The sequence below is a fragment of the Macrotis lagotis genome, chromosome 6 (assembly GCF_037893015.1).
Source record: "Macrotis lagotis isolate mMagLag1 chromosome 6, bilby.v1.9.chrom.fasta, whole genome shotgun sequence".
NCBI classification, from domain to species: Eukaryota; Metazoa; Chordata; class Mammalia; order Peramelemorphia; family Peramelidae; genus Macrotis; species Macrotis lagotis.
In genome coordinates this window covers 71,321,829-71,610,186 of record NC_133663.1, presented here as the reverse complement: position 1 = coordinate 71,610,186, position 288,358 = coordinate 71,321,829, and the positions used below count along the sequence as shown (strand labels likewise).

The 288,358-nt window shown below is 38.6% G+C and overlaps 2 protein-coding genes and 1 long non-coding RNA gene across 7 annotated transcripts in view; 1 reads left to right on the top strand and 2 right to left on the bottom strand.

Annotated features, from left to right (window-relative positions):
- The window catches only part of XRCC5 (X-ray repair cross complementing 5), a 133,124-nt gene extending 44,988 nt beyond the window's left edge, over nucleotides 1–88,136 (top strand). The window contains exons 14-21 of one of the 4 annotated variants that reach the window (XM_074191416.1): nucleotides 12,296–12,492; nucleotides 17,491–17,584; nucleotides 19,016–19,085; nucleotides 52,505–52,614; nucleotides 53,550–53,646; nucleotides 55,524–55,591; nucleotides 68,423–68,494; nucleotides 86,240–88,136. In XM_074191416.1, coding sequence (XP_074047517.1) covers nucleotides 12,296–12,492; nucleotides 17,491–17,584; nucleotides 19,016–19,085; nucleotides 52,505–52,614; nucleotides 53,550–53,646; nucleotides 55,524–55,591; nucleotides 68,423–68,494; nucleotides 86,240–86,398 — 867 coding nt within the window. In that variant the 3' untranslated portion in view covers nucleotides 86,399–88,136. Of the gene's footprint in view, nucleotides 1–12,295; nucleotides 12,493–17,490; nucleotides 17,585–19,015; nucleotides 19,086–52,504; nucleotides 52,615–53,549; nucleotides 53,647–55,523; nucleotides 55,592–68,422; nucleotides 68,495–69,275; nucleotides 69,696–86,239 lie in introns of those variants that run through there. The other 3 variants (XM_074191417.1, XM_074191419.1, XM_074191418.1) reach the window with 3 other exon arrangements.
- A 31,388-nt stretch (nucleotides 88,137–119,524) lies between these two features.
- On the bottom strand, nucleotides 119,525–252,391 carry MARCHF4 (membrane associated ring-CH-type finger 4). The gene is made up of 4 exons (XM_074191415.1): nucleotides 251,692–252,391; nucleotides 159,627–159,782; nucleotides 151,874–152,066; nucleotides 119,525–121,302 (listed from the first exon to the last, which is right to left on the bottom strand). The coding sequence occupies exons 1-4, from the start codon at nucleotides 252,208–252,210 to the stop codon at nucleotides 120,920–120,922; spliced, it is 1,251 nt and encodes a 416-aa protein (XP_074047516.1). The 5' UTR covers nucleotides 252,211–252,391; the 3' UTR covers nucleotides 119,525–120,919.
- LOC141491699 (uncharacterized) lies at nucleotides 174,060–185,514 on the bottom strand. 2 transcript variants are annotated; one of them, XR_012469713.1, is made up of 3 exons: nucleotides 185,125–185,514; nucleotides 174,639–174,774; nucleotides 174,060–174,380 (listed from the first exon to the last, which is right to left on the bottom strand). It is a non-coding gene; the product is annotated as an uncharacterized LOC141491699 (long non-coding RNA). The 2 variants fall into 2 exon arrangements; XR_012469712.1 differs by having other exon boundaries at nucleotides 185,304–185,512.
- Nucleotides 252,392–288,358: the final 35,967 nt, after the last annotated feature.

The window sequence follows — 288,358 nt, the reverse complement described above, 5'->3', positions numbered from 1 at the left end:
CCACTGTGCCACCTAGCCGCCCTGTACCTATATACAAAATATAAACATTTTCTTATTAGTCATTTTTGGTGTGAGGAATTAGGATTAAGGGAAAGAGATACATAAGATAATTTTTATAAAGTGTTCAATCTAATTCTGAAGGGTTGTTTTTTCTTTGTTTTTGTTTTGTTTTTCTTCCCCTGGATGGGGATAACATTGTCCATAGCTGGTCTAATAAGGTTTTCCTAGCTCTCTGAACTGCTGAGAGGAGCTGCTTCCCATCATAGTTGATCCTCTCACAGTATTGTGCAAATTCTTCCCTTGGTTCTACTCCCTTCTCTCAGCATCAGATCCCATAACTCATTCCATGCTTCTCAAGAGTCCAACCCTTTATGGTTCCTTAAAGAACAGTAATATTTCATAATATTCATGTACCATAACTTGTTTACCTATTCCCCAATTGATAGGCAACCCTTCAATTTCCAATTCTATGCCACTAAAAAAGAACTATGAAAATTTTGGAACATTTAGGACTTTACCTTTTTTATATAATTTCTTCTGTATATAGACCTAGAATTGGAATGGCTGTGTCAAAGGGTATGAACAGTTTTATTGCTCTTTGGGCATAGTTCCATATTGCTCTCCAGAAAGGTTGGTTCCATTCACAACTGTACCAGCAAAGCATCAATGTCCCAATCCTCCCACAACCTCTCCAACATCGATCATTTTTACCCTTTTCTTATCTTGGCCAGTCTGATAGGTGTGAGGTGATACCTCATTTGCATTTCTGTAATCAATAATGATTTGAAACATTTTTCATATGATTTCATATATATATATATATATATATATATATATCTTTAATTTTATTTGAAAACTTCATATCTTTTGACCATTTATCAATTAGGAAATGATTTGTAACCTTATAAATTTGATGCAATTCTCTATATATTTTAGAAATGAGACCTTTATCAGAACTCCTAGTTGTGAAAATTGTTTCCCAACTTTCTGCTTGCTTTCTGATTTTGGCAGCATTTATTTTAGTAGTGCAAAAACTTTTTAATTTAATATAGTCAAAATGATTCATTTTGCAGTGTATATTGTGCTCTAATTCTTGTTTGGTCATAAATTTATCCCTTTTCCATAGATCAGATAGAGTATTTCTTGGTCTATTAATTTATCTGTGGTATCTCCCTTTATGTCTAAATCCTGTATTCATTTTGGCCTTATTTTGGTATAGAGTGTGAGATGTGGGTCTATGCCAAGTTTTTTTCCATACTATTTTCCAGTTTTCCCAACAATTTTTGTCACATAGTGAGTTCTTATCCCAGAAACTGATATCTTTGGGTTTGTCAAATGGTAGATTACTGTAGTCATTTACTGTGGTTTCTTTTGAACCTATCCTAATCCATTGATCCATTACTGTATTTGTTAATAAGTACCAGGCAGTTTTGATGACTACTGCTTTATAGTATAGTATAGTATAGTATAGTATAGTATAGTATAGTATAGTATAGTATAGTTTTAGATCTGGGAGAGGTAGGCCACCTTCCTTTACATTTTTTTTCCATCAGTCCCCTTGCTATTCTTGCACTTTTGTTGCACCAGATGAATTTTGTTACTGGTTTTTTCTAGTTCAGTAGAGTAGTTATTTGGTAGCTTGATTGGCATGGCACTGAATAAGTAATTTAATTTGGGTAGAATTATCATTTTTATTATATTACCTAGGCCTAACCATGAGCAATTGACATTTTCCCAGTTATTTAGATCTGACTTTATTTGGGTGAGAAGTGCTTTATAATTGTGTTCATACAATTTCTGGGTTTGTCTTGGAAGGTACATTCCCAAGTATTTAATGTTGACATAATAATGTCTATATAATGTTTAATGTTACTTTAAATGCAATTTCTCTTTCTCATGCTCTTGGACTTTGTTCATGATGATGATTTATGTGGGTTTTTTAAATATTCTGCTACTGTACTGAATGCTGTTTTTAGGAGTTTTTTTATATGATTTTCTTGTGTTCTCTAACTATATCATCATATCATCTGCAGAGAGTGAAAACTTTGCTTCTTCATTGCCAGTTCTGATTCTTTCAATTCATTTTTCTTCTCTTATTGCTACAGCTAGCATTTCTAATACTATATTGAATAGTAATGGTGATAATGGGCATTCTTGTTTTGGAAATGCTCTGAGTTTATTCCCATTATATATAATATTTCTTGGTGGCTTTAGATATGTTTTATTTGTTTATTTATTGATTGATTGATTTTAGACTTTTTTGCAAGGCAGTGGGGTTAAGTGGCTTGCCCAAGGCCACACAGCTAGGTAATAATTAAGTGTCTGAGGCCGGATTTGAACTCAGGTACTCCTGACTCCAGGGCCGGTGCTCTATCCACTGTTCCACCTAGCCACCCCTATATTATTTATTATTTTAAGGAAAACTCCATTTATTCCTAAATTTTCTATTTTTTTTAATAAGAATGAATGATATATTTCAGCATCTATTAAGATAAATGTATGATTTCTGTTGGTTTTATTATTTATATGTTCAATTATATTGAGTATTTTCCTAATATTGAACCATTCCTGCCCTCCTGGTATAAATTCTACCTGATCATGGTGTATTATCCTAGTAATAATTTGCTGTAGTCTCATTGCTAAAGTTTTATTTAAGATTTTTACATCAATATTCATTGGGGGGAGGTGCAGTTAAATGGCTTAGTGAATAGAACACTGGCCCTGGAGTCAGGAGAACCTGAGTTCATATCCGACCTCAGACACTTAATAATTGCCTAGCTGTGTGACCTTGGCCAAGTCACTTAATCCCATTGCCTTAAATAAATTTAAAAATATATATTCATTAGGGAGTTTGGTCTTTAATTTTCTTTTTCTGTTTTCTTTGTTATCTTCATGGTATAGATATCAGTATCAGGTTGGTATCATAAAAGGAGTTTGGCAAAAATTACTTTTTTTAAGATATTTTATGAAAAATAGGAATTAATTGTTCCTTAAATGTCTAGTAGAATTCACATGTAAATCCATCTGGACTTGGAGACTTTTTCTTAGGGAGTTTATTGATGGTTTCTTCAATTTCTTTTTCCTGAAATGGAATTATTTAATAAGTAATTTCTTTCCTCTTCTGTTAATCTGGGGAGATGTATTTTTGTAAATATTTATCCATTTCACTCAAGTTATATAATTTATTGACATATAGTTGGCGAAGTAGCTCAGTATTATTTCTTTAATTTCCTCATTGGTGCTTAGTTCACCCTTTTCAGTTTTGATCTTTCTTTTCTTAATCAGATTAACCAAAGGCTTTTTTATTTTATTGGATTTTTCATAAAACCAACTCTTAGTTTTTCTTGCTTTCAGTTTTATTAATCTCTCCCTGGATTTTGAGAATTTCTAATTTTGTATTTAATTGAGAATCTTTAATTTGATCTTTTTTTAGCTTTTTTAATTGTATACCCAATTCATTGATCGCCTCTTCCTCTTTTTTATTCATGTAGGCAATAAAAATTACATGTAAAAAGGGTCATGAAAAGAAACCAAAAACTAATTGGAAATTAAATAACTTCATCTTAAACAATGGGTAGGTCAAACAGCCAGTAATAGAAATAATCAATAATTATGTCCAAGAAAATGATACTAATGAGACTTCATACCAAAATTTATGCTATGCCGCTGAGGAAGTTTTGAGGGGAGTCAGGCATATATAATTTTTATTGCATCATGGTCTGAGAAGTGTGTATTTATTATTTCTACTTTTCTGCATTTGAATAAAAAGTTTTTGTGCCCTAGTACGTGGTCAGTTTTGAAATAGGTGCCATGTACTGCTGAGAAAAAGGTATATCCATTTCTGTCCCCATTGAGTTTTCTCCAGAGATCTATCATATTTAAGTTTTCTCAAATTTCATTCACCTTCTTAACTTCCTTCTTGGTTTTGTTTTTTTTTGTGGTTAGATTTACCTAGTTCTGAGAGAGGGAGATTGAAGTTCCCCATTATTAAAGTTTTGCTGTCTGTGTCTTCTTGTAATTCACTCCGAATTCCCTCTAGGAATTTGCATACTATACCACTAGGTGCATACATGTTTAGTAATGATATAGCTTTATTACCAGTGGTACCTTTTAAGAAGATGTTTCCTTCCTTATCTTTTTTTAATGAGATTGATTTTTGCTTTTACTTTATCTGAGATCAGGATTGCTAGTCCTGACTTTTTTTTCTTCAACCTAGGTATAATGTATTTTGCTCCTGCCTTTTATTTTTACCCTGTATGTATCTCTCTGTTTCAAACAACATATTGTAGAATTCTGTTTTTTAATTCATTCTTCTATCTACTTCAGTTTTACGGGACAGTTCATCCCATTCAGTTACAGTTAAAGGTTACTAATTCTGTATTTTCCTCCATGCTATCTTTCTCCATTTTTATTTTTCTCTTTCCTTTCCTCTTATTCCTCCTCACCAGAATTTTACTCCCTGTCCCCTTTGACTTTTCTTCTAAAACTTAACTTTAAGTTTATTTTCACAATTGCCTTCACCTTCCCCTTTATCAGGCCCATCTTCCTTTATCTTCCCCTTTCCAGGTTCCCCCTTCCCTGTAGATTAGGATAAATTTTTAACCAAGTGGAAATGTATCTTATTCCCTCTCTAGGCCAAATCTATTGAAAAGAATTTACTCAGTGTTCACACTCTCCCTTTAAAATTATAAATCTTTTTTGCCTTTTCACTTGGTGTTATTTATCACTCTAGTACAATCAATCCAGTATTATCAATCCCAATTTAATTATTTGATAAGCTCATCTTGTTTTCAAAGAATCATCACTAGGGTGGCTAGGTGAAGCATTGGTGGATAGAACATTGGCTTTGGGCAAGTCACTTAACACCATTTGCCTTGCAAAATCTAAAACAAAAAAAAAAGTATCATCACAGATTGCTTGCTCCTTTGCTTGATAAACACCATTGTCTCAAATTACATCAAATTTTAATTATAATCAATTTTTTACCCTACCCTCATTACAGGACACTTCAAGGACACAGGATCCTTATCATGAACCAAAGCAAAGTCAAATCATTTATTGAACTATTTATGTCCTCCCCCCAGAGCTATTTTCTCTCACAATTTACCTCCCCCCTCTCCACCAGGGTACTTAACACCTTGCTAACTGAAGCATGGATTAAGTCAAACCCTGATCTAATTAACTCCAAGAATCTTAAAGATCTCTTAAGTACTGGGAGGTTCTCACCTGGGTCTCACCTCAGAATTTTACAAATGATTATAAGTTACAGAGACACTAACTCAGGATCTCCCAGTTTATGAAGCTCTCCTTAGTCAAGGTGCTAAGCACAGTAGGATCAAAGGATAATTAGACACTTAAGTTTCAAGTTAACACCCAGCCTTTTCTTAAGTACCTTTTTGTCTCAAATCTAGTGATGTCATCTTAGACCTGCTCAATGGAGAGGTAAGACCCAATTACAGCCCTATCTCTTCAATTATATTCTACCCTTTAACTATCTTAAGAGAAATAAAGTTCTCAAGACTTAGAAGTGTTATATCTTCCCTTTTAGGGTCATACACAATTTTGTGGTCTTGAGTAACATTTGTTTTATTTTGTTTTTTCCCTTCCCCTTTCCTTTTCCTTTTTGTGAAATTCTGGAGTCCTTTATTTGGTGATTGAATTCTCTGTTCAGTTCTGGTCTTTGCGTCTTGAAATTTTGGAAGTCCTCTATTTCTTGAACATCCATTGTTTTCCCTGACAGTATATGCTGAATTTTGCAGGGTAGTACATTTCTAGGTTGTACTCCCAGGATCTTTGCTCTCTGATATATATATTATTCCGGGTCTTCCCATCCTTTAATGTTGAGGTTGATAGTTCTTGTGTGAGTCTGATTGTGTGTCCTTTGTATTTGAATTGGTTTCTTTTTGCTGCTTGCAATATTCTCTTCTTTATTTGAGAGTTCTGGAATTTGGCTATTGCAGCCCTTGGAGTTTTTATCCTGGAATCTCTTTCTAGAGGAGTTCTGTGGATTCTTATTTTTTATGTTTTCTTGTTCTAGCAGATTTGGATAGTTTTTCCTTATAATTTCTTGCATGATATTTTCTGGATTCTTTTTCTTTTTTAGGCTTTCTGGTAGTCCCAGATCTATTTTTCCAGGTCTTCCATTTCCCAAAAGTACTTTACATTTTCTTCAATTTTTTCTTCCTTTTTTTTGTTTGATGGAATCTTGAGGTCTTGTAGATTAATTGGTTTCTGTTTACTTCTAATTTTTAGGGTTTTACTTTCTTCAGCTATTGTGTTTCCTTTTCTAGTTGGTTATTTTTACTTTTAACAGAGTTGATTTCTTTGGTCAATTTTTTTCATAATTTTTCTGCATGATTCTTATTTTTTTTCATTTTTTTTCTTCCTCTCTTTGTTTTTAAAATTTTTTTTAAGCTCTTCAATGAACTTTTGTATTTGAGTCCAATTTATAGACTGTTTGATACTTCCCCTTTGAGTGATTTTTTCATCCCCTTCTTCAGACATGGCATTGCTGTCATCTTTGTAAAATAGTCTTCTATAGTGAGTGCTCCTTTAGTTTTTCCTGCTCACTTTGTTGTTTTAGCTCTGCTCCTGGGGTCTAGGGAGTATAGATCCAAGTTTGTTTTTTTTTTTCTGCTGGGATTGGGGTTTGATCCCTGGCTTATCATTGGCCAAGATGTTGCCTATACAGTCCAGGTCTTGCCTTTGCACAGGATTTTATCCTCCTTTATGTACAGGTTCTGATTTAGCAGTGGTTTGTTCCCAACCCAGCCCTGTCTTTTACCCTGGAGTTCTCAGGGTTCAGGCTTTGGTTGGGGCTAGAGTCCTCCCTGGTGGCTTGCTATCTAGCTGCCGGGACCTCTGCTGTTGTTAAACAGTCGGGACCTGGATTGCACTGTGGCTGAAAGCCTCCTGCTGGCTTTCCCTGCTTTCTTGCCTCCTGGACTTTATTTCCTCTTTTCCTCCAAAGAGACAGGTCTTCACTGAAGATCTGCCACGATGTCTACAGTTGAAAACTTATTTGAATCTTGTCTTTTCCTTGGTGGGATCTGTAGTGTGAATGTCAGAGTAGAGGCTTCATGTATCTTTGGTTGGGAAAAGCTCCAAACCAAGAAGCCTCTGCCCTCATCTCTTTTAAATGATCTTTCAGCTACTTGGATTCTTTTGTATGAGGGACTTGCTGATTTAATTCACCTGCCCTTTATTTAAAATGTTACTTTTCAAATGTGCTTCACTGTATCAGTTCTTCTTTTAGAAGTATTTTGTTAATGGAAGGCACAAAAATAATGGCCTTTGAAAGAGTAACTTTAACTCTTGAACAAGTTTTTATTACAAATTTGAAATTTTTTTGTTTACTTTATATTATTACAATAATCTTATTGGGAGAATAAACATAAGCCCCCCTTCCCCCAGAAAGGTGAGAAACCTTAAGAATAGTGAGAGAGAAAAAAATAAGTATACTTAAGTCTGTGTTCAGATTCTAGTGGCTGTCTCTGGGATGAGTTGCCTTTATCATAAGTGCACCAGAGAAGATGCTTCAATATTTTTCCCCACAGTTGCTATTAATAGTTGTATTATCCTCCAGTTTATTCCTTCTCACTCTCATCTATTCCATTCTTCTCTCTCCCTTCATCCTGTCCCTGTTCAGAAGTGTACCCTCTCCCACGAGCTTCCCCCTCCTGTCACCTATTCCCCCTTATCCCAACCCTTTCCTCTCATTTTTCTCTAGGGTAAGATAGATTTCTATACCCTATTAAGTTTGTATGTTATTTCCTCTCTGAGCTTTTTTTTTTTTTTAGGTTTTTGCACGGCAAATGGGGTTGAGTGGCTTGCCCAAGGCCACACAGCTAGGTAATTTAATAATTGTGTCTGAGTGTCTGAGACCGGATTTGAACCTGACTCCAGGGCTGGTGCTTTATCCACTGTGCCGCCTAGCCACCCCTCTCTGAGCCATTTCTGATTAGAATGAATGCTCTTTCTTTCCCCCTTGCCTTTCCCCGTTCCACTCCATTGTAAAAGGTTTTTTTCTTAACTCTTATGTGAAATATCTTAGCCCCTTCTTCCTCCTAGTATTTTTCTTTATCACCCATTGACTCCATCTTTTTACTACATTATACCATTATATTCAGCTCCTTTCTGTGCCCTGTCTATATATGCTCCTTCTAAATTGTCTTATGAATGAGAAAGTTCATATGAGTTATCCATATCTTCTTCCCCATGCAGGAATACAAGCAGTTCAACATCATTAAGTTCCTCTTAGGTAGTCCTTCTTTTCTACCCTCTCTATGGTTCACCTGAGTCTTGTACTTGAAGATCAAACTTTCCATTCAGCTCTGGTTGTTTCAGCAGGAGCATTTGAAATTCCCCCCATCTCATTGAAAGTCCACCTTTTCTCCTGAAAGAGCATGTTCAGTTTTGCTGGGTAGTTGATTCTCCACTATAAACCAAGATCTTTTGCCTTCTGGAATATCATATTCCAAGCCCTATGAGCCCTTAATGTAAATGCTGCCAGGCCCTGTGTAATCCTGACTATAGAGCCATATTAGTTGAATTGCTTGTTTCTGATAACTTTTAGTGTTTTCTCTTTGACTTGGGAGTTTGGGAATTTGGCTATAATATCCCTGGAAGGTTTTGTTTTGGGAATCTCTTTCAGGAGGTGACCAGTGAGTTCTCTTGATTTCTATTTTACCCTCTTCTTCTATGATCTCAGGGAAATTTTGCCATATTATTTCTTGAAAAATGAAGCCTAGGCTCTTTTCCTGGTCATGACTATCAGGTAGCCCAATATTTTTTAAAGTATCTCTCCTGAAGCAGTTTGCAACTACGCCCAAAGAGCAACAAAGATGTGCATACCCTTTGATCCAGCAATACCACTACTGGGTCTATACCCTGAAGAGATGATGAAAAAGGGTAAAAACATCACTTGTACAAAAATATTCATAGCAGCCCTGTTTGTGGTGGCAAAGAATTGAAAATTAAGTGAATATCCTTCAATTGGGGAATAGCTTAACAAACTGTGGTAAATGTATGTCATGGAACACTATTCTATTAGGAAACCAGGAGGGATGAGAATTCAGGGGAAGCCTGGAGGGATTTGCATGAACTGATGCTGAGTGAGATGAGCAGAACCAGAAGAACATTGTACATACTAATAGCAACATGGGAGTGATGTTCAACCTTGATGGACTTGCTCATTCTATCAGTGCAACAATCAGGGACAATTTTGGGCTATCTGATATGGAGCATACCATCTGTGTCCTGAGAAAGAATTGTGGAGTTTGAACAAAGACTATTACCTTATTTTGTAATCTTGCTATCTCTTAATACTTTATTTTTCTTCCTTAAGGATATGATTTCTCTCTCATCACATTCAATTTGGATCAATGTATACTATGGAAACAATGGAAAGACTAGCAAATTGTCTTCTATGGGGAGATGGGGAGAGGGAAGCATGATTAGGATAAAAATTGTAAAACTCAAAATAAATAAAATCTTTAAAATCAAAAAAAATTATCTCTCCTGGATCTGTTTTCGAGGTCAGTTGTTGTTTTTTTTTTTCCAATGAGATTAATTTCACATTTTCTTCTAACTTTTGGTTTTTGGGGAATAGTTTTGTTACTTCCTGGTTTGCAAAGTTATTGGCTTCCTTTAGTTCCATTCTGTATTTGAAGGAATTATTTTTTGAAGGAATTTGAAGGAATTATCCTTTTCCAGCTGGCCCATTCTGATTTTTAAGGTATTCTTCTCCTCATTTGCCTTCTGTGTTGCTTTTTCCAATTTAGCCTAAACTGGTTTTCTGTATTTTTTTTATTTCTTCACCAAACTGTTGACTTGACATTCATGAGTTATCTGTATCACTCTCATTTCTCCTTCCAATTTTTCCTCTACCTCCCTTAATTGCTTTTCAATGTCTTTTTTTGAACTCTCCTATTGCCTGAGCCCATTCTCTATTTCTCTTGGAGGTTTTGGATACAGAAGCTTAGACTTCGTCATCTTCTGAATCTTCCATGGAACCAGAGTAATTTTCTGTGGTCAGATTCTTCTTTTTCTGTTGTTTGCTTATTTCCTCAGCCTGTGACTGATTTATCACACTTCCAAGGCTTTGGGAGGTTTGGGGGAAAATCCACACAGACCTTAATTCCTCCAAGGTCTTGTGAGAGGCTTCAGGCCCTCTCCTCTGCCCTGAAGCTGTGAGGAGGGTCCCTGCTTGTCTTTGGTGTTGTGGTAGCCCAAACTACAACTGAAGTTGTAGAGCGACCCGTAGTGCTGGGTGGCTCCACTGATTCCTGCTGCAGGTTCTCACCACAAGGCTGCTCTGAGTCTGGCATTCTACTCTAGTGTGGCAGAGTTCTCTCACCACCCCTTCCAGCTGTCCCTGGCGATCCCTGGGCCAAGAGGTCTGGAAAACACCCTCTCTCCCACGGACCCAGCTGCCCAGCCCGATTATGTTGTAGCTGTGCTCCGACTCCCGGTCCCAGTGAAACAGACCTTTCCTGAGGAACTTCTAAGTTGTTTTGTACTGGGAAATTGTATCACTCAGTCTTTCTGTGGGTTCTGCCCCTCTAAATTTTGGCTTGAGTCATATGTGATGGCTTTTGGAGATTTTGGGGGAATGAGTTTCCGGGAATTCCTGCCTTCATGCTGCCATCTTGGCTCCACCCCTACAATATGTTCTGAGCAATTTTTTTTATAAGATTCTAAATCAATTATTGGTTTTCTTTCTGCTGAACTTTTTTCTGCTAGCTTCTGTCATGCTGCTAATTGAATTTCTCAAGGAGAGTCTTTTAATATATTTGGCAAATATTCTCTGTTGGGACTTAGAGTATTAGAGTTTTTCTGAGAGAGTATTTTGGAGGGGCAGCTAGGTGGTACAGTGGAAAGAGCTCTGACCCTGGAGTCAGGAGGACCTGAATTTAAATCTGTTCTCAGACACTTAATAATTACCTAACTGTGTGATCTTGGGCAAGTCACTTAACCCCATTGCCTTGCAACCCCCCGCCCAAAAAAAAAACCCCAAAAGATACTATTTTGGAAAAGGATGCTAAAGCACTGGAGATTGAAGTGAGCTGGAGTGATGTTTTTTAAGCCTTGAGGCTCTATGTAATTTTTTTTTCTTGTTAATACAATGCCCTGTGGTCATTGATATTGAGTAAATAAATAGGAAAGGAGAGAGAAGTTGAATTCTGAGATAAAAAGAAGAGAAATATTGATTGTCTTGGGAAAATGAAACAGCTCATTAAATTTCAAAAAGAAAATTGGCACCTTGCTCCCATTTCAAAAATGTCTAAGACAATGGGGTATTTATTCATAGAAGCTCTTGATTATTTTAGCTTTATTGCACTTGGGGGGGGGAGCAAGAATATATCAAATTACCTGCACTACAGGGAAAACCGTACTTGAGGGAACATTCTTCAAATCTATTTTATTATTTAGGCATTCATTTGTAATATTGTGACTTTCTTGTTTTCAGTTCATGCTATTTTGAAATAACTACTTGTTACTACTTTAAGATAGAAATAGTGGGTAACCTTATATGCCAGTTTCATTTTGAAACCAGTCACCATCTCAAGCATAAACCATGGTCAAGGGAACTGGAATTTTTCATTTCAATTTGCGTTTTGGGGAAGATTGTTGGTAGCTTACCTGTTTGTTTATACAGAATCCAGGGCTAGCTTTTATAGCCAAGCAACAGTACCCAGCTGAGGCTGAATGAAACTCCTCGCCAAAACAAAGGTGACCCAGTAGTCACAAAGTGTCCCGGGGTATTTTCCACATGAGCATAGGAAACCCTGATTGGAACTGAGCCTGGCTTCCTACTACCTGCATCAACTCCCAATGGCCTTGGAAACAGTGATAATACTAGTCACTAAAGTAAAAAATAATAATTTTATTGATATGTTTTGGTTTTGCATCATTAAAATTTCTCCCAATATCTCATCTCCCAGAGAAACATCCCTTATAACAAATAATATTTTTAAAGGAAGAAAAGGGAAAAATAGCTGGTAGTACAGTCATAATGAAATAGAAGTCTGAAAATACTGACACCCATGAACCTCCTTCTGTAAAGAAGTGAGGTGTTGACTTCTCATATATTTTTGGGGGGGACCATGCTTGTTCTTTGTAATTTTGCAACATTGACTTTTCATTGTTTTGTGGAGGTTGTCCTTGTTTTTTAAATTTTTACATCATTTGCATATTATGATTGTTTTCTAAAATTGTAGCCTGAGAATCCCTGCTTGAGGCTAGATGTGGTTGTTATACTGTGAACTGAATGCTTTCTAACTTTTCCCAACAGTGCCTACTACATAGAGCTTTGCACCCCAGTGATCCTCTGCCCCCCATCCAAGAGCACATCTGGGACATGCTGGACCCCCCTAAGGAGGTGGCAGCCAAGTGCCAAGCCCCTCTCTCCAAAATAAAAACTCTCTTCCCTCTGACTGAAACCATCAAAAAAAAGAATCAAATAACAGCCCAGGACGTCTTCCAGGATCAGTAAGTTGTCTGGTTGGTGCTGTTGTTGCTTTAGTAATTCATTTCAGATTATAGTTGATAGGGATGATAACAGGGTGACACTGAAAATATGTCTGAAAAATTAGAATATTCCCCATAAAAAGTCCTTTTAGGACTTGAATAGACTCCTTCATCATTGGTTTGTAATATTTCACATAACTCTTTCCTCACCATGCCTGGGTCCTTGGCTAGTGATCTAAAGTATGGCCTGGGCTATCTGTGTCTGGTCTCTGCAGGTCTCTGCCCTCACCCATGTTACATTTGAAACAGATGCTTAAAAATAGTTTTCTCTATTTCTGTGTGACACGTGATGTACATTTTTGGCAGCCCTCCTTGTCATATAGTTGTATTAACTTTGGGGGATGTCGAATATTACATGGCCCCTCTTAGTGAAGAGGCTCAGAACAGACAGAATCTCCCACAACAGGCTGAGAAGTAGAAGAGGAGGATGTGGCTCCCTCAAGCAGTTTTTATTACTGTCCCAACTTGTATTTAATCATGTTATTGGAAGCTTGGAGAAGCTTGCAGAGAGCAAAAAAATAAGATCCAGTGGTCATTAAGTGACTGTCCTCCCTCCTTACCCCCTATATTAAACTGTTTAGATTTCCAGTAGTTGCTATTTAGTAAAATAAAGTAGCAGGTTAAGTTTTAGACCATCTCAAAATGAGTGTTGATTTAATAAATTCATTTATTCCTCCAGAGCCAGAAGAACCAATTGGGGGGGGGGGGGGGGGCTTTTCTGGAATTAGGCTTTTTGTTTGTGATGCTGCCTTTCTTTAGGCATTGCACTAGGATCCATCTGGGACCCAGATCTTTCTCTCCCCCCACACACATCTTTTCTCTACTTTCCACTGATCAAGTGGATCAGTGTTCCCTTCTCCCTCCCAACAGTCAAGGAAGAGGTGATTCTTTTTTTCTGGGCAATTTACAGTAACCCTAACTGTTGGACAGTATTTTTATGAATGATTTTTCATGCTGATAAGGAATTTTTGTTTTTTATTGGGAAGTTTTATAGCTAATACACTTAGTTTAGTCAGAATAGAAATAGTCATGGAGTATTAGAGACTGCTGCATCTGCCACAAAACATTTAAAAGATGCAGTTTCTTCCCACAAGATGCCAGTATTTCTCACCATTTATCTCTTCATGATCCCTTCTCTGTAATACCTTTTAATGGGAATATTTTCCTTTGTGCAGCACTCAGGATTGAATAATGGAATGACATGCTGATTCCTTCCCTTCCCAAGACAGCCTAACTTGACTTCATTTCAATCGTGTGTGTGTCTGTGTGTCTGTGTGATTTTTATTACCTTCTGGTATTGTTGGAAAGAAATGGGCCTTTCCTCTTCATCCCCTGATTAAAATTTAAATCAGTTACTTTAAAAAAACTCCCCAAAACATGGTTAGTGCCGTTTTTCAGATCTTTCTGAACCATTCTGTCTTGAGAAAATTCATCTGCTTGTATTCATGTTTTCTGTTTACAGGACTGTTGTTTGGCTATAATTTCTGAATGAATGTCATAGAATTTTCACATGCATTTGTGCATGTGCTCTCTCTCTCTCTCTCTGAATGAATGTCATAGAATTTTCACATGCATTTGTGCATGTGCGCTCTCTCTCTCTCTCTCTCTCTCTCTCTCTCTCCCCCTCCCTCCCTCCCTCCCTTTTCCCCTCTTTCTCTCTGTCTCTTCTCTTTCTTCTCTCTCTCTCTCTGTCTCTGTCCCTTCACTTCCTCTGTCTCTGTCTTTCTCTCTCTCCCTCCCTCCCTCCTCTCTCTATATATATCTCTGTGTCTGACTCTCTGTCTTCCCCCCCACCCAACCCCCCGCCCCAGCTTGGTAGTGCTTCAGCAGCCCATTCAGCAATAATTTTTTTTTTATCTACTATAAACAATAAATTGGGCCAGGTCCTATAAAAAGACAGTCATAGAAATATCTTGGAAATGGAAATGACCTTGAGCATACTTTAATTCGATCTCTTCATTATTTAGATGGTAAACTGGAGCCCAGAGAAGACAAGTAACTTGTCCAAGGACACACAGTAAATGGCATAGTTGAGTATTCTAATTCCAAGTCCCATACTCCTTCCTCAACACCCTGATTGCTGTCTGTCCTCAAGGAATTAATAATTAGCAGCTCATATAATTTCATCTTAATTAGCCATTGAAAGGTCTCATCATGAAAGGGAAAGCAGGCTAACAGTAGTAGTATATCCATCTATGAATCTCAGTTGTGTTCTATGTGTTCAGTCCCTTGACACCAAAGGCAGATGGATCAGCATTTAATAAGAATATGTAAAGTGTTTTTTTAACCAGTGTTTTTTTACAAACTCCAAAAGCCCTTGGGCAGTTTTTTTCTCTTTGTTTTCCTCTACACTTTAAATTTTCACTTTTTACCCTCTGAGACATCACAGATACTCTTGAAGATGCTTTTCTTTTTTTTTTCCCACCTTAAATCATTTTCTAGTTCTAAAATCAAGCCTAAATAATACCTCCTTAGGAAAGAATGTAAAACTGAGAATACAAACCAGAAAACACTGGCTTGGAGCTCATTGGATTTAATCCCCAGTTCTTTTACTCTGTAACTGGTAAAACCATCTCCAGCTTCTGAGACTTAATTTTTCTTCATTTTAGCAATGGAGACTTAGATTATTTAACTCACAGAGTTATAGTGAGGACTGTTTTATCCACAAAACTATTCAAAATGTAAAGCAATATTATTGTTAGCATCAGTACTAATTATGTGTTTTGGAATTTGGGATGTTCATGCATGTCATCATGGATCTTAGGATTCCTGTTTATTTCAAAAGCGAAAAGACAAATAGAATACCATTTATCACCCTTAATCTAGTAATTACTAAAATTTAATAATCTGAAAAAGTAAAATTCCTCATAAGTATGACTGTCTCCTGAAGGAAAAAAAAATACTGTTTGTTGATTCTGGTAATGGTTTCACTACGGTATGAGCTTGAGCTTTTGCCACCACTCAACATTTCCAAGTGTAAAATGAACACATTGATTGTCTGCCCTTCCCTACCTCCCACAGATTCTGGATTGTATTGTTAAGACTAACTCCTCTGTAAAGCTTTTTTTTTTTTCATATCTCTCTAGAGATAAGTAATACATCTCTCACTTCCAGAACAGGCTTTCTTAACCTGGGGTACATGGAACTCTAGGGGGGCTTCATCAACTTATATGGGCAAAAAATTTCAAAACTGATTCTGAGGAGGGGTCCTTAGGCTTCTGCCTTCTGCCAAAGGGGTCCCAGATATGAAACAGATTTAAAAACCTTTGTTCTAGACGTCTGTGTTCCTCTTATGTGTTCTCTTCTATTATGTATTATGCCTGTCTCTTCAGCTCTGCTGTATTATAAATTTCTTGAAGGTAGAGGAAACATGTTTAATTCTTGTGTGTGTATGCTTTGCAGCCCCAGCATAGTGTATGGTATATTATCACTTCTTAATAATTGTGTATTGAATTGCTATAAAAAAGTTTGACTTAGGGTTTACAAAATAGCTATTAAACTTTGTCAACCCATTTGTGAGATGGTCACATGATATCATACATATTTTCACCTTCTTTTCCCTAGGTCAAACCATTTTATAATCATCAAATGGATACTTTGTTTATTGATTGTAATCTTATTGACATGTATTCACACTTAGGGGGTGATTTAATGTTGACAGATTACTTCTCTCAGTAGTTCTTTAAGACAGATAGCACAGGCTGTAACAACATAATCATTTTATAGATGAGGACCTGTAAAAATTTTTTTCTCAAGGTGAAGCCAGAATATGAACTCAGGCCTTGCCAACTCCAAATTCAGTGCTTTCTCCACTGCAATGTCTTTCTTCTTGATTTCATGTCATTATCTTCACTCAGTGAGGAAGGAGGATTGGTATATTCTGTTACAGCCCTGTGACACACCCCCACCCCCAGAGCTATCCTCTTCCTCATTTCCTCTAATTTCCACTTATCCCAAATTCTGGAAAGGATGAAGCTGTTGATTTTAATCCCCCTTCTTGGCTGTAAGAGGTGATTCATTATTTAAATGTCAGTAACTTGCTTTCCTAGTGGGCCACTATGTTGTTAGGATTATCACTTTTCTGTATCTCTTTGTTAGTTTGGTTTTTCACTCCAGCTTGGGGTTTTGATGACAGTATGTTGTTTACAAATACCATACTTTAGTTACTGATTACAGTTATCATTCAGCCATTTTTGACAGTAAGTTTTATACCAGATTGATTTTGTTCACTGAGATAAAAAAATCATATTTTCATGCTCAGCAGAAGAAAAGAGATTATGGGCAACATATTTGGATTTTATTTTCTTCTCTTTTCTTTAAGATATGCCATCAAAAGCATATATGTTACTTAGGACTTCTCATCTTAGAATAAAAATACTTTTAAGATCATGTTGGAATGTAACCTCAAATTATATTTTGGTTTGGAAAAGAAAAATTAAAAGCTGGTTTTTCAGAATGATTTTTTAAGATGCAGTTTAAGGCCTCTATGACAACATTCTTGAATATTTAATTGAGGTTTGTTCAGAAATTTTTAACAGCTTTAAATAGAAGTATATAAACTCTCATATCTACTAATAGAGAGGATGGTTATTGTGCATAATGATCGGTCTTCTTTTTGAGCTATCCAATAGCTATCAATTCTGAAACAAGAACTAGCAAATAACATCTCAAAGGTAATGGATTCCTTACTTAAAAGTTAAGTTTCCATTACTTGTGCTTGCATTTTCATCTTATAAGGAAACCTTGATAGGAATGTTGATTGTAGGGACTGCATTCCTGGGACACAGGGCCAGGGTTGCTGCAGTTAGGCAGCTAGGAGAGGCAGGTTGGGCAGGAAGAAGCCTCTTATGTAACTTCCTCTTTGGGATGGTTGGCAGAAGAACTAGCAGTTATGATTATTTTTCTTTTTAAGACAAAAGTAGAAAGCTCAGCTAACCATTTAGTTTGTTTCTTTTCTAGCCGTGAAGATGGACCTGTGTCTAAAAAAGCCAAAACCGAGGAAGGGGAAGACAACTTTAGCATTTCTAACCTGGCTGAAGGCAACATCACTAGCGTAAGGAAGACTTGACACATTTCCTCACCTTGTCAAAGATTAAGCATTTCATTGCAGATCCCTCAATACTAATGACCTTATCACTGGCAGTTCACCTGCTCTCTTCTTATTCTTCTCCTTTTAAAAAACACATACACGAGGAAGCTAGGTGGTGCAGTGGATAGAATACCAGTTCTGGAGTCAGGAGGACCTGATTTCAAATCTGGCCTCAGTCACTTAATAGTTACCTAGCTGTGTGACCTTGGGCAAGTCATTTAATCCCCATTGCCTTGCCCCTCCCCAAAAGAACTGGAGGAACTTTCTGATAGGAAATGATTTTATCACCTCTTAATTTCAAGACCATTTATCACCAGTAAAAAGTATTATGTATTATGTAATGATTATAAAAATGAAAATTTATTTGCAATTTATGAATGCAGATTCCCTTTTACTCCTATTTTGAAGGGAAAAAATGCAGGCTTTTATCTCTCTGTGATACTTGTCCTTCTATTCTTTTTAGAATAATAGTTGCAAAAGTACACTAAAGCTTTTCCTTTAATACCATGTAGTAAATATTTATTTGCTGGAAAACCAAGCAAGGTATTTCACTTTGCGATCTATTCATTGTTAAGGACAGGAGCTAAGATGAAGGAAAGTAGATTATGATCTCAAAGTGCTGTGGAGAGGCATGAATTTTCAGTTTGATACCTTCCAAGTATCTTTAGTATGTTTCTGAACATTCCCTCTTTAGGAAAATGTCCTGGTTCAGCATTGCCAGAAAACCAGAATTTCAGTTGCAGTGTCAGCATACATCATCTCCCACCCTCTCCCAAAAGAGGCAATGTTGTGCAATGGGGCCACACTCAGAAATGAGGGCCACTTCTCTGACAATAGGAACCCTAGAGACTATAACCTGAGGACTTTAAAATGTAATGTTGCCTGTGTTTTATTGTATTTTGTTTTGTAAAACAGTTCCCATTTATAGTCTAAACTAGTTTGACCCACACTCAGAAGTATTGTGGTCAGCATGTGACCTATAAGACATATGTCTGATATCTGATATAGAGAATCACTTGACCTTTGCCTTTTACCTCAGTTGCAGAGCATTCTCATTCCTCATTATTTGGGCAATAGGATGAGTAAATGATGTATGCTGCTTAGTCTTGAAGCTGAACTGAGCTCATTGGTTGCAGTTACCTCTGGCCCCTGTGGGAAGACAACCAGCTGATGTAAAGGCAGTTAAATGAAAGCCCAAACACTAGGTTATAGGCCTTATAACACTGATGGCTTTTGAACAGACCCATGACAAAGAAAATGAATGGAAAGGCCTTTTCTCTTTCTTCAATTTCACAAGAGTAAATGCTCCATATTAAGCTAAGTGTATTGCCTGAGGTGATGCCAGGAAGAGAAGGAAATTGGTCTGAGATATCATCGTCTGTGGATGTTTTTTAGGTTGGAAGTGTGAACCCAGCTGAAAACTTCCGTGTCCTAGTGAGACGAAAGAATGCCAACTTCAAGGAAGGTGAGTGGAGGCATCCATCTATTTTACATTGCAGAGGAGATACTTAATGACATTAATAGATTTAAAATCTTGACTGGAACAAGACTGAATTGTGATATTTCACATAGCGCTTCTTTGTAAGGATCTCAAAGATTGTCCTTCATTAGACATACTTTAAAACTACTATGCAGGGGATCTCCCAGAAGCTGCTGGTAGTATTTATTAATGAGTCACCATATTAATACAAATTATCGACCAGAAGGAACATTCAGTTTAATTTCCACCAAGTCCTTTTAAGTCATCAACTCATCCCTTGATAGTAGTCCCCAAGAAACTTGGGATGATGCAGAATAGGACCAGGATAATTTCTGTGAATCAGTTTTGGAAGCAGGTATCTGATCTAAGTCTGAGGATTTGATAATAGGAGAACCGATTTAGTTTCTCCCAGTGGGGTCAAACTCATATAGAAATGGTAACTAAATAATACATAAGACTTCCTTTAGATTACATTCATAGTTTTAAAACTTAATGTTTCCTTTTATTGTATTTTATTTTTTTTCTTATTTTTCCAATTATATTTTGATCTGGTTCAGGCCATACTTGAAAGTGTTGCAGGCCATATGCTTGACATATAGTTTAATTAATGCCTTAGTCCTCAGAGTGAATTTGAAACCAAAGCCCCCTTGTCTTCTCTTTCTCCCAGAACTGAGCTATATTAACCTTGAAATTCCTCAGACTAGGTATGGTCCAAGAATTCTTCTCTTCCTGTTCTGATAACCAGATCATCCTCCAGATGTAACCAGTGTAAAATGTAGGTGTATAGTTTTTCTTCTACCTGCTTTCTGTCTCATACTGAGCTTCTCCTTCACAACAGGTTGTTCATTGTCATTGCAGGCTGTTGTTCATGATAGAATTCTCCATAAGATAGTCTTTTTTGGAAGCATATATTTGATATTCTAAGTGTGCCCAGCCCATCATATTTGGGCTCTCTCTGTATAAGATTTGAATCCTTGTCAGTTTAGCTTGAGAAAGGACTTCAGTGTCTGGTATCTTCTCCTGCCAGGTGATCTTCAGAATCTTCTTAAGATTTAAGTGGAAGCAATTCATTTTCTTGACTTGGTGCTGGTAGAATGTCCAGGTTTCACAGGCATATAGTAATGAGGTCAACACAATGGCTCTACAGACCTTTGGTAGTCAGTCTGATATTCTTTCCCATTCTTTTCTTTCGGATCTCCCAAATATTGAGCTAGCTCTGGCAATGCGAATGTCAACCTCATTGTTAGTGTGGACCTCCCTGGAAAGGACACTGTCAAAGTAAGTGAGCTTGTCCACTATACTCAAAATTTCTCCATTTGCTATAATCCATGGTGGATTACATGTGGATGATGTGGTGCTGGCTGATGGATCACCTGTGTTCTCAATGTTAATTGTGAGACCAAAATGAGCACAAATAAGCAGAGACTCAATCCATACTTCACTACATCTCAGCTTCAGAGGTGCATTGAGGGCACAACCATCTGCAAATGAAGATCATGTACCAGTACTCCCTTCCACTTTGTTCTTGGCTTGTAGCCTTTTCTAGTTGGAGAATTTGCCATCAGTGCAGTAGCTGACCTTGAGGCCATGTTCATTCTTGTTGAAGGAGTTTGATAACATTGCTGAAAACATCATGCTCAAAAGCATGGGAGCAGGAATACTTTCAATTGGGAAATCTTGAGAGCATTGTCCATTATCCAGAACCTGGGCAAGCACACTGTCATGAGACTGATGTACAATACTGATGAACTTCTCCAGGCGAGTAAATTTTGATGTAATTTTCCAGAAACCCTCATGACTGGCGGTATCAAAGACTTTGGTCAGATCTACAAATGTTGTATATAGTCCTCTGTGCTGTTCCTGGCTTTTCTCCTGGAATTGTCTGGTAGCAAACACCTTAATCGACTATTCCTCTACCCTTTCTGAAGCCACACTGGCTCTCAGGGAGGTGACCATCTTCCAGGTGAAAGTTCAGCCTATTGAAAAGCACTTGGCAAAAATCTTACCAGCAATGACTAAAAGAGGAATACCCCTGAGATTGCCAGATTCCTTTTACCTTTGTAGAGATGGATGATGGAGGCATCCTTGAATTCTTGAGGGATAGATAACGTCTTCATGCCCTATAACCTGGAAAATTTCAGTCAGTTTTTGTATGAGCAATGGACCCCCCACTTTGTAGAAATCAACTGAAATAGAATCAGCACCAGGTGCTTTGCCACTTGAAAGGAGCCCAGTGGCATTCAGAGCCTCTTCTTGAGTTGAAACTTCAGCTAGGGACTGATAGATTTCAACTTGAGTTTAATAATCAGTGATTGATGATAGTCTATTGAGTACTGTGGAATCACAGCCTTATCACTAATCTATGTGGCTCCATCAGCACTGAGTAGTTGAGATGCACCATATCTTTGGCCCACAAATAGCCTTCAGAGCATCATAAAACATTTTGAATTGTTAATATCGGAATAAAATTGAATTTCATCTGCCTTCTTATGAATCAAAAGTCTTGAATCTCTCTGAGATTCACTTGGATTTTACTTTTGATGGAATTAAATGCTCCCTTCTTAGAAATGAATAAAGTATCCTGCTGGTAAACCTTGTGGAGTTCTTGCTTTTCATTTAGCAGCTTCATTATTTCCCCATCATTATCATCAAATCAGTCTTGGTGTTTGTGAGTGTTCTGGCCCAGATGAACAAATTCAGTGCTGTACACCAGATCTCTGAAAGCTGCCCCCTCTTTTTCTGTTCCCTGTTGCCAACTGTGTTTTGACTTAGTTTTCCTTCCAAGTTCGTAACAGTCTGTTCCCTCTCAGAGAGATACTCTAATCTCTTGACATTCATTTTTCTAATATTCATTTTGCCTAGGGGATGTCACTTCAGTTGAGTGTGAATATTTAGCTTAGAGAGGATGAGTCTGTTATCAGTCCAACACTCTGCACCACATACTGCCTTTGTCACTCTCACATCCTGTCTGTGTTTTCTCCTTAGGATCACTTGGATCACTTGGTCTATTAGATGCTAATGTTCGCTTGGAGGGTGCATCCAGGAAGTTTTGTTTTTAGGTAAACAGAGGACAGTATTTGTGATGAGAAGATTATGAGATGAGTAGGTCTTTAGTAGAAAGTGACCATTGCAGTTGCCGTTTCCAACTCTATTCCTCCCAAGGACTCCTGGCCATGTCTGATAATCTGAGCATACTCTAACATTAAAGTTATTTGGAATTATCATGCTTTCTCTTACATTGTCCATGGGAGGCATCCCTAGTGTTCTAGGTATTTTCCTTTGGGTCTTTTAAAATTAGATGGTTGACAGGCTCTCCATTTTCCTTTCTTTTCTATGATCAACCTACCTCCTGTCTTAAACTCTGATTATGCCAGTCACATAGTACATCATTAGTAATATGCACTGACTTATGTATACCCTATATTGCCCTTTGATTGACTTGCGATTTTGATTCTCTGTAGATGGTGGTTTCAACAACTATATAATATTGGGGAAAATATTGGTGTTAAAAAGGTGGGGTTTTTGTTTCAAATAGAAACTTTATGCTGTTGAATTTGTTGTTGTTATTGTTGAATAATTCCAATGATGTCTGATTCTTCATGATCCCATCTGGAATTTTCTAGGCAAAAATATAGGAATGGTTTGTCATTTCCTTCTCCAGCTCATTTTACAGATTAGGAAACTAAGGCAAACAGGGTTAAGTGTCTGTGACCAGATTTGACCTCAGAGAGATGAATCTTACTGACTCCAGTCCTGGCCCTCTTACTGGACCTCCTAGCTTCTCCAGCATTGTTGTATGGTTTCCCAAATGCATACGAATCTGCTTTGTTTCCTGCTTAGTTCTGGACACAGTACATTGTCCATTTTCCACAATATCTATATTAAGGTTGTGGAAGTGTTGGGGTAGCAGTGTAGACAAATATGGATATAGCTACATAGATATATTGATATGAATATATATCAAAAATATATTATTTCATATGTTATGTGTGCTTATACAGATTGATTGGTTCTTGTCCTTTGTTATTGAAGAAGACCAAAATGATATCACTATGTTTGAGACCAATTACAGTGTGTATGACTGTGGTTGATCAGACCAATACAAGCTCAGAATGCTCTACCACAGATTGGGCACAAATAGTCCATGTGAACACCTGGGATGCTACTCTAAACTTATGAATGTCACATTTCCTTTGAGCTGCTTCCATTCTGCCTCCTCATAGAGCACAGCACCCTCTCTGATGAGGGCATGCCATGCTGCGTGGTCCTGTGCCAGGGTCTCTCAAGCTGCACATTCAATTCTAAAGTCCTTCATTGAGACCTTCAGGGTGTCTGGGTATCACTTCTTCTGGCCACCTTATAAGCACTTGATCTTTGTGAGTTCTCCATAAAATTGTTTTTTCAACAAGCATACGTCTGGCAGTCTAACAACATGTCCCATCGTAGTTACACACTTTGTAATAATGTTATCTTGAGCAGTTTAGCTTGGGAAAGGACCTCAAGTGTCTGATGTCTTCTCCTGCCAGATGATCTTCAGAATCTTCCTAAAATAATTTAAATGGAAGTGATTCAGTTTTCTGACATGGCACTGGTAGACTGTCCAGTTTCACAGGCATGTAGCAATGAGTCAGCACAACGGCTCTGTAGACCTTCAGTTTGGTAGTCAGCCTAATATACTTTGTTTTGGAGACTCCCAAATATTTAGCTAGTTCTGGCATGTGTGTGTCAACCTCATTGTTGATGTGTGCCTCCTTGGAAGGGACACTGCCAAGTGAAGTGAATTTGTCCACAGTACTCAAAACTTCTCCATTCTCCATTGATGGTTCCATATCTAGATAGTGCAGTGCTGGCTAATGGAGCACCTGGGTTTCTTGTTAATTGTTAGACCAAAATCAGCACAAGCAGCAGAGAATCATTCCATACTTTGCTGCATCTCAGCTTCAGAGGCTGCATTGAGTGCACAGTTATCTGAAAACAGAAGATCATGTACCAACCTTCCCTCCACTTTGGTCTTGGCTTGTAGCCTTTTCAAATTGAAGAATTTGCCATCATTGCAGTAGCTGACCTTGAAGCCATGTTCATCCTCAGTGGATGCATTTGATAACATAACTGAAAACATGCTAAAAGGTATGGGAGCAAGGACACATCCTTGTTTCATTCCATTGGTGACTGGGGAATCTTGAAAGCATCATCCACTATCCAGAACCTGGGCAAGCATGTTGTCATGAGACTGATAAACAATACTGATGAACTTTTGCAGGCAACCAAATTTTAACATAATTTTCCATAAACTCTCACATCTGATGGCTTTAGTCAGATCTACAAATGTTGTAAACAGACCTCTGGTGTGTTCCTGGCATTTTTCCTGAAGTTGTCGGGCAGCAAACACCATATTGACTGTTCCTCTACCCTTTCTGAAGCCACACTGCTTCTCAACTTCCAGGTGAATGATCAGCCTATTGAAAAAGACTGGCAAGAATGTTACCAGCAATGACTAAACGAAGATTACCCCTGTGATTGTCACAGGACAGTCTATTCCCCTTACCTTTATAGAGATGGACAGTGGAGGCATCTTGAGATGTGGGGTGGAGGGTGTATTCCAGTAAGACTGATAGCTTGGTGTGAGGGCAGCCAAGCATTTGTCAGGGTTTCTTTACATCTTTGATGCCCAACTGAGCCATCTAACTCTTACCTGTGGCTCCAAAATCCTGTAGCATGCACAGTGGACTAAACCAGGTTGATGGTAACTGAGGGAGTCTCCAACTCCTCCTCAGTGAGTAGTAGATGGTGTTGTGTTATGCTATTAATCTGTCTTATCTACATCCATCTATCTATCCTGATGGGATTAGGCTAGACAACAGGCATTCTTCATTCATTTGGTTTTTTCTGTGTGGGCTATTAAGATTAGCTCTTACGAATAATTATGAATATCATTTTAAAGGCTCTGCAATATACTGGGAATTGATTTAATCAGGACAGTGTTGTCTGGACACAGGAGCAAACAAGCAAAACTAAGTTTAAATAGAAAAGATGGTTTGAATTTTGAAACACATGGCATTTTTCTAAGGCTATGATGGAAGAGATAGTTTAAAATTTACACTCACTTCTTCTATCTTTAAGGAGGGACCAAGTTGGGGCAGCTAGGTGGCACAGTGGATAGAGCACCAGCTCTGGAGTCAAGAGGACCTGAGTTCAAATGTGGCCTTAGACACTTAATAATTACCTACCTGTGTGACCTTGGTCAAGTCACTTAACCCCATTGCCTTTAATAAATAAAAATTAAAGAAGAGGAGGGACCAAGTATATTGTGCATTGTGCTTATATCATTTTCACCAAAAACAGTAATTGCTGGGGAAAGAGTAAATTCACTTTAGTAAAAGGCCAGTGAACTAGGTTGTCTTCTATGTTTTGAGTTGAAGTAGGAGATTCTGTTTACCCCCCTTTTGATTGAAAAATCACAGGACTTCTGAATTGTTTTGTATTAAAGGTCTATTTCACTCTCTAGAGAGCAAAGTTTGTGCAGTGAATGTATTTGGTTAACTAGTCTGATAAATGCCTGTGTAAACCAATTATACCTAGTTCCTAAGCATCCAGGGTTTTTTTGTTGTTTTTTAATGGGTTTTTGGAAGGTTAATTATTTTTGTTTGACAGTCTTCTGAATCCTACCAAATTACCAATCTTGCTCTAAAGAATTTGATCCTATCTAAGCCTTAGATCTAAGCCTATCGTATCCTCTCAGAATCAGACAGTCTTCTCTGAGGCTCATTTTTGTAAATTATCATCATCATCATCATCATCTCTGTTGTCATGGGAGATGTGAAGTGTGCAATAAGATCTGAGCTAATGTAATTATTTTCACCTCTGCCTTAATCTTTTATAAGAACTCCTCATTAGCAATACTGTGGTACTTCATGAATGTTTTTCATTGAGTGAATGAACGAACTTATTGACCAAAAGTTCATCAGCAGAAGAGAGAAGTTGTATTCCTAAAACTAATCCCCCCCCCTTACTTCCAAATGAGCCTTAAATAACTGAGACCTTTCCCATTTGTTGGGTTCAGTTCACTGAATAACATTTGTATAAAACAATTTTAAAGTTTCATCTCATGTGGAGAAGATGAGTTTGCCTCATATGACTTAGTTCAGTGCAGCAGCTACTTCTTAAGGTCCTGTCCATTACTCAGGTAACATACTGATCTGGCCCCCTTGGTAGGTGGCTGGTCCACACCATAGAGAATAAGCAGGACATAGGGAAAGGTCAGAATGCTCTCTAGCCAAGTGGAAGAGATGATGTCTTTCCTAGGGAGTCAAGGAGGGTTTTGTGAAGCTGGCAGCACAGCATCTTAGCCTTGGAGCTTGAGCAGTCAGTCAGTAGTTATGTGGGCAGGAGGAGCAAGAGTTCCTTAATGCCAGGTGTCTGGGGCAGCAGCAGCCAGAGCACAGAGCTAGGAACAGATGGGACAAGTTTGGGAAAGGATGATGGCCCAGGGTGAAAGAATGTAGAGAATGTTAAAGGGTAGGATGATACTGCTAACAGAGTTGGTGTGATGATAGCACTTCAAAAACCTTCAAGCACAGGATCATGCCAGTTATTTCCTTTTTGGAGAGGACATGGGTCTGGATCTCTGGTATTATTGGTGTGACCAAAGGAAATTTCCTCTCCCAATGAAGATGAGATGAGTACTTGTGCCTGAACTTAGAATCTTAGAGAGTTTCCTGGAGATGCTGAGAATTGAAGTGACTTGTCCAAAGTCCCACATCCAATACTGTGGTTGTCAAAGGTAGAACTTCAACTTGGGTCTCACTGGCTCAGAGGCCAGTTGTCTATTCACTTTATCATGTTATATCTGAAAAAAAAAAGTCATTTGGAACCAAATTGTGGAAGGCTCTGAATACTAGGGTAAGGAATTTGAACTTCATCTGCTAGGAAATTGGAAGCCCTTAAAGTTCTAGGAGAAAGAGTGTGACGGTCAGCACTGGACAGTGGAGAAAGTCCAGGCATTATGTATAGTATGAAGTAGGAGGTATAACGGAGGCTGGGAAAATAGAATAAGCTGTTATGATTAGTGCTGGTCAAAAAACAGGTAAGAGCTGGACCAACAAAGGAACCAAGAGCATCCATGGGCCTTTTGTGCAGGAAAATCCTTTGATCCACCATAGATCTCTTCTACTTCAAATTCAAGCTGGTCTTTCATTACTCTTACCATTCTATGGCTGTTTTTCCCCTTATTCCCCATCCTTTGGAGTTGTTTTCCCTTGAAAATTCCTTAATTTTGATTCCATCTAGCTCCCATGGAAACCAAGAAATATCATGCCTCCTCCACATTTTGTAAGTAGTGTGAGCCACAATGACTGAGCATGGAGACGAGGGGTGCAGTCCTTAGAGCCCTGGCACTACCACTGGCCAGATTCCTTCTCAAGCAATCAGTCTTGACTCAGAGAATGATTGCAGAAGGCACAGAAAGTAAGAGGGCCAGTGGGCCAAAAGGCTTTTTCATGTAGAGTTGTTTCTGCAGTTGTAGTCAGAAGACAGATTCAAATTACCAAAAACACAGAAGAGTAAAAAGAGTTCTGCCAGACACCATAAGATTGGAAGATAGTATGAGTAACTTGTTTTGTGCCTCTTGGGATACTGGAGCTTGGTGTTCTCTGGTTCTGGTGGAAGAACTTGTGGAAAAGGTGATTTATCCATTTTAAAGACTAGAAGGGGCTGTTTGAGGGTTGGAATTCTGGAAGAAGTCTGAGGGGACAGAGTGAGCAGAAAGTTGGAGCAAGAAAATGAACTGAAGAGAACGGATTCAAATGAATTATAATAACAAAAAAAATAAAATCATTCATTGTAGCCAATTGAGTAATTTGCTTAATATTTTTGTCCTTTCGTTTGGCAGAGTATCTTCCCATCTATACAGACATAGCAGTAATAACTGGAATACACTATCTTTCTTAGAGGTCTTGAGTGTGCTTTCCATAATCAAGCTCAAAGCTTGATTGTATCCACAAAACAAGTGCTACAAGACACTCCTTCCTCTCATGTTTTTCTAACTGACTATGCTCCAAATGATGTTAGGTATGTATCATCCTACCCCTTAGAACCTTGTTTTCTAGATCTTCAATGTTAAGTGGACAGTCAGCCAAATAGATGTTTTAAAAGAGCTAGAAATGTGAAAGAACATAGCATTTAGCAATCTTAACACAAGAATGTTTACTTCAGAAATAGCTAAATTAATGTCCATAAATTGCATTGAGGATCTTGAAAGAAATACAGTAAATAAAATCATTTACCAAATGGCCTTGTTAAGCCCTTGAGAGTTTTTACCAGCCTGATGCCATTCCTCAGTTTTCAAAAATACAATAGTGAGTAGTCTCAGAAGATAATTTTAGGACTCACAGCCATATTTTAAAATGTATTGTTTAATTTGTCCACAGTCTTTTTTTAAACCTTGTCTAATTTAAAAAAAAAAATCTCTAATAGATTCAAGGTTCTTTTACTAGTTTGTTTTTCCAAAGCATTTTATTTGGAATTACCTGATGGAATTACACTAGACACCTGCATACTCTTTTTTAAAGTTCATTTCCTGTATGATATTTATAGGTAAATGCATATGAATAGAGAGTATTTAATAATCCTTTTATTCAGTCATAAGGCATCTCATATGAGGGGTAGCTGAGTCCCAAAGGAATTAGAAACACAACATTTTAGATTTGAGACCACATCATTGAACCAGATCCTATGTAGAAATCCTTTCAGAGTTTCCTCGGCAAATTTTCATCCAGACTCTGTTTGCAAACCCCTGGCAAACACCCCACAACACAGTCTGTCTGGTCTTCTCCACACGTGAGCGAGCTACAGGTGTGAAGGAATTCTCAGGAATTTTGCTTCTACTGCTCATTCAGAATTACTATCAGTAAGTTGGCAGAGAGGGAAGCAGGCAAATCATGTATCCCTGATGATGATTCTTTTAGTAACAGATACACTTAAAAGTGATGTTATACCTTCCTGGGAACCTCTCATTCTTGAAAATACTGATTGAGAATCAACTTCAAATTGTGCAGGTTCACATAAAGTTGCTCAGTTCACATTTACTTATGAAGTCAAAACACAGCTAACGGATCAAGGTAATGATAGTTGTAAAACCAAGGGGTCTTCAAGTAGATAACTGGCCTCCAGGGGTAGAAAGAAAGGTTAGATCAGAACTCTATGGAGCTGATCTCTATCCTCTTCTGGATTGCATTTCTTTGACTGTCATTTCTTCAGATGACATAGAAGATATTGCAGCACCATCCAGAAATCATAATTATAATTTGAAAGGAAAAAAGTATCTATGCAGACAGTTATGATGAAACAGCTTAAACCAAAACAGAATGAGCAAAAATGTTTCAGGTTATGTGTGTGTGGGACTGATGAGCAGTACTAAGAGCAATAGGGTTAATAGCATATTGAAATGTGGTCATCTCTTAAAATTGCATTCTTATATGAATCTGAAAAGCCTTTCTAGTTAATATGAAACTGTATTGGAAAAATCTGTAATTGCAGAATAGAGCTGTAGCCTAGATATCCATTTAGAAAGAGAGACAACTGGTACTATGTAAATAAAAGCATATTTTATATACTTAGTTCTCAGCAATCATTCCACATACTCTTCTTTAAAACATTAGAGATAGATTGATAAATAAGAAAAGTATAGTCTTATTTAAGCTCAGTGCTTTATTTTCTTGTAATGTGTTGTAATTTTGTTAGTTTTAAACATGCTTAGAATTTGTCAAAGACAGAAACCCCAATGCCACACATTCCCACCATCTTCCTCACGCCAAAATGTAAAACTCATGGAAATTTCAGGACTGACATCAGAATCATCTAGATAAGAGCTTCTTCTATTCGACATAATAACTGGCCATTTGAGTACCCTGCATTGAAGAACCTGTGTGACTTCACTTCCACTGGTTTTGCCCTGAAATTATCTTTTATCATTTTTTCTTTAATTTTTTTGGTACTAGGCAGAAAATACCATAGGAATACACAGTCAAAACAGTCACGTAATTCAGTCTCAGAGATTTCACACTTTTACACTGAGTGCTAATGATCTTGGCTTAGAAGCCAAACATCAGGGAAGTTCAGTATGGTCCCCCTCATCAAGTGTGACTGTGGTGCTGTTTTGTCACTCGGTACTGTCCCCACCCATAGCCACCCTGAGGGTTGAGAAGGACCTCAGGACATAGTCCATGGGCCTGGCTGGGTAAAGAAAGAAAGACCACTGATTTAAGACTGCTGAAGGGACACTGATTGAAAGCAGTGAATTCTGTTGAATGCTCCTGGCAAGTCAAATAAGCTCAAATGCTCAATCAATGAAGGAGAAAATTGGGAAAAGATGTTGGGCTCTTGTGAAAAGTCATCACCAATCAGCTGAAAAGGTCAGGAAAAGCCTAGAAACATATCAGAGTCCCACTTGGAGGCAATAATAGTGGTTCAGTTTCCCTCCTCCAAAATATAAGCTAAAACTGGTGGGGAGGACAAAAATAGGCTGACATAGGTGGAAATAGCAAAAGTAACTTGATAATTAATCCCATACATTAGATTCATATATGTCTCTGTGAAGAGCCAGAAGAAACAAGATGTACTTACTTTGCCAGAAAAAGAAAGCATTTTTTCGACTTGAGCCCCAAAGTCTGCTCTAATAGGAGACAAGAGATGGTGTAGGAACCTCCTTGAAAACAGGGGAGAACTTTGTTTTTTGAAGTTCCATCTGGATAATTTGGGAGTCCTCTGAACGGGTTATAAACTTGATAAATACTTGAGATTAAAGGCTCTAGTTATTTACCTGATTGCATAGAGCACCAGACCTGGAGCCATGGAAACTCATCTTCCTGAGTTCAAATCTGACCTCTGATACTTATTAGCTGTGTGACACTGGTAAGTCATTTGATCTGTTTTCCTCAGTTTCTAATCCATAAATATAATCTATAAAATGATCTGGGAAAAGATATAGCAGATCATTCTTGTATCTTTACCAAGAAAACCAAAAAAAAAAAAAATGGGGTCACAAAGAGTTGGACATGACTGAAAAATGCATACAAAGGCTATGTAATCCTAGAAAGTTCCTTATTTCTTTAAGTGGCATGAGGTTCAGTTGTAGCTCTTGGACCTACTATTTCCATCCTAATGTTGTAGAAATTTGGAATCATAATCTAGTTGCTTATACACAGATTTTAATTTCTGCTCTTAACCTTTCTAGTCTAGGTCTCCAGGGAGAATGGTAAAATAGTAAATGGTAAAAATGTTTGCTGTCTTATTTATCTCCAGTGTCTTCTTTCTCTTTGTGGGAAATTTTTGCTCTTGCGAAGATGGTTTTTTGGAAAATCATACATGTTTCTGTATCACATGAAGGATTGGAAACTAGATTTGTTGGGTAGTAGAGGTCTTCAGAATATGACAACTTAGCCTATCTACCTATTCAAATTCCATGATACAGAAATCAATAAGAGAGTCTCCTGAGTGGCTATTTTCTCCAGTTGAGTTCTTTTCTACTTTTCCTGAATGAACCAACATAGCCCTATTACTTGAATGAACACATTTTAAAAATAAAGGCATTTAAGAATGGAGCTTTTTTTTATAAACAGGTATAAAATCAGTTGGTCTCCTATATAACAAGGTTTATGTTCTATTTCAGCTGTCTGCCCCATGGAAAGAACCTTTTTATATTACCAGATAACAAGCTTATCAGATGCAGAAAAATTTGGGATAATTTCAAGAATACATAAGTTTGCAAATATAACAGTACTGTGCAAATAGGATTAATTAGTATCCCAGTGTCAGGACATTACATAAAATTATTTAAGATTTTCATGATTTAAAGAATCAAATGTATGCTGCTTTTTAGATTCACCTTTCCAGATCTATTTTTGTTCTTTTCTTTATACCATATTCTCTACAACATGGTCATCCTTGTTTTTTTTCCAGTTTTTGCAAGGCAGTGGGGTTAAGTGGCTTGCCCAAGGCCACACAACTAGGTAATTATTAAATGTCTGAGGCAGAATTTGAACTCAGGTACTCCTAACTCCAGGGTTGGTGCTCTATCTACTGCGCAGGTACTTTATGCAGCCCCAAAGTGGTCTTCTTTTGACAGAAGTAAGGGGCTAGTATTTACTACTGATTTATTTCACGTTCTCAGAAGGGAAATGATAACACTGTTCTTCCTGCTATAGCCCCATAGAGACATAATGCTAAGTTAGCTGAGAGTCCTAAAGTATTCTCTTAACTTTGAAAATTTTTAGGGAAATCATTGATTCAAACCAAGAATAAGATGTCTTTAACCTTCTCAAATTCATTGGGATATCTGCCTATATCTAGAAGAAATAAGATGACTTCCAAAGTCCTTTCTATCCTCTAGATTTTGTAAACAGTAAACAGAACAAAAGAAGTTTATGTCAAAGAGTAACAAGTATAATGGAAGTGGGAAATTAAAAGAGCCATAGTATGACAATGTTACCATGCTTCTCTCCAAAAATACTAAACTACAAATGACACCACCTTTCATTAATTTACAGATTAATGTGTTTATCGTAGAACCAACATTAAAATTGCAAAATTTTATTGCTAGTCAGGTCAAATTCTTTTGGCATATTATCTGATATTTTACAATCCAAGAAAGATATAAAATCATATAACCCTACAACTTTTGAGACTTTCTCCCATTTCTCACATTGACTTTACTAATATATGGATTGATAGCTTCACTGTTAAATAATTGTCAAAAGTTCTTCCATATAGCTGACCTAAATTCCATAGATTGTACTTTATACCAAATGCCTCTTGTTAAGACCTCAGTGGATATAAGAGATAAGTATTTTTCACAACATCTACTATATGGGAGACTTCATTAGAAGACATATGTTAAAACTCTTAGACTTCTTTAGTCTGCAGAATTTTCAGAGTTCTTTAACTCTTTCTGGTATCTCTTGATGTTCTACTTTAATCAACTTGTAGCTTGTCTGTGCATCTCCAGACTCTCCACTAAAACTCATTTTGTTTCAGTTCCTCAAATAAAACTTGTAGATAAATTACTAATATATACAAAGGAATAAAAATGTATGGTAGCTGACCTTCAGGTACTTTATGCAGCTGTTTTCAGGGGTAATTCTGGAAACTTGTAAATTTTCAGTTCTTTTGGATGTGATCTAAGGAGAGGTATGTTTACTGCTCTCTTGGCCTGTACTCTGGTCTTTGAGTAGCCAAAATCAGCTTTTCCACCCTGGACCTGTGACTAGGGTTGCAGCTCTCCTTTGGCCCCGAGTTGAAGTATGCTAGGATGCTTCCCCATGTAGGATCACCCCCGCCAGATCCAAATGTGGCCAATGCCACAGAATCCTGCCCTTGCTGCCAGCAAAGAGACCTCTGTAGTCTCCTTCTGATCCTCTTTCCATCTGTGAACTGAGAGGATTGGAAACCACTACTGCCTGTGACTGGTCCAGTGCTTCAGACTTTTCCTGATGACCTTCTATGTTTTCTTGGACTGAAAAATTGTTTTATTCTGTTGTTTTTGTCCTGCAATTCCAGAATTTGTTTTGATGCATTATTAAAAGTTGTTTGGAGGGATTTGGGGAAGAGCTTAAGTGAGTCTCTCTGTTATCTCTACCATCTTGATTCCTCTTCCTTGGCTGGGCTTTTTTTCCTTTTTTTTCCTTTTCTTTTTTTTTGGCAAAAAGTGGAATTATTAACTCTTCCTTAGAGGCAGGAATAAGGAAAGAAAAAATGATTAAAAATTTGGAGGGGTTCTGAACAAGGAAAATAAAGGAGTTGAATATTATTGACCTCACTATTCCATTTGGGAGGGGAAGGGCCTTGAGCATTGGAAGAGTAAATGTGATTAATCAGGGAAGACTAAAAGGATCATCATGCAGCAAGTTCCACAGAAATTAGAATGTTTGGATTTGGAGAATTGGCAGGACATTGTCAAAATCTGACTTTGCCCATGTAACTTCTATTCGATTTTACCATTTGGTTTTATTCTGTAAATTTGATCCTTTTATATTTTATATTTTTATATTTTATTTCACTCTATAATTGTTTCTATTCTGTAACCATATTCTGTAGTCTATATAACAAATCTAAGCCTCTTTGTTTCTGAGTGAAAAAAATTCATGAATGCAAAGCTCATCTACCCTCTCAGAGCTCTGTGTAAAAGTTTAAGCTTTTCCACTACTAATGTTAAAGAAAAACTTGAGCTAAGGGAACTGCTCTCTTAACACTGCGTGTAAATCCTTTCTGGCCAAGTAATTCTTGTCTTCTTTCAGCTCCTGAAAAAACCTCATGACATTTGTCTCTTATCCTTGGGCACAAATAAATTGACCTTGTCCCATCTTTAGCCATGAGTCTGCCTCTCCTAGTTCATAGATGGTGACCTCAGGATGCAACTGGGCCTCATGAATTCATAAAGCAATCCTTGGAGGCAGAGAGAGGTGATCATCTTCCCACCTAGGTGTGTCCGTCTTCCTTAATGTAATAACCCCACGATGTCACTGGTTCCATATACTCTATGTCTATAAAATGACTTACCTCTTTGGCTGAAAACGAAGGCAAGTCATAGACCTGCATCATTGACTGGAAATGCCCTGCTAACAAATCATAGTCTTGCTCAGAGAGATGTGCCTTGGTTCACAGCCCTTTTGCTAAATTTTACATGTGATGATAGAACTATATGACAGAGGAATCAAGGGCAGAGATCCTCATGTGGTTAAAAAATAGAAAGTGCAGCTTGAACAGGAAGGATAAAGGTATTGGAGGTTATAAGGTCTGGAATTAAGATTTGGAGTGAGGCATCGGGAGAGATGTGAGTATAGGAGTTTATGATGGGAACTGTAAAGTTCTGCAACATGGAAGCGGTTCCATCAAAGGCAGCTTCCTCTGGTGTCACAACTGTTCCTGTGCAAGTCTCAGAAGTTGAAAAGGATGACAAACGAGAAAGCTAGTGAGGAGATAGCAACCTGTTTATTGATGTCCCCATGTTTGAGGGCAGGGATTAGATAGGAGAGAGACAATGAACCAAGCATTGAAGTTCTTGAGACAAGAGCGAATGTACCTGGCAGCCAGCAAGTCAGTAAATGTTTATGAAGTGCCTACTCTGCTCGGGTACTAACTAGGCTGAGGAGGCTCTGGGGTGGCAAAGAACTGGAAAAGGTGATCCTTCTTTCAAGGAGCTCACAGAATCATCAGAGGGAAGATCAGGAGATCAGGAAAAACTTCCTGTAGAAAGTGTCATTTTAACTGAGGCTTGAAAGAAGCCATAGGAACTTGGAGGAAGAGATGAGAGGGGAGAGTGTTCCAAGGAACAGTCAGGGAAAATGCCCAGAATCAGGAGGTGGAGCATCTTGTTTGAGGAATAGCAAGGACACCAGGGTCAGAGTATGTGCTAGGGTGTAAAATATAAGAAGGCAGCCCAGGGGGGGGGGGGGGTAGGTAACAAGGACTTTGAATACCAAACAGGAATTCTAATGATGATAGGGAGCCACTCAAGTTTATTAGGGGGGAAGGGGTGGCATGGGCAGGCTTTTTAAAGGTGATCACTGATAACTGAATGTTGGATGGACTGGGGGTAGACCAATAGAGGTGAGCTGCTTCTGAGTGGTGGCCATATCAGATGCTATGAAGGTCAAACTCAGAGTGCAGCTGGAGAGGACATGAGCGAGACGCCTGGTGCCAGCCTGGTGATGAGGATAAAAGCATATGGAAGTTTTTAAGTTCAGTTTTAGTCGTGTTGAGGTCAACGTGTCCATAGGATGTCATAGGAGCTGTAGTGTAGTGAAGATTAGCCAAGATAGTGCTGTGGTACAGCAGTGGCAACCAGGTTCAGCAAAGAAGACTTAGGAAAGGAAACCCAGAGAGAAGAGAGCAGCACGGAGAAGAAGGATGAAAACAGAGAAAACGCCCTTTGGTTTGGCAAGTAAGAGACGTAATAGCTTTAGAGAGAGCAGCTTCCATTGAGGGATGAGGGATGAGGTCAGACTGAAGGGGGTAAAAGAGTGAAAGGAAAGGGAGGCACCTATGAGTGCAGCTACAGAAGGCAGGAGAGTGAGCAGATGATGGCTCACAGGCATGATGTGTGGAAGCAGGCATTAAACAGGGAGAGACAAAGTAAGTGAGAAAGTAGGGACAGTAGAAGGGGAAATTTCCTGCAGCAGAAGACAACATGAAATTGTATCCCTAGCTAAGACTGTGAGACACAGCGGAGATGATGGTGGCAGAAGATACCTGGGTGATGGGAGATGAGGAGAAAGAGGGGAAAAGAGGAAGCTCTTGGCAAACATCCTTAGTATTTTGTTTTGGGGCTGGGCGGGGGGTAAAACATTAGGTGAATTTCTCAGCCAAGAGGGTGGGAACAAAGGGAATCCCACAAGATTTGATGAGAAATGAAAAGGTTTGGGAATACCCTTGTATTGAGGATGCGCTGAAAGGTTGCCATGCAGCAGGGAGGACCCAGTTGAAGTCAAGTAACATAAATTTGTAGTAGACCTATTTAGGATATTTTTATGATTTTTTCTCTAGCTTTTTTTCAGCAGCATGTGAGTAGGCTAGTAGACCAATCATATAGATCAGTCTTAATCTATGAACTTTTTAAAAAATGTTTTGTTAGCTATTTCAAAATCATAGATTTCCTTTGTAATTTATTTTATAAATTTAGAAACATAGGCTTCACTACACTACCAGAGTGGTCTATGCCACAAAAAAGATGGAGAACTCCTGATAGAGATAGTGTGGCTCAACCTCAGGGTGAGGGAGGTTCCTGATTGGTGATGGCAGAGCCTAAAAGAGGAGTGAGAAGGAGCAAGTCTGCTGACTTCTCCTTGGGCCCCCTATGTCAAGGGACACGTCGGGGGAGCACCTGGCACTATGAGAAGAGTGGAGAAAAATGCAACTGAAGAGAAGTTTGTAAATGCTGAAAAGTGAGTTCCCAGAGGCTTCCATGGAAAGGGAAAATGGAGAAAGATGGGAGCTGTGGGCAAACCTGCTCAGCTGAAGAAAGCAGGAACTCACCTGGCTGCCAGCCCATGGCACCGTCTCCTTTGTGGAGCGCTTGATCATGGAGCAGTCTTGGTGGAGACATCTGGGACCCATCCAAAGTGGGATGTGTGGAGGGTAGACATCAAGCATTCGTCTTGAAGCTGCTTTTTCTGACATTGAGATGCAGGCAGAAGCACAGTGATCTTTTCTAGCATCAGTTCTTAATAAATGCTCACTGATTTCTGTAGCTAGTGTGCAGATTGAGATGAGGAAAAGTAATTAAACTGATTGGCATCCAGTAACCTTAGATAGTTTTACATCGTTGAAAAAACTTTTAATGTCTGATATGGCTTGATTTGGTGTTGACTTCACAGGATTCTGTCACTTATTTTTTAATTCTTCATCACAAAACCACCTTGTTATGATACTGAATATTAAGCATACCTTTGCCAAGTCATCAAGCATTTATTAAATGACCACTATGTAGACTCTGATAAATTAGCTGTACATGCAAATAAAAGCAAAAACTGATCCCCACTCTCAATTCTTTCATAGCATAGTGGAGGAAATAACATATACAAGATAAATTAGACATTTCACAAAAAAAGGCACAAAGATTTAGGAAATCTTAGAAAGATTTCTTACGAACTTTAGCCAAGACTTGAAGGAAGCTGGCAGAGATGAGAAAGCATGAAGAATAGCCCTGAAAGTGCAGGGAGTCAGAAGATGCAAGGGAAGCAAGGAAGTCACTGTCTGGATTGCAGAATCTAAAGAAAGGTGTTAAAAGACTGGAAAGGGATAGCTTATAGGGAGTGGGCTTTTTAAATCAGGCAAATTCTCAGGTTCAGGTACTCTTAAATCAAGTTTATTTCCAGCTCAGGAATAAATTTCTTTTTAAAAAAACCAACTTTTATTTATTTTTTTAATGTTTCCCAGTTAAAAAAATTTTAGAAATCATTTTTTAAAAAAATTTATAGTTCTAAAATCTCTCCCAATGATCCCCCCTTATAAATGCAAACAATTTGATATTAATTGTACTTGTGAAATAATGCAAAACACATTTCCATATTAGCCATATTACAAAAGAAAACACAGACACAAAACCCCAAGAAAAATAGTCTGTGTCAGTCTGCATTCAGTTTATTAGTCCTCTCTCTCTCCAGAGTACTTTTTATCATAGATCCTTTGAAATTGTCTTGTATTATTGGTTTGATCAGAGTAACTATATCTTTCACAGTTGATCATCGTTCTTGCCATTACTGTATACAGTGTTCTGCTCACTTTACATTTCTTATAGCACATTTTTTGTAAGGTAAGGAAGTAAGTGGGACAGAAAGACCCCTTACAGAAGGTGACTTTTAAGCTGAATCTTGAAGGAAACCAGGAATCAGAGATGCAGAGATGAAGAAGGGGAGCCTTTCAAGCATGAGAATGAGCCGATGCTAAGATCTGAAGGTGAGGGTGAAACAAGTACCTTGGGTGCAAGGAGCAGTGAGCCCCAGAAGGCAAGGCCATGGAGTTCATTCAGCAGGGTGGGACAGGTTCGTAATTGTACTTTAGAAAAATCACAGATAGGAGCAGGGACTTGATGCAGAGAGGTTTTGGTAGTTTGTTGCAGTCGAGTTTCCAGGCTCTTAATTTTAAACAAAGTGTCTGAATTAATTTTATGGCTAACATTCAACTAGTACAAGAACCTGAATATAAGCCAACCTTTGAGAGTCCATTTTCAAGGTTTCACAAGCATTTTGACTATTAAAATGCAATGGGTGGTTCAGTCCATTCCAAAGAATCAGTGATTTTTTTGTAGGATAATATTCCTTAATCTCCTAAATCCTTTAGCTTTATCAATAGCCAAACTTGGGCTGGATCAAAAACTTGCAATTTGACTAAAAGTGTCTATGACCTGTAGATGAGTAGAGGAGGAAGACTGCACAATGATCAAGCTGAAAAAAAGAACAAAACCTTTTCTTTCATGTTTCTCCCCTGGGCCCTCCCTGACTCCACTTGTCTTCAGATCAGCAGATATTTAGTAAGTAACAATCCTGAGAGATGTAAAAGATAGAGAATATTGTCCTCAAGGAATGTATAATCTTACTACTTCACACTCTTTCCACTCAATTATTTAGTAATGGCAATAGAAACAGAAATCTATGAACCATCTGTCTCCCCACCTGTCTCTCTCTAGAGAATTGCTTATATCTTAGCAGACATGTCTGTGTTATAGTTGGCCTTCTTGATTCAATATCCAGTAGTAGTTGATATTATTGACCATCATGACTGAGTCCCAATAACTGATTTTTTTCCCTTCTCTGATCTTCACTGCTTTCTAAGCCTTGGGATCAAAAGGTATTGTCCTTACATTCAGGGCTCTTGGAACTGAGCCAGGTTCAAATTCACAAATAAGTTTAGATCTTTTATTCCTCCAGTTCTCAGGATCCATTGTGCTTAATTGAAGCAGGAAGGAGAAGTTCACTTTTTGTGTTATTTCCTTTTGCTTTGAGGCTATTTCAGTGGACTATTTAAGAACTCCAGGGAATAATAATAAGGAAAACAGGGAAGGAAATAGATTTGAGCCTTTTGAGTATTAATATAGGGTTTCTTGGAGATTTCTTTAGCTAACACTTTACCTACTTTGGCCTCAGTAATCATCTTTCCAAAATGACTCAAATCTTTTTATCCCATCTCCATCTCTCTTTAGTTACACATTTCCAGCCACCTTTATCTATCTTGGCCTACCTGTCTTTTGATCATTTCAAAAGCAGCATCTTAAACCTGCTCCCCCAGACTTCTCTAATCGTTAGGTTACAGAGCTCTACTATTGGCCAGAATCAAAAGATTCACTATGTACTAACCTCTGGGAACACCAAGACAACAGTGATGGAGGCCTTGCCTTTGGGGTGGGGAACAATATGAAAAAACATGGGAAAAATACAGACTATATACACAGCTAATCACAGCCTTTTTTGGCAAGAAGACCTGGCAGCTGGAGGGATCAGGAAGGGTTGCATGTAAGTGATGCTTGGATTCTTGAAATGAACGCATACCAGGTATAGAAGGCCTTTAGATCAAGGGTGCAATATCATTGAGAGGAAAATTGAGGGGTGTTTGTCTCAGTAGGAGAGTACGGAAAAGGGAACGATGCTCTTGAGACTGAAAAGGGACCAAACAGAGAAGCTTCTAGTCTATTCCTCTAAACAGCAGAGAGCTGCTACGGGTAATGGAGTGAGGGGGTGACCTTATCATACCAGTTCTGAGCAGGACTGTCACTGTGGCAGTCACGTAGGATGTGGACTGAAGAAGGGGATGACCTAGAATTGGGAGGCCTTGCTGGGAAGGCCAGTGAGAGCTAAAGAGGACCTAAAGTTGAGGGAGCCTCCTTAGTTGAGGGGAAGAGTTAGAATACTACTTGCTCCTTGTTGTTGCTTGCACTTTTTTCCTCTACTAGCATCATTTAGGAACTTCTTCTCTGAGGTTCACCCAATCTTCATCTCCCACCCATTCAGAATTCTGTTGGCAGTTGTCTGCTATCCTCCAGGACAGTCCCCTTAATGAATTTGGCACTTTGCTTACAGTTTTCCTTCCTCATTCCTGCCCTCCACCTAGGAGACTTGCTGACATACATATTGATGATGTTTGTCTTTCAGTCTCAAAGAAGACCACAACCTCAGGGAAGTGATGCCAGGACATGCATGTAAATTGTATTTGAGTAAGGGAGGACTGTGCAAAGAAGCCAGACTCACTTTTTCTTCCAGAGCCCTCAGGGTCCAGTGGCCAGATATGAATCAGGATTACTAGAGTTGGCCCTGGATGCCAGACAAGCAGGGTTTAAATGATTTGCCCAAGGTTCACATGTCTGAGGTCAGTCCTCCTGACTCCCAAGACCAGTGCTCCATCCACGTGCCACCTTGCTGCCCTGTGAACACATTAATACTCCCTCAAGTGTCCAACCTCACAGTTGCTCACTTACTCATTTCCCACGAATTATTTCTCTCCCCCACCTCAGCTCCAGACAAGATGGTTATGCCCTCAATCTTGACTTCCCTGAGATGTTCCTTTGTGTCTGTGTGCTCACTGAATTCCCTCATCTGATAACACTCTGTTTCCATTCTCTCTGCCCCCACCTTGTAACCCCTAAACCCTGTTCTTTAGACACAATCTTTTAGTTCTAGTTCTTCCCCAGGCCATCAGTCTGACCCTACTTGCCCTATCCTTCCTCCATCCTTTAGACCTCTTGGTGAGCCATATCAATTCTGCTCTTTTCTTAGGTCCCTGTTCTCTGCAGGTATCACTAAGCTTGCCCTGCCATCCCTAGTCTTGCTGCTACCCCATCCTGTTGAACAAAGGGGGGAAAACTGGTAAACCATGCTGACTCTGTCCATTGCAAGCTGATGTTACCAGACCTCATCTGGGTCCTTGCTGTTGCCAACAGGCTTTTTAATTACCTCTTACCCCCCCCCCAATCTCCTATAATTTCCCTTCCCCTCCTCTCTCTGCTGAAGGTATTTTTAACCTCCTCTTCCCCCTCCCCTTCCAAAAAAAAAATTTGAGGCCTTTCACTCAGTCTTGGACTATTTTTCACCCTCTGTATGGTTTCACTTGGTGATCTCATCAGCTGCCATGGATTCAGGTATCATCTATCTACACTCTACTAATGATTCTCAGACTGACTCATCCAGCCTTAAACTCTGCTGGCTTTGAGTCTTCCATGTCCAATTGCCTGGTGGGCATCTTGGACTGCATGTCCTGCAGACACTTAGGCTCAACAGTTCAAAACTCATTTCCCCCTCCCCTCTTTGTAATTTCCTGATTAATGTTGAAGGCACTGGTGCTGTACCCACCTTGGTATGGGCCAGTGTGCCCTCATACCTGGAATGTCCAGGCACAAATCTAACTGCATCACCTTTCCCTGCCTCCTTGAGTAAACCAGGGAGTTCCCTATCACTTCCTGGATCAAATATCTGCTCCTCTGGGTTCAGATCCATTTCTAACCTGTATCCACACCTTCCTGGCCTTCTTACACCTGATGTAGTCAGGTCTTCCAACTCTAGGCCTTTTTACACCCCCCCCCCCACTCTTCTCCACTTACTGACTTCCTTCAAATCCCAACTAAAATCTCACCTTTTGGGCAGCTAGATGGTAAAATGGATAGAGAATCAGCCTTGAAGTAAGGAGGAGTTGAGTTCAAATCCAGTCTCAGACACTTTCCACTAACTGGGTGACCTTGGGCAAGTCACTTAACCCCAATTGCCTCACCTCCAGGGCCATCTCAAGTTGTCCTGATCCATATCTGGCCACTGGACTCTGGGGTAGAAAGTGAGGCTGGTGACAATCCAATTCACATGTTTGTTGTGGCATCGTCTTCCAATGTTATCATGGTCTTCAAGAGTGAAGTACATGCATCCAAAACCCCACCTTTTAATTGATTTTAATGCTGATACCTTCCCTCTATGAATTATTTCCAGTTTATCTTTTAAGCAGTTTGTCCTATTTGTTTGCACATCATTTAGATTGTGAACTTCTTGATGGTGAACTTTTCTCAGTAAGAAGGTGATAGGAATCATGTACCATTGGCTCATAAGGAATTGTTTGGGGAAAAAAGACCAAGGATCACAAAATCCAAGGATCACAAAATCCCAGACAGAGAGGGTAATCTGGAGGTAATGGTGTCAGAGACTGTGGAGAGGCTGAGAGGACTAGGATTGAGAGCAGACCTTGAAAAGCAACACTAAGATCATTGGTAATTTCAATGATGAGATCAGTGATTAGACTGCCAAGGGCTGAGAAGTGAGAAGGGAAGGAGAGGAGAGGCAAGGAGTGTAGACACAAGATGATAGTTGGAGGATTTGGGAGGACCTAGTTAGGGTTTCTGTGGTATGGTGGGGACTTGTGTCTTCTTGTAGGCACTGGGAAGGAACCAGAAATAAGGAAAATTGATTATGATTAAAGAGAAAGAAGAGAGTAGCGGTTCACATCTTTAGAGCCATCCTTGACCCTTCTTCCTCAGTTGTCTTCCCCTTCTTATTAGTTGCTATACTTTTTTGATTTTTCTTCCAAACTCATGTACTTATATTTTACTAACGACTTTCACCATCTCTCACCTAGATAACTGCCTCAGCTTCTTGTTTGGTTTCCCTGCTTCTAGTTTTTCCTCTTTCTCCAATGCATCCTCCATATTCTACCAAAATAATCTTCCTAAAGCATGTCATTCCTCCATTCCAAAATCTATAGTGGTAGCCCATTGATTCTGGGATAGATGATTTTGACTCCTTTCCAATCTTGTTTTGTATTCTTCTTAATGAACTCTACGTTCTGGTCAAGCTTTGATGTTCCTCATATTTAATCTTCCTACTTTTGCAGATTGCCCCTCACTCCTTTCCTTGAAATGCATTCTCTCCTTGCTCCACTATTTAGAAACCAAAAATTTTATCAAAACTCATTCCAGGTGCCACCTTCTCCAAGAATCCTTAAACAGATTCACTTGGAGGGTTAGTGTGTCCTCCTTCCTCAAAATATTTTGTATTTACTCATTTGATTAAATGCAAAAGTATATGTACATTATTGAGTAGAGAAATGGAAATTCAAACAACTCTGAGATACGTCACACCTATCAGAGTGGCTAATACTGGATAAAAAGGGAAAATGAGGACAAATGGAAGGGAATATGAGACAACTCAGACACTATTAGTGGAGTTGTGAACTGATTCAGTCATTTTTTTTGGAGGGTGATTTGGAATTATGTCCAAGGGGCTGTTTAAACTGCATACTCTTTGATACATCCATACTACTGCTATGTCTATATCCCAAAGGAATAAAAAAGGGGGTGAGGTTATAGAGAAAAACCTTTTTGTATAAAAATATTTATAGCAGCTCTTTTTGTGGTAGTTAGATATTGGTAGACATGTATAACTTAGACCAGATTGTTCACTGCCATGGGGGAGGGAGGGTGGTAGAAAAATGTGGAACTCATAAACTTGCAAATGGATGAATGTTGAAAACCACCTTTGTATGTAATTGAAAAAAAATTAATTTAATTTTTAAAAAATTGGAAATTGGGGAGGATGCCCATCACTGGGAAATTGTTGAACAAGTGGTATATGACTGTAATGGAATAGTGTTAGGCTATAAAAAAATGATAAGTAGGATGACTTCAGAAAAATCTGGAAAGGCTTACTTGCACTGATGTAAAATGAAGTGAGCCAAACCAGAACCTTGTACTCAGAAACAGCAATATTGTAAGATGAATAGCTGTGAATGACTTAACTATTCTCAGCAATGCAATGATCTAGGACAATCCCAAAGGACTCATAATGAAAAAATGTCAGTTCCCTTCAGAAAAAGAATTGATGTCATCTCAGTACAGAATGAAATATAGTAATTTTTCATTTTTTATGTTGTTATTGTCAATTTATATAAAATGTCTAATAAGGAAATGTTTACACAATTAGATATGTATTACCTATATCAGATTATTTACTATCTCAAAGAGGAGAAAGGGAGGGAAGGAAGGATAAAATTTGAAACCCAAAACTTAAAAATAAATGCTAAAATTGGGTTTTACATATAATGGTGAAAAATATGATTTTAAAAAATATATGTAACATTATAATATATGTAAGCACTTTGCCAACCTTTAAGCACTATAGTTTCTTATTAATAGATAACTATTAAAAGTACTATGTTAATGTTAGCTAGTAGTGGTAATTGTCATCATAGTTGTAGTCATAGTAGTTTTTGCTTACTTCCACTACTCTTCTCTTTGTAGAATGTAAGGTCCTTAAGCGCAAGGACTTTTTTTTTGGTTTTGTGTTTCTAGTGTGGTCATAGCACAGGACCCTTGTACTTGATGTTTGTTGAATAAGTTGTGAATGAAACAAAATTTTTTTCTGAAACTCCGTTATTTCCTTTTAATCTTGAAGAATACTTGTGTTGCATTAGAGACATTGCTTGTGTTCTCTCCCCCTTCTAATGTTTGCAAAAGCACATTCAGCCAGTGCCCTGGTTTCCTCCTGAGAAATCTGACTCATCACTCACTAGTATCTCTTCAAGAGATACATGAATTTTAATTCCATTCAATTACCAACTTTTAATTGGATTCCATTGCCAAGTTAGGAACATACTCCAGAATGCTTTATTCCAAGTGCACCGTTATTAAAACCTACTTGGTTCCTCTAGTCCTTCTTTCTGCTTGGTTTGATAATATCCATTCAAACATGATGCTCAGTAGCAGGGGTAAAAGTGCTTTATTTATTGCTTTACTTATTGGTGCCACCTTTCATTCTGCTTTCCTCATTTTCCATCTGAAATTTCTTGTAGGTGATTGGTTTCTTTTTCATCTCAGTTTCTGTTTTCAGTGATTGTAATTTGTAATTCTATGGCTGTAAGTTACCTCAAAAGGTTATTAAAATAGTCTGTTGTCTCACATCCAAGTAAGCTTCATGCAAAACGATCAGAGAAATTCATATTTTACCCTTGCCAAAGGTTGTTTTTTTGTTTTCCTTTAGCTCCTGAAGTTTAACCCAACTAGACTTGTCTGCAGTGTTAATCCTTCTCCTTTGGAGAAGCCAAAGTTAATGTCCCTTAGACTGCTGGCTGCTGTACACATTAAATATTAAGTGATGAACTTCAAGTTCTACATGAACTCCGATGAGTGCTCTCCTATGATGTTTTAATGGTTAAAGAGTGACCTAGGAAGAAATTAGAGAAGAAACCATTGTCTTGTAGTACTTCCTTTGAGTCATAACTGAAGGCTTGCCAAACTCTTCTGAGGATAGAGACATAGTGTTGTGCCCAGAGACCTTCAGGTGAGAAAATGTGTTAGCTCAGGAGGAACTCTGCTTCTTACAAGGTGAATTCACTGACCAGTGGGTTACCTGAACAAAGCTTGTAGCTCCTCTTGGATGAAACTTTGAAGTTGTACATTGGATAAACTAAAGAAGTGACCCACAATATCATTCCTCCTATGGCTTCAAAATTGGATAAACCATAAAATCAGGCAACAAAATAAAGTTAGGGAGAACTCACAGTGTGCTGGAATGGGCTCTCAAAATAAAGACTTTGCATCCACTTTCTGTTAGTGCCTGGGGTTTTAATTTAACACATCAATGAAAAGGCAGCATTTAAAAGAGGGGAAAACACCCAGCAGGACTTGCTTTTTATTAGTGCAATTTGTAAGAAATTACAGCATTTAATGAGAAAATCGTTAAGCATGAAAAAAATGGGTTGTGACTTAACTTGTGGGGCTTAAATGGTGAGGTTTTAATTGACTTTGTTAGTTATTGGTAAGGAGAAACGATGATGATGATGATGATGATGATGATGATGATGATGATGATGATAAACAAAACTGTGAGTGCTTCCATACAGTTGAGGTGGTCAGCACTTTACCTGCCTTGGTTCAGTTTCCTAGGCCTCTAGCTATGCCTGTTATCTCTCTAGTATTTTCCATTATGGCCACTGCCCTTGCTTCTCTCTAAGAGGAAGGGTAAGGCAACTTTTAGTTGATACACAAGGAGGATTTAGCCCCACATTTCAGCAGAACATTTTTAAAGTTGAGGACTGGGTAGTCCTATATCGACTTTCCTGTCAGATTGAAGCTGGTAAGGGAAGGCAAATGGTGTGAACAGCATCCTTTCTACAATAAAATTTGGACTTTTTCTGGAACTCTGGCCTTTTTTTTGTCTGTATGTAGTATTCTATACATGAGAATCCATTTTGTTTTGTTTTGTTTTTGAAGACCCGGGTCCTCTTGCTCAGTGATGTCTTTGGCTCCCATGAGTTCATCTCCATGCTGATGACTTCCAGATCTATATAACTTGCTCCACTAACTCTCCTGAGCTCCAGTCTCTCTTACTTACTAGTTTCCTCTTTGACATTTGAAACTGGATGACCTGTAGGCATCTTAAACTCAACACATCCAAAACTGAATTCTCTATTCTCCCCATTCATTATTGCTCCTCTTTTCCTAGCTTGCCTAGTTCTGTTGAAGTCCCACCATCTATCTAGTAACTTAGTACTACATCTTTGACTCTCCCCAGGACTACTCCTGCCTTGGTATGCTTGATTCTACTTCTGTACCATTTTTCACACTTGTCTTCTTCCCACCAACCTGAGCCATGGACTGGCATAGCCTTTGAGTTGATCTCCCCTTGTCAGCCCACCCTCCACTTAGCTGCCATTGGATGTTCCTAAAACACAGCCCTGACCAGGCCACTTCCCCACTCAGGTAGTAAAGATAAATGCCTCTTGCCTCAAAGATAAATTACCTGTTCCTCTGATAAACATTTTAAAGCTCTTCTTTGTCTGATTCCAGACTACTTATCCAGGCACATTACAGATGACTCTCCTTCATGCACTCTTCTTTCCAGCTCAATGAGTCCTCTCACTCCTCCCCATTCATAATATCTCTTGGGCAGTCCCAATTCTCATATAAGACCTTTCCTAATCATTTCAGACCCTCGCTAGGGCCTCTCCTCTAGGAGATGTTATGTGTTCACTTTGTATATATTTGGACTGACCTGCCTGCCAATAGGCTGCCAATACACTTTATGCTGCCATTGTCTTGGGGGGAAGTTTCTAGAGGACCTTGGTTCTTAGAAATAGTTTCTGTCCTTGTTCACAGATGTTCTACCCAGTTGTGCTGTCAATGTTTGTGAGTATTTTCTCTTTTGGAACTTCAGAAAAGAAGATGTAAACGAGAAGCATGCATACCATTCTAACCATTGCCCAGTGATGTGGGATTGTGCAATAAAGGCCCCCAGGTTTATGGGGGAAGTGAAGTTGGACATGACACTCAAAAACTTCATCCCTGACATATCAAAAAAAAAAACAATAACCTAATAAAAATGATAGGAACTGCCCTAGAAGCAGACATGTAAAACAGCTAAGAAATATACTATATGTAGGATTGGTGTCCAAGGCCTCAGTCCTGGGATGGCAGAGCCAATGGCTATAGCAAGAGGATGGCCTCAACTGACTGCAGCTCTGGGCCGGGGAAGGCAGGAGCACTGGCAGAAGGTGGGAAGGGGTGGTGGAGTTCTTGAGTGTGTCCCAGCCCTCCTCTGCCCATAGCTCCAACTGCACTAAGATACATGCTCAATATGGCAGTTTACCACAAAAGAAGACCCAGAGTTTGCATGTAGGGATGAGAATTGGGAAGGTGACCGCCACTAGTGAGTTAATTGTGAAGTTATGCGGTTTTCTTGCTGTTTCTTGGGTCAAAGTCTCACATAAACAACAGTCAAATTTTTTTTGTGCTTCAATTGTTTTTCTAATACACCAATCATGTTACAACAAATTTGTATTTTCAAAACAAACGCAGCTGAACTGACTATAAAGGAATATTCATGTCATTCATAGGAATAGGATTGTGTGAGGGGGAAATGCCATTTTTAAGTAAAAATAGCTGATTGGGATTTGAAAGATGTTTAGAAAGTCTCTGATTTTCTGATCTGAGCTCCTTAAGAAGAGCAGAGGGACTCCAGATTATCCTTCCTCCTATCTTTATTTATCTTTCTTTTGCCTGATGATATTCTTTTGTACAACAATCTCCAGTGACTCCTTACTGCCTTGAGAATAAACTGACTGCTAGTTCTTTATGATTTTGCCCCTCTCTCAACTGATTTCATCTGATTGTTCATCTTGGGTTTCACAGTTTAGTTCAGCAGGCTGCCCCTGGACCTGCCTTTCCACCTCCTCACCACCTTTGTTCCTCTCTCTACATACGACTTCTTTACTCTTCACCTTCTTTATGTGGCATTTTTTGACATCTTTTTCTTCCGGGAGAATGGAAGTTCTTTAAAGTTGAGGACTATGTGACTTACATATAGCAAGCATTTAATAAATGTTTGTTGAATTCATGTAAAGGAGAAAAATTCTCCAATATGAGTAATTTTGACTTTTGGAAAAATGCATCTTTCTGGAATTCTCTAAAATAAAATTAACTTCTGAATGTACATAATATAGTAACGGAAAATATTAATTATTTTGAAACAAATGTGGGAATACATTTGGATCTTATTTTAATTCATTATACTGGATCAGAAGTACTTTTATGATCAGACTTTGTTTTGGTTAGATTTATTAACATGATCCCTATGATTTCATAGCACCAGGTAAAATACAGCATTTGCATAATTCGAGCACAATGCAACCTTGAAAACAATGACTTTAATTTAGTGTTTGCATTTGTTAATAGGTGTCAGACAGTTGGCTACCTGTTTATAGTTTTTCAAGTGGATATTTGCTTGTTTTGATTACACACGTTTCCATTTCTTCTCAACAATGATAGTATTGCTAATACTAGCAGTAGCTGATCTTATGATAGGCTTAATTAATGGGTAGCTATTTTTGTTATTTAAAAAAGACATTTAAGTGTTTAATTTTATTGGTTAGAGTGAAAATTTATTGTCCTTGGTATTTAAAGATGATGGAACTGCTTGTGTCGATTTTCATCTTGTTGGTCTCCACAGTGTGCACACTTTATAAACAACTAAACTTAAGTGTTCGGCCCCAAGCTTGAAGGAACTGAAGTTGGTCATCTCGTAGGAGACTCAGATTCAGAAGTACAAGTTGCCATGGATAGTCCATGGTGTGTAGCAAGTGGCCCTGTAGATGGGAAATCACCTTCTAAATTATTTTCCCCATATTCCATTGAAAATATTTTGTTTTGCTTAGAACAGAGGCAGACAAGCACAGGGCATGTGTTTGTGTAGCCCCATCCAGGAGTTCTGTTCTGTGGGGAGCGGCAGCTCTCCTCCTATGACTTTTTCCTAGCATCATTTCCTAGACATTTCTCTGGAGGGAAAAAAACAGAATGTGATTGCCTCTGAGAGAACAATAAAGATTTTGTACTTTTCATGTTACTTGTTGCCTCTCAGACTGGCATAAACATTTTAAGCTTCATGCTCCTAGTCTTTGTGTCTCAAGGCTAATTTTGTGTAGCAACTTCTAGACTCATTCAACATGGTGAATTAATATCTAATACATAGGTGAAAAATGGAAAATTACAGACCAGACATTTTCCAAGAGACTCCTTAAGATAAATGATGGCACTTCAGCTAACTTAGTGTCCTGAGATTGATAGCTATTCCACTGATCATTTTTCTGTGTTAACTCCTAAAGGGAATTATTGAATAACTGACTAATTTTGAAGTCCATTATGGTGAGGTATAATTGTAGCTGTGATTCACTGGGTATAGAGACTGACAAGGACTGTTCCCTAGGCCTGCAATATAAATGAAAACCAAGGGAAGCACACTAATGATGAATGGCTCATCCTGTGAAAGAAAAGTAAAAACAGAAGCCAGCTAAAGCTGAATATTATTTTTGGCCACCATCTGTTTTCTTGTACCTTGATTAGAACTGTTAGTGAAATGTGAAATGCCACCAAACGAGAAGAAAAATCTCTTGTTTTTTATCCATTTCTGATGTTTTGATGTGTTCAAGCTTCATCCATCACAGATCTCCTTCAGTGTCATATATTATTATATTCCACAGAACAAACCGAGAGCAAGGGTGTCCAACCTTTTAGTCCTTCTGGGCCTCATTGCTCAACAAAAACTCCTCAAAGATCTAGCGATGACAGGAACCCAATCTTCAAGTCATACAACTGGGAATTCTAGTGGGGTGTAATATAGTGTTTTTTATTCTTCTGACTCCTAAAATTAAAAACAAGTTTGCCTCACTTCCTATCTCAAAACTATAGAAGAAAAAGCAATGTAATACAGTAAGTCGATATGAAAAAAAGCAGTGCATACTACCCTCATGTGGGGATCATTGAGTCAAATATCCCTGAGACATTTTTGAATTTGTTATTATGATTTTTATTTGCATTAAATTTGCTCAAAATAAGGAATTTCTCCATCTCATTATAAAAGAAGTCAGGGACCCTAAGTCTGTGTGGTAACATTCTCTGAACTCTTCTAAAAGTTCTTAGTTGTCTTGGCTTTTCTAGTTTTGAATGAACTGAAATTCAGGGAGTATGAGAGAATGCTCTCCTATGTAACTAGTGTAGGAAATGGCGAATATTTTCATTACTTGGTCTTTTATGCTGGAAAAGAGAGATAAGAGAGATAACTTCAGCCAGCTGGAGCCTTTTGGTGATGGTATTCTGTTCTGCTTACTAATCAAGAATGTGCTTCTTGGTCACCTTACTAAAAGGGCTTCATCTAAATTGTGTTCTGTTTTTGGAATTAAAGATAGAAGTTAATTCGTAACTGCAAAATGAATTGGTTAAATTTTTTTGAAGTCACAGGCAAGTGCTTTCCATTGATCCTTTAATTTGTTTATAATGAAGATTATAATCACCTGGCTGGTAATAAAAGAGGAAATAGTTTAGTAGAATTTTTTTTCTCAATACTAAGTTGATGTACTGGAAATATAATTTACCTTTTCACATACTTTCAAGAAAACCTTAAAAAAAGAATGTTTGAAAGTAGATTGCATATTTTTCAGAAGGCATAGAGATCAGTGCATAGACCATTGTGGTTGACATTATGTTGATTTAAAGTTTTATTAAGAGTGCCATCAATGTCATCAAACAATGTATGTGTTCATTCTTACTTAGTAACAGAAGTTCTAAGTTAAGGAAGTGATTCAGAGAACTGTTCATCTTGGAATATTCTGTCATTAAGGATGAATTACCACAAGCAAAGAAAGCATCTGTAGGGACAAATAATGAAAATTTATTTTAGAACAGGAGCTCCAAGAATCATGATTCCATGTGCTCTGATTGGATTGTCTGGTTTCAGTTCTGCTCAGCCAATCAAGATCCCTGGTGGTTCTTGCCTTCCTCTTTCGGATGGCTCTTCATTCAGAAGTCTAATTTATTTCTTATTTAGCAGACTCAACCTCAGCCTATTTTCAGCCATTCACCCATTTCAAAACATGTGTGGAGCATTCTCAAAATGGTTGGTCCCTGCTTATCACCAATTGGGTTATATTCACATTTGTTTTTTTACTGAAATTATAGTGATTTAACCCCGCAATATCTCTAAATATGTAAAGTAATATTTAATTGTCTTAGAACAAGGAAAATTCAGTTTTGGATCTAATCAGAATTCTTAGACCAGATTTCTTTTGTATTATGAGTTAATCTAAAAATGCAACCTGAGTGGCCCAAATGACCACTAAATTCTAAAATAGTCCCAGTAAAAATTAATGATGCTGAGGATTCTATACCAAAAAAGGAACACTTAGCTATAATCAGACCCATGCTGAGCATGAAATACTATTGAGTTTTATATACAGTAATGAGGGGTTTGTGTGTAAAAAATAGTGAATTCTTAGTAATTAATTTTACATATTACCCATCCCCAAAATGAGCTTATTTGTTGCATATAATGATCATGCTGTATATTATGACTTGAAATGTAACATAAATGCAGGTAAATGATGACTCTTTCCTTATCTCTCAGTAAGCTGCCAGTTGATACACCACATTGACCAGTTTTTGGAGACCAAAGGGCTACAGTATTATATGAAGAGCCTGGACTGCATCAAAGCATTCAGAGAAGAAGCCATTCAGGTATCAGAAGTCTCTTTTTTTTCTCTCTTGGCTGAGGCCCAGACCTTTCCAAGTCCTGGGGCCAGTGTTGAATGATAGAAATACAGAGTAGCCTGAAGATGAGTGAAACATACTTGACCTTGGGAATAGCCACCCCCTTTCTCAGCCCTGGTAAATGACAGGACATGCCAGGACCAGAGAGCAGAGAAGAATTCATGGATTTACTGGTAGAGGGAAGGACAGAATGAATGGTTAAAATGTCATAGCCTTGGGGCGGCTAGGTGGCACAATGGATAGAGCACCGGTCCTGAAGTCAGGAGTACCTAAGTTCAAATCCGGCCTCAGATACTTAATAATTACCTAGCTGTGTGGCTTTGGGCAAGCAACTTAACCCCATTGCCTTGCAAAAAAACAAAACAAAACTATAAAATGTGATAGCCTCAAGTAAGTTATCAAATAGTCTTCCTAAAAACATGAACATTTCAAGCTGTGAAGATACAGTCTTCATTGTAAAAAGGGATTGAATTTCTGTATAGAAGAATTAGAGCAATATGAAGTGTTGTAATAGTCTTTTGGGAAAACAAGAGTGACTTGTGCAGGCCGAGGATTAGAATTGAGAAAAAAGAATGGAAAATATGTTTTTGCCTTTTGTTCCTTCTTCCTTCCCTGGAAGGAAAAAACTAAAAAAATAAAATAAAATAAAATCACAGACAAGATAAAGATATATTATCTGTTAAACAGGCCTTGTCTTTTTTTGGTTTAGATACCTAAAAAAGATTGTATAGTCAAAAACATGGGGAAAATTTTCTAAGGCCAGTTTTGAATAAAAACAGACTCAGAAACCAAAAAAAAACCCCCCAAAACCTCAGTAATGCTCAGGAATATAACAGGGAAAGATCTGAGAAATCAAGCAGGAATATTTTATTTATTTTTTTCTTTCCCTTTCTCCACTAAAGTTGTCAGAAGACCAGAACTTTAACAATTACCTGCAAACACTTCGAGACAAAGTGGAAGATAAAGCCCTACACGATTTCTGGAATATTGTTGTTCAAGGTAAAATGGCATTTTATGTTCCTCCATCCAGGTAGATTGCTGTTTTGAATATATGTGGTCAATCAAATGGATCATATTATATGGTGATCTGTTGGCTTCTCATTTAAATTTAAGAAATGCCCCAAATTCAGTACAGCCAAATCTTCCAAACTATTGTAAGAAACATCGCTTCAGTGATTTAAAAAAAAAAAAACCTCTGAAAATGTCTCATTTAATCAAACCAGTGTTTTTTTTAAAGACCAAGCTTATTTAAGAAAATTTTACACATCTTTTTTTTTTTTAAGTTTTTGCAAGGTAAATGGGGCTAAGTGGGTTGCCCAAGGCCACACGTGTGCTAGGTAATTATTAAGTATCTGAGGCCAGATTTGAATTCAGGTACTCCTGACTCCAGGGCTGGTGCTGTGCCACCTAGCCGCCCCTATTTAAGAAAATTACAAACCTTTGTAAATAAGCTTAGAAAACTTTGCTGAGTTATCTAAAAGTCTGTAGATCTATAAATTTTTACTGGACCCACAGCTTTTCCCCCACAATTTTGCCTGTTTTGTCCTTCTCTTACTGTCATTCACATCCTGCCTTCTATTCTACCCACACTCAATTCCGAGTAGACAAATCTTCACCAAGGATCAGTCCACTTCCCTCCTAAGATGCAGAGAGACCAAGATACCCAAAGCTGGGCACAAGAGAGAAGGAAAATATCTTGATCTCTCTTATGCCAGATGTGAAATTCCCTTTTGACCCATTACCTGATTTCCTTTAGACCAACCTCATTTTTTTTCAGGTTGCAATTACAATGTTTATTCACTGAAATTTCAGTTTATTTACTGAAAATGTATATTTTGAAAAGAGCTAATAGTGGCTGGAGTATTCACCTATTCATGATAAGAAGTGGGAATTATTTTCAGCATTGGGTTTTTTTTTTTGGTGGGGGGGTACAGCTTATTTGTGGAGGAAGCTGAATATATCTATTCACCTTGAATGGAACTTTATCATACAGGCAGCCATTTCTTGGACATTTAATTTTTTTTCAATTCTTTTAACTTCTGCAGTGGGAAATAAAAGTTATTAGAATAAGTAAATGAATGGACAGAGAGAGAGACCATTAGTACTTTGTTTTGCAACATGCTTTACGAATATTACTTCATTTTGTCCTCACAATAATCCTTGAAGGTAGTTGCTCTTATCCTCATTTTATAGATGAGAAAATTGAGGCAGTCAGAGAAGTGCCTTACCTAGACAGTAAATGTCTGAGAACAAATTTGAACTATAAACTTAGTGATTCTAGGGCTCTGGATGTATATCCTGTGTCACCTTAATGCCTATAATGATATTTAAGATATTACAAAGAACTTATAAATATTACATCATTTGATAATATGAATATTCACTCATTTCATTTAACCCAGATCATCTGTATATTTTTGCAGCTATCGCTAGATACAATAGAGAGTTCTCATATGCTTATGTATGTTAAGTCCAGGACATAAGTGTACAGAAATTATTTGATCCCTTGATCTTCTGAGAGCAGCATTTCCTTGAGATAAAACTCATAACCATTACGGTTTCTAGGAACAAATGAATTAAATCAGGATGTCCCTGAGAGAAAACCTTCTACCTCAGACTCTTTAGAATAGAGAAAATCATGAAGGATTAACAATTGAGAGGAGGGTGAATTGTGTCAAAACACTGCAGGAATGTTAGAGCTTATATTTGATCTGGGTATTTCCTCTTGCCCTCCTGCCTTTTTCACAACATGCTAATAAGTCAGATTTCTAGGGCACACACTATAGAGTCCAGGTCTGGGAGGGGAGAGGACAGTGAACAGGACTAGTTTATTGTAAATCCTGGGACTTTACCATATGGCTTGGTTTTTTTTTTAGATGGGATTACTCTGATCACAAAGGATGAATCTCCAGGAAGCTCTGTAACAACTGAGGAAGCCAAAAAGGTATTGGTAGATCATTGTATCTTTGATTGCTGGGTGATTGTGGGGGACAGCATTCAAAAGAAGGGGCTTCCTTAAATAAATAAAATTTTAGGACGCTTCAATGGCATTTCTCTTCTTCAGTCAGCCAGTAGGCATTCAGAAGCTCTAAGGATCTTGTAGGAGAAACTAAAGTTTTAGATTCCCAAACCTTGAAGTTATTTTTTAAATTCTTTAATACTGTTAAAGGAGAAAAAAGGCTAAGATAATGAGATCATGGACTATTAGCTGACATCTTAGCCATAAACTTGATGAAAGTCATGGAAATCATTTAACTCTTATGCAAATAAACAACCAAAAGTCCCATTACTAGTCAAATTTATTTTACCATTTGTCCTTTCCTCAGGAGGTGTATAGGAAATTACATCACAGGCATCACTGTTTTTGATTACTCTTCCTCCTCCCCATCAATTGTGACTAATGAGTGGTTATTTTCAGAGCAAGTGTCCTTCACCTCAGTAGAAGCTTATATGACTAATTAACATAGTCATTTGACAAACACTGCTTTCCTGGGTAAGGAATAGTTAGTAAGACCAACTTGAGTGACCAGTTTGCTAAGCAGTGTAGTGTACATGGTTGTACTTTTAAAAAGTTATAGTTGTCTTTTGTTTTTATATCACTTTCATTTTTTAATATATATTGCCCAGAAAAAGAAATTTTTAAAAAAAGATAATAAAAGCATTTCAGCAAAACCAACCTATTAATAGTATATGCAGTATACTTTTTTTAGATTTTTTTTCTTTTTTTCTTTCAAGGCAATGGGGTTAAGTGGCTTGCCCAAGGCCACACGGCTAGGTAATTAAGTGTCTGAGGTGGGATTTGAACCTAGGTACTCCTGACTCCAAGGCCGGTGCTCTATTCACTGCGCCACCTAGCCACCCCTATGCAGTGTACTTTTAAAGAACAGGTGGCATCCTTTTTGGGGGAGTTCACACATGAGGTAGATCTCCCCGAGATCTGCTGAAAAGAGAGATACCCATGATGTATGGTCTGAGAATTGGTCACTCATGGGGCGGCTAGGTGGTGCAGTGGATAGAGCACCAGCCCTGGAGTCAGGAGTACCTGAGTTCAAATCTGGCCTCATACACTTAATAATTACCTAGCTGTGTGGCCTTTGGGCAAGCCACTTAACCCCATTTGCCTTGCAAAAACCTAAAAAAAAAAACCCAAACCAAAAAAAAAAACAAAACCAGAATTGGTCATTCAATTAGTCCATTCCCCATGGACAGACTCCTTTACTAGGCACTTTGGAGAAGCTCTGAAGCAAGACAAGCTATGTCCTAAAAAGAAGAGATGGAAGTGAAGATGTCTGGATCCTCTTTGAGCAGAGTCATTGCATGTGGTGTGATCTTGGGTTTGTCATTTACTCTCTTAAGACCACTGTCTGCCTGGAGAAGCATCTCTTGCCTCCTTAAATGTGATGCAGATGAATTGATCTGTTTTTCTTAATAACTGCTCAGATAAGACAAATCAAGAAGATTGTTAACTAAATAGAACTGCTTCAGAGAGGAGTTTCAAACTGCCTGAGTGTGGTTACATCCTTTATTCTCTTGTAAATTGTCTAGAATATGTTGAATTTTAAGCAAACATTGAAAATTTTGCACATCTTTGAATAAGGAGAGAAGAGTTTTGTCACAGTGAACCAAAAAGGATAGATTCACTAAGTGAAGCACCATTCTCCTAGTTCAGATAGTTTGTTATTTATTACATAGCCTTTACAGCTTTCTCTGTACTTGATGAAAGAATATTTGCTCTCAGGGATTTATTACATTGTAATAGGAATAATGTGAGAGTTTAAATGATTTACTCAAAGTTACAAAACTAGTTTGAGAGAGAACCAAGACTAGAATCTGGGACTCCTGACTCCCATTGCCCTTTCCACTATACCACATTGCCTGTATTTATCAGTAATTCTGATTGACTTATTCAAGATGTCTCCTTCAGGTATCTGAGAATTCTTTGTTAGTGCGGGAGAAAATGGAAGGAGAATGATTTTATTATTGTTGTAGAAGTGCCTTTTTCCCATGAAATTTTTTCCTTGTTACTGATTTTGAAAACTTCAAGTGTTGATTTTAGAAACTGTTGGGTGAGGTACTGTGAAAGGGAACTAAAAAAGACTATGGAAGAATACTTAATGAGACTTTGGCTCAGAGGCTCACTCCCTAGAATTTTGCAAGAGATGCATGCTTCAGCTTATCTCCAAAGCCAAATTAGGAGAGTATAATTATTTTGGGCCTTGAACCCAAAATAGTCATTTAAATTTCCTTCAAAGCAAGTGTTGAATTTAGTCATTTCTCAAATAATCAATTAAAGAAACTAACTACATAGAGTGATTGTAGGGTAATCTTCAGAATTAATTTAAATTCTTCCTGATTGTTTGTTTTAATTAATTTAGATTACAGAAAACAGGTTGTCAAATTCTTACTTTTAAAGCTGATGCTTTAAGGGAAAATAGTTATTCCAAAAAGTTCATTTTTAATAAAAAATGAAGAGTAAATATTTTAAACCTTGTGCAAGAGAGATAAGATGATGTTATGGTAACTGCTTATGGCATGTTGATGCATTTCTTAATATCCTTTTAAGTTGACCATTTGCCACCTAATTTTCTGAGGCTCAAGTATCACATTTTTTTTAAAAACCATACTCTGATTTTTTTCTTTTTTCTATTATTATCACAACTTATAAATTTAGGTTTTCAGTCAATTTCTTATTATCATCTATTGCTGTTGTTTAGGATTGTACTTGATGACAGAAAAGTTCATTTCTTCAATATTTATAAAAGATTTTTTTATTAATTTTCATTGAATTTTTACTTGGTAAATTTGAAGAGAATTGTAGTATTCAAAATGAATCAGATAATTGTCTTGATGGAGCCTATGAGTCCCCACGGAAGGTTGTCCCATATCTGCCGCATTACTTTCAATTTTGGGTACCACATTATAGGAGGGGGCTTTGGCAGCCTGTAGGAGGGTGACCAGGACAGCCATGGCACTCAGAAAATGAAGGAATTTGGGATATATAGCCTGAAGAAAAGGATGGACATTCTACATCACTCCAGAGAACAGCATGAGAAGCTGTGGATGAAAATTGCAAAGAAACCAACTTAGACTTCTGCAATCAGAACTAGAGGTGACTTCCCATGAAATTCCATCTCCAGCCCTCCCAGTTCCATGCCGAGGTTTCCCCTTCCTTTTTGGAGTGGCTCCAACAGGGAAAGAATTTTATCTTTTATCTAACTTTTTATATGTATTAATTAATGTTACCTTTTATTTTAAAAATTTTTGAGTTTTAAATTCTTTCCCACTCTTCTTTCACCCATTGAGAAGGCAAGAAATGTGACATCATATTATGTTATACATATGAAAGAGAAGCAAGAACAAAATTATGTTTCAATATGCATATTCAGACTTGATCCATTCTTTCTCTGGAGGAGGGTAGCATTTTTCCTCTCAAGTCCTTTGGAATTGTTTTGAATTCTTGCATTTCTGAGACTAAGTCACTCAGAGCAGATCATTGTACAGTACTTGGCCATAGGTTGGAAAAATGTCTCCCCCAGTTTTTGGTTAACTCTGCCTCTCCCAAATTCTCTTTGAGATTATTTTATTGGGAGGGCTTGTTGGGAACGATGGGCTGGATTGCTGCCTCTGATCCTCTATATTGACTCATTCTCCTTTTACTTCCAGTTTTATTCTGACTTTTTGTGGACTCCTCCCATTGCTTTTAGTTTTGCCTGTTGGAGCCAAGAAGAACAAATTTAATCCTTCTACAAGGTAGAAGGTGTGATGGTTGTTGAATCTTCTCTTTCAAAAGCTAAATGTGGCAACTAGGAGTGGTAGGAGAGTGCTGCTCTGATCATCAGGAGGAGCTGAGTGCAGATCCTGCCTCTGCACTTCTAGCTCTGTTAACCTGGGCAAGGCCCTGATCTCTCACAACCTGAGTTTCCCGATCTATAAAATAGGGATAATAGTATAAGCTGACTTACAGAGTTGTTGAGGGTCAACTGTGACCACATATTCAAAGTACTGTGCAGTCCTTGAAGGGGTTTGTAAATATGAGACTTTAAAAATCCCTAGTTCTTTGTACTTATCTCCATCTAGCCAGGCACTGTATTAAATGCTGAGCCAATTTTACAATAGAGAACTGGAAAGAAAGATCAGCAGGGGAAGTTTCTGATCTCTTCTAAGGACTTCACAGTGCTTTTTTTGGAGTGGGGGAGGTTGATATGGTCAGCAGTGTCAGATACAAACAGTGACAACCGGGCTACCTCACGAGGCAGACTGGACCCTGTTGTGAACCTCTTTTGTCCCTTGGACAAGCATGCATCTATGTGGTTTTTGCCTAGCTTGTTGCTTATGACTGAGGTCATTGAACAGGTTTTTTTTTTTCCTGTTAAAATATCTTTGAATTATTTTGATGGAACTGGAACACACCTTGTTGGAAGAGAGACTTGAAAATTATCCTTTATTTTTTCTATTGAATTAAATTTTTTTTCATAATAAACAAAAAGTAAGTGCAGTAACATCTTTTATTCTTTCCATCTTCTAGCCAGTTGTGAGATGGTAAAGATGCTGTTTGTGATAAAATATTATTTTCAAAAGCCTACTTTTTACTTATTACCATCCTTATTGAAGATGCCTGTGATGTGTGCATAGATAATTCTCCTATGGATTTTGCATAGACGGGAAAATCCTAAAGATTTGTATGTAGAATACTTATATATGCCTGTGTGTTTAGTAGTTATGGCCCTTAGTTTTTGGTAGATGTTTGGAGCATGGGTTGGGAAAGGGGAATAATTGGAAGTAAAAAAGGAAAGTTAGGTCATTGCAGTGGTAGCTGTTTGAGAGAGATTGTAGAAGCAGAATTAACAATACTTAGAAACTGAATGTGGAAGATGAGGGAAGGGAAAGAGCCAGGATGACTCTTGACTATATACCTGAGGGAGTGGGAAGCTCTTCTCTTAAAATAGGATTCCTTTGAACAAATGCAAGTGTAGGGCATAGGATGCAGAGTGCTGTATCAAATAGCATGAGTTTGAGGTGGCAATGAGACTTCCAAAAAAACTGTCTAGTAGACAGTGGCTGGTGTGGTCCCACTTAAGAGACACGAGGTGCAACTTACACCCCTAGAAGTTTCCTGAATAAACGTGATGGTAAGCTCCATGGAGGATACTGTCAGTAAAGGAGTCAGAACAAGAGACAGGAAAGGAGTGGTCATGGATAAGGAACAAAAGGCAGGCCAGGCTGGCCAGGCCGAAGAGGTCAAGCTACATGAAACTTCTGCAGGGATGAATGAGAGCCCCATTGGAAAGGGTTTTAGAGGTTAAAGAGGAATTGGGAGTGTGTTCTCAAAGGCAGTGTGCCCTGAAGCTTCCTGAGCAGGGCAGATTCTGGCTTTAGGAAGAGCAACTGGCAAGCTGCTGAGATGGACAACAACCAGAAGACTTTTGCAGTCATTGAGGCATGAGATGATGGGGGCTGATGATGGGTGGCACAATGGATAGAGCATTGGGCCTGGGAAGAACTAGGTTTACGTTCAGCCTCCAACACTTGCCTCACCATGTAACTGGTTGATCACTTAACCTGTTTGCCTTAATTTCTTCAACTGTAAAAATGGCGATAATGATAGCAGTTCCCTCACAGGATTGGGGAAAGGACCCAGGGTGATAGCATTTGTAAAAAGGTCTCCGCACCAGGACTGCCACATAGACATCAATGAAATGTCAAAGGAGAGAAGGGGGGGGGTAAACATAAGGTGAGGAGTGTATAACAACCCGAGTAACTGGGAGAATAATCCTACCCCCAACAATAATAGAAAAGAGCAGAAGTTTTGGGGAAAATATGAGTTCATTTTTGGACATGTTGAAATCAAGATTCCTATAGGCACTTGGAAAGGCACAAGGGGAGGTGAGGAGAGAGGTTAGGCCCAGGTTAATAGATCTGAGAATGAGTTGCATGGAGATGATGATAATTGAATCCATGGGTGTTTAGGAGCTCTCATGTATGCAGAAAAGTAGAGGGCCCCCAGATGTCAAACAGAGATAGTTAAAGAACAGTTGTCAGACAGCAAAGAGGAGAGTCATGGGGAGTAGTGGCTTAAAAACTTAGAAGAGAGTGTTTTGGAGGGGAGCAGATTAACAGTGTCAGAAGCTGCTGAGGTTTGGAAGGATGGAGAATGCTCAAAGACCTCTGGATTTGACATCACCTGGTCTTTGTTAATTTGGGAGAGAGCAGTTTCATGTGAATGATGAGAGGTGATGAAGGTCTGACTTCAGGGGATCTCTGTGTGACTGGAGAGAAAAGAAGGTAAGAGAAAAACTGGAGTGTTCAGAGCAGACCCAAGTCACCTGGATGTACCAGCTAGGAATGACGGGACAAGGCCCTGCTCAGTTTTATTGATTTTTAGAACTGGAGCCATGAATAAAGAGGAACAGCCAGGGTCTTTCCTGTTGGGCTGCTGGAGGTGAAGTTCTTGCTCAGTTCAAGATGAAGCAGAGTAAAAGATTAATCAAGGATGAAAGAGGTTCGAAGATGACTGGATGCCCATGTAGTTCCAATTATAAGTGATGCATTAGTCCCATGACCCACTGGGCAGCTCCTGCCTTGCTAAGGAACCAGAGAGTTGCAGCTGCCGGTTGTAGGACTTTGACTGTTATTAAGTCAGAATCCCCTATGTGCCTAGGGGCCTCTGTGATACGCGAAAGACCCCCATCTAGAAGGTACAGCCTCCCATTGTGCCCAGGCCAGCCCCAGTCACCCTGTTCCTGCCATCAGGCCCCTGGGTCCAGATGGTCCTGGAAGAGATAGTGAGAATGGTGTCTGCACAGCAGCCCCTCGCTGTGATCCAAATGACATTCGTGTCATGACACCATTTATTGGATGTCATGGTCATCTTCAAGATCAAAAGGACAACATTATATTATGTTGTCAACAAGACTTGGCACCTGTTTGGGCAGATTGCTGAGAAGAGAGCAGTGAGAATAGCTGGCACTGGCTCTAGATGTGTTATCTCACTTTATCCTCAGAGTAACCCTGTGAAGTGGGCGTTGTTACTTATATCCATTTTACATTTGAAAGAGGCTCAGTGACTCATCCAGGGTCACACAGCTAGTACCTCTAAATGCTTCTGACAAGATTGGAACTCAGGTCTTCCTGACTCTCAAGTCCAGTCCTCTGACCCACTGTGCCACTTAACTGCCCAAATAAAGGAGGATAACTCCAAGGTTACAAACTCTGGTGACTAGGAGGAGTCCTTGAAGGTAACCTGGGCAGAAATAGGACAAGGCTGAGTTTGGTATGGGAAGATAATGAGCAGGTCCAGGCCCCATTAAAAGGAGAGGTCCTGAAGATGAGGGAAGGAGTGATCTGTAGAGCAAATTCCCCAGATTATAGAAACTTTACTGGGGATACAAAAAACAGACAAGAAACCCCTGCCCTCAAGGAGATCATAATCTAATGGGGGAGATAACATGCAAACAAATATGTGCAGAGCAAACTATACAGAATGAAGAATGAGCAGAGACGAGGCACTAGACTTGAGGGGTGAGGGAAGGAAGACTTCCTGTAGAGGGTGGACTTGGTTGGGACTTAAAGGAAGCCAGAGTTCAAGAGTTGGAGCAGAGGAGGATGAGCATTCTAGACCTGGGGGTCAGCCAGAGATAACGTGTGTGGAATGGTAAGGTATAAGAAGCCTGGAAGGGTAAGGGGTGCTAGGCTGTGAAGAGTTTAGAAGACCAAGGAGGATCTTGTATTCGATCCTGGAGGGACAGACATGATCAGATCTACACTCCTTCCCCCACCCCCCACCCCCGGCCTGGTGCAGAGGCACTGAGCAAGCAGTGACATGGGCAGTAAAGCAGTCCTGTTTGTGTGGGCTTGTCTGCTGTCACTTTTGGTTTGGAGGGCCTTGTCCTGTGCCCAGGGCCTGGGAGATCTTCTGAACACAGATGAAGAGTTAGATTCCCTTCCAGGCTCCTCCTTTCTGGTGAGATGACGACCTCCAGAGGACATGAATAAAGCTCTGCCCAGTGCTGAGCATAAGCAGAATGCACGTCTGTGTTTTAGCCCCTAAGAGCTTCCTAATGGAGACGCGTGCTTCCAGGAGCAGCTGGCCGAGGAGCAAGCCAAGGTCACCTCATCTTTGTTTTCCAGTTTGAGAGAATCTTAGGACCAGATAGGAACTTGGGTTTTTCTACTCCATTCCTTTGCCTTTGGATAGGATTGCATTCTAACCATGTTTGAAAGATAGCTGTCTACTCTTTTCTTAAAGATCATCAGAGGAAACTGAATCCTTTTTCTGATAACAAGACAGTAATTAGGGGAAAGGGAGTGGCGCCAGTGAGAAGTGATCTCTAAAAATAGGAGCAGGTCTTCTGCAGATCCTTCACTTTCTGAGTGTGTTGCAAAAGGAATGAGCAGAGATGAGAGCTCACTTTTACTTCATTACCCTGGGTTCAGATTATCTGTTTCTTTTATTGAGAAAGCAGTCTTGTCACCATATTCTCTGCTAGAAGTGTTTCCTCCCCATCACTCTGCAGACTGGAAATGACTTGCTGTTAAGAGCTTGGAGGGTGGGGAATGCTATGTTGAAGATACCAGCTTTGCCAGAGGCTTTGGAAGGATAATGGATGGCAGCTTAGCTTTTAGACATAATTTGCTTACGCAGAAATGCAAAGTGGATCTTGTCAGGAAAATCAATTGCAGATGTTCAGTGCTGAATGAGAATGGAGCTTTCTCTTTGTCTCTGGGTGCTTCTCCTGGAAAATTAGCCTGGGGTCCTCAATGGATCATCAGTGGTCCTAAGTTAGCAGCAGCATCAAACGTGCAAAGTTTCTGGATTAATCAATAAGTATTCTTAAAACCTTACTGTGTACCAAGAACTTCAGTGATAAGGACATTACAGGAGACTATTCAAACCCAAACCTACCCTGTGAGATTGATCATTCTGTAGGATGAGACTCAAGTCAGCTGTCTGAACTGAACTGGGGCTTACGCAGAGGGTTTCAGTAATGACTGTTTGCTCTTTTCCCTGGCTGTTGTCTCTTCTCCCTTTTAGTCGAATGTTTCTGATGTAAGTTAATGTTAGTGAGTGGGAGAGAAAGAACAAAAAAAGATGAGGCCCTAAAAGTGATGAGCTTAAAGAGAGTAAATAAAGATGCTAATTTGAAAATTACAGAACAGATCACATGGTTGGTATATAAATTTTATGCAAATGATTGTTGGCCCTCTTAGTTCCTTCAATAGGTTGGACCTTTGGGAAATCCTAATCACTATTTTAAATAGGGTTAAGAAAATAATCCCTTTCTAGTATTTCTTTGACATCCTCTTGGCTCAAGACCCAAATTAGTGTCAGTAGCTTCACAATTTCCTCCTAAAAAGAACGTTCTCTCATCTAGCAGGCAAACTTGTTAAAGGAAATCAGTGACAGGCAAAAAGAAGGGCTTACTCTGGGACCACCATCTCCTGTGGGCACAGTGACAGTACTGATAGAATGAATTCCTTCTCCACCTTCCCCCAGCAACAACACTGTAATGGTGCATCAGATCATCACTAGTCCTTAGGGGCTCTGCTCCATCTTTACTCCCAGGCCTCCCAAAAACCAAAGGGGAGAAGTAGGGTAGGCAACAGAGAAAGTGTGGGAGAGTGGTATAGTCAAGAAGCTTGGGGGATGCTAGAGGATAGAACAGTCTGAAGGCTTGTTGTTATCGTTTGTTTTGCCAATCGCAAAAAAACTCCAGATATTTTCAATTTCTTTAGGTTTATTTTTTTATATACCTTAGAGTTGCAAAACCTCAGTTGTATCCAATCAAAGCAAAACAAAACTGGGAGCCACTGTCTTATAAAAACAGACAATAAGATCCATGTGAGCATGGTACCATATCTTGATGCTAAAAGGCAGTGGAAACATTTTTATTCTGTTCTCAACTTGTATAAAGCACTGAAACCTTTTGAAAGATGGAGACAGACGTCTGTAGCTGAACAAGAAAGCTAGGATTGACGGAAAATCTTTTTTTTCCTCTCCATTTTATGTGGAGTCAACTAGGAGAATAGACCTGGATGGGAGGGCGGGGGGAGGCAGTCTCACTAAATTAATTTTCAATGTACACTGTCATTGAGAGAATGAATCACAAGGAAAGTGGGGCTTTCTCCCTGTTCCTCTCCTTTTGGGTGGGGAAAAAAAAAGCAACTGCTGAAGATACCAGTACTTTTCCACCCTCTTAAATAATTTAGAATTGACTATTCACTGTTCTACTAGATCATCTCACAGGATTGTGACAGTACAAATGATGAAACACAGCTCTTACGGCAGTAATCTTGCAGATTAGAGAAGAGAGACAGGATGAAATCAGAACAAAGATGATCCTGACTAGTTCTCTCCCTTTGTAAATCTCTGAGCCTCAGTCCTGTCCTCTGGACTGCCCAGAACTTCTGATTCTCTTTAGGTTTGTCTGTGTGGCCATACTAGAGCCCCAAAGGCAATCTGGTAACATCTTTGGATCCCTCCTCAGAATAAAATGTTTTTAGAAACTACGTTTATAAACCACAAGAGCCCTTGCTTAATAACATGGGGTTGATGATCAAACTCAATGGACTTGCTCATTCCATCAGTACAATAATCAGGCACAATTTTGGATTGTCTGTGATGGAGAATACCATCTGTATCCAGAGAAAGAATTGTAGAGTTTGAACAAAGACTTTTTTAAAAAAGTTATTATGTAATTTTGCTATCTCTTATACTTTATGTTTCTTCCTTAAGGTTATGATTTCTCTCTCATCACATTCATCTTAGATCAATGTATAGCATGGAAACAATGTAAAGACTAACAGAATGTCTTCTGTGGGGAGTGGGGAAAGGGAAGCCAGAGTAGGGGAAAAATTGTAAAACTCTAAATAAAATTTTTCTTTTATTTAAAAAAAAAACCCTGTGCTCAAGAGGGTATCGTGTCCATCCTTCAGCATCCTAATCCTTGCAACCACCTTTGCGGCACATCCTAAATTGAAAACCTCCAGTTAAGGAAATTTTTTAAATGTTCTGTGGTAATTCATTCTTATTTTTCATGCCCCCTTTTTTTTTAGGTTTTTGCAAGGCAAATGGGGTTAAGTGGCTTGCCCAAAGCCACACTAGATAATTATTAAGTGTCTGAGGCCAGATTTGAACTCAGGTACTCCTGACTCCAGGGCTGGTGCTCTGTCCACTGCGCCACCTAGCCGCCCCCCCTTTTTCATGCCTTTTAAAGGATCATAGAATCATACTTTTAAAGCTGGGAGGGACTAAGGAAGGTCATCTAGTCCAGTCCTCCCATTTTTATAGAGAAGAAAATTGAATACCAGAAGTTTAGGTGACTTATCCAAGGTCACAGTAAGTTAAGTATCAGAGACAGAATTTGAACTTGGACTCTCTGACTTCAAAACTGGTACTCTTTCCACTGTACCACAGTTTCTTCCTTTTATATTACCTCTTCCCCCTTGTCTTAAATGAAGGTGAAGATTATGTGATCTCTTCCCTGTATGACTTCCTATAAGTTTGAAGATTTTTTTTCTCATATTCTTCAGAATGTTCCTGGAGTTTAAGTCATGACTATTCCTAGTTTGTACAAGTGGAAAGTGAAATAGCAAACAGGTCAAGAGGATTGGATATGGTATCATATTGACCATCCCCAAAAATGTTGGATCAAAGGTGTTGACTCTTTTCTGTTCATTTTTGGAATTTCCAGACACTCTGCCACTCGACATGCCTCTGACACACATGGACCACTATGTACATATAAGACAGTTAAAGTCTTAATGGCTTTGATTGCCCAGTCTTTGTGTGTTTGTTCTTAAACAGTCAAGATCAAAGACATATATCTATATATCTCTATACCTATATATATATGTGTGTGTGTGTGTGTGTGTGTGTGTGTGTGTATATTATATATATATTAATAGGCAAAAATAACCCCTGTTCTCAAGGATCTCATGGTCTAAAGAGGAAGACAATGTAAAATCAACTCTCCACAAACAAGCTCTTTGATAGATTGGAGATTATCAATAGAGGGAAAAGGCAAGAAGATTAAGGAGAAGTGGAAAGATTTCTTGCAAAAAAATGAGACAGATTAAGCTGATACTCAGTGGAAGCCAGGAGGTAGGAATGAGGAAAGAGAACATCCTAGGCATGGGAAGTAGCCCATGAAGATGCAGTAAGTCAGCAGATGGATGTCACAGCCAAGAAACAGCCAGGAGGACCATGTCCCTGGGTCACAAGTAGAGGGAGATAAGACTTAAGAAAATGAAAAGTTTGGAAGGGGCATGTTTACAAATTACCAAGCCAAAGGGAAGCTTTTATGTTTTGATTCCAAAGACCCTAGGAAGATGATTGAATGGTCAGACTGGTGACAGCCTAGTGGAGGCTGGCTAACCCCCCAGCAGCCCCTGCCAGAGTCCAGTGGGATATGGAGAGTTCTCCCCAGGGGTGAGAAGGGTATGCGTTCATGGCTCATAGAGAGCTTTGAACTAGGTTCTCCGGAGATATAATGGCTGATTGAACAAGTCCTCTGGGTCACTTTGAATTGTTTTCCCCCAAAGACCCTTCCACCTTCATGCATGCTCTTGGATCCCAGATAACTTTTTTCCCAAAATCCTTAGTTCCATGGGGAATCGATGACTCAAAATAAGATGGTACTTCTGGAGCCCTTAAACAGAGATGCTGTTGGAGCAGGCATTTTTGAATATGTGAAGCTGTGACTGTGTACAGAAGTCCTGTGTTTAACCAGAGAGAAAGAAAACCATTTTAATTATTTGCTTGACTTTGTATCCACAGTTCCTGGCCCCAAAGGAAAAGCCAACCGAAGTCATGGACGTAGCCGAGGAAGGAGGAGATGTGGATGATTTAGTGAGTATTGGAAACTGCCTGGCCCCCCTGAAAATGCCCCCCCCCAAGAAGAGCCAGGGAAGCAACTTGTCAACCTTCTTTACATTTGAGGTTCATACACGAGAGTGTCTCCATGACTTACTAAGGTCCATTATGAATTTAATCAGATAGGTCATTTCATAATGGCAAGCACTGACTTCTGTGGTTTCAGTTGTGTTGTTTACAAAGATTAATTCTCCCTTTTGAAGGACTCAGAGCTAGGGAGACTATTCCTTTGATAACAAAATGGAATCATTTACTGAAATTATACTTAACCAAAAATGAGATATACACATAGCAATTTGTGTGGGTTTACAAATAAAAACCATTTTTAAAAGCCTAATTTTTAACTGTTCTCAATCAACCCAATCCTAGCACCCTGGGCTCCTAGGAATTTGAGGATTTCCAAACTTTATTACCCTTCATTGTTGATAACTCTGGGAGCTCTAAAGTGTTGATAGTTGTGTCCCCAGCTTTCCCGTCTGAATCCCTCTTGCCTCTAAACCAAACCTCTGCATGTGGTGATCTCAGTTTTTATGAAGCTCTCCTCCCTCCAGGTCCTCTAATGAAGTGAGGCACAGATTTGAAGTTATTGAAGGTTTTCAGTGGGTGGTGTGCCTGGGCCTAGATTTCTGTGACCATTTTCATGAAGCTGTTTCTGTCTGGTGCCCCTTTCATTTTTCAGTCCCTCCCTTGTTCACAGAAGCACACTGGGAATGGTGGCTTGCTCATTTCCAAATGCTTTATCTTTTTTTTTTAATAGCTGGACATGATGTAGTTTATGAAAGAGCTTAAGAACTTGAGAATAGAAGAGCATAATGGTCGATAGAGGGGCAGAGGAAGACCCCAAAAAGCCATTCCAGGAGGAACCTGCACTTCTGCTGTTGACCCATAGATTCCAGATTAGAGGCTGAACTCTGCATATCAATATTTTTTATGAGTCAGGGAGTTATTTTCTTAAGCTACAGAAGATATACCTGCACATATGCTACATGACTGAAAAAGAGACAATGCCCATCTTCTTCTTGGTGTTCTGATCTTTATTGTTGCTACTGACATTGGAATATCATCAGTTGTTAAATTCCAAATAAGCAGATTCCATTCCAGATCAGCCGGGCTGTGCATTTATCATTGTTATGAGGACAACCAAAATAAAGTCATTTTCTTTTGTGGCTGCTTGTGATTTTAGTCTGAGGCCTGTGTTTAGTGAGCTCTGGCAATCTCTTCTTGGTGGGGAGGTACCTGCAGGAAGAGTGACCTTTCTAGATTGTACAAGAAGATTCACTGTGTATAGTGGTCATTGAAGAAATGCCTTTTCCTTTTGAGTAGGAGTCTGGGCTAGAAAAGCCAGAGTGCAAACTGCTCCCTTCTGGGTTCGGTGGAACAAGTTTCCTTGTCTGAACCAGCTAATACTGAGATCCTTTTTGTTTCTAAATACAGAAGGCCTAAGTGATAATAGACCACACAGGACTAACAGGAAATTTAGTGTTCTGTTTTCCTCCTTTACCTCCTGCTTCCTCTGCTGGGCTTCTATCTCGGGTTTCTGAGGAAACCATTCTTTATCGAGACAAGAAAATGGACTTGAAGTCATTTTTCCTACTCACTTTTCCTGTTCTCTCCAACATTCCTGACCCCTCTATCCTCAGGATCCTGGACTTTTTTTTCCAATTTTAATTATATTTATTTTATTTTTGTATAAATGATGTTTTTTAAATACATTACTAAAATATTCTTCTTTAAGAGTAAACATAATACCCTCCCCCCCCCCCCCCAAAAATAGACCCTAATGAGCAATAAAGTAAAGGAAAGAGGAAAAAATTAAAATTAAAATTAAAACAAAGGTGGCACAGTGAACAGAGCACTGGCCCTGGGGTCAGGATCACCCAAGCTCAAATCTGGCCCTAGACACTCAGCAGTCACCCAGTGTGCAACCCTGGGCAAGCCACCCCAACCCCATTGCCCTGAAAAAAAACTAAAAAAAAGCAAAACCAAAATAAAATAAAATGATAATAATAAAAATAATGATAATAGGGGTGGCCAGGTGGTGCAGTGGACAGAACACTGGCCCTGGAGCCAGGAGCACCTGGGGATCCAAATCCAGCCTCAAGATATCCAACAATCACTAAGCTGTGCGACTCCGGGCAAGCTACCCAACCCCATCCACCCCGCACCCCCCCCCCCCAAAAAAAGAATAATAAATGTGCTTCCATCTGTGTTCCAACACCACCAGCTCTGTCACAGGTGAATCACATTCTTTAGGATAAGTCCATCACAAAAGTTATTTCCATATTTTTCTACTGTTGCCATTGCTGATTGCAACTCCCTCCATTTATACTTCCCCACTACCATATACTATATTTCCTCTCTCCTTTCACTCTGTCCCTCTTCTTAAATGTGCTGTAGGGTAGCTGAGTGGCACAGCAGACTGATCACCAACCCTGGGGCCAAAAGGTCCTAAGCCACATACCACCCCTAAGGCCCAGCAACTACCTGGCCCTGTGGTCCTGGACAGGCCATCTAATCCCAGCACCTTGCAAGAAGTAAAAAAAAAAATGTTATCTGACCACTCTCTCCCCATGGTCCATCCTCTCCTCCATCACTCACATCCTCCCCCCTTCCCCCTTCTCTCTTTATTCTAGATGTCTATACCCCATTGAGTATATATGCTGTTTCCTCTCTGAGCCACCTCTGATGAGAGCAAAGTTTCCCTCATTCCCCCTTGCCTTTCCCCCTTCCATATCATTGTAATAAAATTAAATTATATGAAATATCTTAGCCTATTCCACCTCTCCTTTCTCTTACTACCATTAAATTTCCCTTTTAGCCACAACTCCATTTTTACACTATATATCTTCAAATTCAGCTCTCTCCTGTGCTTCATCTATAAAAGCTCCTTCTACCTGCTCTATTAAATGAGAAGTTTCTTATGAGTATTATCAGTATCATTTTTCTATGCCGGAATACATGTAGTTCATCATCATTAAGTCCCTCATATTTTCCCCTTCTCCACTCTTTATGCTTCACCTGAGTCCTATATTTGAAGATCAAACCTTCTGTTCAGTTCTGGCCATTCTAACAGGAACATTTGAAATTCTCTTGGTTCCTTGAAAGTCCATCTTTTCTCCTGGAAGAGGATGTTCTGTTTTGCTGGGTAGTTGATTCTCAGTTGCATTCTGAACTCTTTTGTCTAATGCGATATTATATTCCAAGCCCTATGAGCCCTTAATGTAGTTGCTGCTAAGTTCTGTGTGATCCTGACTGCAGCTCCATGATATTTGAATTGTGTCCTTCTGGCTGCTTGTAATATTTTCTCTTTGACTTGGGAGTTCTGGAACTTGGCTATAATATTACTGGGGGGTTTTTTTTGGATCTCTTTCCATGGGGAGATTGGTGGATTCTCTCAACTTCTATTTTGCCCTCTGCTTCTGGGATATCTGGGCAGTTTTCCTGTAGGAATTCTTTAAAAATGATGTCAAGGCTCTTTTCCTAATCATGACTTTCAGGTATCCCAATAATTTTTAAATTAATTTTCCTGAATCTATTTTCCAGATTAGTTGTTTTTTCAATGAGATATTTCACATTTTCTTCTAATTCTTCATTCTTTTGGTTTTGAAATATTGTGTCCTGACTTCTCATAAAGTCATCAGCTTCCTTTAGCTCCATTCTAGATCTGAAGTATTTGTTTTCCTCAGAGAGCTTTCTTATCTCTTTTTTCCATCTGGCCAATTCTGCTTTTTAAAGCATTCTTCTCCTCAATAACTTTTTGAACTGTTTTATCCATTTGACCTGAGCTGATTTTTAGCATGCTATTTTCTTCAGCATTTTTTTGGATCTCCTTGGCTAAGCTGCTTACTTCTTTTTCACATTTTTCCTGTATCTCTGTCATTTCTTTTCCTAATTTTTCTTCAATCTCCCTCACTTGATTTTCAAAATCTTTTTTGAACTCTGTCATAGCCCGAGCCCAATTTCTGTTTTTCTTGGAGTCTTTAGATGCAGGAGCTTGGACTCCCTCATCTTCAGACTGAGTATTTTGATCCTTCTTGGGATCATAGATAATGTATTTCTCACTGGTGTTTTTTATTTTTCTCTGTTTACTCATTTCCCCAGCCTGTGCCTGGTCTTAGGGTGCTTCCTGTGCTTTTGAGTATTCTTGGGACACCTTCCCCCTACAAGGATCTCAGTGTATGAGGCTCTGTCCTCCCTCCTGGTCTGTGAATGACCACAAGCGCCCCCCTCTGCCACGGGGCTGAGGTGGGGAGGGGGTGCTGCTGTTCTATGGGGGCCCCTAGGCTGTGATCAGGATCTGAATGTGGTCAGAGCCCCAGAGTCCTGTTCCAGGTACAAAGGACAGACCTCGTGAGTCTCTCCACTCCCCTACCTAGGCTGAGTACTCAAGGCTCAGTTGCCTGGAGGCTCCTGTTTACTTGCTCCACCTGCTTCCGGTTCCTGGATCTGGGCTGCCACAGCTGCTGCATCACTGAGTGCCCTGTGGGCTGGGCTTCACACCCTCACTCTGGCAGTGCCCTGCTTATCTTCCAAGTTGTGTGCAGTGCCCCGCCCCCTGTGTAGGTGAGGAAACTGCCACTGCTGCCGTGAGCCCCGGGCCTGGGGCTGCCTCCGGCAGGATGAAGTTCTTTCACTCTGGTGACCGCCCCTCTAATCCCATGGAGTGGAGCCTTTCCACTATTTTCCAGGTTACCTTGGGCTGGAGAACTGGCTCACTGGATTGCTCTGTGGGTTCTGTCTCTTGAAAATTTAGTTAGAGTCATTATTTTATAAGTTTGGAGAGAGAGCACCTAAGAGAAGCTCTTTTCCTGTTGCCATCTTGGCTCCCATCCTGGACTTTTCAATTCCATGCCATCCTTATCATTGGCTGCTCTCAAAACATTCATTGATGCTATTTACTTTATGATCTTAATGCAAAAAAATCACAAGTGATGCTGTTATACCTCTTCAGTGGATTACAACTCATTACTGATGCAATGTAGCAAAACCCTTTTGTGCTCAGAAATTAAAAGGCCTAGGCCGAAAGAGGATGTCATAAAGGACGTTTGACATTGAGGGCAGTAATTGATTCCATTTGGACCTCTAGGTCATCTTGCATCTTAACATTGTTGGCACATGATTTACAGCTCCTTTTTTTGGAAATAAATACCAAGAAAAAGATGCCATTGCCTTACTAATTATATAGTTCCCGCTGCACATTTGTAATTTTATGGATCCTAAAAATTTCCTAGAAACAGAAAAGCAAAGGTGAAGCTTTGCAAGCATAGTTCCTGCAAGCAGAGACAGATGCTCGTTTCTTTTTTTGCAACAATATGAATTTCCAAGTGAAATAACATGCCAAGTTCAATTAAACATCTATTAAACTCCATCTATGTGCTAGGAGCAAAACAGTTTATATGCTACTGGAATATACAACATTTAAAAAGATAAGTTTAAACAAGATAATTTAGAAAAAGAGGAAAGAAATGGAGAAAGAAGGGGAAAGAAAAAGGGGAAACAGAATGGAGAGGGAGAAAAAGAACATACTGACAACTGGGGGTTTGAGAAAAGACTATATAGTAGGTGGTAACTGAATTGAACCTTGAGAACAAAGAATTCCAAGAGGTGTTACAATCAAGAAGAATGGCTTGTATGGAATGTCAAATTTGGGGAATTTAATCTCAAGAAATTGGTATTCTCCACCTTAGATTTTGTGATGGGTAAAATGACTTTAAGTCATAGGCATAGTTTGACATGCACAAGATTTTTTGAATGATTTATTTCAAAGGGTTCTGAGAGAAAACAAGCAGGAACTGTAACCTAAAATTTTATGGGGGAAATCAGCCCAGGAGGGGCAAGAAGCTCACAGTAAATAAATACCAAGAATGGAGGTGAGGTAGAAAAGGCGCAGGAGCATGTCCAGAAAGGAGAGTAGGTAGGTCCCTGAGGAGTTTGGCAACCTATAGATAATCTCATTTTTGTTGGATTTTTTTGAATCAGACTAATAATTTCATTGGTATAGGGAACTCTCTAGCAAGGAAATGTGGTCAAGTCCCTTTTGCTGTATATACATATGTCCTGAGTTCCAGGGATTAATACCAAGGCTTGGAGAGCCCTGCCCATTCCCCAATAGTAAACAGCTAACTCCTTCTAAATAAAACAGTGATGTAACCATTGCCCGTCAGCTACTAAACATAAATATATTCAAGTGCAATTTTAATACAGCAGGCTGGATCTTGGGTAGGTAGCACGTCGGAGTTCAAAGAGTATAAATGCTGCTCTCAGTTGCTTCCAGGTGAAGGTCACACTTGTCCAAGCCTGTAAGTATTCTTCTGGTTCTGAGTCAGCCTTCTCCAGGCCAACACAAGTCCGTGTCTGTGGGAAGATGGCAGCAGGTCTTCAGGAGTGATATCATTTCAGACAACAACATAACAGTGAAAATTTTCTGCTTCTGATATCAGTTCTTATCTGAGGTCATTAGCTTTTTTAATTGTTCAGCATTTACAAGTGCCTCAGTTTGTGTACCATTTTCTCTTGAGTGTTTAATTAGCCAGATTACAGGAGTCTGTTCTGTCCTCATGATTGACCTCAGGTGTAGGAGCTTTTGGAGGAAAACCTAGGATGGGTCAGTTGTCAAACCTTAGCAGTATTAGGAGATGTTGATTATCAATTCTTGATTTTGGTTATCTACTGGTTCTCTACTCAGTTTGGATACTAATAAGTACAATAAAAGTGACCTTGGAAGAAACCGCTGTTCTCTTAGAAGAAGCAGAGAACAAATCATTTTGCAGAAGTTAGAAGAAACGAGAAAATCACTTTAGACATGTGAATTTATGAGGTGGTGCTTCAAAGAAAACATGTCAACAAAGATGATAATAAATCATACTTAATACAAAAAAAAGTTATATTTGAGAAGGGAGTTGCCCCAAAAGGTATTCCCCACAGGCAGTTTTAACCATGTAGTATGTATGTCCCCAAGGGTTGTCTAAATGTGGTTCATCAGAAAATTTCGATAGATATCTTGGGAATCTTGCTCTCCTTTTTCCAAGAAAGACTTATGAGACTAATTCTGCTCTCCTTTGAGGAATTAACCCTTCCCTCCAATATTGCTAAGTCTCCAGGAAATGATTTTTAATTTTAAGATACTTTCCAGGTCAATATCCTTTAAAGAAGAATGGATACCCCAAACCTTTCAACTTTCCATAAAATGCCATCACAAATTGTGAATAGTTAGCAAATCTATTTATCCAAGCAGATAGCTAAGAACAATTATTAGAATTAGATTGGAATATACCAGGCAACAATTCACAGAGTAAATGAGCTCTCCCACAGGGAGTGAGACATCTCAGCTCAAATAAAAGAGAATCCCCAAAAATAACCAAAGGGAAATTTCCCGAATTCTCTTGGGAAATAGGCTAGAAATCAGAGAAATTTTAGCAAACAAGCTTTTGTTAAATATATCTACTTAACAGAATCTGTCTTCCTCTGGATTTCTCCCCAAAGTGAATCTGGAACCATGTGTCTCTTCTCCTAAAGCAAGAAGGAAAGGGGGCAACTAGGTGGTACAATGGATAGAGCACTGGTCCTGGAGTCAGGAGTACCTGCGTTCAAATCTGGCCTCAGACACTTAATAATTACCTAGCTGTGTGGCCTTGGGCAAGCCACTTAACCCCATTGCCTTGCAAAAACCTTTAAAAAAAAAAGCAAGAAAGAAGGAGAATATATCCTGTCCCATCCTTTCCTCCAGTGCGGAGAACCTTATTGTGCAATTCTAGACTTGACCTTCACAATATCAACAATACAATAATAATAATACAAGTTAATACATTACTTAACCTCACTACAAATAGAAATTCACACATCAGAATTTCAAATGACAAGGTTGGGTCACTGTCAAAAAGAGATAGTAATGAAAAGAGAGGGAACCATGGATAATAGGCAGAATTTGAATCCAGATCTCTGACTCAGACACATGTTAGCTATGGAGGCTAGGACAGGTAATAGAGGATAATGTAATATAAAAACATGTCAATTAAATTTAGTCAGGAGAAGCAAAGACTTTTGAGGAAAAACTCAGAATAACATGAAAGATTGGGGTTTTTTGTTTTTAGGTCTAGAGGAAAAAGAATCGAAGTTTTAGGACTACTTTTCAGGGTAGCTAAGATAATGATAACTAACAAATGAATGAAGGCAGAACTAAGCAGAGGAAACATAGTATGGAGAATTCTAGAGTCAAAGGACTGGTTTCAAATCTCATGTTTTATGTCAACTACCTTTGTGACCTTGGGCAAGTCACTCAACCTTGTACCTCACTTTCTGCATCTGTAAAATAAGGAAATTGGATTGGTGACTTCTGATACTTGTCTTAGGAACTTTTGAAAGGACTGTCATATATACAATTTCTGAGTCAATAACCTTGAGAATGGGAGCGATACCCATTTTCCATGAATTGAAGAAAGGCAGATGACTCCATTCTTAAAAAGTGAAAGATAATGAAATTGCCTACTACAAGCCAATAACCTTGACTTTGAGTTCTTTCAAAATTCTATAATGTATTAAAAACAATAATGAACATCATGAACATGGGCTTTGTAATTACTATAGGTATATCAGAGCTTCCCTTTATAGGTGAGGAGTAGAAACAACACAACAACTGGTTTTTTCAGGACTTCTGAAGCCCAGGGCTACTTGACATACCAGTGATCCTTTGAGAGTAAACTCTAGGTAAATTTGGAAGGATCTGTAGCTGCCAGAAACCACAGAACCAGCCTTAACCAACTCAAGGGCAACATGAGCAGCAGCTGCAGACTTGAGACCTTGCTTGGGACTTTTTGTAAGCATCTTGATTCCTGACTTATATCTACAGATTTCTTTTTTTTCCTTAGGTTTTTGCAAGGCAAATGGGTTTAAGTGGCTTGCCCAAGACCACACAGCCAGGTAATTAATTGTCTGAGACTGGATTTGAACCCTGGTACTCCTGACTCCAGGGCCAGTGCTTTATCCACTGCGCCACCTAGCTGCCCCTACAGATTTCTTCTTTAACTTGCACTTCTTGCCTGAAAGCTCCTAAAACTATTCATATCTCAACCTTCTCCACACCCATTTTGAGCAACTGAGAACTCTCCTCTGCTCTCTTCCAAGCTCTTCTCAGACAATAAAAATTTTTATAATTTATGACCAGACTTTTATTTCAGGTCCTTTTTTTGAACCTGGTCATCTTTTTGTTATCATCTAGAAAAGGAAGCCTATTAATTTAAGAAACTTTCCTGGTCAACATCTTTGAAGAGGAAGAGGAGCCCCAAGCCTGTAGCTAGACTCCTTATCCTATCAAATGCTAGCTACACAAAAGACCATCACAATTTGTAAATTGTTAATAAACCCATTTATCCAAGCAAGGAGCAAGCAAAACTTAGAAGTTTTAGATTTATATTAGAATATACCAAACAAAGGGGTGCCTAGGTGGCATAGTGGATAACACACCGGCCTTGGAGTCAGGAGTACCTGTGTTCAAATCTGGCCTCAGACAAAGTGTGGCCTTGGGCAAGCCACTTAACCCCATTTGCCTTGCAAAAACCTAAAAAATTAAATTAAATTAAAAAAATATATACCAAACAACAATTCCTATAGTGTATGCAGAGAATTCATGTAGCTTCAAGAACAAGTTCTCCAGATATGGCTGATTTTTTTGGACAAGGTTATTGGGTTGAACATTCTACTGTTCTAGTTCAATCTAGATCTTAGCAAGGTATTTGACAAACCCTGTCATATAATATTCTGAAAAAGAGGAAGAGATGAAGCCCATCCAGTAATGCAGTTAGATGGAGTCAGAATCATTGGAAAGATCAGATCCAAAGCAAAGTCAGGCACAGATGAATGACACCTTCAAAGAAGTCTCCAGTGGGGTATCTCAAGTTTTTATCAATGACTTGGATAAAGCAATTGGCCATTTTATTAAATGTCTGTTATTTGACAGGTTCTAAGGATTCAAAGAAAAATGTAATAGTCCTTGCTCTTAAGCACCCTTATATTTTACCAGAAGAGACCACATGGAAGGAAGAAAAGAAAGAAGAGGGAGGAAGGATTTCTTAATCACTTCCTAAGGCTTTACAGATTTAATCTTCACAACAATCCTCAGATATCACTTTATAATTGGAAAAACCAAGGCAAACAAGTGACTTGCCAGGGTGACTAACAAATGTCTTGAGACCAGTTTTGAACTTTGTATGTGTTCTTCAAAAAAGTAATGTGATCTTTGCATTAAGAAAGGCTCAGGGGGCGGCTAGGTGGCTTAGTGGATAAAGCACCGGCCTTGGAGTCAGGAGTACCTGGGTTCAAATCCTGTCTCAGACACTTAATAATTACCTAGCTGTGTGGCCTTGGGCAAGCCACTTAACCCCGTTTGCCTTGCAAAAAAAAAAAAACCTAAAAAAAAAGCAAGGCTCAGGATTCAGAATGTTTTCACTATTCTGTGCTCTGATCATTAATACTGCATTCAATCTGGACATTGGATTTTGGCCTTAGTAAATTGAAAACTTCCAGAGAATAACACCAAGTTGGAAAAGGAGACCTTAAAATCATGTCATATGAGACCTGGCTGAAAGAAGAAGAGAAGATGGCAAATGATATATTAACTATCTTCGGGTACTTAAAAGAGTTCAGAGAGCAGAAGTAGAAGTAATAGATGGAAGGTGGAAACAGGCAACTTTAGGCTCATGTAAGGAAAAAATAATAATGATTTAGAACTATCCAAAACTGTTTTAGGCTATCCTTTTATTTGAGTTCTTTAAACAAAGGTTGGATGATGACTCAGGTATGTCATGGAAGAGATTCTTATTCAAGTGTTGGAGAAGTTGTGGGAAGATTGGAATATTAATGTAGTATTGGTGGAGTTGTGAACTAATCCATCCCCTCTAGAGAGCAATATGGAACTATATAAAACTGATCATGCCCTTTGACCCAAGAATACCAGTACTAAGCCTATATCCAAAAGAAATCATAAAAAAAATGGGAAAAGTTCCACATATTCAAAAACATTTATAGCAGCTCTTCCAAAGAATTGGAAATCAAGGAGATGCCCATCAATTGGGGAATGGCTGAACAAATTATGGTATATGCATGTTATGGAGTACTGTTCTAAAAGAAACCATGAATAATCAAACTTTAGAGAAGAATGGAAAGGATTACAGGAACTGATGCTGAGTTTAGGGAGTAGAACCAAGAGAACACTGTAACACATTAAGAACAACATTGTGGGTTGATCAGCTATGTTGGATGCAGCTCTTCTCAGCAGTTCAGAGAACAAGCACAGCCCCAGAAGACAATGCCATCCACATCCGGGGCGGGGGGGAGCAAAAAAAATCACAATCTGAATGGATGTTACATTCACTTTTTTAAAACTTCTCTTATGTTTTCCCTTCCTATCCCATGGTTTTCCTTTCCCTTAGCCCTAATTCCTCATATATAAAATTACTAATATGTAAATATGTCAAAGACACATGTACATGTACAACTTTTACCAGACTCCACACCATTGGGGGAGGGAGGTGGGAAGGGAGGGTGTTAGAAAAATTTGTAACATAAATATGCAAGTGAATGAATGAACCTTTTATAACATGTAATTGGAAAAATAGATAGACAGCCAGACAGATAGATAGATATGTAAATAAGTGGGGAGGAAAAAAGAAAAGAAAGAGGACAGTAACCAGTATGGTGAAAGCCCTTGGGATTTTGTCATAGGATCTGTTTAGTGAAAGAACTCCTAGTGTTTAACCTGAAAAAGAGATGCCATGGTGAGAAGGACAAAGCTGAAAAACTGTTCTGTATTGTGTTTAACACCAGAGGGCAAGATGGGGAGTAGGAGAGGGATGCTACAAATAGTCAAGCATTTATTAAGCCCCTAACATGTGTTAAGCCCTGGGGAATTAAAAAAAAAAAAGAAAAAAAAACCTGTCTCTGCTCTCAAGTAGCTCATGGTCTAATGGGGAATAACTATGCACAAAGAAAATACAAATGAGATAAAATGGAAGAAGGGAGAAGAAAAGTTCAGAGGGTCCTGGAGGTGGAGCTGGCTCCCAGGTACAAGACATATAACTATAATTATTGACTGGATTGGTTTTGAATATGCCAGCACAGGAACATTTGGAGGCATTTTGGGATATCATCACAAAGGAAGCATTGTATCTTTGGTTGCTGCTCTTTTCTTTGGCTTGTCAGATTATGGAATTTATCATGTCTCCAGTGACATTACTATTTACTACCCTTTTTTGGTCCATTATGGGCTTGAGTTTCAAGAGATCCAAGAAGCTAATTCCTGCACTGACCTCTTGATGATTTTGAGACTTGTCTTGATGCTCCCATGTGAACCCCAGCTACCAATGAGGTAATTCCCATCCTTCTATCTATCACAGCAGACTACATATGTTCTCTTGTAAGAGAGGTTTCAGCAAGAAATGTCAAACAGCTGTAAGGAGAAAAAGGCTAACAAACTGATACTTCTCATATTAGTATTTGTAAATTTTGTGTATTTTTAAACCAAAAAAAAATTTTGCACCTATTTTCTAGTTGACAATCAGTATTTGCTAACTTGTACTTGACAAATCATGTCATTAACCCTCATTTCCTTTCTTTTATTTATCACTATAGAAGGTGCAAAACCATTATAAATTTTAGAAGTATTTTATATTTGCTTAATGAAAACTCCCCACTGATGTTACCCATCATAAATTTACATGAAAATAAAATTTGTCAAATAATTTTTAAGAGGACAAAAATTGAGATAACTGACAAAGAAAGGGGATCCAGAAGTCTTCTTATGTGGAAGGTAGGACTTTTCACTGAGTCTTAAAGGAAAACAACAGGTGGAAATGAGACCAATTTTGTCTTGATATAAGGAAAATTCTGCAAGCACAAACTAAGCATCCCCTTGCTGGGATAATGCTTGGAATTTCCAAACCCCTGAGTGATGGTGTTGTGGCTCTCAGTTAGATTGCATGCAATCTGCGACTACTTGTGTTCAATACTTAGCACCAGTCAAACTCAAGAGGGAAAAAACTCAGTTCCATTAGAACACAATGAGCTCCCCACCTCCCAAATTCCAGCCACCACATAAGTCAACCCATTCCAATTCAACAAGTGCAGATACCCTTGTCATAAACGAGAAGGGCTGATCCAGAACACAGGGTTGTGGTTAACAGATCGACAAGGAAATCACAAAGGAGGCTTGTATGAGATATGTTTATCATTGCTTGTGACTTTTAAATGTGAGTTTGTTTTAGATTAAGGAAAAAATCAGACCAAGAAGAATTTTTTTTTAAAGTGAAACCAAGCATTCCCATATAGTTTCTATTTGGCTACAATGTCTTTTGTGATTTATTTTACAAGATACTGTGTTGTGTTACTTATTATCATGATAATCTCTTTCATTGCTTTTCTATTCTCTGTCTAGTCACTGCTGTGGAATCTTATTCCCAAGAGATCTTTAAAAACAAGAAACCTACTAAGTCTCCCGCCTCTTCTAGTGAGTCTCCCACATTCTGGAGCAATCCTACCTGGAGGCAGTGGGATAGATACTGAACGGTTTCCTGTAATTCTAGAAGCCTCTTGACCTGTAATTTCTCCTATAAAATCTATTGCTTTTATCCAAGTCAGCCTGAGGCACAGAAAAAGAGATTGTGAAATGCATTTCTTTTATTAGCTAAAGTCTGTGTAGACAGTGAGAGACTGGGAGCTGGGCATCTACGTCCCTGCTCCTCAACTATGTGTATATATGTTTTTGAATTTTGAAAACATGGCAAGAAATGACCTGACCTTTGTTTCAGGGACAAGATTTAACTTCACTAATGAAAAGTCACTATCTTGTAAATTAATAATAATAATTGGCATTTGCTAGACCACGGAGAGGGGTAGGAAGTATCAGAATAGCTTTAGAGACTTTTGAAACCCTTAACACTAATCTGATTCTCTGTTTCACCTCTGTTATCTCATTCTTTCTTAACAACCCTATTTGGATTCATGAACATTGCTAGTTCATCACTCAGTGATTAGAGCTAGAAAGAGGGCTGGGTATGGAACCAGATGAACCAACCAAATTACATAACCACAGTATGTCCCCAAGCAAGTCATCAATTCTCTGGGTCAGTTTCCTCATTTGTAAAAATTAAGGGATCAGGTTAGGTGACTTCAAGACCCATTCCAGTTCCAAATGTACATGGTCCTTCATTCACAGAATACTTCAATTCATGCACCATTTTGTTTCTTTGACTTTCAGAAGCAATGTTCAGTCTCAGTTCTGGCACTAGAGTCAGAGGACCAGAGTTCAAATCCCACCTCAAACACTGAATAGCTGTGTGACCCTGGACAGGTCACTCAGCCTTTATGGGTCTCATTTGTTTTATATGTAAAATGAGGTTAGATTAAATGATCTCTATGTTACTTCTACCATGTTGATCCTTACCCATCCCATTCAGTCCCTTTGCCAAAAATGTCCTTTCCTCAGTTATCTCCAGCAAAAAAAAATTCTACCTTTGAATGCCAACTCAAATGGCACCTCCTAATTTCCTCTAGAGACTTTTCCTTCCTTGAATTTCACATAGACTTTTTTCTTTTCCTTATTCTATTAAAATTATTGGATCATTTGGCACGTGCATGTATGTGCCATATTCCAATTACTGAATTGTCAATCAACAAGCCTTTATTAAGCCCTCAGTACATACTAAACTCTGGAAATACAAAAAAAAAATCCAGTCCTATGAAGGATCATACATTCTAATTAAGGAGGCACTATGGTACAAGGTGAAGGTGATCCAGGAAGGAAGGCATTAGCAACTGAGATGGGGGGATCAGGTAAGGTCTCCTTTGTATTCACGAACATTGTGAGTTCATCACTCCCTGAATAGAGCAAGAAAGAGGACTGGATTTGGAATGCCTTCTGTAGAAGCATTGAGACTACTAAGAAGCCAGGAAAATTAAAAGGTATCAGTGAGAGGATGTGAGGAAAAAGCCAGTGCAAAGCAATTGACAACGGAGATGATGACTTATGTTCAAGGAACTTCAAATAGGCCAGTGTGTCTGGATTGGTCCATGATGGCAGAGGAACAAAATGTAAGAAAATCCAGCTTTGGAGAACAGTCAATGGACAATTCAAAACTCGCATAGAATTAATTTTGAATTGCAGCAAATGACCACAGATTTCAGACACTCAATTTCTTGGCCAGTCCTACCTTCCTTTGCTAACATAAGTGTTTTGGGAAGAAGTTATTCTTAGACAAGTCCATGTTTAGCTCCTTATTACTAACCTGGAAGGAGTGAAGTATTGTTATCTCCATTTTATGAATGAGGAAATAAAGGAGGTTAAGGACTGGAGAGTAGGAAGGTATTCCCTCATTTTACAGATAAGGAAACTGAGGTGCAGGAAAATGGGGGCATTTGACTGATGAGGTCTTTTCTATGTTTCTGTGATGTTAAATGACTTACCCATAGTTAAGCAGGTATAAAGTAATGGCCACTGTCTGAACCTGCCCTGGAATTAGGGCTGCTGGCACCCAAATGAGTAAATTATTGGCTTTCTTGAGCTGATGATCAGTGCTATCCGAGACAGCTTGACCAGGGGTCCAAGCCTGATAGAAAGCCTTCCTCGGGTTTCTTCTACAAACCTGCCTAAACTGCTTCATTTAGTTTGCTCTCTTGCTCCTGTTATCCATTGCAGCTCGACTATTTCTTTTTCTCCACAAAGGGATTGGAGTTCTTCAAGATGGACACTGATCAATGATGCTATAGAGGAAATTCCTATCTAACCACAAATTGAAGCCTCACATTCTGGGCTTTCTATGACTAGAGACCCCATTTGAGCAGTGGAAGTCTAAATGGGTGATCTGGTGTTAAAGGAACCCAGACACCAGGGCTCTATTTTTCAAATCCAGTCCAGATCACCCTCTATTGGACCTGTTGAAGTGAATACCCCAGTGATACCTTAAATTCAGTGTGAATTCAGTGTGCCAATCAGTGTGAATAAGGATTTATTAAATCCTTATTTCATGTGCAGTTCATTGCACTAAGTCCAAAATATTAAAGCCATGGAAAAATATATTTCTTGTCCTCACAGAGTTTAGGAAAAGATAATATATAAAAAGAAGCTGGTAACAGGGTTGGGATTGCAGACAAAGTCTGGAAGAGTCCAGAGTGCAGCCTGGAGGAGAATATGCAAAATAGAACTCATTCTCTCCCTCTCTAACCAGTCCCTCTTCTGAATTTCCCTAAGTCTGTCAAGGGCATTGCTGTCCTGGTCACCCAACTTCATATCTTCTGAGTCTTCTTCAGTCTTGGAGTCTCACTGTGCCTTACTCCCCAAGTTCAATTAGTTTCAAAATCTTGACCACTCTGCCTTTACACATCTGAATTCATCCCCTTTTCTCATTTGCACTGTGATCAAAGGCAAATCACTTAAATTCTCTTAAATTTTCTCATTTGGAAAAAGGAAACTCAATCACTGTGCCTCTCTAGGAATACTGGGAGCATGGTCAATAGGAAATGGGAAGCCCCTGGTAATGAAAGAGATAAAAAGCCATTACATCCCAAATAGGAGGAGACACGGTTATTCATGCTTGGAAATCCTCCCCACCTTAATGAGTTTCTCCCCCGACTCCTTCCTTTTGATGATTGTAGCCTCTCCCTTCACCCTTTTTTTTTTAAACTTTCTAGTCTCCAACTCCCCTAACAGTGTCAAGGTTAGATGCCTTTTATGAGTAACCTTGATCTGTGTTCTGGTAGAGACTTTATCACTGCTCATAAAGAACCTTCAGGCTGACCAAGAGGAAAGACTCTTATCCACAGCCTAAGGAGAGAGTATAGTCAAGATGTCAGAGCAAATGGGGAGACCGGTGGACGGAGTGTGTGTGTGTGTATTTGTGTGTGTACATTTGCGTGTGATATCTTAGAGGATTAGCCCTGTTTATAAGAACTCTTATAAGCACATGTTGGAGGAGAAGCATGGGGTGATGAACTGGTTGCTATGTCTGAAGTCATAGTCTTGTCTATGCAGCCATATGTGTCTGTACTTCTCTACAGGTAGTATGAGAGGAGACAGAGTGTGATGGAATGAACTTTGACCTGGGAAGCAAGACACCTGGGTTCTGCTTTTCATTCTATTTCTTATTAATCATTTCCCCCCTCTGGACCTCAGTTTTCTCCAACCCATGGATATATACTATACCCCAAGGCATAGTAGTCCTTGATTCTCCTACTTCTGTATTCTGTTAGTGACCTCATCAGCTCCCTCAGGTTCAATATCATCTCTAAGCAAATCCTAGATCTGCATAACAAATAATCTCACTCTTGAACTCTAGAGCCACATTACCAACCACCTACTGGACATTTCAAACCAGAAGGCCCATAGACATCACCAATTTAATATGTTCCCCTTGCAAACATATTGATTAATTGATTGATGATGGTCTTCCCATATCTTAAGTTTAGGTGTATTCACTTGACTTTTTCCTCCTGCTGAGTCTAGTTCTACCTAACGCCTGCTTCCCTCACAGTGTGGTATGGGGAAAGAGAGCACAGTACCAGAAAGTGAGCCAACTGGTTCCCGTCTCAGCCCTACCCTTAGCAGTAGTTAAAATAATAGCTGGAAAATGTCTGAAGAATCTTAAGGTTTGCAAACCATTTTACATCCATTATCTTGTTAGATTTTCACAACAACCCTATGAATTAAGTCACACCAGAATTATCTGCCTTGTTTTACAGGGTTTATTGTTGAGGGACCTGGCCACAATTTCACAGCTAATAAATGCCAGAGGCTGTATTTGGACTTGGACCTCTCATGGAACCAGACCTTCTTCCCACTACAATAGAGTGTGTATGTTGCCTGAGATTCATCATTTAATTTCTCTTTTTTTTATCTGAAGCATGAGAACGTCCTGGAGCCCTTCCTGTCTATGGTTCTATGTATCGGTGCTATCCATGTTTCCCTTTTGACCCCAGACTCTGAGTCTTTCACTTCAGTTACATTGATACCAGGACTGACATAAGACATTTCTTCCCTGAAAAGTTCATGTTCCCCATGTTCTCACAACATCCCAGAGAGGAAGGAAGGAGAACCAGAACCAGAACCAGGAAAATGTGTCCACAAAGGGTTTTGCCAAGGGTCTCAATGAAAAACTAAAGGAAGTACAATTTAAATTCATAACTCCCAATTCTTTATAGATCTGGGACAAATTTAAAAAAATGTTTTGATCCTCCAAGCAATCTCCCAAACCACATCTGATTTCTGAAATGTGGCCATTTCCAAGTTTGACCCAGGGCATTTCGTTTAAACTTTATCAACCTCAATTTCCTCATCTTTAAAATAGGGGTAGCACTAACTTTACAGGGTATTATGACGATCAAATGAAATAAAGTTTATAAAGTGCTTTTTCAAATTTTAAACCATTATAGAAATTCTAACTTTATTATTAATATCACCTTGGCAAATAGGGAGTCAGGGAAGTTGCATTCAACTGAATTAATAATGTATTCCTATGGAATATCTGTTTCTTACAATGGCTAAGTAAACTTCCTCTTGTTAACTCTTAGGCAGCCTATAGGTGTCTCATTTCTTTCTAGTCCTGAACTTGAACCATCAGACTTCACTGAGTCAATCTAGCCATAGCCTTTGAACAGGGTTTGCAATCCATAGGTCTCAGTCTCTTCTTTGGTAAAATGGATGGATTTGACTGGATGATCTCTAAAGTCCCATTCTAAGAACAGAACCTGTAAGGCAAGGTATCCTTCATCCTTGTCAAGCAATCAGCTATAACAATGACTCACCCTCTACCTTATTATATCCCAAATGTATCTATCTTGAAGACAATGCCTGCCTCCTTGGGCTCACTTTGTCTTCTGTTCAGTTTTCTGTTTATTGTCTCCATGTTCACCCGTGAAAGTATGGTGAGCCTTGGGTAGTTCATGCCCCCATCCAAGGTAGGAGCCCTCTTAATCATTCATTGTTTATTTGTTTGTATAGTATAAATAACTTTTTTGGAGGCCAAAGAAGAGTGAGCTATCAAAAAAGTATTTACTGTGAGAGCAGACACCAGAGAGGAAATGAGAGAAGCCACTAGGAAAAATGGCAGGTCTTTTGACTGCCTTCTCAAGAAAAATTTAGGATGAGGAAAGGAAGAGAAGAAGGAATGAAGTAAGGGAGTGAGATTGAAAAAGTTAGAGGGTTAAAGAGCAAGGAAGAGAGAGAGAATATTAGAGGAAAGAAGGAAGGAAAAAAAGGAAGAATATAATAGTTAAGTCAATGCTACTGCTGCTACTGATGATGATAATGATGATGATATTTGTCCCTCATTCTCAAAGAAGACCATGACTTTAGGGAGGATCATGACAAGCAAATGAATTGGATTTAAGTGAGGAGGTACTGTGCAAAGTCACTAGTCTCACCTCCTCCAGAGCCACCTGAGTCCAATGTCTAGATATGAATCAGACTGACTGTAGACAGAGTGAAGGGACTTGCTCAAGGTCATGTAACTAGTGTTAAGTATCTGAGGGCAGAATTCAGTTCTTCCAGACTCCAGGGCTAGTGCTTTCTTCACTGCACTAACTAGCTGCATAGATAAGATAGTGGTATGTGCATCCCACACTCTTTACACAACTGAGGTTAAATACCAAATTCAAAAAATAGGAACTTGGGTTGCAGGTTAAAACCGGGCTCATCAAATGTTCTTTAAGACTAGTGGTGTGGGGGCAGCTAGGTGGTGCAGTGGATAAAGCACCAGCCCTGGAGTCAGGAGTACCTGGCTTCAAATCCAGCCTCAGACACTTAATAATTACCTAGCTGTGTGGCCTTGGGCAAGTCACTTAACCCCATTTGCCTAGCAAAAGCCTAAAAAAAAAAAGACTAGTGGTGTGAGGAAAAAGTGGGAGATAACTGGACTCATAAGACATCCATGTTGATGCCTCCAAATTCTCCCTCACTTGCTGGCTGATAATTGAACATTTCATCATCAGAGCTTCATTTTCACCTTCAGGGTCTGATTCCCTGATGATACCTCTGAAGAGGGCTGATGCTTTCAAATGTTATTGGTCATTGGGGTCACTGAGTAAACTGCACACATAAAGATAAAAATTTATGGATTTCTGACCTTTTCATGTGTGTATGTACAAGCATACCACATAGTGATAAAGCTCACAATTCATCAACTTCCCAAGGATAATAATTCAAACTTAAGTCTTTGTTCTTACTCAAGTCATGAAATTACATAGAACAGATCCACAGAACCCAGAAACCCTAAGCATTCAAATGCCTATTAAACTCTTTAGATTCCTGTTCCATGACCCTAAGAGAAGATCTGTTTAACATTTTCCATTTATCTTCCACTTGCCACCATGCCCCACCCCATCCAACTCCACTTCCATCTCTTCAAAGTAAACAAAGATAATGTATTTTAGTACTGAGCTAGTGTAAAATTATTGGGAAGCATGAGGAGAGATGCAGAACCAGGACCAAAGACAAACATTAAGCATCATGAGCCCCAGGGCAGCTAGGTGGCCCCCCCCTCGAGTCAGGAGAACCTGAGTTCAAATTCAGTCTCAGACACTTTATAATTAGCTAGCTGTGAGACCTTGGGTAAGTCAACCCCATGGCCTTGCAAAAGAAAAAAAAAAAAAGAAAAACAACAAAGAGTGAGCCCCACATTTAGAGAAGGACCCACCTGTGGCTAGGAGAGGGCTGTTTGTTGTGGGGCTGAAAGGGACAGGGAATAGACATCTCTAGCCTCTTCTCCCCCACCCTTCTCCAAGGGAGATTTTTTTCCTGTCAGAAGGGGAAGCAGAAGGTTCTGCTTTCCTCAGAGGGGAGGAATGTTATACCAGAAGTATATCTATCTGCCCCTTTAAATATTATTAGCCTAAGAGTGTCATTGACTTCCACCTAACTTTTGATCACTTTATCTTTTTTGGGAGAGGTTCCCAAACTCTGTATCCAAAGTTTGATCTCTTTCTTTCCAAATACCAGTTCCATAATGAATACATATAAAAAATAATGAAGAAATCAATTTATCCAAATCCTAGCCAAATACAGAAGCTATACATAGGAGAATATATACCAGAATACAGAATGAAGGATCTCTCCCACTGGGAGCGAGACAACTCAACTCAGCCAAGAGAGTCCTAAATTTCACCCAAGGAGAAACTTTATGGCATCTGTGATGTAGTGAGCTGGAGGTAGAGAAATGGTGGGGACTGCCAGCTACACTCATATCTTCCCAAAGTCTTTTTCTTCAGCAACCTAAAGGGGGATTGATCTCTTCTATCTTCTCACCCAAAGCTAGAAGCCAGGAGTACCAATGTTACTTAACCCTTAAAGAAGCTTGAAGTTTGACAAGTCCCAAAGGAGACTGACCCTGGAGGGTCTTGATAGGGGAATTTCTTGAAGAATCCCCAGAAAGGGGGCTGGCAAAATTTGAGTTTTCTTATCTCTCACTAACTCACCAGAGGGCATTCACCTCCACCAATAAGGAGAGTGTCTCATACAGATGGACTTGGGGACAGGGATTACTTATATTTAGATGAATTGGCAAGGATCTTAGAAGCCATTTTATCAATGAGAAATCAAAGATTTGAACATCATTAGACTGGACTTTTTAACCTCACGTTCTCCTGTGCAGACTTAGAGAAGCCCCTAGTCTTTTTTCCAGGCAAAAGAGCCTCATTAAATTCAGTACTTGCATGATAATAAATATATAGGCTGTGTGGATGAAGCATGCACTCTCTTACTTCACCTCCTGATCTTCAGGCTTCTTTATAAACAGCAGCATTGCTGAACAGACCAGAAACCAGAAATTGGAAGTTTTAATCTTTTGACTTAATTTCTGCCCTAAAGTGTCTGTTGTCCAGACCTATAACTACCTCCCACTGCAGCTGAATTTTAGCCAAGATTCATTCTACCCCTCTACACTTGACCAACATCTCCTCAGTCTTGGCCTCAGTAGCAGCCTTGCCACTTCATGTATAACCTCACCCCTCTTCCCCCAATCTCCTCCAGTTTTGGAGCCAAAATCAAATCAAATCTTCCAATGTTCCTGGAAGAAGTGTGTCAGTCTATTCCTCTATGATCCTATTCATGAGCCCTATGACATTCTAGACCAAAGGAACTCTCCCTGAAAACCACTCCTTTATGTATGTTGTCTCCCCCTATTAATCTGAGATTGGAGACTTTGCTTCTGAATAAATGAATATTGATGGTTTGACAAGAAACCATCTTCCTGAGACTTATTTAGTCATTCATCAAGAAACAGACCTAATTTTTGAAAAGCAATTAATCAGGTGTCAGTGCATAAGTTCACACCCACATAATAATGTTTATCATATGATAAGTGGTTAATAAATGCTTTTTCATTCATTCAGTAGATTTGAAGGGATAGACCTTTTCAATCTACCCCCAATTAATTGGGGTAAACTTCTAGAGGAAGTAAATTTTGCAGTGAGTTTGGGAGAAGTGATAGAAGGTGATATGACCGACATGGAAGGAAAGAATGCTTTCTCCTTCCTGGCATCTGTCTTGCTAGAATCCATCCGACATGGCTGGCTGGAAGATGCCACCGATTAATTGCTTTCCGGCTCTGAGATGGCACCTCCATCGTCAGTCAAAGTTTTAATTAATCACGGCAGCAGATGGGCTGTCTTGGGCCCCAGCAGCCAGGGTAATGAACTCATTTATTATCCAGCTCCCACAGTGGGAGGTTGCCCAGGCTGTTGGTAAAAGAAAGAACTGGTCCTGCTGCCAAAACCCAGGACATTTCCAGCTTTAGGGAACTCTCTGATGGTGCTCTGCTTTTAGGCTTTCCACAGATCCAGTCTAGGAGGTCCCTTTGCTGCTGAGAGACATGGGGAAAGGGGCTGTTCATACAGTCCTTGGGCTTGGGTCTATGCCTGCCTCTCTTCCCTCACAAATGATAGAGAGTCAGAAAGTTGGAAAGATAGGGTTTGGAAGCAGGACTAGTGGCTCAGGGATGCCTGAAGCTCATAAATTCTTGGAGATCAGGGATGGAGAATGAAGGCCCTTCCTATGGAAGCTCAAGAGTTAAAGACCAGCTCTATCACTTACTTATCTTGAAGATGAGAGAGATGTGGGTTTGAATCCTTCCTCTGACATTTCTGGTTGGGTGACCAAACATTTAAAACTAGGTTCTGGGGCAGCTAGGTGGCGCAGTGGATAGGCACTAGCCCTGGAGTCAAGAGTACCTGAGTTCAAATCCAGCCTCAGACACTTAATTACCTAGCTGTGTGGCCTTGGGCAAGCCACTTAACTCCATTGCCTTGGAAAAAAACCCTAAAACAAACAAAAACTAGGTTCTGTTTTCAAATCCTGTCTCTTCCCCTTAATACAAACTGTTAGTCACAATCTCAAACCTAAATCCATCTTTTTACAACTTCTATCCATTATTCCCACAACTTCTTCCCATTATTCTCATCTTTTCCCTTTGTAGACTAGAACAAGTTGGATCCCTCTTCCACATAATACCCCTTCAGATATTTGAAGACATATCTAAATTTATTCTTTTCTAAGCCAAACAGAACCTTCAACTGATCCCCAGATGTCATGATTCCAAGGCTGTTCGCCATCCTGATTGCCCTCTGGATGCTATCAATGTCCTTAAGCTGTGGTGATCAGAACTGAAAACAATCCCCCAGGTGTATTCTGACCAGCACAGATTATGGCAGGGTAGTTGCCTCCCTAATCATGGATGCTATGTTCCTCTTAACACAGCCTGCCACGTCGTTAGCTTTTTTGGCCACTGTCTCATACTGTTGATTTATACTGAGCTTTCTGTCCACTAAAACCCCAAGGTCTTTTTCAAACAAAATGCCATCTGGCTATCTTTCCCATAGATTGCAGTTATATAGCATTAGATAGATAGATAAATAGATAGATAGATAGATAGATAGATAGATAGATAGATAGATAGATGGATGGATATAGATAGATAAAATATAGAGATTATATAGATATATATAAAAATATAAAACCAAATTGTGTGATGTTTACATCACTATTAAATTTAATTTTATTAGATTTTCCTGGACATTCTTTTCTTTAGAGAACTTTTTAGATTTCAACTGTCATCCATTGTGTTCATTTTCTGCTTTGTGTCATCTGCAAATTTGATAAGGGTAACATCTATGCTTTTATCCAGGTAAATGATAAGAATTAAATGGTACGAGTTCAAGCACAGATCCCTGGGTCACAGGACTATTAACCTTTCAAGCTCACCTGGAGCTACTAATGATTACTCTTTGGCTCTAACCATTTAATGAGCTCTGAACCACTTAACTGTATTTTTATCTGAAACAGAGATATCCAACATGCTGGTAGACCACAACACTCACCAGGCCTTTGGAACCAGATGAAAATGTAATTGGGAAATAGTGGACAAAAATATATAGAAATACAAAAGAATATAGATAATGGTCAAATGTGGTTTTCAAGTCAATATGTAAACTGTAGAGGTCCTTATATATAGTTTAAAGGTCCCTGTTCCTATTTGTTTGATGCCATTGATCTAAAGCACATCTGTATTTCATTCATGAGAACAGCATGAAAAACTATCAAATTCTTGGCAAAAATCTAAGTAATTTAAGCTCCCAATTAGTGTGAAGGTCCCATAAAGTGGTTTCATGTATTGGAATTCAAACTATTTGAAGTTTAGCTAAATTAAAATATGCAATGCAGATTTGAATAATGAGACCACTTCAGGGGAATTTATTTGTACTTATCTGGACCTAGCTGTAAAGTACATGTACAACATTCTCCTGTTACCTTAGCAAATCCTTCTCTCTCTCTATCCCTCCCTCTCTCTCCCTCTTTTCTTTCTTCCCTTTCTTCCACTTTCTCTCTTTTCTTCTTTCTTTTCTCTTTTCCTCCCTCCTTCCCTCCTCTTCCTGCCTTCTTTTCTTTCTTCCCTCCTTCCTTTTTCTCTCTCCTCCCTGCCTCCCTTCCCTCCTTGCTTCCTTCCTTTTTTCTTCTTTCTTTCCTTCCTTCCTCCCTTCCCTCCTTCCTATCTTTTTTCCTTCCTACCTTCCTTCTTTCATTCCTTCCTTCCTCTCTTCCTCCCCCCCTCTCTCTTTCTCTTCCTTACTCTCTTAATTGCTTCTTTATTTCCTCTCCTATTCTTCATAGTCTTTCAAAGATCACTCAAAGTGGTTTACCTATCTCACCTATCAGTTGTGAAATGACAGTAGCCATTTCACCACATGATAATATAATATAGGCTGCCCAGAAGGATTTACTCAAGACTTGGGAGGCTTCTGCTCCCACTGCCTTGTCCCTTTCAGATCAGTTTTGTGTTGGATTTCTTTCTTCTAATAAAAATAACTCCTGCATTTATCTTGAAGTTTCAATACATTTCCACATCTATTATCTTATTCAGTTTTCATAATAACCCAGTGAGGGAGCCTGGGCCTATTTCCTTGTCACCATTTTACAATCAACTAACATTTATTAAATGCTCAGCATGTACCAGACACTATGCTACAAGCTAAGGATACAAAGATAATTAAAAACTAGGGAAAAAAGCAACAACGCCAAAAATTCTTGCTCTTGAGGAGCTCAAAGTCTAGTGGGGAAACTGTGCAAAAACCCCGACAACAACAAACCAGCCATGTACAAACAGGATTAATTGGTGATAGTCTCCGAGGGAAGGCTTTAGGGCTTTAGTTGAGAACTGAAGGAAGTCAGAGAATCCAGGAGGAGAAAATGAGGAGGAAGAGATTTCCAGGAATGGGGAAACAACTAGTAAAAATTCAAGAGTTGAGAGATGGAGCAAGAAGGTGGCCAGTACCACTGTATCTCAGAGTATATGGAGGGGAGTAAGATGTAAGGAGATGGGAAGGTAGAATGAGGTCAAGTCATGAAGGGTTTTAACAGTCAAAAAGACAAGTGAAGGGGAGGAGGGGCTTCAGAACTTCACTTTAGAATAAATATTTTGACAGCTGAGTGGAGGATGGAACTGAATGTGGAAGAATGGGGGAGAGAGAGAGAGAGAGAGAGAGAGAGAGAGAGAGAGAGAGAGAGAGAGAGAGAGAGAAGGAGGAAGAAGAAGAAGAAGAAGAAAAGAGAGAAGAGAAGAGAGAGAAAAGAGAGAAGAGAAGAGAAGAGAAGAGAAGAGAAGAGAAGAGAAGAGAAGAGAAGAGAAGAGAAGAGAAGAGAAGAGGAGGGGAGGGGAGGGGAGGGGAGGGGGAGAGGGAGATAGAGAGAGAGAGAATAACAAGAGCTTGTGCCAGAGCATTTGCTGTGTAAGAGAAAAGAAGGAAGCATATATGGGAGATTTTATGAAGGTGAAAAATGACAGGGATTTGGCCAGTGACTAGATATGGGAAATGAGAGAGTGGGAGAAGTTGAGGAAACACTGAGATTGTTTAGTCTAGGAGGCTGAGAGGATGTTGATACCTTGAACAGTGACAGGTAAGCTTTGGAGTGGGGAAAGTTTTGGGGAAAAGTTCATGAGTTCAGTTTTGAACATGTTGAGTTTAAAATGGTATAGGACATTTAATTCAAGATATCTGATAGGAAGTTAGAGATGTGAGAGAGGCCAGCAAAAAGAGGCTAATGCTGGACAAAGAGATTTGAGCATCATTGACATAGAGATGGTAATTGAAGTCATGAGAGATGATGAAATTATCAAATAAAATAGTAGAAAAGAGAAGAGAGTCCAAGACAGAGCCTTGGAGGACACCTTCAATTAGTGTAAATAAAGATCCTGCAGATCAGAAGAGAATCAAGAGAGAGAACAGTCACAAAAACATCTATTGTATACATCTTTTTAAGGATTAGGCCCCCAGAAGGAGGAAATATAGTACAATAAGTTAGTAGAATTGGATGACTCAAAGGAGGATTGTTCAGAGGATGGAGGAGACACTGACATGTTTGTAGGCAGTAGGAGAGGATCTCTTATTTGACAGGGAAAGATGGAAGATAAGAAGCTGAGGATGACAGAAGGGGTAATTTGCTGGAGAAGATAGAATGCAGTGGGATCGTACATGGAGGGGTTTGCCTTGGCAAGGAGAAAGGACTGATTATTTTTATGTGAGACAAGGGTAAAGGAGGAGATGGAAGCAGAAAGCTTGTGAGTGACATGAAATGAGGAACATCGTTGAAGGGGGATCTGTCTGTGAATGGCTACAATTTTATTTTGTTGAAATATAAGCAAGAAAGAAAAATAAAAGCAAGCATTGTTATTATTGAGTCATGTCTACCTCTTTGTGACCCAGTTTGGTGTTGCCTTGGCGGTGATACTGGAATATTTTGCCTTTTCCTTCTCCAACTCATTGTACAGACAGGGGAAACTGAGGCAAACAAGGTGAAGTGATTTGCCCAGGGTCACACAGCTAGTTAGTATCTGAGGTCATATTTTAATTCTAGAATGCTGGGACTGGAGCATGCCATTCACTATGCCACCTAACTGCGTGGTGCTCAAAGAGCACGCATAACTAATCCATGTCTCACAGCTAATCTGAGGCTCAAACCCAGTCTCCTGACTCTTAATCCCATGCTCCAAAGCAAAAATGGGAAAAAACAGACCAATTAATGATATTTTCTTTAAGTCTTGCCATCTCTGGTTTCCTTTAGACCCCAAGTGATTTCTATTTGACCATGAGCACAGGCTACTCTTTAAAGAGTTAATAATTGTCCAGATTTATATATGGAAAGGGAAGCATGTTCCATAAGGATCAATTAACTTGATTTACATTTATTTTACAGTATTAGGACTTAACAATAGGCAAGTAGTCCCTGAGAATGAATCATAAGGTCCTAGAAACTCCATTCTGGTTAAAATCATGGCAAAATTATGAGATGTGAAGTCTGAAGAACTGGATTCAAATCCTGGCTCTTCTGCTTTCAACCTATAATGACATGAACAACTTGCTTTATTTCCCTGGACCTCAGTTTCCTCAATAATGAGATTACATTAGAACTAGTTAATCTCTTAGGTCTCATCCAGTTTCAAATCCTTTGAACTGAAGTCTTATGGAAGATTTCTATTCTTTCTTAAAGACCTTGTCTTGCCCTGGACCCTAAAATTAAAATTGAGTCCTCTTGTCCCTAATCTCATATTCATCATAGATTCAATGTGTACAACATCACTGTATGCAGACAGAGAAGCAATACAATTATCTGCCCCATCTTAAAATAAAAGGGCCTTTGGGTGCCTTCATGATCATAATGGTATTAAGGGAAAAAAAGCCAGATAATTGGCAATGACTCTCTGGAAGTCTCCAGATTCATTAACATAATTGATCTAGAGAGGTTGCCGGTTGTTATTTTCAAGTTCTTCTCCTCATCCCAGTTCTACCAACACATACAGAGCTAGAGACAAAGACAGAGGAGCGGAGAGAGGAAGGAAAGGGAGTGGGGGTGGGGCAAAGGCCCAAGAGATGACATGCTTAGCTACGGAAAGAACTTAGACCAGTCCATTTGGAGCTGATTAAATAGAATTGTGAGTTCATCACATAATCCTATGAATATATGTGTATGAAATTAAAAAAATAGATGTAAAGGATGAAAGGGGAAGAAGAGGAGGAAAAAGAGGAGGAGGGGAGGGACAACAGAACAGTGATCAATGATGAAAAGGTGGAATTATATGGAATAGTCAATAAAAAGGAAAGATAAATATAGTGGTGGTAGAAATGAAATATGATTTTTTCCATGTTTGTTCATTTTTAGAGACAAAGATGAATTTATTTATTCCAAATATCTCAAAACATTTTATAGCTCTTTCACTGTCATAGAATCCTAAGAAAGCATGTAGGTAGGTTGAGCTGTGTCCCCAATTTTTAGATGACCATAATGAAGCACCAAGTTGGGGATTGTGGCCTAAAGGAAATTCAGCATATCTTTTACCAAACTGCAAGTCAGATCACCCAAGTCAGATAGCAGTGGGTAAAGTGATAATCCTAAAGACAGAAGGATTTGATTTCAAATCTGGCCTCAAACACTTACTAACATGTGACCTTGGGCAAGTCACTTAACTCTGGTTGCCTCACATTCAGAGTCATCTCTAGTAGTCCTGATTCATATCTAGCCACTGGAACCAGATGGCTCTGGAGGACAAAGTGAGACACATGCTTGTCATGGCATCATCAGTTTGATGTCATGGTCCTTTTTGAGTATGAAGGACAATTATCATTATCATAAACCAATACCTGAACCTCATTTGTTCTGTTACCTTTTATGAGATAATGAAGGAGTATATGAAAACAAATAGCAAACCTGACTAGATGACTGGGGGTTTCTTCCAGCTCTTAAGAAACCTTTGTTTTTAATGTCATGGAGTGCCAGGGAAGGTGACACAAGCAGAAGAACTAAAGCAATCTACATGAAAACAAGTACCTATCTGCAGTGAAGCAGAGATAATTCAGATAGGGCGTAGAATGCTGAACTGGAGTTAGGAAGACCGAGATTCAAATGCCATCTCTGACACTTATTAGTTGTGTTACCATGGACAGACAAATCAGTTAACTTCTCAGTCACTTTGCTTCCTTAACTGCAAAAATGGGCATAACACCTGCTACATCTACCTCAATGACTATGAGTAAATTATTTAACTTTTCTGAACCTCAGCCTTCTCCATCTGCAAAGTGTGGATAATAACCATAGCATGTATTTTACAGAGGCTTGAATAAAATATTGTATGTAAAAAGTTTTGTAAAATTTAAGTTACTATATAAATTATTGTTATTATATACCATGTATATTATGTATGACATGAAATATATAAAGCAATATTCATATTGTTTAATTTAATTGTTTAATTTAATTGTTCAGTCATTTTACCTGGATTCAAGTCTTTGTGACATCATTTGGGGTTTTCTTGGTAGACATACAGGAGCGATTTACCATTTCCTCCTTCAATTTTGTTTTCCAGATGAGGAAATGAGCCCAACCAAGTGACTTGCCCAGGGTCACACAGCTAATAAGTGTCTGAGGCCATTTGAACTCTGAAAGATGAATCTTCTTGACTCCAGACCCATTACTTTATTCACTGTGCCACCTAGCAGCCCATATAAAATAATATATATGCATATTGTAATGGGGCCTGAACTCAGAAAGACTTGTCTTCCTACGTTCAATTCTGACCTCAGACACCACTTACTAACTGGGTGACCTTGGGCAAATGATCTATTTAGACAGATAGAGATATGATAGAGATATGGATAGAGAGATTAGATAGATATAGATATAGATATAGATATAGATATAGATATAGATATAGATTATATATATACACACACATATATATATACATATATATATATATATATATATATATATATATATATAGAGAGAGAGAGAGAGCTGAATTTGGTATTTTCTTTTGTTAGCCCTGTTTACCTTAGTTATCTCATTTACGAAAATGAATTGGAGAGAGAAATGCCAAACCATTTCAGTACCTTAAATGGCGTTATGAAGGGTTGGACATGACTGAAAACAATGGACAGCAACAAGAACAGTAAAAGACCACAATAATATACATATAACAATAATGGAATATACAATATATTAGATACAATGCAGTAGTTCTATGGATTTTTGAGAGCATTAGCATGGCCAGAGTCAATGGTCATTGGTCCAGGAAGGCATTGGAAAGAACATGAAATTGGATTTTGCAGATGAAGGAAACTGAGTATGGTTCTTGTTGAGGGAAGGCTGAAGTTGGTGGATCACTTGAACTTAAGAGTTCTGAGCCAACTGGGTGTCCACAGGAAGACTAGCACCAAAATGTTGGGCTCCCTGGATCAGGGACAAACCAGTCAAGGTCAGAAAAAAAGGATAGATTAAACATTCTGTGCTAATTGGTATTTCAATGGAACCCTTAAATGGTTCTCGTACTTCTGACCTGTGTTCCATGGGGGAGAAAAGGAGAGGAAGACAATGGAAGGTGTGATACTGCTAGGAAATTAGACAAAGGACAGGTAAGCTTGGGAGAAAAACAAATTATTAACTTGAAAGCAAAATGGGACTACTGATAGATCCGGAACTCATCCTCTGGGAACTGACCCCAAGGACACAAGAATCAACAGTGTTGATTAACAAAACTGTGTTTACTCTTTATTTCTCCTCTCCCATTACACAGTGTGGTCCAGGAGGCAGACAGAGAAGCTGAGGGAATCAGATGTGGCTGGCTCCCTTCTGGCTTCCACCTGCTGCTGGCTTGACTTGTCACCCTGCCATTGTGTCTGTCATGGCACCACATGCTAGAGCCGAAGTGAAAGATGAACAGGAATGAAGGAAACACAGCAACATATGACAAACAGACAAATGAGCCTCACTCAATCAGCAGTGAAAGTCAATGAGGCAAAACCAGGCTGGGTCTGTAAAATGAATGAGGCAGCAGCGGGTTGTATTGCCTCTGTGCAGTTAACTCAAACCAGCCCTTGAATTGTGCTTGTATCTACCTTGGGCTACTCTGGGTCTTGGGGGATAGTCAATTGGTTCAGACAGTTAGAGACAATGGATTTTTCCCCATTTTAATCCATTCTTTCTATCCTTTATTATCTAATTTTTACTGATGTCCTACTGATGATTGTCATGCCTATTTTGAGTTTTCAAAAGCTATGTTAGTAGGGTAGCTAGACGACACAGTGGATAGCTTGCCAGGTCTGGAGTGAAGAAGACTCCTCTCCCTGAGTTAAAATCTGATCTCAGACTCTTAATAGCTATGTGACCTTGGGCAGGTCACTTAGCTCTGTTTTCTCATCTGTAAAATGAGAAGGAAATGGCAAACCACTCCAGTATCTGCCAAAAACCAACCAACCAACCACATAGGGTCATAAAGAGTCAGACATGACTGAATGGCAAGAGTGCAAGGATTGGCAGATTCCTAGCAAACTAGTAAAGCTTTGGATTCCAGCCAATAATGAATCATGCTTTCTTCCTTTTATAGGTGTGGGACTAAACAGGATAGACTGAGGCATACATAATCACTATTAGCATCAATGTTTTGATGTGATTTGCTGATCTCTATTTCTTTATTGCAGAGGACCATTCTACTGAGCGAGATGGAAGGTCTTTGTAAAGTGACATTTTTTAAAGAGCATGAATAAAACATTTAATTGACTAAGAGAAAAAATGCTTCAAGCCCAGGTCTAGTGATGTACTGATTAATGTTTGTCCTTCATTTTTTGAAGAAGACCATGATATCAGGGAGATGATGCCATGACAAGCATGTGAATTGGATTTGAATGAGATGTGCTGTGCTAAGTCACCAGTCTCATTTTTTCCTCCAGAGCCATCTGGGTCTATGGTTAGATATGAATTAGGATTATTGGAGATGACCCTGAATGCAAGGCAATCAGTTAAGTGACTTGCCCAAGGTCACACAGCTAGAAAGAGTCAAGTGTCTGAGGCTGGATTCAAACTCTTGTCCTACCAATCTAGTTAAATTTGGAGTAGAACTTAATCAATGGATCTTAGGGATGATAAAGCCACTCATGGCAACTTTCTGCAAAGTTGGACAGCCTTCACTGGTGGAAGGGGAATCATCTTGTCTTGACTGATAGGGCTGAATATATATAGACTCACAAACAAAAGCAATGGTTAGCCCTGATGTCAAGGAGCTCTTATTCCAATGGATGAGGCATACATAATAGAACTATTCAATTATATAACTAATATATAACTAATCAGTTATATACACGATCTCTACAGAGTAGAGGAATATATATATGCATATATTGCTATATATATATATATATATATATAGTAACTAATCAGTTCTACAAAAGATATATACAGTTATAACTAATCAGTTATACACAAGATCTCTACAGAGTAGAGGAATATATATATATATATATACATATATATTGCTATATATATATATATAGTAACTAATCAGTTCTACAAGACATATATAGTTATATACAAGATCTCTACAGAGTAGAGGAAAATTAATCTAAAAGGAGAAGGCACTAGCCCCTTGTATTAGGAGGTCTGGCCAGCCTTGCACCTCTCACTGAAGTTGGGCCACAGGAGAGGCTCCCAAAGAGTCTACATTCATAATCACAGCTCATATTTATTATGATACTTTACAGTTTTCCTCCCAGATATCATTACCCCATTTTTAAAGAGGAGGATGCTGAGGCTCTGAAAAGTAAAATGATTTGCCTTGTGTCATACCAGTAGGCAAGATCAGGGCTAGGATTTGAACCCATCTTATAGCTCCAAATCTGGTTTTCTTTCTGTTACACTAGAACAACTTCTCTGAAAGAGACTCTGACCTTGACTATTGTCGGCAGCTCCATATTGTTATTCTATCTCTAACTGGCTTTATCAAATGATATCTGGCAAACTTGGGAGCCAGGATTGGTGCCTGGGGGTAGCTTTAGACATTTGGCAGAGGTGAACCTCTCCAACTGTCATGTCCCCAAGCTGGGAGCTGTCACCCATCTCCAGGGCCAAATGGCTCTTGGGGGCTGGAGGCAGGGGACAGCAATACAACTGCTCTAAGGTTTTATGTTGTTGTGACTTAGAAATCCAAGACTCTGGGGAGTGGGTGGTGGGTGGGGGTGGACAGGAGGGTGGAAGAAGCAAAAATAAAAACAAAACAAAACCAAAAATACCCAAGTGCCCCCAAACAAAAAGCCACCAATTACTTTCAAGAAGAAATTCTGGCTCTGTACCTATAAGCTTTATCCACAGTCTATTCTAGGCAATCATTGGACTCTTGAGAGAGTCAGTCCAACCTCAAAGACCCCCAGCTTATCTTGCTGTTCACAGTGATTCTCAGCTAGAACAGTCTCTTATCTGGAACAGACCACTGATTTGTATCAAGAACTCAAGAACCTTGGAAGCTCGAGGGACTGAATCTATAGAGTATTAGCGGACACTGTGGAGCAGAGGTCGCAGTCACCCCATCAAGTGACTAGGAATTTTTACCTCTTTAGATAGACAGAATTTCAGACCACCTTTGTTAGTCAACAAGAACATATGATGGGCACTGTTCACATTGCTAGTCCCAGAAACAAAAGCAAAGGTTGGCTCTGACTTCAAGGAAGTATTCCAATGGAAGAGACAACATGCAAATATACAAGATAGCTTTAGAAGAGAGGGAAAGTAATCTGAAAGGGGAAGGCACTAGCAACTACAGGAAAGGCCTCCAACCAAAAATGAAATTTGTACTAAGTCCTAAAGGAAGCCAGGAAAAATATAAGGAAGAAATGCAGAGGGAGAGCATTTTAGGCACCAGGGACAGTGATTACAAAAGGCTCAGGGATGGAAAATGGAAGGTCAGCATACTTGGATCAGAGAGCGTGTGGATGGGATTTTTAAAATGTTACCAGAGAATTACCGAGATTCAGAGACTTGGATCTTTCCATCTCCCTCAGATCTAATCAGTCATCATCTTGTCAATTCTCTCTCCATAATCTCCCTGACATCCATCCCCTTCTCTCTATTTATTATATTGACTAGAGCATCAGCCATAGAGTCAGGAGGATCCCAGTTCAAATCTAGCCTCAGACACTTGACAATAATTTTTTTTAGGTTTTTGAAAGGCAATAGGGTTAAGTGGCTTGCCCAAGGCCACACAGCTGGGTCATTATTGAGTGTCTGAGGCTGGATTTGAACTCAGGTACTCCTGACTCCAGGGCCGGTGCTCTATCCACTGCACCACCTAGCTGCCCTGGCACTTACTAATTTGTATGACCTTGGGCAAGTCACTTGTACCTGATTGACTTGCTTCTAGGACCATCTGTGGTCATCCTGCATATCTGGTGTCTGCACACAGATGACTCCAGAGGAGAAAGTGAAGCTAGTAACTGAGCACAGCCCCTTTCCTCCACTCAAACCCAATTCATTTTCCTGTCATCAGTTCCATGATGTCATGGTCTTCTTTGAGAATGAAAGACAATCATTTATTATGTAGCTCCTAGTTTAATGCAGGCTCTTGCTTTTTTACCTGGACCATAGTTATAGCCACTCAGTTGGCTTCCCTGATTCAATTCTCTCCCTTCTCTGTCCTCTGAAAATTGACAAAATATTTCCCCCCTTCAGCACAGATCACTTCTGCCTTCTGGATGAAATACAAAATCTCTAGCCTGGCATTTAAACCCTTCCCAATTTTCTTCTAACCAATCTTTCTAGTCTCATTCTCTATTCTATTCCTTGACAAGCTAAGTTTGGGCTGACTCTGCTAGTCCATTTTGCAACTCCTTACATTTGCATAGACAGACTCCATGAATTTAGGAATCAACTCAAGTATACTTCATCCGCAAAGACTTCCCTTGTTTGCTCACTTAATATTCTCTCCCTCCTCGATTATCTCTGTACTATACTTATCTGAGGAAATGCTGTATTTTTCCAGTACAAGTACATTCCTTCAGGGCAGAGAAAAATTTGTCTCTTAGTGTCTCCAGGGACATTATGCCAAAGTACTGTTCTTTTCTGGAGTAGGCACTTAATTAATGCTTTTTTCCAGTTCATGGTCCAACACCCCAGGATCTGGGCTTACATGGGAAGAAATCAGTCCTGGGGATAGCCAAAGGAAAATCTTCATTCTAGGCTCCCATGTCAAGATATGTCATCTCATAAAAGCTGCCACCATGGCAATGAATTCAGCCTGAACCATGACAAAACTTTTTCCTTTAAAACTCTTAACAACTAAATCTCCCTTCCCAGTATATCTACTTAGCTTAACCCAGCCCAATGACTGCCCTGTGAATAAATCAAGGATTTAAAACAACTAGTGTTGCAATATTCATCCTTCTTTCCAAGCTTCTTCCAACTCCATCTTTTTTTTATTCTTTTTTAATAACCACTCTCCCAAACCAGAGGTTGCTGCCAGTCTCAACCAAGCTTTTTATTACTTTCTAAGGAAAGATGGTGGCCAATTACTCCTTAACTCTGGACTGTTTGAATGGGTCATTCTGGTTTCTGATATCTGGCTCTAGGGCTGTATCTATGGATGTGTCCTCTAATCAAATCCGTTGGCTCATCCCTTCCCCTACCTCCAGCTACTAGCTACACCTATTTCATTCCTTCTAGCTGCTACTTATTAAAGAATTGACTCGAAGTGTTTATAATCAAAGCATCAGCTGTATATTTAACAATTTGTGGCTTTCATTCTGTCTCTCCTCCAACCCCTCTAGCAGGAAAAACCTCCTTCAGTTTGGTAGCTATTTTACCATGGACGTCTCCCCAGACATTACACAACATCTGAGGGCAGCTAAGTGATCCAGAAGGCTGAGCACTAGAATTGGAATCAGGAAGACCAGAGTTTAAATCCAGCCTCAGATATTTACTAGCTCTTTGACCTTGGGCAAGTCACTTAACCCTGTTTGCCTCAGTTTCCTCATCTATAAAATGAATTGAAAACGGAAATGGCAAACCACTCCTGTATCTTTGCCAAGAAAATCTCAAATGAGTTCATGAAGAGCATGAAATGACTGAACAACAAACCAAGTTCTGGGCCACAGGATGGTAAGAATTGGTATCCAATTATAATAATTATATCAATTTTACTAAGCTCAACTAACTCATTTAGAAAGTACAGGTTTTTTTTTTAATAAACTTGTTTATTGACTGATTCCTGACTCTTGATCCACTGTGCAAAAATGCCTTTATAATAGCAGTAATAAAAGTATCTTCATAAAAAAGAAAAAATATAGAAACTTGAATATTTGTCCTGATTGTAACTGTCTAGCAAATCGGACAGGAAAAAGCTACTCTCTGATAGCTTGGGAATTCAGCTCCCTAAAAGTGAAATTTTGCTGCACTTAATAAATGCTTTTTTATTCATTCATTCATTCTTTCAGTCATTTTATCCATATGTCTCTGCAACCCCAGCCCTGAAGTGGAGTGTTGTTAGAATTCACTAGAGGGTACACTCATATTTCCCAGGCTGCCTCTCATAAATCTAGTGTCCAGAGCAGCACAATGACAAGAATAGTCCAAGGTAGCAGTGAGATGGGCTCATGACTTCCCTTTCAACCTTCCAGAACTCCACATTACCTTGGATCCAAACTAATTGCCCTGTTCTCCCTCCGAGTGCTACCAATCTCTGTAGGCAAATTGGTCAAATTAGATGTGCCGCAATGCCAACAGACTGGTCAAGAGGAGAGAATGCTCTGTTTTACTTCCCACCACAAGCTCCTTCTCAGTGATTTTTGAGTTTCTTTCTAAACTTCACGATGATATATAACAAGAGAAATATTGTCTTCTTGCTGTTCTTGTGGAAGACCTTCCATATGACCTCCTGACTTTGAGCAAACCATCCTTTATCCCTGAAATACACTTTCTCTTCCTTACTGCCCCAAAGGACCCTTAAACTTCCTTTAAAGCCAAGTTCAAATGTTCCCTTCTATAGGAATCTATATTGATTCCCCTAGTGGCTAATGTACTCTCCTTTGGAAATTACTTGGTACATGTTTTGTGGTCACTTCTTATCTACCTATTGTAGGCTCTTGCATTTTAGGGATTGTTTTGTTTTTTATTTCTGTATTCCTAGAACCTAGTTCTGGTTCATAGTAGACCCTTAAAAATATTCATTGAATGAAATACATACATATATGTGTGTGTGTATATATACACACACATATACTATATCTTCACATACATGTATGTGTTATCTGACATAAGTGCATTGTATATGGGTGTAAATGTGTGTATTCATACAGATGTGAGTATGTGGATAGATAAATAGATAAATATCAATATAGCTGTTGATCATTCATGTCTGACTCTCTGTGACCCTATTTTGGGGTTTTCTTTCTCTAGTTCATTTTACAGATGAGGAAATTGAGGCAAATAAGGTTAAATAACTTGCCCAACTGGTAAGTATCTAAGTCTGGATTTGAACTCAGGTCCTTCTGACTCCAGGATCAGAATTCAATTATCCACTGCATCACTTATATCAAAGACACTGAATTATCTAAGATGTCCTCTTTTAGTTTTACAATCCTCAAAAAAGTCTTGGTAGATGGAAATAATGTAAAGACCAACAGAGTGAGGAGTGGGGGGAGGGAGGTAAGAATAGGGAAAAAAAACTGTAAAAACTCAAAATAAATAAAATCTTTCTTTTTAAAAAACTTTGTAGAAACTGTCAAGAAAAGTCTTAAGATATGCTTCCATCAGACTAGTTCCTGGTTGTTGCTGAGTGATAAGAGATATGAGTAATCCTACTGGCCAGTCATCTCTCACAATTTGCTGCAGGACATCTTTTGGGCACCATTCTTTTAACCTGACCATTAGCTTGAGGGTGATAAGGTCTGGAATAGTGACAGCTCAGATAAGATTCCTTTAGACAAAACTTTTAGGCTCAACTGAAGTAAACATAGACCCAGAGTCAGAGCTTAGAAGTGCATGGTAGACCAGCTATTTGCCAGTCTCAACCTGTTGATCACCAGCATCCTGTTATCTCTGACTCAGACACATTAGTGCAAATGAAATGTCTTAGTTATAACTAGGAGTTTTAAACCATTTTTGTAAAATAGATGCCTTTAGCAGACTGGATATTCTCAGAATAATGTGTTTAAATGTACAAAATAAAATACATAGTATTGCAAAGGAAACCAGTTATACTAGAATACAGTCATCATATAATGTAGAGAGATATATACACATATACATTTATGTGTATATACATATATGCATGGTTGAGAATCCCAGCCTTAGAAGATTTTATCAAGGATATCACTATGGCTGACCTTATAACAAAAGTGGTCATAAATATTCACTAAGTATATTCTGAACCAAAGATGTAGATAGAACAAGACCCATCTCAGGGACACACACAACACAGGGAAACATAAAAAGGAGAAGATGCCTATATTTTCATGGTTCTGACAATATGAGGTTTCAGCTGGTTCTCTAGTTTTTTCTCTTTCAAACCCACAGTTCTGTTCCATAATCTATATCATTGTTCAGTCATTTCAGTCATGTCTGACTTTCTGTGTCCCTGATACAGATTTCCTTGGCAGAAATAGCATAATGGTTTGTATTTCCTTCTCCAGCTCATTTAATGGATGAAGAAACTGAGGAGAACAGGGTTAAGTGACTTGTCTGGGGCGCACAGCTAGTCTGTGTCTGAAGCCAGATTTGAACTCAGGAAAATGAGTCTTTCTGACTCCAGGCCTGGCACACACATCCACTGAGCCACCTAACTGCCCTCTTATAACAGGATAGATTGGTCTAAATATCAATTTAGAGGACCTGGCTCTCTCTGCTTTTATGTTTTCCCTTCAGGCAACCTCAAAGTGTGTTAGAAACTGGTACCTTTTTTAGAGTTGCTGGCAACAACTGCTATCTTCTTCCACTTCCTTCCCCTGCCATCACCTCCAATGTCTCCCTAATTGTAGGAACAGCATTACTAATTACCAGCACAAACTCATGAATATTGTAGCAGAGTCTTAAGATAGGAGGAGGAACACTTTGGATCATTCAGAGGAATCTAGCACAGTCCAGAAATTCTTATCCTGGAATAGTATTGTAAAATTCATCTGAATTCTTGACCAAATCTCTTTGGCCAAATCACACATAAAGGTAATTTGTTGGGTATGCCAAGAAGGCTGGCATGCATTACCATCCTGTGCCTAGCCCACCAGATGTAGTTTCTCATTGATGCTTTCACATGAATAGTTCCTAGGTGTGGTACACATAGTACAGCCAGGATAGCATGATGCCTGCCTTCTGGAACAACAAATAGATTTTTCCATCAATGCAGATAACACGTACTGACAGCTTAGCATCAACTTGAATTCTCTGCACTGTTTCTGTTGGCCACTTCATTCACACAAGGTGAAAGCAGGTCAATCTGTGATCCTACACAGTTAATTGCATGATTTGATCAATCTAAAAAGGTACTTCTAACCTCAAAATTTCTAGAGGAAGGCCAGCTTAATTAATCAGAGATCCATGGTGGCAGACAGCTTGGAATCCAGTAGTGCATTTTCAGGTTGGTTGACAAGCATGTAGGCATAAGCAGTGAGCAAATGCTCCAGGGCTAGATATGTGGAGACATCATTCAAAGCTTATTCTTAGGAAAGAGGCTTGAGGCTGTTCTAAATTGTAAATGGGTGCTCATAGAGGCAAGCCAGGACAGGACTTCTTAGCCTGGCATTTGTGTTCTTGTTTTTAAAAATATTTTGATAAGTGTATTTCAGTATAATTGGTTTCCTTTATAATGTATGCATTTATTTTGTCTTATATATTTATTATTTTGAAAAGAGTCACAGGTTTCATCTGACTTCCAAAAGAATCCAAGATACACAAAAATATTAAGAACCCTTGGACTAGAGTCACAATGTGGCTCCAGCCTACCGTTAGTTACTATGGCAGTTCCAACCTACCTTATCAGATTTGGTTCACATTATTTTTGTCATCTGTTTAGGTACAATCTGCTTTATGACCAAGTTGGGAGACCAACAATAGCTATTATTCCCTAAATTTGGTGTCCATTTCCCACCACCATACCTGTAACATACTCCTGTCTCTACTATGCCTCTACGAATCCTAACCTTCCTCAGCTGCCGCTCCTTCTGAGACAGTTTCCCTAATACCTCCTTCCACCCCACTCTCCCCTACATATTGGTTAATACTCTTCCCTTTGCCTCAAATTATCTTGCATTTACTTATTTGGTCAAGACATGATAAGCTTCTGGAGGGTAAAGATGATTTGTCTTTATACCCCTGATATGTGGTGGACATTCAGTATTTTTTAAATTAAAATTAAGTAGTTATTAGATATCTTTGCTCCTGTTATAACAACAGGAACCCCTTAACATTGGATTCTTTAGTACCTCTTGGTCTCTGGTGGCTAAGTAGAGATCCAACACTAATGTGTCAGTGTGAAAAAGCTGGGGTTTGTGTTCATGATAATGTACAACCCTGAGTCTGAAGTGATACAGGACTTCATGATATCTTTCTATGTATAAGGACTGCACCTGAATAGGACTATTACTAAATTAGCCAGTTGGTAGGATTAACTTCTAGACACCTCCCAAAACAAACAACCCAGACCTTGATCCTTCAACTTCCACAAAGCAATGCCTCTCTATCCACCCTTCTCATTTTGATACTAGTATTCTATTCTTGTTCTCTTTATGAATTCCACCATTGCTCCATGATGAGAATTCAGTTGTTTTCAGTCATGTCCAGCTCAACATGACTCTGTTTGGGGTTTTCATGGCTCCAGCTCATTTTTTAGATGAGAAAGTTGAAGGGTTTAGTGATTTGCTCAAGGTCTCACAGCTAGTAAGTGTCTGAAACCAGATTTGAACTCAGGAAGAGGAGTCTTCCTACAACTGCTCTATATTCCTTCCTAAATTCTTAGGGAATGGCTTTCCAACACACCTATAATATCAAAATAATTAGAATGCCCTGACCACTCTTTTACTACCTAGGGGATAATCAATTATTACACAAGCTGCCCTTAATCTGGGCAACTATTGCTACCTCATCATTATCATAGTTGCTATCTACTACAAAGGTATTTATGGCAAAAAGAAAATTTGTGTGCGTGCGTGTGTGCATGCATGTGTGTGTGTGTGTGTGTGTGTGTGTGTGTGAAGGAGCTATACAGCACATCTCCAAGTTATAACCACTGGGTACCATTATAAAGAGGCTACTAGGTGACTCAGTGGATCCTTGACCCAGAGTTAGGAAGAAATTAGTTCAAATCTAATTGTGTAACTTGGGAAAGTTGCTTAAGTTTGTCTCAATTTATTGGAGAAGAAAATTATAAATCATTCCAGTATCTTTGCCAAGAAAACCCCAAATGGAATCAGATATGACTGAAAATAACAATTATGGAAGAGAGAAGGAGAGTAAGCTTTAACACCTGGGATGATCAGGAACGGTGTCTTCTAACATGCATTCCCTCTTCCTTCTAACATGCATTAGAGGAAGAGGTGGATTCTAAGAGAAAAAGATAAACAAAAGACACTTCCATGTAGAGGGAAAACTTAGACACCTCCCAAAACAAACATATTGAAAACAAACAATCTTTCCAGCTTCCATAAAGCTATACCTCTCTAGCTACCCTTCTCATTTTAGTACTAGTATTCTTGGTATCAAAGACAAAGAGAGGATCTGTGGAAACCTTCTATGGAGAAGAGTAATCAGAGCAACTCGGTTCAGCCTAAAAGAACATGACACATAATATCTTGGGAAGATTAGTTAGAGCCATATTGTGAAGAGTTTTAAATGATAGATGGGGAATTTGCACTTTTTTCTAGTGACAATCAGGAACTACTAAAGCTTTTTGCAAAGAGGAGTGATGGGAAGGGCCAAACATCAATTTGGCAGCTATATGGAAAAGATGTGTTAAACATGAGGCTCACAGACCATGCCACCTAGAATTCTGTCCAGTATATCCCTAACCAGGATAAGACATAATTGGAAATAACAAAATAGATAAAAGTTTAATAAAAATAGATGACATTTCATTCTAAAATTAAGTCAATATGTAGTCCATGGGGATCCTTATCTATGGATTTGTGCTTTCTATTTCTAATTGAGTTTGACACCACTGATGTAGAAAGTAGATTGTAGAGAGGAAAGACTGGAAGTGAGAGGTGATGATAGGTGAGTGGAGAATAGATACAAAAGATGTTGTGAATATGGAATTGAAAGACCTAGCGACTGACTGGAAATAAGCATGGAGGAGAATGAAGAGTCAAGAGGACATCAAAGATGCAAACCTGGTGGTATCTTTGAGAAAGGGAAGTTTGGAGATGTGTTGGGTCTGGGGAATAATGTGATGAATTCTATTTAAAAATTTTTGAGTTATATGATGTCCTTGGAATATTGAGGTGTAGATATCTAACAAGAAGATAATATGAGATCAGAGTTCAGGAGAGATATTACAGTTGGATTTGAAAATTTATGAGTCCTCTGCCTTGGTATTATAATTGGATCCATGAGAGTTGATGAGGTAACCAGAAGAGAGAATGCAGAGAGAGTAGAGAAGGTCCATGAAAGAACCTTAGGATGTACTTACACATAGAAGATGAGACATGAATGACAATTTAGCAAAAAAGTCCAAGAAGTAATTAGAAATACAGAAATGGACCTAGAAGAGAATATCTAAATGAGAGTTTTTAATGTTTTTTGGTATCATGTATCCTTCTGGCAATCTGCTGAAGCTAATGGATCCCTTCTCATAATATCCCTCATATATACATCAAATAAAATATGGAGGATTACAAAAGCAACCAAAAGTGAGTAAAAAGAAATTTTCCCTTCAAAGTTCATAGATCCCTTGAAATCTTTCCTTGGATACCAGCTTAAAAATTTCTGGATTTGGGTAAAAAAGTGCTCCACAGTGACAAAAACTACAGAGAAGTCAAGAAGAATGATAATTGAGAAATGACCACTAGACTTGGGTAATCATTGGCAACTTTGGAGGTAATAAATTGAAGCCATAGGTGAGAAGTAGGTGAGAAATTAGTAGGAAGAGACAAAGTGGAGACAAAAAATATAGACTACTTTTTCTAAGAGTTTGGCAATGAGCATGGATATAGAAGACGTATGGGACAGTAATTTTAGGGGATTGAAGAGTCATGTGATGGTTTAAAAAAATGAGATAGTTTGGAGACATTTTTGTAGGGAACTCCCAAGGATCCAATTATAATATCAAGGCAGAGGACTCATAGACTTACAAATCTAACTGTATAGTTTCAGAATCATTGAAATGAGGAGAGACTAGAAACAGATAGCTTTGATCTAATGTAAGCAGATAGATGGTAGGAACTACTTAGCCATTCTCAGCAAGTTCAAGTCACCAGGTCTGAGTTCTGAAAGAACTGACAGTTCTCTTGTCAGTGAACTTTGAAAAAATAATGGGGAATGGAACATTTGCTATACATGGAGAGGGATAAAAGAATATTATCTCCCAATTTTCAAAAAAAAATGCCAAAATATATAATCAAATATTGACCAGGGACACTGACATTCAATCTTGGTAAGATTATGGAGTACAAAAGCATGACTTATGAGAGTTTAGAAAGGAAAAAAATCATGGTTCAGGTCTCACCTTTGACACATACTGGCTTATGATCCTGGAGAAGTGACTTAGTCTAGGAAACTCTAGGGAACTTTCTAAGTTTAGGAAAAGATACTGCTCTGCTCTGGTTGATTTAGATGTTTTCTATGTCAATGAGTCCCTAGGTATAATAGTCCCTATCTCCATCTTTATAGTTACACAACTAATAAGGATTGGAGTTAAGCCCCAAGTCATATCTTTCCTGACTCCGAGTCCATTGTTCTTTACATCGCCTAGCAAAAAAAAAAGTATTTTTTACATAGTGTTTTTAAAAGGTTTATAAAATATTTTTCATATCATCTCATTTGATATTAGTAGAGGCCGAAATTTGACTGTAATCATAGGTAGTTTGGCTAATCTATCTTTGGGTGGGAAGCCAGTAAGATCCTTTATCTCCATCCTTACCCCTTTACTTTCCTTCTCTTTCTCCTCCATTTTTAGGAGTCTTTGCTAATGTTTGTCTTGGTATCATATTCTTTGCAGAACTATTTCAGCCTGTGCCTTTGGGTTCCTCATCTAGTGAAGAAGAGGAGCCCCCTCAAGGTTCTGTTATTGTGTGCCTGAAGGACGCTGAAATTAATTAATAGTATAGGCAATCTCTCATTCGAATGGTAGTTTTTGTCTCAGTGGTTTCTTCTTCCCCACTGGCTGGTTATAGGGCATGTATGCTACTTTGGAAAAGAGAAACTGGATCTAAGAATGAGACTAGTTAGGAAGACCAACCTAATCTATCTCATCCTATATAAGAATTCCATGAAAGATAGCCCTTTTCTCTTTGCTTCTAGGAGTTGTTTGCTTATAGAGGAAGTAGGGGGAAGCAAATGAGGGAAGAGCTATTCAAGCTTTTGTGTCATTGAATAGTCCGTTTGCCTGATGGAGAAGTGTTCAATATAAAGAAGGAAAAGTTTCAAGGTAAAAGGACCTAAAGCGAAGTACTCAAGGAAAATAAATTACAATAAAACTTGATAAAACAATAATAAAAAGTAAATTTTAAAACTTTTAAATAAACTGTAAATACAACAAATTGATAAAGTAAGTTAGTAAATAAAATAAAATTTTAAAATAAGAGATCAGCGAGAAAGTTATGGAAAATTGTGTGAGGATCTCAAGGTGATGAGGGAAAGGAAAGGATGTTGGTGGAATTATTAAGGAGTAATAAAGACTTTAAATGTCTTCTTGTTGTGCCTAGGAGGTAAAGAGTAAACATCTATAAGCAATTCTGAAAACAAAACTACCACAGAAAACAGGGAGAATTTTGTAGCAACTTTTTTTGTGTTATATATTTCTTCCACAGCCAAGTGGATATGTTTTATTTTCCAAGTGAGGGCTCATTTTAGTTCTTGAATGAGAAGGTGAAGGGGAATCAAAGAACATTTGAAATAGCATAGGGGAAACTGGTCAGAGGTTGGAGAATGGAAGAATATCAGAGAAGAAAAAGATGAAAAAGAACACCTCTACATTTGAAGATAAAAATGAGATTCTTTTTTCTGAAGAGGAGAAAGGTAGATGCAGTGATGAGGATGCAGATATCTTTTGAGGAAGGATAAAGTTATAGATGTCAAGTGGGATCATTCAGTAAGGATCAGAAGAAAAAGAAAAGAGTAGGCTGGTTGGTGACTCCATGCTCAAAGATAATATTGATCCAAAGACAAAATTAGAAGCATCCAGTTTCTTCCTGAGACAGGTATCCAAGACAGTGCAGAAAACCTACTCAAACTTTCAAAATGGTTGATTACTACAACATTTGATGATTCACCTGGGCTCAGTTGATTATGCCAGAAGGAAGCTAAAGCAGTGCCAAAGATTATCAAATCTTGGACAAGACACTGAAGATCATAGAAGCACAGGTGGTATTTTTGTCACTTGTGCACATTGAAAGCAAAGAATACAAAAAAGAAATATTGATTCAGGATAAAGGAGATGGTGCCTGAGGGTAATGTTTGGATTTCTGGATTGTAGCTTTAAATATAGGAATGACAACTTCTTGGTCAGTGATGATGTGTTCCTTACAAAGCAGGAATCCATTTCCCTGGTGTCTTTCAGATTTAATAAAAATTACTTTAAATTAAAATGAGGGGCAGCTAGGTGGCACAGTGGATAAAGCACCTGCCCTGGAGTCAGGAGTACCTGGGTTCAAATCCGACCTCAGACACTTAATAATTACCTAGCTGTTTGGCCTTGGGCAAGCCACTTAGCCCCATCGCCTTGCAAAAACCTAAAAAAAAATAAAATAAAATAAAATTATGAGTGAGGGAGAAGACTGCCTATGTGTGTATGTATGTATATATATATATATATATATATGTATATATATATATATATATATATATACCAAGCTAGATACCATAGAATGTAGTTACAAAGAAGTAAGGATTGCATTTGAAATATTCAAAAAGTTAGGGAATGACAGAACAAATTATGACATATGACTGTGATGAAGTACTATTGTTCTATTAGAAATCATGAAAGGTTGGACATTAGAGATCCATGGAAAGAATTACAGGAACTAATGCTGAACAAAGGGAACAGAACCGAGAGAATATTATGCACATTAAAAACTACATTGTGAGTTGATCGACTTTGATGGATGTAGCTCCTCTCAGTAGATCAGAGAACCCTGGGAGACCTATTGTGGATAATGCCATAGACATCCAGATGAAGAAAATAAAAATCAAAAAATTACTGAATTTGAATGAACACTGTATTCACTGTTTAAAAATTTCTCTATCCCATGGTTTTCTTCCTTTTTCTTTAGTTCTATTTCCTCATCAGAAAATGACTAATATGTATGTTAAACACAATGTTCACTAGACTGTTTGCTGATGAGGGGAGGGGGTGAGAAGGCAGGGTGGAAGGAAATTGTATAACATAGATATGCATGTGGATGAACACTGAAAAAGTTTCATAATATGTAATTGGATAAATAAAAGAAAATATCAATAAAAAAGAAAAAGAAATGCTCAAAAAGTCTCAGGAAAAGATCCAAAAGCAAAAACCCTTCCTCAAAATATCTATTCAAAAATGCCCACAGTTCAGGCAACAAACAAAGCAAACTAGAAGTACTAACACAAGCATGAAAATTTTGATTTATGGGTATATTAAAACTAGATAGAATGAAAGCTATAACTGGTATATGTTTCTATTTGAATATGATTCAGGAAGAACCAGAGAAGTGTGGGGTAGGGTAGCATCATATATTAAGAAACTATTCTTATATGAGGAAATCCAGGAAACAGAGTGGGTAAAGCATAGTGGGAAATGGTTGGATAGAGAATAACAAAGGGAAAAATAGAAGAGATTTTGTTCATGAAGTATGTTACAAACTACCTGGACAGAAAGAAAATAGTTAAGGAGTTTGGGAAACAGGTCAGAAGCCTGGTATATAATCATGATGATGCCATGTTTAAGACTTCGGCTATCCAGACATCTGCTAGAATTTTTTTATGCAAGCAGAGAAGCAAATGATTTCTTGACTTGCCTTAATGATGATCCCATCCTTTACAGGGTAGGGAAACTGGCAAGTAGAAATTATATTTTGGTTATGATTTTCACTAAGAGGGGAAAAATGACTTCCAGGGTAGAAATAATGAGAAATTTTGGGGGAAGTGGTGCCCACTCCCTCTTAGAATTCATGATAGTGGAGAGGAAAGTTGGGAATAGTCAGACATACACTGTAGGTTTTGGAAGAGCAGATTTCAGAGGATTCACAGGAAAGACTAAATTTCTGCAGATAATTCTATAATCCTGGGAAAATTTTTAAGAATGAAATTCTGAAGAAATAAATAGGAACTTATTTATGATATTTATGATAAGGAAAGAAATCATATCTATCTGAAGAGTCAAATGTAGATGAACAAAGAGTCCATCAGACTGCTCAGTTTGTTTGTTTTGTTTTGTTGTTAAATATGGGCAAAAGATGGAAACAGAGGACCAGGGCAGAATATACATACACAGCAGAGGCTGGCAAAGAGAATGTGTTTGTTTTTGAAGCTATATTGAGGAAAAGAAGATGATAGGGCAAGAGATAGGGAAGTTACAATGGGTGAGTGGAAGAGTGATAGTTGTTAGCAGTGATAAGGCAGGGTTATCCTCTTCTATCAAAGAGAATGATCTGCATGTCAGAAAGGACAGAACAAGAATGGTTTGTAGAAAATTGATTCCAACTTTATATTTTTTTTAGGTTTTTGCAAGGCAAATGGGGTTACGTGGCTTGCCCAAGGCCACACAGCTAGGTAATTATTAAGTGTCTGAGACCGGATTTGAACCCAGGTACTCCTGACTCCAGGGCTGGTGCTTTATCCACTGCACCACCTAGCTGCCCCAAGAATTGATTCCAAAGATTAGGAAAAAGAAAGTAAAACAGTATCTAGATGCCGATAGTGAATTCACATCAGGACACGCAGATCAACAGCAATCTTGAGTCTTTAAAGATCTAGCCATGTGATCATTGAGCAACTGTGGATGATATATGAAAGATGAAGTGCTTCAGGACTAGAGAAAAGCAAATACTGTGCTAGTTCTTTTAAAATGGAAGATAATAGAGCTGCAAACTGTATTGAGATCTATGAGTTTGACTTCAATTCCAAGCAAAATTCTAGAAGAGATGATTAATGAAAATCAAGGGGAAAAATAGAAGCAGTGATCCCCCCCACCAAAAAAACCAAACTCATCCTGGCTTCCTTCATCCATAAAGATCATGCCAGACTAACCACAATTCCTTTCTTGATATGATCACTTAAATAAATCAGGAGAATGACAGGTGTAGATGGAGTTTGGTAAACTATAGTCATAGATGAATTTTAGCAAAGCACTCACTAAATTATCTCATCTTATTATTCTGTAAAAATTGGAGAGACATGGACTAGATAACAGTCCAATTAGATGAATTCAGAACTGATTGAATGACTAGACTCAAAGAACAGTCAAGTAATAGTTTGATGCCAACTTGGCAGAAGGTTTCCACTGCAGGATCCCAAAGATCCCTGCTTGGCCCTACCTGTGCTACTTAACCTTTTTATCAATGACTTGGGCAAAGGCATAGTTGGCACCCACCCAATCTGTAGATGAGAGCAAGCTGGGAAGAAGAGCTAAGATAGTGTGTGACAGAGTCAGGATCTGAAGAAATCTCCATAGGATAAAACCCTGAATTAAATAAAATAAAAGGAAACTTTAATAGACATAAGCATAAAGTCACATTTGGGTTTGAAAAAAAAGTTGATGGAAGAGGCATGGTTAAATGGAAGGCTGCCTGAACAAGATTAGGGGATTTAGTGGACTTCAATTAAAATATGAGTCAACAAAGTGATAAGGCAATCTTTTTTGGTGTTGCTCAGCCATTTCAGTCATATCTAACTCTTTCTGACTCCATTTATTATAATGGTTTACTGTTTTTGTCTCCAGCTCATTTTACAGATGAAGAAACTGAGGTAAATAAGGTTAGTCATGTTAAAAGAGAGAAAGAGAATGTACAATTCTGAGAATTCTGAGAGAATGTGATACCTCTCCCACATTCAATCCTGGTCAAATTATATCTGAAATATTGTGCTCCATTCTGGGTGCTATTGTTTAGGAAGGGCATTAAGCTGGATAGCATCCTGAAGAAGGCAACCATGATAATAGTAGCAGTAGTAGTAGTAGTAGTAGTAGTAGTAGTAGTAGTAGTAGTAGTATATAGGCAGAAGTAGTAATAAAGTTTAATATTGAGCCTATGGTTTGCCAGCACTGTACTAAATGTTTTACAAATATTTTCTTCTTTTGTTCCTCACAACAACCCTAGGAGGTAGGAAAACTCATTTTACAATTGAGGAAACTGAGGCACCAAGAAGTGACTTGCCAAGGTCTCATATTCATGCCATATGGGGACTGGAGCAGAGAAGACCACATATGCCAAATGGAAAAGGACACTAATGGTAGGGAAAGAAATTTTATTTTCAAGCTTTTAAGAGAATATTACAAACAATGGAGAGTTAAAAAAAACCCTAAAAACTAGTTAAAAAAGTACTTGACAGTGTCCCTTTAATACCCATAGATGACTCAGCCATTGTGCATTGAAGAAGAAACTCTGTAGATCAGTTGATCCCAAACCTTGGTAGGGACTGACATGGTCAGGCTCCCTTAGACTGCCCCGTAGGCTCTTAGGGACCCCAGTAGCCTGGCCACCAGCCTCAGACAACCAGGGCGTTCTAGCTGTATGGGGAGGAGTAGACGACACGTTAATCTTCTGGGCATGGAGGTAAGTCTGAACTGCCTTTTTCAGGTGGAAAACAAGCAGCAAGGACTACTGATACCCCATCTCTCCTCCCCACTTTTGCCTAATTCTCCCCTCTCCACTCCCACCTGCCTCTCATCCTAACACAATTCTCTGGAGGTGAGAATGGGGTGGAAAGGTACCCTTCTGTTATGGAGGACCTGGGTTTGTGCAATCATTCCAAGGTGGAGAAAGTGGCACATTAGATTTGCCTTTGCCCTTACTCTTGGGTAGAGTTTGGTTAGCTGGGAAGGTTAGATTCCTGGATTGGCAACTTCAAAGGTTGAGATCACAGGATTGTGCTTGAGATACCCACAGGAAAGATGTACTTTTCCCTGTTTGCTTTGTTGTTACTGTTTTAAATGTGTACATGTGCTTGTATTTTTTCCCCTATAAATATTTTTTTGAGTCAAATTATCTTAAATTACAGTTATGGGGGGCACAAAGAAGGCCCAATTCTAAACCCAAATCTTTTGGATAACACACTCAAAATAGAGTTTCCTGTCTTTGAGGAAGGGGCAGAGAGATATACTCACCACCTTTAACCCCTCACACTAAGAAACCTCCCCTCCCTAAAGTCAACACTTTCCCCTCCCTAATGCCCCCTAAAACCAGATGAGTATGCTAAGATTGCCAGCCAGGAAGAGCCCAAGGCTCTCAAGAGTTGTGCTCAAACCCTGCCCTCCCTTCCCACCCATTGCCCCCACCCTTTAGTCCCTCCCTACTGCCCTCTGCCCACTGTCCACTGCCCATGACCTGGGGAGAACAAAACAAATCCAAAGAGAGAAACAAAACAGGGCAACAAATACTTGTCATCTTTCAATCATCTTCACGCTTTATGTCCCTTCACACGTGCATGTGCCTGCTCGCACAGATGTGTCAAGAGAGCTCCTGTTCTAAACGACACCACCAACAGACACACGTTTGGCCCCATCTTTGCACTGCCTCCACCAGTTATTTGTGTATGTCCCTGCATGTGTCCCAGCATGTCTGCATGTGTGTGTTCACCTGTGTGTGTCTACCTGTCTGTCTGCAGTATGTGTCCATCTGTGTGTCCACCTGTATCTGCATATGTGTGTATGTTCTGTGTGGGTCCCCAGCTGCATTTGCATGTGTGTTCACTTGTGTACCTCCTGTCTGTGTCTGCACATGTATGTCTACCTATGTGTCTCTGACTATGTATACACATGTGTGTGTCTACCTGTGTGTCTCCTGTCTGTGTATTCACATGCGTATCCACTTGTATGTCTATCTGGACTTAGATATGTGCCCACCTTTAGGGTCTACCTGTGTCCACTTTTGTATCTGCCTTTATTTGTACTTCTGTGTCCACCTGTGTGTCTCATAGCTGTGTCTGGACATGTGTCTGTCCACTTGTGTGTGCCTGAACTTGTGTGTCTACCTATGTGTCTATACATGTGTCCAGCTGTCTGCACATGTGTCTGCCAGTGTTTGCATGTGCCTGCCTCTAGGCCTGTCCTAGTATGAACGCATGTGAACACACATGTATCCACCTATGCTGGCATGCATGTCCATCTATGTTTCTGCATGAGTGTATCTGTCTGTCTCCACATGTGTGTTTACCTGTGTGTCTACATGAGTCCACTGTGTGTCTGTCAGTGTTTGCATATGTATCTGTCTTATATGTCTATCTGTGTGTATCAATCTGCCTGCCTGCCTGCACACGTGCTTACCTGTGTGTCTGCCTGTGTCTATATGCATATGTCTGCCTGTCTGCACATGTCCACTTGTATGTCTGCATGTATGTATTCCCATGTGTTTTTGTTTTCATTTGTATTGTACATTTTTGTTGAGTTTGTTTTTATTTGTTTGTGTGTTTCTGTTTTTCTGTTAAAAGGAGTTCACTACCTGGAGAACACCAAATACCCAGGGGGTTCCTTCACTCCATCCGGCTTGGGGCCTCTCTGCTGGCCCACTAGGCTTTTGCCTTGGAGCCCTCCTATGAAGGCATCCCACTACCTCCTTCTTCCCACACCCCACACCCTGGGCCTCTCCTCCCATACTCTCTCAGCCTGCTCTCCTACCCCTCTGATGAGGTGGTCCTGTGTGGGTCCACCTCTGTTCTCTCTGCTTCCCTCCACCTGGTTTCAGGCCCACAGGTTCTCAAGGTCAAGGCCTTCCTGGAGCTTCCTGCTCTCAGACCGTGGTGACCCTCATGACAAGCTCTCGGTTGCCACCAGAGGAGCTCCGCTGCTCATGAGGTCTCAGGTGACTCAAGATGTGCAGGATGGTGTAAGCACAGTGGTGATCGGCCAGGGGGCCAGAGGGGTGGCCGGGAGCCCGGCTCCCGCTGCCGCTGCCACCATCGCCCTGGGCAGGATTGCCCACAGCCTCCTCTTCTGTGGAGGCAGCAGCATCGGCCTGGGTGGAGGAGGAGGTCCTGGGGTTTGTCCTGCCCCCAGCCTTTTGGTCCTCGAGGTCCTTTGTCTTGTCATAGTTCAACACTTTCCATTGCTGGTTCACAGCCTGCCATCTTTTAAAGATCCGGTATACAGATGGCCCCTCGTGGATGATCAAGCCTGAAGTAATGGGAGGGAAAAAAGGAAGTCAGCCTAAGACAAAAGGAAAAGGAAGAAACAGGCCCTAGAAGCAGTGGTGAGCTGATAAATGTTTAACAACCAGCTCTCCAAAAAAATTACACACAAGAAACACTTTAAAGTATACTATGCAATATTAACATTTCCTCCATCATTTCCTTAAGTATAAACAAGCAACATCCAATGCTTGGGTTCTTTCTACAGTTAGCAATATGAGTCAGCATTAAACCTACTCCATGGACCCCATGTTCTTCTAGGATTTGTGGGCAAACATCTCACCCAGACATGGAGTTTGTACATAGTAACCCAGAGGCACAACTACCATTGGTCACCTTGGGGAGCTTAATTTCTATTGGATTAGTCAGAATCTCCAAACCACAAGAGAGAGAGGGAGAGAGAGAGAGAGAGAGAGAGAGAGAGAGAGAGAGAAGAGTGCATTGAATTAACTGCTCGTTATGTGCTTCTCCAAAAATTTACCTAGGAAGGTCTTCTGATATAGATACTTCATTGGGGGTCCATACTTGAAAGCTTTCTAGTAGAGTAAAACCTCCCAAGGCTCACATTCTGTTTACATAGCTTTAAAACTTGAAGTCACATCTATAATCAGATCAGGTTTTAGAATTGAACTCCAGTGAAGGTGTTCCTTAATAAAAAGTTAGAATCAGTGAAACATCACTAGCAGAACTGGAAGGGACCTTAGAGACCCTTTAGTGAATAGGAGTTATTAATTTGAGGCTCATGGCCTTGTTCTTATTTAGCAAATAATTTTTTGATAACTATTGCAATTTATGCATTTAAAGACCTTATTATGAGGTGGGGGAGGGGCTTAGTTTCACCAGATTACAAAAGGATCCATGACACAAGAGAAATTAAGAAGTCAAGTCTAGTCCAACCTGTTTACCTGGTTGGTGATGGAAAAAAAGGTTAAAAAAAGAAGAGAAAGGACTGAAGTAGGCTAAATCCATTCCAATTTTCAAATGACTATTTCCATTAATAGGGAGTTGACATAGATTTTAATTAACTCCTTGTTACAAAGAATGTATAGTCTGATTGAAGAGGGTGGTTTAAATATTCTTCCTGAATTATACCTTCTAATTATCTAAATGCCTACTGCTTGGGAAGTAATTACACCATATTAATGAATAAGTGGCCAAAGGGGGCAAGCACCTGTTTTCTCAGATAATACTTCCTTGACAAGGAAAAGCTCAGCCCATCATCATTCACTTCCACTTCTCTTGATCCTGCTCTTACTTCCTGTTGCTGCTGTTCTATAAATTGCTTATTGATTCTTTTGCACTGGATGGGAATCAGGAAGTGGTCAAATGGAGATGAGATTGAGAGAGCTAAACTAATTTACCAATTTTTGTGCACCTGAGACCATCAGCACCACATAGGCTCCCAGTTCTGTAGATAAGTCCCAGAGAAGCTATGGGGAAATGTGTACTGATAAGCCTAGGGAATCTTGTTTGGGTGAGAGGATTGCCAGTTTATTCTTATTCTTGCTAATATAGTGCTAAGCTCCCATTTCTGTACTGCTCATTGCTTGCAGTGAATGACCCATCTCCTTCACTGCCCCATCCAAATTATGGTTTTATAAGAAAGTTTAAAAAAGATCTGCTATGGAGAAGACAAAGAAAATAGACATTTTTGTCCATTAAAACTTAATTTTAAAATATTTACAGAAGTAGGAAGGAGACTGGCCATGAGTGAAATACATGGCAGCTATAATTTATTAGAAAGGACATTGACTTGGAAGTAGAAAAATTTAGTAACTCTCCTCCCTATTAGCTGTGTTACTTTAGGTGAGTAACCTCTCTAATCTCATCTGTAAAAGGAAGGGATTGGAGTTGAGGGTCCCTAAAGTTCCTTTGAGCTTCAAGTAATATGATCCTGATACTGAAAAAAGGTGGAAGTGGGTCAGGGAAGAAGAAGGAAGACATAAAAGGGAATAGAAAGGAGAGGAGAATAAAGAATAGAATGGGGGAAAGGATGAAGGAATAGAAAAGTGAAGACAGAAAACACAATCAGAGAAAAAAGATGAATCTTTATCATGAGAAATTGGGCTTAAAGGGATACATCATTAAAGATATACATTCATTTAGTTCTACAGAGTGTCTCTCCAGCTCTATCATGAGTACAGTAAGGGATACATTTTCCCAAGATTTCTTTCTTTGTCTTCTCAGTTTCTTGAATTCTTAGAACTTTTGTTTTTCATAGTACAGTTTATCTAAATGGGCAGGGTTTTTCAGAGGGAATCTGTTGCTTTCTCTATTTTGTGTACAGCCAGAAGTCCTAAATTCAGGAATTATAGCCTGCTGCTCAGGAAAAATAGTCTAGGTAGGCTCTGAGGTTATTTGCCACTGGTGGGTGTATGGGTGGGTTCTTTTTATTCAGTGGAAGAAATTCCACTGCTTCTCCATCCTTGTGCGTCTAAGTCTCATACTGTCTCATACTCATAATAAATCTCATTTATTCAGAGTCTAATCTCAACCTTCCCCAATTGGTTTTTGTACTATCTTTTCTCAATTTAAATTGTATAGCTATATACCTAGTGCTAGGTGGGGAAAGCAGCTGGCTGCCATCCTCTGTAGAGCAACCTTGTCGATGAATTAGAATTAGACTCTTGAAAAGCCCAGTGAATTTGTGTGGGAGCTGGGAGCTCTCATTCCCATCAGTGGGCCCACTCAGAACTCCAGGGGGTGGTCACTTATCTTTGTTAAATCCTTTATGCAGAGTCATCATTTTTATTATGCAAAGTTTTCAAAACCTAACTTTGAAGCAATCAGTAGGGAAGGATGAGGCAATCTTAGAAATTTTTCATCATCAGCTTTTTAGCAGATTTATTGACTACTATATTGGATGAAGCTGGCCTAGAAACAATAGAAGTACCTTGACCTGCTCACAGAGAAAATGGGGAGAATAATACCAACTGTTTCACAAGCTTGTTATAATGATCAATTAAGATAACATATGCACAATACTTTGCAACCCTTCATGAACAATGTATAAATGCTACCTGTTTTTTTGGAGGCAATTGGGGTCTGGTATCAGTCTGAGGTGGCATTTGTACTCAGGTCCTCCTGACTCCTGACTGGCACTCTAGAAATTACTCTACCTAGCGGCCACAAAGTTAGACATTATAAAGAGGAAAAAAAAAAGAAAGCACAGTTCATTTTTCTCAGTGGCCCCAACTCAGCTCTTTCCCATCTCTCCTCCAGTCTCCTCACAACTTTTGCTCCACTTTCACAATGCCCCCCCCCCGCTTGGTCTCATCTTTTCTAGTGCCCTGCCACAGTCCCTGACCTTTCTCCTCCCCTTAAAGTAACACCTTAACCCCCTTTCCCACCTCTACTTCTGACCCAATTTACCTAGCACTTCTAAGTAGTGAGATAAGGTAGCATTGACCCAGAGAAATTCCTGATTGACTGCCATCATTGTGTTTGGGCTTGATATAGGTATCAGACAAAGCCTGGAGAACTCCATTTTTCAAACCTCTAACTCTCCAAGTCCCTGGTTCTACTCCTCTGAATGCCAATTTGGTTCAGACAGAGACTACCCTAGAGAGAAAACATCAGGCTCGTGTAGGAGGCAATAAACACAGCAAGTTATTTTTAGTAGGCTTGGCATCACTGGGAAAGAGCAGACTAGCAATGCCATTGGCTGTTTGATCATCACCAGGCAAGGGACAAGCTCGTTGGCTATCTCCCACTGCCCAGCACTTGGCAAGCCGTGCCCCTGAGCTTCTCAGAGGAGTGCTGGAGGAAGTGGGAATGGACTCCCTGGTCCTGTCCCATTCTGGGCCTTTTGCAAAAACCTCATGAACAGTCAGGCTTCTGGGGAGTCCTTCACTTTGGATAGTCTTAAATGGTTGAAGGTTTAGGGGTAGAATTTTCTAATGAAGAAGTCAACCTTTCTCCTTATGATTCCATCCTGGTTATTCCCAGAGAGATGACTTTTTAGATGGTAAAGAATAGCCAGGAAGGTCTTCAAGAAGGTAGGTGGTGCCACAATACATAGAGCTGGAGTCAAGAAGAAATGAGTTCAAATCTAGCTTCAGACACTGACTAGTCATGGGGCCCTATGCAAGTCACTTAATAGCCTTATTTCCAAAATTGGTATATGTGAATAACAATAGCCTATACCTCACAGATTGTTGTAAGAATCAAATGATATTTTTAAAGCCCTGGCACATTGTAAGAGCTCAATAAATTCTGATTCCTTTCCCCCTTCTCCCATGAAAATAAAATTAGGTAAAGTAGGCATAGCACCTGGCTGGGTGTAGTTCTATTCCTAGACATGCCATTGACATTGTTCAAGTGACATGTCTTTTCTGAGTTCCATTTTCAACAATCTTATGACCTATCCTGCCACAAAGACATTGAGGGGATAAGTAAATCTTTGGCAGAAAAATTATAGATTGGCAGATCCCAAAGCATCCTCATGAGGGATGCTTATGTAATATTATTATCAGAAGTCCAAGAACCCCAAAGGAATGTATGGTAGAAAGGATTCATGTGTTGGATAGGGAGGTAAATTAGGTATACTTCACCTGGATCTTCTCTGTTTCCAGAAAGACTGAAAGGTCATTTCCTCAGCCTGGGGTTTATCTGATCAGAAAAGAATAACTAACATTTATATGGCACTACATTTAGGTTTTCAAAGTTCTTTGTATATATAATTTATCTCAATGGATCTTTGCAAAAAGACAAAAAGGTAGAGATAATTACTATGCTCATTTTGATAAAATTGATCCTGAGAAAAGTCAAGGAATTTGCTGAAGACCACATCGAAACAGGTCTTTTTAATTCTAAGACTAATATTCAATCTCCTAGGATATCTAGCTGGTGTTTGTCTAAAATCTACTTTTCCCTAATCCATTCGGTTGAAGAAATAGCTGTTGAATTCCTACTATGTGCAAAGGATTCTGCTAGGGAAAGATTAGGATATAGAAATAAATTGAAAAGATAAGATGCTTGTTCTCAAGAAAGTTGCAGGAAAAGCGAAAGGAAAAAGAACAAGCATTTATTAACACACCTACTAACACTTTACAAATAATTTCTCATTTGATCAGGAAAGATAAGACATGTATACATGAATGAATGGAGACTAGATTTGTGATTTTCTTGGTAAAGGAACTTCCTTCCAAACTAGAAAACCCTCTCTACAAAAGTAGTTTGATGGCTTCAAAGAATACAAAGATAATAAATAACTGGTTCAGAGTCACATAACCCCTATGCTTCAGAGGCAGGGTTTTTGAACCCAGGTTAATCTATCTCTAAGGTCAGCTATATCTCAGGGAAGTCTTCAGAGACAGAGTGATCTTGGGGGTTCATAATAGCACATTCCTCCTAAACTTGTTGTAATATCAAGTTAAATAATATTTGTAAAGTGCCTGAGACTTGGTAGGCATGATATAAATGCTAGTTGCTGCTGTTGTTGGAGATGGGCCTTGAAGAATGAGCTATTTTTAAAAAGCAGAGTAGATGGGGAAAGTATTCATGAAACTAAAATCATTGGAATGTATTTGAGAAATGATCAGTAGTCCCATTTGACTGGATAGTAGAGTCAAGAACTCTGTGGTGAAGCAAGACTGGAAAAACTGGACTCAAGGGACTTTGAAGGCTAGACTAAGTACTATAGCTTTATTCTGAGGTTAATGGGGAGCCACTGAGAGTTTTAAGCAAGAGAGAAATGTGATCAGAATTGTGTGTTGGAGGGATATTAATTTTTAATATTGGAAGATATATTTGAGAGGGAACAGATTAAAAACTGAATGGCAAGCAGGATGGATGCTCAGTTCTTCCTTGGAGGCAGCAGGGGATGATGGGGGAGAAAGCAAGAATTTTTGAGGTATGGAGATACTGAGCTGAATGTGCTCATAACAGATATCCTCCATTTTCTCATTATAATAGAAGACAGTTAATATGTAGACATTCATAGGGATCTGGGTGAAGAATCAAGGAGAGTGGGAAAGGTTTAAACAGTCATTGTTGAGGAATATGATAGGAATTAATAAGAAATGATTTTTAGAGGAAAGCTGAGCCACAGTGAGAGTCCAACTAAACTTTTTTTCAACAAAAATACAAATTTGTAGTGTAACTAATTGATACATATTCATGGTTTTCTTTACTAACTCCTTGGCAGACTGAACACAGGAAGAGAGAAAGTGAATTCTGGGGAAAACTAGGGATTATTAGGATGAAAGCAATGCCAGAACAAAAGAATTTTTAATGGCTTCGAGGATAATGGTAAACAGTAACAAAATAGCTGACTATCATGTTCAGATTAGGTAGAGAGGCAAGTGAAACAAAACTGGGGATGGGGAAATGGAAAAATACACAAGAGTCAAATGACTGGACTATGAGGAGGATGGACAATAGACACATTGGTAGTAAGAGAAGGGAGGAGGTAGAAGGACAGGAGACTATGATCTAAAGTTCTTCAAGTGATCAAGTGAGCTATGAGGCCAGGGTGTAAGAAGGGTAGAGCATCAAACATGGATTGTGGAAGCTGGCCAGAATGATAGCAAGGGATGGGATTTTTTAAGCTCAATGATCACATCATTGCTGTTATTTTATGAGGCAGAGAGTGATTGGATTAGATGACGGCTGAAGAACTGTCCAATACAGATGTTCTATAATTGCATGATGAGTGGAGGGTGAACCAGATCATTAAGGAAGGATGTGTCCTTAGAGAATGACAATGTTGAAGAATGAGAAAGAATAAGATAACTAGAATGTGATCCTTAAAGAGAGGTATTTGAATAATAGTGGTAGAACAGAGGTCTGATATAGGCAATGTGTTAATCCCTCCTCTTGGCTCCATGAATCTAGGAAATGGTGTCAAGTTCCCATGAATGCTGATTTTGGTATTCCTTAAAAGAGAGGGAGAAATTCAGAAAATACTAGGTTCCTGTCAACTGGGGGAGTGGGGGCCTGGCTAATCAGATGATGCCATAGGAACAGGGAATCATTTTGGGATTATATTTTTATAAGGAACTCTCAGAGAGTAAATGCCTACCAAATGCAGGTTCAATTCAATTCAATTCACTAATAATTTTTAAGTGCCTACAATGTGCCAGGCACTGTGTTCTGGGAAAAGAAATAAGGAAAAAAAGGTAATCCCTGCCCTCAATCTAATGAGGGAAGACAGCACACAAATGGGAACTGAGAAATGGAGAGATATCGTTCCAAGAAGAGGAAGCAATTAAAGAAGACTTTGAAAGGAATTTAGTGCTCTACCATCTAATTAAACAGGAGAGGCAACTGACACTATTTCTATAATTTATCATTTTAAAGAGTTTCCTAGAACACTAAAAGTTTAAGTGACTTGACCCAAATCACATACCTAGAATGTGCCAGAGGCCAGGCTTGAACTTGGTTCTTTCTGGCACTAAAGTGAACATAATAGACTATTATTGCTACATGACACCATAGTGCATAGAGCACCAGACTTGGAGTCAGAAAGATTCATTTTTGTGAGTTCAAATCTGGCCTCAGATACCTACTAGTTGTGTGCCCTGAGCAAGTACTTAATCCTGGTTTGCCTCAGGGTCTTCATCTGCAAAATGGACCGGAGAAATAAATGGCAAATGAGTCCAGTATTTCTGCCAAGAAAACCCAAAATGGGGGCACAAAGTGTCAGACACCCGAAAAAATGACAAAAAAAATAGCAAAAAATATAAATAAGAGGAATTCAGAAAACCAAAAGAATTACAGACAGACAAGAAGGAACCTTAGAGGTCTAACACCTTTATTTTGCAGAATAGGAAACAGGGACCCAGAGAAATTAATTGACTCTATTGTTAATAAGCATAGCCTTTGTCCTATCATTCCATTAGTTCTGAATTACTGAGAATCTACTCTTCCAAAAGGAACTGCATTCCTGGTCAAGGGACTGAATATTCCTTTACTCAGGCTCCTGGAAGCATGGGACTCATTGACAGACATCTATCCTTGTTCCACATTCCCACTCTCAGATTTTCTCTTTGCCACCAGCATCCAGCCACTCTCTTTATCACCCAGTCCAACTCCTTGTTTCAGTTAACTTCTGATCTCTAGGCAAACGCTTTCTCAAGGAGTTCAGTATCTGGCTCTCAGCCTTCATAGTCACTCCAACCCCTGCCCTATCCCTTGAACAAAATAGTCTAATTAAAGTTTTTTTCTCCATTTCATTGGCTGTCTTTAATACCTGGAATGCTCTTGCTCCTCAATTAGACTTCTATGCTTCCCTAGCTTTCTTCAAAATTCATCTCAAATCCTGCCTTCTGCAGGGAGCATTCCCCTGATGCTAAGCATTTCCCTTTTGAATGACCTTCCATTTACTCTGCATGAATCTTGTATACATTTATTTATATGTCGTCTCCCTCTTCAGAACATAAACTCTTTGGGAGCAGGTACTATTTTCCCCTTTTTCTTCATAGCTCCAGCATTTAGCACAGTGGCTGGTGCATATGATGCCACATTTGGATATTGCTTATTGAATAACTGCCATGAATCTTAGGTAGAACAGTATACATATTCATGACTCTTTGATTACTCAGTTCTAAGTTCATCTGTCTCCCAAACTCCCATGACTTCATTCCCAAGACAGAGACACAAAAAGTTCCTATACATGATATAGCCACCTACCCATATTTATTCCACCTCCATGATCCAGAGCTCTGAAATTCCTTTTTCTGTCTGACTACAACCTTCCATTCTTCAATCTCTAGTCTTCATTCTTACAAAGACCTCCAATTCCTCTATCCTCTCTACCTGTTCTCAAAGTCTATGACTCCTGATTTAAGGGTTAATAGGTTCAACCATACACTGTTACCTTTTACTTCCTTGTTTCCTTTTCCTATGACCACAGACCTCTTGCCATGCCACAAGCTGAGGGTGACCCCACCATCCATTTTCCCTATCATTATACAAATGTTACTGAATAATCCTACAGAAGGTCATGCAACCATTCCAATGAAGTTCCCTTACAATTTATGTTTTTTAATTTCAACTTGACCCTAATTGCCTCACAGTAATCCTGACTCCTCAGCCAAATGGGACCATTCATCATCTCCTAAGGTTGGTTTGAGTTTTCTAGCTTCATGCTTTTTTTGATTAATTTTCTATCACTTTCTTCACAGGCAATTACAAAGCTTCCTTTTTCTCCTAAGACTTCCTATACCACTTATTCCCTTCTCCCTCTCAGAAGATTTTGCTTCTTACTCTACTGAGAAAATTCTGCCAAAATTTCCCTCTTTGTCTCAAATCCAACTTCCAAATCCTTCTAATTCCCTCACCCATTCTCTCTTCGTTTCCTTAGAACCTTCTCACTGCTAACTTTAACCTCTTTACTTGTGATCTTAAAGCCATTCCCTTCTAGCTTCTCTAGAAATTTGACCTCTCAGTCATTGCCTTCTTCTTAACTTCAATCTCTCCTTGTGTTCCCTTTCCTAAAAGACAAACATATCTGTGGCTCTATCATCTATTTTAAAAAAAACCCAATCCCTTGATTTGCTCTGTCCTCAAAGTAACATCTTCTATCTTTTTCCCATTCACAATCAAATTCTTGTAATAGGTGGTCCATACTTATTAAATCTATTCCCTCATCTCCACTGACTTCTCATCCCCTTTAAGTCTGGCTCCTGACCTCACCAGTTTACTTTCTCCCAGATTATCAAAGATCAATAAACTCATAAATCCACTGGTCTTTTCTCAGTATTCATCCCCTTTGATCATTCTGTAGTTTTCTCACTATCAGTCACCAACTTGTCCTGAGATTCTCTCTTACTTTAGCTTCTTTAATGCTTTTTTTGCAGTTCTTCTCATTATCTGAATATTCCTTCTTAGTACCCTTTGTTGGAATGTTAAACTCCTTCCACCTATCAAATAAATTCCCTTCTTTTGCCCCAGGTTAAAATATAATCTCAAATTGGCATTTAAAGCTCTACACAATCTGGCATCCACCTATCTTTTCAGTCCTTTTTCACATCTTTCTTATACTCTTTATCATGGTCAAACAAGACTAGGAGCTGTTCCCTGTACACACCCTTTCATCCTCTATGTCTCTGACTTTGCATAAGGAGGTCCCCAAGTCTCTAATGCACTCCCTCCTCATTTTTTCCCAGTTTTTTTTCAAAATACAACTCAGATGGCAATTCATTCATGAAGATTTTTCCTGAACCCCTCTTCTCAGTTTCTCCCTCTTGATTACACTTTGCATTATTTTCAATATGCTTACTTGTGTATATACTGTGACTCCTCTCTCCTCCAGGAGAGGGGAGCTCCTGACAATGCCTTTCACTCAGCAGACCCTTAACAAATACTCAAGAATGCTCAAGGTCACATTGGAAGAAAAGTAGCAAAGTCAAAATTCAAGCCTAGGCCCCCTGCCTTCAAATATAATGTTCTTTGTACCATGCTTTGATGAATTTTATGACTTGATTCAGAAGAAAGAAAGCAAAAATAAGGAGAGTCAACACAGTGATCACAATTGACAACACTAAAAATCAAAAGAACCCAGACAAATGCAACAATCAATAGTGGTTCCAGAAAACTGATATTAGATCATGCATCCTTTTGGACTATGGATCTGAAATGGAGCATATTTTGTGATATATATTTATTATATTGAACAGTTTTGCTTAACTGTTTTGGGATGCTTTTACAAAGAAGATTTCTATTGGAAGAAATTTCTGGAAAGAGACTAGTATATAAAATTGCATTAATAAAACATGGAAACACTATCAAAGATGATGCAGCTGTAACTGGACTCATGACACAAGTTCATCTAGTCATGTCCCACTAGTCTTCCCTTTGCACTCTTTGACAATAGGGTAAAGCACAGGAAACCACCCTAAGTAAACACAAGCAACATTTAAGCTCCGAGGATGCTTTGCTCTTCAGTCATTCAACTTTTCCTCATCCCCTTTAATTCTAGGACCTTCCTTCTGTTGATTATCTCCAATTTATCATGCATTGTTGTTTGTATGTTAAACTGTGAGCTTCATGAAGGTAGGGAATGTCTTTGACCTTTCTTTGTAACACTGGCGCTAAGCACGATGTCTACAACATGCTTGTTGTTGACTGTTGAGTACTTAACTAGTTAGCCAGGCATGTGCTAAGCTCTGAGGATACAGAGAAAAGCAGAAACTACTACTTGTCCTCAGGAAACTCCCATCCTAATGGGAGGGGGGACAATATGCAAGCAATTATGGACCTGAAAGATATAAAACTTTATCATTTAGGTACTTATAGTGTTGGCAAGGGGAAAAGTCTAAGAAAAAAAGCTACTGGTATCTGACTGGAGCTGTTATCCTAATCTAAAGGGAAAGCTAAAGGATTTCCCAACACTCTTAACTCAGTCTCCTTGCCTTTCTTCTTCTTATTATGACAGTCCAAAACACACTGTATATATGCTGCAATGTATCATTGTATATACAAAGTATGTATGATGTACAATGTATACTATATCTACATTGCAATGTATTATTGTATATACAATATATGATGTATGTACAATGTAATATATTATTGTGACAAAACCATATGAAGAGTCTGTACAGATTCTCCTGGGAGGAAAGGGTTGTATTGTATGCTAGTGATAACCTCCCCACGCTTGCCTTCCTAGTATTAGAAGAAAATGAGGAAGGAAAGTTCAGTGACATTCAGTGGAAGGGAGGGCCTGAGCAAAGTAAAACTTTGAGTAAGATAAAAACCATATGCCTGAGACAGCTTCCTACACTTTGTCCACCCACTTGTTCCCATTACTTAAGCAGCTGCTGCTAGAGCCCCATTTCTCCATGAACTTTTCCTAGACTGAAGAGACGCAAAGAAGAGCTTCTACCCAATTCAGAGATGAAACTCGGGCAATTCTTTCATATTCCCCACTATCCTTTATCCAATGCCTCATGAAACATCTGTTTTCATTGACCTGCCTCCAGAAGTGGCAGAGGCTGGATGACCATTTGTCAGGTTTGTTTTGGTGGGGATCTCTTGTGTATGGGCTGCTCTACATTGCCAATGAGATCCCTTCCCACTCTCAATTTATTTGGTTCTGAGAAATATTGGCCAACACTGGGAAAGCCATGCAAATAGAGGGCAACCTTGGAGAGAGACAATAATAAAGACTTTCCCGTAGCCCTGAACCAGTCAAGACAAATTCAAGGGACTTTTTTATAGCACTACTATAAGTAATCAATTCATTTTCATAAAATAATTTATCCACATGTGAGGTAATACCATAAATAGGAATAACTATTTATCACTTATACCAAGATCTCACCCATTTGGGAATGACCCATATTCACCTGTGTCAGTTGAATACATACATGTATTATACATACAATAATATATTGCAATGTATATTGTGATAAGGCAATCAATGCCTTTATGGTTACTCCAAAGAGGTAGAACAGTTGAACTATGAGTCCATTAAGTCTATGCTCAATAGCTACAACTGGGAAAAAAACACTGACCTGTCTCCTATAAGGAAGTTATAAAAATAGGGAGAAACAATCTGGGCCTCTTTGCTAGTGAGCTTGAACTTGCCTGTATGATGTATTATAGATGACATGTATATGTAAAAATTTTTGTATATTAGGTAGTGCAGGAAGCTTCTTGATAAGGCCAAGGATAGGGTGATGGCCAATTTGGTATTCATTGGTCAGCAGTTGATGCATCCCTTAAACAAGAACTCGTGATATCTCAGATGCGCCCATGTCACATGCTTTGGGATCTTAATTGTCTGCAATCAGTGATGATCCTAACAACTCTGACTTAGATCAAAATAGTGACTAGGTATTAGTAATGTGAAAAGAGCTCCTAAGGAATTCTGTGCCCACAGTAGTTAGTACTTGGTTTTTCCCTGGTTTTGTGAGTCCATGTGTCCTCCAATGAGTTTTAGAATCTAGTTCAGGAGGGATATTGTCAGTCTGTCAATAAATATTTATTAAGTAGTTAATAAAAACATGCAAAAGACAGGCCTTGTGAGATAACTGTCTAATGCCTGCCTGTATCATTGGAAGAGTAGAATTCTTGGCATCTACTTACTTGTGTAAATCTGTGGAAGGCTCAGAAGATTTAGAAGCAGGTTCTGAGTAGGTCACATTACAAAGAATCAAGAGAACTATAATAAAAACCTTGCTTCAGGCAACCCTTTCTCTAGACTCATCATATGACACTATAATGTTTGCAAAGCATTTTAGATCTATTATTTCATTTGGGCCCCACAACAGCTTTGTAAGGTAGGTGCTAAAGTTATTCTATTTTATAAATGAGAAAACTGAAGCTTAGATGTTTAGTGATTTGATCATGTCATACAACTAATAAGTATCAGAGGCATGACTTGAAGCCATGTTTTTTTAATGTCTACTGGTTCTGAGATCTCACATGTATTTGCTATTAGGAGAAATAGAACTTCTCAGAATAGAGATAATAGAAAAAATGATAACATAAAAGTCATTTCTATTTGACTCTGAAATAAATTATAGTTCCCTGTGCAGTAAATTTACCCTCTTAATTGGATATTGCTTGAGTTATATCAAAAATTGTTGCTATAGTATATGACTATAAAATAACATCTTAAAACAATTTTGCTCAATTTGTTTTCTTGCTTAAGATATGACCTTACTTATTCCAATGAGGTTAAAACATTTAACAGTTTAACAGTTAAAACATTTTTGAAAATCTTCTTTCAGATTTATCTTCCCAGTTCATTTGAGACATTACAAAAAATAAGCCCAATTAGTTTATAGTCATACTGTTTTGTTTTGCCCCCAAATGGTTATCAACATTATACACCAGTTTGGGCTTTTGACCTTGTCCTAAAATCCAATCGACTCTTAAAGAATGAAGATTGGCTAGCACCAATGAAATTCAGAAAAATGGAACCCAGACACTTTAGGAAATATTCAAAGAAGCATCCTAAAGATGTACTGAATGAGGACAGTGTCCCCAGAATGCAAATCTAGCTTACCAAGGTGACCTTTGAAGAGGACAAGATTCATTTGGATGTATAAGTTCTGCTACATTTTTAAAAAATCAGTCACATTAACTTCCTGAGTATACTGTGAATGAGCAGTTGACATGATTTTGCAAGCATACTGAATACTAAGAGGATATTGATCTGGGAATAAAGTATTTTTCCCCAGAGTGTCCACAAAATGGATAATCGATACAAAGATAATCAAGAGTTTATCATTGCCCATAATGTTCATGCATTTGCTTGGTACATATTATTTATAAAAGTTCCATTTTCTGGTGCTTCATCCTGGTTTGGAGGAGAGAATGGGTTCTTGAAAGCTTGAGGTAAATCACAAGCCCTGGCAGGAATTTCCAAGCCAAAAAGACTTCAAGTATGGGATTGGGTATGTGTTGCTTCTCTGATTTTGCGAAGGCTCCTTATCAGGTGGGCTGCAGAATTTTTAACTACAATAACTGACAGAAACAATTGTGATCTACATTACTGAAGGGAGGAATCACGCTGCACAAATAACAGATCTTGGAAGTACTGAAGGCTACTCAGCAATTAGTTATCTTTTTGACTCTTGAATGTGTGTCCAGTCTAACATTACTTGTCTTAGATAGCAAATCCCTCCAACCAGGTTTCCTAGCCACTTGAAAACCACAAATCTTTCTCCCAATCCTCCAAACAGAAAGAAAACTATTCTATAGGTTATTAATTTACTTTCAAAATTAAAGTGAATGAAATTTTGTTTTGATAATCTCACAATGAGAGACAGTGAAGCATAGTGGATAACACTGAAACCAGGAAGACCTGTTCAAGTCTTTCCTCTTAAACTGATTTTTTTTAATCTTGTGCAAATTATTTAACCCTCACTGCTCCAAACAATTCTCTAAAACTATAAATTTCAACCTTCATGAATATAAATTAAAATCTAGTTTTAAAAAAAGAAAGAAAAACACTATAAGTTTTGGGGAAGGTTCCAACCTAAATTGTTGAGAGAATTGCTCCGTACTGGTGAAATCTGTAGCCCAAGTCTTTCAATGAAAGGCAGGATAGAGTGTCAAACTTAAGCCAAAAGGACCTGGCATTGGCACTCATCAGCCATGTGGCCATGAGCTAATCACTCAAGTTTCTCAGTATTCCAATCTTTCAGTAGTTTTTGGACTGGAAGGCTGCCATTAGTGGAGATAGCTTCCACACTTGGAAAGTTAATTTCCTATATCAATAAAAATTATAGATCTGAACCAAAATAAATAAAATTTACAATATCTGTGATAATCAAAGAAAAGGAGGTGTGGCAAAATCAGGGGCAAGGACTATTTCTGTCAAAGACACTGGATAAAATATAACACAACACTATGCCCAGAGGAATTTTTTTTTACCAAAACCTTTAGGATGCAAATAATTTGAATTCTTTGTTCTTGTGATGAGATAAGAACTCCTTAAAAATGAAAATAATAAAGAAAAGAGAAGAGAGGAAGATGTCCATGTCCTTCCTAGCCTACCTTTCTGATAGCTGACATATCCTGGCTTTACCAAGCAATTTATTTGGGGGTTATTTTAATCCCCCCAAAGCCCTTAATTAATTTACTCTTGTTAAATTGTAATAACTTGAGCCACTGGAGCAGAGAATACCACATTCATTTGCTAGATGACTCCTTCACTTTTTTTACTGCAGTTGGGTCATATTATTAGGGAAGAAGAAAGAAAGGGTAAGTACACTAAGGATATTAGAAATGTCATGATTTCTCATGGAGAGAGCAAGGGTGGGAGATATGAGCCATCTCTGCCCTCATTTGCAATGCCAAGCTTCTGAAGATCTACAGGCTGAGAGAGATTAGGAAATCTATTCTGTGAAAGTATATTGGATGAGGGGATTCCCATAGAGTACCCTAAATTCTTATTTTAGCCATCGATTTCAACTTTCTAAAATCTCATAAGGAAAGAAAATGAACTGGTTAGTATTGTATTTTCTGTATTCCCTGATCCCTTCCCTCAAAGAACAAATAAATAACACAGTAGCACTTCTTAGTAGAAACATCATATAGTTGCTCCCATTCTCCAGTTAAACAGCACCCCAAATTCAGGTCAGGCAGCTACAATTTCCCCAAATCCCTAACTGTAGCTAGTAGATGTTAAATTGACTGAGTTCACAGGATCATAGAAAAAAAGGAATTTCTGAGCTAAAAGAAAGCTTAGAGATAATATAGTTCCACCTTCTTGTTAAGGTTGTGAGGCGGCTCAGTAGCTAGAATGTTAGACAAAGTCAGGAAGACCTGAGTTTGAATTTGACCCCACATATTTATTAACTATGCGATTCTGGACAAGTCACTTAAACCTCTCTTGGCCTTAGTTTTCCTCTTCTACTAAATGAGCTTAATACAGGCTTACTCTGCAGATCAAATGAGGAAACATGAAAAGTGTTTTCTATTTTTACTATCATTGTTTTTGTAATTATTATTATTTGACATAGGACTCCAGAGTACACAGAGGTACTTTCTGTCAAACACACTGGATAAAATATAAAATGACACGATACCCAGAAGAATATTATCTTTACCAAAACCTTTAGGATGCAAATAATTTGAATTCTTTGTTCCTGTGTTGAGATTAGAACTCCTTAAAAATGAAAATAACAAGGCAAACAGAAGAGAGGAAGATGTCCACATTCTTCCTGAACTGTAGACTTAAGATCACAGAAGTAGATAGGGACAGTACTAAAGGGAGAATCCTAGCCTTTTTCACTAATTTCCTTATTATCGGAATAGGCCACTTTACTTTTCCGTTGAAAAATCATCCTATTAGAAGTTGATAAAATTTGGAATTCACCAATTCACTGAGAATACAAGACTAGAGAAGGTCCAGGATAGGCAGCTAAAATCATCAAAGGTTGAGGGGAGACTACTGGATTGTCCATTGAAGAAAATGGGGTATATAAAAAAAGGTAAAGAATCCATCCCACTTTTGAACTAGCCTATTAGGTAAAGCCACCACCATTCTTTCAGTCAACCAACCTCAGTGTCATCCTCTCCTCTCCCTCACTCACCCTACATAGCCAATTAATTTCCACATATTGCATTTCTGTTTCCATAATACTTTTGTGTTTTGATTTTTTTTGCAAGGCAATGGGGTTAAGTGACTTGCCCAAGATCACATAGCTAGGTAATTATTAAGGGTCTGAGGTCATATTTGAACTCAGGTCCTCCTGACTTTAGAGTTGTTGCTCTATCCACTGTACCACATAATTACCCTCCATAATACTTTTATTTTATCCCCAACATCTAGTATCCTTTCCCAGATATTATGTGCCTACTATAAACTATCTATATACATAGATACTCATATATATATATATATATATATATATATATATATATATATTCCAAATATCTTGCACAGTGATGAGCACATAATAGACTCCATAAATATTTGCTAAGAAAACCTCAAATAGGATCATGGAGGGTCTATCTCAACTGAAAAAGGCTGAATAACACTAACAAACTTGTGGATTGTTGGATAAGATCATGTGGCAAGAGTATGAGAACTGGGAGTTCAGGAATCCTGACTACTAACTCTAGAATTCTCCTTATAAAAGCTCAAACATTCATCCTTTAGAATTACAGCTCATGGGTTCTGCCTGGATGACTTCAGTTTCCTCATCTTTAGAATGGTGTTGATGGATGAGGTAATCTCTAATTATACAGACATCAGGATAGTTTCAAGAGCTCCAGAAGTTCCTTTGTCACTTTGATCTGGTGATCACAGCTTGTTTTTGGTCCAACTTAATGATAGAGTAGAATCCCATCAACACAACAGATTTTATGAAGTTGGAGAAGCATTGGCCCTGTTCTCCTTCCCTATAAGTACCACTTCAATCCAACAGGAACAGAGATCTGCCACCTATAGGAATTATTTTCAGATTAAGAGTAGAATTATTTCCTCAGATGAAGAGTAGAAGAGAATAGACCAATCCTGTTTGCTTGGAGGCTAGTTCCAAATACTATTCTGCTTCTGTTTTTCCCAATAGTCTAAACAAATTTAAGAACTGAATTTCATGTTGGATACACACCAAGCCATCAAGAGCATTTGGTTACTATTGTCTATTTTTAGTGCAGTCAATATAGTGACTTTCCAGTGGAAAGAAGGCTAGTTCTAGGTGGTATACAACCTGTGTTCGAGTCCCATCTCTGCCACTTACTAGCTGTGTATCAAAGTCATTTCCCTTCTCTGGGTTACAGTTTCTTCATCTGTAAAATAAAAATGAGTTGACTGAACTACTAATTCCTTTTCATTTCTGCAGTTATTACCTGTATAGTTTAGTCTCCTACTATGAGTCATTTCAGACATCTCCCTCTCTTACACCCCCAATATCAAACCCAGAGTTAGGAGCAGGCCAGGTAAGCAGCTCTCAAGGGTATCAAAAATGAACACATGGAACAGAAGATTTAATAAGGGACACTTTCTAATATGATTTTGAATAAATGTTAGAACATTATGTTCTCTGTGACATGTAGGCAGGTGTGTGCTGGAAAATATTTAACACCTGATCTTCTTTAAAAACTCAACACCACCCCCCTGCAAATTCCCCCTCCCAGATTCATAAACATACACACAAATACAGACAACATACTTTTAAGTTCAAATGCATTGTTAACATTTTTCCATCACCTTCTTAAGTTTGGACAATCAATGAAACGATAAATCAGGCCCTGATCTATAGCATCTGCTTATTTCCAGGTGTAAAGGCTCATGCTGAAAATTGAACAGTCAGTTCTTATGAGCAGGCTCCAAGATGCCCCTGAATGTAGCTATTTTGTGATAAATCAAGTCGTGTAGTACAATGACACTTAAGAGTTAACCTGGTAACCTCAGTTTCTTCATTTGTAAAATGACAGGACTGGACTGGGTGATCTTTAAGGTTCTTTTCAGGACTACAATTATGACTATGATCTTTACCCAGGAGATAGAAATGACTATTTTTTTTTCACTGCAATATCTCCCAGCATACATGTCTTCTTTTCTGTATCAACTCTAGTCCATGTTTTCCTTATCTCCCTCTTAGACTGTCGAAGCAGCCTCCCTGTTGCCGGGCTCCAATCCATCCTGCCTGAAACTATTTCATCAAATGTGAAATCCTCTGCCTAGCCTTCCCCACTGCCTTCCCCCTTCTCTTCCCTAATGTTATTATTCTTGTTTCTTATTACTCCTCCACACAGTCAACCTGTATCTCCTTTTTGTACATTAGTTCATTATCTCATCGCTTTGACTGTGTATATTCTTTGAAATGGAATTTCATCCCCCTACTCTGTTTTTCCACAACATTTCATTTCTCTCTAAGGGAAATTATCTTTGACATTGTGCCCCCAACCAATGACCAAAGCTAAAAGTAGCTGCCAATTCTGTCCTTCCCTCACCTGGGTTCTAGAGAAGTCTTGAGATAACCCTGGGCAAATTTTCTTGGGACCAACCCAGCAGGAGGATAGTATTTGGGAAGACAAGGGGAGGAAAAACCTCAGAACTCAATTTTCAGTAGAAGTTGCTAAGAGAGTGAGAAACACAGGAAACAAGAACTGGTAAGAAGGGATAAATAGGATGATTAATTCTAACTCAAGCAAGAGTAAAAATTGGAGACTTTGGCTTTCAAAGAAAGTAAGTCTTTTATTTGTGTGAAAAGAAGTAAGGAAATGAAAACCTTAAATAGCCAAGATTCATTCTGACTCTAAATCAGAAAAGACTGGAAAGTTTCAAGCATTCCAGAATGTCTCCACCTGAAAGAACTAGAAAGATGCAAATATATACCAGTCATTCTTATCCTGCCTATTACATTCTGAAAGAACTGTTAATACTGGTTTATACTTTCAACATTACCTCTCCATAGTTCAGTTGCTTAAGAGATAGTGCCAACTATTAGGGAAAGAGAACAGTGAAAAGTGGTTAAAGCAGCAAGGAAAACCATGGGGGTTGAATGAACATCTGAACATCCAAATCTCATCTTGCAATGTATTTGCTCCACATTATTTTGCATGAGACATACTTATCTCATATTACTTTGCATGTGTTTGTAAAGTTAATTATAATGGAATTGTATCATAAGGAAAATCATCTTATGAGAATTTGACTGAACACATTGAGGAAGTGGGGAAAGAGACAGAGATGCAGAGATTCAGAGATCCAGAGACAAAGAAAGAGCAGAGGGAGAGAGAGAAACAGAAACAAAGAGACCGGCGATTTAAAAAACAGAGAGAGTCCACCTGCTATTACATTCAAAGAATATATACTATACTGTGAAAAATTCCTGGGGAAGAAAATATATAATCATATTTATATGTTGTTTCTTAGAGTGTTTTTTCTTTAGTCATATGTTTTCTTATCAGTTAACTCTTTACCAGTCTTTATTTTCCTCTAGAAGGTCTAGTTCTATCTTTTCCTGGAAAAAAGTAACTTCTCTAGATGTAGTGAAAAATAAAATAAATAAAAATAAAACTATAAAATATTTATAAAAATTATAAAATAAGTATAAATATATAAATTAAATTTAAAATAAAATCTATTTTTGATTGTTTCATAGCAACGACCTCAACCATCTGCTCTCTGATAGACTACCTATTTTCCAAGAGATCTTAGCCAATTCAGCTGAGAAAACTTGAAAGAACTCCAACAAAAATTAGGTTTAGACCAACATCTTGCACCACATATCAAGATAAGCTTCAAATGAATTTGAATTGAATGTAAAAGATCACATAAACAAATTAGAAGGGCAAGGAAGACAATAACTATTGCAATTCTGAATAGGGTAAAAATTCATAACCAAAGGATAAAAGTGTTCATACAAAATAAATATGGTTAGTTTTTATTACATGAAATTGAAATGGTTTTGCACAAATAAAACCAAGATACCTTAAAGTAAAAGGGAACCAGTTAACTGGGAAAAAAATCTTTGCAGTCAATTTCTCTGATAAACATCTCATTTTCAATACATATATATATATATATGTGTGTGTGTATGTATTGAATAGAGTCAGATTTGTATGAATTAGAGCCATTCATCAATTGATACAGGATCAAAGAAGATGAATAACCTGTTCTCAAACCTGTTCTTAAAAATCCAAACTATCACTAGTCATATGAAAAAGTGTTTCAATGACAATAATTTAAACATTGCAAATTAAAGCAATTCTGAAGTGGTACCTCACACAAATCATACTGGCTAGGTTGACAAAAAAAATGGAAAATGACAAATATTGGAGGGGCTGTAGGAAAAAAATATATAGGTGCTGAAGCTGTGAATGGGTCTGGCTATTCTGGGAAGTAATTAGGAACTGTTTCCAAAGGGTTACTAAATTGTACATAGCCTCTGAACTAGTGATACCCCTAGTAGACTTATTTGTTACAAAGATAAAAGAAAGAGGAAAGAGATCCATATATTCAAAAACATTTATAGCAGCTCTTTTTATAGAGACAAAGAATGGAAAACTAAGTGCCTATCAACTGGAGAATGACTGAGAAATCATTGTATATGAAAGTAATGGGATACTATTGTGCCAAAAGAAATTATAAAAGAGATGGTTTCAGAGAAAAATTGCATAAATCGAAACAGAATGAAGTTAACACGACCAGGAGAACAATGTGTACAATAACACTAAGAACTCTAATCAGTGTAATGACCAACCACTCACTATGCTGGAGACCTGATGATGAAGAATGCTACCCACCTCCTGTCAGAGAGCTGGATCCTGATGCAGAATGAGACACATATTTTTGGACAGGGCCAATGTGGGCATTTGTTCTAATTATTGTGTATTTGTTTCAAGACTTTTGCTCTGTTTTCCTTTTCAGTGCAGGGGTGGATGGGGGAACGGATGAAAGAGAAAATAAATGCTTGGTTACTGAAATTTTTTTTTAAAATAAAGAGAACCTAGCTCCTTTCTTGCTAGAACTGTTTAAAGATACAGTACTGTATTTTATATGTGATTTAGTATTTTCAAAACTAACATTTATTATATATATATATAGTATGCATTATATATTTATTGCATATATTATATATATAATACATCTATTATGTATACACACACATATATGTAATTACTGACTTTATCCCCTCTCCTATTACAACAAACTCCTGAATAGTCTTCCTGCATCCAATTTTTCCCTTCTGCAATCCATCCTCCACATAGTACCAGGATCTGACCATGTTATTCCCTTGCTCAAGAAACTCAAGTGGATTTCTCTAGAATCAAGTGAAGCCAACAATCATTTATTAAACACCTTGTACTTAATATGGTAGACACTGTACTTAGTGATGGATGAAATTAAATGCAACCCCCCTCTGTTTGGCATTTAAACCCTGACAATCTGGAACCAAATTTGCCCTCTTACATGATATTTTATTTTCCATTCTCATATCTTTGCACAGATTGTGTTCATGCCAGGAGAATACTCCCTCCATATGTCTTCCTCTTACTGTATTAAGGTACCTATATACTATACTTACTTTAGAATGCCTTAACCTCTTCAAAATTCAGCTCACACTTTTCCTGATCCCTCAAAGTCTAGTTCTTCTTCCCCAAATGGCTATTTACTTTATGCTTATTTTCTGTGTGTTTTGTACCTATTTATGCATATTTTTCTCAATATAATATAAGCTCCTTGGAAGCAGAAACTGGACGGACAAGATTATTCTTTTTGTACCCCAGCATCAGATATAATAACAGGTACCCAGTTGGCACTTAAAAATACTTATTGGTCACTTGACTAAAGAGGAGTTCCTGGGTATCACAAGTCTCTTGGAGAGAGAAGACTCAGTACATAGCTCCTGAAAATGGTGAAGCAATAAAGAACTTAACAACAACATGAGTGAACAAAAGATTGCTTTTTCCAGAAATGAGTAAATGTTGTTCTGTATCTTTGTACCCAATATTGTTACCTTGAGTGCTTGTAAAGGATCTTTTACCCAGATCTGTGGAGACCCAGACCTGAACTATGTTCTGCAATTTCTTAAAGAAAATTCTGAATGGTGGCAAAATGACTCAAAGAGAAAATAGCTGAAGGAGGTGGCTGTCCTCAAAATTGAAAGCAGTCCTCGATATATATAACACTAAATATGTAATAACTCAGGGTTGGAGACAGGTTCAGCCAAGAAAGATTACAGCAAAACTATCGCCTCTCTAATCTTGTTGCAAGGAAAATTTTCTCAATAATTAGAATACTACAAATACATGTTGGGATGCCTTGAGGCATCCAATTATTAGTTCTTCCCCACTAGAAATTTTCATGTGAAAGCTAGATGATAACTCATTGGGGTTGATGTAAAAGGGATTCTTAAGTAGGTCTGAGTGGGACAAGACCATTGAAGTTCCTTCAACTCTAAGATTCTGTGCTTTCTCTTTCAATTGTATTTGAAATTTATCTTTGAAATAAATATATATAAAAATAAATACAAAATAATTTTCAAGGAGAAACAAGCATCTGGAGAGGAGAAAAATCTTCATGCAGAAGATGGAACTTACATCTAAGACTAGGTTTCCTCACTGCTAAAATCAAGGTATTGGGCTAAATAATTTTTATGGTCTAGAGAAGCTCTAACATCATATAATTGTAAGCTCCTAAAGGCAGGAATAATGTTTTTTTACTTTTTCCCCAATTCTCCATTTCCTCCCTCAATTGCCTGATAAAATACTTAGTAGTAGAAATGATTCAATAAATTACTTCACTGACGTTTGGGAACTACCCAGATATTAAGCCAAATTCACTTATTTAGCATTTACTGTGTACCTACCTTTGTGGAAAGAGAGACAGACAGAGACAGAAATAGACAGATAGAAAGAGAGAGAGAGAGAGAGAGAGAGAGAGAGAGAGAGAGAGAGAGAGAGAGAGAGAGAGAGAGAAGCACAGACACAGAAAGACAGACAGAGAAAGCAAGTTTATTCCTTCCAGTGGGGATCTTGTAGTTTAGTTGAAAAGATAATTCTTTGTGCCTTTACACAGTATGACTATACTTTTTCCACACTTTTAAGGTCTATGATTTTGATGGTATGAGCACTCCCTCCCCGATTGCAAGTCACAACTCCTGAATGACTTAAAATAAGACTTTTAAATTTTTAAGAATCATGTTTTTCAATACATAAAATAAAACACATGGAATTAATTTGAGAATAAAATAATACAATTATCAAAATATATTTAAAACAAAAAACAAACAGGTTCATAGACTTCAGACTAAAAATTTCTATGGATGAAAAAATTCCACCAATATGGTAATGAGTCTCTCTGAACTTGACTAGGGCTGATCTTCAGATAGCAAATAGACAATCTATTGGTGGGCCCATTCTTGAACACTTTCTAACCCAGTGACCTTGCCAAGACTTGGGTTTCACTAGTGTAACCTTTAAGAATTCATGGCAACTGCTACACTACAATGATGAATAATTGTGATACTACAGTGACCATATTATTAGGATGGAAATCCCTTTAGGTATTTTATTGCTGGAAAAAAAAGAGTAGTGATGTGTTATCCTATGGTGTTGGTATAATTCATCATATTTGGGTGCTGAGTTCAGGATGTCTGCCTAGTCGCTGCTCCAGGTATGTTTATTCTAGGTCTATTCTTCTGCTCAGGAAGCCCCCATGCTCCTTTATCACTACCACACTGAGTTTAATTGGGCAGTTTATATTATTTCATGATGCCACTCCTATCCTGTAGTAATTGGTGTCATCAGATGTTTGAATTTGGTTGGTATAACTAAACACAAAGCTCTTTTCTCTAACCATAAGACTGGAGAAGGCTCTCTGCTTCCCCTAACAGAAATTGAATAAAAACAGACATACTTGTTGGTCAACTCAGACAAAACCTCTCAATTCCTATTTGAGCCATCTTTGGAGATATTTGTGATTCCGGGCCCTTTTAAAAAGATGACTAAGGTGGCTACTATAGTGTCTGCTTTAGCAACATGAGGTCAGAGCAGCCAAGGGTCATGGCTGGAGGGGAGCTTGAGCTACTGCTCTGAGATTATCCAGGAGTTTGGTCCCAGGGAAATCTAGGTTAAATCAGCCTTCTCAGACAAGAAAGTCTTGATTTTCCAAACTTCTTTTCCCTGACTTCTTCCTTCTGCACTTTTGCTTTATCCAATCTTACTTCTCATTATTCCTTGAAACAAGCCTGTGCTCCAGACTGACCAGTCTCTTCATTATCCTATGAACTGACTATTCACATTCTTTCCTTGGCTCTATAGTTCATGTTATCCTCTTTGCCTGGAATCAGCTTCTTTCTTCTTCCCTTTGTCTAAATCTGTCTATGTGATCCATCTTTCAGGTTCAGATAAGTTCTTTTCCATGATACCCTTCCTGACTAGTGAAATGCAGAGTCTGCAATATATAATTTTACACTTACATGATGGCTTCTATTCACCCGTTAGATTCGAAATACTTTGAAAGGGATCATCTTTTATCTTTCTTTGTAGCATAGGATCTGGCCTATAGCAGGTGGTTAATAGAAGCTTCTTGTCAGACTGGCATTGATCTTTACTATGTGTTAATCTCATCTCTCCATCTTTCTCTGTAGAGTATGAGCTCCTTGAAAACAGGAATCACATTTATACATCTCTGTATCTCCTACTATGTCAAACTAAAATACTCTTCCAATGATTGACTTAACTGCTGCAATAGTAATTTAGTAGAATGCAAGCTGACCAAAGAGAGGGATATCTCATTTCTGTCTTTGTATCTCTAATACCTAGCATATAATGTGGGCTCAATAAATTTTTTTTTATTTTGAATCGAACTCTAGTAACTAAAAACCACAATCAGTCTCAAAGACTTATTGTAGACAATGACTTTTTCCCTCCTTGGTCTTTCGGGGAAAAAAAATAGAGGGGAGGACACCTTGCTCCCTTGCTTCTATTAATTGGTTCTTTTACTCAGGAACTGAATCGGTCAAGTACCAGTGAGCTTTAAAGCAGAGGCAGGACTAGGTTGGCATCTGTTTATCATCAGCATCTAGATGGTTCAGTGGCTAGAGTTGCTGCCCTTGGTATCAGGAAGACATGGTTTCCAATATGACTTCAGATACTTACTAGCTGTAGTTTCCTCATCTGTAAATTGGGGATAAGAATAGCACCTATCTCCCATTGTTGTTGTAAGAATACAATTTTATATGTAAAGCACTTTGCAAACCTTAAGTGTTAAATATATGCTAGATTATTTTAATCATTGCTAATAATAATAATACTCCTCCTTCTAAAACTTCCACTAGATGGAATCTAAGGTGACTACCTACTTTGTCTTTCAGTCCGTTCTGATTGAAACTGGGTCTTGATCTTAGCCATTAGTTGGTTCTTTCCATATGTCCCAACTACCCTATCTCCTCCCCACTCCTGACTCTTTTTCCCCTCTCACTTCTCAACTATTTTTACTTCCTTGTTGATTTTTAACCATCTATTTCTTCTACAATGAGGGCAGCCAGATAGTCACCTTCAAAGACCATAGGAATGGGCCTCCAGCTCTGCTGGTAAAATTTCTGTGTTCCTGGACTGTCTTCGACAACTCACTCAATATTCCTGAACCCCAATTTCCTCATCTGTAAATTGGGAACAATAACTCTGTTCCCCTCCCTATATCTCAGGAACATTCTGTAACTGGAGTATATTTTACGGCAATCAACAAAATGATAAAGCAGTTTGTTCCCCACTGAATTAGGCAATGGAGTGAGACTATAAACTGTTCTTCATGCTTTTTGATAGCAGCTCAATAGACTCTAGAAAACAATTAGAGTCCCTCAGCATTTCTCTCTGCAGCTCAGCTACTTGTCTTCAAGGGATGACTAACTTGTTGGGCCAAATGGGGCCCCTCCTGACCAGATGGATATGGCACAATGGGGTATTAAATGCTCAGAAATTGTTTTCCTATCAACAAGAGAAAAAGGAAAGAATCATCATAAATATAAATGGATGACATTCTGTGCTTATAGCAGGGATGCAGAAAATGAGAGATAGAGGAAATATAGTGAGACAATATGAGAAAAATATATAAAATAACAGAGGGAGACAAAGAGGAAGAGAAAAGAGACAGAAGAGAAGAGAAGAGAAGAGAAGAGAAGAGAAGAGAAGAGAAGAGAAGAGAAGAGAAGAGAAGAGAAGAGAAGAGAAGAGAAGAGAAGAGAAGAGAAGAGAAGAGAAGAGAAGAGAGAGATATAAGGAGATAGAGAAAAGTTTAGAAACAAGTAAAAAATCACTCTGGAAAAATGTCATTTACAACCAGAGAAAAAACTATGGCATTTGAATGCTGAGAAAAGCATACTATTTTACTTTTTAAAACTTCGTTTGGTTTTTTTCCTTTCTCATGGTTTTTCTCCTTTAGTTATGATTCTTCTTTTATAACATGACTAACATGGGAATATGATATACATGATGGTACATGTATAACTAAATAAGATTATGTGTAGTCATGGTCAGGAAGGAGGGAAGGGAAGGAGGTAGAGAAATGTAAAACTCAAAAACTTACAAAAAGATGAATGTTGAAAGCCATCTTTGCATGTAATTAGAAAAAATAAAATAACACTCAAAAATAATTAAATGATGAGAAAATCACTTAAAGACTGGCAGCTCCAGTATGTAAAGTCTGACTGTGAAGGTATAGCCTCTTAGAAATGACAACCTCTCTCCATCCATGGGTGGCATTTCCTTTAAATGACATTATATGAATTGCCAAAAGAAGCTTCCTTTTGACATATTTGATTTCCTCTTGCCTCAATCAAAGAGACAAGATAGTTGATTTAGGGGACAGGAAGACAGCAAATATTTCCCAGAGCCCAAAATAAGATATCAGCCTCTCTTACTTTGAGTCTACCCATGCACAATGTGTGAGGAGGGGTGGAGAAAGAGAAAGAGGTAGACAGACAGAATGAAAGAGAGAGAGAGAGAGAGAGAGAGAGAGAGAGAGAGAGAGACAGAGACAGAGACAGAGACAGAGACAGAGACAGAGAGACAGAGAGTAAAACAGAAAGAGGGAGAGGGAGAGACAGAGAGAGAAAGAGACAGAGACAAATAGAGACAGACAAAGAAACACAAAAAGAAACAGAGACTAAGACATTGGCACATTGAGTTCTTGTTAGAGAAGCGCTTTGGAGGGAGGAAGAGGAAAATTGCTGATGAAACCTTCTTGTGGTTGAGTTGTTCAGCTAAGGGAGTGGGGATGAGTTGCTATTCTTTGCAGCTTTCTCAATGCATTTATGTTACCATTCCCTTGGTTATTTCTGCCCTTGGGGAAGCTTGAACTTTGGGCTATGCTGATGCTATCTGAGATCTTGTTCCCAAAGAATCCCCAACAGCTGAGTGATAATAACTTTATGTAAGCCTTAGATTGCAACTAGATGGCACAGTGAGTATGGCACTGCTCCTGAAGTCAGGAGGACATGAGTTCAAATCCAAACTCAAGTATGTACTAACTGTGTGACCTTGTGCAAGTCACTTAACCCTGATTTCTTTGCATCCAGGATCATCTCAGTCCTCCTGATTCATATCTGGTCATTGGACTCAGATGGCTCCAGAGGAGAAAGTAACATTGGTGATTTGGAACAGCATCCCATCACTCGAAACCTAATTCACAAGGCAGCTAGGTGGCTCAGTGGATAGAGCACTGGCCCTGCAGTTCAAATATGACCTCAAACACTTAATAATTTAATTGCCTAGCTGTGTGACCTTGGTCAAGTCATTTAACCCTATTGTCTTAGATAAATAAAAAAATGTTAAAAAGAATGACTTAATCAGTATATAACATCACCAAAATTACATTGTCTCAGTTTAAAAAAATTTAAAAAACCTAATTTACAAGCATGTCATGGTATCACCTTCTTGATGTCATGGTTTTCTTCAAGAAAGAAGGAAAAACATCACACAAGCCTCAGATGGTCTTGTCTCTGACAACATTCTCTCCAGTTAACCCATGCTGAGACTGATAGACTTTGACTTTCCCAATACTAAAAGGTTCATTAAAAATAGAGTTCTTCTTCTGAATAAGTGGTGTTTTTTTTTCTATTTTCACAGTGAATAGAGGGTGAGGAGAAATCTTGTGGTAAAAAAAGTTTCCTGTGGCTATTCTTATAAAATGCTGTCAAGGAAATGTAAAGTCTTGGAGGATGTTTCGTGAAACTTATTCTGGTATCTACTTGACCAAGCATAGAATCTGCTAAAATAATATTACTTTTACTCTCAGAAAAAGATAAAACCTTGCAAACTGACAACAGCAATCAAGAATGGACCAAGTAATTAATCACATATCACTACCTCAAAATTCAGAAAAGACAAAAAAAATTTATACGGACAAATATGGACAAGAACTTAAATGCTACAATTGGGGCTATGCACATGTACATGGGGACATGGGGTTCAGTTGGTATTTCTAGGTTATATTAACCCACCCTGGCATAATAGAACTCATGGGGCAGCTAGGTGGCACAGAGTATAGAGCAGAAGTCTTAACTTCTTAACTTCCTTAAAGTCAGGAAGATAGGAGTTCAAATCCAGCCTCAGACACTTGACACTAACTAGTTGTGTGACCTTGGTAAAAAAGGTTGTGTGACTTAACCCTGATTGTATGGCCTGGTTGTGTGACTTAACCCTGATTTCCTCACATCCAGGGCCATCTCCAGTATCCTGATCCATATCTGGTCAGTAGACCCAGATGGCTCTGGAGGAGAAAGTGAAGCTGGTGACTTAGCACAGCCCCCTCACTCAAATCTAATTCACAATTATGTCATGGCATCACCTCCCTGATATCATAGTACTCTTTGAGAATAGAGTTCATAAGAAAAAGGAGCAGAGGCTTGTGCAAGGGCTCTGAGAAGAACTAGGGACTGATCTCTGATGAAGAGTACTGGTACCATTTCCATGCATTTCTAGAAGGATTTAAGTCTGGGAGGGAAGATCCAGACAGAAATACTTAACCTGGGGTCCATAGAGATTTATGGATGAATTTCAGGGAATTTGTGGACTTCAGCATGGAAAAAAATGATTAATTTCCTTGCAATTCTGTGTATTTTACTTTACACATTTAAAAACTTTCTGAGTGTCCATTACATTAAAAAGGCTAAGAATCCATATTCTAATCCTAATGACTTCTTTCCCAGATGAGGAAACTGAGGCTTATGGTCATACATTTGGTAAGTATCATAGGCAGAATTTGAACTCAGATCTTCTGACTTCAATTTCCAGGAGACCACCCTGCTCTATAGCATTAAGTAAATGTCAATACTATGTGAATGAGTTTTGAGACTACTTAACAATCTTTCCTTCTAAGAGGTGTCGAGATATTTATGGGAGAGACAGGAATAGACTGGCATTTCTCAGATAAGCTTTGATTCTCATTAAAGGCCCCAGGGTCAAGACTCCTGATTGTATTCTGCTGGGGAAAGTGTTTGCCTCTCCCTTATGGAATATACTTACCTCCAGGCTTCCTAGGAATCACCCTGCTGAGGTCTTCAATTCTTGTTTATATCTACCTTTCAAAGGCAGACCCAAGAGAACTTCTCTCTCTGGCAAAGGGAGCTGTTGGTCTCTGGGTCTTGGGGCCATCTATTCCCTTGCCCATTGGGGAACCAATTATGCTGACCCACCTATGCACACCACGTCCATGAAGCCATACATCCCATAGCAGATCTGGAAGAGGAGGTCCTGGCGTTGCCATTTGGCTGAGGGACTGAAGGTGGACCAGATGAGCCAAGAGATGCTGGCGATGAGGAAGAGAGAACCCAGGATGGCTGCTGCAATCTGGACTTTCTCAATGACCGTCAGAGAAATGGCCTGCCACTGGATAAGACAGAAAAGGAGATTAGCAAAATGCTTGCATAGCTTTCCCCCATCTCCTACCTCTCCCAAATCTGTTGGAATCCAGACCAGAGTGTTTTGGCTTATTACAATCTTTGATGTATTTGCAAGCTTCTGAATAAGACACAACACATTGAACCCCTCTCTCCCACCATATTCAAGATAAAAATAAAAATTATCTAGGGGGTTCTGTGTTGGTAGAAAAGTTCAGAGTTCTGGGAATAAAGGGAATAAAACAGAATATAATTTTTTTGTTTCCACAGCATAAATTGATCTCAGTTGAATATGATGAGAGAGAAATCATATCCTTAAGGTAGAAAAATAAAGTATAAGAGATAGTAAAATTACATAATAAGATAATGGGTTATTTTTCTAAATTGAAGGTAATAGTCTTTGTTCAAACTCCACAATTCTTTCTCCAGATACATATGGTATTCTCCACCACAGATAGCTCCTGATTGTTGCACTGATGGAATAAGCAAGTCCATCAAGGTTGATCATCACGCCCATGTTGCTATTAGGTGTGCAATGTTCTCCTGGTTCTGCTCATCTCATTCATCATCAGTTCATGCAGAGCCTTCCAGGCTTCTCTGAATTCCTGTCCCTCCTGGTTTATAATAGAATAATAGTGTTCCCTGACATACATATACCACAGTTTGTTAAGCCATTCCCCAATTGAAAGACATTCACTTAATTTCCAATTCTTTGCCACCACAAACAGGGCTGCTATGAATATTTTTGTACAAGTGATGTTTTTACCCTTTTTCATCATCTCCTCAGGGTATGAACCCAGTAGTGGTATTGCTGGATCAAAGGATATGCACATTTTTGTTGCCTTTTGGACGTTAATTCCAAATTGCTCTCCAGAAAGGTTAAATGACTTCACAGCTCCACCAATAGTGTAAAATAGTGTCCAAGATGTTCTACAACCCTTCCAACATTGATCATTGTCTTTCTGGTCATATTGGCCAATCTGAGAGGTGTGAGGTGGCATCTCAGAGATGCTTTAATTTGCATTTCTCTAATAAGTAATGATTTAGAGAAATTTTTCATATGACTATGGATTGCTTTGATTTCCTCAAATGTAAATTACCTTTGCATATCCTTTGACCATTTGTCAATTGGGGAATGGCTTGTAAAACAGGATATAATTAAGGGAAAAGCACTATCAAAAAGAAACTTTGACTGGACTATTCTGACGTGTCTGGATACCAATAGAAATCTTTACTCTCTGCTCAGTGAAGGATCCAAAAGTTAACATCATGGTACCAAGGCTGAGGTTGCAAAAATTAAGATAAGAGAGGGTTATGGGGAGTAGATTTGGTTAGTTTTGAATACCAGAAAGACCTTGAAAAACTTTTGATCTTAGCACCATCTTCCTCACCAACACTAAAGACTGAGCTAAGTCCTCATCCCTTTTTTCTCTCTACTATTAGTCCTTGGAGATCTCACATATTTCCATGGATTCACTTAACACCTCAATACAGATAACTTACTAACCCAGTCTTAAAATCTCTCCTCTAAACTCCAACTATACATCACCAACTTCCTGCCAAGTATCTCCTTTTTTACTAAGAATATCCCTCCATCATATGAAATTCAACAGGTCCCGAAACTTCTCTTTATTTTTTTGTTAAGGGAACTAGCCCAAGTTCTCACAGATAGGTTTGTATTAAGTGTCTGAGACCACACACACACACACACACACACACACACACACACACACACACACAAACACCTTTATAAGAAATTCTAAGAGTGGCAGAGTTAAAAGCCATCAAAGATGGCACTTTCCTATTACCATGACTTATTGGATGGGAACAGGATTGCCTTTTCAGCAAGCTCAAGCACATTTTCTTTCCAGAGGTAATTCAAGGTGTCAGAGTAGTATCATAAGGTTAATTGCTTATTTGTATGTCTAAGGTGAAAAAGTCTCATTGGAATGATGGGGTTCTGTTGTCTAGAAATTCCAAGTTCTTTTACTTTCTAAGGGGAATTCAAATCACATGGGAATTTATTTGTAGGGAAGAGAGGGAGATTTGTTTTTATTTTATACTGAGATTTTGTGAATCCTTTTATACATCTTTATATTTTTACAAAATAGAATTAAGGCTGTCCTACACATGATATTCATTGTTAATTCACGTACTTATATGGGATTTGGGAGATCTTTTAACCACATAAATAGAAACCCACACAAATCTATATTCACAAATTTTCCCTGAGTAAACTCTGCAAAGAGACAGAAGAACCAAAGAGTGAGTTTGACGGCTTGTTCCTAAGAATGGACAAATCCAGAACCCATCTCTTGAGACAGAACCCTGGGTCATGAATTATATCTATCCTTCTGATCATTCATCATAAGATCTCACCTAAATCTGTTAATCATAGTAAGCGACTCATTGCATAAACCTGTGGTACAACATGGTGGCAAAAGAGAAGAGGGCAGCTCAGAAGGCATCTTTTCCCATTCCAAGGCATACTGAAGTCATTGTCAATGCTCTAAATTTTAGTGTCTCCAGTCTAAATAAAGGAAATCAGAAAGAAACTGAGGAATAGCTGCTTAATTTCAGAATGGGTCTTTTCCTGATGCCTTTTCTTTGAACATTCTGCATTCAGAGTTAAAGCTACATAAAGCTATCCAGTTGGGGTTGTAGAGCTAACCATAGAACTTCCTTGTTCACTTCCAGTAGACACCATGTGCTCTCTCAGTGACTGGGTTCTTTGGGAATGTTAGTGCCCCTGACCGATTCCCCACGTAGACTCCTGCTGTAGGTCTTTGAGGGTGATGAAGCCATGTCCTCGTGGGCAACTGTGGCCCATGTCCTCATGAGCACCAGAATTGGAACTCCCAGCTCTCACTTTCCATCCTCTGCTTGGCAGCCTGTTTACAGGAAGGCCCACTCCACCTCACCTCCCAATGAGCCAGTGACTCAGTGGACCTTTAAAAAGGGAGTGATCACTTCTAGTTCAGACTTTCAGAATCTCCAGGTGACAACATGTAATTCTAGGTCTTCAAATGAAGTATGTAGGGGTGGTCTTTCTCCATCTTGGTTGTTTGTTGGTTATTTCCACAAAAGTTGAACTTGCCTCTGACTGCCTCATCTTTGTGTTTTCCTATGAAATACTGTAAATCCTTTTATACATCTTTACATTTTTACAAAATAGAATAAAAACTGTCCTACACATGTGTATGAATTGATTTTGAGTTAGGAACATACAGGTTTGAAGGCAATGATCCTCAGCCAGGACCAGCTGCACTTTGGAAGGTGTAAAGGAAACTATTCCAGCTCAAAGAGGAGAGTAGAGAACTGAGATAAAGTATAAAATAGAAGACATCCTACAATCTCAGAAAATGCCTTATGTTTCAATGTTTTTAGGTTTCAACCTCCTAGAAGAAAGTTAGTTTGTATTCTTGTGAATATTTGTGAGATCCTTTTTGTGCTAAACCTTTTTTTGTTTTTACATGTTTATATCATATATTGTACATTATGTATCTCTTTGATCTCCTTTTGGGGAGACCACAGAACAAACCTAAGCTTTAAGTAAATCTTCCCTGAATATACCAAGGTGATAGTGTAAGAAACCAAGAAACATGAAAAAAGAAATCTAACTAACCCTTTTCATTTGAAGTCTGGCTTTCATAGTATTGAATTGACTCTAGAACAGAAGGGTCACCTTGATGGAGAGAGAGAAGGTACTATGTGCCCAACCCCTCTGAGACTACCAATAGTAGTTATTGCTTAATAACGATTTACTGATTAAATGATCATTAGACTAGGAAAGTGGTAGAATAGAAAGAATACTGATTTTGGAGTCAGAGGACCTTAGTTCAAAGTCCCTTCACCTTCCTTCTGGCACTTTGTCTGAACCTCTTTTCTTATTGTCTGAGCTGCAGTATAATTGTTTGCATACCCATCTTATTTCCCTTCCTAGACTCAAACATCTTTCCAAGAGGCTGGGCATCTTATCTATCTATAGGACATGAACCTGGCTGCCAGTTCAAGCAAAGGGACCCTGCTAAGGTCCCACAGTTCTATGTCATTGGCACCAGAACTGTAACTCCCAGCTCTCATTTGCCCATCCTCTGCTTGGCAGCCTGTTTACAGGAAGGCCCACTCCACCCCACCTCCCCATCTGTAAGCCAGAAACTGTCTCCCTGGAACTGAGCAGTGGGGCCTCCCGTCAAGGCTCCTGTCTGGTTCCTTGCTGGAAAACCAATATGAGTAAGCAATGCGTTCCACAATCTGCGCCCCACCCACAGAAGGCTCCCTGGGAGCCGAGTGCCCTCCTTCTGCTGGTATTCTCACTTTGGGAATGGTGAAAATTACCACCTTTGCACCAAAGCAATCAAAATAGGCACGGTCCAACTTCTAGGAACTCACAGATGAAAATATGACAGGGACCCAGATGGAGGTGAGATTAATGACTCAGGTGTGTACAGCCCTTCACAGTTTATAAAACAGTTTCTTACAATAACCCTGTAGAGGGAGGAGGTTAGGACAAGTTTTACAAACCTTTTATTATTGGGTGTTTTTTTTTTTAGCAAAAGTTGGGATTTCACTGAAATAGGTAACTCTTACTGAAGAACTCCCTCTGCCAATATACTTGAATTCCTCTACCTCAACAATTTAGGGAGTTGGCTCCCTTTGGTGCTCCAGTGTTTGTCAAAGGTAGGATTTGAACCTGACTCTGAGAGTCTTCCCCATTTCGTATATAAGGGAACAAGGCATAGAAGCAATCTGTCTGGCATGGATCACGTAGCCGGAAAATTACCAATACTGAGCTTGACTCTAAATCATCTGACTCCCAGACCAGGATTCTCTATTAAATGTTGTCTCTTAGAAACAAAATATTGGTACACCACTGATGGGATTTCTCAGATTATAGGGTAAATAAATATTTGTTCCTTTAGGGAAAAGTTAGCCCATATACGTCTGGGACTTACAGTCTAAAAGTAGATAACTTCTGCTTGGGGTCTTGTAGGGTAAATCGTGAATTGTGATCCAACCCTTCTTCAAGGTTACAAGTCAGTTGAATGGGGTTAATATTTCTACCTGAAACTCCAGGGAACTGGATAAAGTGCCCTTTGACTCCATCTGCTGCTACTAAAGTCAAGATTTGTAAATAAATGCTGAGGGGTGGGGAACAAAGGGGTAGAATGCCCACAAATTTGAAAGTTTGTATATGTAGTTATTTTGTAACTTACATGCAATGCCTAAGCACATTTTCCTTAGGTCTCCTTCTGTGCCATCTCTGTAACATCCTTGCCCCAATTCTCTCAGATCCCCCCTAAAGTTCCACCCCAATACCATCCTGTTCCACTCCTGTGTTAAGGAGACCACAGAAAGAATGGTTCTAGGATGATGGATTTAGAGTTTTGAGGGACCTCAAAGGCTACCCAGCTCAAATCTTTCAATGTTTAGATAAGGAAACTGAGACCAAGGATATAAAGTGATTCACCCATTGCACCCATTGGTCACATACCCAAGGTAGAATTGGTTTTTTGGGGGTTTTTTGCAAGGCAAATGGGGTTAAGTGGCTTGCCCAAGGCCACACAACTAGGTAATTATTAAATGTTTGAGACTGGCTTTGAACCCAGGTACTCCTGACTCCAGGGCTGGTGCTTTATCCACTGTGCCACCTAGCCACCCCCCCAGGCAGATTTTGAACCCAGGACCTCTGACTACAGAGCCAGTTCATTTTCTCTTACTTACGACTCAGGAAGGCAATAGAATAAGCCCTAGAGAATTGCTGCTCCAGCTACTCTAAGGTTGCAGCTGAGATTTATTCCTTCCAGACCTGGTACCCCAGGAAATAGACTGTCAGGACTCCCTAGAGCCCAAATGGGACACACACATTTTTCCCTTAAGAAAAAAAGAAGATAGAAATCCACCCCAACCGTGCTAACTTCCCAACTGATGTTCCCTTCCTCACTCAGGAACTGGCTAATTAATTATGTGGCAGCTTAATTGGCTAATTATGCATGTGTGGTGGTATTTTCAGAAGCAAATCACTTTATTTATGTGGTGCCTCTCACCAAGAGCTGTCTTTGGATAGGGGGAATTTATGAGTGTTTATGCTCAGGGTCTGCCAACTCATTTGGTTCTCCTAGATGTGCCAGGCCTTGGCAAGTGGGGAGAGCTGGGCAGTGAGGTCAAGACTTGTTTCATTGGGTCTTAGGAAGGAGGTCTTGCTTGGTAAAACATTTTTATATCCTTCACCCCTTTCTATTGTCAGTTTTCTTTCTCTTTTCATCTGACTCTTGTCTTTTCACTTGACTATCCCTAAGTCTTCCATTCTCCCCCTCCTTTTCTTTGTCCTCTCATCTCTCTACTATTGTCCTAATTCCTATTTCTCCTGTTTCTGCCTTTCTTCTCTGTTCTTTTTTCTGCTCCTTCCTTTTCTATGCTTCTTCTCCTCTTGCTCTTTCTCCTCTCTGGACCCCAACTCTTCTCTCTTCTCTCCCCATCCTTCTCCTTGATTTCTGTACCCCCTTATTCATCATTCCCTGCCATCTTTATCTGACTCATATCATGTCCATCCCTTCCCCCAAACCAAAATAGGGTGCCAATGTAAGGACCAGAGATAGTCTTCCTATCTCTAACTCAACTCAACTAATGTTTATTAAGCTCCTGCTGTGTGCAGAGGAGTGTGTTAGATGTATTGAGGAGATATAGTGTGACATAGTGTCTCTGCCCTGGAGAAGGTCACAGGAGAAATATTACACATATGCAAGAATTATGATTCCAAATAATATTTTATGTGCATGAGAGATGCAAATGAACTAAGATGTCAAAGGGATAGATAGAAAGTTAACTTCTGACTGGGGGAATCAAGCAAGGCTTCATGGAAGAAGTGACATTTGAGTTGGACTTTAAAAGATTTTGGGGGGCAGCTAGGAGGCACAGTGGATAGAGCACCGGCCCTGGAGTCAGGAGGACCTGAGTTCAAATTTGGCCTCAGACAATTAATAATTACCCAGCTGTGTGGCCTTGGGCAAGTCACTTAACCCCAATGCCTTGCAACCCCCCCCCCCCCAAATAAAGATTGTTAGGAATTCAATGGCATGAGTAGGTGAGAGATAGGTACAGAAGGCATCCCATGCAAGGAAAACAGTGTAAATATGGATTCGAAGGCAGAAGTGGGAGCAACTGTTTTTGGAGACAAAAAAAAGGAACCTATGGAGGGGAGTATGATGAGCAAAAAAACCAGGAAAGTGACATTATATTTTGGAAGGTCTTGAAGGAGTTCCAAATTTACTCTGCATGTAGTAGGGAGCTACTGAAAAGTTTGAGTAGAATAGTAATAACATTGGTGCATAGGAAGGATTCGTTATTGCTGCAATGTAAAAAAAAAAGGAATTAAAGAGGGGAGAAAGGAGAAGCAGAAAGCCCTTGAACTGACAACAAGAAAAGCCCAGTTTGGGGTGTGAGCACCATGTAGATGTCTTCGCTCCTCAAACCCAAGAATGTACACAGTCCTCCGAGAGACCCTAAGGTCTAGGGAAGAAAGGTGTGGCCCCTCCTGCTAGACCTTTACCTGCAGAGGATTCTTTGTGCTTATGGCAATGACGTGATACTTGTAGTAACACAATTCACAGCTCCAACAGCCCCTCTCGCTGATCCACTTGATCAAGCAGGGCTGATGTGTACACTTGACTGACCCGTCGCAGCGACAGGGACTTAGCAGCTCCCCCTGCAGAGAAAGAGCAAGAGACGTAGTGAGAAAGGATGGTGGAGTACCAGAATCAAGGCAAGAAGCATTGATGAAGGGGCTACTGTGTACTGCACTCTGCTAAGGGTAGATGACTGGTGGCAAAGTAAGAGCACAGGACAAACCTTGCTTCAAATTCTGCCTCGTGTACTTACCAGCTGTAGGACCTTGGGCAAGTCACTTATGTCTCAATAGCACTTACCTCTTGGGGGGTCATGAATACCAAATAAGAAGATATATGGAAACTACTTTGAATTAACATTCAACCAAGAGCTGCCTATGTGAATTGTAAAAGCTGAACTCCCAACATCCTACTCTTCCCAGTTGTATGCAATAATAATGATGATGATGCTTTTCTTTCATTCACAAAGAAGACCATGGTGGGGTGGAGGCAGTGATATCAGAATTGGATTTGAGTGAAGGCTGTGCTAAGTCACTGGCCTCACTTTCTCCTCCAGAGCCATCTGGGGTCGACAGCCAGATATGAATCAGGATAACTGGACCCAGCCTCGTTTCTTACCAGTTTTAATCAATGAAGGAACTTTCCCTCAGACTTGGTAAAGACCTTAACTTAAAAAAAACCAAAGTCTCTCATTGCATGGGGGGCCATGTCCAGTGGTCCTGATTTATATCTGGCCACTGGGCCCAGAGGAGAAAGTGAGGCCAGTGACTGAGCACAGCATTCTTTCACTCAAATCCAATTCACTGGCAAGTCATGCCATCACTTCTCTGATGTCTAGGTCCTGTTCAAGAAAAAAAGACAAACAGTAACAACCCAGATCCTTCCCAGCTAAGCTATTCTCTCCCTCCTCAAATCTTTTACATCTTTTTTTTACCAGTTCTTTACCACATTATGTTTTGTTTTTACCTTTATCAGTACACATATCATAATCACAACTCCCTCCTCCATCCAACATGTACTCTTTGAAGGAAGGGACAATGTCATTTTTATCCTCTTATTGCTAGCACCTACCACTGTGTTCTAGACAGATTAAATACTTAATGTTAAATTGAATTCTCAGTGGCATTGATGGGGTTGGGACTCCAACAGAGCTCCTCACTTCCAGACTAAAGCTCTTTATATTCTCTCACCACTATACTACTGGGAGAATTGCTCAGATCTGCTTCTCTGATGGTTTGGAATCAAATGACAGACTGGTTTTACTGGAATGGTTTCAGAAAGGTGATGGGAAAGTTGACCTTTTGAGAACTTCCGCTCTGTTGGCCATGAACCTCTGTTGTCAACCCTAAAGGAAAAATGCAGGGGGATCTAAAATTGGTCTCTGTGAGTAACAATACCCAGAGCAGTGGCTTTGTATTTCAAGACCAAATATTGAGTGGTTTCCTTCATTCCTGGATTTCTTTCCCTTTATTTTGGCCGGCTTTCTTTTTCTTCCTTACCCATCTGAAGGGCTTCTTTCAGTGTTCTCAAGCTTCCTGGTTGCTAAGGTGGCAACAGGCAAGTGGTAGATATGTCTGACCCTCAAGTTGCACAAGTGCACCCAGGCTCATCCTTCCCTGAACAGAAGCCAGGGAAGAAAGAAAAATACATCCACAACTAAGTGAGAAAAAGATAGCCCGATCCGACAGGTCCTGTTTGCAGCATTTAGGGGCAAAAACATGTTCTCCCCCTCCAACCTCCAATTTCCTTTAACATGAGGGGAAACTGGGGCAACTAGGTGGTGCAGTGGATAGAGCACCACCCTGGAGTCAGGAGGACCTGAGTTCAAATCCAGATTCAGATACTTAATAATTGGCTAGCTGTGTGACCTTGGACAAGTCGCATAACCCCATTGCCTTGCAAAAAAAAAAAACATGGGGGAAATACACTCAGAAATCAGTGAGACAAGACGAGAAGCCAGGATCAAAAACACACCTTTTGGACATCTTTAATCAGTGTCCTCTGATTAATCCCATCCTGTTCCAGTTCTCCTGGTCACCTGCTAACTGTCACCTGGTATCCCGACTCCTGGTAAGACTGACAAGATTCACTAGTGGACAGGTAGAAGGAGGAAATGGAAAAGCTGGGATTTCAATCACGTCTTCCTTCTGCAAAAGCAGTTCTCCCTTTCTCCAGAGCACTGTTCAAAAATTTGATTTCTCCCTGAAGTCTTCTCAGGCTGACCTGGCCCTAGTTACTTTTGTTATTTTCACAAAACTTTGTCCTTTTACTCTTGTAAAATCCATATGAGCAATTCTGAGGAGGTTCGTGGAGATATGTATAGAAGTGTTTTGGAACCAGCACAACTCGGTTGTTAAATTTTCATTTTCACACCACTGAAATTGGCAATCGGCAAAGATTACAAATCAGCTTGGTTTATTGTTTTGTTGATTGTCTGGACCAGGTGTGTCTAACTTTCAGTCTATAGTGGGCCTCAGAGTCCATTCATGCAGCCCAGGTCCTAACTGTAATGAAGTACATGTGCCAATGTTGCAGTATCACAGATCAGCTTAATCCTTAACTAATAGGGTTTGAGTTTTTGACATAACTAATATTGTGTGGTCTCACAGATGGTAGGAGTTTTTTAGATTTTTTTACAAAAGATATGCATATGGCAATTTGGATCTTTATTTTGAAATGTTATATGACTCATAATTGCAAGATGTAACTCTATTGTATGCAACATTAATTGCTATTTTCTCACAAGACTTTGAGAATAGGTTTCAAGATTTTAGAAAAAACCAACTACATTTCAGTATATTTGCTGCTCCATTCTGTTGACAACACATTGCCTGCAAACTTGCAGATAGAACGTAACAAATTATGATCAGATATGCAACTTAAAGAAAAACTTATTCAAGTGTCTTTATTGGACTTTAATAAGTTGTGTCTGCCTAAAGAAAAATATCCAGCATTTCACAATCATGCCCTGTTCATGACATCTCTTTTGGGGACTTCATATATTTGAGAGTAACTTTTTTCTCATTTGAAGTACACAAAGAATAAAATTGGAACAAAAATTTCATATGAGCATCTTGAAAATATTTTTTTTCATTGCTACAACCTCTGTCAAACCAGATAGAGATGCACTGGTATCAAAAAGGAAGGTTCAGTATTCACATTGAAAATGACAAGTTCTTATCTTTCGTTTTAAATGTAAATGTTTTATTATTATACTCATTTTTATAATTTGACTCTATTAAATTTCATTATACTTTATTGCATTATCATATTTTATTATCATACTTATTCATAATATGGATTACATTGTCATAAATAAATATTAAATTCTCTGAATAGGCCCTGACAAGTTTTTGTTTGGTAACATGGTCCATAAAAGCTAGAAGGTTGAACACCCATGGTCTAGATAAAGAAAGTGATAAGGAAATGTTAATAATGCAAATTAAACTTAAAAGTCCTTATTGCTTATTGGGGGGGTGAAGAGATGGTTATTAAATATTTATCAGCATACCTCCAAATATATCCCATTTCCATGAGTCCAACTAAATGATTTGTATTCTCATATGTCCTTTATGAAAGTTTTCCCCAATTAGGGAGGAATAGAGGACCAAATGCTGGGTTTCAATTGAGAGAACAAGCTCAAACCCAAGCTTCTATGACATTTATTAGGTTTCAGTCTTCTCCTTTGTAATACAAGGAAATAGAAGTCAGTGGGTCCTCGTGAATTTTGTAGCTTGAAAACTCTCATTTTATTTACCTTTGCTTAGGACTATAGATTTCTCAAGGATGAGAATCCTGTCCTTTTCTTTTATAACAGCAGTAGTTCAAGAACATTGTGAATATTTATTTTATGAGTTAATTATTTGTGCAGGATGTGGAAGAAGTCCAAGAGAGGATATCAAAGAAAAGGTTCTTTTCAGTCAAAGCTTCCAGATCTTAGTTAGGTTTGAATCCACAGACCAATGAAGCAAAGGAAGAAACTAGGGAACTCGGATTCCTAAACCACATACCCTGACAGTGATAACCCCCTGAGGAAGTCATCTCATACTTACTTCTGCTGAAGCCTAAGAATTTGCTCTAAGGAAGACTCCCCCCTCAGTAAAAGTCAAGGACTGGAACAGATAAAGAAGGCAGAATCTAAAACCTTTATAAATCTTCCCAGTCTAGCCTACTTGGAGTGAGATCCAATCAGAGGCATGGAAGATAGACAAGATGACCTCCAAAAGTCTCTTCTTATCCTGGGATTCTGTTCTCAAGAGAGAGGAAGCTATTTTGAGCTTTCTCTGGCAATCGTTGTATGGGGGTGGCTCTGATTTCTAAATTGAAGTCTTTTCCTATTTGATTCCCCTACCCCATGGAACTTAACACATCATCAAGGTTGGCCTAGACCATAATTCTTCTGACTCCCACCCACACCTAAATTGCCCCAAGGCTGAGTCTTCCCCTTAAGAGAATAAAACTGGGTTGACACAGTCAGAACAAAGAAGAGTTTGTGGTAGTTATCCAGAAAAGTTGGGGAGAAATAAACCCAGAACCAAAGACAAAGGGGATGTAAGTCTTTAATTGATTAAAATATAACCCCATTTATGTGACACTCTAAGATGTGTAAATCATTTTAAATATATCCCATTTAATTCATTTAAAAAATAAATCTACTGGGAGAGAATTCTGGGAAGATGGCAGAATAGGTCCAAATACTATTGGCTCTCCACATTTCCTCCACAAAACAGTAAAGAACATTGCCCCAGAGTAACAGAAATAAACATGGGGTAGAGCAGTAGTCCTCCTAAGACAATTTGAGAAGACCCCAGGAAAGATCTAACCTTCATGGCTAGAGGTTTAGCCTGAGCAAAGTGCAACCACCTCTAGAATGATTTTGCAGAATTAATAAACAACAAGTCCTGGGGGCAGCTGGTGGAGAGGCAGCCTCGCAGCCTTAGAAACTTTTATTTCACTGACAGTGTGAGAGTTGGATGGATGGATGGATGGATAAGAAAAGACTGAAGGACCCTCCCCTATTAAGAGACACCAGGCACAGTGATGACCAGATACATCCTGGGGATTTGCAGGGAGAAAGAGCTAGCATATGCTTGTTGAGTGTAATATCGAAGGGGAGAGATCCTGTCGGTTATGGGCACTTGTAGGAGAACAGTTCCAGGACAGAAAGGATAGCTGTAGTTTGCAATCACTGGAGGGATGACAGGAACCAAGATCATCCATGGGACAGTGTGACAGGAGGCCCTACCTGTGGCCTAGGTGGAAGAAGGAAAAGTCCAAGTTTGCCTTGACATAGATTTCAGAAAATTACAATAAGAAGGACCAGAGACTTGGGGTATCATTCCCCACAGCTTGGGACTACAATTTGCTTACACCAATAACTTCTAAAAACAAACTATAACAAACAGAATAAATAAAATTGAGTAAGCAAAGGAGAAAGAACTCAAAGATAATTACTATGGTGATAGAGGAAATCTGGGTCCATAATCAGAGTAGATAATGGAAATTAAAAAAACAACCCCTTGTTCAATAAGAAATGTCAATGATCCCAAACACAAAAAGTTCTTGAAAGAACTTAAAAAGGACTTAAAAAAAACAAATAAAGAGAGATCAAGAAAAAATAGAAAAAAATAAAGGTCAAGCAACTGGAAATAGACACTCAAAACCTGAAGGAAGAAAATAATTCCTTGAAAAGAGTTGGGCAAGGGGAAGTTAATGATGTTCTAAGACATCAAGAAATCATAAAACACAATCAAAAGAATGACAAAATAGAAAAGAAAGTAACACATCTCATTAGATCTGGAGAACAGATGGAAGAGAAATAAGGATAATCAGACTACCTGAAAAATATGATCAAAAACGAATATTGATAATATAAGAAATTATGAAGGAAAATTGTTCTGAAATTTCAGAACAAGAAGACAGACTAGAACTAGAGAAAATTCAGTCACCACCTAAAAGAGATTCCAAGAGGAAAACTTTCAGGAATATCATAGCCAAGTTTTAAAGTTCCCAAGTTAAGGAGAAAATATCGTAAGCAACAAGAAAAAATAATTTAAATAACATGGAGCTGCAATAAGAATTACACATGACTTAGCACTTACTGTTATGAAGGACCATGTTCTTAAAATACTATATTTCATCAAGCAAAAGAGTTGGGGTTATGGCCAAGGGTAATACCCAGCAAAGTTACTGATGATAATGATATTTGTCCTTTGTTCTCAAAGACAATTACATCAGGGGAGGTGACTCCAAGACAAGCACATGAATTGGATCTGAGTGAGGGATGCTGTGCTAAATCACCAACCTCACCTTCTTCTCCATAACCATCTGGATCCACTGGCCAGATAAGAATTGGGATGACTGGAGATGGCCCTGGATGCGAGGCATTCAGGATTAAGTGACTTGCCCAAGATCACACAGTTAGTAAACTTCAAGTGTCTGAAGCAGGATTCCAATTCCCATCCTCCAGAGTCCAAAACCAGTGCTCAATCCATTGTGCCACTTAGCTGCTTTTTTTAATATTTGAACTGCCATCCACACAGCAGTTGCAAGGTCTAAAAGGGGATTTTGAAGACAATCATGGATATTTCTCTACTGATTCTTCCTAGTGGCAAGTCCCCCATTAAATAGCGCCCATTAATATTTAATTAAATATTAAAACATCAGTCAAATATGTAACAACTTTTTAATGGAGTAGTGATTTATCCCAACCATAATATAGAAGGTGGAGGCTTCCAGTTTTCCAGAATAATGCTGAGATAAGAACTAGATAAGTTTTCACTATGATCTTTCTATTGTTTCATTTTTTTAAAAAATACTCAGGAGAGGTGTAAGAAAAATGAGAGAATCATGAGAAAAATGACCAGTCTAGGTTTAAGACTTTTTAAAGTTTCATGGGTTATTGTAGTCATCAATGAATAAAAGATGATTTTAGAAACTATAAAATATACCTTAAGATGATTCTTGAATTTTTTAGGACCATTTTGAGACTTTTGATAAAAAAATATATTTTTTTAAATCACATCACATCACCTCAGCAATTTTGATAAAATTGTATGCATTGTATTCTGCAATTTACCTTCCTGCAAAGTTAAATAAAATCCTGAAAGAAAAAAAGATATTTAATGAACTCAGACTTTCAGGTTTTTCTGACAAAATCCCCAGAACTTAAGGCAAATTGTGACATATAACAAACATCCAGGAAAAAATTAAGATAAACATTAAAGACCAATCATAAGGGACTTAATAAGGTCAATTATTTATTTTATATATGTGAAAATATTAGCCTTACTCTTATAGTTGTCATTATTTGGATAATTTGAAAGGAAGATGTAAGCTGAACTAGCTATGATAGAATGAGTCTAAAAAAATAAAATTATGTAGGAAGAAATAAAAAGGAGTAATTATCATGTACAAATGAAGCATGAAAGGAAAACTGACACAGAAGTTAGGGGGAGAGGAATCTGGTACCTTATTCTCATTGGGATTAAATGAGTTAAAGAGGGAAAAACATGTATATCTGGAAGGGTACAAAAGAAAAAAGAGGGCAAAGGGATAATAAGGTAGAGAGGATAAAAGAAGGACTCTTAGAGGGATGGATAGGTTAAGGAATAGAAGAGCAAGATAGTGACTAGAAGTAAAACCAGGGTGGGGTGGCTAGGTGGCACAGTGGATAGAGCACCGGCCCTGGAGTCAGGAATACCTGAGTTCAAATCTGACCTCAGACACTTAATAATTAGCTAGTTGTGTGGTCCTGGGCAAGCCACTTAACCCTATTGCCCTGAAAAAAAAGCTAAAAAAAAAATAGAAGAAATAAAACCAGGGGAATGAGGAAGGGATAGGGAAGTAAAATACAGAAGTCATTATAGCTCAGAATGTGAATAGGATGAATTTACTTATAAAACAGAAACAACTGATTAAAAATCTGAATTCAACAATATATTGCTTTCAGGAGAGAAAGGGAAGGAGTAGAATTTAGTATATTAAAAAAAGTAGCAATAGAAATCATGAGCTCAAAGCTCAAAATAGATTTAATCAAAAGTGAAAATAGAGACTATGTTATATGTCAGCAATATTATTCAATATTATTTCTTTTAAAATAAGTAGACAGTATAAATACTGAATATACCTACAAAAGAGACACAGAAACTATATGAATATAAACTCAAAAGAGGTTTTTATACAAATAAACTCTAAATAATTTAAGTAATATTCTTTGTTCACGGGTAAGTAAAGCCAATATAATTCTTGAAATGACAGTTTTACCTAACTAATCTATTAACTCTGTGATTCTAATTAAATTACTAAAAATTATTTTATTGAGTTAGAAAAAAATAACAAACTTCATTTGGAAAACAAAAGGTCAGGAACTTCAAAGAAGTTCAAAGAAACAGGGGAGAAAAAATGTAATGGAAGCAGATTTAGCAGTCTCAGATCTTAAACTGTATTATAAAAGTGAGAACATTGTTGAAGTATAAATGATTTTGATCATTTTAAATTAAAATTTTCTTGTATAAATAAAATTTTTTGTCACCAAGAATGGAAGGAAGGAAATTTGGGGTGAATACTTTCATAGACAATCTCTCAGATAGGATGTGATTGAGATGGAATATTGCTGTTGCTAAAGGAAATTATGACCTGGTTGATTTAGAAAGACTTAGATTTATGAAGGAATATACTATTCACTGTCAGAGAAACAGGTGATAGATGGAAATAGGCATAGGACAGTCTTACATATATGTGCATGAATATATATGCATATATTAGTATATATGTATTATATATAAATATGTGCATATATACATGCACTTAATTGTAGCTTTCTTTAGGGTGGTGAGGTGAGAGAGAAGGAAAAAAAGTAAAAAGTTTATAATAGTGAACAAAAGAAAACCATCAGAGAAGCAAAGCTGGGCAACTTTGAAAGCAATGTGTGGAATTTATTAGGTTGTCTTGAAATGGAAATTTATTGTTTTATAGTCATTCTGTTCTCATAATCTACTGTGTACATGGTAATGGGTTTTTTTTCTTTTCTTATTTTGTATTTAAGCTAAAAAATTTACAAAAGCAATAGTTTTTTAAAAATCTGAATTCTTATCTTTTGTTTCAAATTTCCCCCTGCATCCTTCCTGTTTTCCCCTACCAGAAAGTAATCATATATAACAAAGAATATTTTATAAAAATAAAGGAGAAAAATCAATTGGCAGAATCAATCAATACATTTTAAAAATATGAAAATACATATATCTCATTTGATGGACAATTCATTGTCTATATCGATTCAGTTGACAGGATAATTGCTGTCATACCAGTACCTCAGCTTCTACATACACACACACACACACACACACACACACACACACACACACACACACGTACACTCATACATAATCTAGAACCAATGTAGAATCTGTTTCTATACCCAAGGCAAAATTTTTTAACCTTTCTGTTCATTCATGTCAACTCTCAGAAAACAATGTCAAAAGCATCCACCCAAACATACAATACAACATAACAAAAATCTAGTTCCAGGGAGGTTTTTTCTATTTTCACAATAATTATTTTATTCCCATGGTACTTTTCTTGCCATACTTTAACTGTTTTAAGACAAATATACCTATTCACTCTGTCTCTAAATTTACTCAGCTGATAATAGAAAAAGGAACTTCATCTGCAATAACTGAATTTATATAATATTCAGTTCTATGAAGGGAATCATGATGTGCATAATAAACAAATAAATAGCTGCCTGGGAGATGTGAGAAAGGAAGTATGAGGGATGCGAATTTATATTCATAACTCTATCTGTTAGTATTGCTGTTGTGTTTTATTCAACATAGATTTATTTGTTCATCATTTTGGTCAGGTCTGCCTCTTGAAGACCCATTTTAGGTTTTGGATTTTGGGGGGCAAAGATACTAGAGTTCTTTGGTCATTTCCTTCTCCAGTTTATTTTACAAATGGAGAAATTGAGGCAAACAGGATTAAGTGACTTGCCCAGGATCAAACAAATGGTAAATGTCTGAGGCCATATTTGAACTCAGGAATAAAAAGTCTTCCTGGTCCTCTATCTATTGCATCACCTAACTGACTAATCAATATAAATATTTATTTGTTTTTATCTGTCTATCCATATGTGAGCATGTATATCTATCTTCTATTTCCTCCTCATCATCAAGAATTATTTTTATAAGTTTGAAGTACAGCATAGTCCTGTCAGAATTCAGCTCTTACCACCAATCAGACTGGACAAGTTCCCAAGATACCAGGTCCTTGGGCTGTGTTCCAAGAAGAACTCATTTATCTGCTCATACTTTGGGTTCCTCGAAGTGCCAAGGAGTATAGATTATCCCACAGGCCATTGGGTAAAAGCCAGGTTGGCCCTCTGGGGCAGCCCTTCCTTGGCACCTGCCCTCAAAGAAAGTAATTTCCAGCCATAGTGGTGTGTAATCTCAGTTTCCCTAGTTATTTCAAAGAGTTTGCTGTTACTCAAAATAAAAATAATTTTGATTAGAAAATAAATATTCAGTCATAACCCCTTCCCCTCCCCAAATGGGAATCACAACTTTGTTCAATTAGACACTTATTAAGCACCTACTGGATGGAGGGCAGGCAGCTAGGGCAATTGGCCTGGAGCTCCTGAGTTCAAATCCAGCTTCAGATACACCTTAGTATTGTGATCCTGGACAAGACACCTAATCCCATTTGTCCCAGTTTTCTCATCTGTAAAATTAACTACAGAATAAAATAGCAAACCACTCAAGTATTTTTGTCAAGAAAACCCCAAATGGTGTCATGAAAGTTGGAAATAACTGCAATGTCGGAACAACAAAATGTGTAAGGCAAGGTATCAAATTCGGGAGATACAAGGAGAAAAGTGAAGTCTAGGGTATGATACATAGATATGCGGGTAAATATAACTAGAAGGTAGTTTTCTTGTTCTATTTTCACAATAATTATTTAGGCAAAATACACAAAGTAACAATAGTTGACCTTGGTGAAATTATCCAGCTTGGAGTCTGGTTCCCAGACTTTTTTTTTAACTAGGGAAAAATATTATCTCATTTGATTCTCACATTAACCCTGGGAGGTTGGTGCTTTTATTATCATTCCCATTTTATAGATGAGAACACTGAGGCTAAGAAAATTCAAGTGATTTTTCCCAGGGTTACACAGTTAATGAATGTCCTGGGAAGATTTGACTGCTAGGAAGGAAAAGAAGACCCATTGTATTGGGAAATTACCAAGGAAGATTCCATTGACGAGGTGGAAGAAGATGACTTAAACCAAGGTCTTTTTGGAGAACCTCTAATACGAGAATTAGAAGTGAGCATTTTATCCTATCAGTCACTTTTCTAGATTCTTCTGACAGAAATTCTCTATCTTTGCTTCACTTCCTCCCCAAACTGGCCTTGAAACAGAGGGTAAGGTGTATATACAACCTGTCTCACTATTTTTAAAACTTTCTTTAGTCCACCTTATAGTGCCTTGCCCTCTAAAGCCCTCTTTCCAGACATAATCACTCCTTCCTCAGTTTATAAAAAGAGAAACTGAGGCCCAAATACTTTCTCTAGGACAGCACTGGAGGTGAGTGACAGAGGTGAATCCCTAAGATTCAAAGCTCTGTTTAAGAGACCCCCACCTCTGGTCCACTTTGGAAGTCTCTCCTTCCTGCCCTGATCCTAGCTGTCCAAAGTCGCTCAGGAAATACAATCTCATTCCCTTATTCACTTGTCCTTGGGCAGCCCTGCTTCCGGAAATCTTGGCTTTCACTCCCCATCATGACCATCTTGGGGAGGGCTTACCAAGCAGCATTTGGGTTTGGATGACAGGTGAATAGACTCATCTGTTGACTCCGGTGTCTGTTAATACACTCAGCTTCTGTTTCATCTGGCCCCTTACTTCTAGTTTCGTGGAGACCTATAGTCTCATGTTACTCAGGCAGCTGGTTTCCTCCAGAGGTCATTTTGGCTATTCCCCTGCCTCTGATGAAGCAGAGACATTGTATTGCAACACAGTAGATTTAGTTGTAGATATGCACACACACACACACACACACACACACACACAGTCGGCATTCCAACAGGTAGGAAAATTATTTAAGGGAACAGATCCCTCAGTGGATCATTTTCTCTTATCTCCTTTAGAGAAATACTAGGGCACATTACAAAGAATTTGTCACCTTCAGACCTAGATCTGTATCCTAGTTCTGATACTACAAACTTGTGATACTCACTACCTCATTGTCTACCTAAATCACTAATCCTCTCTGGATCTCAGTTTTCTTATCTATAAAAATGAGATTAAACTAGATCAGGGTTTATTAATGTGGATTTTAAAACCATACATATGTATATTTCTAAAATAAACATATTTTGATGTTTTTCAAAATAATGGATTTCCCTTACATGCTATATATTATATATATTTAAAAACATTATTGTAAGAAGGCATCCAAAGGCTTCACCAATCTGCCAAGTAGATCCATGACACAAAAGAGGTTAAGAAGTCCTGTTCTTGATGATCCCTAAGGCCTTTTCTGGCTCTGAGGAGTTGCTTATAGACCTCCTGCCAAGAGGATCTGGAGAGAGAAACCAAGCCCAGGGAAGAGTTCTCTAGAGTTGGGACCTCCTGTATAATGTCCAACCTAGAATCCTCCTGTTTAAGTTCTTTCAATTCAATAAATATGTGGTGTCTGCTCTGTGCAAGACCCATTCTGCTGGGAGAAACAACATGTGTAGAGTTAAGTAAATACAAATATAGCAGGGGTTAGGCAGGAGAGCATCCCTTCAGAACATCTGCTGAGGGAGGTGGATGGGTCAAACTGGAAATTAAAGTTAAAAGAAGCACTCACTCTCTAGACTTTAAAGGGTAAGACAAGGGTCTGCTCTTGTTCTTTTCTGAATGTGTAGCATTTCTTATGGTAGAAGACTTGGATATATACCAAGGGCTCCTCCCTCCAACCCCAATTAGCCATGTGGCTGCTTGTACATAGATGGCAAAAGGATCATGTCTGGTCTAGGCAAGACTAAGCCTGGACCATGGGTATCTGGCTACAACTGCTTTGTATTTTCTATCTCTGGACATCAGTGATCAAACAATCTTCCTAAAAATTAAATAATCCTAAAATAGATGTCTCCAGCCTGGGAGACAAGAGTTTGAGAAGCTAGAAATTCCTAACCCTCTCAGATACACCTGAAGCTAAATGCTTCTTGGGAGAAAAGATAAATTGGAACAGCAGGTGAATAAGCCCAAATCATAAGCTGGCATGGTAGAAGACAATAACCTGGAGGGAGTAGTTTGAACAGTAAAAGTTGATGTGAAGATAAAATATCTTCAATATTCCCACTAAAAGTTTTATGTTTTAAGTATCAAATGTGGAGCAAAGTATAATGGAATTGATGGATTATCTTATCATATTTTAAGTCTTTATCACTGCACATTTATGAGTCTTTTGTGTTTTAAGTATGGTGGGGGAATCGAGGAAATAAAATAATTGTCCTATACCTCATCTACCTTGAGTATTTTTCTGATCCCCTTTGGGAGAGTCTTGAGACAAACTTAAATTTTTGTTGATTTTTCTCCTGGTCCCAGGATGAAGGATGTAAAGAATGAATCAGGAAAAAACTGGCATCATCCAGGACAGGATCCAGTTTGCCCAGAGTTAGGGATATATATCCATAGTTATGTAAATTATATACATTTTTTTGAGAGAAAGCCCTGGAAACCTGGGGGAATGGGAAAGATCAGTGTAGGAGGTAGCACCTGATGTGTAATTTGAAGGAATCTAGGGATTCTAAAGAAAGAGGCAAAGCAATGGGCCAGCCTACGCCCTACCCTCTTGAAGTATGTGAACAACATAGCTTCAGAATCTTGGGACCTATTGTTCACTACTCTCTTTAACCTTCTCTCTTCTCCAGGCTGAATCATCCTCATCTCTTTGCCTTTACACGTGGATACTTCCCAAGCAGAACAGCATGGTGTAGGCGACAGTAAGTACCCTCTGACTTCCCATTGGGAATCATTGCAAGTGGCTGAGAGCCACCAGATCCTGAATGGGGGGTGGGGAGATCCTAACCATTGTATTCTTGGGATGACCTCCTTATAGATAGATTGACTTCTTAGTTTCTAATACCAGGAGTAGAGAAATGAACAGGTTAATTTATATCTCAGGAGTGGAACTGAATGATAGCTTAGGGGTGAAAGCTTGGGGATGAGGAACCCCTGCCTATCAGGTAAAAGCTGACCACAGGGGTAGGGTGGCTTCTTCAGCCTCCCCTCAACTAATCAGGCACCAGCCAGGCCAGTAATTGCTACCAGCCCAGCCTGCTGGGAAGACCCAAGGCTGCCAGCTCCCTTGCTGGGAATAGAATCGGATTTTAATTGGCTGCAAAGGCATCATAGCAGGAGGTCTGAGGGAGGTTTGGCTGTGAAGCAGGTGAGGGAAAGCTTCAAGAAGTCCCCCAATGGCAGCCCATTTCCACACCATGAGCACAGGCCGGTCTGGCCCATCCAACCCAGCCCAGGGATTTGAGAATTAGACCCGGAAAGGTGAATCTGCTGCTTCCAGCTAGTCCGGTCCCAAGGAATTTCTTCACTCTCAGCGCATCAAGTTCAACCAAATCAAGAGATCCTCCTGGGCGTCATCTCTGCACCTGCATCAAGCCCTCCTCTTCTGTTGACTGTGGAAATAACATAGTGTAACGACATGAGCATGGGGGACCTAGAGTCAGAAGATGTAGGTTCAAATTTCAGCTCTGCTACTTGCCTGTTTAACTTTGGGCTATTCATTATCTCTCTGGGTCTCAGTTTCCTCACCTGTACAATGAGGAAACTGACCTTGAGAGTCTTTAATCTCCTTTCCAATTCCTTTTCCAATGTTTCATGAATCCGTACTAACTCCATATATTTAAAATAGAATGCATAAGGCCAGTCATTACCATCAATCCTGGGTAGACAGTCCCATCTGCTAGTCTTCCTAGTGGATCTTTTCATCAAACCAATTTAAAAATTCATAGAACCCATGGAATGCAAGATGAATGTTCATCATGGTTAGACCAAAGGTTTCACAGAATCCTATGAGACAAAAGACAATCTGGTCTTATTTGCTTTATAGATTAATCACTAGCCCAGGCTTGTGCCCCAAACAATGCTTTGATACATGGGATGGTCTTAATATTTGTTGATTGATGATTGATTAATTCCAACAGGGGAAGCTATGAGAATTCCATCTCCCCTAGAGGGGAGAGCTCTCAACAAGGGAGAATAAAGTCTCAACTACCTGGTCTACATCACTACCTGTAACCTTCCTCTGCCTCCACCATAGGCTGGAGAAGAGGACATCATCCTTAAAGGAAACTCAACAAGCTTCTGGCAAAGCTAGGTGTCTCTTGGACTGAAGTCAGAGATAACTGATTTCATATCTGGCCTCAGACAGGAGGCTTGCTATGTGACCCCAGGCAAGAAGTCATTCAGTTTCCTCTGTAAAAAGAAGAAATTAATAGCACCCATCCCCCAAAGCTATTGTGAGGATCAGATGGGATAATAGTGCCTAGCATAGTATCCAGCAATAGATTAATAAACACTTATTCTCTTCCCCCAACAAATAAAGGTCCCAAGCCTTTATGATTGTATTCCACTATTATCCTGTGTCTGGAAAGTCTCCCCTGCTTCTTCTGTTGAATTTCTCTCCATCGTCTACAGATGCTAGTCATTGATGGATAGCTCAAGTGTCCCATGTTGATTCCCCCAATTGATATCTACATATCCCATACCTCATCTGATACATTGATCTACACCTCTCTAGTGTCTTTATCAAGTCATGTAATCTGGTACATCTATAATACACACAGAAGAGGATAAAATGAACATACAAGCTGGCGGGTGCTATTCAAGTCTTCATTGTATAGGTAAAGAAATGAAGGCAAGTCAAGCAACTCATAAAGGCCAGGAGAAAAGGGAGGAGATTTGAACCCTGTTCCATCTCACACTGAGTTCATGGCTATCCCTGTTTTAACACTGCCTCTGATACATGTGCCCACCATACATGTAATCAATCCATATATCCATCAAGAAGTGAACAGGAAAGGAAGCAAAAAGGAACACTAATTCTTCATCTTGCTTAGAATCCAGAAACAGATACAGAGCTCTCATATAATGGGGTATGGAAGATCTGGGTTCAAGTCCCACTCTGACTTTTAAGACTGATATAACCATGGATAATTCACTTTAAAGTATCAGTTTTCTCATCTGTAAAATGAGATTATTGGACTCCATGGTCTTTCTGGTTCCTTCTAGCTCTAAAGCCATAATTCTCTGATTCTTTAATACCCTCAAGAAAATTCCTACTATGTTCTTCACATGTAATTGAGTAAAAATAAAATATTTTAAAAAAGAAAATGTATGTATGTACCAGCTAGTCGGGTTTTAGTATAAATTGGTGGAAAAATTACCTACCCAAGAGGAAATCAGTTCATGTACTATGCCTTAACAGGCATCTAAACTCCCTAAAAAAGAAATCTCCATTTTAAACTTCTTGTTCATTCCTTGGACTGTAGCTTAGCATGTGTTTGACACATAGGAAGGCCTTAATAAATAATTGTTGTTTTTGTCTAGAGGAATAGGTAGGTGATACTCAGCATCTCCCCTTTCCTGGAAGTCTGAAAGAGCCAGATGGCCTTTCTTCACTTCAGGCTCATCCCTCAAAAGCCCAGGGCAGCTTCTCTTTATTGGGAACAGCAATCCTTGCCACTAAAACCAAGACCTCTGATCTAGTCCTCGGTGCCAGTGATGACTGCATCAAATCTCTCCCAACTGGACTGGCATCGCTTGGATAATTAGGACAACAGTAATTTAAAGAGATAGTTGGCTATACCAATTGACTAATCACTTCATAGATCCAATTTTCTTTCATCTCCTTAGTTTTTCACATGGAAAGCAAAGGAGGCAGGTATGTGGGGAAGGAGGGAGAAAGGGAGGAAGGATGAGGGCCATAGTCTGCCCCCGTCTGTGCCCAAAAAAGCTATTATTGTGGTTGGCCTTCCATGGGGAGCACGGAATCTGAATTTTATGTATTTTTTAGACTGTGTTCCAGGGGAAGGAGAAGCATTTGCCATTGGAAACAAACATAAAAAGTCAGGTCCTTGTGGGCAGGGACTTGCTCGGGGTCTCACATCTAGTCAGTGTCTGAGGCAGTGTTCAAACCTTTCTGATATAAGACCCAACCTCTATCCACTTCTCCAGCTATCTGCCTATGTATATATAGATATGTGATTTATCTATCTACTTAATAAATGATTGGTGGATATATTTAGTTCTTTGCATTTGAATCTCTAGTGCCTTACTCAACAACTTGCTAGTTATGTTGTTTTATTTCTCAATCCAAGTCTCTGATTTCATCAATGAAGGGAACTTCTGGTATGGAAACTCCTTCCACTTATCTAACTATTCTGTAGTTTAGAGAAAGGACTAAGGCATGAATCTAACCCATGATTTACCTTTGGATCTGGGTTTTCCTGATTCTAAGGTTAGCTCATAATTCTTTATTAGCTATGTATTATAGAAAATAGAGAGCAAGTCTTGCCAAGACCACCTGCATTTTGAATCCTGCCTCAGACATGAGCCAGCTGTGTGATGCTGGGCAAGTCATTTGATCTCTCTTATGCAAAGGTTTCTCATATATAAAATGGGGTAATGGTAGCTAACTCAGATAAAGCACTTTGATAGTTGCAAAACACTTTATATGTGTTAGTTATTTTGATGCTCAACAACTCTGGGAGAATGGGGAATAATATTGACTGAAATGAATTTATACCCAAGTGCTTTGCAAACCTTAAAATACACAGAGTACTTTTTATAGTCTATCTATAGCCATTATCATAACGCATTGACTTTTACTGTGCTCATAGTAGGCTCTTAATTCATATGATTGCTCATGAGCAGTATGGGACCTCAAAAATCATCTAGGGCAGCAGTTCTCAAAGTATGGTCTATGGACCCCTAACATTTTTAGAGGGAGCAGGTCAAAATTATTTTCATAATAATACTAAAAGGTGATCTACATAGCCCTTATAAGCAAAAGTCCTTGGAATCCTCAATGATTTATTTTTAATTTTTAATTTAATTTAAATATTTTATATATTTTTTCAAAGACATGTAATGGTAGTGTTCAACAATCATCTTTTTGCAAGGTTTTGAGTTTTACATTTTTCTTCTTCACCTTTCCCCCTGACAGAAAGCAATCTAATATAGGCTCTATATGTATAACCATGCTAAAAATAGATCCATATTAATCATGTGTCCTCAATAATTTAAAAAATAGTATAAAAGGGTTCTGAGACCAGAAAGTTTGAGAACTTTGGAGGCCAAACCCCTTTACTTTTCAGAGACCCTAGGAGCTTAAGTGATTTGCCTAAGGTCACATAAATAATAAGTCTCTAGATGAGAATTTGAATCCAGATCCTTTGACCCCAGAGTTCAGTACTGCTTCCCCATGTCATATGGCTTTCCCTTAAGTTCATTTAATTGAAATGACCCAATTTTTAAGGATTAGAGCAAAATTTATATAGATTCAGCAATCATTTATTAAATATATAGATATATAAATGATATATAGATATGTTCATATATCATATCTATATATACCTATGCAGCTAGCTGGCACAGTAGATAGACTTTGGACCTTGTTTTAGAAAGACTAGAATTTGAATCCTGACTTAGACTCTAGTCCTAAGACCCTGAGCAAGTCATTTAACCTTTGTCTGCCTCAGTTTCTTCATCTATAAAATAGGGGTAATAATCTTACCTACCTCTCAACATTGTTTTGAGATCCAAATGAGTTAACTTTGGATTGCAAAACTTAAAGTACTATATAAATGCTAGTTTATTATTATTATTGCTGTTTTTGTCATTCAATTGGACAGTCCCCAACCTTTACAGATAATTAACCTCTGGGATTCCTTGAAAAAAAAGCTTAGGGAACTGCAGAGAAAAATATGTCTGTGATTAAAATGTGTCAGAAATGACTAGTAACCCCACTCTGAACATGGATCCAGAAACAGAGCGGTTAGAAAGTTGGAAAGATTTGGATATAGATAGATAGATAGATAGATAGATAGATAGATAGATAGATAGATAGATATAGATATAGATATAGATAGATAGATACATAGATACATAGATACATAGATACATAGATACATAGATACATAGATAGATAGTTGGAGAAGTGGATAGAGGTTGGGTCTTATATCAGAAAGGTTTGAATACTACCTCAGACACTGACTAGATGTGAAACCCTGAGCAAGTCCCTGCCCACAAGGACCTGACTTTTTTTATTTGTTTCCAATGGCAATTGCTTTTCCTTCCCCTGGAACACAGTCTAAAAATACATAAAACTCAGATCCCATGCTTCCCATGGAAGGCCAACCACAATCATAGCTTCTTGAGCACAGACAGATGATGACTGCAGGTTGGGGACTGAAAACAACACTAATGATTTGGGAGACAACATTATTTCTGAAACTCTTAGACTATCTCCATCAGGGTCCGGAAGGAGGTTTTTGTCAAGGCAATGGAAGGAGATAGATTGGCTTTCTTAGGCTATCTCCATCAGGGTCCGGAAGGAGGCTTTTGTCAAGGCAATGGAAGGAGATAGATTGGCTTGGCCCAAAGACTGCCTACCATCTTTTTCCTCAGATTACCTCACCACTTCAGCAAATATACTTGAGATGGACATGCAGATAACAGAACCAAAAAAAATGAAAAATTCATGGTATGCTTATTTAAAAATAATTTTATTCATATGTTTCATTCTTCTATCACATACATTTTCCACTGTGTTTCTCCCCCTTCCATAGAGAAGCATTCATATAACATAAAGAGAAAAAAAAGGAGGAAAAAAGTTCAACAAAACTAAATGACTGAAAAAATTTCGTCATATTTAGTATTCCATATCTAAAGAAACCTCCTTCTACAAAGAAGCAGAGGGAAGAGATTTTTCATATTTCGTTTTTGGAGACAACCTTGTTCAATACAATTTCTTAGCATTTAGTATAAGTTTTAAATGTTTAATTTTATTAAGGATCATGGGGAATGTGGAGCTCTTGTAATAGGCCCTTGGAAGTGACTTCACATTTTAAAAAATTTAAAAGGGAAAGTAAAATTTAAAAGATAAGGCAGGCATCTCTGCATTTTCAGTGTTTTTCACATAATAAGAAATTTAAAATATTTTTTGTTGCTGAATTGAATAACTGTAGTTCCTCTACTCCAAGGTCCAATTTTTAAGTCTTGCAATCAAAAACTTGATTTTCATTCTCAGGTGAGTGATCATGCTCTAAGAAAAAAAGTAACTCCTACGTGCTAAACTCGGAAGAAACAGATTTATAAAGCAGAAGGCCAATTTATTTAGTCATTTATGGTTGGAAGTGTTTGGTGCCCAGAATACTCATGCATCTGACCAGGGCAATCCCTTCCAGGTCCTAAAACAACTAAGTAGACAAATTTAAAAATCAGGAGATTCCATGGGAAGAATTGCAGGCCATTTCACAAATTTGGGGGGGGGGGGTGTTGCATAGTTAGATGGCACCCAGGGCAAGTCACTTCACTGCTATTTGTTTCAGTTTTCTCATCTATAAAATGGGAATAATCATTTTTCTCCTGGGTTTGTTGTGAGGATCAAATGAAATATTTGTGAAAACTAATTGCTGGCAATTATCAGGCTACAGAAAATCTAGCTTTCTCCATAATAAAGGCTACATGTTTCTAGTGATTAAAAAAATTTAAATATATGCCCAATAGTTTCTCTTCTCTCCAAATGCTGTTTTATCAAGGGGAGTAATCACCACGGACAGTTCCCCTTGCTTCTCCATTTCTTGCCATCTAGACCAACTGCCAGAGAAAGACAGTACCTTCCAAGCTTTGTAGCCCAACTCCTGAAGCCATATCCTGGGAAGCAGCCCCTGTAGAGATGCAGCCTGGCTATTCTCCTGTGGGTTTTGAAGTCACAGCTACTAAAGACTGTTGCTATCAAAGTCCTTGGTATTGTCACATGGTTCAGTGCAGAAGTGGATATGATTTTATCAGTTCAAATAATATTAAAAGAGATTTATTACCAACTGTTTTGTGACTACAATATAAGAATCAAGGGATCTTTCTATCTGACTTGTAACTGAAACCTCATTTGTATGAAGGGGGAATGAAATATGCATTTATAGAGCAATATAGGCACTGTACTAAGCATTTTAAAAGTATCTCATTTGATCTTCACAACAACTATGCAAGGTAGGCAGGCAGTAGTATTTTTCACATTTTACAGTTGAGATAATTGAGGCAATCGGAGGTTAACTGACTTGCCCAAGGTCAAATAGCTAGAAAGTGTATGATGTCAGATTTGAACTAGCATCTTCTTGACTCTACGCACTCTGTCCACCCCAAATTCCTCATCTAACTTCTTCAATAACGTCAGAGGTGTTTTCTCCTCCTTTAGAATATGAGCTCCTTGAGAACTTTTTTTTTCTATTTGCATCCTTAGCACTTAGCACAATATTTGATCCATAGTTGGCACTTCATGAATGCTTATCATTCATATATTCATCCTTGTAGTCTAGCAGTACAGATTCTACATAATGTTGCTGTAGTTGATGCCACTTCACAACAATGCCACTCACAACCAAAACCTACCTTATGTCATGCAAAAGGAGGCTTTATTAGAAATCTATGTGAGGTTGTCCCTGGGAAACCATTCCATTTTTTGAATGGTGGGAAATAAAAAAGTATTCAATTAGAAAATGATTACTGGGCAAGCAACTGACAGTGCCAGTGAATCAGCTAGATGTCATCATATTGCATATAGCACCAGCCCTGGAGCCAGGAAGACTTTTCTTTCTGAGTTCAAATGTGGTCTTAGACACTTGCTAGCTGTGTAGCCCTAGGAAAGTCATTTAATCCCATTTGCCTCAGTTTCCTCATCTATAAACTGAGCTGGAGAAGGAAATATCAAATTACTCCAGTATCTTTGCTAAGAAAATCTCAAATGGGATCACAAAATGACTGAACAAGGGTGGCTAGGTGGCGCAGTGGATAAAGCACTGGCCCTGGAGTCAGGTGTACCTGGATTCAAATCCAGTCTCAAACACTTAATAATTACCTAGCTGTGTGGCCTTGGGCAAGCCACTTAACCCCACTTGCCTTACCAAAAAACCTAAAAAAAATTGACTGAACAACAACAAAATGAATCAAAGGGGATGGCTCTAACCTCCCACCTTTTCCTAATTCTTTACTTCCAGATCCATTTCTTCCTTCAGTTTCACCCAAGCTCAGGAATAAACTCCCAGGAATCGCTGAGTCACAGAAAGGTATAGGAGACGGGGCAGGTTTGCCCTGTAGTGATCCCCAGGGTCCTAAATAAATATTTCCAAATTCACCTAGAAAGAGACCTTCCTCAGTATTGGGGCATAGACTCCTTACCCCATTTTTCAGTGTCTGAGATTACAAGCCAACTCCAGTGGGATTCCGTACCATCCCACTGTTCACTCACACTCTATGTGGTTTCTCATTTGTAGCTTCCTCTATAAGCCACTGGAATCCATGAAGGCTTTCAAGCCAGCGCAGTCAACTAAAAATAAAGACACCATCTGTAGTGGCTCCAATTCAGCCATTCTCCTGGCACAAAGGGTGACTGTGAACTCGGAGTTAGGTGTCAGCAGTAGAAAAGTTGAGAGTCAACAACAGAGAGACAGAAAGGAAAACAACTCAATCCCCTCCTTTCCCCCATTCCCTTCTCCTGTTCTGATGGGGCAGGGAAAGCATGAGAATGGGCATCTGGGATCAATATGTGGAAAACTGACATTAAACATCAGCTTTCCTCTGCAATTTCAAAGTTTTCTCATTCTGTCTTAGTTTCCCCTTTTGTTGAAATAGACATAATTTTACCCAGTTGGAATTCCAAAAAACACTTTAATAGAAGGTATACATATATATATATATATGTATACATATATATACACATGTATATGTATATTATGTATATATGTATATGTATATGACCCTCCTATATTGTGCCTATATCTATATATCTGTATTGGCACAATATAGGAGAGTCATGGAAAAAAATTTAACTACAGGCTGCTGCTCTTCTAAGTTTCATGATCCTATTTCATGTCAAGGCCATCACCACAAAAATCCTATGGAAATACTACTTTGTATAATCCCGGTAATGGCAGTTTTACCTCTCTTTTCATTTAGTCAACCATTGCCCTACATGAAACCATAAGCCTGTGGCTTTAAAAAGGTAAACCATAGGCATGCAACAGATTTCAAATAGAGATCCCCAACATTTCTTTGCCAAGGAGATAATCTTAATTTCCTTTTAGTCTTGGGATGGACAAAGAGTCTGGGGTCTGGGGTGATGCTAACATTAGTAATTGCTAACCAAGATGGATCGGTGCCTAAGCAAGTTTACAGTGGCGTCAACTAGAGTAGAGATCAACAAAGGAAGGTTCTGAGATTTGTTGGAAGATTGAAATCAACATGCTAAGGAGCCTTGATGTCATCATCATAACTGACATTTTCATTACAATTTGTAAAATGATTTAAATATATTATCTCATTTGATGCTCATAGACTGAAGTGATGTGCAATTAGTATCCTCATTTTCCTGTTGAAGAAACATGAAGGTACAGAGAGCTGAGATGACTTGCCCAGGGTCACACAACTAGGAAGTGTTTGATTTAGGATTTGAGTTCTAGCCCACCTAATGCCATACCCTCAGTTCTATTCATGTCACCACAGTGTCCTTCTGGGTGCATCTGTATGGGTATGTATGAATCTGTATGTCCAGATATACACATAAATGGAATGGGGAGGGGTCAAGATCTTAGAATGATACTACATTATGTACTAATGGGCACTTAATGCTATCTGATAATGGTACATAATGGAATCTAAATTATTTTCATATCCTACATTAACTTCTCCTCATAGTCTTTGCTTTGGTTCATTTTGGGACCTTGATTCTTGAGCTCTCTTCCCCCCACCAAATAATGATTGAAAAAAAGACTGTGGAGCATACAAGATAGAACTGGACCTGGAGTCAGTAGAGACCTTGATTTGAATTCTACCTCTTAACTAGCTGTATGGCCATTGGGCAAGTCCCTTCATCTGTCTGAAACTCAGTTTCTTTATCTGACAAAATGTAAACTGCTGCAGAGTAAGTACTGTTTCATTTTTTTCTTGTATTTGTATTCTCAACATTCTGGAGAATATCAGTACATAGACGATTAACAAATGTTTATTGATTGACTGAGATATAAAATCAGGGTAATATTAATTCTAATTCCTCACAGAATTGTTGCAAATTTTATGAGCAAATCCATGTTAAAAGCTATATAAATGTCAAATAGTAATAATATAATGATTCCATAAAAGCACTATTCTTCAATTATTCTATTCTTTGGAAAAAAATGCTTGATTGATTGATTGAGACTAATTGGACCAATCCTGTTCTCTATGCCCAACTCCAACTGAGAGAGGAGGAGGAGAAGGAGAAGGATTAGGGTAGTGGTAAAAGGAGAAGAAAAAGAATAGGAATAGTTACTCAAAAGGCTCATCTTAGGATATGATACGTAACTAACAGTTTTCAGATAAATAAATGATGGAATGAAGTCCTGTTTTATTTCTTCTATCTCAAACCATGGAAACACAATAACCATGGAATTCATTGTCAATGTTTATAACAGTATGGCACCTCAGATTTTGGATCCTGTTATGTCTTAACATAGAAGTCAGTATGGAGCTGCAGTTTGCCCTTGAGGTGGGCTGGTCCCATGAAGGCAAGGTCACAAAGATTAGTGTCTTCTATCTTCTCTTTCTCATACATTTACCTTCTGGCCTAGCCTTTCAGATGAAAGATGCTCCACAAAACTCTACAGAATAAACAAACCAACATAACCTAACATGGCCTGACATCCTATACACATTCATTAATATACATGTATGATTTCCTTTCTCACCAATTTGTTCTTATACAATTTTCTCTGAAACTTCTACCTATGTCATACTCATGGATGCATCCATTTTTTTTATCCTAAATCCATTTCTTCAAAAGAAAGAAGAGAAGTGAGCAGGGATAAAGAAAGATGAGAGGAAGGAATGGGAGTGAAAAGGAAAGAAAGATTAGAAAAAAGAAGATGAGAGAAGGAAAAGGAGGGTAGGGAAGATGGAGGGAGGAAAAGAGGGAAGAAGAGGAAAGGAAAGGAGGGGGGAGAATAAGAAAATGGGGATAAAAGTCTTTCCTGGGATTCTATAAATCACATATATCCTCTTCCACTATCTTAATACAATTTTTCTTTTCCTCTCTAATATATATATATATAGATATATATATATATATATATATATATATATATATCTTTTGTCTTCATCTCTTACCTTTCAAAACAGGCAATTACAAACTTTTTTCCACTAAACCTCACTTCTATTGGACAACTAGATGCTTTCAATATGCCTCCCTTTGCTGGAGATGGGGGTGGGATTGATTTCTAAGTGTCCAGATGAATCCAACACATCTCAGTAGTGCCCCTGGAGGAGGTGGGACAACACAGACTCACCCATATGGAAGCCCAAATTTCCATCTGAGAAAACCTGAATGGATTGTGCCATCTGGTCTCTGTGAATGAATGGTCCCACCCCAGGGTGATGGCAAGCGGTTGGTTCCCTGGTTCCCACTGGCAGCCCTTGACACTCATGGTGACTCACACTGGGCTTTATGCTGCCAGGCTGAGGGATGTTTATGAATCTGTTGTTTTATATAGCCAGGGAGAGTGTCTCTTCAATGGAGCCCATCCAGATAGCTTCTTTTTATACAGCAAAATACAGAGGGGGAGAAGATAAAAGAGATAGAGGTAAGAAATATGATATGGAGAAGGTTTCTATTTTTAAACTCTTGCCAGTTTCTAGTTTTATGGAAGAAGAGGGAGGAGGAGAAAAAGACAGGCAGACAGAGACAGAAAGAAATAATCAGAGCACTGGCCCTGGAGTCAGGAGTACCTGAGTTTAAATCAGGCCTCAGACAATAATACCTAGCTGTGTGGCCTTGGGCAAGCCACTTAACCCTACTGCCTTGCAAAAATCTAAAAAAGAAAAGAAAAGAAATAATCAGAGACAAAGGATAGAGACAGAAAGAGGTGAGATAAAGAGATAAAGACAGACAGAGAGAGAGAGACAAAGAAGAAAAGCTTTAAAAGAGGGGAGAGAAGGAGGGAGGGAGAAATAGAGGGGAAGGGGGGATATGACTCTTAAGAAATAGAGAAATAAAGAGAAATAGAAAAAAAAGAGTGATTACACAGAATCAGAGAAGCAAGTCCAGTTGGGGAATAGGGAAGGATTGCCCTACTCTTTCCCCAAATATTTCAACTGTTGACTCAGAAGAGGTTAGAGAGGGCCCTGTGAGACATGAATTTCTTATATTTTATACCAATCATACCCCCCAAACACACACATACACATTCTTGAACTTTTTATTTTGGTAAAATTATTTTTCTTCAAAGAAGTGAACTCAAAACAGACACTGGAAAGGGAGACAAGAAGGATGAGAATGAAGAGATCCTTATATCCTAGCAAAGCCACTTTAGTCAGACTGTAACCTTCCTCCCTTCTAATTACTTCCATCTTCCACTTCCAATTTCCTGCACTATAAAATGGGGAGGCTCCTAGATCTAGGAGGTTCTATGATTCAGGGTTTGAATTTCCTCTCCCAAACCTAATGAGCAATGAAGAAGTAGAAAACAGAAGGAAGAGGGAGGAATTCCTAAGGAAACTCACTGGAGACTCCTTACTAAATCAACCTTTGCAAAACTGAGAACTGGCTGTATTATGACATGGTTTTAAATTAGTCACTCTGGTTAGTCAACTCTGGTCATATTATAACAAAGCAGTCACAGTGGACCCTAGAGTCTTCTCAGGATCCCTTTGCTTCTGTCTGCACAAACATAGCAGAATCAGTCAGTTGAGGTCACAGGGTCAGAATATGGGAATCCCAGGATATTTTACAGCAGAATAATGGAGTAGATTCAAAATGGGTTGTGAGCATGGCAGAGTCAGATGCACAGCCTAGTCATGTTAGTCCCTCAATCATCTGTATCAGCACCGAGGGCTTGCAGATTCTAAGACTCAAAGCGAGTCACAATCTATCTGTCTTAGGTTCTTCATCCTTAAAATAGGGACAAAAATTGCACTTACCTATTAAAGTTGTGAGGATAAAATGAGAACATATGCAAAGCTCTTTGTAAACCTTAAAAAGCTATATAAATAATATTGTTATTGTTGGTATATTTTAAAAGACTATGTATATTATTTCCTTTCACCCACAAATATAGAAAATAGTTCAATTTTTCAAATGAGGAAATTGAGGCTCAGAAAGGTTAAGTGATTTACATAAGATCACATAACTGGAACATGTTAGACATCAATCCTCTTTTGCTATACTAAAAATATATGCATAATAATAATAATGTTGTCACTAGATTATAGGGACAAGGCTAAAAGTACTTAGCATTTAAATCTCCATTCACAAAGTGGTTCAAGGCTACCTTTCTAGTTTTATTGTACATCCTTCCACTTCACAACTTTTAGATTCCAGCCAAATGAGCTTAGTTACCCAACTCTGCACTAAGTCTCTTGCCTCTCTAACTATGCTTAGTCTGTCCACACTGGAATTCACTACATCCTCACCTCTACATTTTATAATCCCTGACTTTATTTCAAAGTTCAGTTGTTATTTCTGATGCTGTTAGTGCTTTCTTTCTTCTTCCTTATCAAATATATACTCATCTGTTTACATATTGTAAACAAAAACTCCCTGAGAACAGGTACTTTTTTGTCACTGAACCCCTTTAAAGTGTGTAAGGCAAGAAGAGAGACTCTTATGGGTTAGAAAAGGAAAGAAATGTTAACAGGTGATCAAAGGAGTGACCATGGAGAATTTTTATTACCATACCATGATTTCCAGGCAAATTTCTTAAAAGCAAATATATCCAAGTCATTCATATTTGGTTGAGATTTTTTAAAAATAGTCTTATGTGCCAGGAATCTAAAAATAGACTCTCTAATAAAACCAACATTTAATGAATCTATGTTCCAAGTCAAATTTAACAGTGAAATAAAAAACAGCTCACCACCTGAGATAGTACTAACTTGATTACATTGAGTTTTGACCCCTTTACCAGCATCACAGACTCATTTATCTTCTCTGACATATTCTTGGGATATTTCCATTCAGTGGGATGACAATATTAATAAGCTCCATTGATTTACTAAGTTCATTATTAATCATTATTAATTGCTCAAATCCATCCTACACTGGAAATTAGCTTCAAATGTCTGATGCTTTCAATGACAGATTGTGTAATAGTGTCTTCTTGAGCAACTGTTTCAGGACAATGGTCAGGCCTCTTCCTGTAGCATGAGTCACCAGTCTAGCTAGTTTGCACAATTAAGAGAAGAGGGGTGGCTGTGGCCTGGCTCCATCTGTGGGGAGCTATATCCTGCTATTAAGGGCTATATAAACTGAAGAAATTGAATTAGATGATTGATAATGTCTTTCCAGCTACAAATCCAGATATTCTCAGGGAATTTAGGGTCAGAGTGGTTAAGTGAGCTGTCTAGGATCACACAGCTAATTAAGTGTCACAGGCAAAATTAAAACCCAAGTATAATTGACTCCAAGTCCATACCTCTCTCTGCAGCACCAAACTGTGTGAGGCACAGTCCTTTTCATCTCTAAATCTATGATCTTCTGATCCTATCATATTGTTCTGGAGGGGAAAAGGATTGGAAGAGATACAATACTGACTCAAACTTTTGAAACATGGTGAGCAACTGACTCGATATAGTCACTAACCTTCTCACTATTCTCTTGACTTGAATGAACCAAGTGTGAGATCTATTGTCCCTAGGGCTCTTGGAAGTGTAGAGAACAACTGAATGGACAAAGAAGAGGACAACTTTTTCCTGCCCATTTATAAAATTGTTGTCCCCCACACTTTAAAAAGTATTTGCTTCTTTTTTTAAGATTTTTTTCAAGGCAATGGGGTTAAGTGGCTTGCCCAAGGCCACATGGCTAGGTAATTATTAAGTGTCTGAGGTCAGATTTGAACCCAGGTACTCCTGACTCCAAGACTGGTGCTCTATTCACTGTGACACCTAGCTGCCCCTTTTTGCTTCTTTTTTAAGGGGTTTGTACAAAGACCTCGACTATTGGGCCAAGGACTCAATATTTGACAAAAAGTGCTGGAAAGTGTGATTAAAACATAAAAGATTACATAATAAAATAGAGGAGCAAAGAACAGGCTAAGAGTTCATGACCCATCAAGTAATATAATCAAAGAATGTAAAATGGATATTTTAAAAATATAAAACTAAAAGGACTTTTGTATCTCCCATACTCAAAACAGCTTCTCTGATAAAGGTCTCACACCTAAAATATAAGAGAAATCAATTCAATTTTATTAAAAAATCTATTTCCTTAGCAGATAAAATGATAAAGGATATGAACAGTCATTGTTAAAGGAAAAATGTCCAAATTATAGCAATATTTTTAAAAATGCTCCAAATCACTAGAAATTAGAGAATTCTAACAACCTTGAAGCTCTGCCTCATACCCAGAAAAGGCAAATGGCAATTGTTGGAAGGGCTGCAGGAAATTGGGCAAATTAATGCACTATTGGTGGAGCTGTAAATTGGTCCAGAGATTCTTGGAAAGAAATTTTGAATTATGCCTTCCAGAAGTTTATGATCAGTAAGCATTATATAGAAGGCCTGTAAGTAGGCCAGAGGAGAGTGAGAACAGGTATACCTGGAGCACACAATCCTTAAGGTCCCATTTCCTTATGGGAGGGAGGGAGAGACATAGAGAAAACCATTATTTAGAATGCAGTTTTCAACGCACCAGGGAGCTTAGGGGCCTTCAGGTTTGGGGATATTGAAGCAAAAGTCCTTTTGGTCTTTCTCTGTCTTTATATGTGGAACCCTGGACTCTAACGAGAGTTAGATTGATTCTCCGAATGTGACAAAAAAAGGAATGGAATTACTCTCTGGGAAATATTAGGGGATGGAAGAGGTAGTTCAATTCAAACTTTATTCCTTATTCCTCAGTATTTTTTTTCTTGTTCAGGGGTGGGATAGAACTCAGGAAGAGGCTGAGCTGTACTAAGTCTGCCTTGACATCTTGGCCTGGAGGAAAATTGGGAGGAACACAGAAACCGTGTACAAATTCTGCCTCTTTCGCTTACCACTTGTCAGTTGGCTGGAGTTAAGTGAATTTCCCTCTTTGGAACATGACTAGCTGGTTTTTAAGGTACCTTCCATAAAATACTCATAGTTTTCGCCCTTGCTTCAGAGCAGGACTGTATTACGGTTTTTTCAAGACCATTTGAGCTCTGGGTAGATGAGCCATTTTCCATTGAAAGGAAGTATTTTTCTTGGGTTCATTTCTAGCCTCATTTTCCAGCGCAGCCAGGCAGCCCAGGCAAACAAGTCCCTTGCTGACTGTTTCCCCCGTTTCGGTAAAAAACAAAGAGCTCTCCTTGGTGCTGATTCTCCAACAGCCAGAAGGCCAAGTGAGCGGCAGGCTCCGCTGGTGGCGGCGGGCGGGAGCGACATTTAAGGACAGCCCCTCGGCATCGGAGGCTGCAAAATGTCAAGAGTGATTGGAAAGGTCACTTGCCTTGCCATGTTTCAGCTGCTTCCAGGAGACAAGGCCTCCTACTTGGGAGCGGTTTTTAGCTCGTTTCCCAGAGAGGAAATCACAGAACCAGAAAAAGTAAATTGGAAGAGAGGAATAAGCAATAGACGGGGAAGGTGGGGAAGCTCCTCTTCCTCCTCCCCTTCCTCCGCCCAGCTCCTCCCCACCCCACCTCGCCCCAACCTGCCCCACCATCACTAAAAAAAACCCTCTCTTATGTGAGACATATCTGCAGTTAGAGACTCAGGTATGATGAGAGAGACTTAGATGCCCCCCACCCGCCCTCCAATAATCAATCAATAAGTTTGCTTATTGTGTCAGATACTATCATAAATGGTAAGGATACAATGGAAAGTAAAAAAGCAAAGCACCGGCCCTGGAGTCAGGAGTACTTTGAAGCTGTGTGGCCTTGGACAACTCACTTGACCCCATTTGCCTTGCAAAAAAAAAAACCTAAAAAAAAAGAAAGTAAAAAACCAACCAGAGAGGGTAGCTAGGTGGCACAGTGGATAGAGCACCAGCCCCTGGAGTCAGGAGTACCTGAGTTCAAATCCGACCTCAGACACTTAACAATTACCTAGCTGCGCGGCCTTGGGCAAGCCACTTAACCCCATTGCCTTGCAAAAAAAAAAAAGAAACCAAAAAACCCCCAACCAAACAGCCAAAACCAGTTCCTACTCTCAAGGACCTCACATTCTAATGGAAAAGATAAGATGAAAGTAACTACATAGACCCAAAATATATAAAAGAGAAAATGGGAGGTAATAAGCAGAATTAGTTCTGACATACAACACAGAAGTAGGTAAAGCAAGGTGGATGCACATGGGACAGGAATAAAAAGCAGTATGTAATCAACTAATCAATAATCAATCAGTCAACAAACACATATTAAGCATCTATTGTATGCCAGGCAAAATTAGAAAGTAAAGGATGGCCTCTGCCTCTGGAACAGGACTCTGGGGCTCTGACCACATTCAGATCCTGATCGCAGTCTAGGCCCCCCCATAGAACAACAGGGCCCCCCCCACCTCAGCCCGTGACAGAGGGGGGTGCTTATGGTCATTCACAGACCAGGAGGGAGGACAGAGCAACACACACTGAGACCCTTGTGGGAGTGTCCCAAAAGCTCAGCAGGCACCCCAAAACCAGGCCCAGGCTGGGAAAATGAGCAAGCAGAGAAACAAAAAGAAGACTATTGAGAAATATTTTGCAAATGAGCCCAAGAAGGATCAAAATACTCAGTCTGAAGATGAGGAAGCACAAGCTCCTGCATCTAAAGACTCCAAGAAAAACAGAAATTGGGTGCAGGCTATGACAGAGCTCAAAAAAGACTTTGAAAATCAAATGAGGGAATTGGAAGAAAAACTGGGAAAAGAAATAAGAGAGATGCAGGAAAAACATGAAAATGAAGTCAGCAGCTTAGTCAAGGAAATCCAAAAAAATGCTGAAGAAAATAGCATGCTAAAAACCAGCTTAGGTCAAATGGATAAAACAGTTCAAAAAGTTATTGAGGAGAAGAATGCTTTAAAAAGCAAAATTGGCCAGATGGAAAAAGAGATAAGAAAACTCTCTGAGGAGAACAAATCCTTCAGACAAAGAATAGAATTCAGGGAGATTGATGAATTTACCAGAAATCAGAAATCAATACTTCAAAACCAAAAAAATGAAAAATTAGAAGAAAATGTGAAATATCTCATTGAAAAAAACAACTGATATGGAAAACAGACTTAGGAAAGATAATTTAAAAATTATTGGAATACCTGAAAGTCATGATCAGGAAAAGAGCCTTGACATCATTTTCAAAGAATTACTACAGGAAAATTGCCCTGATATTCTAGAAGCAGAGGGCAAAATAGAAATGCAGAGAATCCACCGATCCCCCCCTGAGAAAGAGATCCCAAAAAACCAACCCCTAGGAATATTATAGCCAAGTTCCAGAACTCCCAAGTCAAAGAGAAAATATTACAAGCAGCCAGAAGGACACAGTTCAAATATCGTGGAGCTGCAGTCAGGATCACACAGGACTTAGCAGCAACTACATTGGAAGCTCATAGGGCTTGGAATACAATATAGCAGAAGGCAAAAGAGCTTAGAATGCAGCCAAGAATGAACTACCCAGCAAGGCTGAATGTCCTCTTCCAGGGAAAAAGATGGACTTTCAATGAACCAGGGGAATTTCAAATGTTCCTTTTGGAATGGCCAGAGCTGAACAGAAGGTTTGATCTTCAGATACAGGACTCAGGTGAAGCATGGAGATTGGAGGAGAGGGGGGAAATATGAGGGACTTAATGAGGATGAACTGCATGTATAGAAAAATGATACTGATAATATTCATATGAACCTTCTCAGTTAATAGAGCAGGTAGAGGGAGCTTTTATAGTTGAAGCACAGGAGAAAGCTGAATTCGAAGATAAAATATGGTGTAAAAATGGAGTCAATAGAAAAAAAGGGAAATGGAATGGGAGAAAGAAAAAGGAGACGGGGAATAGTCCAAGATATTTCACATAATAAGATTTTTTTTATTACAATGAGCTATTGTAATGACATGGAAGGGGGGAGGCAAGGGGGAATAAGGGAACCTTTGCTCTCATCAGAGATGGCTAGGAGAGGAAACAGCAAATATACTCAATTCGGTATAGACATCTGGAGCAAGAAGGAGGGGGGAGCAGGGGGAAGGGGTGGGGATGTGAATAAAGGAGGAGAGGATGGACCATGGTGGGGAAAGTGGTCAGATATAACACATTTTCTTTTTTACTTCTTGCAAGGGGCTGGGATTGGAAGGCCTGCCCAGGACCATAGGGCCAGGTGGATTCTGGGCCTAAGGGGTGGTATGGGGGCTCAGGGCCTCTTGGCCCCAGGACCAGGGATCTGTCTGCTGCGCCACTCAGCTACCCTACAGCAGAGTCAGAGTGAAAGGAGAGAGAAAATAGAGTACATGGTAGTGGAGAAATAAGAAAGGAGGGAGTTGCAATCAGCAATGGCAACATTGGAAAAATATGGAAGTAACTTTTGTGATGGACTTATCATAAAGAATGTGATCCACCCATGACAGAGTTGTTGGTGTTGGAACAAAGACTGAAGCACATTTTTTGTTATTATAATTTGGGGGAGGGTGCAGGGCAAGTGGGGCTGGGTGGCCTGCCTGGGGCCACATAGCAGGGTGATCTTTGGGTGTCTGGGGCCGGATTTGGACCCAGGTGCTCCTGGCTCAAGGGCCAATACTCTGTCTGCCACTCAGCCACCCCTACTATTATTACTATTTTATTTTATTTTATTTTGGGTCTTTTTTTTCCCTTCATTTTGCTTTTTGCAGGGCAGTGGGGATAGGGTGGCTTGCATGTCACACGGCTGGGTGATTGTTGGGTTTATGAGGCTGGATATGGACTCGGGTGCTCGTGGCTCCAGGGCTGGTGCTTCATCCATTGCACCACCTGGCCATATCTACAATTTTTCCTATTATTTTTTTTAATTTTAATTTTTTTTCTCTCCCCTTTACTTTTTTCACCCAAGCAAGTCTATCTATATTCATGGGGGGAGGGGTATTTTGTTTACTTGCAAACAAGAATATTTTATTAATGTAAAAAAAATTTGTACAAAATGAGAATAAAAAATAAATTAAAAAAATAAAATCCCATTATCCTATTAAAAAAGAAAGTAAAGGATGGAGTGGAAGGTGATAGAAAAATTGTTATTGACAGAAATTATTAATTCCTCATGTAATGCTACTTGACAAGTCCCTTAGCAATATCAGAATTCCAATTCTTACTTTTAAGATCCTTAAATCACTGAATGGGTGTTGCCTCAGACAGAGACATATCAAAGATCTTAGTTTAAAAAGGTCAAGGTCCCTCACTGCAATGGGGCTATCACCAGTAGTCCTGATCCATAGCTGACCACTGAACCCAGATGGTGCTACAGTAGTGAGGGTAAAGACTTAAAGGTAAAGGGTAAAAGACTTTGCACTTAAATCCAATTCACTTGCAAGTCAAGATATCACCCTATTATTGTCATTGATCCTTTTCCAGAAAGAAGGTCCAAACAATAGCTCAAGATAATATCATTAGATCAGTTACAAAAGTAGGTCCTAATGTCCTTATACCCTTTCCCTAGGGATTCATGACATGAAGGGTAAAACAGTCAGAATAACATGGTTTACTTTGCTGAGTGACAAGGGTAACTGGGATCTCATGGCCAGGCCTGGCTACCTCTTGAGAAAATTCCCAAGGTGAAAGGTTTACTACCCAGCTATCTCAATTAAAGATACTTTATTCCTCAACTCGAGACTTTGGTTCATTTCAGGTTTTGACAAAAAGAGAGATTTCTGGATCTGGAGTCAGAAGTATTGGGTTTGAAGAAGGATTCTGCTATTTCCCATCTGTGTGGTGTTAGATAAATCTCAGTCCTTAGATCTATAAATTTGAAGAGCTTTAAACTACATGATCTCTTGAGTCCCTTCTAGCTAATATATACATTTATACATAAAATATATATTTATATAGCATTTACAAATAACACTTCATTTGATCCTCATAATGATTCTATGAGGGAGGCACTAGTATTAACCCTGCTTTACAGTTCAGAAAACTAAAGTAGGCAGAGGTTTAGTGACTTATCCAAAGTCACATAGATAGTAAGTTTCTGAGGTTAGTTCTTAAATCAGGTCTTCCTGATTCCAAATCTGGTACTCTATTCCTTCTGCTACCTATCTCTAAAACTGATACTGCATGATACAAGGGGATAATAAATAATACACCTCCTAACTCAGTATTAGGAGGCTCCAAGAAAGTATGGGAGAGAAGAGTTATTAGTCTGACTACCAAACTGAAGATCTTCAGAGCCATTGTGCTGACCTCATTGCCATATGCCTGTGAAACCTGGACAGTCTACCAGTGCCATGTCAGGAAATTGAATCTCTTCTATTTAAATTGCCTTAGGAAGATTCTGAAAATCACCTGGCAGGAAAAAATATCAGACACTGAGGTCCTTTCTCAAACTAAACTGCCAAGTATTCAAACAATACTATAGACAGTGCAACTTTGATGGGCTGGACATGTTGTTAGAATGCCAGATGTAGGGGTGGCTAGGTGGTGCAGTGTATAGAGCACCAGCCCTGGAGTCAGGTGTACCTGGGTTCAAATCCGAGCTCAGACACTTAATCATTACCTAGCTGTGTGGCCTTGGGCAAGCCACTTAACCCCATTGCCTTGCAAAAACCTAAAAATTAAAAAAAATAAAAAAATAGAATGCCAGATGTATGCTTACAAAAAAAAATACTTTATGGAGAACTCACATAGGGCAAATGCTCACAAGAGGGTCAGAAGAAGCATTACCAAGACACCCTAAAGGTTTCACTGAAGAATTTTAGTATTGATTGTACAGCATGGGAGACATTGGCATAGGACTGGCAAGCATGGCATTCCCTCATCAATGAAGTGCTGCACTCCATGAGGAAGGCAGAATTGAAGCATCTCAAAGGAAACGTGACATCCGTAAGTTTAGAGTACCCACCCCAGGCATTCACATGGGGTGGCCCATGTGTGGCCAAACTGTGGTAGAGTTTTCTGAGCTCATATTGATCTGATCAGTCACAGTCAGTGAGACAATGTAATTTGTCTAATTCGTCATTTGGGTCTTCTTTGATAACAAAGGACAAGAACTAACCAATCAATATATCTCCTTAATATACATTGTGTCATTTGATCCTCCTAACTATCTCATGAAATTGGTACTATTATTATTGAGAAAACAGAGACAAATAGAGGTTAAGTGACTTGCCCAGGGTCATATATCTGGAAAGTATCTAAGGTAGACCTTTGTGTCTCCAGTTCACAATACACCATACTGCTTCCAATTGTCAAGAGTAAATGAAAAATAACAAATATTGGGCAGCTAGGTGGCACAGTGGATAGAGCACCGGCCCTAGAGTCAGGAGTACCTGAGTTCAAATCTGACTTCAGACACTTAATGATTACCTATGTGGCCTTTGGCAAGCCACTTAAACCCATTGCCTTGCAAAAAAAAAAACTTAAAAAAAATAACAAATATTGAAGGGGATGTGGAAAGATTGTGAAACTAATGCATTGTTGGCAGAGTTGTGAACTGATTCAACCATTCTAGAGAACAATATGGAACCATACCCAAAGGGATAGCATCACTACTAGGTTTGTGTTTCAAGGAGATTTTTTAAAAATAAGGAAAAGGGAGGGAATTAGGTAGTGTAGTGGATAGAGCACCAGCCTTGGAGTCAGAGGGATCTGAGTTCAAATTCAGGATCAGACACTTAATAATTATCTAGCTGTGTGATCTTGGGCAGGTCACTTAACACCACTGCCTTGAAAAAAAACCTAAATAATTAAAAAAAATTTAGAGGGAAAAGAACTGATATGTACAAAAATATTATAGCAGCTCTTTTTGTGGTATCAAAGAATTGGAAATTGGGATGTCCATCAACTGGGGAATAGCTAAAAAAGTTGTGGTATATGAACTGAGCTGTGTGATCTTGGGCAGGTCACTTAACACCACTGCCTTGAAAAAAAACCTAAATAATTAAAAAAAATTTAGAGGGAAAAGAACTGATATGTACAAAAATATTTATAGCAGCTCTTTTTGTGGTATCAAAGAATTGGAAATTGGGATGTCCATCAACTGGGGAATAGCTAAAAAAGTTGTGGTATATGAACTGTGATGGAATACTATTGCGACATAAGAAAAAATAAGCCGGATGATTTTAGAAAAAAGACTTAAATGAACTAATGCAAAATGAAGTGAGAAGAACCAGGAGAACACTGAATGCTGTTACAATATTGTTAGATGATCAATTCTGAATGACAGCTATTTTCAGCAATACAATGATCCAAGACAATTCAAAAGGACTTACAATGAAAAACTGTTATCTACCTCTAGAGAAGGAATGGATATAATCTGAATATAGATTGGAGCCTACTTTTAAAACTATTTTTCTGGGTGTGGGGGGAGGGAGAGGTCTATGTTTTCTTTTGCAACATGACTAATATGAAAATATGTTTTGGATGACTGCACATGTATAATTTATATCAATTTGCTTACTTTCTCCATGAGGGGAGAGAATTTGGACCTGAAAATGTAATTTAGAATATACATATATATATATATATATATATATATATATATATATATATGCATATACTTTTCTCATTAAAAAAAATAAATGCAAAAATGGGGAAAAAGAAAGAAAAGTGGCAGGTATCTAAGGCCTAGAAAAGCCAGGGTCAAATTTGGAGTAAGAATAGAATTGTGTGTGAATCCCAGTTCTGCCCTCACACTCTGTGTGATCTTTGATAAGTAACTCTCGACCTAAGTTTTTTCATCTGTCAGGTTTAGAGAAAAGGCTAGATGCTTTCTAAGGTCCCTTCTGGCTCTAAAATTCTATAAATATAACTGGATTCAGAATTAATGTACCTGTATTCAGATTACAGTTTTGCTAATGACTGTCTGTGTTGCTTGTAAGGTCTTGGTTTCTTCTACTGTAAAGTGAAGGGATTGGACTAAATAACCTGTGAAGTTCCCTTTGAGCTTGAAATCTATGATCCTATAAGCTCAACAAATCACTTCTGTCATTCCAAGAAGGCTTACTGACAAAACTGGAATTCTAGGGTCAAAAAAAGCATGAGAGACTGAAAAAGATGAATCCTAGCATCTCTTTCCAGCTAAGGAATCTATAGTTTTGAGGACTTTCTTTTAAGATTAAGAAAGAACCAAGAGATTTGTGCTCTTAGTCAACTATCTTTGCCTCATTTTCCCCATCTGTAAATTTCAATAAACCATCCTTCCTTTCTCCCTCTCAGGGGATGTAGTGCAGTGAGGTAAAGGATAGACATATGCTTTGTGCTTTTGGAAAGAAATATTTTATAATGACTTTACATTGATTGCTATTATAAGGGAGGGGCTATACATTGCTTGCACTGTGCCTCTTCCCTAGAGTGGAGACAGTCAGGGAGAGCAGGAAGAAATATACCCACCCATGGTATCAGTAGCTCTGCTAAAGACTTCCTGGGTAGGAAAGAAAAGCTGCCATTTAGGGAGATGGAAAGAAGATTCAGGAATCATCTCTGGGTTTAATTATCTAAATCTGTCTGTCCCTTATTAGCAAGTGAGAGTTGACACTGCTTTGCCATTTCCATCCTCAGGGTTTCTCATGGTAATGAAAATATTTTAAATTTCTGTAGTCTTTCAACTGAGTATCTCTGAATGCATGTTCCTCTCTCTGTCAGGGAAGAGTGCCTGGGGCTTTGGGCTCTGAAGCACCAAATCCACACCACTTTTTTGGCTCAGTTCCTATGGATACTAAACCTTCCCCCTCCTCTGAGAAGTTGGTCTGGATATTGATGTACAACATCAGCAGCATTCTTTCCCTTAAGACTTTTCCAAAGCAATATAGTAGTGGAAAGAGAAAATGCCAGAGATCCACGTCAGAAATATCAAAAGATAAAAATGGAAAGCTACAGGCTAGAGAAAATAGCTATTCTGCTGCAGAATTCCATGATTCCAGGGTTGTGATTAAATGCCATAAAACATCTGGATGAAAAAACTGATGAATCATTGGAATGTTTGGCATTGGGTAGAAACAATCTGTGATGAAATTGAATAATAATAATGACAACATGGAGAGAAAAGAAAGAAGAGAAAAGAGAGAGAAACAAAGAAAAGAAGAAAGTGCATAGGGAATAAAAGGAATAAAGATATAAGGAAGAAAAGAAAGAAAGAAGAAAGGATATAACAAAGGAAGGAAGGGAGAAAAGAAAGAAAAGAAAATGAAACAAGAAAGGAAGAGAAGAAGGAAAGAAAGGAGGAAGGAAAGAAGGAAGCATAGATATGAAGAAGGAAATAAAAAGCAAAGAAAGCAAGGAAGGGAAGGTGAAGTAAAAAATACAAGAGGAAGTCAGAAAAGTAGGAAGAAAAGAAGGAAAAGGAAAGATAAAGACAAGGGGAGCTCAAAGTCAAGAAGACTAATACTTAGTAAAGCTCTGCCACTAGCTGGTTACAGATGATGTGGGCTCTTTTGGAAGGAAAAGAGTTGATCTAAGTGACCTTCAACATTCCTTCCTATTCAAATAGTCCATTTCTAAGGATTTTGTAAAATATACACACATACACACAGATAGATAGATAGATAGATAGATAGATAGATAGATAGATAGATAGATAGATAGATAGATAGATAGATAGTTATACAGACTTCTAGCTTGGGTAGTTTTAGAAGGAAGCTTCAGTAATAACTGCATACATCTCATCAGAACTCCCTACTTCTAGGAATCTCACATCAAATCATTTGAAGTTAGGTGAGTAACTAGTTGACATCAACCCTATAGTCAGTGGTACCTGAGTTCGAATTCCATCTCAAACACTTGATACTTACTGGCTGTGTGACCCCGGGCAAATCACTTAACCTCATTGCTTAAAAAAAAGCAGTACAATCTCCAGACTTTTGATCTCATAGCACTGAAAAGTAAATTGTTCATCTAAGTTACTTGCCTCTCATATCATTCCCAAGAAATTGAATACATAGAAAGTTGCAAGTCATACTCTACTTTCATTAAGCATGAGACTAAAACAAATGAAACAAGGGTGCATGAGGAGGATTTAGCTTGGGCATTAGAAGAAACTTCACATCTGTAGAGATTGTTCAGTAATCCTAATGATGTACCTAAAGAAGATTGCCGTAGGTACTTCTATTAAATATCTATTGGACTGGTCACCTAGATGGTGCAGTGTATAGAGGGCCTGAAGACAAGAGGACCTGAGCTCAAATCCAGCCTCAGACACTTAATAATTACCTAGTTGTATAGACTTGGGCAAGTCACCTAACTCTATTGCCTTGCAAAAAAACCCCCCAAAATTAAAAAAAAATCTATTGAACTCCTATCTAGGCAGTTAGAGGTCTTCCCTGGAGGCAGAATAGACAAACTGACTTCTGCAGTTCCTCAGGGACTTCTCAGATCCCTGGATTTGATTTCTATATCTCCATTCTCTGAGATTTCCTATTTTCACATCAGCCATGTCTTTATTGCTTGCTGTGACTTGAAGAGCACAGAATCCTGCCAAAACTCTAATGGCCCCAGGAAGCTTCAGGACCAGTGACTGGAAGCCTCCTCTGACCCATAAAAGCCACTCCAGGCCTGGAAGCTACTGAGTTTTTTCTGCAAAAACAAGAGATCAAGTAACCCCACCTCATCATGCTTTTTTCATATCCATCATTCAGACATGACGGAAATATCCCTTCCCTACTGGGATGAGCTGAGAGATGATGGTTTTGAGTTTTTTTTTTCTGATCTGGGGAACCATTTTTATGGACTGGGGAACCTGCCTAAGTATGCTTTTACTCTTCCTGTGTTTAATGTAATTGTGTTGTTCTGCATTTCCTCCTACATGTCTGTTTGCATCAGAGCTGTCAGATTCTATTTATTCATCAAAGACTTATTAAGCACATAATATGTGCAGAGTACTGCAATAGACACTAATGAAAAATATTGTTTTGCATTATTCTTCTGTTCAGTAATGTTCTATGAGTCCTCATTATCTACAGAAGAAGGTCTATACTCCTTGACTGGACTTTTCCTCTGTCATCGCATTCCTCCCTTTGTCTTTAATCTATCTCAGATGACTTTCCCTCACTAGTCAAACTGATTCTACACAATGTTTCCCCACAAACACCATGTCCATTCCCATCTCTGAAGGTTTGTTCTTCACTCTGCCTGAAATGGCACTCATCACTCTTTCTGTGTATCTGAATCTAATATCCTACCAAGCTCATTTAAAATAAGATGCCCCAGAAGACCCCCTCCTCCCCCAATAATACTCTCCTCTGAACTCTTACAGCCATTACTGTCTAGCCCACTTCCTTGTTGCCTGCCATTTGCCACCTTATATTGTTACTTTTCTTCTTCTGGATTCATTATGTCTCACAGCTATGTTGTAAATTCCTAAAGGGGCAGCATCAATTCAATTCAATTCAGCAATCATGTATTAGGTATTTACTATATGCCAGCCATAGTGGGAGGCATTGGTCACACATACACACACACACACACACACACAATTAAACATCTCTTGCCCAAAATATTTGTAATATATATTTATACTTATGTTATATTTTATGTATAAATATAAAATGTTATATGTTATATTATATAGAAGTTTATATTATATGTAAGTAAATACAGATTATTTACAGATTAAATGAAGGTGTAGTTTGGGGGGAGGGTTTGCCTCATTGCTAAGCACAAAAACTAGCATAGATGCGCCCTTGATGATACCATGTCCAAACCTAAGTTTCTAGGGCTGCTCAATTTTGGGAAAAGAATGATTCTTTCCACTTTTACCTGGTCTGCCTCCCTGGAAACTTGAGTCTTGGGGAAAATGAGTTGGATCAGGAAAGGGAAAACTATCCCTTGGGTTGCATTCTCCTGGATGAAAGCAATGCATGGGAGCCCGGAAGACAGAGAAGCCAGAAGAGTGACAAAGACATGCAGTTTTTCTGATTCTCCCAGCCCCTCTGATGATACCATACACTTCTAGACCTGGAAGAGATCCAGTGCAGTCATTTAACTATCCTCTTTCATTCATAAAAATCCTGGTTGTGTACTGTTCTCAGAGCCATAACTAATAGCTGGTGTGACAGGACAAGCAGCAAAGAAATATCCCAATTAGATATGAAATAGAGTCTTGAAGGTCCATAGAGCTGGGGAAGAGAGGAGTAGTCTAAGAAGAAGCTAATCTGGGGGTGGGTAGCAGGGTATAGGGTTAGAGAAGGAAATAAAAGATGAATTCTGATGTTAAGTGCCTAATTAGCACAAAAATAGCCTCCTAGTTTAATTATTTATTCATAGGTGACCTCTAAATCAACACCCTGAGACTTCGCCCCATCCTAGTTACAACTTTATCTATTCTTTAAAATCTCCAGAAGAGTTTCCATCAACATCTTTGATTGTCTTTTTGGCATGTTTATTGGTCCTCAGAACAGAAAATTTTGCCTGACATGTAAACCTCTTCACTGACCACTTGCTTCCCCTTCCCATGTTTAGACCTGGAATGTTCTCACTCTTCATCTTCATTTCTTGATTTCTTTCAAGATTCAATTCAAATTCCACCTTCTGCAAGAGGCCTCCCTGTCCCTGCCCCTCACTCATTCTCCTAGTGCCTTCCCTCTGCTAACACAGCGGTGCAGTGGATAGAGCACTGGCCTTGGAGTCAGGAGGAGGTGTTCAAATCCGACTTCAGACACTTAACACTCAAGTAGCCATGTGACCTTGGGCTTAATTTAACCCTGACAGCTTTGCATTCACAGCCATTTCCGGTCATTTTGATTCCAGTCTGGTCATTGAATCCAGATGACTCTGGAGGAGAAAGTGAAGCTGGTGACTTAGCACAGCCCCGCCTTACACAAATTCAATTCAAGTGCTTATCATGGCATCACCTCCCTGATGTCATGGTGGTCTTTGATAATGAAGGACAAGCATCATCATCAACATCATCATCACCTCCAATTTATCCTAGATCTATTTTTTTTGCAAGGCAATGGGGCTAAGTGACTTGCCCAAGGTCACACAGCTAGGTAGTTATTAAGTGTATGAGGCCAGATGGATCTATTCTATTTGTGTAGATTCTTCTCTATATTGTCTCTCTTGTTATGTGAGATTCTTGTGGGCAGGAATTGTTATTGCTTTTCTTGTATATACCCAGGACTTATAGCAGTGTCTGGAAGATAGCTCAGAATTTAATAAATGCTTATGACTGACTGCTGCCCTTTTTTAGTCTTTGTTTTGGGCCACTCTCCTTGGTAGTGGCCACAACCCTCACTTTTACTCCTCTTTTTTGGCAACTATCTTAGCATTATCTCTAGAATTCTTTGGATTTCTTATAAACAGCTAGCACCTCCAAACTTTGATGAAGTCTACTTTTACCAAGAAAATTCTCAGACCTTCAAAACATACCCCATCAAGTTATAGGCTTTCTTAGTATTTCAGCAATGAAATATTTAGAGAAGAGAAATGAGGGAGGGAATTTTATAGCACAGGGGTTATTAGCCCTGCCTCTATAAATTTGTTTTTTTAGTATTTTGATAACTGTATTTCAGTACTATACATTTCCTTTTTGATCTCAAGACATTTGAAAAACAGTATTCTGAGAAGGGATTGATAGGTTTGACCATACTACCAAAGAGGTTAATGACACAAACAAGATAAAGAACCCCCACCATAATTTAATTTCTTAAAAAACCTGAATTTCTGGACCTTTGCTCATTTATGGAACTTTTCTCCTTTCACTCAATCTTTAGAGCAAAGAGACTGAACTCAAAGAGGGTACTTGATAAGAGGGACATAACCCAGTAATGATAACCTCTAAAAATAGGTCTCTAGATGGCTTTGACCCCTATTTGGGACTTTTACCCCTCATTAGCAACTGAGGAAACAATGGGTTTCTCTCTTCACCCCCATACCCTCCAGATATAAGAAAAATTAACATGTATATAAACTTTAAGGTTTACAAAATGTTTTCTATTTTACATATAAAGACCCTGATTGAAGGTAAATGTCAGAGTTGAAACTCAAACTCAGGTCTTCCTGACACTAAATCCAGGTCACTTACTAATCTGACATGCAGTCCATAAACTTTGTGTTCAGTCTCCTGAAGCTATGACTGTTTTTGATCACTTTCTCTCTCTCCTCCTTTTCCTTCCCATCATCCTCTTCCTGTTTCTCCTTTCCTTCCTTCTCCTCCTCCATTAGCTTTTATTCTTTGACTCCACAACTTCTTTGAAGTTGCCCAAGTTCTATGCTATGCTGACTCAGTTAATTCAGTTTTTTCCAGTTCTTATCTGTATACTATACTCAGGGAGCTGTCCTTGGTGCACACCTCTCCTGGATGGGTACCCAGAACTTACTTTCTCAGTTCTTTACCAGCATCACCGTTAGCATCTCTACAAGTAAATGTTCAGGTTCTTCAGCTTCTACTGTTGGGTTCTTTCCCAAATCTAGGGAAGGATCTGTAAACACTTGGTCTGAAAGTGGCTGCTATGTCTCCTATGGTACCAGAAGGAGCTCTCAAATCTAATATAAAGACAATGTGACTGATTTTGAGCAAGGTCCTTAATCTTTCTGTATTTGGAGTCATTATCATTTTTCTTGCTTGGGACATCTCTTCTTCTCTTTCTCTTCCTTTGTTTTTTAAATGATGTTAAAGATTCATCATTTCCAGGAAACCAATCCAACAACACCCAGCATAATTATAGTGAACAAACATAGTTACATAGTTCTATATTTTCATTGTATATGCTCTTTCTTAGTCCATTCTCTATTGTTAGAAGTATAATTCCTCAAGGACAATGCCCATGTTTCTCCTTCCTCTATAACTCTGCATTAGAACCAGGATTGAGTTTTCCTTACTTAGGCACTCATTATGCTGATGGACACTCTTGATTCCTTGATTTCCCCATAGAACCAGGAACATATCAATCAATCAATCAATTAATTGATTGATTGATTAATTAATTAATATATTCTCTACATGATCCAGGAATCTACTTCTAACACTACTTTGAGGATGGAAAAGTAACCCCAAGCAAGCCTCTTCACTTGTCTGAGTCTCAATTCCTCCTCTGTAAAATGATGGAGTTGAGTTAGATGGTTTCTAAGGTTCTTTCAAGGAGACATGATCTTGAGTCTCCCTTTCTTTACCAGCACTTAGCACAAGTAGATGCTTCATAAATGAATATTTTTTTAGGTTTTTGCAAGACAAACAGGATTAAGTGGCTTGCCCAAGACCACACAGCTAGGTAATTATTAAGTGTCTGAGACCAGATTTGAACCCAGGTACTCCTGACTCCAGGGCCGGTGCTTTATCCACTATGCCACCTAGCCGCCCCCTTCATAAATGAATATTAACTGACTGACCTAATCTTTGTGTAATGGATCCTTTGCTAGCCTGTTGAAGTCTATTGAGTCCTCAGAATAATATTTTTAAATGCAAAAAGTAAAAAAAAAACAATTGAATTCAAAATAGAATTATAAATAAAAAGAATTACAAAAGAAACCAGTTATATTGAAATATAGACATCAAAATTAAAAAACAAAAACAAAACCAAGCTCAGTCCCTGGATTAAGAACCTTTATAGAGGAAATGGGACCATGGAACTCTTTCCTTCATCAATGCTCCCTTGTCCTCCAGCCTCACATCTGCTCTTGCCATCTGAAAATATTCCCCTTCTCAAAACACAACTTCCTTCCCAGAAGTAGTGAAGTTCATTGCCACACTCAGGCTCCCCTGCTATTTGCATATTGCTAGGAATTCAGGTTGTTCTGACTCTAATTAGCAGGTGCTGAGCAGTTTTGCACGTTTTCTAGTAAATATGTCATAACACAAAAATCCATTCACTCTTTCTCTCCCCATTAACCACCATCTTCCCTATATAGCATTTCACTCTCTCTTCCCCTCTCTTTCCCAATCCCCTTTTAGCTGTTAAATTTAGATGGGTATTTTTTCCTCTGGTGGAAAAAAGCAATTTGAGCCTGGCTTTATCACTGGCATATAATAATTTTGCAACGTATTCCAAATTCTCCAACTGCTTTCCCAGAATCATCCTCAGAACTGGAAAAGATCTCAGAGGTCATCTAGTTCAGCATTTAGAAGTTAGAAATTCTACTCTCTAATCATAGGCTCTCTCTCTCTCTCTCTCTCTCTCTCTCTCTCTCTCTCTCTCTCTCTCTCTCTCTCTCTCTCCCCCTTTTTCTCTCCCTCCTTCCTGCTCTCTCCTATATCATGAAATTTGATCCCTTTCACTTATATAGAGAAACATGCTAAAAAATATTTAAGAACAAACTCTTTTGGGGAAGGTTAATATAAAACACTTTAAAATTTAATTTATTTTATTAATATTTTCTCCAACACTTTCTTAAGTCTAGACAATAAACAAAGCAATAAAGCAAGCCCTGATTTGTAGCATTTGTCAAAGTACAAGGTATAAATGCTCATGCTAAAAATTTGACAATTGGTTTTGGAGAGCAAGTATGAGCCAGTCTCAGGGTACTCCATTTATATATCTTGTTTTTACATAATTGTTTATTTTCTCCTTTATAAAATGAGAGTAATAAAAGATATTATCAGATATTGTCAGATAATGAAAATGGGATTTAAATAAGTGTGAAGCATCCAGGGTAATGTCTGAAACATTATACACTTAATAAATGTTAGAATTATTATGATTATGATTATTATTAAATTTGGCATCAGATTCTTACTAATTGTGTGACTTTGGGCAAATTCCTTACCCTCTCTTTGTCTCAGTTTCCTCATCACTAAAATGGGGGTGATAATTGTTGTTAGGATCAAATATAACTTGTAAAGCATTTTGAAAACCCTAAAGTGATGATAAGTAAATTACTCCTTATTATAATGTTATTTATTATAATATGATGTAATTATCATAATTATATATATATATTTTAATCATACAATTGGATTGTTACAAAGTAATATGTATTATTAGTGTGGTCAGGATACAGGTGGAACTGGGGAGAACTGAATTAACAGCCCTCACACACGCATACACACACTCTTACAACATACATCAGGGTTCTTGTAAGCAAGCAAGTCGTGGGATTTGGGTTAACTTTGTCCTCACAGTGGATTGATCCGGGACTCATTTGAAGAACTTTTGGACAAGGAGAAGATAAAGTTGATTTTAGGACTTTCTACCCCATTCCACCTTTATCTATTTTTATTTTCCTAAGCTGCTTGAGGCTGGGTGGGTATTTGAATAGAGTTTGTTAAATGAATTGTTTGAACCCCTGGGCTCCAAATGATCCATGATACCAGATGTGGAACAGAGGCCCACATATTCATCTTGCTTTTCTTCAAGAAGTCTCATAGCACATTAGCTTTTGGTTTTTTTCCTTGACTGTCATTTCACAATGTTGATTGATATTGAACTTGTAAACCATTAAAAACCCCAAATCATTTTTATATGAACTGCTGTTAATTCATGCCTGCCCCCTCTTGTACTTGCAAGGCAATTTTTTGAACTTAATACTTAACTTTAATCCCTATTAGATTCCATCCTAGATCTGGGCTGGCATTCTAGGCTTTCAATATCTTTTGAAATCTTATTGCCACTTACCTGGATGACTGGAACAATTTCCTAAGAGATATGCGTACCTTCCTCTTTTCATTCTATTAAGGCATATCCTTTATACTACTGCCAAAATAATCTTTGAACATAGATCTTGTGAGGACTCTGAAGAAAAATCTTTACTGCCTCCCTATTTTCTATTGAGTACATTTCAAATTATTGGGCAACTAAGTGGTGCAGCGGATAGAGAACCGGGCCTAGAATCAAGAAGATTCAGCTTCATGAGTTTAAATCATGCATGTACTGGCTGTGAAGTCCTAGACAAGTCATTTAACCCCCTTTGCCTCAGTTTCTTCATCTGGAAAGTGAGCTGGAGATAGAAATGGTAAATCACTCCAACATCTTTGCCAAGAAAACTCCAGATAAGGTCATGACATGAGTCAGACAAGACTGAAACAGCCGAACAACATTTCAAGTCCCTTTGCCTGGAATTCAAGGCCCACAATCTGTCACCAATCTACCCTAAATCCTGTAATTTTCCATCATGTATTCTTCACTCCAGCTAAATTGGACAGCTCTATGTCCTTTGAGCCGGCCCTTTAATTTACTGAACAAATACCATTGCTCATTATTTGCATTCGCATGGAATTCTTTTCTTTCTTTTCTCTGGTTACTAAATTTCCATGTTCCCACTAAATATGTTTATAAATAGAAAGTGACTTTCTCCATGAAGCCTCTCTGAAATCCACTAGCAGGAATGACTCTAACCTCTTTGAAACATTCACATAGCTTTTTGCTCTGTTCCTTCCTCTCTGATCTTCTTAATTATGTAACACTATAATTGTAGTTATCTGTGTTTATTATTTAATCACTCTACTTGGCTATAAGATCTATAAGTTTTAGGAAAAAAAGCATTTATCATATATATGTACTAAATTCTTTGCAAATATTATCTCGTTTAATCCTCACAATCCAGAGAAGTGGGTACTATTATTTCTCCTCATTTTACAGGAAATGGAGGCAAAGAGAAGTGAAGTGACTTGCTCAGGGTCTCACTGCTAGGATATGTCTGAGACTGGATTTGAAACGCTATTAATTAGCACCTAACTTGCATGCTTTGCACCCAGGAGGTACATAATCAATATTTGCTAAATGTTCTCAAATGAATTTTACAATCCTTTCTATATTTTTTCTGATAAAGAGATTATTCTGCCTCTGTTTGATTACTTCCACTGATAAGGAACTCACTACCTTGTGAGGTAGTCCATTCCACTTTGTCAAAATATATTTTCCTAACATATAGCTGAAATCTGCCTTTCTGTAATTCCAACCATTTTTCCAGTTTCTGTCTTCTGAAGCCAAGCAGACAAATCTAATCCTTCTAATAAATGATGACCTTTCAAATACCCATAGACAGATACTGTTTTTCTCATGGTAGGAAAGAGCCCTGACTTTAAAGCACAACACTGACACCAAGAATCCTTTCTTTCTTTCTCTTTTTTCCTTTCTTCCTCCCAATCTCTTCCTAATCTGGAAGTATAATACTCACTAATCTGTTTCTTTTTCCCCTCCTGAGTTGATTTACCTTTCCTGAAGGCCTGGTGGCCCTCCACTCTGAGAGTTCATCATATTATCTCTGAATGTTTTTGAACTTTCATTTATTTTAACTTCATTCTGACCCAGAACTTTTGAACACAAGCAATCTACCACCTTAACCTCCCCCACAGGCAGATAGATGCTGCCATGCTTGGTCTCCCATTAGCTTTTCTGGAGACCATGCTACTCCATTGAATTCCAATAAATTTTCAATTCATTATAATTTCATAGGTTGGTTTGTTTCATAGCTAGCTATTCTATTGACTCTTACCATGCCTCAACTTATCTATCTTCTATTGGGTCTCTAATTTTTGAACCCATATAGGACTTTACATTTATCATCATTAAATTCCATTAAATTCAAGCCCATCTTTCCAGTCTGCTGAGATATTTTTACATTCAAACTATGTCACCTAAGAGACTAGCTGTCCCTGCTTTGTGTCATCCACTGATTTGGTATGCATGTCATTTTCTTTTCAAACAAGTTACTGATTGAATTGACCAGCCTCTTATCCATTCAACAAACATTTATTAAGCTCCTACTCTCTGACATTCTGGGATTCATAATTCAATATACACACCAGTCACTATATCACTAACATGCTATGTTTCTTAAAAATCATTCTGATATTATCCAACCTCTAGGTGATTTCCAGATGACATTGCTGGGTGCTCTGACACTGAACTGAGGAACAAACAGAAGAACCACTCCGGAACTTGTGCTCCCCAAAAGAGGAGTTACTGAGTTTAATTGCTGCTGTCTCTCCAACCCTCCTGCTGGGATGATTGAAACAACTCCCTAAATCAAGCTGAGGCTGGCTCAACTCCCTGCTGAGCTGCTCCTTCCCTGTACCCCTCCCTCTTCCCCTTAGAGACTTCGGAATGGAAAGCCAGAATGCTTGCCTACAGAAAACACAGGTAGATCCTCCCTTTATCCCTTGCCTACACCCTTTCTGATTTTCTAGTCTTATCTTTTCCCCAGCCCCACTGCTTGAAGAGTTCCACAGGGCAGAATATCAATTGAACTAAAAAGGAAAAAGACAGCTATTTATCTGTTGCTTGACTGTCATTCATTCTGCAATTCTACATGGGCTGTGATTAGATTCTCTCTCTTTCAGATTCTAGATTCTCAGGTCAGTATTTATTTCTGAGAGTGGAGTGAGTGAGGGGGGAGGAGATCTTTGATGAGTGGGGGTTGATGGTGGTCAGAGAGGCCTTTCCAGCCTGCGTTGACCTCTATAAGACTGAAGAGCCCTAAATCAATAGAATGTATTGAGTTGGATTTCTGCAGAGAGCTGTGGAAAGATTCCAAGGCTCCTGGGGTGATGGAAGCCTGTCTGACAGACTGGACTACAGCTCTCCCAAACCCATTAGCTAGTCTTCATTCAAAGTCCAGTACTTTGTACAAAAGCTAGGAAGGACCCAGACCTGTGGCCAAAATTCAGAGGACAGAACTGAAAAGAGAGCTCTCACATCGGTATCTCAGATTGTGGCAAGTGCAGGGAATAGAAGTCTAGAGCCTACTCCCTCCTTTTATTAATGAAAAGGCACAAGGTCACATAGGTAGTAAGTGACAGAGTTGAGATTTGAATTCTGGTTCTCCAACTTGAAATCCAAATTATTTCCATTAAACTACAATAAGTCTATGCAATTGAGCTAAAATCATCCTTTCCCCATACAATTAATGCTCCAGACTCCAAACCTGTGGCTCCCCAACTAGCCCCCATCAATCAAGAATCCTGTCAATCAGCTTTCCCCACCAAAGCCCCAAGTGGAAATTTGGTAGGAGAGGGAGGGAGAATCATCAGATTTTTCCAGCTGGCAGCTATCTTAAGGATTCTTTCATTCAATCCGCACATCTTCCCATTTTACAGAATAGGAAACCAACCCAAGGTCACACAAGTCTAAAATCCATACAAAATCTGTATTGGAAGTTATGATTCCTGACCTTTCTCTTTTCCTCTTCAAATTTCTGATTCTTTCCAAAGAACACTTCTGGATTAAAATCAATGTTTCCTTAACCTCAGCTTATTTGACATCTCCTATTCTTCATAATTCTCTCTTTAAGCACCTGAGCTCTCAAAGAATTTATGGCACAACCTTCTGCCATCAGGTTGATTGAATTTTTGCCCATCAAAGGCAGCCAGGAACAGGAGGAAGAACATTGACTTTGGAGTTAGGGGGACCTCGTTTCATATTCCATTTCTGACTATGATCTTGATCAAGTCATTTCCTTCTTTAAACCATTCTTTCCTCATTTATAAAATGAAAACTTCAGATGAGATGGCCTCAGATTCCTTTCAGATATAGACCTAAGGCCCTGGAGAGTGTCTAGTGCTGAAAGAACAGCAACCCAGAAAGGTAACTTTCTGGAATCCTAAATGAAGAGCTTTAGAAGGGGCCTCAAACATTCCAAAATGTCCCTGATCTTGCTGCTGTCATTCATTTATACCATTTCACAGTTCTTTGGAGCTGTAGCCTCCCTGCTGGTCCTGCTATTTCCTTCCTGTGATTGCTGTTCTATTTGTTTCTATTGTTTAAGAAATAAAATGGTTTTGATTACACCCACGGTCTCTCTTGAATGAGTACATTTGGCTTGCTCACAATGCACTAGGTCCCATCCTCAGCCCTTTGTCCCTGACCCAGGGAGGAGCTGGAACTCCTTCTGCTGCCCAGTACTATTAGGTGACATCGATAAGCCAGTGGGGTTGGCTCAGGGCAGAACCCCTCTCTGGGATACAAAAAGAGATAAAAACAGACTCTGTTTGCCTAGAACTCAAAGTCTAAAGGTAGGGAGAGGGAAGAGAGGGAAGGATGGGACTAGGAATGCTGACAGGACCCAAGACCCCACAAAGAAACAGAAGCTACCATAGGCACCCCTAGCAAGAAACAGGGATTCAGAGCATTCTGTTTAAAAGCTGAGGAAGGGAGAAAGGGAAGAACCATTTATTAAGTATCTACTACACAACAGACACTGTACTAAATGCTTTACAAATTTTATTTTATTACTCTGGAGGTAGCTATTACTATCCCCATTTTTACAGACAAGGAAACAGAAGTGGACAGACAATAAGAGATTTGTCCAGGCTACACAGCTAAGAAGTACATGAGGAAGAATTTGAACTCAGATCTTTCTGACTAGATTCAGAACTCTATGAATGCTGATCTAGGAGTCAGTGCCTCAGACACTTATTAGCTCTTTTACCTCGGACAAATTACTTAACCTCCTTTGGCCTCAGTTTCCTTTTCTGTGAAATGAGGGGACTCAATTCATTGACTCAAAACTCCCTTCCAGCTTTAATATTCTAGCGTCCTAAAATGAGAATGACATTGTTGCTCTCATTTGTTTCAGTCATGCCCAGCTCTTCATGACCCCATTTAGGGTTTTCTTGGCAAAGATGCTGGAGTGGTTTGTCATTTACTCCAGCTCCTTTTACAGATGAGAAAACTGAGGCTAATAGGATTAAGTGATTTACTTAAGGTCACACAGCTACTAAGTCTCTAAGGCTACATTTGAACTCAGAAAGATGAGTCTTATCCACTTCAGGCCAGTCAGTCTATCCTCTGTACCAGCTAATTGCCCTTCACATGAGGATTGGGTAGACTCTACTTTCCCAGAATTCAAAATCTGATACTTAACCAAGAGAAGAGAGGCTTAGGTCATATATTATGGCTTTGAATGACTGTCATGAGAAAGAGAAACTATACAGTGTTTTAAAAATCTTGAGGACTTTTGGGACACTCTCTATTTGTTCTATTTAGGCTCAAAGGACAGAACAGTAACATAGGTAGAAGTTGAAGAGGAGACTATCTATAGAACATATGGGGGAAAAACTGTTCACAATGAAAGTGATCCCAGTTGAATACGCTGCAGTGGCAGGCATCCACAGGGGGGCTTCAAGATGTCCCTTTGTAAGGTATTTTAAAGAGGGACTTCCTAATCAGATATAGGTTAGACCAGATGACAAGTCCCTTCAAACACTGAGATATTTATATGCAAAGGGGATCATTGGATGAATAATTGAAAACCTTAGAGACCATCTGGTCTAACCCCCTCCTTTCTGTAGATGAGGAGAGACTCAGAGAAGTCATTTGCCCAAAGTCACACAGTAAGTAAATGGCAAAACTAGGATTCAAACCCAGATCCTTTAATGTCAAATCTCTTTCCAATGAACCACACAATACAACTTTCACTAGGACTCTTCACAGGACTCTGACAGAGTTCATCTAGTCTAACCCATATTCATGAAAGTATCTCCATTATGATATGCCTAACAGATTATCATCCAATTCCTTGCTTGAACCCCCTCTTACTTTAATTAGATACCACAAGCCTAAATTTGTCTCTTTACAACTTCTACCCATTGGAGTTGTTTCTTGAGGTAACTGAGTGATACAGGTGATAGATTTACTGAACTTGAAGCCAGGAAAACCCAAGTTCAAATTCTGGAACAAACACTTTGTAACTGTATGACTTTTACAAGTCACCTAGCCCCTGTCTATCTAGGTTTTGTCCACTGTAAAATGGGATAATATTAGACCCTATTTCACAAAGTTGTTGTAATCAAACGAGACAATATTTGTAAAGTGCTTAGCATAATGCTAGACAAATAGTAGGTGCTTAATAAATGTGGGTTTCCTTTCTTCTTTCTTCTTGTTTCTTCTCTCAAGGACCAAAAAGAGAATTTTCATTCTCCAAATATTTGGAGACATTCAAATAATCCTGGACTCTCTCCAGTTCCTTGAGACATTGTCTTCCTGTGTAAACCCCTTCCTGTTTTCCCCAGAGCCATCATTTTAGAAAAGTTCCCATCAATAGTTCACTTCACTCACTCTTGAACTATTTTGATGCCTTCTCCTTGTCTAGCACTCCATCTCATCCTTTTTCTCTCATCTTTCCATACTATCTTCCATTAAATGTAACTCTTGAGGAAAGACATTGGCTTGTTGGCTTGTCTCTGTATTCCAAGAGTTAGCAGAGTATTAGTCACTTTGTAAAGGTTACTAAAATGCTATATCTATCTATCTATCTATCTATCTATCTGTCTGTCTGTCTATCTACCTATCTATCCATCCATCCATCAAATGTATATGCATGTACTTGATCATAGAGATGTCTATCTATCATCTGTCTAGGTATCCATCATCTATCAATCCATCCAAGTGTATATGTATGCAAGGGCTCTTAATCTATTTTGTATCATGAACCCCTTTGGTGAAATCTACAATTTCCTTCTCATGTGTTTAAAGGCATAAAATAAAACACATAGGATTACAGAGGAAATTGGATCTTAATAAAAATGGATTTCTTTATATCTATATCTCTCTATATATTTTTTTCCTCATCCAAGTTCATGAATCATCTGAAATCTATCCACAAAACTCTCTGGGATCCATGGACTTCAGATTAAGAAGTCTTAGAAGTTGGTTGATAAACTATACAACATTTGTAGTAAAGAGAATAGAAGCAGATGGGGAAAAACCTGGTCAAAGAGGGAATGAGTGATGAAGATATAGATATAGTGATTGTGAACCATTCTTTCTGGAAATTCTTTTAGTGAAGAGAAGGAACAAGATGGGTGAATGGCAAGGATTTTTCTAGGATTGGTAAGACTTAATCATGTCTTTAGGCAGAGGGGAAGGATCCAATGGAGAGAAAGAAACTCATGATATTTGAAAGACAAGCACATGACTGATGTAGCAAGGTCACATAGGATTTGTGCTCAAAATTACAGGTGGAAGAGTTAGCCTTGGTAAGAACAATGGCTCCTTTATTCACTGAGACCTAGAAAAAGGAAGAGATAGATGTTTTATTTCTAGAAAGCATTTTAAAGATCATCTAGTTCAACTCCTTTATTTTATAGCTAAGGAAACAGAGACGCAAAGTCACATAGCTAGGAGGAATCCTAAGATGTGAGTCCAAGTCTCCTGATCCAGGAGGTATGGGAGAGGGGCACAATAGATACAAGGCACAATAGATAGAGTTTGGAGTGAAGAAGACAAATTTTCTTGGCCTCAGAGACCCTCAGGGTTTCTGGTCAAAACAGCATGAAGAGTAGAAGGCTTAAAAAGGAGGAGGGGACCAGAGGATTTTAAATGCCAAAAGATGTTGTTATGTCTTATTCTAGAAACCACTGGAGTTTCCTGAGTTGGGGTTGTGAGAAGGATAGTTGTGTGATGGGAGTGACATAGTCAGATCTATGTTTTAAATTTTGTTTAATATTCTTGTCTTAAGGAATTATATTGTTTTGCTCATATAATTTTCAGGGAGTTCAATTCTTAGGTAAGAATTATCACCATCTGTTGTAAGGTATTAATTATTCTTGCCATATTTTTCTCCATAGGTATTCCATTTTGTAGAAATTCTTGTAGTCCTTGTCACTAGGACATTCTTTTCTCTGAGGGTCCACTTTGACTCTCTTCTTCATGGTTATCTCTTGGACTCTCTCAGGTCAAGATAGATAGATAGATAGATAGATAGATAGATAGATAGATAGATAGATAGACAGACAGACAGATAGATAGATAGATAGAGACAGAGATAGAGATATCTAGATATATAGATATATGTGTGTGCATGTACATGTGTGTGTATAATGGGTACATATGTGTATCATTAAAAATTTCCCAATTATATGTATTTTTTAAAATTAACTTAAACAATTTTTGACTTTCAAATTCTCTCCCACCCACCCACCTCTCCCCCTTCCTTGAGAAGACAAGCAATTTGATATAGATTATACATGAGAAGTCATACAAAATATATTTTCATATTAACTATGTTGCAAAAAAATAAGCAGGAAAAATAAAGTTTAAAAAGTATTCTTCAATTTCTATTCAGAGATCAACAGTTCTCTCCTTGATACATATATATGTATATATATACATATATATATATATTATATATATATATGCATATATAGTAATCCAAGGATCCTCTCCTTGGAGGAGATGGCATTTTTCATCATGGATCCTTTGTTTACTCATATATCTGGTCTCTTTTTCTAGATTGGGAGTTTGTGCTTGAGAAAAAGCTCAATTTCTGTTCTCATTCATGAGAGGGTCCTACTTTTTCCAGAGTTTAATGAATGGGTGGCTAAGATAAGACTTGACTTCTACAGAATTGTCTAGGCTTAATAGGTAAATATGTTAAACATGATTGTACACGTACAACTTTACCAAACTCTTCGCTGCCATGGGGAAGGAAGAGGGAAGGGAGGGTGGTAGAAAAATATGTAACTCACAAATTGGGAAATGGATGAATGTTGAAAAACTACCACAACATATAATTGGAAAAATAAAATAAAATCTCAATAAAAAAAGAAATAATCTATCCTTACTTCCCATGGTGGTTCAGACTCGGACTGTCTGGCTACTAGGTAAGGCATGGGCTAACTTGGATGTTAGCTAGGTCCTATTTCCTGCCATCAATGGGACCCCTGGGCCTCACACTGGATGTTGCTCTGGTCTGTCTCCTATTGTAGAATCACCTTTTTTCCCCTATCTTCCTTAATTTGCCTTCAACCAGGGCTTCTTTGGGAACATGATTGTCTTTTTAGAGCAGTTCTGGCCTGGATGAAGAAGTTTATAGCTGAATCACTATACTTTTTTTATCATTATTCTTCTGTGCATTTTTAGAGTGATACTGGAGTGTTTGTGGAGGATCTTGTCTCATTTAAGTTCTAACATGATACCATCTTCCCACAATAGCCACAGCTATACTTGATGAAAATCATTTTGTCAATTAAGAGGAGGTCGGAATAGAGTCATGAGAATTGAGGCAGGGAGACTAATTAGAAGGTTATTGTAGTAGTCAAGGTAAGAGATGAAGAGCACTTGAACTAGGGTATTGGCAAAATGAATGGACAGAAAAGGTCATTGTCAAAAGATGTTGTGAAAATCAGATTTGCCAGTAGACGGGATATGTGGAACAAGTGAGAGTAAGGGATTGAGAATGACTCTAGGAAAAGTTTAAAAATTGTAAGGAGAAAGTTTAGAGGAATTGTTCCAAAAAATTTTAATAGGGAATGGAAAGAGCCCTGGGCAAAGAGTCAGGAGGCAGAAGTTTTCTTGCTGCTTGACCTTGGGTGACTAATTCACTTCTATGGGCCCATCATTTGTATTTATGTATTGGGACTAGAGGGCTTCTAATGACCTTTACAGTTCTGACCTTCTATGAGATAACATAAAATGAATACAAAGTAACAGATCCACAAATAAGAGATTTAAGATGTCACCTTTCCTTAAATTTTTAAAATTTAATTTAATTTTTTAAGATATAAACTCTACAAATGATATATTAATTAGCCTTGCTGATTTTTTTTTTTCATTTTCATCTTTTGTTATAAGGCATAGCTTTTGTAGGAGGAGAGATATATTGGAAAATGTACCTGATCAAAAAATAAAAGATGTCAAAAAAAATCTGCTTAAAGAAAACTGACTTAGAACAGTGAAAATCTGTGTGTATGTTTCATATGTATATATATATATATATTTATAAGTATATATAAATATATATATATATATATATAGAGAGAGAGAGAGAGAGAGAGAGAGGGAGAGAGAGAGAGAGAGAGAGAGAGAGAGAGAGAGAAATTGGACTAGAAACCTACCCAAGTCCCTTCTAGCTGTTAAATTCTGTGTTTCTATGTCTGTACAGTCTTTTCCATTAGACTCTTCTGAATAGGGACTATGCCACATTCTTCTTTTTTCTTCTTTTTCTTTCCATCTCCACAGACACAACACAAGTCTGAGTTTGTTGAATGCTCAGTGAATGGTGTCATCCATATTGAATGACCCAAGAACATAATCACTGAATACTCATATGCCCTGTGATTTAAAAAAGAACACTGTGTCTTTTCTCTGGTTTTTTTTCCAAAAAGAGCTCTGCCATGCCTTTTTATAGCCTCCTAATTCTGCCACCAATAAATCTATGTGACAACTCATCCCAGCCCATCTGGATCCATCAATCACCCCTTATCATCAGGACTGAATTTCTTCCCCTTTTCCATTATGCCAATAAGAGATATGCCTTTCAACTTAACCCTCCCCTGGCCTCCTACCAAATGAGAGGGTGAACCGGGAGTCCTTAGGAAATTACTTATGTTTAAAACAGGGCAGCTAATCTACTCAGCCCTCTCCTCCAAGGTAGTAAATATCTAGCACTGACTGGGGCAGGGGAGCCCTAGTGCTCTGTCTATATGACCCACGACCACTATGTCTTACTTTCCTCATTGTAATATGGACATAATGATACTTGTACTACACTCTAATGAGGTTGCTGTGGGAAAAGTGATTTGAAAACTATAAAATATTAAATACTATCATCTAAGTGAATTATTATTGGTATGACTATGTGCAACATCCTCAAAGCTAATGGGGATACGAAAAATATATCAGACATGGTGCCTGTCTTCAAGAAGATTACAATCTCAATGGAATCTTCAGGCTATTACTATTTGTACAAAGATGGTAAGCTTATTTTGTAGGGTGCATCTAGGTGGCACAGTGGATAGAGCACTGGCCTTGGAATCAGGAGAACCTGAGTTCAAATCCAGCCTCAAACACTTAGCTATGTGACCTTGGACAAGTTGCTTAACCCCACTGCTTTGCAAAATAAAAATAAATAAAATAAAGATGGTAAGCTCCTCAAGGGTGAGGACTAAACTATTCAACTCCTGATCCAGGCCACCCCTCTCCCTCTTCAAACTTACATTCATTTACATTGCTTCTCCAAAGTTCCTAACAACACTCTGAATTGTCTTTGCTGACAGAAAGCACTTTTACTTATGTTTAACATCTGACCCTCCACTAAAAAATACAAAACTTACTCTTAATTTTATCCTTCATTACTGTCATCAAATATCACCTATAGATGTCTGATATCCAAAATATGTAGGGAATTAATATGAATATATGACACTAAGAGCCATTTCATCATAAGTGGCCAAAGGTTAAGAACAAGAATTTCAAAATATAAATGTTTACATGCAAATGTGTTACAAATCACTAATTGTAAGAAAACTGAAAATTTAAGATTTAATTTCAATTTTTCAAATTGGCAAAGATGAATAATTACCTATTGGACATCTTGAATTAGATATTATATTGGCATCTCAAACTCAAAGTATCCAAAGTATCTAAAGTATCTAAAATTTCTCCGATACTGATGAGAGGGTCACCACCCTTCCTGAGGTCACAATCAGATCTTCATTCTAATTCCCCATGAATCCATTCAGTTATCAAGTCTTGCCCTTTCCACCTCCACAGCATTTCTCAGAGATATCCCCTTCTCTCTACTCAGAGAGCTGCAAGTCTAGTTCAGGCTCTTGCATGGATTATTGCAATAGCTTCCTAATTGTTCTTTCTGTTTCAAGTCTCTCCCTGTTTCTATCCATTCCCCAAACAACTGCTACAATCATGCACAACTCTGACCATATTACACCCTCTCCCCTTCTCATGAAACTACTGTGGTTCCCTATCACTTGTAGGATCAAACAGAAACTTCTCTATTTGGCATTTAAAACTCTTTTCAATGTGGTCTTGTTCTTCCTTTCTAGCTTCTTACACATTACCCCTCTCCACAACTCTCTTACCAAACTGGTCTTCTTGTTGTCCCTCACATATGTCTTTGCTCAAGCTGTCTTCCATGTTGGGAATGTACACTCACCACATTATCACTACGGCCACTGGGAATCCCTGACTTCAAGAATCAGCTTATGTAACAGCTTTTTCATAGGAACTTTCCTGGTCACTAGTTTTAAGTATCTTCTTCCCTTCACTCTGTTTTAATGTGTTCAGTATTTATTTATATATGTGAATGTTGTCCTACCCATTAGAATGTAAACTCTTTGAGGGCAAAAATGATTTCACATTTGTATTTGTACCCTCAAATACAATGACTAACACATAGTGGGAACTTCATAATTGTTCATTGATTGGTTGTTAGTGTTAGACAGTGTAAGGAAGACAAGTATACTGACAAATCGTTGCACCTGCAGATTGGTCCACATTTTCTGTATATCAATTTGAAAATGTGCAGTGAAAGTAAATAAATTGTCCATCTGCCTTTTGACCAAGCAGTTCTACTTTTGGACACACACTTCAAGAAAGTCAAAGACAGAAATAAAGATCCAAGATACCAAAACATTTATGGCATCTCTATGGTAGTAATGAACTGAAAACAAAATTGGTAGCCATCAATTCAGGAATGATTCAAAAGACCATAGCACATAAGCATAATGGAATATTATGAAAAAATTTTGAAGAATTATGAAGAAATTATGAAGAAATGAAGGAATATTGTGAAGAAAGACATAATAAACATAAGAAACTCAGGGAAACATGAATATGCATATGAATGGATGCCAAGCAAAATGAACTCCACCAAGGGAATAATATACACCAGGACTACAATATTATAATGGAAAGATCACTAAAGGGAATCTGGACCCTGAGTCATAGAAAAACCACTGAAGGTCCTGGAGAACAAGGAGTGAAATATACTTTTCTCTTCATGGCAGAGGAGATCATTGTCAGATGTGAACTTGGTATTTTTGCTTAATTGCTTTAATTTGTTTCAAGGGAAAGATCAAACAAGAGTAGAGGAAGGTTAAAATTATGCAAAAACAACAAGTATAACAAAATGTAATTTTTAAAAGAAAAGAGAAGACTGATAGTAATAAAGAAACCCTTTGGTTTGCAAGAGGGGTGGAGGAATGACTCACAACAGGGGAAATTAAATTATCCTGAATTACAGAGAGTCAACCACTTATCCATTCTCTGTTAATGGGAAGGTCCTCTAGTTCTCCCAACTGGATGCCCACATCCTCCATAAAAAAGGTACAATAAAAGTCCTAGGCAGAGGCTTACCTCAATGAATTAGAAATTTCCCTGATTGACCTCCTCATACAGATGAAGAAACTGAGTACCAAAATACTATTGACTGTCTCTTACAGAGATAACAAGTAGCAAAATCAGGTGTGAAATCTAGGTTCCTTGAACCTTTGTTCTTTTATCTATACTATAATGCCTTGATTCCAAGGGGAGAAAAACCACAAAATCAACCCTTTTGATTGGCCTGGCACAGGTATAGTCGAGGTCACTTTTCCAATGATCTTGACATATCCTTGGTACCGCTGAACCTCCTAACAACATCCTGTTCCTTTTTCTCGATTTTTTATCCTTACATATAAAAAGTGGAGTAATTGAGAACCAGTTGATAGAGGAGGGACAAATATACCTGAATTCTCTATGTTTTGGGGGAGGGCAGTACTACTCTGATTTTAGGAAAAAGAAGAAAAACAACATAAAAAATTTTATGAAAAGCTTCTCATGATCCCCCTTAATACTAATGTTTCTCTTTGTTGTTAATCTTCTATTTATCCTGTAAATTAAATACCTTGTTTTTATATGTTTGTTTCCATTCTATGCACTGAGAGCTCCTAGAGAGCAGGAATTGTCTTTTGCCTTTCTTTGTATCCTGAACACTTGGCATAGTGCATATAGGTGATGCTTAATAAATGGAAGTCAACTGATTTATAACTATAGAAAAGAATTAAAAAAAAAACACACAAATTTCCAGGAATCTAAAGAGCACATACTAATTGTATGAGAACTGTATTTTTCAGGGAAACAATCTTAAGGACATCTAAAGATAATTGGAAGCATATCATAAAAATTAGTATGCATTGCATGTTTTCAAAGGAAGTTGACCTAAAGACTACTGTAGAGAGAATTGGAACTAGTTAGACATTAACTAGAAAATAGGGCACTGAGTGGAGGGTAGGATGAGGGGGGTAGCAGAGTGTGCTTGTGGGTGATGTTTAATGTTATTTAGGTCCCTGCAAGGATCAACAGAATTGAATTGGACTCGGAGCACATCCCAGCTTCCTCCCTCCATGAACCACAAGGTGAGTGGTGAAATTAAAGCAACACTGAATCTTCTTATCACAAAGCATTTAAGTTACCCCATATTCCAAAGGCCATGCCACCAGGAGGGGGACAGAGCTAACATAGTTCAATCAATAACAATTTCTCTATCTCTAGGACTTTGGAACAAAAACTGATGCTTGGAACAATAAACCCACAGCTCTGCATGGTGCTTAAATATCACAAAAAAGATTTAGTGGCATTACTAAGGGAAGAAAAGAGCTGTCTGCTAAGCCTCCACTTTACACATTCAATTGCCCAAGATACCCCCTTCCTGAAGCATTCCAGTTACTTGAGATTTTGACATAGCATATAAACATGTTATAGTTTAGGGTTTCAGAGTGGAGAATGGATGTCAAATAGCATATGGCCATGCCCCACTAAACTGAACTCTCAATTGTCCAGAATTTTTTCCAGTTATACATTTTCATAATACATTTCATTTATTAGCTGGAACAATGCTCAAAGAACTGGAAGCAGTGAAAAGGAATGAAGAATCTACCTTCTATCTACCCCCACCCCAATTCATGTCCCAGGCTAATAATCATGTCCTAGGAGGAAAAAGATTGGAAAAGTTTAAACAGTGTATTAGATTTGTGTGTGTTTATAGGTGACATTTAATGTTATTTAAGTCCCTGCAAAGATCAACGGTGTTATGGGTAGACTCACTTCCTCTAGGAGCCCTAAGACTAATAGCATATGAAAGTGATACTGAGTACTTATATCACAGAGCATCCTTATATTGGGAGCTCTCTACCAATTGTTTTTGACTCATAATGTTAGGTAAATCCCCTCATCTGACTTTGAATCTTTTTTCCCCATCTGAAAAATAGGAGGGGGAATTTCTGCTTCTTTTTTCTCCCAAAGATGTGAGAAAATAGCTGTGGATTTTTTTAAAGAAAGTTATTCCCAAACAGAAATGGCATCCCTTGACTCAGAAAATCTAGGCTCTGTGCAGTCACAATAGGGCTTTTACAAGAAGGATCCTCTGAGGCTTTGGATTGATACTTCAATGACCCAGGTACAAGCCTACACAATCATAGAAAAAGGCTATTATGACTGGGGCCCAACCCAGGGGAAATGCTGGAGGAGCACACTGCTCCTTTTTAAACTCAATGACTTGCAGTAGAGTAGTCAGACTCTTTGATGCGATTCTGGAAGAGAAGCTCAGGAAAGATGCAGAGAGGATCTGGAGAGAGAGAGAGAGAGAGAGAGAGAGAGAGAGAGAGAGAGAGAGAGAGAGAGAGAGAGAGAAAGCAAGACAGAGACAGACAGAGACAGGCAGAGACAGAGAGAGAGAGAGAGAGAGAGAGAGAGAGAGAGAGAGAGAGAGAGAGAGAGAGAGAAAAGGGGTGGGGGAGGAGAGCCTGGGTAGGAAGGCAGTTGTTCCAGAGGGAAAGAGTCAGGAAAGAAAGCTCGACCTAGATATAGAAGAGATTTCCTAGGTTACCTGGTCCAACCTCTTCATTTTACAGGCTAAGTCAAAAGAGGTTATGTGCTTTCCACACTTATAGAAGACATGGTACATGATCCAAATGCAGGTCCCCACTGACCCCCAAATCATGTAGGTTTTGACCACACTATGATATCATCTTTTCTCTGTGGTTGGACCATGTGTACTAGGAAGGAAGTAAACAACATTGGGATTTTACTTTGTAATCATCAACATTATCTTAATAATGATGATGTTGCTGATGATGATAGATAACAATGGGATTTTACTTTTAGATCATATTTTCTCAAGGATGGAAGGAACTCTAAGAAATTATCTAATGAAGTATGTTACTTCTGGGAAGGGTTGAACTAAATAGTAGTGGGGCTCAATAATTCAGTAGCCCATCCTCTTTAAGGGCTGGCTCTGGGCCAAATTGTCTAAAGGAAGTAAAATGAGATATAAGGTGTTTTCATCCTTAAAATTAACCTCATGTTCTATGCCTACTCCATCCCCTTCTGAAAAACTTTCTCCCAGAAGTAGATCTGAGAGCAGATATTATTTAGGTTCCTGCAAAGATCAACATTGTTAAGGGTGGACTCACTTCCTCCTTGAGCCCTAGGACTGATGGCATATGAAAGTAATACTGAGTACTTATGCCACAGAACATCCTTATATCGGGAGTCTGGTACTAGTTGCTTTTGATTCATAATGTTGGGTAAATCCCTTCATTTAACTTTGGATCTTTTTCCCCTTTCTGAAAAATGGGGGATAAAGAATTTTTGCTTTATACTAGAGTGTGACTTTGGCATTGTGCTCTCCCATTTAATAATTATGGAATAAAGAGCTAAAGGAACCAGGAAACCAGACCTTTCCCTTTCTCTTTTTTTTTCCTCTTTTAAAATCCTTTGTAATCTAGTCTTTTCCTTCATTTTCCCTCTTTGTATACCTTACTCCTTTCCAAGTATGTGGGATCCAGACCTCCTTGTTATTCCTTTTATACCATATCCCATTTCGGAACTCTTCATTTTTCCTGGTAGTCCAATAGACCTGGAGTTTTCTCTCCCAATCCCATTCTGCCTCTAAACCCCATATATGGCTTCCCTGGTCTTCTTTAAGTCTTAGTTAAACTCTCACTTGCTGCAAAAAGCCTTTCCTAGTACTCTTTAATCTTAGTGCCTTTCCTCTGAGAACATATCTTTATTGGGGGGGGGGTGCTTAAAGTGACTATTGAGATTTTATTTTTTAATAGTTACTTTTTCCCCAATTATATATCCAGACAATTTTTTAATTATCTATTTAAATTATTGATTGATTGATGTAATTTTTTGTATTCCTTTTTATTTTATCTAAGCACATATAAAGATACTTTTCAACATTTAATTTTTGTAAGATTTTGAGTTCCACATATTTCTCCCTCCCTCCCTTTCCCTCCCCCTCCCCTTGACAGCAAATACTCTATTATTTCTATAACTTTTGTTTATATATTTTATATAAAAGGTTATACATGTACAATCAAGTTTAGAATATTTCCATATTAGTCATGTTGCAAAAGAAGAATCAAAACAAAAGGGAAAAAGTCATGAGAAAGAAAAATAAAACAAAACAAATTTGAAAAGTGAAAAGAGTATGCTTTGGTCTGTATTCAGACTCCATAGGTTTTTTTTCTGGATGTGGATGGCATTTTCCATCACAAGTCTTTTAGAATTGTCTTTTTAGCATTCATTTAGTTACAAGATTTTAAGTTCCAAATTTTTCTCCCTTTCTCTCTTCCTAAAATAGTAGGTAATACAATATAGGTTATACATGTGTTATCACTTTTATTTTACAAATGGACCAATTTACTCAAGAGCATACTAGCAGTTAATAACAAACCCAGGATTAGAAGCCTGGTCCTTTACCACCTAAGCCAGGCTACTCTCAAAGAGTTAAAGATTTCTCAACTAGGATCAACTAGGAGGAAACATATGGAGTTAGATCAGTGTAAGTTGCTTTTGATTGAAAACCCCTCCTTTATGGTTCCAGAGAATTCTGGAAATACCTATATTAACTGATACAAAATGAAGTAAGCAAAAAAGGAGGACAATTTATACAATAGCGGCAATATTATAAAGAGAAACATCTTAAAAAGATTTGAGATTTCTGTTTAACACAATGATCAATCATAATTTTAGAGGACTCATTAGGAAGCATATCAACCACCTATAGAGAGAAAGGTAATAGACTCAAAGGGTGCCGTTTAAGGTATGCATATATGTCTATTACATATATATTTGGAAATGGCTAATGTGGGAGTTTATTTTGTTTGATTATATAGATATTTGTAACAGGATTTGTTTTTCTTGTTCTATAGATGCTAATGGGAGGAAAGTGGGAGAAAGGGAATCTAGACCTGATAATACTAATGAAGTTGAATTTTAAAAAGAAACAAAGAAGGAAAGAAAGAAAGAAAGAAAGAAAGAAAGAAAGAAAGAAAGAAAGAAAGAAAGAAAGAAAGAAAGAAAGAAAGAAAGAAAGAAAGAAAGAAAGAAAGAAAGAAAGAAAGAAAATAAAGAAGGAAGGGGCAGTGGAGCCAAGATGGTGACAAGAAGGGATCGAGTCTTAGGAGCTCTCTGATAAAATTCATCAGCTAAGGACTCTAACTAAACTTTCAAGAGACAGAACCCACAAAGGGACCCGGTGAGGCAGTTCTCCTACTCAAGGTAACCTGGAAAAGAACAGAAAGGCTCTGCTCCCCGGGGTTGGAGAGGGGGCCCGCCAGAGGGGTGGCCCACCAGAGCCAAAGAACTTCAGCCTCCCGGAGGCAGCCCCAGGGTGCTGGGAGTCTCAGCTCACAGCAGCAGGGGAGTCTTCTGAGCTGCACCCCGAGGAGCACGCAGCACAAAGTGGGGGAACAGCAGGAGACCTCTGCCAGAATGAGCAAGTGGAGCCCAGCCCTCAGGGCACACAGCAAGCAGCATTGTCTTTCCCCAGCCCTGATCCAGGAAACAGAAGCAGGCAGAGCCAGTAAGCAGGAGCCCCCAGGGCATGAGCCCATTGAGCTGAGGGAGGGGAGTGAAGAGAGAGAGACTGCAGAGCTCTGTCCTCTGCCCCTGGAACAGGACTCTGGGGCTCTGACCACATTCAGATCCTGATCGCAGTCTAGGCCCCCCCATAGAACAACAGGGCCCCCCCCACCTCGGCCCCGTGGCAGAGGGGGGCGCTTATGTTCATTCACAGACCAGGAGGGAGGACAGAACCTCACACACTGAGACCCTTGTGGGAGTGTCCCAAAAGCTCAGGAAGCACCCCAAAAAACAGGTTTAGGCTGGGAAAATGAACAAGCAAAGAAATAAGAGGAAGACCATTGAGAAATATTTTGCTAATGAGCCCAAGAAGGAGCAAAATACTCAGTCTGAAGATGAGGAAGCACAAGCTCCTGCATCTAAAGACTCCAAGAAAAACAGAAATTGGGTGCAGGCTATGATAGAGCTCAAAAAAGACTTTGAAAATCAAATGAGGGAGTTGGAAGAAAAACTGGGAAAAGAAAGGAGAGAGATGCAGGAAAAACATGAAAATGAAGTCAGCAGCTTAGTCAAGGAAATCCAAAAAAATGCTGAAGAAAATAGCATGCTAAAAACCAGCTTAGGTCAAATGGATAAAACAGTTCAAAAAGTTATTGAGGAGAAGAATGCTTTAAAAAGCAAAATTGGCCAGATGGAAAAAGAGATAAGAAAACTCTCTGAGGAGAACAAATCCTTCAGACAAAGAATAGAATTCTCAGGGAGACTGATGAATTTAACAGAAATCAGGAATCAATACTTCAAAACCAAAAAAATGAAAAATTAGAAGAAAATGTGAACTATCTCATTGAAAAAACAACTGATATGGAAAACAGACTTAGGAAAGATAATTTAAAAATTATTGGAATACCTGAACATCATGATCAGGAAAAGAGCCTTGACATCATTTTCAAAGAATTACTACAGGAAAATTACCCTGATATTCTAGAAGCAGAGGGCAAAATAGAAATGCAGAGAATCCACCGATCCCCCAGAGAAAGAGATCCCAAAAAACCAACCCCTAAGAATATTATAGCCAAGTTCCAAACTCCCAAGTCAAAGAGAAAATATTACAAGCAGCCAGGAGGACACAGTTCAAATATCGTGGAGCTGCAGTCAGGATCACACAGGACTTAGCAGCAACTACACTGGAAGCTCGTAGGGCTTGGAATACAATATACCGGAAGGCAAGAGAGCTTAGAATGCAGCCAAGAATGAACTACCCAGCAAGGCTGAATGTCCTCTTCCAGGGAAAAAGATGGACTTTTAATGAACCAGGGGAATTTCAAATGTTCCTTTTGGAATGGCCAGAGCTGAACAGAAGGTTTGATCTTCAGATACAAGACTCAGGTGAAGCATGGAGATTGGAGGAGAGGGGGGAAATATGAGGGACTTAATGAGGATGAACTGCATGTATTCCTGCATAGAAAAATGACACTGATAATACTCATATGAACCTTCTCAGTTAATAGAGCAGGTAGAGGGAGCTTTTATAGTTGAAGCACAGGAGAAAGCTGAATTCAAAGATAAAATATGGTGTAAAAATGGAGTCAATAGAAAAAAAGGGAAATGGAATGGGAGAAAGAAAAAGGAGAGGGGGAATAGTCCAAGATATTTCACATAAGATTTTTTTTATTACAATGAGCTATTGCAATGATATGGAAGGGGGGAGGCAAGAGGGAATGAGGGAAACTTTGCTCTCCTCAGAGATGGCTAGGAGAGGAAACAGCAAATATACTCAATGAGGTATAGGCATCTGGAGTAAGAAGGAGGGGGGAGCAGGGGGAAGGGGTGGGGATGTGAATAAAGGAGGAGAGGATGGACCATGGGGGGAGAGTGGTCAGATATAACACATTTTATTTCTTACTTCTTGCAAGGGGCTGGGAATGGAAGGCCTGCCCAGGACCACAGGGCCAGGTGGATTCTGGGCCTAAGGGGTGGTATGGGGGCTCAGGGCTTCTTGGCCCTGGGACTAGGGATCTGTCTGCTGCGCCACTCAGCTACCCTACAGCAGAGTCATAGTGAAAGGAGAGAGAAAATAGAGTACATGGTACTGGAGAAATAAGAAAGGAGGGAGTTGCGATCAGCAATGGCAACGGTGGAAAAATATGGAAATAACTTTTGTGATGGACTAATCATAAAGAATGAGATCCACCCATGACAGAGTTGTTGCTGTTGGAACAAAGACTCAAGCACATTTTTTGTTATTATTATTTGGGGGAGGGTGCAGGGCAAGTAGGGCTGGATGGACTGCCTGGGGCCACATAGCGGGGTGATCTTTGGGTGTCTGGGGTCGGATTTGGACCCAGGTGCTCCTGGCTCAAGGGCCAATGCTCTGTCTGCCACCCAGCCACCCCTACTATTATTACTATTTTATTTTATTTTGGGTGTTTTTTTTCCTTTCTTTTTTTTTTTTTTTTTTTTTTTTGGTTTTTGCAGGGCAGTGGGGATTGGGTGGCTTGCATGTCACACGGCTGGGTGATTGTTGGGTTTACGAGGCTGGATGTGGACTCGGGTGCTCATGGCTCCAGGGCTGTTGCTTCGTCCATTGCACCACCTGGCCATACCTACAATTATTACTATTATTATTTTTTTATTTTAATTTTTTTCTCTCCCCTTTACTTTTTTTGCCCAAACAAGTCTATCTATATTCATGGGGGAGGAGGAGGGGGTATTTTGTTTACTTGTAAACAAGAATATTTTATTAATGTAAAAAAAAACATTTATACAAAATGAGAATAAAAAACTAAATTAAATAAAGAAGGAAGGGAGGAGGAAATTCCTTCCTCTAAATAAATACCTTCCTTTATAAATAGAAGCAAAAGTTGTTCATTCATTTTTCAGGTGTGTCTATCTCTTTGTAACCCCATTTGTAGTTTCCTTGGCAAAGATACTGGAGTGATTTGCCATTTTCTTCTCCAGATCATTTTGCAGATGAGGAAACTGAGGCAAAGGGATTTGAGCAGCTTTTCCCAGAATCACACAACTAGTAAATATATGAGGTCAGATTTTAATTCAGTAAAGTGAGTTTCCCTCACTCCAGCATGTTGATTCTATGCATTTGGCCACTTTACTACTCAGAGAGAACAGTGATAGCCCCCAAAGGAAACTCCTGGATGGATACAGACAAGAATTGGAACCTCTAAGAAGCTTCCATTTGTTCTTTTAAATATGTACATATGCTACATCCTCCCTCTCCCCAGTCTACACACACACACACACACACACACACACAATCAATGCAAGCTCTCTGAGTCAGTTATATGGAGGGACTGCTCAAAGGACAGCAGAATTCTCCCTGGACTGGGTAACTTTTCTTTTTAAATAGTACACTCAATGTCTGACCCAGCTATAGTCCATGGCTCTTTGGAGACCAGCTCCCACACTGAATCCAACATCATAAAACACCTACACATATATCTCATGGCTTATTTCCAGAAGTCTGGCTGAGAAAAAATAAGGAACAGAGCAGAGTAAAGGCTACACCCAGATGATGAAGTTTCTACTGATTAGTAAGCCAGTTAGTCAATGAGCATTTACTAAATGCTAACTGTGGAGCAGGTACTATGCTAAGTAATACTGTTTCTATATTTAAAGTCAAAAACTTGCTTGCCTACATGATGCTTTGTGCCTCTCTGGGGTGACTGTTCATCTCAAAGCACTTATCACTAGTAATTATTGTTCACCTATCAAGGTCAACAAGACATTATTATCCTCTTTGGATATATAGGAAAATTACGGAAAAGATAAGAGAAAGAGAAAGAGAATAAATGGACCAATTTTTACTGAGTACCTACTATAGACCAGTTACTATTGTAGGCAATTCAGAGAGTGATGGAGAAAAAGAGAGGCTCAACTTCTTTCCATGTAAGGTGAAGCTACATAATCTCTGAGATCTCTTTTCTGATTCCAAGTTAAAAGTATTCATCTAAAATAAGACAAATTTAATTCAAATCTCAAACCCAAACTTCTTGCCAGCTGTGCAATCTTAACTTTTCCAAGCCTCAGTTTCCTCAAACTGTACAAACAGGAGTTGGCCTGGATGACAGCTTGTGTTCTTTCCAGCTTTGAATACCATGATTCCGATAGACACACCAAGGATTTAATCATTTAGAGAGACAAAGAAGGAAAGGCATATATTGAAACTAAATGGGAGAATAAAAGAGGTTTTATTTTGGTTTCCAACTCTTTGTGACCTCATTTGGGGTTTTTGAGGCAAAGATATTGGAGTGGTTTTCCAGTTTTCTCCTTCTTAAATTCAATTTACAGATGAGGAAATTGAGCAGAGTTAAGTGATTTGCCCAGAGTTACTTAACTAATAAGTTTCCGAAGTCAGATTTAAACTCAGAAAAGATGAGTCTTCCTGTCTCCAGGTCCTGCCCTATTCTCTGAGCCACCTAAATGACCCTTCTTAACAATTAGAGCTTACCAAAAAGAGAATAGACAGTTTCAGGAATTAGTGAGTTTCCTGCCCCTAATGGCCTTCCAATTCATCCTGAAGGAGATTCTTGTTTGGGCACTGATTGGCTATCTGACTTTGGGGAATCTTCTGCTTGAAGATACTCTGATTCTATGTCCTATGTCTATATATAAAAAGATTTCAAATTTTATTTTATTCTTTTTCAAGGCAATTGGAGTTAAGTTGCCCAGGGTCACACAGCTAGAGGGTATCAAGTGTCTAAGACTGGATTTGAATTCAGGTTCTCCTGATTCCACAGCAGGTGCTTGATCTACTGTGCTACCCCAGAATCCTTATTTTAAATATATATATATAGATACCATCTTGAAAAGACTGATAAAATTCTAGACTTAGAGTCAGGAAAACCTTGAGCTCAATTTGACCTTAAAAGTGGTGTGACCCTGGGCAAGTCATTTAATTTCTGTCTACCTCAGTTTCCTCACCTAGGGAACAATTAGGCATAATAGCACCTATCTTTCAAATTTATTAGGATAAAGTGAGATAATATTTATAAAGTACTTTACAAACCATAAAACACTATATAAATGTTAGTTATTATTAACAATAATTATACTAATTAATTGGAACAAAATAAAAACATAAAAATATTGACTATCAATGAGAATTATTAAGCATTGTTTTAGAGCAAAATACTTCTATTTGTAATGATGGGAAAGAAAATAACTCAAGAGAAATTCATGTGAGTAAAGTGGGGTTAATCTGAGAGAATCAGGTAGAAGGGAAATTCCCTTACCCTAACCCTAACCTTTATTATCCACTGCAAAACTCAAGTCTACAGATTCCAGTATTGTATCAGACCCACTATGGGCAATCAGTTATATTATTGACTATTGGTCATGGATGCCTTGTGGTTTGTACCTAGTTACCAAGTAGGGCTTCATGATTATGAGATGGAGCAGAGGAATCTTGTTTTACTCTTTAATCTTTCTTCAAACTACTTCCCAAACTAGACAGCTATAATGCATGTGAATGTGTGAGTAGGAATGTGCAAATTAGTCTCTTTCTGTGTGTGTGTGTGTGTGTGTGTGTGTGTGTGTGTGTATGTCAGTGTGTGATCAGGGAGGGGTGAGCATGAGTGGGCACATATGAGGGAGGGATGCCTACAAAGGTGCCTGAGTGACTCAAAAACATTATCCCTCATTGGCCTACAAAATGCATACTGTTCATTTGTTAGCAAAAATTAGGCAAGTTTCCTACCCTGCATCTGTCTTTCTCCCAATGTCATGACTTTCCAGTCAAATCTGTCAACCAGCTAGCTTCTAGGTCTAGACATTCTTAGGTTGGATGGGAGGATGGACCAAGTGATCCCTTCTCTAAGGTCCTTTCCAGTTCAAAGGTTTAAGAATCTATGTGCAAATTAGCCCTGCTTCTCAGTGTATCACAGATGGACTAATAATGTTGTTGATAATATTTATAAAATGTTTTAAGGTTTATAAAATATTTCATAAATATTTTGTTTGAGTCTCACAACCATGTTTTGAAATAGAGACTGGTATTAGCTCTGGTTTACAAAAAGAGACTAAATGACAGAAATTTTTCATAGAGATTAAGTGACTTGTCTAGGATTAACAGCTAGTATAATCAAATATGAAGCCTAATTTGAACTATGGTCTTCCCACCTCCAAGTACAGTAAGCTGTTCAACAGGGTCAAAGGACAGCAAGGTGGTAGCAGAACCAGTATAAGAACTTAGATAAAGTTCCTGACTCATTCCAGGACTCATTTCACCTCTACAAGGCTAGTTGCTTTCCAACATGAGAATACATTTTCTTACTGTTTCTATTCCTAACCAACCAGGAAAACAGGAATGGCCACCCATTCAAAAGAGAATTTTGCTGCCAGTCATGCTTCAAAGGAAATATCCAAAGGTAAGTTCTATCTGAACACCTCTTAGCAACTATCCATGATTCCATCCTTTAAAATGTTATCCAAGCCATTTAGAAATCTGTTTAGATTTACTGCCTATGCTAACTTTTGGTGGGGTGGAGTGATAATGAGCATCCTAAAATTACTATGCACTAGGAAGTAGGACATTCTTTTATTTGTTTTAATGTGTAATTATAAAACTTTATCATTAGAAGGAATTTAGAGGCTATCTAGAATAACTCCACCTCCTCCCAACACATATTGTTAAAAAAACAAATAAGGAAACTGAGACACAAACCATGAAGTGACTTACTCAAGGTCACAGAATGAGTTAATGACTAAGCCAGAATAAGAACTTAGATATATGTCCTGAATCCAAGTATAGCAGGACCTGGGGTCTCTAATCACTATCTGTACTCTAGAGGGTTTCTGGGGCATAGAGGCAATAACCCTAATGGCAGAGGGGAAAAGCTACTCCTTGTGAATCCAGTGAACCTGAATTCACAATTCCTCTATACTCAGAGGCAATAAAATTTGACCCCAATTCAAAATGAAAGATAATATAATTCTTCCTATTTGACAAAATATACAATGTTAGATAATTGTCAACTAAATTTATTTACCAGCTTATCGAATTGTTAACCTTGCTTTTGGAATCAGTCTTCATCTGCTTTTCTGCATGTGTCTTAATTTAAACACCTGATCAATGATAACCCTAGTCAGTACATCTCTTTAAGACTTTTTAAATTTCCCAGAATACTCTCTTTAGTTCCCTTATGTTTGACTTGTTAAGTAGGCTTCTATACCCATCAAACTACATTTTTAAGGTATATATGCTTTCGCATAAGACCACATGCGTTAGGTATAATATTCAAATGTCTTCCCTAATGCAGAATTAAGCTAGTTTTTCTTTGCAAGGTATCAAGATTTCCCTTGAGAAATGTCTTTGACTGAGGAAAATATGGATTCAGACAGTTGACATTTCTTTCTAATCAACTGAATACATGCAGCCATGAAGAGCTAGAGGATCTCTCAGATGCTTAGCTGGTGGATTGCAGTAAGAGCTTCATTCGACTCAATCAACTCAACCTTTTCTCATTGCTCAGTCTTGGTAAATGACTTTCTCTTTGTATGGCTAAACAAATCTTTTGTTCACTGTTGAATGATCAACAGCTATCCCATTTTGTTCCAATATCAAACCTGAATTACTAAGGGATTGGCATGAGTCAGGCTCAGTCCAGAACACCAGGACAGTAAAGCTCTCTCCTCTAGTCAAAAGCAAACTAGCAGATTCATTATTCTGTTCTTATTTCTATTGTCAAAGCTAATTATCTATCTAAAGAAAGGTTGTTTTTATGTGGTTTAGTGTCCCTGAAGTTCATAAGTAATTAAGAATGCATTTGAGTTTCCAGAAATGTGAGAGGTCACAAAGTAAAGTGGAAGAGCTCATTGGTTTGGTAATCAGAAGAAATGTGTGAAAATCCTCCCTCTGACATTTATTACATGTGTGACCTGGGGCAAGTTGCTTCAATTCCCTGGGCTTCAGCATTTTCACCTCCAAAATGAGGGGCTTGGACCAGATGGCTTCTCAGATACCTGCCAACTCTCAACCTATGATCCTATATCCCTAAGCATATTTGGATTTCATTCCATACAATCATTCTGGGGACCTAGGGTCAGTTAAGAATTTTATGAGCTCAAACCATGAGGTAATCAAGGAATGGTACATGATTAAAATAATAAATAAGAATGTCACAAAAAGAATAATAATTTATAACTTTGCTAACTGAGTTTCATTATTTGCTAACTGGGCTCTATTGCTTCACTGTAGCATGAAGATGATTGGATTTTCAAAGGTTATATTATCAGAGTGCAATCTCTAGCATTCCTACCATAGAAAGAAGGTTACAAGTACGGTCTTGGCAATATTGATGATTGCTTCTGGAAGGTCAGATGAGATAAGTATAGAAATACTCCTCACCAGTAGGCTGACCTCTTGGTAATGAATTTTTCATTGCGAGAATTCTCCATGTCAATTCATGAAACAATAAAAAAAAATAAATGATCTTTGATCATGTGTGACTCTTACATTTTACTCAGGTAAGAAAATTCCAGAGCTAAGACCCCAATTAAACTGAAAATGTAATACTTTCAATATTATAGACTTAACAATATTATAGAAATAAAATGATAGAAAAGGGAATGTGATGCTATAGAATGAATGATAATTTTTAGACTATGGATAAAAATTAATTTTATTAATATGTTAGATGTCAGACATTTGTCTAGTATCAGGTGATCAATAACTTATTTGTTACTGGAAGAAATGAAACATACCTATTTTGACCTATAAATAAAAAAGTTTCATGTTACTATCCATGAAATCAGAAGACAAAAAGAAATTGCCACTAAAAGGATGGCTCATAGATCTCCTCGCAGAAGTAAAGAAATCTATTAGAAGAATTAATTTTATTATTCATCCAAAACAACTACAAGAATCATCTCAATGGAATTAGTCATCTTATATGCTAATGACAGACATTTTCAAAGAGACTACTATGAAGATAGTAGTGCTAATAACAGACATTTTCAAAAAAACTGCTATGAAGATAATTACAGCCTATTTGTCAACAGGTCTTGCAGTAAGAAAGGGTAGACAAACTTTAGGAACTTTAAATAAAAACACCTGACAAAAAATTGCAATAATCAATGTTAAGGATGTTGAGGAAGATAGAAATACTTGAATTGACCAAACAGTATAGAGAACAATTTGGAATTATATGAAGAATAACTAAGACATGCATGTTGTTTGACCCAGAGATTCTACTGTTAGGTACATACCAAGGAAGTCAAAGACAAAAACTAAAGGTCCCATATGATAACAAAATATTTACAGCAGCACTTTTTTTTTGTAGCAGCAAAGAATTGGAAACAAAATTATGTCCATCGATTAGGAAATGGCTAAACAATTTGTGGCACATAGTGTTTTGAGAATTGATGAATATGATAACTATGATCAAATGAGAAAACATATATATATATAATATATGTACATATATAATGTACTTCACGAATTTTAAAACACCATATAAATGTTACATATTTTATTATTTATAAAGAGATTTATTATTAGCATATTATTATAGAGATTTAAGAGATTGTATTATTAATAAAGAGAAGGATATGAAAAACTATATGAACTGATACAAAGCTATGACTAAAATTTAGGTACAAATTAAATTAGCAGAATTAGAAAAATAATATACACTACAGAGACCTCAATGTAATTGAAAAGAACAAAACATTTGAAACTGAATGTTGTAAAATTGTAATGACCAAACATAAATATAAAGGAGAAATATAGAGAAGGCATTTCTCTCCTTTGTAGAACCAGAGAACTATATAGAACACTACATATAATATCAGATTTTTTGATATATTTTGTTGATTTTTATCTTTTTTATTCTTTGTGATAAGGAATGGATACTAAAAGGGAGGGAAGAAAATGATACATTGGAAAATATTGAGTAATATAAAAAGAATCTTACTAAGATATAGTCAAAATTAAATCAATGGATATTTTATTGCTCAGTGATTAAAATGTAAAGGTGGAAATAAGAGGGGACTGTCAAAGAAAACATGATTTAAAATAAAAGAATGAAAGACACCAAAACTTTGTAGTCTTGTAGAATTTTGTAGAATTATGTAGAATTCTCATACCTACATAAGATGAAATCTTTTCTTCAAGAAGAAAGGTGGAAGTTCTGGATACAGATATAGCAAATACTGAATAATATCACAAAAAATTGAAATTAATGCTACTATACAAGAATGGTTACAAATATGAAAATCATTTATGAATTAGTGGTTTGAATAATGTCAATCACTTAAGTTGTTAAAACAAAGTTCAAAATCAATGTCACATTGAAGATTAATAATGAGGATAAATTATGGCAGGCAATTAAAGTAATCTCAGTCTGACCGTAAAATAAGTTGTTGATTTTCAAAAAAGGGAAATAGATAAAAGTGACATTGGCTGATTACTGTTAGGGTACTGATAGGTTATTTATATCATAGGATCACAGATTTAAAGTTGAAAGGACCTAGTGGTCATTAAGGCCAATCCTTTCATTAAAAGATAAGGAAATTGAAACCCAGAAGGGAGAGGCAACTTGTCCATGGTTACACAGGTAGTAAATATCAAACCTACATTTCCTTGACTCCAAGTTCAATTTTCTATCCACTATACCATGATGCTTCTCTTTGAAACCATGAGTACTAAAACTGAGGCAAACAAGGCTACATAACTAGCAAATATCTTAAAATTCATGAAGATGAGTTTTGGATCTCTGTGCACTGCATCACCTAGCTGCCCCAACATATGAAAAGGAAAACTTTTATAAATATTATTCTACAATCAACCAGTCAGCCAGCTACAGTAGATCACATCTTTACAGTCACACAATTGAGCAAAAAGCATAAAGCAAGATTCCACCGTGCTTAATGCTTGCATATATTACCAAAAAAAACCAACCAAGTAGAATAAACTACCGATCGAAAGTTATTCCTCGAACAACTTATCTTCCATCCTTGAACCAAAATCCCATAAAAATTTCTTCAAAAATAGCAATAGAAACAACTTTGATAACTTTGATTAATAAAGCAAAGCAAATCCAGGGAAATGTCTGGTTGCCAACAATGCCTGCCACTGTCATGAAAGATGCCCAACACAGTCCAAGAGGGAATCCCCTTAGATGACAAGGCCTGAGATCTATGACCACTGCCAAGAGATTTATATAACAATCCACACATAAAAACATAAGGATAAAGTATGTCCATTGTTCATATTATAAAATTTTGCTGGATAGTTGGTCCATCGAGTTAGACCATCAATTCACATATCTTGAACAGGCTCTACATAGGGACAATTAGTTGAATGGAAAACATTTGGGGAAATGATCTTAAACAGTTCCTTAGTATAAAATCTCATATTTACTAATATTCTTCCAATGGTGCTATATGATGAAAATGTAAATAATAGGAATAGGGATATGATTAATTATTTCATTTGGAATATATTCCTCTTGAATGAGGAAAATCCCTCTGTCAATGTAACTTCTCTGAAACTACTGAGAGATTGTGAGTTTTCTATTGCCACACCACCAGTATGTGTCAAAGGCAAAATTTTACCACTTGTCTTTGTTGTTCCAAGACCAGTTCTCCATACATCATGTTTTGACTATCTATATTGTTCCTATTTTATACATTGTGAAAATAGAGTTTATTCAAAGAAGTTTTGACTTCTTCAAAGACACAAAGCTAATATTTATCAGAGCTATTTCTCCTACCTATGTTTATCATTCTAAGATCATTATGCTTTTCTCACTTTTCTATGCTCCTTTTCCTATTAGGAATTCTTACCCATTTTCTCTAGCTCCCCACATCTGTCATTAATGAAAATTCAATGGCATTGATTGACAAATATTATGTAACTTCTTGCTAGTTTAGCTGAAATGATTTTTTTATTTTTTTAAGGCAATGGGGTTAAGTGGCTTGCCCAGGGCCACATGGCTAGGTAATTATTAAGTGTCTGAGGTCAGATTTGAACCCAGGTACTCCTGACTCCAGGGCCAGTGCTCTATCCACTGCGCCACCTAGCTGCCCCTTGCTGCAATGCTTTTTCCATCATAATCATCACTATCAGCATCAATATTTCCTCAGTGTGATAGAAATGCAATGTAGTGGCCTCTCTCTTCTATTTTTTAACCCTCAGATGAGTTATGTTCCACGGAATCAGCATCTTTCTCCAGGATACCAAGAAGAGAAGTGATAAGAAGTTGAGCTCAATGACTTCCAAGAACCCTTTTAAATGGAATTTCTTAGATTCTATGAGAAGAAAGGTCGCATTAATGAAGGACAAATAGAGACAATATCAACAAAGAAACAGAAGGAGGAAGACACAACTGAAAACTAAAAGCATTTTTCAGAAAGCTGATGAGAGTGAATGAAACGTAAAGAAGAAATCTTAGAAAGATAAAAAGAATATGATTTGTTATAAAAAACAACAAAAACTCCCATTTATGTGGCATAGTATGGTTTTGCAATGCCTATGTCCTATAATAACCCTCTAAGGTGGGGAATTACTTTTTTTATCCTGGAATTATGATTTCATCGGTGGAACTCCTGTTGAAGAAACTCCCTCTATTAACTCAATTCTATACTTTCTCTGCAACTTTTATCATCTTACCTAGGATACTAAAGAACTTCAGTAATTAGCTCAGTGCCATATAGTTAATATGGGTCAGAGCCTAGGTCTTCCTGACACAGAGGTCAGCTCTCTGTCCATTATTCCCTAATACTTCTTGAGGTAAACATTACAAGTATTATTATTATTATTATTATTATTACCAATTTACAGATGAGAAACCCAAGACTTTGGAGGTAAAATGACCTGATCTGACCAAGATTATACAACTAGAATCAGGATCCTATTAAGAGACCTTTCTTATCTCCCAAACTCTTTGCAAATTTTTTCCAGGTTACAAGAGAATTGATTTTTCTAGTCACAGATAGTGCTCACCTTGGAGACTACTATACAGAATCTCAGAGTCATAAATAGGGAGAGGCAACTTGGTGTTTGCCCAATACATCTATATCCAGGGGGGCATGGTTCTTTTTTAGACATCTCCATCCTGCAAAAGCATAACTATAAGGGGCAGCTAGGTGGCACAGTGGATAGAGCACTGGCCCTGGAGTCAGGAGTACCTGGGTTCAAATCTGGTCTCAGACACTTAATAATTACCTAGCTGTGTGGCCTTGGGCAAGCCACTTAACCCCATTTGCCTTGCAAAAACTAAAAAAAAAAAAGCATAACTATACCCAGTGTCTCACTCAACCCCAAGAGAGCCAACCCCAGGGCTCTCTTATTATGGTGCTATACTCCCACTGCTTGGTTCCTGGAGCTATGCTGGCTCAATTCAAAGGAATGTTCTTAATGACAGTGTTTGTGATTTGGGGGTGCTTGTTCCATCCTCTCATAGCTCTGTGTTCATGTATCCATTTTGGACTACAAGTACTTGAGATTTTCCTGTCTCTGCTTTCTCAATATTTCTGTCCAGCTGCTGCCACATGCTCATACATGTTTAATAAAGGGCCTTTTGATTGATGATCATGATGATTACTGAGGAAGAGAAACATATTTCAAATATAGGAATGAGCGAAGGGTTCAATGATGAGAGGCTAGATGTACATCTGAGACTGAGAATGCAGAGAGGAAACATGCCAGTTAAACAGAAGTAGTTTACATGAAGACAAGCCCATAACTGGGTGGTCTCAAAAATGGCAATATTTTTTCCTTGATATATCAATGAATTCAGGAGCTCCCCTATATGAATATTTCTTCTACCAAAGCATCATCATTTTCTCTATGAACTCTGATAAATCCTCCACCAAAAATCTTCCTAGTCTTCCTCCACATCTTTTAATATTCTATGGGTCTCAGTCCTTTAATCCATATTTTATGTAGACAAAATATAATGCTTTTATTTTGGAATCTTGCAACACTAGCAAGAGCTATCATAATTTGAGGAGAAGAGGAAGGGAGATCATTGATGGGAATATGAAGAAAAGCTACTGAGTGTTTGAAGTGCTCCCAGTAAAGAAGTAGGAGCTCTGATCCACTGCAGTTTTAGATCTCTGAAATCCTATTAAATGCTGAGTTTCTAACAGAGGTATCAGCTAAGAATAGATCTTTTCACTTTTGTAACCAAATGCCTACAAAAGATATTATATTATGATTCCACTTTCTCAACTTCTGCTTTCTTATAATTTGGCTTCTGACCCCACTACTCAACTGAAACTGCTCTTTCCAGGGTTACTGATGATTTCATTGCTTCTTAACCCCTGTGCAGCCCTGGACACTACTGAGCATCCCCTCCCTACTGCCTACATTCTCTTTGCTCAGCTTTCATGATACTACTTCCTCCTAGACTTCCTCTTAACTGTTTTGATCCCTTTTGTTAGATTACAATCCATTGCCTACCCCTTAGACAAGATTATCTCCCCAAATTCTTTACTGAATCCTATTATTGTATGTTTTCTTTCTAGACTCTCACAGACCATCCCCCATGGGTTCAATTATCATCCCTCTGATTCCCAAATCTTCATTTCCAATTCTAATCCCTCTCCTGAGTTCTAGTCACACACCATCAACTAACTTCTGGGCATAATCACCTGGATGTTTCACAGGAATCTTAAATTTAATGAGTCTAAGATGAATTATCTTCTTCTAATTCCCAAACCTACTTTCTAACTCCTTTCTGTTGCAGGCACCACCATTCTTCCAGTCAGCCAGATTCAGAATTCTCAAAAGTTTTCCTCAACTCTTACTTCACCTTTCAAGGTCCCATGCAATTATAAATCTGTAATCTTATGAAACCCCACATGCAATCAAGTCTTGTTGATTCTACCTTCACAACTCTTGAATCTCCCCTTACTCACACAACCACTCAGTTCAGGGCATCATCTTCTTTCAGTTGGGCTTTTGCAATAAACCCCTAATTAGTCTCCCTGCCTCTGACCTCTCTGCTTTTCAAACCAAATTCCATATAACTATTAAAATTATCTTCCTAAAGGACTGACTTTGCCCCTCCCCTATTAAAGACCCTTGCTCAAAAAACTTCAACAGTTCCTTGTTAGATATAGATAAAATATCCATTTGGCCATTAAAGTGTTGATGGGATGGCTTTCGCCTACATTTCAAACATATTTTGTATTATTCCCCTCAAAAGTCTTTTGTTCCAGGAAAACCAGCCTGACTACTTGATATTCTCTCAACTCAGCATTCCATCTCTCATGACCATGATTTTTGCTCAGGTCTGGAATGTAGCCATCCTTAGCCATCTCAGCAATTATTTCCTATGGAAAGTCTTTCCTCTTCTCTCCTAATTAGAATTTTTTCCCTTTTCAAATTACATTGTATTCACTTAGCTGTATAACTGTAGTAATTTCTTTCCCTCCCACCCCTGCTTCCAATAGAATGTAAGCTCCCCAAGGGCAAATCTATTTCTCCTTTCATTGATATATCCATAGGTAGGGGCTTAATAGGATGCCTTGAGTCTAATATTTGTTTAACAAAAGCTTGTTCAATTGAACAGGATTCTTTTTCTATCTTTTTCTATCTAGTTCCCAGCTCTATATTCTGTCCATAAAACAAAATGTTAACTTCTACTTTCCATATTTTTATATATGACTAAATATTAGAGCTAATAAAGCATACTGCATTAAGACTTTTGGAACACCTGCATATACGCAGTGACTAGTCAGCAACTATGGAATAAGAAATAAAGCAGGATTATCCAGGCTTCTTTATTATGATTAAAATACATAGCAAAATGGACACAAACTGGGATAAATGACTATAATTATTCCCTGGATGAGATATCATTAATCATTACAGAATCAGGAATTCATGGAGTTGGAATGGTCACTGAAGATAATTTCATCTATACTTCCCTTACTCTTATATATGGAATGTGACTATATTTTAATAAAATCAGTTTTCAAGTAAGATTTGTTGTTGTAAACTCATTACTTTATGATAATGCATGTGTAAATGCATATGTAAATACATTTGAGTCATATATATAATATATATTATATTATGTATACATGAAAAAAAGGCCAAAACTATTGTTTTGAGTTGTACTGGGTGCCTGAAGAGATGAAGGTGTGTGTGTGTGGGGGGGCGGGGGGAATCATCACCATTTACAAATATTTATTGAATGCCTCCTCTATGTTGGAACATTAGAATGATTCCTAAAAGTTCTTCAGAAAAAAATTCATATGAATGACAAAATGTGATTCAAACTATGCCTGCAGTGGGCGGCTAGGTGGTGCAGTGGATAGAGCACCGGCCCTGGAGTCAGGAGGACCTGAGTTCAAATCCAGCCTCAGACACTTAATAATCACCTAGCTGTGTGGCCTTGGGCAAGCCAGTTAACCCCATTGCCTTGCAGAAACCTAAAAACAAACCAAAAAAAAAAAAAAACTAGGCCTGCAGGAGAAAAGGAATCCTGCCCTAAAATCATATGCCTTTCATAGATTCATAAACTAACAAAGGAGAAAGGGACCTTAGAAATCATATAATCCAACCTTTTGATTTTACAAACAGGGAAAGTGAGGCTCATTAAGATTTTAATCACTTTCCAAATGGTCCAACTTCTAAATCATGTAAATCGTTATGAGTTCAAGAAAGACAAAATGATTTCCCGGGTTCATATTTTATGTTAGTAGTAGAATATGTTCATTTATATTCAGAAACTTTTCATAATTCCTTTCTATCACCCCCTCAAGGGAGGAGTGGAAAAGAATGAAATTTTAGAACATTCAACTTAGAAAAGATCTTTAAAATTATCTAGTCTAAATCCTCTAATTTTACAAATGAGGAAATTGAGGCCCAGAGAAGAGAAATGAATTACTCAAGGTCCTGTACCAATTAGTGACAAAGTTGGGGGAGGGGAGGAGGAGGAATCTCTCAGCTTTCTTGTGATCTATTCATTGCCACAGTGCATCTATCTAGTTCTGGGGAAACAATCTTTCTCCACTTCTTTTCATGATAGTTTCTTCCCATGAGATCATCAAAATTGTACTATATTTACTTTTGAATATTCAGTCATCAGCCAACACACCCCGATGTGCACACCCTTCTTATTTTCTTAACATAACTATAGATACTATATGCACACACACAATACTGTATCTGTATTATGGATGGGGGTGGTATAGCTACAGCTTTAGTATATGTGCTTGCCAGCATATTTTTTTTTCTTTCTGGGCTCACTTCCAACTTGGCTTCCTTCCTTTCATATGTGAAACCACTCTGTCATTCCTATACTTATCAAAGTATCTTTCCCTTGCCTCTGCCCACCCTACCCCGCCACTGCTCTTCCATATTTGTGGTTCTCCATTGTCCCAGCCAAGAAGGACAACAGGAAAGAAAAATATGAAAGACAGCAAGAAAGACTTAATGGAGATAGGGAAGAAAAAAATGAAAGGAGGGAAAGAAGCAAGCAAGGAAGGAAGCAAGAAAGTAGGAAAAAAGTAAGAAGAAGGGAGGAAGAAAGGGGAAAGGAAGGAATGAAATTATAAAAAAGGGAAGATATTATTCCCAAGATATATCCTTTCCCTCTCAATTTTCCAGTTAATCTCTTAATCAAACATTCTTACTAGGCTTAAATTAAAAGCCCATGTATCTGCTTCCTTCTCATTCTAAAACATACTTTATTTAATACCTAAGGAGATAATATGTCTGGAGTAGGAGAGACAGACAGAGAGAGAGAGATGAATGAACAATCATTTCCTCTTCTGGCTTTGCCTCTGACATTTTGATTTTCCATTTTTACTCAGCTGCCTTCTCTCCTGCCAATTTGACCTACTTCCACTAGAAAGTTCTTTCTGGGACTTCCATTTGAGGTAGGCCCAAGAAGTCCAAACTTCACTCCCCTTCCAAATAGGTTTCTAACTTTCAGACTCCACCACAGTTTTCCCACCACAAAGAGTACTTTGTCTTTCCTACCCCTCCTAAGTACCCCTTTATATATTGTCTTCCCCATTAGAATGGAAGATATGACAACAGAGACTGCCCTTCTTTTTTGCCTGTATTTGATTCCTCAACTTTCAGCATACACTTAATTAAGGTTTACCGCCTGTCTGCCTGGTCTGGATAGATTTATCATCCAAGATTAAAAAAGTAAGATAGACCAACAATGTAGAGAAAATATTGACAATGAATAGATGAATTTGATGAATATTCAAATAGAATAAGTTATACTCCTTTATAATTAGGATATCAGAGTACCAAATGACCTCCATCCTGTTCATCATAGACTTTCTGTATAATATGGAAAGACATGATTCTCTATTCTTCACCATATGTGGGAGGAATCCATGATGTAGAGGTATGTTTTAAAATGGAATTTTATTCTATTTACATAATCTACCAGGAATTATATAATCTACATTTGTGAATAAATCTCTTGTGGAGTGAGTTTCTAGAATCTGTGCTTTAGGGGCAGCTAGATGACACAGTAAATAGAGTACCGGCCCAGTAGTCAGGAGCACCTGAGTTCAAATCTGAACTCAAGCACTTAATAATTACCTAGCTGTGTGACCTTGGGCAAGCCACTTAACCCCATTTGCCTTGCAAAAACTAAAAAAAAAAATAGAATCTGTACTTTAACAGAATGGAATTGGGAGAAAGTAGCTTTGAAACAGAACCTTGAGAACCAAAAAGTTAATATAACACACTTAATCTGACAGTTAGGTGTGATATGGACACCCCTCTTTTTTCCTGAAGTGGTTTTCATCCTCACCAACAAGACAATATTTTATCCCCATTGGATGATACTTACTATCCAAACAGCTTTCCATTCTAGCCTTAAAATATATGTTAGAGGTAGTTTTATGTACTCTGTAGTTTCTTGTCTGTGTTAAAGGATAACAATGAGTTATGTGTACAAAGCATTTCTAAGTTGCATTTCTATATGCTATATGTGTATTATGTTATCTGTATTGTACAGTGATAGCAAAGTATGATGCTCATGTAGCATATTTGTATATGTAGCATTTGAGCATGTATGTATTGCTATCTGTATGTACAGTGATAGCAAAGTATGATGCTCATGTAGCATATTTGTATATGTAGCATTTGAGTATGTATCTGTTCTGTGATCAGAAATAGATTCTTTGAGTTCTAAAGAAATAAGAGTAAGCATTTCCATCTAGATTTAAAATCTCTCTGGCCTTACAAATGTCCTCTTATGTTTGTAAGTCTTTTAGCAACCCTGCCCAATTTCCTCAGGCATCTCCAATCATGGAGAGTTGCTGTTCCCCATAATACCAGACTCAGACAATCGTTGTTGCTATATGTCCTTCATTCTTGAAGAAGACCATAACATCAGGGAGATAATACCATGACATGCATATGAATTGGATTTGAATTGGGAGTGGGGGTGCGCTATGCAAAGTACACCAGCCTCACTTTCTCTTCCAGATTCATCTGCATCCAATGACCAGAAATGGATCAGGATAACTGGAGAAGACCCTGGATGTGAGGCAATCAGGATTAAGGGACTTACTCAACCCAGAGTCACACAGCTAGTAAGTCAGGTACTCCTGACTCCAGGGTTGGTGCCCTATCCACTGTTCCAGCTAGCCAACCTACCTGACTCAGAGAATACAAATAATTGCAACTGGCCAACCTAGCTGAATGCCCTGCTTAGAAAATGTCTTAGGAAAACCAAATACAGAGAGAAGAGAAAAGAAGCAAAGCTTGCTTTCTGTTCCTCCGGATGACTATTAATATCTATTTACAACCAGGGCATGTGACCAAACAAGTCCAAGGACAAGGTTTTATTATAGCTGCATTCCCCTTCTTCCCTACTTTACAACCTGCTGCTCAAGATCTGTCGGCCTTTAATTCAGATCATTCATTTTTTAATGGTCCCTTAGGGTAAGAGAAAATCCCATTTATCTGTGTTGTGTATTTCCAATTCCTGATACCCCTTCCATCTTCCAAGGGTTTACCATTAATACTTCTTGCTGCTGCTGTCAAATCCCCTTCGCTCTCATTTGGTCTCTCCATGGGTAAACAAAAAGTTCACAAACGTCCCAAGACCAAGTAAACTTTCTCATCACTTGTGGTGAATTGCAAGTCAGTCAGAGGAGCTTTTCTTGTGTCTGTAGTTAATATAACCCAACTCTGATCACTGTGAACCTGGCCAGTTCAACTCAATAAAAATCTACTAAGTTCCTACTGTGTGCAAAGGCATTGTGTCTGATGCTGAAGACAAAATTAAAAATAGTCACCTAACCTGAGTCTCAATTTACTCATCTAAAATAAGGTCAAAAATGCTTTACTGACACCCCCCTCCCAAAAAAGGTAAATCCTACAGGGATTTCAAAGGTTTAGAATTTATTAAACCCTAAAATACCATGTGATACGACAACAAAAGAATTGACATCAGAGGACTTGTGTCCAAATTCCAATTATGATAATTACTGTCTGTACATAGTCAATTCAAATTTCTATTCCTCAGTGTTCTCCCCTCTAGAATGAAAGGTCTTCTCAGTTGAGCTCCAGACAGAGATGAACACTTAAAAAAGACTTTTTGATAATGAGGATAAAGCTCAAGCATTTTTTGCCTAGAGAATCGTGGGTGCTCAAGAAGTAATCAAAACCACAGCCAGACAACCTCTATAGTGATTTTCCTGAAAAACTAGAAACAAGGATAATCTCTTTAATTTAAAAAAAATAGGAAAGAGGGCCCTCTCCTTTGAGTTAATCAATGGAATGTGACTTAGGTAGTAAGAAAATGTGAGTCCTTTTGTGCATGAAGTAAGTAATTTGTAGCCTTTTCAATCTTTGACCCATTTTCAGTTTCAAGAAGGTGGGGGGGGGAGAGGGTGAAAGAGGGAGAGGGAAGGAGAGGGAGAGGAGGAGGGAGGAGAGGGAGAGGCAAGAGGAGGGGGAGGGGAAAGGGAGGAGGAGAGGGAGGGGGAGGGGGGAAAGGAACAGGGACAGGGAGGAGGAGAGGTGGGAGAGAGAGAGGGAGAGGGAGAGGGAGAAAAGGAAGGATTGAAGGAAGGAGGGAGAGGGAGAGCAATTGAGAAGAACCTTTTTATCCAGCCTTCTCAGGTGGAGCAGAATCTAATATCAAAGCATCATTTATTCTCACAAAAACTCTACATTTCCTTATCCTGCCTAATATGTTCACCATGGCAAGCACTTATGTCTAGATTTGTGGGCAGTGATGTGAAGAGCACTTTTTTTATGAAAGTGGAACTATTCTGATCTCTATAATTTTGTTCAATCTCCAGCATCTAGACTGGAAGCCCTTAGAAGCAAGGGATCCAGTTTCTTGCTTTATAATCCCCACTAGCACCTAAAGCAGTGTTGTACACATAGAAGGTTATTAAGTGTATGTGTGAAAGAGAAAAAACATCAAACACAAGGTTCACTCCTAAATACTGCTCAAATCAGATTAAAATGTGATTGAGAAATATTCAACAACATAAATAAAAATACAAAAAAAAATAGATAACATTACACTTTTAAGCTAAGTCAATAGGCACCCACAGGGATCTTTATGTATCAGATTAGTGGCCTCTGTTTTTATATTTAATTTGATATTAATGTGGTAGATGCTCAGCCTCTGAGAATATCTCTTGCCTTCTAGGCCAGAGAGTGACCAAAGGTAGATGCTCCAGAGGGATAGATTTCTGCTCCATCTATGGAAAGGTTGACCAAAGTAGACTGGACGGCCTTTGGAAATAGTGGGTTTCTCACCATTGGAAACACCCAGGAAGAGACTAAATGGGCATTCATCAGAGAAGTTGTAGAGGGAATTCTGGTCCAGGAGTAGACAATTTTCAAGGTCTCTTCTCACAGAGATTCTGTGATTTTGACTGCTGGGCACATGCTGAAACAGCTAAGATGAAGGATACCATGTTGTCTATTTCTGTTCTTTGATTTATCATTCATACAGTGAGGGTTAATTGACCCTCTTCCTCCATTCCCCCATTGCAAACCTCTCCCTCTCTTTAAAGATACTGCAAAACTGAAGGGAGATGAAAGCTGGGGAGTGTAGCTTAGAATTGGAAGGAGCAGGTTATTAGTGTAATTTCTCCATCAAATTGACCCCATTATAGTAAGACCTAAATGTTAAACATGGTCTAGAACACATCCCTTAAACATAACAAGCAAATCAGTGACATTCTGAAGATACAAACATTTAATCTGGGCAACAGAGATATACCCCTACCCAATATGAAAGGAGATCCCTATGTTATAGTGAGAAGGAGACTAGACTTGGAGTCATTTTCCCCCCAACACAAATTATATGACCATAGACAAATCACTCTATCTCTTGAGAGGTCTCAGTTTCTTTATCTGTAAAATAGGTTTAATAATACTGATGCTATCTTCCTAGAATCATATATTTTAGAGAAGGAAGCAGCCTATTGAGCCATCCAATTCAGCCCTTCCATTTTGCAGACAAGAAAACTAAGGCCAAAGAAGGCAAGAAATTAGTAATAATAATAATAGTAGATGACAATTTACTAACATTTATATTATGTTGACAGCACTATGCTAAGCGTTTCACAAAGATCTCTTTTTGTAAGATATTTGTTCAAGGTGCCTCAGATAATTGTCACAGCTTGTATTCCAATATAGGTCTCTGATTTCAGAGTCATTCTTTTTATCACTCCATAACCCTAACCTCACAGATTTTTAATGAGGAAAATGCTTTAAAAAGCTTAAAGAATCAAAACAAATCTGAATTGTTGATTTTGTTGCTTGAACTTTGATACCACTTAAAAATAGTGAGATACAGAAAGTCTCCAGTTTCAGGAAGGCCCTGTAGTAGACTTAAATCAATGAGCACTACTGGTGCCCACATTCGATTTCTCCTGGAGCCTCCCAACAAATACTTGGCAGAATGAAGGAGAAGGACAAACCTATTCATATCAATGAGAGAAAAACTGAAGTCCAAGAAAGTGAGACATCTTACTTAAAGGAATGCAAAGAATCAAAGATGGTGTGAGACCTAGAATCCTTATTTTAAATTCAGATTTTGTTGCTTTCTGAGGCAGATACAAGCATCTGTTCCAGTAGGACCAAGATGCCTCAGAGGAGATGGGGTAGCCCATACCACCAGATCCCAAGAAGGCAGAATGAGCACCTCAGGGAAGTACTACAGAACTCCTCAAAGGCAGAATGACTCTGGAAGAGAAGGGTTTGGCCCACTGAAACTAATAAGCATGTAGTCTTCACTCACTGAATCCTCACAGCAGAAGTAGTTTTGTTTTGTTTTTTTTGCTGTGCATTCAGTAATCCAGGAGAAGGGTGAAGTCTAGAAGATGAGAATTGGGTAGGATTCCTCATTCTTCCTTTGTTGAAAGGCAGTGTGAAAAGTAAATAGAGAGCTGGCCTTAGAGACAGAAAGACCAGATTCAGATTCTGCTTCTCTCACACCCTGGCTGTGTACCCTGAGCAAGTCACTTAACCTTTTAGTACTTTGGATATCTGTCTAGTATTGAAACTGTGAAGAAGGGGCTGGCCTGAATTGTTAGCAAAGGTTTCCTTATCTGAGAATTCTTTATGTCAATGAAATCAAAGGTTTAATCTCTTTCTCTTTATTTTGGTAGCTGGGAACATTTTTGTTTAAAGCCGAATTGCTTTTTTATATGGGGCTGCATGGCAAATAGATCTCAGTCTCCTAAAGTAATTTCATCTTTTTGAAATCTAGCTAAAATATAGTTGTCCACTACCTCCCAGACTTCTATTCTGTGACATGCATTTCATGTCCCTGCACCCGTTCCCATGACTGAGACCAACATTGCATCATATAGTTTTCTGCAACAGGTTGCCCAGAATACAAAGTCAACACCCACATCATATTCAGGAATAAAACAATCAACTACCCAAGAAGCATTTGTCAGAATCCATCATTCTGCCCCAGCCCTCTTAACGACCACCAAAGTTTCTGCCAACTCCTCCCTCCCTTCCTTATATCCCCTCAGGTTTTCTATCCAAAAGACCTTTTCTAGCTTATTTGTCATTCAGATGTGATCTCCACTCCTTAGAGAGCATAACTTGTGATGTTACAGAACATTTTCTAACAAATTGAATGTCCAAATGGCATGGACTTGAGACTAGGGAACAGCAGGAAGGGTATTTGTGGGACTGTCACAATAGCCAAGGAAACCCAAACTGGTGGTTTTTCACAATCCAGAAAAGTCTTTAACCTAATTTTGTTTTGACCAGTTTTTTTTTTCTTTTTTGTCATCCTAGCTCATCATTTTCTTTACAGGGATGGATTCAGATCTCTCTTTGGAATCTTGAACTGGCACAACTAAGGACTTTGAGAAAACATATGGCTACTTCCCAAAGTTTTTCTAATTAAGTCTCACTTCCCATTGGTTCCTAATTGAGGCTATTCAAAAACTATTTCTGAATTTATCAATTTTAGATTCTTTGGAATGGAAGAGATTTTCCAAAACACTCTCCCCCCCAAATCCATCCATCTTTCTATCTAGATAAACTTGAATCTCAGTCTGTAGTCATTGAAGAGGAGAGGATGGAATATAAGGCTTATTTGAGCAAACTGTGTAATTTTTTTGTATCCTAATGTGGGTGGAAATAAATGGTGCTCTGGAAACAAGGCTCATAAAAAGCACAAAGTCTATTGAGGAAGGTCAGGATCTTGGAGAACTTTGAGGACAGAAAAAGTTGGCTGTGAAGTTGGTCTTGAGATATGAGAATGTTCTCTGGATAAGATACTCAAAGAGTCCTGAAAAAAATATCACTACTAATAGGTTTCCTTACCCTAATGACTTCTGGACCCCTTATTCTTGAGTTTGAGGCTACTAAGGAAGCATTCTGAGTGAGGCTGGGGTTATATCATTAGAAAGGAAAATATAATAAGTAAAATATGTCAGTAACATCAAAGAAGTCTCTTCCACAGTCACTTCTCCCCATTCCTTTTCCTACAAGACTGATAAGATTACACTAAGATAAGAATACTACCAGAGACACATCCTTTGGCCACCTGGCAGATCAAAAGAGAAGAATCAACCATTAATGAGTTCTTGAAACTCTACTATCTTTGGGGTTTTGAAATAAAGAATATCTGATATTGGTCTTTCCAGGGCCCAAGTTAGGATTCATCTAGGTTGGTAACTATGCATCTTCAAGCTCCAGAGGATACCAAGGGGTAAGTTAAGAAGAAAAAGAAGAAAAGAGACTCACCTGTTCAGGGCCCTGGAAACAGATCCTGCAGAGGGGGGTCCTCATGCCACTGTCCAGGCTGCTGCCAAGTGAATAGCGGTCCTCAGCCTTTCCCTTACAGAAGTCATCTGAGGAGGTGCTGCTGAGCAGGGAGGCAGGTGGCTCCACAATCTGGCCACCCCATTCCTCCTCTGAAGATATGGGTGGCAAAGGTGGTGGAGGTGGCAAAGGAGGGATCTCCCCATTGGCCCCCTCTCGAGGACCCCTCCAGCCTACCCATCCACCAGCACCCAGGGCTGGGAGGGTGTTGTTGTTGGCCGCCAAGCCAGGGGGCTGGGGGTCACCGTGCATGGGCAGCGGGGTCGGCGGTGGGCGCCGAAGCAAGAAGACCTTCAGGTCATTGAAGAGCATGCGACATCGGCACTTGAGGAGACCCTGGTGGCGCAACATCTGGGGAGCCTGGTAACACCCTCCACAGCAGTACCAACAGCAGCAGCAGCACCACCACCACCAGAGGAACCCACTCAGGGGCATTAGCATGTGCCTATGGTAAAGAGAAGGCCAAGCTCCCAACTGGAGTCTTTGGGGATAGGGGAATTGGATGGAGATGGGGGGACCACAGTGTATTTGTGCTATGGGGTTGAGGGGGAGTTGACTTTGTCACTCCCCTCTCTTAAATTTCCTCCAAATCACAAAACGTTAAATGCCCCTGAGGGGTGAACTTCCTATAATCTGTTGTCACTAAACCCTTCCCCCCACCCCCCACCCCCCCCAATGAAATAATTGTCTTTATCTTCTTTCTTCCCTCAAACCCAGGGCTTGGTTTGGACAAGAAGGTCTCCTCTCTGTCTTGGAACTGAAGCTGAATGAGTAGGATAGGGCAATTGAGGGACTGTGGAGTGAGGATGAGAAAACTGGGCCTTTTGCCCAAAGCCTTTTGAGTTGGGAAATTCTTTGAAATGGGAGGTTGGGTAGGGATTGGAGAATCAGCCAATTCTCCTCAAAGTCCTAGAATGGAATGGTGATGTCTTTCTTCTGGATTAGGGCAGGAAGAGTTTAAATGAAATAAGGAAATGGACTGAGCTCAACTATTCTCAATAAATGGTTATGAATATATGTAAAGGCAATGACTTTGTTCGGGTGATAGGGAATAGGGCTGGGAGGGGGCGGTGTGTAGGAAGTTTCAAGCCCTGGGTGAAGGGAGATGGGGAACTTAATCCCAGAAGCACCAGAGAGGCCAGGAGGAGCAGAGTTGAGTTAGGAGAATTTGGGTTATTGAAATAAGGAGTTGTGCTTTGCCTCTGCTGCCAAAGGGGTGGAGAGGGTGGGGAAGGATTTTTTTTGGACAATAAAGAATTTTTTTTTTTTAAGGAGAAGATAGGAGGTGCGGAAAGAGAAACTAGGTGGTGGTGGCTCTTGGGGTGGGGGGGGGGTGGGGGGGTAGAGACTGGAAAGCACGTTTAACTCTTGCAGTGCTGGCTCTTTCCTGAGCGTGGAGGTCCCTCCCTAAGGAAAGAGGGAGGTGAGCTTAAAGGAGAAGAAAAAAGGGTGTGTGGAAAGGGGGGGGAGGAGGAAAGAAGGGGTGGTTACATGATCTCGGCTCCCAGACCACCCTTGCTGTAGCTTGTAAATCCGAGGTCCCCTCGCCTTGGCTCCATTAAAGGCCCCTGTTGGAGGGCAGCGAGGGCAGGGAGAACTGGAGGTTAGGGCTGACCCCTTGCTCTTCTTCCTCCTCCGCCTCCTTCTCTTCTTCGTCGCCGTCCTCCTCCTCCTCCTCCTCCTCCTCCCCCTCCTCCTCCTCCTCCTCCTCCTCCTCCTCCTCCTCCTCCTCCTCCTCCTCCTCCTCCTCCTCCTCCTCCTTCTCCTCTGACCGAGTCCGGCGCTGCGGTGGCAGAGGCTGTCGCTGCTTCTCGGCGGCGTCCGGCTGTCTCCGGGGTGGGGGCTGCTCCGTCTCGTCCTCTTGCTGCCAGCCGCTCGGCGCGGCCGCGGGTCCGAGCTTCATGATCCTCCTCCTCCTCCTTCCCTGGGGGCTGGCCCTGAGCCCCAGCTCCCTGATAGCGCTGCCATGCGACCGTAGGCAAGGCAGGCGTGGGGTGGGGGCGAGGGGTGAGGGCCGGGAGGGACAAGGAGAGTGGAGGATGAGGAGGACCGACTTGGAGAGACGGAATATTGTTTTTGATATATATGCGGATATATATGAAAAACAAAAGGAGTGTTATAATGCAATTAAAAACAATAATAAAAGCGTGCAGTCCGCGTCGGGGGTGGCTCGGGGGAGGGGGAGGGGGAAAGGGAAGGCTGCTGTGTCTTTGCCTGCAGCTCCTGCCCCTGCCCCCTCCCCCTCCCACCCCCCCACCCACCTCTCGGTGCCCGACCTGGCTGGGCTCCTACCCCCTCCGCCCTCCCCTCCTCTCCGCTTCTTCGGGCTGGCTCTATTCGCTGTTGCTGCCTCTCCTCGCAGATGCAACGAGGTAAGGCTTGTTTGCGGTGCAAGCTGGAGACTGAAGGGAGGGGAGGGTGAGGGGAGAGATGTGGCGGCGGGTGGGGGGAGCCAGGATGTGGCTTTAGCTTCCTTCCCTTGACTTGCCAAAAAAAAGGTAGACTATATAGGCGAATATATTATAAAAAGGGAGAGAAAACAAATCAAAAGCAGGGATGTCGGGTGTCGTCCTGTCTTCTTGATGGTCAGAGCCCGCCGCCTCGGCTGCTGCCCCCCAGCTCGATCTGCGGTGCCAAGGCAAAGCCAAAGGGTGGCGTTGGGAGGGAGGCGGTGGGGGCGGCGACCTGAGGGTCCTCGACCGAAAAGGCAGGTTGTGAGGGTTGTGGCTTCTGCTGTGCCCGCTCCCGCCTCCGCCGCCTTCGCTGCTGCATTCAGGACCCCGGGCGGCTGGACAGCTCCCACCCAGACCCCGCGCGTCACGCTACTGGGGGACTGACGCAGCCTGGGAGGGGTGGAAGAAAAGAGGAGGAGAGGGGGAAAGAGAGGAGAGGGATGGAGAGAAGGGGGCAGGGACAGAGGGAGGGAGGGAGCCGGAGGAAGGGAGGCAAACAAAAAAGGGAGGGAGTGAAAGAGGAAAGGGGTGGAGGAATGGGAAAAAGTGGGAGAGGGGGAACAGAGGGTGGGGGGAGGAGAGGCAGAGATTCAGATGCTAACTCTAGCATTGCTCACAGTTACCCTGGAGTAAGACTACGGTCCATGCTATGGTGTAAAGGACTCAACAGCATCTCCTGCACTAAGTTGACGTGAGCATTTAAGTGTGGATATCCATTTTAACTGGACGTCTGTCCAACGGATCTTGGGAGAGGGTGAGGATGGAGAGGTGTGGGGAAGTTTTGAGACTCATACACGAAAACTGGAGGAGACATAAAACTGGTAGTGGGGAAAGTGCAAATTAAGATGTTATTGAAAGAACAGGATCTGAAATTCATTGGCTCAGTATAAGCTGTAACAAATAGGATAATTGCAATCATCTCCATTTTCTTCTTCATCACCAGCCCACATGATAACACCCTCTTGTTTATGATCTAGTGGATCCTCGACATTAAGATCCACAAACAATATCATAATTACATTTTAATCAGCAGCTCTTACCCTCTACCTTTCCCAACCTCTTCTGCTGAGAAACAGAATGCATTTCCATTTTTTTTCCCTGCTCCAGACTTCTCCCCCAGAAGAACTGCTAAGAAGCAGCAAAATGGCCATAAAAGTGAATTTCAAGATCAAGGAAGAAAAGAAATAAAGGGTGTGGATCAGTGAATCATCCACCTGGAAGGGCTGGTGTGGTTCAGATTATAGAAGATACATGAGCACTTGCTCATCCATTATCATAAGTTTCTACCCAATTTCCAGCACCATGATCCTGAGCAAGAGGCCCTTAGGAGATTGGTCATAGGAATGCTTCTAGATGTCAGTGAACTAAAGAGAGAGTTCATCACAAGGACCCCACTCCTCAGCATCACTAGCATGAAGCAGTCTTCTATTAGAGGCAAGAAAATTGCTCCTATTGCCATAGGAGTTACTCATCCATTCCTAAAAGCACTGAGGGACACCAATCTAACTACTTGTTGGAATGATGCCTCTCCCTCCTTAACCGCCACTTTTGAACTCTATCCTATATCAAGGATAAAATGTAAAAAGATTTTGATGATGCCAAATTTTTCCCAACATTATAACAATGAACAAAAGTATCATCTCTGAACAGCAGAGATAAAAAGAACCTAAGGGAAACTAGTATATGTCATCTGCTCCCAGTGAAACACATCAGTAACCCTTTTTTTTTGATTGTGACAGTTTCCATGCTACCCACACCCTATAAGCCTGGAGATAGGCATTTGTATGTTTCTTTGATACTTCCATGATCAATAATTTGGGGGTATTCCCCTCTATCAACACAGATTGTACTCCTATAATTCAGCAGATGGTCTTTAAGAGTTTCTGGGGCCAAAAAAAATTTATAATCCCGTGGCCAATTTGATAATGGTCTCTTCAAAAATTAATTAGCCTTGTATTCAGACAACAAACATATAATTTATCACAAGGTCTGTACCTGTACACTTTCTAGCTTAGTTGGACATACCAGAGATATGCCCCACTGACGTCATCTTCAACACTAGAGTCAATCACATCTCTAAAATGATAAAGTAGTAAAGTATGTTAGTGAATCTATTCTGTTTTGCCTAAACTTGAAAGATGCATCCAATTCAATTCAATAATCCTTTCCTCTATTCTTTTCAAAGGTGCTAGGAATACAAAGGAAACAATAAAACAGTTGCTTCCCTAAAGTGCAAGCTCCAACTGTACAAAATATATTCATTAAATGGGATAAGAGCAAGCAGTGCAATTGGCTTCCTCATTCTCTTCTGTGAAACCAGAAACAGAATGAGAACCAAGGTGTGGTCAAAGAAGGAGGAATCATAATAAAACTGTCTCCTACCAGGGAGAAAAATGGAAAGCTTTTCGAATCTGATTTAAAAACCAACCAAACACCACCCTGGATTTGGGTCTTCAAATATCAACCTGTGTGTGAGTAATAGTCAAAAGGTCTGGTAAGCGAAAACTACTATAAATGGTATACTGAATCCATGGACCTTGACTCTGGGAAAATATTTGTCTAACACTGAGGTATTCATTTTAGAGGATTTTGAGATGGGAGGATTGGGGGTGATAGACAGAGATAAACTTTACATCTAAGAAGGTCATTTGGCTAGAGGGGATTTCACTGCTAACAGGTGGGAAGTAATCAATATTTTTCATTTCACACCAGGAGGTTTTCAATTCATTAATAGATTTATTTATTTAAACGAAGGTATTTGGGAGCACATTTCACTACAGGCTGAGGTGCTGGGGACAGATGGATAAGTGTAAGAAAAAAAGATGCTTTAAGAACTCCTAATCAAGAAGATATATTGAAGGAAGAAAGATTTCTCAAGAGTTCAAGGGAGACACATAGTGGTCAATGTCTTCACAAATTTTCCCAGCTATAAAGAACAGTTGAGAGGGCCAAGTTTTGCTGCTGTTGCAACATCCTTATTTGCCTCATTACAGATATTTAAGCCACCACAGGCTCAGATAAGTCTTACTGATGCTGCTGCTGCTCTGCTCTTCTGCTGCTTTTGTTGTTCAGTTGCATTCAACTCATGACCCTACTTGGGGTTTTCTAGGCAAAGATCCTGGAATGGTTTGCCATTTCCTCCTCCAGTTTATTTTACAGATGAGGAAACTGAGGAAAACATGGTTAAGTGACTTATCCAGAGTCACATAACTAATAAATGTCTGAGGTCAGATTTGAAAGTCTACCCAACTCCAGACCAAGTGCTCTATGCATCATAACCACCTAGCTGCTCCTGCTAGTGCTACTACCTGAATATTCTTGCATCTCCTATCAGTTTTGCCACTGAGAAAGATCTTAGTATCAGAGATCTGGATCTGGGATGGGTCTCAGATATTAAGTAGTCCAGCTCCCTCTTTCTATACATTGAGGAAACTAAAACTTCAGAAGGCTATCAAATTTGACCAAGATTATACAGGAAGTGAGTGGTTAGTGTTAAGATTGGAACCTACAACTTCTGACTCCGTAACTATTGCTTCTTCCATGAAACCCACACTGCTTCCATCATTTGGGATCAGACCATATTTGTTTATAATGCCTTCTTCAAGGAAAAAGAAGCATCAGCTACCATACCTATATTTTCTCTTCTCCCAAGTGACTCAATTGTAATTCTAGGTACAGAGATTCCAAATCTATAGTAGTCATTCTTCTCCACAAGGTATCTCTGTGGGAGATGTCTGTTAAGAAAGTGATTGGAAATAAGTGGACTAATAAGCAGGGTCCACCAGGGAGGCATGGCATTTGGACCTGCCTATCCAATTGATGAGATTTGAAGTGTTCCATTAGAAGTGAATATCTCAAAGATTTCACTAGACATTGGAAATCCCTGCTATCCATCAAGCAAGTTTGAATGATTTTCACAAAGCTCCATGGATACAGCTGATGTTCTTGCTGTTCTCCCAGAGAACATTACAATTATTCCCTAAATGACTATATGATTTCCAAGTCTATGTCAGTTAGAGGCAATGTCATGTTGTAATAGAAACAGGCTTGGATTAGGAGTCAGAAAATCCAGATCCTAGTCTCAGCCTTACCTCTTATTGTATAAGTAATTTGTACTCTACTTTCTGCGAGTATCAATTACCTCAACTGTAAAAATAAAAGGGGCTGGGGGAAAGGGAGGAAAGAAAGGGGCCTTGATGGTCTCTAAGGTCCCTTTCAGTTCTAACATTCAATGTTTCCCTTAGCTATACTATAAATCCTTGAAACTGAGCAGGGTGACAAGAGTCATGAGTGGATAACCATTAAGTTTTCTCCAGTTTCTCTTTCATCACCTTGGCAGCCTGCTCCAGTCACTCAGCCCTGTTTTGTGCCTGAGCCACATCCTGAGCCACACTAGGCCTAGGTCTAACATTCAGGCTTCAGGAGACCCCTTGGCTGGACACTTTCCTGATCAAGTTCACTGTGACTGTTTAGTCCTGTTTAGCCCCTGGGCACTGAAAGGCTTCTTCAGGCTCCTTTTCTGGGAAGGCAAATGATATTATTAAATATTCAATAAGCCTGAAATGAGGCAGTGAACATGATAGACTGGAGTGGATTCTCAATTGTGCTGAGGCAGCAGTTGCATGCTCAGAGTCAAGCAGGGGAAGTAGTGGTGGGTGGTCCCTTCTTATCTTTTTCACACCCTTCTCTAGGCTCTTCTGGGCATATCTATTACATTGCCTCAAGTCCCTGGATTCAGAGACTTAGGGCTTCTAAGGTATATATACACATCTTTTCTTTCTAGTGATGCATGCATATGCATAACACTGCACACAACTTATATCATTATATGAATTCATCTTTAAATGATAGGTTCACAAAACTTAATACTGGAAGAGATATTACAGATGATTTAATCAAATCAACAATTATTTGAACCAGGATTAGAAAAGCTAAGACTGGCCCAAAGTCATTCAGGTAGTAAAAAGACAAGCTAAAATTGGAATCCAAGTCTTTAACTTCAAATCTAGTGCTCCTTCCATTGTATCATGATAATTAGCATGTATACAATGGCACATTGACTAAGTATAAAATATGTACTATTCATTTAAAACAGATCCTCCTTAGTGTAATATAATTTTGAATTCTGCTTGCTTTAAATAGGCTCCCTGATATGCATGTGTAGATCAATAATTATGGAGATAGTAATATTGATTAGATGTATTACCTAATAATAAAGTCTTGAATGTACATAACAAAAATTTAAAGAGTGTACATATTGAATTTTTGATCCACCCTGGTTTGAAAGGCAGGAGATTTTAGTTCTGTAAGATTGCATGGCACAGGGCTATTATAAAACACAACCCTACCATATTTTGCTTTACAACACTGATTTTACACAGACTCCATGGATCTGAACTGGCACACCCTTCAAAATAGAATTTGAACTCCATGAATTATAATGGGATAAGTAATATTTGAATAAATAATTATCAATCAATGTAATAAATAATAACTGGCGTTTATATGATACTTTAAAGGTTTAAAATGTCCTTTCCTCACAAAAGCCAGGAGAAGTAGTTAGAACAACTATTATTACCCCCATTTTATTTTATCTAAGACAATAATTTGCCCAAAATCACACAGCTAGGTAATTGTTAAGTGTCTGAGGCCACATTTGCACTCAGTTCCTCCTGACCCCAGAGTCTGTGCTCCATCCACTGCACCACCTAGCTGCCCCTATTATCCCATCTTCATATTAGCAAACTGAGGCACAGAAATGCTAAGAGACTAGGCCTGGGTCATAGAGCTAATAAGTGAAAATTCCCAGAATCAGAAGTCTTCTGGCTTAAAGATCAATGCTCTTTTTCACTGTACCTTTATAGTAAAGAATTTGATGGGTAGGGAAAGAAAAGATGTTTATTTACTATAACTACATGCAACATTTTCAGCTACCTCAATTGGTGGGGATAAGAATGGCTACTTTTCATGAATGGGGGATGTGAATTCTCATATTCTGGGATAAGGTTGGCAGGATATTAGGGTGTATCATAGTTTTCTGCAGAGATATAGATCAGTTGCTTAGGGTCTCCCCATCATTCAGTGCCTGAGTGATAGAGGAAACAAAGAAATACATCTCAAAGCTTTAGGATGTCATTTCCATTATATACATATATATATATATATATATATATATATATATATATATATATATATAGCAATTATCCCCTTCAGAGGAAATGAAGGACAAATTAGAAATAAATGGGATCAACAATATAACAAGTTTTTTTTTGCCTTGCCCCTGGAGACTAGTGATGGGGTAAAAATTACATTGGATTTGAAGTCAAAGAACCTGAATTCAAATTCTAATTTTTATTTACTGCCTTAGACAACTCATTTCTCTTCTTTGGATTCAATTTCCTCATCTTTAAAATTGTATATTAGAAATAAACTGTAATTATAGGTCTAAAACCTATAATTCCTCATTACCTTTAGTTTAGCAAACTACAGTAAAATGATGCCTTCCCTGTGCCCAACTGGCAAGACCTCATTTTTGCTTCAGCAGTCAACCCAGCTGATTCTCCATCCAAATCCATACTCTGTGGGCTTCCAGAATTCTGATACCACCAATGGGACAGGGTGCATTCCCACTCTAGAGACTTCACCAAACGCTTCTCTACAATCTTCATCAAACCGAGTCCTTCCTTCCAAGAAGGTGCATCTAGCAAATGCTCTGTTCAATATGACTTGCCTCTCAGAAAAGTAAAATTTATTCATAAATACCCCCCCAGCCAAACTAAGAAAATCTTATTTCTAACAGATAAATGAGCTTGGAAAAGAGAAGTATAAACATGTGACTACTAAAGATTTTTTCAGTTTGTTGCTCTTGGCTTATGGTCATATGCATAATACCCACATAGTAATATTATCAAGGCAACATTATTTACCAAATTTCTTTAATGAAAAAATGTTGTCCTCCTTGCTAATGAGGATTTTCACTTCAAGGACTTGATTTCCAATGTAATCTTGTAAAATTACTGCACTGTGCCTTAGTGGCCTGTGATTTATTAAGCAAAGTATCTACTGAATAATTGGACATTGACTTCTACCCAGGGATCATTGAACTCAGATTTAAATGCACGGCCTGGTGACCTCTGGGATCTGGAGTTAGGAAGAGGAGATTCAAGGAGGAAGGAGTACATGTCTTGTTCTAGGTTAAGTGCCAAAGAAAACCTTTTGCTTTGGAATGACCCTATTAGAAGAGAAGTGAGACTAGTGATGACAAATGCCCTAAATTGATCACTGCCCATGGGAGAAGGGGGCAAACATTTATAATGACTTGGTAGTATTTATAAATGGATTGAGCACCAGTCCTGGAGTCAGAAAGACCAGAGTTCAAATTTGATCTTAGACACTTGACACTCCCTTGCTGTGTGACTTTGGGCAAGTCACTTAATCCTGATTGCCTTGCATCCAGGGGTCATCTCCAGTCATCATGATTCATTTCTGGCCGCTGGATCCAAATGGCTCTGGAGGAGAACATGAGACTGGTGACTTAGTACAGCACCCCCTCACTTAAATCCAATTCACGTGTTTGTCATGGCATCAGTTTCCCTGATGTCATGGTCTTCTTTGAGAATGAGACAATCATCATCATCATCATCCCTTACTTTGATGGGTCATGATTTTCAATGGTTTCTACTAAGAAACAAGTACAATCAATTTTCTAGCCAAATACAAAGGAAAAAAACCCAAACCTAGAGATCCCCTGATCATATACACCACATGCAGATGTCTCTCTCTCTCTCTCTCTCTCTCTCTCTCTCTCTCTCTCTCTCTCTCTCTCTCTCTCTCACACACACACACACACACACACACACACACACACACACACATCTTTTTTTAAAAACAAACTCATATTATAAGATGAGGTAGAGGACAAAGAAGTTTGGGCAGAATCTCTTCTCTACTATCTTTTTTTTTTATTCCTTTCTCACTTAGTTAACCCCAAATACCCTATTCCTTTCCCACGCTCCTTTTCTCTTCTTTCAAGCCTGCTTCTTTCAAAAGTCTTATTGACTTAAATAAAAGATAGAAGTAAATTCTCACATCTGTTACACTTTAGCCACCAATTTTTCCTAATAAGAAAAGATGAAAAAAGGGGAAAATGTTTATTTTTTGAGGTAGGGAGGGCAGGGAGAATATTGTACATATCTTTTAACTATTCAACTTCCTAGAGGCTAGTAAGCATGTCTTTGCATATTATTTGGGATACCCAGAACATTATGAGTAAAAATAATAAAATAAATATGACAATAAATGAATAATGAAAATAATAACACAGACATGACTTGTTTTCTTTTTTTTCTAGCTATTTCTGCTTAATTTGACCTAGCCAAGCCTGGCTGTTGCTGGCTGTTTTCCCTCTACATTTCTTTCTCTGATTCCCTCAGTTCTCACTTTACTAAGCTCACTGAACATATACTTAAGTGAAAAATGGTGACTTCAGAGAGAGACTTAAAGCCTACCATATTCTCTAATGTGTTGTTTTGCTAGGTCATTGAGAGATTCTAAATTTTTATAATTTGTATAGCTCATATTATGCAGTTGTTTTTTTTGCCATTTCCTTACATAATCCTCATAAATATCATTGTCAACATTTCTGTTTTGTAAAGAATAAAATTAAATTGGAAAGAGTTCTCTTCCTCTCCTTGGAATGATTGTATGACAAAAAAAAATGCCACCTTGCTACCTATGGCAATAATTGATTTGAGTTCAAGAGTAAGTTAGTAAATTTAACAATAGGCTCTCTGGAAAAAAAAATTGCATGGAGACATAATGAATATAAATAGCATTCTAAGTTCTAAGTTGCTTTGTTAACAGTTTCCCCAGCACTTTCTTAAGCCTAGACAACCAACAAAAAATGTCAAGTTCTGATTTGTAGTGTTTGATGATTTCTGAGATGTAGATGCTCACATTGAAAATTCAGAGCTGGGCGGCTAGGTGGCATAGTGGATAAAGCATCGGCCTTGGAGTCAGGAGTACCTGGGTTCAAATCTGGTCTCAGACACTTAATAATTACCTAGCTGTGTGGCCTTGGGCAAGCCACTTAACCCCATTTGCCTTGCAAAAACCTAAAAAATTAAAAATTAAACAAAAAGAAAAGTCAGAGCCAGCACAAGGTGGCACAATTTACAGTTGGGTTCAAGGTCCAGCGCTGCCATTGGTCTTTCTCTATAGCCTTAGGCAAATCATATAACTGCTGTGGGTCTCAGTCTCCACTTACTTCTTGCAGAGGTTGGGGAGTTGACAGATGTGAAAGACTGCATATGTTGTCAGTATTTTTTCTATATGATGACTGACTTTGATAATTTTTTTAAAATTTTATGTAAAGCAATGGGGTTAAGTGACTTATCCAAGATAACAAAGATAGGCAATTATTAAGTGCCTGAGATCAAATTTGAACTCAGGTCCTCTTGAGTCCAGGACCAGTGCTCTATCCACTGTGCCATCTAGCAGCCCCCTGATAATTTTTCCCCTCTTTTTCCTTTAAAAACAATCTATATAGGATGACTCTCTGGGAGAAACCAAATGGGATGGAAATATTGGAATAAATTTAGGTGATATAAAGACAAAATATAGCAATAAAAATTTATTTTAAAAATTCTGCTTGAAATATCTACAAAGTTAGGGGTACCTAGGTGGCACAGTGGATAGAGCACTGGCCCTGGAGTCAAGAGGACCTGAGTTCAAATCCAGCCTAAGACACTTAATACTTAACGGTGTGACCTTGGGCAAGTCACCTAACCCCATTGCCTTACAAAAATTTTTAAAAAAGAAATATCCACAAAGTTAAAGGATAGTACTTTCAGTCTTGAATTATCTAAATAATTATATTCATGTGCCTGTGAAGACATTAACTGAATATACCATATTATAGCACTTGATTACGGAATGTGTAAGCCAGGAGAGTTCTTATATACCATGTAGTCTAAGGCCTAATTTTAAAATAAGTAAACTTGATTCCCAGAGAATTTGTAGTAACTTACCTATATCACACAGCTAATTGGAGGCAGAACCAGGACCTAGATACAGATTTTCAGGGTCCCACTTCAGTGATCTCTAATCACTTTAAGATTTTACCAAATCCCTTTCTCTCCAATGTTGTAGCATAAATATTATGATCTTTATTGTACAGACTGAAAAACTGAGACCTAGGGCATGTGTCACTTCCCTAGGGTCCTATAATGAACAAAAATAAAAACTGAAATTAATACCTTAATTCAAGTTATGAGGATCTTTTCATTATCATTCCACATTGCTTTTCTCAGTAAACATTTATCAGCTAGTTTCCTGATAGTAGAATCTAGTTTCTTAAGAGATTGTTAATCAGGGAGATGATCAAGGGAATTCTGCTGCTTCAAGAATTAGGAATTGATGAGTTTTGTGGGTTCTTCTCCCTACAAGCATCTATAGACCAGGTCACTTACTAGCCATGAGGATAGGATCTTTAGAACATCTCCACCAGCTATATTATGTCAGCAGAATCAGGAAAGCCTTGGGATTGGCAAGACCACCACCCTCAACCAGGACAGATGGCCAGTCTGACAAGGTTGTCCCAGCTGCCTGCTCTCGTGGAGACTGCTGCCGAGCCAGCTGGAGCTCAGAGGGGAGATAAAACCAGAGATGGCAGAGTGGGAGAGTTGGGCCCTCCCAGTGGCAGGCAGCTCAGAATCTTTTGTGCCACCAAAAGCTCAATCCAAATTTAAATCTGCCACACAGGTGGAGTAGGCGGACACCTGTGATTTGATGGGCTCAGCACAGCTTCATCTGCCTAAAAATATCTCTCCTACCAGCCTGCTGGGGCCACCCTTGGCACATATCTGATGTGAAATTCCCACTATTTCATGTGAGGATTTAGATGACAATGATGGGGACATTGTCTCTAGAAGGCCACTGTTCAGAAGCATATGCCATCTTCAAAGTCAAAAGAACACCTGCTAATCTCCTTTTTAGCTCAGATCAGTAACTTGACACAGAACACATGGGGAAAAGGAGTTTGGGCCCGCTTTGTAATTATATTTGTCTCATACCCACATTTACCTTTCCACCATCTCTCACCCACATGCCCAGAATCTGGAGGAGACCCAACAGTGGGTTTAAAAGAAAATAGGTAGTCCTTCAGAAAGAAAAAAGATGATCTGCCTCTCAGTTCTATCTCATGCATGGGACTCCAGAAGTATGTTTTAAGGATATATTGTGTCCCAAATATTATATTAAAAGCCTGATTGACAAAGAAAGACAAAACAAACAGTTCCTGCTCTTAAGGAGCTTACAGTCTAATATAGGAGCCAACATATGTACAAACCAGTTATAGATAATATAAATGGAAGATGATCTCAGAAGAAATGCTCAAGTATTCAAGGAAAATTCATCAAATTTTCTTAGTGAAGGTAGGACTTTTTAAGTTGGTATTAGAAAGAAGCCAGGAGATGTCGGTGAGGAGAGAGAGAGAATTTCAGGCATGGGGACAGTCAGTGAAAATGAGTTCTTACCTTGTTAGGGTATCAAAGCTAAAATGGTATGACCTTTGTATATGCAATTATAATAGCCAAACTTGGTCCCAAAGAGGGTGGGATACTTAGGAGGTGGAAGACCTGGTGGGGCCAAAGAGCAGAAGGCCTCAGTCACTGGCTCATAGAGTATGGGAGTAGGGTGTAAGGAGCCTGGAAAGATAGGATGAAACCAGATTTTGAAGGACTTTAAAAATCAAACACAGGAACTTGTGCTTTATCCTGGAGGTACTAGAGAGTCACTGAAGTTTATTGAATTGGAAGAGTAGGGTGTGATATAATCATATTTGCAATTTAGTAAGATCAGTTTGATAGAAGGATAGATTGAAATGGGAACAACCTTGAATGACATCAGGAAGAAGAGATTATTAGGGTTATTTTTCTGAGAAGAGATCCATAGGCTTTGCCAGTCTACCAATGGCATCTATAATATAAAAAAAAATTCTGTCTCTGGTTTCTTCCTTGGATTGGGCTAAAGTGGAGTAGGGAATAATGGACCAGCAGATAAGGCAAAGCCAAGGATCTCAGACAATTACCAGAGAAAATGACAACAGTGGAAGTGTGGGAATTTTGCTAAGGAATCATGAACTAGATTATAAAGATGGAATCTATTCAAATAGTTAAACAACATTCTTGCATTTGGCACAGTGAGTGCTTTGAGGTTGGATCAGGTTCTTTCTTTCTTTTTTTTTGTTCTGTTGATGCCTTGTGTTTTTGCATCAAATTTATTTCCAAATATATCTCTTCCCACCCCTATACTATTAACCGATATACCTTCCACTGTAATGAAGAGAAAAAGAAAAACAAGGTTCATGTCAAATATTTCTTAAAAGTATGTACAAAATTTCACACCTATAGTCTTCCACCCCTAATAAAAGGAGGGAGGTCCATTTACAATTCTTCCTTGGGGCATGTGTGTGTGTGTGTGTGTGTGTGTGTGCAAAGGTGGAGTGCAACCACTCCATTTTAGTCTCAAAATCTTAACTAGGTAAGAACTCATCTTAATCAATCATAGGGACTAAATGAGAAGAATCTTTGAAAGCCACAAAGATAAAGTGAAATTATGTCAGTGAAGGAAGGCTGGAAATTTTTATCATACCTTCTGGGTTCTATATAAAAGCATCAAGTTGGTCTTCGGGAGTTCTAGAAAGTGTAATGAGCATTACATTCTAGTTAAAACCCTTGATTCCTTGAGAAAGAATCACCTGGGGAGCAAAAAAGATCTTGGCTTTGACCTTAGGCTTCCTTCCTATTCTTACTTTGACTAGAGGAGGACCTTGCAAATTTTAATAGTCTAGAGAAATTTTAGAATCCCCAACTTCCTAGAAGTATCCTGCCCCACCCTCACTCAATCCTTCTTTTTTTTCTCTCTCTCTCTCCCCCATTCCCAACCCAGGGCAGCATCAACTGAAAGGAAAAGTTGACATTAGGAGCCAAGGACAAACTAGTTGTAGAATGTCTATATTCATGGAAAACTTCTTGAACATCATGAAATGGGTATAAATGGATTTCTAGCAACTAGGAGCTGTGAATTACCCCTTGGCTCCATGTGTTCCCTAAACTTGAGCCCTTTGAATCAATAAAAAGTAATCAGTAAGTATTTTTAGGAGAATGTGTCATAGACTTTTGGAACTATGTTTTGTACCAACTGCTTGTATATATTATCTTGACATACACTTCTTTTTTAGACTATGACTAAGTTATATTTAATTGATTATCTTCAGGGGCAGCATACTTGTTATGACTCGAGCCAATGGTATTAGAGCATCATTTCTACCTTCTAAGTAGTATCCTTAGAACCTTGAAAGGGAAATGTCTTGTCTGGGATTTGAGATGTGTCTGTAAAAATGGAAGCTGCAATAGGTATCCTCAGAATGAATAAAGACTTGATTGTTGGGTTACTTGCTTGCTTTTTTGCATGGGACTCCAGAAGTATGTTTTAAGGATATATATTCTGTCCCAAATATTATACTAAAAGCCTGATTGAGAAAGGAAGACAAAACAAAACAAAAAATTCCTGCTCTTAAGGAGCTTACAGTCTAATATAGGAGTCAACATATGTACAAACCAGTTATAGACAGGATAAATGGAAGATGATCTCAGAAGAAATGCACTAGCATTCAAGTGTAGTAATTTTGTTTTTCTAGTCTGTTTACTTCATTCAGTATTAGTTTATTTAAATCTTCTCATGCTTCTCTATTTCTTCATATTTATCTTTTTCTGTATAGTAATATTCCATTAGATTTAATTGTTTATCTAATTCCTTGGTCAGTGATCACTTACTTTATTTCCTGTTCTTTGACCTTTGTTTCTGTCTTTGATTTCCTTGGGGTTATGCCTGTTAGTGAAATCTCTGTGTTAAAAATATGGACAATTTAGTCCCTTTTTAAAAGTGTAATTCCAAATGCTTAACAGAATAGTTGGGCCAATTCATAGCTCCAACAGATGAGTATGTCTTTTTTTTTTCTGAAATCCCTCCAAACACTTTCTATCTTTTATCGGGGTTTTTTTTGCCAGTTTGATAAGGGAAAATCTAAGCATTGTTCTACCTTGTATTTTTCTTATTAATGATTTGGAGTCATTTTTCTTGGTTGTTAATAGTGTTCAGTTCTTCTTTAGAAAATATTTGTTTGAAGGTGACTAAATATCTATCCTCTCCACCCTAGAGATTGTACCGCTAGGTAAATATTTCAAGGATGACAATGATTAAAAAATAAGAAAGAACCCATACACATCAAAATATTTATAGCAGTATCTTTTAGTAGCAAAAAATGGAAACCAAGGAGTTGCCCATTGATTGGGGAATGGCTAAAGTAATCTGTTGTACATGAATTATATAAACATGTTAATATCCTATAACAATGACTATAAAAATAATGAAAACAAGCACAAGAAAGATATGTGAACTGATGCAAGATGAATTAAGTGGAACCAGGAGAACTATACACACACACACTATAACAATGCAAATAGAAAGAGCAACAGCAAAACAAATGAAACCAAATGCTATAAAATTATAATGATCAAGTTTGGCACTAAAGAAAAGATATGAGAAAGTACTTCCCTGTCTTTTTTTTTTGAATAGGAGACTATAGGTATTGAAGATAATGGAAGATCATGTCAGGTTTTTTTCAATGTATTGGTTAGTTTTGCTGAACTGTCTTCCCCCACCTCCAAGCCTTTGAAAAATTCCTTCTTATAAGTAATCAAAATATCTAAGTAGTCATTCATTTTTAGCATATGCTTTATTGATATTTTTGTTTTTATTGTACCTATATTTCCTCTGGGAGGAGAGAGCTATATTGGTGAACATAAGTGATGTAAAAACAAAATTCATCAATAAAAAATGTATTTAAAAAACTGTTCATATCCTTTTATCACTCATTTGCTGTGTAATATTTATTTTTGACTTGTATATCTATGTTAATTCCACATACATTTTGAATATCTGAATCTTATTAAAGATATTTGATGCAAAGATATTTTGCCCAATCTACAGATTTCCTTCTTAATCTATATTATACTCATTCACAGCTGAGATTTTGCTTTTCATAGTAAACAGACTATTAAAGTTAGATGGCATCTTTAAATAAATATGATTTAATGCCTTCATTAAGCCAACTGAGGCATAGAGAGGTGAATAATTTGATGACGGTCCACAACAAACCTGGAGCTAAAACTTATTTCCTTTCTTGCTATTTTTTCTTCTAGATTGTGCAATATATGTATTACATCATTAATAAATTAATCTTTTGGGAAAAAATTAAAACTCAAATCTCCTGTGTCCCAGTTCAATGGTCTTCTACATTATAACTCTCTACAAAGTCCCTCCCAAGTAGTTTGAAAAAAAACCAATAAGCCCTGAAAAGAAAATGACATCCACTTTGTTTTTATGTTGTCTTATGTTGGCAGATTTAGTGATAAGTAGCTGAGGATATTTGTGTCAGTCTTTGCATCAAAGAACACTTTTTGCTGGGTGGTTCAATCTTTACTTGACACCACTGGTTTCCTTCTCAGAGAATCACCATCAAACAGTGGAGGGTATTGTTTCTGTGAGCAGGAGTCAGACTCAAAGTTTAGAGCAAGGGGGTCAAACACTCAGCCCATAATACTCTGGTGAAGCCAGGACCAGATTAAAATGTAATTGAGGGAGACAGGTAGGTGGCCCAGTGGATAGAGCATGAGCCCTAATGGGACTCAGTTCAAATCAGGCCTCAGGCACTTGGTACTAGCTGTGTGACCTTGGACAAATCACTTAACCGATTGCCTTACGAAAAGGAAATGTAACTGAAAAAAATAACTAGCAAAAGTATATAATAAAATATAGACATTATATTCTAAAACTTACTCAACCTTCAGGTCATAGAGATCCTTGATACCAATGGTTTAGAGGATGGCCATAACTGTGGTACAAACCACTGATTTCCTCTTTCAGAGAACCATATCATATAGCATCCTGCTAGTTTTAATGTCTTTATCAATCATCAACTGATTAAAATATTCCTATTGAAGCCTTAAACTTTCCCACCTCTCCCCTTCAAGTTCACTTGGGACCTGGAAGAGAAATCCTGGAACAGAATATGATCTATATATATATGAAGCTGAGAGGGACTGTGCCTGATGTGTTGGCTTTCCCTCTTCATCACCTTCCACACAACCCATCCTCTGCTTGACAGTACTAATGAGGACAAGAAGAACACTCACTGTTCCCAGTTCTTTGAAAGTGGCCATAGGCTGTCAGCTCTCAGTTAAGAATGGCTTACCTTACTCTCTTCTGTACAAATATGCTACTGAGCTTCATTCATTCAAACATTTGTTATGAAGCTACCAGCTACAGGAATAGCTTAGAAAAACATAAAAATATAAAAGGGGTGGTTCATGCTCTCAATAGCTAAAATCTAAAGGGGAGATAAGGTACATTTACAATGCTCACTAAACTGTGGTGCCAAGAAAATACAGTTAAGAGCAACATCAACAACATTTGTTGTTTCCCAGGTGTAATAAATAATCCTTTAAAGACTTGAAAATCATTATTCTGTCCTGTTCCCTCCCGTGACATGTTCCCAGTTCCCTAGGCTTCTTTTCTCCAGGTTAAATCATCCTAGCCTTCTACTTTAATGGATCCCTTCTTTCACTGATGTGGAGACTTCCTTTGATGGTAAGATTGAAACTTATCTATGTCTTCTCATTCTGGGTGATATCATGCCCTTCCATTAAATCTTCTGGAAGAGAACTTCTAGATCTCTTCCTTTAAGTTTTGGAACGTTCCTTGAGTGCCCATACAGAACTTGAATTGTCTATTTGTTAGTCTTTCTCTTGTTATATGCCCAGTCTATCACCTTCTCTGAATGGGCATTTCCTGGAGATACATTTTATCCTACTTCCTGACTGTAAGCTGTCACCATGATTCCTGAGAATCAATAATGAGGCATGCTACTTACCTCTGGACAAAGAAGTAACAGACATAGAGGACTGAAAGAGAAATATACATACATACATATATATATATATATATATATATATATATAGAGAGAGAGAGAGAGAGAGAGAGAGAGAGAGAGAGATACAGATACAGATACAGATACAGATATAGATATAGATACAGATACAGATACAGATACAGATACAGATACAGATACAGATACAGATACAGATACAGATACAGATACAGATGATATAGAGATAGAGAGAGAGAGATGATATGGATAGATATAGATATAGATATAGATATAGATATAGATATAGATATAGATATAGATATAGATATAGATATAGATTTGACCAATAAAGGACTATTGTTGGTTGTTGACTATGTTTTGGTGACAAGGGTTTTCTTTTTCTTTCTTTTTTTTCAATGATGGAGTATATGAGGAAGAAAAAATACATTTTTATTCATTGAAAAAATTCTATTAAAAAGGGCAGTATTTTCTCATGGCAATGCATTAATAAAAAAAGAAATCTCAAGGGGGAAATGTTATTACTGCCAATATGCTGTGAATGACTTGTGTTTATCATAGAGCTTTATGTTGTCCTTCAGGACACAAACAATTTAACTTCTTTGAAAATTCTAATGGGGCGGCTAGGTGGCCCAGTGGATAGAGCACCGGCCTTGGAGTCAGGAGTACCTAAGTTCAAATCTGACCTCAGACACTTAATAATTACCTAGCTGTGTGGCCTTGGGCAAGCCTCTTAACCCCATTTGCCTTGCAAAAACCTAAAAAAAGAAAAAAAGAAAAAGAAAATTCTAGTATTTCATGAATTGCAGTCATGTAGCATCACAGAATGGATATGGATATTGTTATCTAAAATTTGTGTGAACAGTCATTTCCCAAATGAAATAAAGCCTACTCCTTTCCTCCTCTTCAATTCTGAGCACAGTTTACTGTTCATTTGTGATGCTGGTCCAACATCTATTTCAATGAACTGCTCATATAATGACATGATGGTTGTAGCTGTTCATCCAATCTGGAGTTTCATCCACTTGGTTTTTCCTCTGTTAATTGCAAAACCAGTATCTTGAGTGGACATGGCTTCCATTGAGAATGTTTGGCAGCAGACTGGGACTTAGTTCATAAGCACAATTTCATCCACAACCAAGAAAATCAGATAAACTTTACCACCTATATGGAGTCGCCTTTCCATTTGAATTCTCCATTGGATTCACCATGACGGTAGTGGATACTTTTAATAAATTTTGTCTCTGTTTTAGATTTCACTAGATATTTATAATCAGAGGGTCACTGAATAAAGTAATCTCTGTGGCTATATTTATGAAGGAATCTTGAACTATATTAATATATGCATATGAGACACTAAGTTGAGGGAGACATTATATTTAGAGCCTGAATTTGGTAAGGGACAAAGTAGTAATGAGGTATGGCAGCTTTTGTGAGCATCACTGCTTTTATAGGAAAGGAGATACAGAGGTAACACCACCCTGGGTCATCCAAGGATGCATTATGGAAGAGGCAGTATGGTATGGTATTAGGATATTGGGCCTGATGAACTCAGAAAGAACTGGGTTCAAATCCTGCCCTAGATAACTTGCTATCTATGTGACTGTGAGCAAATCACTTAACCATTCTGTGCCTTAATTTTATCGTCTACAAAATAAGGAGATTGGACTCAATCTTCCAGCTCTAAATCTATGATCTTATGATCACAGGCACAGGATTAAGGTCAAGAAAGGAATGAAAAGACAAATTTAAATCTTTTGTTTTGTCTCACTAGCAATGAAATTCCAAACCCATACAAATATGGTATCTAGTCTGGGAAGTTCCATGACAGATAATCTTATGGTCCAATCTTCTTGCCTCTGGAAAGGATTGTCCTCTTACCTGGAGTAGACAGGCATCAGTCTCTTCTCTTTCCTCCTTACCACTTTGTAATTCTATGCTGACTTGGAGAAGAAATGGAGCTGAAAGGATCAATGTGACCATATGGTAGGGTTATAAATGACTTGATTTCAATAATCTGTTGCTCTCCTCTTAATTAAAAAGCTTGCCCCCAAATGAATCTTTGATCAAAAAAGCAGAGATCACAAGTTGGGAGAGGACTAGGAGCTGAGGGAAATCTGGGTCTGTGAAGAAGGGTAGGGATACAGGGTGGGAATAAAGGGAAACACAGAAATGTCAGATGGACTAAAGATGTTTACACATTTGGAAGGACTTGGTCTTTGAACTTAGTCTCCCTCTCTCCTTTTTAATTCTGAAAAAACCCTGCTAATGAGTATTCTTAACATACAAAATTGTACAGACCCTCAAATGATAGTAGATGAACTATTAGGATCCTTTGATTGAGTTAGCATCTGATGATAAAAAAACTACTCAGAATTCAGGATAGCTTTTAAATGAATTTGCATTTTATTAATCATAAGTTCATCTACATAAATTTGAAAAACTGAGACATAAATGTGTGAGACATTATTTAATCAGTATATAAAGGTATATGTGCTTACTGATAGATATAGTTATGGATTCAAAGTCTCTTTACAAAATCTTTGTAACTTCTATGACATGACAGACCCACTAATACATTGTAGGTAATGCTATGAATTGGTCCAACTATTCTGGAAAAGAATTTGGGGCTATTTGTGAAAATGACAAATATACTTAAAATTTTGACACTACTATGATCCCACTACTATGCACACATATAATCATGCATATGTGTGCATACATATATATATGAATGTATTCATGTATATATGTATGGAAACATAGGTAGCTGGATGGTGTTATAGATCAAATCAGGAAATTCTGAGTTCAAATCTAGCATCAGATACTTATAAGTTACGCAATCTGGTTGCCTTAGTGTTCTTATCTCTAAAATAGTAATAATAATAATAATAATAATAATAATAATAATAATAATAATAAACATCTATTTTCAAGGACTGAGTTTAAAGATAGAAAGAAAAGGCCCATCCAATAATAGTGGCACTTTTTGTGGTAGGAAAGAATTGAAAATTGAAGGGATGTCCATTAATTGGAGAAGAACAACAAATTATATATAATTGTGATGCAATACTATTGTGCTATAAAAAATGATGAGCAGTATGATGGAAAAACTTACACGAACACAGAAACAGAACCAGGAGAACAGAGTGGACAATAGCAACAGTATTGTAGCTATGATCAACTGCGAAAGATTTAACTGCTCTGATAATAAAATGATCCAAGATAATTCTGAAGAATTCATGAAGAAAAACACTCTCTACTTCCAGAGACAGACTGATAATTGAAGCATATTTTTTCCCTTTTTTGGCTAATATGGAAATATGTTTTACATTATTTCATATAAAAATTGATATCACAGTGCTTAGTTTCTTAGTGGGTAGGGAGGGTCAACTCAAAATTTAATAAGTAAATAAATATATTTTAAAAAAAGACTTGAATCAAAGCAGAAACCCATTAATTAGAGAATGATCAAACTGGTGCAAAACTGTACTGAAATATTACTGCTCTCTAAGAAACAATGAATCTGATGAGATGTTGTTGTTTGTCCTGCAGGTGGGCCTTCATGCAAACAGGACTAAAATGATATCAGGGGTCAAGGAACAGTGAAAAAATAGTAAGGGTGATGCCTTTTGACTCAAGGTGGAGTAGCAACAAGTCTTCAGCTTCACTCTTTCTTCCAGAGTAGTTGAAGTCCAATGACACAACAAAAGTCATGACATCTGGTGATGGCCCAGGTTACAGTGAATGAACCTAGTATCTTTGGTGTCTGACCAAACTCTAAGAACTCCGTGGGCTGTGCTTCCACCACCTTTGTGATTCTTTGAAACAAAACTTTCACATCCATCTATTCCATAGAAGCCTTGAATAGGGAAACTAAGTGGCTCAGGGCATAGAACACTGGCCTTGGAGTCAGGAAGACAGGGGTTCAAATTTAGCTTCAGAAATTTGACTCTTACTAGCTGTGTGACCTGGGTTAAGTCACTTAACCCTGACTGCCTGGCAGCCAGGGCTATCTCCAGTCATTCTGATTCATATCTAATCACTGGATCCAGAAGACTCTGGAGGAGAAAATGAGTCTGGTGACTTAGCATAACTGCCCCTCCCCCAATGAAATCCAATTCATGTGCTTCAAAACTGAAGGACAAATATCATCAGAAGCATCGAAAACAAAGTGAAGTACAGCAGCAACAAAAAGCACACGGACTACAAAAATGTAAAGTAAAAGATTACTAACCAGAAGGGGCCACAGTAGTATAAGTTCAAGTCAAACCTCAGATACCAACTGTATGACCCTGGGCAGGGTCACAACTTCTGTTTCCCTCATTTTCCTCAACTGTAAAATAGGGATGACCACAATATTACCCATTTCCCAAGGATTTTGTGAGGATCAAATGAGATAACTGCTAAACCTAAAGCTCTAAATAGAGATCAGAATGGATCATTTCATTGGCTGTTTTTGCTTGTTCTTTGATTCAAGAGAAATTTCAAGGGTTCGAGCTTCAAAAGAAGGATATACAGGTGAGGGAAGAAAGAAGGAAGAAGCAAGATATTTAGAAATGATTATAAATTGTTTTTTAAAGGAATAACACTTAAAAACTTAATATTTAAAAAAATCCACCATTCTTTATGGAGAAGAGGTTGTCTTGGCAAGGAGAAGGGTCACCTTTTTTTTTGAAAGACATAGAATATAAGCTTTTCAAAGATGGGAACTTTTCCACTTTTCACTTTGAATTTCTACCACCTAGAATAAAATGCCTACCACATCTACAATGAATGCTTAATAAATATTTGCCACTTGATTAATTTAGGCTACTAACTTTTGGAGGGGCCTGCCTTGAAGACTACTTTGTCCTTTGCTCTTATTGGTTCCTGGAAACAAGACTTACGACATTTCATCTACCTTCTATTTCCATCCAGTTTCCCAAAGGCTGCATCTAAACATAGGGAATCGTAAGGTTTGGATTTTCAAGAATTGATACAGGGCAAGGCTGGGAATCAAAATGTTTCACAAATCTTAAAAGTCCAAAATAAATGCCAGCTATTAATAATAACAACCTCCCATTTCATATACAGGCTTTTAGTTAGATTAGTATGGTCCCTACAGCTAATGCTTAATGATCCTGTTCCACCAGTCATCTGTCTTCCTTGCACAAAGGTCCAATGACTCAAATTGGCTTCACAAAGCAATTGCCACATTTAGACATGTTTCATGGCTCCCCCATGCAATTAGATGATGCTATTGACAAATCCTCAGCCAAATGTATAGGGTTTAAGACTTGTACATATTGGTGTTATTTTTCTTCTCTCCCTCTCTCTCTCTTTGTCTAATTGAAGCTGGATCTGAGCTATCTGAGTCAGATTCAATGAAAATCCACATCATACTTCTATACTGAGGGATTTCTAGGTCTTGTTTATTCATCAAAACTTGTCCAAAGGACTCCAAAGAACATTTCATGCTATGAAATGTGTGTTCCTGTCAAATCTATTCTTTTTTTGAACAAAACCCAAAAAAATTCCAGAAAAAAAAATCCTCCTAATCCCCCCAAAACCCTATTCTTTTCTTTAACCTTCTTCCATTTAATTCATTAATCAAAATCTCCTTGACATTTCAGACTCTGATATCTGATTATTCTTAATATAACCATTACCATCCTGTTTTTAAAACAATGTGTTATGCTAAAGTTGTTGCTATTATTGCTTCTTTCTCCGAGAGGACCATGATATCAGGGAGGTGATGCCATGACATGCTAGTGAATTGGATTTAAGGGAAAGAGGGCTGTGCAAAGTCACAAACCTCTGTTTTTCCTCTGGAGCCATCAGGGTCCAGTGTCAGATATGGAATAGGATGATTGGAAATTACCCTGGATGCAGTGGGAGACATTGATCTTCATAAGATGAGGTCTTTAACATGTGCCGAGGCATGACCATTCAGTGATTAAGGCCAGATAAGAAAGAAATACGGCAAAGAATTGTCTCCTTTACCTAGTCAAAAAGTAAAAAAAATTCAATTTGGGAGGGGCAATCACTCAGGGTTTTGGGCCAAAATAGAAACAGTTGCTATTTATACATTCACTCTGAGCCATCCCTGGAAGTCAGGCTTCAGTTGGGTGAATCTATTGTTGGTCAACCAATGAGTCATTGTGATTTGAGATTAAGGCATGGTTCTTAAGAAATAAACCCAAAATATCATGTTAATATAAATTATACTTGGAAGGTTCCTACTAAGGGCTTACAGCCTAAAATCCACAGCCCCCACAGAGACAAAGAAGTCAGCAACACAGGTGAAGAAACATCCAAAAAGTATCTGAATTAATTAAGGAAATTACTAATGTTTACATTTGTTTCTAACAGAGGAAGAAGTTTATGAAATAGGGATGAGAGAGTTGGGAGGAGAGAGTCAAGGGGAATCTAGGGATCACCATCTTTAGATGAGGGAACCAGCAGAGTTAGAAGGAAACATCTGAAAGACCGGGTGTTTACACCTTAAACCTAAAAGATTTAAGTATATTGATATTGTGCTGGTTGTTCTACAAATCAAATTGAGATATCATCTCTATCCTTTAGAGAGCTCATAATAGAAAAAAATGCAAATGCAAGTGTGATTCAACCAACTGTCATAAGGAGAGAACTGACTTCCTGGAGATATCACTGAGGTCCAAGATGAAAATGGAAAGCTCAACTCAAAGTCATGTACTATTATCCAATGAGTAGGAAGTCCTTACTGTATGTTACCTAAAAAGTATCCTCTTAATTGCTCCATTAGGATAATTTATCCTCATGATGAATGGGTAGTTCCTTCCTCCTGATTGAACCCGCTGGTGATATCTGCTTGATATTGATAGAGACAGTTCAACTGGCTCCCACAGAAGCCAACTTTACCAATGTAATGATAGTCACTGCCTCCAACAAAGTAGATGATCTTAGGACTTCTTCTGACATAAAAGCCTGACCAGAATGGAAGAGAAGGTCTCTTGAGCTTTCCTAAGGATAGAATAAGTTTGTGAGAAGGGCCCTGGGGTCAGACACACAAAAAAGAACACTTTGTGAAGGATATAAAATATCAGAAAATGTTAAGGAATTGAATTTCTTTCCCTCCAGCCCTTTGACAATTTCTGAGTATAAGGAGGCAGAGGAATGGAATAGATTCTAGCCTCAGAATCCCCAAATTAAGCTTTTTGTTTTTCTTTTTAATATTCTAGAACAGAAGTGAGACATTTTTCAAAGGGCAGTGACCTTTGCAAGAAATGAATATATGGTCACATAAATAAAAAAGAAAATTGACTTCTTTTTAAAAACAGGATTTTAAAATGTTCCAATTATCCACTTTTAAAATTAAAAACAGAAAGCTTCAAGATCTATTCAATGAATACAACACATAGTCAAAACCAAACTTCATTCTATCTTGTGGTTGAGTTCTTTCATTGAGAGAGATGGGATATAGAATGGAGACATCTAGAATGTAAAAGTGGACAGACCACAGATTTAGAACTTGAAGGGACTTAACAAAGGTCACCAACTTCAAAGCCTTCATTTTACAACTGAGAAATCAGAATCAGAAATGTTAACTGACTTGATCAAAATCACATGGGTAGCAAACAAAGAGGTAAGATTTGCACTTGAGTCCCTGGATTCCAAAGCAATTTCTCCCCCCACATGTCACCTCTCCAATACAAAAAGAAAACAGAAAGAATGAGATAGAAAAAGAGCAATAGAGCTACAAAGGGAGAGAGATACACCTGGAGATACTATCCATGCATAAAAGAGAGAAAAAGTAACATACAAACAGAATAACTGGAAGAGACCCAGACAGAGAAGTTCATGTAGTAAGATCTTGTGATCCTATAGAATATAGCAAAAAAGACTTTAAACTCTTGAATTGTGCTTTCACAACAAAAGGAAAAGCTACCTCTTGGTATTTCCTTATCATTTAGATTGAAATGACAGCAATCTCTGATCTTGACAATGAATCAATACATTTCCAAAAGACTCATGAAGAAAAAAATTATCCCAAGTCTAGAGAGAGAATTCATGGACTCTGAATTCAGAATGAAGCACTTTATTTTTTCTTGCTTTCTTTGGCAACATTAAAACAGAAATGTGTTTTGCATGACTTCACATGTAGAATCGATTTCAAATTGTGTGCCTTCTCAAGAACGGAGAAAGGACAGAAGGGAAAGAGAATTTGGAACTCAAAAATTTTTTAAATAATTGTTATAAATTTTTTACGTGTAGTTAGGAAATATTTCATGAAAAAATATATTTAAAAAAAGGAAAAATAAATGAGAGTGGAAAAACTCAGTTCAAAAGATAGCCATGTTCTAAAAGTACTTTAAGTGTGGTAAGAATTGGGAATTAGGTCACTTAGTCACTTGGACAAATCTTAGATTCCATTATGATAAGCAAAGTATCTAGGACTGGGGAGGCAATGATCCTATTGTATTCTTTCCTGGTTAGATCATATCTGAAGAACTATATTCCATTCTGGTTCCAATATTATATAAAGGATTTTGATAATTCAGAGAATGTACAGAGTAGAGCAAAAATTACATGATCACTAACACTTATATAATTCTTACTATAGGCCAGGAATATTACAAATATTATTTAATTTGAAACACAGCAACCATGTGAGGTTGATGCTATTATTATCTTTTTTTTCAGAGATGGGGAAAGTGAGGTCATCAGAGGTTAAGTGAATTACCCACAACTGGATTTGAATTCAGGTCTTCCTGATTCCACACTAGGTGCTTGTGAGGAATGTAGGGTGTTGGTCTTCACAGGGTGTGGAGGGGAGCCCTTAGGGAATCCTTTACAAAGGGGGAATGGCCCAGCCAATCTCAAGGCTGGAAGAGTTTTCCTAATCCCATTCCAGGGATACCAAACCCCAAACCGGTTCTCAACTGGTCAAGAGTGACCTAGAGATCTTGACCTAATGCTACTGAATTTTCACAATTAGGTAATTGAATATTCACCCACACACCCCCTGTGATGATTGGGGTTCTTTAGGATATCATGCATCTTATGATGTGTGTGTGTGGGGGGTCAAATTAGGGGCATGTCATGGAATGGGTGGACCTCTTAGATTGTAACTCAAACTCTGAGAGGCTAAGAGCATCCAAGAGGGAGGGGAAAGAGTTTCTGAAGACCATAAATTACCTGACTTTGAAGACTAATTCGTGCTTCACGCCTAGGTGAAGTACCCATACCTTGTAAGATGTATCTTGCAAGGTTCGTGAATAAAATGTACAATTTTCTCTCACTCTAGCAGGTTTTTCTTTTCATTCATTTATAACAGTGCTCTACCCACCATATCACTTAGCTGCTATTGCTGCCAAGATAGTGAAGTATTTAAGACTATATTCTATGTAGTTTGGTTAAAATATCTGGGATTCTTCAGCCTGGAGAAGACTCAGGAGATCATGGTAGCTAGGAGGACATAGCAGCTGTCTTCATGTTCTTTAAGGGTTGATATGCAGAGGAGGAATCAGTCTCATTCTGCTTAGTACCAGGAATAATAGGAGAAAGCTTCACAAAAGCAGATTTAGATTTGATGGAAGAAAAACACTCCTAAAGCTATATATATATATTTGCAAGGCAAATGGGGTTAAGTGGCTTGCCCAAGGCCACACGGCTAGGTAATTATTAAGTGTCTGAGACCAGATTTGAACCCAGGTACTCCTGACTCCAAGGCCAGTGCTTTATCCACTATGCCACCTAGCCGCCCCATCTTACCAATATTTTGACCCCAAATCTACTCAACCCACTCCTAATACATGTCATTATCCCCAACACTCAGAATGTAATCTCCTTAAACCATTTTTTGGTTTCAATTTTGTATCCATCCAATGGGCTGTCTTGCACGTATTTGTTAGATTAAACGGGAAGTCTGGTATAAAAGTTTCAATGAACCCAGGACCAGGGTGGGAGTCAACATATTTCAATATCTCTTTATTATTCCAGTTTTGTTTGTTTCCCATGGTTCTTAGTATCTGGAGATAGATGAGGGAGAGGAAAGAAGAAAATGAGGAAAGTAGGGCTCTGTGAGCATATTTGTTGGAAATAATTATATTCTTCCTGTCTATTGAGATGGGTATGAATAGGAGATCATGCTATTGGGGAAGCAGGAGGCAGAACAATCAGACAATATGGTTGGATTCAATAACTAGGTGAGAATCTGAAAAGTTAATGGGGGCAAGTTTTGGAAATAAGGTTATCTGGACACTGTTGATTTTCATTAAATGTTCAACATTCATTTTGCTCTGTTTTAGGAAAGAAATTAATAATGTGCCCAAAGGTAAGAGGAGGGAGGAGGAAGGTATGTTGAAATGATCAGAGAAAGCTCACAGAGAATCAAAGGGTATATAGCAGAAAACATACAAGAGATTCTGTTCTTTTTTTTTGGTTTCTTTGGGGAGAGGGGATAGAAGTGGTAGTGAAAGACAGAGTTGTTTGATTCTAGGCAATTAGGTCGATTATAACAGAACTACTGCTATGGAAGGCGTATTTCTTGTCTTATCAACCTCTGTGCCTTGGATATTGATGTCTTTGCAGTCAGTAGAATCAAAGGATCACAGAATCACAGGTCTGGAGCAATAAGAAGGCACCTTAGTGGTCATCTAACACAATCCACACATGAAAAGAACCCTTACTTTATCTGACAAGTGGTTGTCCAATTGGCTTGAAGACCTCCAAGTAGGGGGAAAATGGTACCTCTCAAAGCAGTTCATCCTGTTGGAGGCCTCAGACTTTTAGAAATCTTTTCCTGACATCAAAATAAAATTGGCCTTTCTTTTTCTTCCACCTATTATTCCTGGTTCTGCCTTCTGGAGCCAAACAAAGCAAATTTAATTTTTTCTTTATAGGACAATCCTTCTTATATCTGAATAGTTATATACTCGGAGCCTTCTGTTCTCTAAGATTGACAGGATCTCCAATCCTATCAACCAGTCCTTATCCTGGCATCTATTCAAAGCCCTTCACCATTTTGGCTGCCCTACTCTGGTTACTCTTCTGACTGTCATCCACAAAATTCCCTCTCCTGAGACACAAGAGGTAATATGTGCCAGGGACAAACCATCACCACCATCACCTTGACTGCCATCTCCTCACAAATCCTAATGAAAATAGCCTCTGACCCTGAACCCAAGAGCCCAAGTATAGCAATGTACCTCAAACATCATCCTGGGAAGAAGCCCCTTTGGAGATACATTCCAGCAACTGCTCCTATAGATGCCAAAGACGTGGAAAAGAAAGTCTGCTACCAAAGTCAATGGCATTCTCAAGAGGGTCACCATCAGAAACTGAGGGATGTTATCACTGGAAAGGATATTAAAAAAGTCTTTCTATCTGCTTTGCTGCAGCACCCTAATGTCAAGTGTCTGAAGCTCCCATTCTCCTGACTCCAAGGCCAGTCCTCTACCACTGAACCCACCCAGCTGTCACTAATGATGCATTCTAGAATTTTCTTAGCTGACAAAGTCAAGCAAACTGTTTCTAGAGTTTGCAGACCCTATTCTGTTCCCCTAGGTGTATTGTTGTTGAAACACTTCACTATCTGGCTCTCTTCCTGCTTGTCTGACTGATTCCTCTCAGTATCTTCTGTAGGATCATCATTTCTATCTTGTCCCCTCAAGGCCTTCTCCTCTTCATTTCTCTAATCTCTCTTGGTGATCTCATTATTAGCTCCCATGGATTCAACTCTCATTTCCATGCAAATAACTCCCAAATCTATGTAACCAGCTCTCATCTCTCTCATGAGTTCTGTTTTCTTTTCTTCCAATTGCCTGTTTGCCATTTCTTAATAGAAATCCCTGAGGTATCTCAAATTCACTATGTTTCAAGTTGAACTGATGATCTTTCCCATTCTAAAAGTTCCCCTCCTCTGATGTCCTTTTCAGTTGAGGGTGCCACTGTATCAAGTCCGGGACAAAGGATTCATCTCTCTACTCTTCACTCTCACTTACACCACTTCCCTCTGTAGCTAATCAACTGCCAAATCTTATTGATTTTACCTCCTCAGCATCTTTTACATACAATTCCTCTCCACTTACATTGCAACCATCCTCATTCAAATCCTGTCACTCTCTATACCTGAATTCTCTCACAAGCCTCCTAATTGATCTTCTGGCTTATAGTCTCTCTAATTTCTTCATTTTATCTACACACATCTACAAAATTGAAAATTTTAAAGTACAGGACTGAGCACAATCCCTCCTTTACATGACATAAGATCCAACTAAAGTGGCTTACTTGTTGTTCCTTGTGCATCTGCAACCTCCATATCTTTGCAATTTTTAACTTCCATGCTTAGAAAGTTCTCTCTTCTCACCTTTGCCTCCCTTGAAGGAACTATGAGGAATCCCCAGCTTCCCTCAAGGTTCAACTTAAATGCTGCCTCCTCCATGATTCTTTGATGATTCTAGTACCCCAGCCCAAGAGACATTTATTTTGTATGTAATCTGTATTTACTTGTCTGTGAACATGTTTCATTCGGAGTACAGATTTCCAAGTCTGGAACATTGCTGGCAGAGTATATAAGTATAGGTACCAGATTGATTTGAATTCTAAAATAAAATACAATATTTTTAAAATTGTATATTTGTTAGGACATTATCATCTGCCTTTTTCCCATTAAAGAGAACAATGAATTAAGAAATGACTGTCTAAATTAGATGATTAGAAAAAAATCATTTGGACACCTAAAATATCTAATTACATTGTCCCCAAATTCAGATCATTTTGATCTGTACAATCCTGTTCTGAAAGTAATGATCACTTTTAAAACTGTTTCTTAAAAGTAGTGTTAAGGATCTCATCTCCAAATGGCCCACTTGGCTTTGAAGTTTGCTAACTATCTCATTAATGATGGGTTCTGATGATGATGTTTGTCCTTTATTCTCAAAGAAGACCAGGAGAAAACCTCTGCATTGTGAAGACCAGCTCAGTCAATATAAGCCACTCATCCTTACTCTAAACACAATTGAATCCCACATTCCAGCGTATTTTTTATATATACAAAGATCAGTATAATATTATGATCCCCATTTTCCATGTACTTCAGTTTCTGTGAGATGACACTGTACCCATTTCACATATGGGAAAATTGAACCCTATACTAGTGAAAAACAAAAAACAAAAAACAAAACTAGGCAGATCTGAATTGAGCCAGATATCCTAATTCTCAGCTTCTTTTTAAGTAGACTAATTTTGCTTTTCTTTTTCTTTTTATTCTGTGAAAGATAATTACATATAGGGGGCAAAGAAAGACCAAGGAAAAAGATTTCCTATACACATCAATAAAATGTCACTTAAAAACCCAAGAACATTAGTAACCTTTATGACGATGTTTGTCCTTCATTCTCAAAGAATTACACCAGGGAGGTGATGTCATGAAAATCATGTGAACTGGATTTGAGTGAGGGGGTGATGAGTGCTAAATCAACCAGACTCACTTTTTCCTCTAGAGCCATCTGGGGCCAAAGGCCAGATGTGAATCAGGACAACTGGAGATGACCCTGGAAACAAGGAAATCAGGAATAAGTGATTTGCCCAAGGTCACTAAGCTAATGTCAAGGGTCTGAAGTGGTATTTGAACTTGGGTCCTCCTGGCTACAAGGCTCATGCTCTATCCACTGAGCCTAGTTGCCTTTGTACTGACATTTTTTTAGTATTTAATATTTATTTATTCTCATTTTGTACAAATAATGTTTTTTATACATTAATAAAATATTCTTGTTTAAGAGTAAACAAAATACCCCCTCCCCCCACAAAAATATGGACTCACTTGAGTGATAAAGTAAAGGGGAGATAAAAAAATTAAAATTAAAAAAATAGTAATAATTGTAGGTATAGCCAGGTAGAGCAATGGACGGAGCATCAGCCCTGGAGCCAGGAGCATCTGAGCCCATATCCGGCCCCATACACCCAACAATCATCCAGCTGTATGACATGCAAGCCACCCCAACCCCACTGCCCTGCAAAATCCACAAAAAAGGAAAAAAAAGACCCAAAATAAAATAAAATAGTAATAATAGTAGGGGCAGCCGGGTGGCAGACAGAGCACTGGGCCCTGAGCCAAGAGCACCTGGGTCCAAATCCGGCCTCAGACACCCAACGATCACCCTGCTATGCCGCCCCAGGCAGGCCACCCAGCCCCATTTGCCCTGCACCACCCCCCCCCTCAAAATAATAATAATAAAAAATGTGCTTCAGTCTTTGTTCCAACACCAACAGCTCTGTCCTGGGTGGATTACATTTTTTTTTTTTGCAAGGCAAATGGGGTTAAGTGGCTTGCCCAGGGCCACACAGCTAAGTAATTATTAACTGTCTGAGACCAGACTTGAACCCAGGTACTCCAGACTCCAATGTCGGTGCTTTATCCACTGTGCCACCTAGCCGCCCCAAGGATCACATTCTTTATGATAAGTCCATGGCAAAAGTTACTTCCATATTTTTCCACCTTTGCCATTGCTGATCACAACTCCCTCAATTTGTACTTCTCCACTACTATGTACTATATTTTCTCTCTCCTTTCACTTTGACTCTACTGTACGGTAGCTGAGTGGTGCAGCAGACAGATCCCTGGTCCTGGGGCCAAGAGGCCCCGAGCCCCCCCTGCCACCTTAGGCCCAGCATCTACCTGGACAGGCCTTCCAATCTCAGCCTCTTCCAAGAAGTAAAAAAGAAAATGTGTTATATCTGACCACTCTCCCCCCATGGTCTATCCTCTCCTCCTTTATTCACATCCCCATCCCTTCCCCCTGTCCCCCCCTCTCCTTCTTACTCCAGATGCCTATACCCCATTGAGTATATATGCTGTTTCCTCTCCTAGCCACCTCTGATGAGAGCGAAGATTCCCTCATTCCCCCTTGCCTTCCCCCCTTCCATATCATTGCAATAGCTCATTGTAATAAAGGAAAATCTTATTATATGAAATATCTTGGCCTATTCCCCTCTCTCCTTTTTCTTTCTCCCATTACATTTCCCTTTTTTCTATTGACTCCATTTTTATACCATATTTGATCTTCAAATTCAGCTTTCTCCTGTGCTTCAACTATAAAAGCTCCCTCTACCTGCTCTATTAACTGAGAAAATTCATGAGTATTATCAGTGTCATTTTTCTATGCAGGAATACATGCAGTTCATCATCATTAAGTCCCTCATATTTTCCCCTTTTCCTCTAATCTCCATGTTTCACCCGAGTCCTGTATCTGAAGATCAAACTTTCTGTTCAGCTCTGGCCATTCCAACAGGAATATTTGAAATTCCCCTGCTTCATTGAAAGTCCATCTTTTTCCCTGAAAGAGGATATTCATTTTTGCTGGGTAGTTGATTCTCGGTTGCATTCCAAGATCTTTTGCCTTCCGGCATATTATATTCTGTTGGGAGCCAGGGTCTCTAAGCTGTTTGACACAGTCACGGCAAGAAGACTCAGGGCAGTCACACTGCCTGATGGAACAACATTTCCTTCTTCAATATATATAAGGATTCCATGTATACCCATATTTATAGGTCTATTATTGATTGCAAAACGTATTCATCCTAATAGTGGAATGACTATAAAGGAAGGATTTCAGAGAAATTCCTTGAATAAAACAGATTGTGAACTCTGTCCAAATTTAACAGGACTGCCTCTCCCTGAGACATACAAAAGACTCCAGCATTATGAAATCTTTGGAAGACACAGCACTGGGAGTTCCAGGGAGATGTCAGAATATATACAGGGAAACCAGATACAAGATGGGTCAGATAGAATTCCAGGGAAATTAACAGTTTTGCCCCCCTTATCATACACAGGAATATATGATAAAGATGGTGAGAGAGTAGTTAGTATAGGTAACCAATATGTGAACTCTAACAGCTTTAGTTTATTGGCAAAGAATAAAAAGTCACAGAAACCGTAGCATCTACCAACAAGGGCTGAAAGGAAAATTAGTTATTGAAGGAGTCAACGGATAGGTGGACAAACATAGCTACCCTCACTATAGGTTGTCAAGGGAGCATATCGAAAACATTACATATGCGGTACAAAAACATAGAAGCATTCCATTAAACAAATTATATCAAAGATTATTCTAAGGAAAGTTCTGTTTAATCAATAACTTTACTTTGTAGCAACAAACTAGGCAACAGGCAGGTTGAGGTCATCACGGTCTGAGCAGGGACAAGAAAATTTAATTACATGATTGATAATCACACTTGTAACCACTACATGATCAAACTTGTAACCATATGAACTATGTGATTAATGATGAAAATGTATACTTTTGTAACCAAGGAAATGATTTTAGTTTGCTTGTTTCATATGATTCTAAGACTATAAAAATAAATCTAAGCAGCTGACAGTCAGTCAACCTACTCCTGCCTTTACCCACTTGTTGACTCAACTCATTTTGCCGACTCTATCCCTCCTGTCAAGTTCCAAGGACCCCGTGGAGGCTGGACCCCCACAATATTCCAAGTCCTACGAGCTTTTAATGTGGTTGCTGATAAGTCCTGTGTGATCCTGACTGCAGCTCCACGATATTTGAACTGTGTCCTTCTGGCTGCTTGTAATATTTTCTCTTTGACTTGGGAATTCGGGAATTTGGCTATAATATTCCTAGGGGTTGTTTTTTTGGGATCTCTTCCTTGGGGGGATCGGTGGATTCTCTCCATTTCTATTTTGCCTTGTGCTTCTAGAATATCAGGGCAATTTTCCTGTAGTAATTCTTTGAAAATGATGTCAAGGCTCTTTTCCTGATCATGACTTTCAAGTATTCCAATAATTTTTAAATTATCTTTCCTAAATCTGTTTTCCATATCAGTTGTTTTTTTCAATGAGATGTTGCACATTTTCTTCTAATTTTTCATTTTTTTGGTTTTGAAGTAATGAGTCCTGGTTTCTCATAAATTCATAAGTCTCCCTGAGCTCTATTCTCTGTCTGAAGGATTTGTTTTCTTCAGAGAGTTTTCTTATCTCTTTTTCCATTCTGGCCAATTTTGCTTTTAAAGCATTCTCCTCAATAACTTTTTGAACTGTTTTATCCATTTGACCTATGCTGGTTTTTAGCATGCTATTTTCTTCAGCATTTTTTTGGATTTCCTTGACTAGGCTGCTGACTTCATTTTCATGTTTTTCCTGCAT

What these genes read in the sequence shown, in the direction of transcription:
- MARCHF4 (XM_074191415.1), bottom strand. Translation starts at nt 252,210, where the DNA reads ATGCTAATGCCCCTGAGTGGGTTCCTCTGGTGGTGGTGGTGCTGCTGC. An exon ending in GTTTCCAGGGCCCTGAACAG is followed by an intron (nt 159,783 to 251,691) that starts GTGAGTCTCTTT and finishes CTTTCTCTGCAG; the next exon opens with GGGGAGCTGCTAAGTCCCTG. An exon ending in GCACAAAGAATCCTCTGCAG is followed by an intron (nt 152,067 to 159,626) that starts GTAAAGGTCTAG and finishes TGTCTTATCCAG; the next exon opens with TGGCAGGCCATTTCTCTGAC.